Below are 283,001 nucleotides of genomic sequence, written 5' to 3' on the forward strand. Positions count from 1 at the left end.
CTGGGACCAATGCTGTTCAACATATTCATAAATGATCTGGAAATATGGATGAACAGTGAGGTGTCAATGTTTGCACATGATACAAAGTTACTCAAGATAGTTAATTCCAGAGCTGTCTGTGAAGAGTTACAAAGTGATCTCACAAAACTGGGTGACTTGGCAACAAAATAGTGGATGAAATTCAGTGTTGATTAAGTGCAAGTAGTGCACCTTGAAAAACATAATCAAACAACTATACATACAAAATGATGGGGTTTAAATTAGCTGTTACTATTGAAAAAAGAGATCTTGGAGTCGTCGTGGATAGTTCTCTGAAAACATCTGTTCAGTGTGCAGCAGCAGTCAAAAAAGCGAACAGAATGTTAGGGACCATTAGGAAAGGGATAGATAATAAGACAGAAAATATCATAATGCAACTATATAAAATCCATGGTACACCCACGCCTTGAATACTGTTTGCCGTTATGGTTGCTCCATCTCAAAAAAGGATATATTAGAATTTTTTAAAGTACAAGAAGGGCAAGAAATTGATTAGGGGTATGAAACAGCTTCCATATGAGGAGGGATTAAAAATTCTGAGACTGTTCATCTTAGAAAAGAGATGACTAAAGGGGGGATATGATAGATGTCTATCAAATCATGAATAGTGTGGAGGAAGTGTTATTTACCCCTTTACATAACAAATGAACCAGAGATCACCCAGTGAAATAAACAGGCAACAGGTTTAAAACAAACATAAGGAAGTACTTCTTCACACAATGCACAGTCAACCTGTGGAACTCCTTGCCAGAGGATGATGTGAAGGCCAAAAGTATAACTGGGTTTCAAAAAGAATTAGATAAGTTTGTGGAGGATAGGTCCATCAATAGCTATTAGCCAAGATGGCCAATGATGTAACCCCATGCTCTGGATGTCCCTAAATCTCTGACTGCCGAAGCTGGGACTGGATGACAGGGGATGGACAACTTGGTAATTGCTCAGTTCATTCCCTTGGAAGCATCTAGCATCTGCCACTATCAGAAGACAGGATACTGCGCTAAATGGACCATTGGTCTGACCCACTATGGCCATTCTTATATAGGGAGGAGAGGGAGTTCTCTATACAAGGTAAACCCAAGGCGGGGGAACTGAGCCATTTAACTATGACAGAAGAATTCAGCATCATCTCTGGCAAGAGGTCAAACCACCTACCCTTTAATTTTTAATGCAGTTTTGAAGGATTTTTCTCTTCCTCTGTATTTTGATGCTGTTTTCCACCTGGCTTTAAGAACCTCTCAGTGCATTGTCCTTATGTTCTGGCTAGGTTCTTTTTGCTCCTGCCTGCTGCTGCTTGGAGCATGGCTCAGGGAGCTTGTCTTCTTCTGATTTCTTCTCCCTGAACACAAAGAAAAGGCCTCTTGCTGTGATGGAAGGATCCACCAGCCTGAATGAAGCCACGGTAGATAGTATCTTGGTAAGGGGAAGGAGGATGGCCTGGTGGTTCAAGTAGCAGTTTGGTAACAAGAAGGGCTAAGTTCTTATCCTGGCTTGGCCTTAGACCCTTTGTATGACCTTGGGTTAGTCATTTTATTTCTCTGTGCCTCAGTTCCCCATCTGTAAAACAGGAATGTTAATCCTTCCTTTCTAACATTCAAAAATATGTTTCTAGTACTTGGAGATTCCCCAGACAAAAGACAGTACACTATTGTTACTCTTAGTTAAATGGTAGGGAAAGAAATGTTCTTCTCCAGCTTTTAGAAAGGCACCTCAAACTCTCTCTGGCCAATTTCTAAGGCCTCTGTCCCTGTGATTTCTACCTGCCATTGTATATTAGTGCTAAACCATGCAGTCACAGAGTCAAAATAACAGAATTAAACTACACAAAAACAGCTATCTTGAAATGAGCCTTTTAAATTCTGATGAACAGAAGGATGCTCAGCCAATGTGCCACTTTGCTTGTTGCATGTCACACACCCACTGGTCACAGACATTTTTTTTATGAGCTCAACCCTGGAGAAATTCAAGCAGCTTGAGAGCGCTTTGGAGTCCCAGCCTGCAAGCTACACATGAGACAGTGTGAGGAAACAGATGGTGTTCTCCAGGGAGTAACAAATCCCATCTCTGACCTCTGCAATAGAACAGGCTTTACTACACAAAGGGAGAGATAGGCATTGTTCTGTCTAATCCGCCACACAGCAAAGGGAGGCAATATAAGGGCTCCATGTGCTGAAATCTTAATTTGTACCCCGCTGCCCGATAGCTTCTATAGGCCTTGTGACAACCAGGGAATACACAATGTGTAGAACTCCTTCTGGGCCTGCCTGGGGCTCTTGCAGGGGGTGAATATATTGTGTTGGGGTAGGGTTGCAGAGCTTTCTCTGCACATGGCAGGAAGGGCCTCCTACAGGAGGGAGTACTAAGGGAGGGAAGGAGAATGCAGGGCAATCCCTGACACTTTATCCCGGAATTACTGGGAATTTTGCCATGGATTTCAGTGGGAGCAGGAGGAGGCCTATGAAGAGAAGACCAGCAGATTGCACAGAGCTCACTGGATGAACAGAGCCAAAGTGGCAGGTAGAAGGTAATTCTGTTAATGTGGGCCACGCAAAGGCAATCAAAGAAGGCAGTTACGGTTCCCCCTGTGTTTAAAGTGCCTCAGAAGGACTGGTGCAAGGTTCCTGAGCTCTGACACCAGTGGAGCTATCCCCTTTGGGGAGAGAGAGAGAGTCAAATAATTTGAAAATGCTAGAAAACTGTGTGTTCTCCATAGGATTTAAAGCAGGGTTAAGGGTCCGAGCTATGAATGTTCAGGTCTAAGGGAAATATTCCTTCGAGAAATCTCTGTGTTAATCTCACTGAAAAACCTGCACTGAGAAATTAGCTTAATGCTAAACTCAGTGGGGAATTGCTACACAGAAACCAACACCAGAGAAACACTGATAAGTAAGGATACGATTCTGTCACAGATTCTGTGACTTTCTGGGACCTCTGTGACTTCTTCTGGGACAGGGCTGGAGCAGCTGTCAGCCCCGGGCCACCAGAGCAGGGCTGAAGCAGTGGCTGGGGTGGGTCAGCACCGCTGGGGCTGAAGTAGCAGTGGTCAGCCCCTGACGCAGCAGCAGTGGCGGGGCTAGAGCAGCTGCCAGCAGTCCGCTTTGGTGCTGTCAGAGCAGAAGCAGCGGTGCCTGGGCTGCTGGAACAGCGGCCAGCCTTGGGACCGCCGGAACACTTGACTGGCAGTCAGCCCTGGGCCCCCGGAGCAGCTGCTGGGCAGAATCTTAACCTTACTGGTAAGAAATATAAGCTCTTTTGGGCAGGGAGGATCTTTTTGTCTTGTGTTTGTACAGTACCTAACACAGTGGAGCCCTGGTTCATGGCTGGGGCTCCCAGGCAGTACCGTAACACAGATAATAAATATTCCCAGTATTTGAAATCATTGATGCTGGCACCAAGCTGTGAGCAGTTCATAGCCTGGAGAGTGACATTTTAGAGCTAACAGATGCAAGGGACTCTTCTAATGCATTAGTGAGCCAAGTATAGTACAGAGAGTTGCTGTATAAATGTGCATTACACAGTTCTGCCGTTGCACTGCAGTTATCTATTGCTGTTCTAGTCCCCCTCCCCAAGTTTTGTCAATACCACTCAGTCCCAGCCTGCAGCAGCCAGTTATTCCAGCCCTGGCCGTCTCTTGACTAGAATCTATAGGTCGTGCCAGACTCTGTGGTTTTTGCAAAGTGACCTAACCTCCACTCGGGACGTGGACGAGACCAAATCCTTCCATTTGTTCCTCAACTAGATTTGATGCTGTGTCTCTGCAAGTTAAAAGCTGATAGCTAATGCACTGACCCGCTGTGTCATCCCTGTTGGAGCTGTCAGGTTCTAACCCCTAATGACCTCCTTAGCCTTATCACAAACCTATTTCATAAGAGCCTTAGGTTAGATGAGAGCAGATAATGGAGACCACAGTGTATTCCGCCCCTCCCTCCGCTGCGACTCCCATTCCAGGGAGTTCTATTCCCAGAGTCATGGGTGAGACTGTTTTCTCTCTCCTTCCTCCCCGACCCTGGCCCTTGGTTTTTCTAGCTATGGGTGGGAGTGGAGACAGCTGCCAGAAAGAATCAAAGTAGGGACTCTCCAGAAAAGGAAGGAACCTCAATTGAGGGTCAGCAGGGTTCTCTCTGAATATATGTGCCCCCCACTTTGTTATAGAGTTGTCTCTGGTATAACAGCTTCATTTAGAGGCAAGGCTCTCAGGGCTCCATTAAACCCTGTCAAAAGCTTCTCACTACATCTGCTTATAATGCTCCCACCCAGCATGCCGAGCCAGTGAGAATACTGTTCTAAAGAGAGGGAGGCTGCAGGTCTGCTTGCAAAGCGACCCCCACTGGGGCACAGAGTGCAGGAGTTGCCTCCCCTCTGCAGAGCTGGAAGCGTGGAAGGGCCCCAGCCAGAAAGTACAGGGCTGAGGGCCAGATGTCAAAGCAAGGTCCTCCTTGTAGCCCCACCCAAACTGTGATTGCCTAAACGTCTTCCCCTACCCACCGGCCTGCTTCCTTCCCCCGTGGGCTCACTTCCCCATTAGATTTATTCACCTCCTCTCCCAACACACACATTTCGAAGCTTCTATTTCAGCCCCGGCCAGAGATCGGACTCTCTCACCTGTTGTTCAAATTCCCCTTTGCACGTTGCACCCCCTGATGAGCTACCCACTCCCACCCATGCTGAGAGCCAGATGCATGCCTGCATTCATCCAGGTACCACGGCGAACAGTCCGCCAGACATAGTCATTGCCCCCTGATTCTCATTTCCTAATTCCTGTGCTTGGGGGACAGGCGGGCATAGCGAAGGTGGCGTTAATCTATCTCGGAGCTGCTTGTATTCTGGAGAAACAGAGCAGAACTGGAGTGTAGGGGACTCCAGCCACACCCTTGACCTGCCCCTGAGACTAGAGACTGGTAGAAAGACTTTGTCTACGTTAGCATTAGTAGAACCCAGACCTGGGCCCACTGACTGCAGTAGGGGTTTGCTGCTGTAAATCCAGAGGCACGGAGAACAGATTCCAGCCCTTACTCTGGTAAAGTGAGATGCTTTAAAAGTAAAGTTTGCTGTAACCTGCTCTGCACATTCCTTCCCTCCCCTGCCATCTGCAGCTAAGCCATCCTAGGGGCACTTATTGCTCATAGATCGTGAGACACTGGGAACTGTCTTTTCTCAGTTATACCACGCCACCCTCTTTCCAGCAAGGAGCCTGTGAAGCACTCAGCTGCTTCTCTGGATCCTAAGCTGTGACGTGTGGCTCCATCGAGATAGCAGTATCCAGGATACCCAGAACCAGCAGAGCCAGCCAATCACAGCCTCTGAGAAGCCAGTTCCACAGAGGAGCAGACCCTTCATAACTGATTGAGCCATGCCTGTTCGTTTCAAGGAAACCAGTGGCATTGAAGTTAGCCGGGAGTGTTAAGAGGAAGAGACAGAACAGCTGAGCGCCAGTTGCTGGTGATGCCATGTAGCACTGCTTGATTTGCAAGGGCACACAAGGTAAGTAATTCTGTAAACTTTGTTTCAGCAGCTCTTGCTCGGTGAAAAGGAGAAACACCGGCAGGATCCCTCTCTGTACTTTATGGCCCTGGCTGCTGTAGCATCTGAATGCCTCATAGTTAGGACTGCAGGTTTGTCATGGTGCGGAAAAAGTCAGGGATATCATGATTTCTCGGATTGTCCATGACTTCCAGCAGGAAGGCTCTAGGGAGCTTGCTGGCTTGGTGTGGAGAGGAGGACCAGGGGCTGGGGTGCGTGGGAGCCTGCCCCCACAGCTGTGGCTCCTTGGTCCCACTGTCTGGGCCTGGCTCCCTGCCCTGGGTTGCGATCTGGCGCGTGGGGATCATAGCACCACCCACTCAAATTTGGTACTACGGCCCCCCTATCATGACAGAGGGGCCATAGGTCCACACCTGAGCAGTGCTACAACCCTGTGCACCAGGTTGCAACGTACAAAGGGAGGAGCCTTGGCCCAGCTCTGCAGGACACAGGAGCTGCTGCTGCCTGTGTCTGGGGTGAGTGTGGAGCAGACTTGCTCTTCATCCCCCCTATTGTGTCCCTGGAGTCTCCCCTCCTCATCATGCCAGGATAAGGTTGTGCTGCCAGGGTGAATGGTGCTACTGTGGGTGGTTGGTGCCCCCTCATTTGTCAAGACACTTTTTATAAAAAAATCACGGAGCAGCTGCTAAACCCATGACTTTTACTACATTTACCATGACTGCGCCGTGATTTTTGATTAAAAAATGCTGTGACAAATCTGCAGTCCAACTCAGAATCGTTAATGGATTTTATCGTTATCCAGTGAGGAATTATCCCCATTTTACAGACGGGGAACTGAAGCACAGGGTAGATCAAGTGAATTGCCCAAAGTCACACAGCAGGTCAATGGCAGAGCCAGGAACTGAATCCTGGTCTCCTGAGCCTTGTTCACTAGGTCACCCTTCATACCCCAGAGCTCCACTTGGTTAAAGCAAGCTAGCCAATAGGCTTTGCAGCTGTATTAGCAATGTAAGCAGAGTAGCATTTCAAAATACTGATGTCAGAGAGAGAGGGACTGAATGTGCTAAGTGTACTGTGGACTGGCCAGAAAAAGCTGGTGGAATTCTGCAATGTCCTGATCTAATGCTTCTTTACAAGGGACAATTTGATCTGGTGTGAGATGTCAAGAGGTTCTGGGCTTTGTTCAGGAAGGGACACTTTGACCATGACTAGCCTCAAGGGAAAACTTGATCACTACCCAGCTGGACACTGCTTGATATTCTTATAGCTGCAGAGAGACCTTGGAACTAAGGAAAATTACTAGCTGCAGATTTCATTAGAACATGTTCACCCATACCCCGGAGAGCAAACTGTGAAAGATGCATCTGCAACTTGGAGTTCATGAAAGATGGAAGTGCCCAGCACTTTGTCAGTTTTCACCCTGACTGAGAGAAGATGATGAGGGCATCCCAAAGTTCTGTGGCTAAATGTTGAAACTGGCTGTACAATCCCTGAGTGCTGGCTACAATGATACCTTGGTACTTTGAGCTCAGCAGAACAGTATTTGCTTTCAGTTGTACAGACAGCTGCATTGGACATGCATATTGATTTGACATTTATTAAAGCACACTGAGTGTGATCAGTTTTGCAAGGAAACATTATTATCCTTTCCAAAAATTTAAATACCTGATTGGCTTATGGAAATCCAAGAGGACATTGGAATAGGGCGGACAGGCTCTTTTACAAACGGTAATGGTCTGGGTAACAAAGGCAGTCAGGAGTGGATTAAGGTAAGATTCTGGCCTTATGTCAGGAGAGAGATGGACCCACCTGGAAGACAGAGCAGTAGTACAGTGCACAGATGTTTGCTGCAGGCTGGCACCTGTTGGGATGGGGATGGACTGCCTCAGTTGGGAGGAAGATCAAGGATGCTGGATTGGGAGGAAGGTAAGTCTTCCGGGGGGCTGGAAGGAGCAGCCTGTCCCTGTAGGAGGAGGCCAGGAGATGGGACTGGGAGGCAGATATTGTAAGGGGAAACAAAGCCCATTTGACTAAGCTGCAAAATTTGAACCTAGATTTAGCACACTGTAAAGTTTGGAGTGTTTGGATCCCAAAGGAGGGAGTAGGAACAGGCTCAGCCCATTGGAGAGAGAGGGATAACTTGCAAAACTGCTCTGTGCTTCTGGTGCTGGATTTCCAATGCCATCATAGGTCTGGGTTTTTTGCATCTGGAGTTTTGTTGTGAACCTGTCTCTAGCCACCCTAGTGACAGCTGTAGAACTTCTTTCCCGGCATACAAACTGATTTAGCTGGCACTGGAAGGCTAGGGGTTTATGGAAACAAGGCTGTGTTGGCACTGGAGAGTTTAGCATGTAGAATTGCCTAATGTCTTAGACCAGGGGTTCTCAAACTTCATTGCACAGTGACCCCCTTCTCACAACAAAAATTACTACACAACCCCAGGAGTGGGAGGCCAAAGCCTCACTAACCTGGGCCGGGGTGGGAGTGGGGTCAAAGCCCCAAGGTGAGGGGCCTGTAACTTGAGCCCTGCCATCCAAGGCTGAAGCCCTCGGGCTTGGGCTTTGGCTTTGGCGCTGGGTGGTGAGGCTTGGCCCCCAACAAGTCTAACGCCAGCCCTGGCGACCCCATTAAAATGTGGTCATGACCCACTTTGGGATCCTGACCCACAGTTTGAGAACCACTGTCTTAGACGCTATGACATATGATGTCAAAAAGATATGCATCCTCCATGGGACTTGCATATTCTGCTGGAGTTGGTCACACACAATGCTGGGCTGTCTCACTTGGACACCTGTGAAACAAAGGAGCCAGTCCTAGTGGAACTTGCATCTCCATGCTGAAGACTCCTGCCGTGTGACAGCACTGAATCTGAGAGGTGGCATGCAGTCATGTCCCGTGCTATGAGAGGCTCCAGCATGCTGTACTGTGAAGAGTTAAAGAAAGCCACATTCACTGATATTTAAATTTCCCCTGAGCACAGGCAGGCTTCCAGGGCTGAATCCCAAAATCCCCCGTTCAGTTTACACTTGGACAAATCTCCCACAGACGTAGGCATCACTCAGGATCTGTTTCTAGACATGGGAGCGGATGGACTGTTAATAACTGCAGACCAGTTAATTTTACTTCTGTTCCACATGAGAAACCTCAGTTGAGTTATAAAATGGTAGGTTATTTAGAGGATTCATAGATTCCAAGGCCAGAAGGGACTATTTTGATTATCTAGTTTGACCTCTTATATAACAGAGGCCATAGAACTTCCCCAAAATAATTCCTAGAGCAGATCTTTTAGAAGAACATCTAATTGTGTTTTAAAAATGGCCAGAGATGGCAAATGTACCACAACCCTTGGAAAGATGTTCCAATAATAGGCTAAGAAGCAGGGTGCTCTTTGTGAGGGCGTCTCAGCTGTGGAATTCACTCCCTCCCTGATCTGAAATTGTCCTAGGCCTGGTCTACACTACAGAGTTAGGTCGAAGGAAGCTGCCTTAAATTGACCTGTTAATGTATGTGCCTACAATACCGGGTCCTTTACGCCGACCTAAGTTGCCTGTAATGTTGATTTCTGTAATCCACCTCTGCGAGAGGTACAGCGCTGAATTCGATTTTCATGGGTCGACTGTGAGGTAGTGCAGATGCAGCGTTGTGTAATTTGACTTAATTGGCCTCCAGGTGGTGTCCCACAATGCTCATCTGTGACTGCTCTGGATATAGGGTGACCAGATAGCAAGTGTGAAAAATCGGGACAGGGGGTGGGGGGTAATAGGAGTCTATATAAGAAAAAGCCCCAAATATCAGGACTCTCCCTATAAAATCTGGACATCTGGTCACCCTATCTGGAGATCATTCTCAACTCTGCTGCACTGCAGCCAGGTACACAGGAAACAGCCCCTCCCCTGCTAAACCCTGGGAATTTTTGATTTCCCATTTCCTGTTTGATCAGCATTGGGAGCGTACCAGCTTGAGCACAGCTGATCCTGGAGACTACACACCCCAAACGCGCTCCAGCTTGGTCTGCACAGGAAGTGGTGGATCTCATTGGTGTGTGGGGAGAAGAGTCTGTGCAGGCAGAGCTCCGATCCAGCAGAAGAAACGTGATATATGCAAAGATCACTCGTGGAATGGGGGAGAAGGGCTACACGAGGGGCACACTGCAGTGCTGGGTGAAAATAAAAGAACTTCGCCAAGTGTACCAGAAGGCCAGGGAGGTGAACAGTCGTTCTGGTGCTGAACCCCACACATGCCAGTTCTACGATGAGTTGCATGCGATTCTCGGGAGTGACCCTACCAGTGCCCCCACAAGCAACGTAGACACCTCACAGGTGTGTGAGTCTAGGGACAACAGGGAGGACGATATGGTGGATGAGGAGGAGGAGTAGAATAGGAGACAGGTGAGCAGTGGATCCGTTCTCCCCGAGAGCCAGGAAATATTTTTAACTCTGGAGCTCTGGGGGTTTCAGGACATCATGGTGGCCGACCATGATGCCGGGGAAGGCCCTCTGGTAAGTATACAGTTACAATCAAAGTCCAGTTAAACTTTAGCGGGCACACACATTCAGTGGTATTGGATATTTACTGTGAAGGAAAAGCAAGGTGCTGTGGTTCTCTACTTACAAGAGGGCGCTCCAGCTACGCAGAGGGTGGCTCCCGAAAAAGACTGTTTATGTGGACTGGGATAGCCCGGGAATCCTCTATGGATATATTTAGGAAACTTTCATGGAGGTACACTGCAATCTTTTGCAGAAGGTGTCTAGGCAGGGCAGTCTTATTTCATCCACCATGGTAGGACACTTTCCCATGCAACTCCTGAATTAATTCTGCTGGCATCATTGCAGTACACAGCTTGGCAGCATAAGAACCGCGTTCATACCCAGCATCTCCTTCCTTCCCACCGCTGTTACCCTCATGTCAAAGTTCCTTCCCCACTCTGAACTCTAGGGTACAGATGTGGGGACCTGCATGAAAGACCCCCTAAGCTTATTCTTACCAGCTTAGGTTAAACACTGCCACCACCAAAGTGTTATACAAAGAACAGGGGAAGTGCCCACTTGGAAACGTCTCCCCCCAAAATATCCCCCCAAGCCCTACACCCCCTTTCCTGGGGAAGGCTTGATAAAAATCCTCACCAATTTGCAGATGAACATAATCCCAAACCCTTGGATCTTAAGAACAATGAAAAGCAATCAGGTTCTTAAAAGAAGAATTTTAATTAAAGAAAAAGTAAAAGAATCACCTCTGTAAAATCAGGATGGTAAATACCTTACAGGGTAATCAGATTCAAAACATAGAGAATCCCTCTATGCAAAACCTTAAGTTACAAAAAGACACAAAAAACAGGAATATCCATTCCATTCAGCACAGCTTATTTCCTCAGCCATTTAAACAAAACAGAATCTAACGCATATCTAGCTAGATTACTTACTGACTCTTTTCAGGAGTTCTGACCTGCATTCCTGCTCTGGTCCCGGCAAAAGCATCACACAGACAGAGAGAACCCTTTGTTCCCCAACCCCCGCCCCCCCTGCAGCTTTGAAAGTATCTTGTCTCATCATTGGTCATTTTGGTCAGGTGCCAGCGAGGTTATCCTAGCTTCTTATCCCTTTACAGGTGAAAGGGTTTTTCCTCTGGCCAGGAGGGATTTAAAGGTATTTACCCTTCCCTTTATATTTTTGACACCTCAGGAGACTGATATCACATCGGGTCACCTAGGGGAAAAGGGGGAAGTTCTCATTAAAAGTGCTCTTACAAGAAAAAAAAGAGCATGTAGGCCCCCCCACACACACACATTCCAGATTGCCAAACCACGTGGCCACTAATGTGCCTTTACTGTGCTCGGCATGGGTCAGCAAATAGTTTAAGTGGGGACTGGGGCCCCACATATGAGATTCCACAATTTGGGAGTGAAAACGTCCCCCCACACCCCGTTTGTAAACAGCTTCCCATGGTGCTATGGAGAGGGGCGATTGTTTGTCTAGCTACCTCTGCTCCCGACATGAGCCTGCCATAACCTTCATTAAAAGTGTGGTCACCCATGACTCGGTGGGGCCTACTCACCATGGCTGGAACAGCAAAATGGCACAGTGAATGGTTACAGAATCTGATTATGTTGTGGCTTGCACCTAGTGTAATAAGGGTGGGGGTTTTTTTGGTTTTTTTTTAATGAAAACGGCCTTGCTTTGGAAACATTTTATGGATGTACAATGGTCCCTTTCTTTTTTCCCATGACTGACAGTTGGAAATGTGTCCTTTGGCATGTCATCAGCACCTGAAAATAGACTTTCGCTGATTAGGAGGAGAAAGAACATGGGAGGACATGTTCACCAAGATAATGAAGGCCTCTGGGACAGCTGATGCAGAGCTGAGAGCGGGTTTCACTGTCCGATAAGTTAGACATGGACATGGGGAGCAGAAAAGCTTCCCATGAGCATGTGTGTGCAGTGCAGGATGAGAGCTTCAGATTATGAGGGACAAATCAGACATGTTGAGGCATCTGGTTGAACTGCAGGAACAGAAGCAGGAGGGTAGAGTTCCTCTGCAGACCCTAGTGGACAGCCAGCCAGCATCGCCTGGCACAGAATCACCCTCCCCCAAGTGTTCCATGAGGCATGGGAGAAAAGTCCATTATCCCTTCCACTTAACTCAGGGGGAGGGTACAAGGAACAGAAGGCACCCTTTCACAGACCTTTGATGGTCTAGAGTGCAGTGTTATGTTACACAGCTGAAAATGTTTCTCTCGTTCTGACTTTACAACCCCTTTTTCCCAAGGCTAACTTTTTTTTTCTGTTCTCCCTCTTTACTTATGTTTGTTAAATAAAGTAAATGGATTCGAGAAAGAAATGTTCTTTATTGGGTAGAAGCAGTGGGCTTCGGGGGGGCTGGCTTTCCAGGGACAGCGATACAAGGCAGGTGAAGGTTTGGGAAAGCACAGTGCAGACAAGCAGCTCACATTACTGTGGTCATTATTAAGGCTGGGTAGACGGGGTCCCCCAGGATAACTACAGGCATCTCAACATTGTCAATGTTCATTTTGTGGTCTGGAAAGAAAGTCCCAGATTGCAGCTTTTTGAAAAGACCCCAGTTCCTAAAGATGCATATGTCATGAACCTTTCCCGACCATCCTACCTTGATGTCGGTGATCCACCAGCACTTGCAACACCATTGAAAAGTATCCCTTTCAGTTTATGTATTCTTTGGCAAGGAGGTCTGGTGCCAAGATGGGGATTTAAGGCACAAAAACCACTGGGTTGTTTGCCGGTGTTTGAGGGAGGGAGGACAGTGCATCATGGGATGCCGATGCAATGTTCCCATTCTCCCCTGCGACAATGTTTTGGTCCCAGGAGGCATTGCACAAACTTCCCAAAACACACTGCGGCAAGTTGCACTTTGGGATAGCTACCCATAATGCACTGCTTTGTGCATCGATGGAGGTGCTGCTAGTGAGGACACACTCCATCGAGATAATGAGCATGGTGTGGCCACGCACAATTGACTTCATTAATTCAGAGGCTTGAGGTAGAATTAGATAAAGTCAGCTTCATTTTGTAGTGTAGACAAGCCCCTATTTTGACACCATCAGGGCATGCTGCTAGGCTCAAGCTGAGAGAGACTGGGAGAGCTAGCAGGAAGCCATAAAGATCGGATCTATGTTCTTGACTGCTGTCTTATGATTCATGTTAGTTGGTTGGAGGCGGGTACCTAGAGAAGCTTGTGTGTTGAACTGTATTTTTAAAATGTGCCATGGAGCATCTAGAGCAAAGACTGGAATGTGTGTTTATACAATTTAGGAGAATGTTCCCTTTCTTTGCAAGGGTTCTTATCCCATCCTTGCCACAGGCTAGAGAAAGAACAGGAGGACTTGTGGCACCTTAGAGACTAACAAATTTATTAGAGCATAAGCTTTTGTGAGCTACAGCTCACTTCATCGGATGCATAGAATGGAACATATAGTAAGATATATATATATACATACAGATAAGTTGGAAGTTACCCTACAAACTGTGAGAGGCTAATTAGTTAAGATGAGCTATTATCAGCAGTTCCACTGCATGCATCCGATGAAGTGGGCTGTAGCTCACGGAAGCTTATGCTCAAATAAATTGGTTAGTCTCTAAGGTGCCACAAGTCCTCCTTTTCTTTTTGCGAATACAGACTAACACGGCTGCTACTCTGAAACCTGTCAATATGTGTAATGACCCAGCCACTCCCAGTTTCTATTCAAACCCAATTAATGGTATTTAGTTTGCATATTAATTCAAGCTCGGCAGTTTCTCGTTGGAGTCTGTTTTTGAAGCTTTTCTGTTGCAAAATTGCCACCCTTAAATCTTTTACTGAGTGGCCAGAGAGGTCGAAGTGTTCTCCTACCGGTTTTTGAATGTTATGATTCCTGATGTCAGATTTGTGTCCATTTATTCTTTTGCATAGAGACTGTCCGGTTTGGCCAATGTACATGGCAGAGGGGCATTGCTGGCACATGATGGCATATATCACATTGGTAGATGTGCAGGTGAATGAGCCCCTGATGGCGTGGCTTGAGAAGTGAGCCCAGGATTGGGAGTCAGGAACTCACATATTCTAATAACCTATGCCTGTGCAAAGTGGCTGTTAAGTGTCATCAAAGCAGCCTGCCATTCTGTCCTTTCTTTGCACAGGTGTTAATTCGAACATAAAGTGCAAGGCAGTGGAGAACTGGGCCCTGGGAGTGTAGAGACAGTGTGTGTGTATGTAGAGGTTTTGTGAGAAACAAATCAAGGATTGTTATTCAATCACATGTGCATGCTAGAGTATTCCATTACTTACTATGAGTCACATATTTATTTTATTATTTTGGGTTAATTATGTGTATGGAATTACTTAGTACAAAGCCTGGGAAACAAGCAGGGAGAACTGGAGGTCCTGGCAAAGTCAGGGAATTATGATGTGATTGGAATAACAGGGACTTGGTGGGATAACTTGCATGACTGGAGTACTGTCATGGATGGGTATAAACTATTCAGGAAGGACAGGGAGGTCAGAAAAGGTGGGGGAGTTGCACTGTATGTAAGGGAGCAGTATGACTGCTCAGAGCTCAAGTATGAAACTGCAGAAAAACCTGAGAGTCTCTGGATTAAGTTTAGAAGCCTGAGCAACAAGGGTGATGTCGTGGTGGGAGTCTGCTATAGACCACCGGACCAGGGGGATGAGGTGGACGAGGCTTTCTTCCGGCAAGTCGCAGAAGCTACTAGATCGTATGCCCTGGTTCTCATGGGTGACTTCAATCATCCTGATATCTGCTGGGAGAGCAATACAGCAGTGCACAGACAATCCAGGAAGTTTTTGGAAACTGTAGGGGACAATTTCCTGGTGCAAGTGCTGGAGGAACCAACTAGGGGCAGAGCTCTTCTTGACCTGCTGCTCACAAACCGGGAAGAACTAGTAGGGGAAGCAAAAGTGCATGGGAACCTGGGAGGCAGTGACCATGAGATGGTCGAGTTCAGGATCCTGACACAAGGAAGAAAGGAAAGCAGCAGAATACAGAGCCTGGACTTCAGAAAAGCAGACTTTGACTCCCTCAGGGAACTGATGGGCAAGATCCCCTGGGAGAATAACATGAGGGGGAAAGGAGTCCAGGAGAGCTGGCTGTATTTTAAAGAATCCTTATTGAGGTTACAGGGACAAACCATCCCTATGTGTAGAAAGCATAGTAAATACGGCAGGCGACCAGCTTGGCTTAACAGTGAAATCCTTGCTGATCTTAAACAAAAAAAAGAGGCTTACAAGAAGTGGAAGATTGGACAAATGTCCAGGGATGAGTATATAAATATTGCTCAGGCATGTAGGAATGGAATCAGGAAGGCTAGATCACACCTGGAGTTGCAGCTAGCGAGGGATGTTAAAAGTAACAAGAAGGGTTTCTTCAGGTATGTTGGCAATAAGAAGAAAGCCAAGGAAAGTGTGGACCCCTTACTGAATGAGGGAGGCAACCTAGTGACAGAGGATGTGGAAAAAGCTAATGTACTCAATACTTTTTTTACCTCTGTCTTCATGAACAAGGTCAGCTCCCAGACTACTGCACTGGGCAGCACCAAATGGGGAGGAGGTGGCCAGCACTCTGTGAAGGTAGAAGTGGTTCGGGACTATTTAGAAAAACTGGATCTGCACAAGTCCATGGGGCTGGATGCGTTGCATCCGAGAGTGCTAAAGGAATTGGCGGATGTGATTGCAGAGCCATTGGCCATTATCTTTGAAAACTCATGGCGATCGGGGGAAGTCCCGGAAGATTGGAAAAAGGCTAATGTCGTGCCCATCTTTAAAAAAGGGAAGAAGGATGATCCTGGGAACTACAGGCCGGTCAGCCTCACCTCAGTCCCCGGAAAAATCATGGAGCATGTCCTCAAGGAATCAATTCTGAAGCACTTAGACGAGAGGAAAGTGATCAGGAACAGTCAGCATGGATTCACCAAGGGAAAGTCATGCCTGACTAATCTAATTGCCTTCTATGATGAGATAACTGGTTCTGTGGATGAAGGGAAAGCAGTGGACATGTTATTCCTCGACTTTAGCAAAGCTTTTGACACGGTCTCCCACAGTATTCTTGTCAGCGAGTTAAAGAAGTATGGGCTGGATGGATACACTACAAGGTGGGTAGAAAGTTGGCTAGATTGTCGGGATCAACGGGTAGGCTCCATCTCTAGTTGGCAGCTGGTATCTAGCAGAGTGCCCCAAGGGTCGGTCCTGGGGCCGGTTTTGTTCAATATCTTCATTAATGATCTGGAGGATGGTGTGGATTGCACCCTCAGCAAGTTTGCAGATGACACTAAACTGGGAGGAGTGGTAGATATGCTGGAGGGTAGGGATAGGATACAGAGGGACCTAGATAAATTGGAGGATTGGGCCAAAAGAAATCTGATGAGGTTCAACAAAGACAAGTGCAGACTCCCGCACTTAGGACGGAAGAATCCAATGCACCGCTACAGACTAGGGACCGAATGGCTAGGCAACAGTTCTGCAGAAAAGGACCTAGGGGTTACAGTGGACGAGACGCTGGTTATGAGTCAACAGTGTGCCGTTGTTGCCAAGAAGGCCAATGGCATTTTGGGGTGTATAAGTAGGGGCATTGCCAGCAGATCGAGGGACGTGATCGTTCCCTTCTATTTGACATTGGTGAAGCCTCATCTGGAGTACTGTGTCCAGTTTTGGGCCCCACGCTACAAGAAGGATGTGAAGAAATTGGAGAGAGTCCAGCAAAGGGCAACAAAAATGATTAGGGGACTGGAACACATGAGTTATGAGGAGAGGCTGAAGGAACTGGGATTGTTTAGTCTACGGAAGAGAAGAATGAGGGGGGATTTGATAGCTGCTTTCAACTACCTGAAAGGTGGATCCAAAGAGGATGGATCTAGACTATTCTCAGTGATAGCAGATGACAGGACAAGGAGTAATGGTCTCGAGTTGCAGTGTGGGAGGTTTAGGTTGGATATTAGGAAAAACTTTTTCACTAGGAGGGTGGTGAAACACTGGAATGGGTTACCTAGGGAGGTGGTAGAAGCCCCTTCCTTAGAAGTTTTTAAGGTCAGGCTTGACAAAGCCCTGGCTGGGGATGATTTAGTTGGGATTGGTCCTGGTCTGGGCAGGGGGTTGGACTAGATGGCCTCCAGAGGTCCCTTCCAACTCTGTTATTCTATGATTCTATGATTAAGTGAGCCCAGGATTGGGAGTCAGGAACTCACATGTTCTAATAACCTATGCCTGTGCAAAGTGGCTGTTAAGTGTCACCAAAGCAGCCTGCCAATCTGTCCTTTATTTGCACAGGTGTTAATTCGTACATAAAGTGCAAGGCAGTGGAGAACTGGGCCCTGGGAGTGTAGAGATAGTGTGTGTGTATGTAGAGGTTTTGTGAGAAACAAATCAAGGATTGTTATTCAATCACATGTACATGCTAGAGTATTCCACTACTTACTATGAGTCACATATTTATTTTATTATTTTGGGTTAATTATGTGTATGGAATTACTTACTACGGGTAGAAGAATGAAATTAATAAAGTGTACAGGTAAATTGATATAACATGTGGGAACCCTGGGCAACAGGGTCTGATATGCTGTTGCCAACTCCCCTGATTTTTATCACAAGTCTTGTGATATTTCCTGTTTTTTTTAAACCCCAACACCTGGTGCTGAGAATCTCAGCTTTGTTTCAAATTTTTTTTTCTGGACTTCATGTTTGTGGAGGAAAGTCTTGACAGTGTGAATTGAATGTAACCTAGAGGCTGAGAAATCAGAATAAAAAGAAAAAGAACCCAACATCTATTTATTTAAAATCTCATGATGTTTAAGCCAGTGGTTTTGGGGGGTCTGACTCATGTGTTCTGGAGGACTGGGGCTGGCAAAACTGCACTAGCAAAAGAGCAAACTTGTCTGCATCATAAATACTTATTAACCAACGTTGTGAACGCTAATGATTTTACGGTGACTTTCACAATGTTGGGCGGTTGTTGGGTTTTTTTTCTTTAAAGCCTCAGCTCCTGGATTTATGTGATTAAAAATAGGAATTACGTTTCTATCCCTGATGGTTGCAGAGAACATGAAACCTAATGGCTCATAAAACAGAAGGCAAACACCCACCCGATTTTCTTTTTAAACCTCATGATTTGAAGCCAACCTCGTGGACTGGCCTAGGGGAGCTGGCTCATGACTGTGTTGTATGGGCTTGGCAGGGCTGTGGTAGGAAGAGCTACCATGTGGTGAGGGGGGCTAAAGCACTGGAGAGCACTGGCCAGCCTCTTCAATGAGGTTAGGGTGACCCCACCTTCCGATACTGCCATCCTGATAACAGGGACTTTGTCTTATATACGCAACTATACCCCCTCTCCCAGAGGGAAAAAACGAGTCCTGGTTGCTATTCGGCCACCCAATGAGTGACACTGCAACAGGAGCAAAGTAGGACAGAGCAGGGCCAGGGGTGGGAAGGAAGGGGCTGCCCAGTGACCCAGCCCAGAGGGGACGAGCCCAAGTGAGGCAGTGTTAGGAGCCAGGGCAGGCTGGAGCAGGTGAGGGAGGAAGAGGGCCCCGCTTTGTTCCAAAGACTACATCTCCCAGCTGCCCCGGCACGGCCGCCCCTTCTCTCCGGGGAGCGTCCCTTGCACTTGCCTGCAGCCCAGGCGTCTGCAGCCCCGGCTCTGCGCACCGCGGCAGGCTCAGCCCCCGGGATCCCTCTCCGCCCCGGTAAAACTTCTCCGGGGGAGTTCTTCAGAGTTGCTCTGAGCACCAGGGAGAACTTCCCGAAGCGGCTGAGGGTTGCTTGGGGAAACTCCCGTGGCTGGGCTGGCTACTGCCCGGGGAGTGGGGCTGGCGGGGGGCTGGGAATGTGTTCGGTGGGGTGAGACTTTGGGGGCTGCCTGGGGCGGCTGTGATGGGGCTGAGCCAGCCTGGGCTGGAGTTGAGGGTTTTGTCTGCAGTGTGGGTGGGGGTGGAGTGTTCCTGCCTGGCCTGGGGGGGTCTCTGCACTGTGGGGTGGGGAGGGAGGCACTGGGCTGGGAGCTGGGTGTGTCTTCTGTGCTGAAGCTGGGGGAGGGGAATGAAGGGGGTGTCTTTCCTCTGTACCTCTTTTCAGTCCTGCCTTTCTGTGGGGGATAGCAGCTCTCAGAGTAGGGTTCAGTTGCCTCATCCCTCCCTGCTGCCTTGGGCTCTTCCCCCCCCCCTTCCCCCCGGCTGTGTTCTGGGGGCGCCTGTGGTCTTGCAGGTGTGAGTTCCGCTCAAAGGCAGGCACTGAATTCTGGGTTCTGTGAGTGTGTGTGTTTTCCTGGTGAAACACACTCACAGAAACCTGCTGGCTCCTGGTACCAACACTCCTCCATCGCAGGACTTGCTGCTCTTTTACCTTTTCAAAATTTGGACCGGCACTAGGCTCCCAAAGCCCCAGGGTATTTTTGGCTTCTGATTTTGGCTTTTGTGTGTGTGTGTTAGTTTTGGATCAGTCTCTTAAAAGTTAAGAACTGCCACCTCCCTCTTTTCCCTTCCCTTATAACTTTCTCTTGGTCTCCTTTTGCTTTCGCATGATAGTAGACATTTTCCTTTTGGGGATTCTAGCGAAAGGGAAAAACTCTTTCTCTCTCCCAAAATCATCTGGGGGGATGAATGCTATAGGTGACAACTTTCAGAGTAGCAGCTGTGTTAGTATGTATCTGCAAAAAGGAGTACTTGTGGCACCTTAGAGACTAAAACATTTATTTGAGCATAAGCTTTCGTGAGCTACATGCATCCGATGAAGTGAGCTGTAGCTCACGAAAGCTTATGCTCAAATAAATTTGTTAGTCTCTAAGGTGTCACAAGTACTCCTTTTCTTTTTACAGGTGACAACATTACAATAGATATGTGAGATTTTTTTCACCCTTAAGGTTTTTCTTCTAATTTAATCTCCTAGATAAGTAACTAAACCAAGACCCATGCATCCTCCCCTCTTGCCTTCTGGTCCTTGGCTTTGGGTTACATTTAATGGGATGGTTTGGGCCCAGTGATGAAACCTGTAACTAGCCTTGGACAACAATGTTGGTTCACCATTCTGACTAAATGCCAGATCCATGATTATGAAATGTTAGGGGAGATGCTGCTGCTGACTCCATTGTCCAAACCTGTGGTGAATGTTAAGTTATCTATGTATGTGCAGCTACTCAGATTTCGATTTCTTTCAAATGGGAAGCAGAGCTCTTCTCACCATGCAGAAGAAAAGTCATCTCTAGTTTTAAAAGCTTGTATGTTTCAGATCTGAGCTCCAAATTTTGCAAACATCCTGAAATTTGAGGGCATGGCTGCATCTGGGATTTGATTCAGGCTCTCTATCTCCATTTTACATACACACTTAAGTGATCTTATCAGAAAAAGAGAACCAGTTGTGTGAATTGGCAGCCGCCCTCATTCTTCTGTCTCCCAGCAGGCCAGATCTCCCAATGTGAAAGGTGAGCAGTAGTGTGTTTAGGTTTTGATTTCTTGTTTTTCCCTGTTGCAGGCCTGAGGACAATGGAGTCAGTGGAGAAATGGCACAAGGATTTCATAGCCTTCAAGCTTCTGGACAAAAAATGTAACTCAAAGAGGAATGGGGTTACAGGTGAGTGAGAGAAGGGGAAATAGGATGTGGGCCCAGACTCGCCCAACAGGAGTCCCTGGAGGAAAGGGTGTAAGAACTGCAGCAACATCAATCTCAGTTAGTTTCAAATGCTGTAATGTATATTTCAAAGCCTGCAGTATCCCCTTCATGCCAGCACCTCCAAAGAAGGGTTGTGGCCTAATGGTTAGGGTGGGACATGGAAATCAGAACTCCTAGGTTCTAGTCCCAGTTCTGGTAATTACTCAAGTGAATGCCCAAAGTCATACCCTAATGACTCTATGCCTCAACTTCCCCATCTGCAAAATGGCAGATACTGACTACCTCACAAGGGTATTGGGAGGCTAAACCAGCCTTTGGGAGGTGCTCTTGCCATCTACAGTCCTTACAAAAATGATATGATAAAAGCTTTTAAGCCAAAAAATTCAAATTAGGGAGCCTAAAGTGAGGCCCCCCCCTAAAGCCAAGCATATGGCCACTGGCACCAGTTTAACTAAAGGTGTGTTTCAAAACCAACTTAGTTAAACTGCTGCAAACCCCTGTGTGGACACTCTTATTTTAGTTTAAGGTAAACTGAAATAAACTTGTAGTCTCTTAGGAACAAAGTTATGTGGAACTGAAATAAGGCTCCTGTTCTGCAAATTCTTAAGCATGTGCTTAACTTTAAGTCCTTGAAGTCAACAGGGCTTGACTGTAGTGAAGTGTACCACATACATAAGTATTTGCAGAATCCTGGCCCAAGCATGCCCACATATGGGGTTTGCACCAATTAAGCTAAACTAGCATAAGTTTGTGTGTAGACAAGGCCTTGTCTATCCGATTTATAAGAGGTGCTGAGTACTCACTGCTCTCGCTGAAGCCAGCAAGAACTGCAAGTGCTCAGTGCCTATGAAAATTAGGTCATTTTTATGCAGATGCCTCTGTTTGGCTTTAGAGCCCTTGCTTCTGGCTCCCCAATTAGAATGTTTTGGCCTTTGTGTTACAACAGCACTGCTCAGGGAGCTTTGTGAAGTTCAGATGTAGATAGGAATATTGCTTATGTCTACAAAGCCCAGAAGTAAATACACTAAGGGCTCTATCCTGTATTCTTTAAGCAGCTATACAGAGAACTCAGGATCCAGCCTGATGGGGAAAATTCTCCTCTCTGACATGGATGATATTACTTGGTGTCAGTTCCACTCATGTACAGCATGTGATCGCAGTGGGGGGATCTGCCTGTGCAGAGGTAGCAGACTGCCAAGGCTTGATACAGCTGTGTGGGAGTGAGGAGAGAGCTCTTCTCTAAGGCTGCCCATCACTTGCCATACTCGGGTGCAACAGGATAACACTTCATGGCTGATGGATGGTGATTAGCTGCTGTTTTGAGGCACCATAATGCTAGAGACAAGGGGATCTCTCATGGATGGAGTGGAAGCGGAAATGTCACACATGCCAGCCTCAGGAGAGGTGTGAAGATTGTCTGAAAATAGTATTTGTGTTGTCCAGTTCTGAAGTTAGCTGGAAACTGGCGACAGCTTAAATGTGTGCTTTAGGGAGGGACTCTGTAATAGGCATGTTATCCCGGGGAAGTTGGTTTTAGGACATTGTGGAGTGAATTCAGTACAAACTTGATTATTTTAAGATCTCTGGCATGGGAGGTGGGTGGGTTTCAGCTAACTGAAGAATTGGCCCAATGATCTCTGTTGCCTGCACTGCACCTTCTAAGCCCTGATCAGAGTGGAAGCAGGTTGCCAGGCCATTGGTACTTGGACGCATCTGCACTCTGGATTTCTGGTTTGTACAGCACAACGAGGAGTTGCTGGCCAGCAGAACGTTACCCTGTATATGTGGCATAGCCGAGGCTGTACTGTATCTGTTTAGATGGCGCTTAGTCATAGGCCGTGGCAGGATGCTTGTGAGCAGTTGCTGTCTGTCCTGTGGATCTATACTTAGAAATACTCCAAATAAAGTGGGGTTTTGCCCTGATACATCGGGTCACTCACTATGCCCTTGCTAATGTGCATGTCCCTCTCAATTTTCCAGGCTTGATTGTAAAGCACCTTGAGAAAACCTTTAAGATGCCCAGCTCCTTGCAGATCTCCTCCTCGGTGGCTCTCTCCCAGCACTGCACAGGTGGGTGTAGGTTTATGAGCTGTTCCAAGTGGCTGCCTATGTTTAAACCTGGCTTTTACCCAGCCTCTGAGGAAACATGGAGAGCAGCAAAACAAATATTGAGGAGCAACTGGTTAGCAGGGAAGTGACTGGCCTTGGGGTTTTGTGTGGAGTGCAGCTAGGCTCTTGCTCCCTTCTTAAAGATGTATAGAGGGTTTCCAGACAAATAGCCCTGCTGTTATTTCTTAGTGGCTTAATGTCCCCAGAAAGCTTTGTCAGTGGTTCGGGGATAGAAGGCAGGAATGGGCTTTAAAATGTTAATCATTTAAGCCTAGTGGGATCTAAATCTGTGCAGTCTGCATGTTCTGCTCAGATGCTTGCCTCTTTAGATTGTAAGCTCTTTGGGGCAGAGACTGCCTCTGAGACACACACACACACATACACACTTGGTAGTCTCAGTTTGAGCACAGATTGGTGAATTCATGGTCAGTGCTTCTTAAAGTCCATGGTCTTGGATTGTAAAAGCTAATTGTTAACCTGTTGGAGAGAGGTTTTTAGGAGTGCTTTCTGCTGAATGCTATAGTTGAAGAGTATGTGTAATTATATCTTAGCTTCTTAGTATGGCAAGTTCTGAGCACAGGGCTGGGTGCTAGAAACATATGGCTTCTAGTCCTGGCTCTGATTAGAACATCTGGTAGGTGGGAGGCTGACATTCAGAGGGTTCTGTTACTCAAGTTCCACACACCCTACTCCCAAACCAGCTGTGCATGAGCATAATTAGAGAGAGCTACATGCAGTCGGGTGGATTGGGGCTTCTCTCCCTCCTGTAGCCCTATCCTCCCTTCATTTCCTCTGCTCTCTCTGTGCTCTACCTGTGGGGGAGAGTGAAACTGACCTGTCAGCTTCATTTGTTGCTGCTTCCATGTGGAGTGCAGCATTTGGTGGGGAGGGGTAGGAAGTGTGGCACAAAGTTCTGGCTCATTGAGCTTTTCTGTGGCTTGTGAGACAAGTCGTTTCACCTCTTGGCCTCCGTTTCCTCTTCTCCTTTAAAACTTGCCTTACAGGGATGTGAGGATTGATTAGCGGTAGTGCTTTTATATCTATGTGGTACTGCACAGTAAAGCTCCTAAACGCTATCCTCTATGTAAATAAGGGTTGTCAGGAGCCATTGGGTCTGTAATGAAACGCTCCGGAAACAAATGGACTCCTAGCTCAATATTTCATTGTTTCGCCTTCCAAAAAGTGGGAAAACCGCAAGCACACTGACAAATGGGCTGAAAGGTTTCACTGTAGCTTCTGAGTCCCTCTGAATCTGCAGCTAAAATGCTCGTCTCATAATTGGTTCAAGCTCTTCTCTCAATGAATCACAATATTCCTGCCGCAACAGCAGAACATTAAAGGGAGTGTTGAGGAAAGGCTTATTAAGATGCACAGAGCCCTGTCTCTCAACAAGGCAGATCTTTGTAATGAAAGCACTTTCTGTGCATGGGTGGCTTTTTCTGTCCCTTCAGGCTCCTGTCCAAACTTGATGATGAATAGGAACGAAGCGCTCAATCGAAGGCCTGACAACGTGTCCCCTGCACCCCAGCTGCCCACCAGGAAACATCGAACGCTCTGCTTTTCGCTCTCGTCGGATGGGGATGGCCACTCTGATGTCCCGGGCTGGCGGAGGAGTCTGCAGGCTCAGGTGAGGAGTGATTTGGGTGTGGTTGTGGCATGTGCTCTGTCTGATACAAGGGTAACTGGCTAGTTAGATGTCTGGGCATAGACATTTTTGAGGTTTTTAAGGCCTCTAGTGTAATCTGCTCCTGTGGCAGTTTGATATCTTGGCTGCTTGGCTGGGCCTACTGCCACCTCTGGCCCCTCTGCTGCTCCAGCTGCCCATGAAGGTCTGAGAGAACAGGGTGCCAGCAGTCTAACCAGTCTCTTTGTCTTGCAGATGGAGCAGGCTCACAGCGGAGGAACAGCCAGCAGCACAGGGTCTCTGGAGCGGGCGTCCCTTTTCTGTGCCTCTAGATCCAATTCTTCCTCTAGTTCTACCCTATCCAGTCCAGTGGGTCCACTCGCCAAAGCCAAATCCTCCAGCCGGTTCTCCCTGTTCTCTCCACCATTTTGGAACAGCAGTGCCGAGCTGGATTCCAACCCTCAGTCCTACTCCAGCTCCAAGAAGTCCCGCAACTACAGCCAGAGGGGGGGTGCAAAGCCTGAGGAACCCAGCGACCCAAAGCCAGGAGGACCGGAATACTTTAACTTCTCGGAGCCGGTCATCGCCAGGGTGATGGACTGCATCTACCTGGGGAACCTCAATGCGGCCTACTGCGGGAGGGTGCTGTGCAGGAACAACATCGACAGCATCATCGACATGAGCAGCCTGCCCAGCAACTGCAGCCTGAGTGTCATTCCATGCACATGCAGCCGAGGAGGGCTCCGGCACAGCTGGTCCCGCCTCAAGGTGGACATCCAGGGCCCCCTGAATGGGGAATGTCCTGCCCTGAGGGAGCCTTGCTTCTGGGACATCAATGAGTGCATTGAAGCCTCTCTGGAGAAAAGGAAGCGGGTTCTCATCCACTGCCTGGATGGCTATTCCCTGGCCCCTACCTGTGTCATCCAGTACCTGATGGTGAAACACAACATGAGGCTGATGGCAGCTTATGAGTTTGTGAGGGCCAGGTACCCGCTGAACATCCGTGAGTGCCATCGGGATATGCTGGTGGGCCTGGAGAGATCCCTGCAGCCTGGAGATGTGGACATGGAGCGCTTGAAGCATTCCATGTCCCGGAAGGTAGCATGGACTTAAAAGGACAATGCGGCCAGGGACAGAGTGCTGTAACTGCTTGGTACTAGCCTTGAAGTGGAACCCGAGGCAGCCACACACAAAAATAGCCTTCATCTCCCTTAACCTGGTGACTGTAGCTGTTCCATATGGAAAGAGGACAATGCTGGTGCATGCTCTAGAAGCTGTGGCTAGTGCTGCAAGGCAGGTGGCTAACCTGGGCAGTCGCTGCAGTGGCCATAGTGCAGCAGAAATGGAGTGTGGGAAGGTCTCTCAATCAGTGTAACACGTCACAGGTCACTCTGGACAAGGATTACTGGGAGGGAACCTCAAGGCACGCCAAGGTGTGTGTCGGCAAGGTCCTGAGTTGACTCTCTGTAAAGCAGGGATAGGTAAGACATAGGTTTGTTCAGTGATTCTGGACACGCGTTTCTAATGACTACTCTCCCTACTGGGTATCATAGCTAGGTTCTTATGGAATGCACTGGCTAGAGCCAATTCTCTCAACTGTGTTAGGGGTTGGGGGGGAAGGGTTGTGATTTGGGTAAAGAGGACATGTTAACACCTGAAAACAGTTCTGGCACCAGAGCACCCTTTGGAACTGGAGATAAACAGACCTTGGTTCAGTTATGAAGGACATTAAACTAGTGTCTTCTGGTGCCACGCTGGATTTATTATGTGACACACATGGAGAGCCTGTAGTGTGCAAAGTGCTTTCAAGTAGAAGATACAGCCCCTGTGCCCCAAGAGCTTACAGTCTAATAATAGAAAAGATGAGAGGATGTGGGAGGTGAGAATAAAGGTGAGGGAGGGAGGACAAGGGTTACAGCAATGGCAGTGGGTGATTGGTTAATTGTATGCCAGTCGGCCTAGTCTCCCACCATCTCCTAGCAACATCTGCGGGTGGATTCCTGAGAGCCCAGGACAACAGTGCAGTAATCAAATCTCTGGATTATTGGGCAGATCCTCTGTGGTGTGCCCAGGTCTTGTCTAAACTTCAGACAGGAGGAACCCGGGCTGAGCTGTTCCTGGAGCCCCAGCCACATTCTTCATTCTGGGGGTGTTGTACCAGTTCACCAGCTCTATGGAAACTCCATCTCTTCCTGAAGTTTCACATGTCTGCTCCTGGTCAGGATGGCTTTCATGTCCTCTAGCAGCAGGTGGCTTCTCTTCTAACTCGGAGCAAAGCTCCTCTCTGAAGAATCTGATCAGAGTTTCCTTACATTTTTACTAAGTTTCTGCATGGATCTTCTCTTCCTTCAGTCTCTAGCTAAGTATTGCTCTTCTTCAGTCAGAAACTGGTGCCCTTTCTCACACTTGAACATCATCACTCTCTGACTGGCTCTTTGATTTTCCTGGCACTTGTTGGGTTTCCTCCTTGCCTTGGCTTCCAGTTTGAGCCTCTCTGATTATTTGTACCGAACACAAGGAGCTTGCTGGAGTTCCACCTTGCACTTCTGGGCTGCCTGCTCGAAGGGAAACCTCCCAGAGACCTGTGACCTCTGATCTCACCCAAGGTTATGAAGGAGGTAGCCTGGTGGCTTTATCATACTAACCCATTGGCTAATCTAAACCTTTCACTTAATAGGGCTGTTTGATCCCCCTGTGATTCAAAAATACTACACTACTTTATTAAAACAACAAAGTGATGGGACCATCAGGTTCTCAGTTCTCCTTAACCTTTCAGGCCAACATTTGAAGGTGTAAAGCAGTAACAAAACTCTTAAATAAAAGTCAATACCTGTCTTGCCTATGTGGACTCTGATGCTCCTCTTTCAGCTTGGCCAACATACAAGGCACTCTTGAACTCTGGGAACGGTGTGGAGCAAGCTTAGGACTCTTGTGTATTGCAGTGGGTTTAGGAACTGTCTGGGTGCTGTGGAAGTGAGTTGGGTAACTCACCAGTTCTGGGCATCACTCCTAGTGCCAAGCAACAATATGTAGGGCTTGTGGGCAATTTGTTGCTGAACTGTATATTTTGTGTGCTGCAAGAATGTTGTTTCGTTGAAGAGCTTGCAGTAGAGTCCTTGGAGACAATAATAAAGACTTGTTTAACTTTGGGAAATGTGGCTTGCCTTGCTGGTGATAGTAAGATCAGAAGCAATGCTGTTAACCTGTTTTGCTAAAGGGCTGCCTTAGCCCAATGGGGGAAACCACCTATTTAGAAATGCTACTGTTCTCTCTTTGTTTTTCATTCCTAAGGAAGAATCTCTGAAAAACAGCCTCTTGCAGAGGAATTGAAGCAGCAGGAGCTTCAATGTTCCTCCCAGGAAGTTGTGGGTGCATCTACACTACAGAGGCTATCCCATCATTGCTAGGGTCCTACCAAATTCACGGTCCATTTGGGTCAATTTCACGGTCATAGAATTTTAAAAATAGTCAATTTAATGATTTCAGCCATTTAAATCTGAAATTTCACGGTGTTGTAACCGTGGGGGTCCCTACCCAAAAGGGTTTTTTGCGGGGGTTGCGAAGTTATTGTAGGGAAGTGACGGGATTGCCACCTTTACTTCTGCACTGCTGGTGGTGGTGATGCTGCCTTCAGAGCTGGGCAGCCGGAAAGCGGCAGCTGCTGGCCAGCAGTCCAGCTCTGCAGGCAGCGCCGCCGCCAGCTGCAACGCAGAAGTAAGGACGGCCTGGTATGGTACGGTATTGTCACCCTTACTTCTGGGCTGCTGCCTGCAGAGGTGGGCACCTGGCCAGCAACCGCCGCTCTCCAGCCGCCCAGCTCTGAAGGCAGTGCAGAAGTAAGGGTGGCAAAACCACAACCCCCTTACAATACCCGCCCCTCCCCCTTTTGGGTGACTCTTTTGGGTTGGGACCCCCAACTTTTGAGAATCGCTGGTCTCCCTCGTGAAATCTGTACAGTATAGGGTAAAAGTACACAAAAGGCCAGATTCCACAGTCCGTGACACGTTTTACACAGCCATGAATTTGGTAAGGCCTTAATCGTTGCTGGGTTGGCTTGGCTATGCCAGTATAGCCCCCTCGTATAGACGCAGCCCACAGCGTCAGAAGGAGTTTTTCTGTCAAGGTGGGAACACCAACTCCCCAAATGAAGTTAGCTATACTGACAGAAAGGCTTCTGTCAACATAGCTGTGTCTACAGCGGGGGTTCTGTCAGCGTGGCGACGTCGCTCAGAGAGATGTTTTTTCACACCCCTGCCTGATGTCGCTATGCAGATGTAACTTTTCAGTGTCGACCAGAGGTGGGCAAACTATGGCCCTTGGGCCAGCCCCCAGCCCCTCCCCTGCAGCCTCAGCTCGCCGTGCTGCCAGCGCTCTGCGCAGCGAGGCTGCGAGCTCCTGCCAGGCAGCCTGGCTGCAGGGTGTAGTGTATTAAATTGATCCCCGTAGGAATGTGCCACATACGGTGTACTACTTACGGCTGCCAGTCCTGGTGCTCTGAGCGGCATGTTAAGGGGGCAGGGGGCGGGGGGTTGGTTAAGGGGCAGAGGGTCCTGGGGGGGCAGTCAGGGACAGGGAGCGGTTGGATAGGCGTGGGAGTCCCGGGGGGGGCCTGTCTAGGGCGAGGGTGTGGATAGGGGTTGGGGCAGTCAGGGGACAGGGATCAGGGGGGTTGGATAGGGGGTGGGGTCCCAGGGGGGGCAGTTAGGGGCAGGGGGTCTCGGGAGGGGACAGTCAGGGGACAAGGAACAGGGGAAGTTGGAGGGGTCGGGGGTTCTGAGGGGAACAGTCGGGGGCGGGAAGTGGGAGGGGGCGGATGGGGGCAGGGGCCAGGCTGTTTGGGGAGGCATGCCTTCCCTCCGCGGGTGTAGTGTATTTTAATACACTATACCTGGCCCTCTATACAGTTTCGGAACCCCGCTGTGGCCCTCAGGCCAAAAAGTTTGCCCACCCTTGGTGTAGACCAAGTCTCAGTCTCTCTCTCTCTCTCTCTGCTGGCAATATTACACTCCTCGGTAGTAGCCACTTCTGTCATGTAGACCTTATCTACAGTCCAATTTTTTGTCACTTTTCCCAGTCACGTTGCCACCAGTTCATCTCCACGGCTGGTAGCCACTAACGTAGGCAGGATGCTGGTAGCTATAAGCGTCATAAACTCCACCTTCGCTAGGCCCATTCTGAGCATGAAGTAAAATGCTGGTGGTCTGTCTAAACTAGTGCTCCCATTGTCGCTACCATTGCTGGAGCTGTGGCAATGAGGAAACTTGATGGAAAGAAGTCAGTGTAGACCGAACCAAAGGGGAAGACTAGTGTATGGCTCTGATCCCATGAGGAAGGGTGATCTTCGGGGTATAGTACTAGCCTTAGACTTGAAAGACCTGGGTTTGATTCCCCGCCCTGCTTGTCAAGACTTCAGATTACTTAGTTTCACTGTGCCTCAGTTCCTTATCTGTAAGAGGGGGATAATAGTACGTCCTTGCTCACAGGAGTGTTGAAGATAAACATGCTGGTAACAGGGACCAGATAACTACTTCGGGTCCTGCTCCCCTGGAAGATAATGTCAAAACTCCCACAGACATCACTGGAAGTAGGATTGGGCTGGGTGGAATAAGATAAGCCGGAATAAGATAATAGCATCAGCAATAGCTACTGTCATTTCCTGACAAATGGCCTTAGTAACAACATCAGGGCAGAGAAATAAGTCTATAAGGAAACTGGCTTGCAGAGAGGCCACAGTTTCCTAGGACAAGTCCAGCAGCTTCTCCGTTATCAAACCGCATGTAAAAATAAGCATGAAAGTCAATGGGATGTGTGCTCCTAATTTAGGCTGGTGCTTGTCAACATCCCACCTTCAACAACATGTGGACTCTTGCAAGGCTGGCTGTTTCCTAACGCAGGGCCTACCTGAGCAGTGCGAGCTGCAGCAGCTATTTGAGGAGTGCCCCAATTATTGTTAGGCCTCAGAAAGGTGCGTTACCCCCAGTGTCCAATTTGGCTATTAAACCAAACCTTACAATCTTCTCTCTCGGCTCCTGTGCAGGACCAGTCCCAGGGGAAGGAAATGAGGGGGTGGGGGGCGGGGCGGGGCTGGGAGGAGAAAAAGGAAGTGAATCTCTGCTATGCTGCTGTTCTACCAGCAGATGGCAAAAAGGAGGCACCTTCCCAACCACGATACATGCACTGTAAAAGCCAAGTTTGTCTTCACATCTTTTTTCATGTGTTCACTGGAGGGGAGTTCCATTTGCATGAAGTTTTAGTGTGATTGCTTTAAAGAGGGAAACTTGACTTGCAGTACTATTCAGCAATTGAGTTGTGCTTCTGTGTAGCAGAGAAGCTCTGAGAACAGGGGCTATCTTTGTGACTTATCTGCACAGAGTCTAGTTTACATGGGGCCCTTGATCTTCCTAGGTACTACCCTAATAGAAATAATAGCGCAAAGGAAAAGATTCCCCTCTCCCACAAAGAAAGAACTTCCTGGCCAAGGTTATGAAAACAGGGATGTAATTTTACACACGTGCTTGCTCATGGAATGAGAGAGGCAGTACCAATAACACATCATAGTGTACTTGTGGCACCTTAGAGACTAACCAATTTATTTGAGCATAAGCTTTCGTGAGCTACAGCTCACTTCATCGGATGCATACTGTGGAAAGTATAAAAGATCTTTTTATACACACAAAGCATGAAAAAATGGGTGTTTACCACTACAAAAGGTTTTCTCTCCCCCCACCCCACTCTCCTGCTGCTAATAGCTTGGTAATAGTATGCATCAGATGAAGTGAGCTGTAGCTCACGAAAGCTTATGCTCAAATAAATTGGTTAGTCTCTAGGGTGCCACAAGTCCTCCTTTTCTTTTTGCAAATACAGACTAACACGGCTGTTACTCTGAAACCTGACATCATAGTGTGCATCTCCTTCCCCCCCATCAGCAAGAGGCTTCTGATGAGCTAAAAATCTTTCTATGTATTTCCAAGAGCCACAAGGTGGATTACAGCCATGGGGTCAGATCCTCAGGTGATGTAAATTGGCATAGGTCCATTGACCAGCGGCGCTGCACTGGTTTACAACTGCTGATGGTCTAGTCCCTGATGTTACAGGATGGTTCCTTCTCACCTCTATCCCACAAAAGGGTTGCTGGGGGCGGGGGGCGGCGCTGGTTGCCATTGAAAATTTCACTTCTTGCAAGGGGAAAAACTCATTTGCTGCTAAGGTGAGAAATTGGCCCTTCACACTCTGGGCTTTCTGTTTTTCTGCCATTGTGCAGGCAACAGTGTCTGTGGCTGCTGTGATGCTAGAAGGTAGCAGAACAGGAAGTCTGCAACAGCGAGCCTGCCGCTTGCTGCTAAAGACTTTTATTTATTTTAAAGATAATGCCAGAGCTGAATTTGTGTTGGCCTTGAAACACCAGTAGAGTTGGAGTGTGAGGGGGGAGCAGCATCAGGTAGAGCAGGTATGGGAATGGGAATCTAGGACCCTGATTTCTAATTCTTACTTTGTGACCGTGGGCATGTCACTTCACCTCTGTGCGTCTCCGTTTCCTCATCTGTAACATGAAGACTGACACCAGGCTTCCTTTTCAATGTGCCTTGCGATCGATGGGTGAGGAGTGCTAAGGAGCAGAATGAAATCCTGACATTGTAGTTGGGAAGAATATTGCTATTTACTTCACCGGGGCTAGTATTCTAATGCCTCTCCTCCCACCCCTCTGTTTCCCACAGTGCAGTGGAGTTTTAACATGCTCACACCCTCCCTTGGGCTGCTGGAGGAAGAAACTGTATCCGTTTTGCTGCCTACAGCAGACTACCTGAAAAAAAGACAGTAACAGACCTGTCCATGTTGTGTTGCCAAAAGCATGATCGTTTCTTCCGTGGTGGAAATTTGGGCAGTAACCTATCCTGCCACTCTCCGTGTGTGGATAGGTGTGTGGGTGGGTTACTAAAGAGATCTGCAAGAGGTAGCTCTTTGGGGGCCTTTGAACAAACACACACACACACACACCACCCCCATTGTGAACGTGGATGAATTCAGCCAGCCACAAGCATGCTACTGAGATGAGCCCTCAGAACTACTAAACTACCTTTATTTTCTTCGGTACACATTGGGATTATTCATTTTCTAAAACTGTCAAGCATGGGTTTTATTTAACCCCCTCTTTGGTTTGCTTTTTAAAAATGCTTCTCATTGTGTTGAAGCATCATGTGCAGAAGGGACGGAGGGCCTGTCCATTTGAATCATGTGACATTTGAAGTTGAAATGAACTTATGATCACATTGTGTGTTTGGGGACCACTGTTTCACTAGCTACAATTGCAGGGGGCTGGGAAGGGGAGATGATGGTAGGGAGTGAATCTACTCGATAAACTATTGCCAACCCCTCAAGGCCACAACGGCTGCTGATAAAACCCACAGAGGTGCCATTGTCAGTACGGTCACAATGGAAAGTGAACGTTCAGGTTCAGAACTTCCTTCCCTTGCTCCCCTAAAGTTTTAAACAAGACCCGCTTATTACCACTTCTGCTTCAGAGTGCTTGTGCGTGGCGCCACTCACTGGGCCAGCCGTGGTGAGTGTGGCCTGCCGGGGTGAGGGAAATGAGGAAGGAATTACTCTGTTGCATGTAAGTAGATATTGGCGTATAGGGCAGTGGCAATGAATACTAGCACTGGTTTCCACAGGGGGTGGTGATTTTATCTGATATCTCACTCTTATGGGTAATAAAGGCACAGAGAAAACAGTTGCTTTCTGGAGTTCCAAAGTCAGCTGGGTCTGTACACTGCTACCCGTGTACTGCAATGGTGCCTGCCGAAGTTATCACCAACTGGTGTGGGAAAGTGTCCCACCACGGAGGAAGAAATAAGGCAGCCGTCTCTAGAAGCCTTCGGGAGGGGATTGCAGAATACCTGCATGAAAGCTATATTAAGATCTCTCAGGAAGATTCAAGGGACATCCCTATGTATGTAAACAAATTGCTCCGCACGGTCCCCCATGCCTACCTCTACAGGGGAATGTAAAGCAGATAACTACCTCTCTCTGCTGTACCGCTACCTCTTCTAGTCTGAATGAAAAGTAATGTAAAGTCTAAAATCTAAAAGTAAAGTAATGAAAAGCTGATAGCTGTGTCCTGTTAAGTGGGGGGTATCGTCAGTACATCCTTGTAATGGGGAATAAATTTACACACTTATCTGAGGTTCCTACCCCTGCAATGGGCTTATCTGTGCTTGACTGCCTGGACTGCGGTAGAGCCTCAAAACAGGTGCAGGCTCATGGCATAGGTGGAACCCCCCAGTTGCTGGTCCCCCATCCTCCTTTTTCCTCCTGCTCATCCTCACTGTTCATAGCAGGAGCCTGTGACTTGGGCTCCTCAGAGGTCTCCACAGTGGTGTGCGGGGCTGTGGTGGGTCTCCGCCAAGGATGGCGAGCAGCTCTTTGTTAAAGTGTCAGGTCTGCGGCTTGGCGCTGGGTTGATTGTTGGCCTTCCTGACCTTCCTGGTATGCCTGTGCAGTTCTTCCTCTTCCACGGGCCACTGCTGCTGGTTCCGGTCGTACCCCTTCTCCTGCATCCCCCGCGCAATCTGCTCGTAGACGTCAACATGCCTATGGTTGGTTTGGAGCGGTGACTCTACAGTCTCTGCTCCCCACCGCCCAGAAGGTCCAATATCTCCTGTCTACGCCAGGCTGGCATGCGTCTGCAGCCTGTAGCTGTCGTGGTGCACACAACAATGGAGAGTTGCGAAGTGTGCTCAGCAGTCAGGAAAAGGTATTTTAACAATTCACTGAGTTTTAAAGTGGGGCGGAGTGGGCTTCTGGTCTCCGTGACCCCTGGGCAGCGGAGTCACAATGGTGACCAGAGTGGTCCGTGTTAGGAAGACCGTTCTAGTTGACGTAGATAACTCAGTGTCTATGCTCACACTGCATTGACCTCAGGACACCAGCCAGGGCTCAGCACTGCTTGAGGAGGTGGCATTGCTGGATTGCAATAACAGGGCCCTTACATCGGTGGGAGATAAATTTAAGTGTAGACACATGCATAACTAGGTCAATGCAAGGTAGCTTGCGTCGACCTAACTTCGTAATGTAGACCAGGCCTTACATCCCTAATTCACACTTAGGCCTGGTCTACACTTACAAATTAGATCAGCCTGGCTATGCCGCTCGGAGCTTAGAAAAATGTTGTGCCCTGAGTGCTGTGGTTAGGTTGACCTAGCCCCTGGTGTAGACATGAGTAAGTCAATGGAAGAATTCTACTGGATTAACTACGTTGACGGAAACCCCCCTTCTGTTGATATAGGAAGGGTCTACGCTATGGTGCTCTAGCCATTGTAGGGTAGACATGGCCTCTGTTAAGGAACAGCTGGTCCTAGACCTTTGCAGATGCGTGCCCTGCTACAAATAGTCCTGATCTGCCTGCCAGAGCCCTCTCTTGTCTGACTCTGATGTTAGTGGGCCATGACCTTGAACCTTCCGTTAACCACCTTCCCCCACTCCTTGCTTGGAAAGTTTTGTCTGACCTCCACTCCTGGCCACCTGGGACACCTCGATGGGGTATTGAAACTGCTGAACCCCATGCGCAGGAGGGGGGTTCACCCCAACCTGAGTGAGCGTCCAAAGAAGGAATGTTCTTGCCTTTGAGCCATGCAAATGCTGTGCCTTTATCAATGCTGCTAATGACGAGTTCCTTCCTCCATGATCACTGCAATTCACCCCGCCACAAAGTTGTAAACCTCCATCTCCCTCCCCTATAGAAACTTCTTGTGTCACTGCAGCTTCTCTCTCCTCCAAGACGCCTTGAATGCTGGCTGGATCGACTGTTCCAGCCAAGGGAGGTGCTCTGTATTTCTGGACCCTTGCACATCATTGGTCTGAGGAGATCTCCATGCCCTTAAAGAGCAGGTGGCTTTTCTGCTGAGCCATGGGAGAAACCCATTTATACCTCCTCCCTGAGCCAGCTGCCTGTGGCTTGCCAGTTGATCCTGTCCTTCCACCAGTGCTGTCTGTTTTTCTCCTTGGGACTTAGGTGAGCCCTTTGCATGTCTCTTACTGACCCAGCTTGCTGTTACAGGAGTGAGGGGGAATGGAACTTGCTTTTTGAGTTTGAGATAAGTGCTGGTGTGTCTGAACTTTTGCTGGCACAGCTGAGGAGGGAAAGCTTTAAAGCTCCAATTAACCTGACACCCCACCTCCAGTAGTTCAGTCAGCCTTAGCTTTCTCAGGTATGTCTGTTTGTATTTATTGGTCACGTCCGAAATGGTCCCTCCTGTTCACTGCAGGTATGCCCTCAATATTTGATTCTATCGCCCCCCCCCCCGTCAATTGCTTTTGCTCATGTAACTGAGTTAAAGGAAAAGCAAAGACCCACAATGCTTAAAACTGAGCTTGGATCTAGTTCCCAAGGCTATAGGGGCCAAATTATCAGCTGGTATAAATCAGCATAACTCCATCAGCTACCCTGATTTACCCCAGCTGATGATCAGGTGCTAGGGGTTTCTCCCACACTGAATAGATCTGCAGAGTATGGAACCCTCTAGCTAGGTCTCCCAGTAGAGAGTTCTGATTTGCTGTCGATTTTTGCATGCCATGTGTTAAACAGGCAAGTTAAGGCAACAGGGAGCAAATGCTCAGATAATGACAGGTTTCAGAGTAACAGCCGTGTTAGTCTGTATTCGCAAAAAGAAAAGGAGTACTTGTGGCACCTTAGAGACTAACCAATTTATTTGAGCATGAGCTTTAAGCTCATGCTCAAATAAATTGGTTAGTCTCTAAGGTGCCACAAGTACTCCTTTTCTTTTTGCGAATGCTCATATAGTTAGTCAAATAGAAGAGAATGTGAGGCTCTTCTTGTCTGGCTTCCTTTCCACTTGCCATTTAAGAGTCATTAAAAAGAGCAGGGAGAATTTTATTTAAAAATAACCTGCCTGGAGCTCCCACATTCCTCAGATGCCAAGTCTCTTGTCTGTATTGTTGCCTCTCGTGGTTGCCACTGCATTGCCTTGACCTCCCTGACTCATGAGGGCTGGCACAGGGAAAGGCTGCAGCCCAAGGAGACAGCTGGAGCTCCTTGTAAGCTGCCCTGACCATTTTTAGAAGCACTTTCTCCCCAGTTATCTGATGGCCCCTGTGCATTTTCCAGGATAAAGTTTCCTTGGGGAGATCAGCGTGGCTTTCTGCGCCTCCCCCTTGACCTTTCTCTCTTCCTTTGTCCAAATTAACTTCTTACATCCTTCTCCAGCCTTCGCAAATCTCCTAATAGCTGCATTCCGGGATTAGCAGGCACAATCTATGATGGATTATTTATGTTGCTGTATCATCTTGGTACCCCACTGTGCTCAGAGCTGTACACAACCAATGAAAACATTGTGCCTTGACCACCCTATCTATGGCTCTTCTCTGGTCCCCATTAGTGCCGCACATCAGTCATGGATTTATCCCCACAGTGCCCTGGAAAGGTACAGAAGTGCTATTATTCCCATTGTAAATATTGGGGAATTGAGGCCCAGAGGGATTGCGACTTGCCAAGGCCACTCAGGAAGCCTGTGATGAGGAAGGGACTTGGGTTCAATCCCCTGCTCTACAGTGCTTATAAAATAAGTACATGATGAGTCACCAGGTAGCCCAGCGTGTTCCCAGAGCACGCTTGATGCCTGGGTGATCAAAGAAGGTCGAAGCCAGGGAGGGGCGGGGGCTGCAGTGGTCCTATCACACCTTTTGCCATGGCTGTCATGTTCCCTAAGCATTTTCTCCAATCCAAAAGACTCTGGGTGCTGTAGTTTCCCTGGTTTTGGGTGAGAACATGATTGGCACCTCTCCATAACCTGCAGCCTACTTCTCTAGGAAACTGGATTTTGCGGAAGTTGGAAAACAAGCACAAACCATTTCCCCTTTCTGATGAAACTGTCCTTTTCTGATTAATCCAAGAAATTCACTTTGAACACAAATAATTGTTACATTTCTTTTTAATTGCAGGTTCTAAATCCACTAAACAAAGATGTCAGAGTAAGTTTCTGGTTTTGTCTCTAACATGATGGCATTGGTTTGCTTTTTAGTCTTTAAAATAAGTGCAGACTTTTTTTTCTAAATTCCTTCTCTTGTTTTTTGTTCTGATGCTAATCTCCTTTTTTCTCTCCTTTTCTCCCTCCCTTTTTCTGTCTCTTTCTCCCTGAACAGTGAAGAAGTAAGTCTCTCTCTCTCTCTCTCTGGGATTTTTCTTTTAGTAATGATGCATGGGGATAGTATCACATTTGGCTTTGTATTATCTTGTTAAAAAGACCAGCTCCTGGAAGGAAATGTGGATCTTCAAAACTCCCCTAACTAAATATGTGGACTAAAAGGGTTTAAAAGGACAAGTGCCCAGCAGCTGAAAGGCAGGAGATAGTATTTTGTAGGAGGTGTGTTTCTTGGCTGTAGTTTGCAGGCTGGATTTTCCCCCAAGAGCATCCCTGCTTCCCAAGATGGTGCTGTGGAAGATGTCCATGTACCTGCTGCCCCAGCTGAATGGAAGGTGTTCATGGTCCATTAGCCACGTAGCTTCTAACACAACAGAGGCAATTATAGAGACAGGAATGGCCGCGGAGGTGCATCCTCTCTGGCTCAGCTAGCTGTGGCGCACGATGTTGATCCCTTTGCACCCACAAATCCTTGTCTAATCCCTTTTTGAAGGTGATTCTCTGTGACCTGACTCTGGCTGCCTGCTTAGAAACTCCTCTTGACTCCGGTCAGAACAGGATCAGGCCCTTGCAGCACTTTGTGTCATGCTGTGCCCAACTCTCTGGCCAGCATGGGAATGGCTATGAAGGATTTTGAAGAGTCCCCTCAGCAGTGTAAGCCTGGATGGGGAGGGGCACATGTGGAATCCCCTCAGAAGAATTCCTCCCTCCTTGTAGAATCTACCTGTTCCTTCTGCTGTGTCTGGCTTGTCTCTGACTCACTCTGGGTGAAATTCTACCCCTGTTTTTGTAGGCATATGTCATGCATAGGCCTTGAGCTGGAGTGGATTTAGCCCAGAGAGCTGTTACAGACTCAGTATCAGGATGAATTGCCCCATAGTAAAGTAGAGGAGTGGAAGCAATTCACTGCAAGGCTTGATGCTGGTTCTGTGAGTATCGTCCAGAATACCCTTCGCAAGCTGCTCAGTGTGTCGCCTCATGGTGGAACCTCACCCGATCTCCTAAGCGACACAGAATGGGGTCTGTAATTACTTGGATAGGGGAGAACTCCAAGGAAACCCCAAGCACTGCATGTTGGTGCTTTGATTCCCTTTTGCACCAATGCCACAGCACAGGGCTAGGGGGACACTCAGGTGCTGGGGGTGCTGCCGTTCAGATGACAGGTAAAACCTAGGTTCTGCTCACCCATCAGATCAAATCATGAGGTCCTTACCCAGTTTTTAGTCAGTCATTACTTAAGCTAACACCCACTGAAATCTAGTTTGAAGGAAATCCCCTGGCACTTCTTTTCAAAGTAAAAGTTTTAGCACCAACATCCTGGTCAAATTCCAGCTGAAGTCACCATAACTCACCTCTCTAATTCTCCCTCTGCACTTTCAGTTGTGTGTAGGGTGTTCTTCAGATTTTCTAAGCCACTGTGTGCAGCTAATCTGCTGCTGCATTCCACCTCAGAGGTGGCTGCCTTTCTGCCATGATGAAGTGATCTTTATATATTCCATAGCAGGCTCTGCGCTCTTTCGGAATGAAAGGTGCAATTGAAATGTAAATATCTACTGAGCTGCTGTTTTTTATCCCCTTCCTCCCCCCCGCCCTCCATAAAGCACAGAATGCTTCTTCCCCTCCCCCATAAATGCATATCAAACGTGTGTATTTCCCCCACCCCAACCACACTCAGACGCACCCAATCTCCGTGATGAAATGCTCAGGAAACAGCTGCAGTGCAGTGTGGGACAGAGGTTGTGGCTTTTGTAAATAGAATTGTTGCTGCTAGCCCATGTAGCCTGGAAACGAACAAAGTTTGGTGCTTTGTATCCATTTGAAAGACATTTAAATTGCTCAGTGAGGATTTCTTTTTCATATTAATTTTAAAAAAAGCCCAATGCAACCTGCCTCCTGTACTCCTGCAGCCCCACCCCCATGGGCAGCATTACCTGATTGCCCAAGTGCTTAATGAGGGAGGGATTCTCACTTTCCTCTGCAACATCAGGGTATTGGCCAAGGCATGAAACTTGGATCTAGACTCTTGTCCTGTAGAGCAATTCCTTATTGTCACAATCCTCCCCGCCCAAACGATAGTCAGGTAACCGAGGTACTGTCACAAACAAGGGGTCGGGGCGTAGGTTCATGGCCAGCTCAATGCACACAAGGCAATGGAGTGTATTGCTACGGAGTTGTTGATGGCATTATTGCATGCCTGCCTCCTGCCTGGCAGCTCCTATGGCCCCCTTCGGCTTTGCTCTTTCTTCCTCATGGAGCAATGAATCTGGCTTCCCCACTCCCACAGCCCCAGTGCTTCTCTCACTCCCCTGCAGTGACAAAGCTGGCTATGTCCCACTCTTTCTTGATGCAAGGGTGAGGCGGAGTGGGGAGGGAGGTAAGTCTGGCTTTTGTCCTTCCTCCTGCTGCTCTGCTTGTCCCCTTGAAGTGATGAATAAAGGTGCTTCCCTGCATGCACAGCCCCACTGCTGTGCTCATGCTCCTGTGATGAGGAATCCTCTCATCCCCCACAGCCCTGTCTCTCCAGTCAGCCTTAAAGCCATAAATAGAAAGATAATTAACTGCTAGCCAGGGATGAGTTGGAAAGTGGGATTAATTCTAACATGCTACCTCCTCCGTGCTTCTTTCTCCTGCATTCCATTCACTGGCCCTTTAGTACTATTGACTTTTTAACAGAGTCACCATCTCTCATAATTTTGATAGAGTCTCACAATATTTGGTGTTCTTAAAGCCCCAGCTCCTGGAGGCCTGGGATAATAATCTCATCTTTCAGTTTTTAAAGCACACACATTCCCAACTCTCCTGGTTGCGGAGAAAAGCTAGAACTCTCATGATTTCTACGCCAATCAGGATTTGAGGTTTGACTCATGTTTTTTCAATGCTTAGAGTTGGCAACACTGGGGTTAGCAGGGAAGATCTGTGTTGAGCTCTGCTGGCAGATATGGATTGCAGCAAACTGTCAGTGTCTTCTAGTTTGGGGACTAATTGCCAAGGATTTGGCTGGGGGCTTGATGCCAGATCCCTTTGTGCTGTGGATGCAGTTCTTCTCTTGCTTCCCATTCTGGGCAGGCTCTGGGGAGGAATATAGATGCTAAAACTGTCATTAGAGTTATATGGGAAAGGGTGGGGAGGAAGCACGTGGTGACCTGCCTTGTCTGTCTTTCTTCCCACCTGTAGAAAAGGAAGAGGGCAATCACTGCCCGCCGGCAGCATCTGAAGGTACGTGCTAGTCCTGATATTGCATGATGTACGGGATTTGTCCACAACCATCCTACTGTCCATTCTTGAGCCAGCCAGTGCTCCTGCATCAGTCCCCTCATTGCAAAAACCAGGAGCTCCTAAAATTGGCGCTCCCTCCTACCCCATTCCAGACAGTGCCTCCTGTTGGGACTGGAACAGCTGAGAGTTCCCCATCATTGGTGAATCCTCCTCCAGGCCAGCCAACAGCTAGGGTAGCCCGAAGCTTCCCATATCACTGCTCCTACAACATTCCCTACGGCCAGGGTCTCTTGCTGGAAGAAGCTGGTCCTGGGAGTAGCTGTGAGCTCCCCACATCCAGCACTCCTATGCCATCTCCTACACGAAGCAACTCCTGTGGGCAACAAGTTGGACTGGAGTGCCCATGACCCCCCTGTGGTGAGCACTCCTTCAGTGATTCCTGCTGGGGTTGGAGTAGCTGGGAGCTCCCTCCCTCACTGTCACTGCTCACTCAGACAAGTAACTGGATTTATCTTATTTTTTCCCCCTCCAGAGTGTTATGCTCCAGATTGCTGCTACTCTCCTAGAGAAAGAAACAGCAGCTAAAGAGGCAGAAAAGGCCAATTACCTTGCCGAGCACTGTCCTCCTTTGTCACTCCCGCACTCCATGCAGGAGTTGCAGGTAACAGCTTTGTCTCTTCCATCTTCTCCCATGCAAGAGCAGAAAAGTTCGGGTTCTGCCTTACCCCACGTATATAGCTCTTCCAACTCAACCCAACACACTGCCCATTTCCTTATATTGGTGCTTCTCAACCTTTTCAATCCCATGAAACCCTTGCGACTGAGCAGGGACGTGCCTCCTCTTTGGGAATTTAGGAAAGGCAGGTGGTTGTGACCCCTGTCATCTCCTCATACGCCCCCTGGTGGTAATGACTCACAGTTTGAGCACCCATGTTCTACATCCTCTGCTCCACTTCTGGCGTAGTAGCTAGTGCGAGGTGAAGTCCTGGCTCTATAGTGCATTTGAGGTGTTCTCTCCCCCACAAAGTAGAGATGAAAACTTGTGGGTCCAGACATGGATTCTGGCTTTTTAAAAATTTCTGAAGTAGGCTGGTCAACTCTGAATGTACCACTCAAAACGTTGGAGAGGGAAGCTTGCTCAGCTGTTTCCATATGTCCAATAGTTTTGATCATGAACTCAGAGGTGAGGTATCAAGTTGATTTTGTTTGGGACCTTTCAACTCACAGTCATACTAGGTTGCATTTATACAAGAGATCCTCCTGCCCAATGCAATCTTTCTTTAAGGTGGAGGAGAAAGGAGTCCTCCAGGTTCCCCCAAAGACTCCATGTTAGGACAACTCATCGTTCCCACGTGAGGGGCACAGGGGAATTCTCTTGGCTTGCTTGAGCACATTCTATGCTACTCAGTTAAATGCACTACTTTTCCTAGGGGGTGGGCACCAGACATTTCACGCACTACTGTATTTGGATCTTTGACTGGAAATCAATTACAGCTGAGGAAGTTTAAATGCAAAAGTCTCATGCAAAGCCACATGGAGCAATATTTGGACTAGTTTCTGAGCTGTACTAGAGTAGAGCTTAGCCAGCTGAGCTGCGGGAGGCAAAAATGGCTTGAAAGCCTCTTTTCTGTCTCTCCTGCATCTGCCCCCTTGGTGGAAGTGCGGCCCTGAGAAGCAGCCTAGAGCTGCCAAGGGGTCATTCCAGCAGCAGCACTCTGACCACACCTGCTTGCCTCAGTCATGCTCCTCCTGACATGCCTACTGCCCTGGGGCCAGTGGGCAGAGGAGGGGCTGGCTATAGTGGCCATTTGCAACCTGGGAATTCCCTTGTGCCAGGGGAATCCCCAACCGATGGGTAAGCCAACTTGTCAATTGCGTTAAGTTGCGGGAGCCTTAGAAAGCAGGTGGAGCAGAGAGACCAGGAACTGGTTCAGATGCATCCCAGGTGGCCCATCCCAAGTACAGAGATTTGGAGCTGCACCTGAGCTGGGCTCTTCCAGAACTGGAGGAAGTGGTGGAAAGGGTAGGTGGTGTGAGTCACATGCTTTCCAATGGTCCACATCCTTTTCTCTTTCTCTGCAGGAGGTATGCAAAAAGCTTCATGCGAAGATAGAGGTGGTGGATGAGGAAAGATATGACACTGAGGCTAAATTACAGAAAACCACCAAAGAGGTAATCTTCCCTGGCACGCACATCTCTACTGACGTGGAGATCAATGGAGTGTGCCCAGCCCCATGCTTTGTCCCACTCCACAGCATGTATCTGCCTCCTATGCTCCTGCTACACCATCCCTGTACCTGCCCGCTCTCCTGAATGCCCATGTCTTCTGCACTTCCCCTGTCTTCTGTGTTTGCCTGAGCTTTGTCAAACTAATCCTTTGCCTTCATAGATGGCATTTCCTTCCTATCACACTCTGCTATATGCACTTGTGTGTGCGCCAGTCCATTCGTCCTCTGCTGTGGGTCCATCTCACCACATCATTTCCCTCTGTCTCTCCATCTCCTCTTTCTTTTTGTAGCTTGAAGACTTGAGCCAGAAACTGTTTGACCTGAGGGGCAAGTTCAAGAGGCCACCCCTGCGTAGGGTCCGCATGTCTGCTGACGCTATGCTGCGTGCCCTGCTGGGCTCCAAACACAAAGTCTGCATGGACCTTCGAGCTAACCTGAAGCAGGTCAAGAAGGAGGACACTGAGAAGGTACCACACAACTTCCCCTATTGTAATAGGATCCAGGCATTATAGGCTGGAAATTAGACTTCCCTGTGTACAGGTGTGACAGCCACATCTTGACCAATGCACTGCGAACTAAACTGGGGACCCCCAGAGCTAAAAGCATGAGCTATAACAGCTTAAACTAAAGAGCTTGGCTCCTCACCTGCAGCCGTAGTAGACTCTCCTCCTTGTGGGTTGGGCGCACAGGGGACCTGTAACACACACGCAGACCAGTTGGCCCATGTATCTCTGGACCAAAGACCCTGGCTACTCAGAAAAGGCTGCGGTCTCCCAATCATTGGCCTTATGTACTTCTGCTATCCAACCTTTGTATTGTTTGCACTTGGCATTGGGCTGCTCTAGCCTTTTCTAACATCCTGAGAGTGGTCCTGTCTCTGCCACATGGTCATTTCCCTATTTCCTCCTATCTCTAAATCCTCCCAGCTGTCATGAAGATGTACACATGGCCGTGACCCAAAGCCACGCAGTGGGAGATGGTTTGGGATTCTCTCACTGCCATACACTTTTTACTACCAAGTGGTAAAACTCTGTATTTTAGTGGCCTCCCCATCTGTAGACGGATTAAGAGCTTGGTGTCAAACTATTTTACTTTGCCCATTCGTGGTTGGTATGTAGGGGAGGATATTCCACTCCAGTTACAGATTAGGTGACATTAGCAAGAATGTCATAGTGAGCAGACCTGCAAAATTCCAACTTAGATCATCCAGATGCTCTCTCCTGGCCCAGCTGTCTATGATTTTATGATGTATCTCTAGAGTCCTGATCAACTTCCAGTTCGGGGTAATATCTTCCTAACCTAAATTCCTCTTATTAGATAAACTCTTCTTCACTTCCTGTCCCAAACTGTTGTGCCGAGTTGCTCTGCACTCTTAAAGAAGTTGCCTCATTCCACATCAGAGGGGGCTGCATTTCAACAGTGGGTGAAACAATCTCTGTATGGATGGTTTGGAAAGCACTGTGGGATGAAAGGCATTAGGGGTGCATTTCACCCCAAACTAAGGACCAGCACAAGGCCTAGACATCACTTAAATCCCAATCAAGTCCTTCAAAATATGGTTTGTGCGGCATAAGCTTTGAGCCAGTCCTCTGCACAGGGGTGAATCTCACCCCTTAGGGATATTAGGTTTGCTAACTGGAATCCCAGGTGGTATCTGTCCTACACAGGGATGCTATTACCAGCAGGAGAGTGAGTTTTTGTGTGTGTGTTTTTTTGAAAAAAGGGGGGGGGTGAGTAAACCTGGATTTGTGCTGGAAATGGCCCACCTTGATTTTCATACACATTGTGAGGAGAGTGGTCACTTTGGATAAGCTATTACCAGCAGGAGAGTGAGTTTGTGTGTGTGGTTTTGGTGGGGGGTGAGGGGATGAGAAAACCTGAATTTGTGCTGGAAATGGCCCACCTTGATTATCATATACATTTTAAAGAGAGTGATCATTTTGGATGGGCTATTACCAGCAGGAGAGTGAGTTTGTGTGTGGGGGGGCGGAGGGTGAGAGAACCTGGATTTGTGCTGGAAATGGCCCAACTTGATGATCACTTTAGATAAGCTATTACCAGCAGGAGAGTGGGGTGGGAGGAGGTATTGTTTCATGGTCTCTGTGTATATAATGTCTTCTGCAGTTTCCACAGTAGGCATCCGATGAAGTGAGCTGTAGCTCATGAAAGCTCATGCTCAAATAAATTGGTTAGTCTCTAAGGTGCCACAAGTACTCCTTTTCTTTTTGCGAATACAGACTAACACGGCTGTTACTCTGAATCAGGGATGGATGTTCGCTAAAGAATACAAGGATGGGCATGAATACCACCCAGCATTGTCAGTACTTCCATTGTTTTTTTTTTCCCTAATGCCAACAGGAGAAGGATCTGCGTGACGTGGGTGACTGGAGGAAGAACATCGAGGAGAAGTCTGGCATGGAGGGCAGGAAGAAGATGTTTGAGACTAGTGAATCCTAAATCTCATGCAGCTGTTCACTGTAATCCTGGTATTTCCTAGTCAATTTCCAAATGTTTCCTCCTCCATCCCTCCTGCCACCTATTTTTCAAACCAGCTCTCTAGAAGCGTTGTTTAGGGCTAAACTTCCTGAGCCCAGGGTCACATTTCACAAAGCAATCCAAGACACAAGACCTACTTTCAGCCCCACTCCCTACTGTTGCTATGGAAACAACTATTTTAAATCATGCAATGTCTTAACTACATTTTGAAACAATGCTAGTGGCATGAACTGAAATCAAATGCAGTTTAACCCTGTAATTTGGTAGGATCTGGTGTTTCAAAGGCATCTTAACTGTGTAAATAAAGCTTTGAAAGTATGGTTGAAATTTTAGCCTTGGAGACCAAGGCATAAATGTACTTTGTGTCACATGACCACTTATTTCCTGCTGTGGGAGGGGCTATTAAATACCCCTATAGAGATTGCAGATGTTCAAACTGCATGAATTATGGCCTTGCCATTACTGTGACCCTATTCGCTAGTAAGAGTCTTGCTGGAGTGCCAAAACCAGAACTTAGAAGCTCTGATAGGCTAACTAATGAGGCAATGCAGTCTAATGGCTAGCACACTGGACTAGGACTTGAGAGACCTAGGTTCTATTCCCAGCTCTGCTACTGGCCTACTTAGGCAAGTCACTGCATCTCTGTACCTCAGTTTTCCCATTTGTAAAATGGGGCTAAGATTATCTCCTCCTTTGTAAAATGCATTGACATTTACAGATGAAAAGTGCTGAACAAGAGAGAGGTCAAAGTCAATGGAGTTACTCTGGATTTACAGAGGTGTAACTGAGATCAGAGTCTGGCCCACAGGCTGTCATCTGCTTTAAACAGTGGGGGCTATTATCAGAAAATTCACCTGTAAAAATGGCACCTTTTTATCTCTTGGAGCTGCTCCCATGCCTTAGAGTGGAGGTTAGAGAACTCATTCTACTCTCAACTGCTGTTGACAGGTGAAGTGAGAACTGCAGTTTCATTGTTTTATCCGTCCAGGACAAGTGTCTCACTGTGTTCTGATTCCAGACTCTCTCTTGTGACTGAGGGTGTTCAAAGCAGAAAGAACCCCAGGTTGATCTTCACCAGATTAAGTCTTCAGTGGCAGAAGCCTAGGAGCTCTTGTAACCTTAGCAAATAGCTGTGGGAGCCAACGAAAGAATAAATATGAAACATCGGGAGCCCACTTATTTTCTTCTTCCCTATCACTTTTTGGATCATAATTACCTTTTCAGACTAGAGCTGTAATGAGATTATCACTCTGTATCTCACTAGGCTATGCCAAAAGTTGATGGTAACGATGGAGACCCTCTTCCCTCTTAAGCATCTTTCCTTTGATCTGCCATATCTTGATAGCATCCTGATGAATCATTAGTAATTAATAAGTACCGTTCATGTGTCCTCCCCCGTAAGATGCCATGACAGAATGGATAAGGCAAGGGAGGGCACATTCCTTGTATACGTATCTATAGGATAAGATGGATAATAGGTTTCTTGTTGGGCTGGTTCACATCTATCTGCAAGCTCTGCTTATCTAAAACCAGAAATCTCTTCTCAGCAGGCAAGCCCCCATTGAAGTCAGTGGCAAAACTTCCACTCACTTCAATGGGAGGAGAATGGGCCCAGTATGGGTGTTTGGTAGAGCTCAATTAAAACTAAGCTGCCACCCAGAGCAAAGACGGGGAGATAAACACACCAGCAAAACCCCTTCAGCAATGGGAGACGCCTAGAGACTGTGGAGAGGATGGGGGTCCCTTTGCATAGGCACTGTATAACCATAGAGGGAACGCCCTTTGCCTCCCCACCACCTAGCCAGGCCTAGTGGGGAAAGCACCTTGGCGACTGCTGTGCTTTTTGAGCTTCTTTGGGGTTGCAGGAGAAGATGCTTGTTGCATGAGCAGGTTGAGAAAGAGTGCAGGGGATTAATGCAGTGAGAGGGGCCACAGGAAAGAAATGGGCGCTGTGTGCTCTACTGCCAGCCGCTGTTGCCCCTCCAGGTTCTCTTGTTTCCTCTTCTTCCACAAGAAGAGAGCCAAACCCTGCATGTCTCAATCCAGAAATCTGTTCCCCGTTTTTCCCCTCCCGGAGGTTGTACTCAGAGCCCATATGTAGCCGAGCCAGGTGAAATGTCCCACTCCCACTGCTGGAAGCAGCCTGGTTTCTGCTCCGAGAAGATGTTTGGGAAGCAGGGAAATCCAAACACCAGCTGGCTTCTCTCCCTCCTTTCCTGCTCACTTTGAGCCCTGAAACCTCTTTTACTATCACTGCTGTAGAGGGAATGAGGTAAGTTCTAGCCACTTCCCTGTCCCACTCCTTTGTGGGTTCGATGGCTCCCTCTCTGGCTGTGCAAGGAGCACAAGCTAAACCAGTCCCCCATGTTCTGTTAGCTTCAGCTAAGGGCAGTTACCCCTCTCCAAACCTCCAATATCTCCTGGGAGAGGGCAGGGAGTTCTCCCACCACAGAAACTCTGCACTGTGTCTCAGGGCATATGGCACCCCATAAACCCAAGCTCGAGAGCTGGGAAACTTTCAGGGTGCCCTTCGTGGCTGGGGAACAATGCAGGGGGCTCTACTTGCTAGCCCTTCCCCTCAGCTGCTCTCCTGGACAGCAGGTGATCAAATTGTATCTTCCCCCCACCAACAAAAGATATAAGATGAAGGACTGGCCACCCAGGACTCCTGAAGAGGGCCCCCAAGATGGGGAAGAGACAACCAGGCCTTGCTATGGTCAGCAAGATAAGTAGGAGGTGGGTACCAGGCCTGATAGCGGAGAGGCAGGGTGGTTTTTGGCAGGACATATTCTACTGGAGATTTGAATTTGAACTTCTGTGTAATAGGAAGGGGCTGTTGCCACTTCCCCTGTACTCCACCGCATGTTTTTTTTTAAAGCAATTCTGCAATCTGAGCCTTGCTGACTGAGCACAGCACACCCTTGTGCAATTGCATCTCCACATAGCAGCTCTGTTGGTTGTATTTCAATTGGGCACAGAAATCTGATTCAAGTGTTTCTTTTTCTTGGTGGCTCTCCCACACTCAGGACAGAGAAAATATCCAGTTCATGTCTTTTCCTGGCCAACACGTACACAACAGAGGAGCTCCCTTACCCACGCCAGCCTCAGCTCTGTTGGCGAAAAGATTTGTTACCTGTGACTGTCACAGGAACGTCCGAAAGTGAACTTTTGAGCCTAGGTGGACTGGATCGCTCAGCTGCTTCTGAACATTGTCTGGTTTTGCCTTCAAGAATCCCTTGCCCTTGTGCGAGTGCCTGAAAGTATTTATGTGGGCACCAGCATGCACAAGAAAATCCACCAAGCACTACAGCCTGGCTAGATTGGGGAAAGGGGGCTGCGCAGAGTTGCAAAGCCCACCCCCACCCCCGGGGAAAACCCCTAGCAGAACACCCTTGGGCAAAGGGGGCTTCTGGGCTTGGCCAGAAGTGGGCCTGTGTGTGTGTGTTGGAGATGATAGTGGCAGAGGCTGGGACAGTCTTGCACTCTGACAAAGGGATGCTTCAGTGGCTTTGTGGCCAAGGTGTTGTGGCCCGGACAGAACCAATCCTTGGCAGGTGGATGTTATCGAATGTTGCCATTTAAAGATGCAGCCATTTAGTAGTTTAGTACCTACTGCACCATGTGTGGCTATGGTCTGTCTCTCAGACATCTTTCTATTCTAACAGGCCCTCCGAGTGGCTGTTGCCGCATGCTTCCACTGCAGCTCGGGTTAGTACTTCCTGATTTTTAGGCAGTAGATTGAAACAAAACCTTAAATATAACCTGAAAGTAAAAACTCCCAACCCCCCCTCAAAACTCAGAGGCTTCCGTCATTATTTGTGCTGGGTTAGAGGACAGGAAGGGTGGTATGAAAGTGAACACACGCACGCGCGCACACACATACTGTACTCTTACAGAGCTCTTTGCAGAGCCTGTCGATTTGACAAGGTTGTTAGCAAGGAAATAAAATGTCAGACTCTGAGGAGTGCCATGGAGACCCCGAGAGCAAGAATCAGGAGGGGGAAGACCCCCCAACCGACACTGAAAGGTAAGGCCCTTGGGAGTAGCTGAAATTTACCTCATGGTTTGGTTTATAATTCTGACGGGGCTACAGGTTACCCAGAGAACTTGAAGGTAGAAGCAAAACAAGGGGCTGAATGAGCCCACAATGAACTTGAGCTAAGAGTCCTTGCAGTCGGCAGTGCATGCACAAGGAAAGGGAAACGTAAAAAGAGACCAGCCATTGGAAGCTCTAGAAAGTTCTTGACTAGGCTCACTAGCTCGCTCATGGACACAGGGCTGCAAGACAATCAGACTCTTTTCCTTTCCCGCCTCTTTTGGACTTCAGAGTCCCCGCTGGGGACAAACTAGAGATTGCAGCTCAGGCCAAACTTGGCACTGCTAGACTGAAGCTCCTTGGGTGTTTGGATCTGAGGTTTTGACTCATTGTGGAGCCATGAAGATCAGATGCCCCTGTTCTGTAGGATGCGCACATGTCCAGCGTGCGAGGGAATGGAGGAATTCTATTGTCCATTCCTCCATCTCCCTGTAGCAACTGTTTTGGGGCACTGGTGAATGACTCCCATTTAGACTTTGGGTGAGGGGGACTTATATAGTCCACTTCATCTTTCTCCCCAAAGCATTTTGACTCCATGTTCAGGCTGTCCATAAATCTGGTCTGGAGGGCACCTACTGAGCTAGAGCTGTGTGTGAAGGTTATAATGAAGTGTGTCCTTCTTTGTGGGAGAGTTTCATGGAAGAAGACCAGGGCAGAGAAAAAAAGTCCCTTTTGCGACTCTGCACTGTGGAAAAAAGCTCTGCCATTTTTGCCCCAGCTATCACGATATTTGTAGATGGATGAGAAAGTGGATGTTAATACATTGAAAATACAAGTGAGGCACTGGATGGGAGTTGCTGCAGTCTTGATTTCTTTCCCTATATATCATATTTCTCTGGCTGAATTAGACTGGAAACCTCTTAGAGCAGGGGTGTTGTATTTTGTGTGTTTGTACAGCTCCCTGTTCACTTACATCATCCCCGAAATAACAGCAACCAGATAATGACACCTCCCTGGTTGGTTTGTCACCAGGGACTGAAACTTGGACTGTTAGCTCCAAGGCACAGACAATCTACCATTTAGGTTAAAAGAGTAAGTCCATTAGCTGGGAGCAGTAGCAGTTGGCTTTTGTCTGTGAATTGGCTACTAGAGAAGGACAAAGACACGCTTAACCAATGTGCAATCTAGACTTGGGCTCATCTAGATCTGGGTTCAAATTTTGAGCGTCTATAAAGTTTGGGGGTTTGGCTCTGGCCTCTCCAAAAATAAAACGAACAACATTATTCACCAAATCATATCCAACGTGTGTTCAAAATATATAACACTTCCCCACAAAACACAGAATGTCTTATGTAAGTCGATAAAAGAAAATCTCTGTCTGTAGCTCCTCAATACTTTTGGAGTAATGGGGATCAGGAGAAGAAGGATTCATGTTCAATGCATGCTTTGCAGTATTCAGTAACAAAAGGGTTAATTGTCTCACAGGGAATAGACATGGGCACACTAAAGCTCTTGAGGGTTTCAGTCCTGCTATAGGTTTGTGGAGTCTTGGAACAGACAAATAGTGATATATTGTTGCAACAAATATTCTAGTTAGCACCTGTATGTAATTAGTCAGGCATTGGCACAGCCCTGGCATAGTGCAGCTTTTCCACTCATTCCTCTGCCTGCCATGTTTGTGTGTGCAGATATGTCTTTTTTGGTGGGGACAGCTCTGCACAGGCTTCTAATCAGACTGCAGTAATGTTGGGACAGTATTCTATGTGTTGGGGGATTCCCCTCTAGGTTCCTGACCGAGACTTTGAAACAACCAAAGAAAAAGCTGCCTGCAGAGTTGCATGCTGGGGGCCAGGGCATGTTTTTGGCAGCACAGGCATTGCTGGTGGGATGCTCGTGCAGTGCCAATGTGATCAGTGGCTCTCACACAGTCTCTCCACTGAGTCTCAGAATCTGGGGTTAAGGAACGCCTTTATGACTGGGAGTATAGCAGCAAGAATGCTTTTCTGTGGTATGTCAGCCCTTGTGCTCCCAGGCAGGAACAGAGAGGGCAGAGATCACAAATATTAGAAACTAGTGCAGGTTGAAACTTTTCAAATTTTGAAACTTGGACCAAAAAAATAGAGGGAAAATACAGATGAAATTGTTGTGATTCCCTCCATCCCTGGTCAAATTTGAAAATTGTCACAAATTTTTAAATTTAAAAATTTGATAGGGGGAAGAAAAGTGTGTGTGTGTGTAATTTTGTTTTTAAAATTGATAACCACTTTCCCTCCCAAACCTCTGAATAGGTCCAGTTCTAGGTTTATTTCAGTTCTAGTTTAACCTGCAGTTGTTTTACTATCCCCACTCCCCCAGGTGAGCAACCTCTCCTGAAATCTGCCTCCTAAAATGTAGGAAAAAGGGTTTGTTCAACGTTTGGGGTGGGCGGTCTTTACCACCCAGTGGTCAAGGCTGTTAGCTCGCTTATCGGCCTTTCACTCTGTACCCAGTCTGCTTTCAAGCTAAACCTGTTGCCGATCAAGTTACAGCAATGCTCCTGAGACAACTCTGAGGAGGGCTGAGGGCCTGGAGAGAGCCAAACAGGGGCGTGGGGGTTAAGGTTTGTGGAGGGAGAGTGAATGAGGAGCTGACGTGGGTGGAGGCAGGGCAGAATTTGTTCAGAGTAAGATGAAGGCTAGTCAGAAAATTGCCCACAGGTCCCACTACAACAGCACAGGCTCTTTTCACTCCCTCATGTACGCTGCCAAGCTGGATCCTGCACCGGTTCTACACCGTTATTCTGGGACAGCCGGACAACAGGAGTCAGCAGTGTCGCTTGGATCACCTAGCCTGTTTGCTTCCAACAGCGCCGCTGGCTCATACAGGCCCCAAGGCCTTGCGAAAATGGTCCCATAATTCACCTGTGGTAGCAGTTCTGGAAGCTCTCCCATAGAGGGGGCTCAAGGCGGGTTAGACAACATGGTGGTCAGAATTACATAGCCCTGTCTACGCTACAGCTTCCTCGGCGGTTGCTGCTGCTGGAGCTGGACTGGCAGTGAATGACATGGGCCGCTTGTGCCAGTGTAAATGTGGGAGGAAGAGGGGGACTTGGCTAACCCTGCATATCTTCAGGCTGGGCATCAGCCTGCGTATCTAACAATGGCTGCTGTACGTCTGAGACGTGGAGGCCGTTCTTCCACTGTCGCTCTAGCTAGCGAGGTGCAGCTCCACTGGTGCCAGCTCTAGTGTGCAGACCGGACTGCGGGAGTGAAGGCCAGGAGAGACACGCTCGCGCGCTGGGGCCTGTTCCTCTCTGCCTGTGAGGTCTGGATAGAGGGATGGCTGCTGAGGAGAGGAGGGACGGGGAGGGAAATGGCTGCTTCTTGAAGATTGGATGGGAGTAAGTAGGCCAGCCCCTGAAGAGATCATGCACTGTAGTTCAGGGGGAGCTGGCGCGCCTATCCCAAAGAGGACAGCCGGCTGATTTGGGAGATCAGGGAGCTATTGTGCGGCGAGGGCACAGCTTACAAAAGGCGGGATAATCCAGTACACAATGTGAACCTCTGAACCTCCGAGATCCCCCTGTCACTCAATGCAGCATACCCTCCCCATCCTCCTAGTGATCACTTGGGAACCTTCGGCAGTTAATATGACTGGTCTTTCCACACAAGCCACTTATCGCATATATATATATATATATATATATATATATATATATATATATATATATATATATATATGTATATATATGCGAGGCAGGTGCTCCTCTTGTTAGTGGGCTTCAGAGCATAGTCAAGAAAATAACTTCTTATAGACACAATCAGCCATTCTACCTCACCATCCAGTGTCCCCTTCCTTCTCTGGCCTCCTATCCGCCGGGCTGCGGGGAGCCCTGGGCCGACCATGTATGGTCACTGGCTCGAGATGGCTTTGCTGTGCTAGCAGGCCCCATACCTTCCTTTGCCACGTCCCTCCCCAGCTGTCTTGAATTCTCCAGATCCCTTAGAGGAGACTTGGAAGTCCTAAGTAAGATTACCACAGTTGCTAAGTATATCCGAGGCTGGAAGGAGATTGTCTAGGGAAATTGATACCTCAGGAGCTATCTTTGAATTCCTTAACACCAAATTCCTGGGGGAGGGGAAAGAGGCTGTTAAAAATTTAACTCAACTCACTCAAGGGCAAGCTGCTCCATCAAAGAAAGGAGGCGGGGCGGGGAAGGAATAGGTTCTAGTTGAATGAATAACAAAAAGAGCTGGAAAATACCCTGGCTCTGACAAAAGAGTGCCATATATATGGGCAATTTGTGACTGGCCCTTTGAATTTAAGAATCATCTTATTTAAAGGTGATGTGAAAAAAAAAAAGTGGCTTGTGGCCCTTTTTACTTCTTTAAGATGGGGGGAGGAAAAACAGTATGAAAGATTATTAATTATTATTATGTCTAATTTCTTTTTTCTGCTTCATTTTTACCTTGCAAATTCAGGGCCAGCCTAGGTTTGAAGACTCTATGATGGGGTAATCTATTTTTTATCAAGGTCCAAATTTCTTGGTCAAGGTATGGTCAAGGTCCAGACTCCAGGGAAAATAATAATAATGATAATAAATAAAAAAAAAGATTTTGGGGTCTGTTCAAAAGCGCCTGGTGGTCCAGATTGGGCCCGCAGTCTGCCTAATGACTACCCCTGCTCTAGTCAAATGGTAACAGTATAAATATCGAGAACAGCTCTCAAGCCTAGTGGTGAGGCAGGGTTTAGTTCCAGAGGCTTGGGAGTACACAAAGCCAGTTTTGCATCTTTTATCTTCATGAAAAGACAGCCCAATTTGGATTTTCAGTCTCACATAGGGCTGGTTGGGAGAAGCTGAGTGGGGACACAGCAGGGATGCTGGGGGCTCTCTCCCTGTTTGGAAATGAGCTGGAAACAGGTTCCTGACACATACATCATCTTCCCTTTTAGCAGCTGTGGGTCAGAGCACTGCCATTTTTCCAGCGAGCTGTTTAATAAAACGAAGCCTCAAAAGGAGGAGTGGAGGATGAAAGAGAAAATGACAGAGAGGGAGGGAGGAAAGAGGTGGAGGGATACAAAAGATTAGGAGCAGAGACAGGTTCATACCAAACCCCCAGATCCCTGCACCTCAGAATGGAGCAAAAGTTCCAGACTCTGAAACTAAACTTTGCAGCTCAGAGGAGTTTGGTGGGGGCACATGCAAAATGCGGGGAGCTGTGTGGCAGAGCAAAGGGGTAGTGAAAGCAAAAGCAGTGGAATGGCCCAGGTTGGGCTGGCAGTAGCTGGGCCCTGGCAACACACAGGCTGACTTGGAATAACACCGCTGCAGGGATGTGGCGCTGTGTGGGCTGGAGGGCCAGTGGCAGAGCTGGGCATGGGGGGGGGGGGGCAGTGGCTGTGGCATTGTGTGGAACAGGCTGGAAATGACAGCCTGTGGCAGATTTTACAGGTTGCTGCTGGAATGGTCGTGGCACTACCCAGGTGAGGTGGGAGCTGAATGCTGCATACAGTAGGTGATGATGGCACTGGAGAGATGGTGGCAGTGTCCAGGTTAAGATGGTCTCTGAGTTCTTATTAGCAGTGCACAATACAGCGAGGCACTAGAACGGCTGGGGCACTGTGTAAGGGTGACGGTGGGTGAGGGAATATCTTTTATTGCACCAACTTCTGTCGGTGAGAGAGACAAGCTTTTGAGCTTAGGCAGGGCCCTTCTTCAGGTCTGGGAAACGTACTCAGAGTGCCACAATTAAATACAAACTGAACAGATCGTGTAGCATAAGTAGTTAACACATATTTCAAGGGACCCTTCAAGGTGAAGTGGCCTGTTAACACCCCTTCAGGAAAGGAAGGAAGGGGAAGACAGTTGGGGGAGTTGTTAGTGGGTTACAGTTTGTTGTCATAAGCCGTTAATCCAGTGTCTCTGTTCAGCCCATGAACGTGGAATGTGCTGTCTCTTGCATTGCACTGGTTAGGCTGGCACTGATTGCCTGCAGCACCGCAAAGCTGAGACTTGTAAGCACACATGTTACAGCACCAGGGAACCTGCTGTAACACAGAACCACCGAAAAGAAAAGGAGGACTTGTGGCACCTTAGAGACTAACCAATTTATTTGAGCATAAGTTTTCGTGAGCTACAGCTCACTTCATCGCATCCAATGAAGTGAGCTGTAGCTCACGAAAGCTCATGCTCAAATAAATTGCTTAGTCTCTAAGGTGCCACAAGTCCTCCTTTTCTTTTTGTGGATACAGACTAACACGGCTGCTACTATAGTACCACCAAGCGCTGTTTGCTGCCGGTTTGGATGCATGGAAAATGGGAAGACTCTGCCACACGAACACCTGTTCTTATGCCCAGGCAGCGATGTGAAGCATTTGCCTCTGTCAGCCGCAAGGGGGCATGCTCTGCTCATGTTTATTTCATAAGGCAGCAGGAAGGAGAGAGCTAGAATGCGAAAAGTTTCAAGGCAAAGTTCTGGGGGAGTAGAAGCTTTAACCCTTGCCTAACACAGCCAGCCATGCCCTAGTCAAGGGGGCAGCCTTATGGGACGTCTTTGTGACTGCCATTGCATAGCTTGTTCTCGTCACTGAGCCCAAACAGAAGACAAGATTTGCAGCTTCGTTCCCAGCTCTGCTACTTACAGGCTATGTGACCTTGGGTGAGTTATGTAATCTTTGTATCCCTCAGGTTTCTCATGGTTAAGATATCATTAGTAACCCTTAGCTCCTTCACCGGTGTGTTCAGAGCTTAATTCGTTAATGCTCCCAAAGCACTTTGAGAGCCTCAGTGGGAGGGTGTGAGAGAAGAGCAAAATATCGCCTCCTACTGGTTTTATGTGTTTGTTCCCATCAGCCATCAGTCCTCCTGCAGATGTCCTTACCCCCTACACAGCTGCCAGAATGTGCCTGGCCCATAATCCCAACTATACATATGAAATGATGGGGTCTAAATTAGCTGTTACCACTCAAGAAAGATCTTGGAGTCATTGTGGCTAGTTCTCTGAAATCATCCACTCAATGTGCAGCGGCAGTCAAAAAAGCAAACAGAATGTTGGGAATCACTATGAAAGGGACAGATAATAAGACAGAAAGTATCGTATTGCATCTCTATAAATCCATGGTACTCCCGCATCTTGAATACTGTGTGCAGATGTGGTTGCCCCATCTCAAAAAGGATATATTGGAATTGGAAAAGGTTCAGAAAAGGGCGACAAAAATGATTAGGGGTATGGAATGGCTGCCATATGAGGAGAGATTAATAAGACTGGGACTTTTCAGCTTGGAAAAGAGACGACAAAGGGGGGATATGCTAGAAGTCTATAAAATCATGACTGGTGTGGAGAAAGTAATTAAGGAAGTGTTATTTACTCCTTCTCATAACACAAGAACTAGGGATCACCAAATGAAATTAATAGGCAGTAGGTTTGAAACAAACAAAAGGAAGTATTTCTTCACACAACACACAGTCAACCTGTGGAACTCCTTGCCAGAGGATGTTGTGAAGGCCAAGGCTATAACAGGGTTCAAAAAGAACTAGATAAGTTCATGGAGGATAGGTCCATCAATGGCTATTAGCCAGGATGGGCAGGGATGGTGTCCCGATCTAGCCTCTGTCTGCCAGAAGCTGGGAATGGGCGACAGGGGATGGATCACTTGATGATGACCTGTTCTGTTCATTCCCTCTGGGGCACCTGGCGTTGGCTGTCAAGGATACTGGGTTAGATGGATCTTTGGCTGGCCCAGTATGGGCATTCCTAAGTTCCTAACTGTGAATGCAATTTCCCTTCCATTGTCTGGAATCTCGGGATTTATCACAGCTGTCTGCCAGGAACACTGGGCCCACCCTGCTTTTTTTAGCTGGATCTAATATGTCATTTAGCAACTAAGTGGTTAAGAGCAATACACCTCCATCCTGACTTGCTGCATGCCTTGGGATTCCAGTCGTGGAGCCCCCAACAGCTTTGATCCTCAGGTCTGACCTGCAATGACCTCTGCTATTCCAGGCCCTCTCAGGGCCCCACCAATGCTCCTTATTCTTGATCCACAGCATCCCCGGTTGTTATTCCCCCACCCCCGTAGCTCTGCCAATGCACCTAATTATGATTCTGCACAGTTATCGTGCATGGTGCTTTACCACTTCAAAGTGCTGCACAAATGCTGGCTAATGTTCAATGAATTATGGTTAATTATGGTGCTCCACCTTTCCCTGGCAGACAGTTCAGCAAGCAGCTAGGGAGTTAAAACTCATGTCCTTCAATTCTGACCTGCAGCAGCCCTGGTTGTTCCATTCCCAGAGCTGACAGACAAGGCTGTACTTACATCACCACTGTCCATGTTGGGCCCATTCTGTGGGCAAGCAGAGGACTTCTGTGTGTGAGGAGTAGATGCACTTTAAACACCTATGCTTCCCCAGAGCCAGGGTCTCAGCAGCATGAACTTCCCCATAGCCGAGTTTGATCTATGAAGTAACCTGGCCCAGTCGATAGTGTTGGCTTGGGAGCAAGGAGACCTGGGCTCTGTTCCTGTGTGGCCTTAATTGGAAGCACTTTGGGGCAGGGCAGCACCTGGCACAACAGTGCCCACCATCTTGGTTGGTGCCTCTAGCTGCTACCATAATACAAATAATGAACTTTCCCTTCTCAGAGCCAGCCACTGGCCCAAGTCAACTGCTGCAGGATGCCAGTGACTGCCCCTGAAACTAGTGGGAGCTGTTGTTATCCGGTGGCAGGAGGCTAAGGCCCCAGTAATGCATCGTGGTATCCCTGTCTACAGTCGTGTGGGCTGACCATGCTTGGGACTGTAGCTTGCTTGTGGACAGCTCTAACTCAGCAGATGCCTCTCTCTCTCTTTCTTTGTACTTCACAATGGGGGTGGACCATAAATGGCTGCCTTTTCGTCCACACACCTTTCCTCCTGCTTGTGGACGCTTGCCAGATTGGCTGCTGTATCCTCTGTGCACTCCTCCTTCTCCTACTCCTGCCTTCCCCTTGGAGGACACCTTAGAGCAACTGCACGCACCAGACCAACAAGTCCAGGAGGGGAACCTACTGTTGCCAAGAGCTCGAAGCAGTGACCTCCTCACTCAGTGTCACCGAGCAACTTTGTTTCCTCCCATTCCCTCTGGATGGGAGGGCCTGGGGGCTGCACTCTGAAGAGACCCCTTGGGAGTGGGAAGATTTGGTGTGGTATTTTCAAAAGAGTCTCAGGGAGGTAGGTTGGTGCCCAGATCCCATTGAAATTCAGATGTAGTTGGGCACCTAGTCCTGACAATCCCTGTCTTTGGCTATACTGGACCGCATGCTCTGAAGGAACCGCTATGGGTCTGTTCATCCCTGGGCCAGGGATCTGCTCAGTGCAGGGACTGAGTGTGAGGGAAAAGGTAGTGGGGGCAAGCTGGGGCTGGTTTGACCCTTGGCACAGGTTAGAGCAGCCTGAACCCAGCTGCCAACAGCGCTTGTGGCCTGGCCCAGCAGCCAGGAGTAGTTGGGGCATAGGAATGTCCTGGCTACATCTCCCTCCTTGTGGGACTTGCCCTTGCACACCCCGTGCACCAAGAGCTCCTGAGAGGGGTGCCCTAGAGCTGCTGATGCCTTAATCTACTCTTATTTCCTTGTAGTGTCTCTCTTTCCTTAATACCCGTCTATCTAGTGAACAAATTCAATGTGCTCCTGAAGTCACACATTGCAAACACTTATTTTGCTTTGGGTCTCTTTTGCAGTGTGAGCTTCCCCACAGCAGTGTCCTGTAAGCAGGGCGATTGCCTTGGGCCTCATGTTGCTCCGTGCCTAGCTGTGTGTGAGATATTTTTTCTCGGCCAGCCAGGGAGGGCAGCGCCAAAAACATTTTCCGTCCTGGGCAGCAAAAAACAGTGAGACTCCTAGGGCTGGCCCTGCCTGTAGGTATCAGTCCAGACTCCAGCACTGTGAGCTTCCCCACAGCAGCACTCAGTGAGGACTCCTGCGGCACCAGTCACAATTTCAGCAGCATGAGCTTCCTGGCAAGCTTCCTGCTCTGTTAGGGCTAGCCCCCTCTGTCTGGGAGTAATGGAGTCTGCTCTCATGTTGCACAGTGTGTGGGCTTTGCTTTCCCTGGGAATACTTCATTAGCGGACACTTGCTTTGACCTCAACTAGCCTTGGCCTGGCTTTCTGTGCCCTAACCCATCTTGAGTCCATCACTCTTCTAATAGGATTTCACGTCTAGTATGATGGCCACTGGTGTCCCCCTGGATCTGCTGCAGGAGCTAGCCCTCCTGGAAACATTTCCTCGAGTCTTCTCTAAGGAATCGGGATAGCCTAAGGAACATTCTGGGAGGTATTTAGCATGGTACAACTGGAATTCAGAGGCCCCTCTATTTGAGTACTCCATGGTATTCCAGAAGACATGTGCCACTGGGAACACTACCTAGCCAGTCGCTTGCTCCTGGGCAGCTGTACCTGGTCTATGTGCCACAGGCATCTACCCCGGATGCCGCTGTGCATACTTTGAGATACAGGACCCTGTATGGTGTGGCTGTACAAAGCTGGTATTATTCTCACACTTTGTAGGACCGTAGCACCTAGAGGGCCCAGCTGAGATCAGCACCCCATTGTGCTCTGCAATGTATAGATACATACGTAATAAGACACAGTGTCTATCCCAAATAGTATAGTACCGAAATATGCCAGGGAGAGAGGAAGCATGATCCCCTTTTTCCCAGATGGGGAACTGAGACACAGAGACTTTAATCAAGGTCACTTTGGAAGCCTGTAGCATAGCTGAGAATTGAACTTCTATCTCCTGAGTCCTAGCCCAGGACCTTAGCCAAAGCCTATCCTCCCACTGCCTGATGTTCCACTGAAAACTGCTACAGGAATGCATGCCTGTGGTGACCTAGCAATGAATGGGTTAACCATTCTTGCTTGGAATCGCAGTGTATTTTCTTTGCCAGTCTATCCGTCTTAATACACACCAGATGTGCGAGGCAGCCGCCTGAGTGCCTTAATCCTGGGCTTCAGCAGTCTGAGTTGTCTCTCTCACAAGGGGCAGGCCCACTCCAGACTCACTGGGGATTTCATTTAGTGCAAAGTAGGGGCAGGACGGCTGGCAGCCCCCTCCCTCATAGGAAAAGTGGGTGATGACCCTGGGCTGCTAAATATTAAATCAAGGTCTTTTACTTACTGCAATGAGCTAGCCTTCCTCGGCCGAGGAGTTGGGACTGGGGATAGCACCCTCACTGACTCAGCAGTAATGGGACTGTGGGCATACAGCAGAGACATCTCTGATCTAAAGATGGGTACTTGGAACGGATCAGCTCCACAGCTGGTGTAAACGGAAGTAGCTTTATTGACTTCAGTGGCATGGTGCTGGTTTAACCAGCTAAGGATCCAGCCCACTATGTTGGCCGGCCCACAGCCCCCAGCCCTGGGCCACCCGGCATGCTGCCCCCAGCCCCAGGTTGGCCAGCCAACACCAGCCCCAGCCGCAGTGGCTGGAGCAGCCCCAGCTGTGCCGGCCTGCCAACCCCAGCCCCAGCCGCATTAGCTGGCTGGAGCAACCCCAGTCATGACGGCTGACCGGAGCCCCCCCAGCCATGATGGCTGGCCGGCCAGAGCCCCCCCAGCCCCTCTCCCTTTAATCAGTTAACCGATTAAATGATATAATTTTAATTGTTTAAACTGTTAACTTTTTAAACAATATTTACATCCCTACTCTCAATGTTTCCAGACTACCGTACCCCTTTCAGGAGACTGATTTGTCTTGCGTACCCCCAAGTTTCACCTCATTTAAAAACTACTTGTTTACAAAACCAGACATAAAAATACAAAAGTGTCAGAGCACACTGTTAGTGAAAAATTGCTGACTTTCTCATTTTACCATATAATTGTAAAATAAATATTGTACTTACATTTCAGTGTATAGTATATAAAGCAGTATAAACAAGTCATTGTATGAAATTTTAGTTTGTACTGACTTCGCTAGTGCTTTTTATGTAGCCTGTTGTAAAACTAGGCAAATATCTAGATGAGATGATGTACCCCCTGGAAGACCTCTGCATACCTCCAGGGGTACATGTACCCCCGGCTGAGAACGACTGAACTAGATAATCATAATGGTCCCTTAGCCTTCCAGTCTATGATTCACCATCCCAGCCAAAATAACCAGCACTGGAGCTTTGTCCCTGGTTTTCCGACTGACCAACCTAAGCAGGGGGGAAAAAAATGGAGGGGAAGATTTCAGTACCATGGCAGAGTTTAACTCCCCGGGCTGTAATATCAGCCGGAGATTTTGGTTCAAATATGGATGAGCTCACAATTGAGTTGAATGTGTTGGTCCCAGTGGACACTTGCGTATGTTGCACAAATGCCATTCGGCAAAGCAGGGGCATGGCGGATTGCACCCAGTCCTGCCTATGATGGAGAATGGAAAAGGCTGAAGGTTTCTTCTCTCATTGCCTATATACCACTCCCTCCACCACATAATAGCCTCGTTTCTTTGCCAGCTGGAAAAATAATGGACATCAAATACATGTTCATATTTCTGTAATCGGAAAAATAAGGAGTGCATCTCATGTTTAAGGCTGAGGATGGTTTGCAGAACTGCCCAGAGGATTTGGGTGCTCAGTTCCTGTTTATTTGATTGGAAATGGCGTGTCCAATCCCTTAGGGCAGCTTTGAACATGTCAGTCTAAATGAACACTATCTGGGGTGTGGTCTAAGGGCTGCCTTCTTTGTGGTTGACCTAGGCACCACCTCTCTCTCCCTTTTCTCTACTGGTTATCATCCCTCTCATGCTTGTACCACCCATGGCCAGGCCACCTGCAGGTGCTACAGATCCTGAGACTTTTCCAGCTGCCTTGCAGGCCTGAGAGATACCCCCAGAAGCCGTTTCCAAGCCCCAGATCCTGTGATTAAGGGACTCTAGAGAGGAAGATGCTCTTGTAATTGAGGCAGTAGACAGAAGTTCAGACAATCTAGGTTCAGTTCCCAGCTCTGCTATAGGCTTCCTGTGTCACCTTGGGCAACTGCCTCTCTGCCTTATTTCCCTGCTTGTCAAATAATGTGTCGATCTTAATCTTTAAGATCACTGGTACAAGACGTGTCTCTTATTACATGCTTGTACAGCACCTAGCACAAGGGTGCCCTGATCCCAGCTGGGGCTCCTGTTATATGAATAACAGTGGTCTCACCAACTCTCTCCCTTGCCCACTTTTTTTTGTCTTTTCAGTATCTTTCTCTCAATCTCTCTCCCCCCTTGTCCTCTTTCCTTCCCTCTCTGCCCTCGTCTTTGACTCTCCTAAGCAAGGCATCCTCTCCTGGGATGCTGTGAAACACCTGCTGTTCCTAGCAGTCTGTCACTGTGATCCTAAACAAACCGTTTTGCCTCTCAGGCTGCGGAAGGGGAGGTGGGTTTTGCCCAGCGGGAGTGCTCTGCTTCCAGGGGCAATCCTGAGGACAATCACAGATTCTCCTCTCCCTGTAACTCCCTTGCCTCTTGATGAGAACGTTTTGCACGTCTATAGCCCTTGCCATCCGAGGATCTGGCAAGGCTATAGAAACATTTATGAATTAAGCCACCTAACATGCTTATCATGCAGGTAAGTAATTTTGTCTCCATTTTTCACTGGAGGAAACTGAGGTACAGACTTGCCCCAACCAGCAAGTATGTAGTGGAGTCATGAACACAACTCAGATTTCCTGACTCCCAGTTATCTGTTTTATCCAATTGGCCACCGTCTGCTTTAACCAGCAGACCACCCTCATCTCACACACGTTCACACCCACCTGGAGTTATAGAAGCTCTTATTAGAGCCATCAGTCTGCACCTGGGCCTTTTTTCGGGGCCTGGCAGCACTGCTCCTAAACCAGCGAGTAGGGTGTTGCTAATGAGCGACAGAAAACTCAACACCTTGTCAGCCCCTTAAGGGAGAGAAGGGACCATCTGCTGGCTCTTCCTTTCTTTCTTACAGGATTAAACCCTGAAAATCGTAATAGCTTGGTATAATCCCACAAAATGAGCCATCCTGTCCTAGAATCCTGATTGTGTATTCAACGTGTCTATAAGTGGCTGCTCCTACTTGAAAGATATTTGAGACTGTTAAAGCCCCTGTTTCACTGGGATTACCTTTAACATGGCTGACTGCCGATCTTCAAGCTACAGCAAAATGAGATGGGACATATTAATTGGGATCCCACACATCAGTAAGTAACATTTCTTTCTAGAGCACACCCACCATTGGTTACTTACATCTCCATTAGACTGGCATTCCAGTTAACACGTCCCTTCTCATTGAACCAGGGTTTGAAGATGAAGGACAAATGCTGTAAAGATAATCCCAAAAGACCTACTTCTGTCAGACTTTCTGAGAAATGTGGGTCCGGGGGGGGGGGGGGGGGGGAGGAGGGGGAGGGGTAGTGACGGGAAGAGTAGAACATGAAGATGGTGGTGTATGAAGGATTGTACCAGCTAGGAAACAGGGCACCTCCCTGCCATATCATCAACACCAGGGCTCTCAACACCAATTTTGCTGAAGCGTCCAATGTAATGGTTCACTGGCTGGATGGTATGTAAATGACCCTTTTGAGAGGCAGAGTGGCCATGCAGGAATATTACAGAGAGAGTAATGACATGGGGTGTGCACTCACCCCTTCTTACTGCGAGATCTCCTGAGAGTAACCTGTCACGTTGGGGTGCCTTACCTGGTGGTTAGGGCATGTGGAGGTGTGCCAATGGGCATTACCGATGTGTAGGAAATCGGCAAAGGGCACCAAGAGAATCACTGCGACTGGACTATTCGAGCTGGCACCTAACACAAGAACCACCAGGCACAGGTTGAAGTTGACCAAGGGTCTCGCTGAAGATGCAGTTAGGGTGCAATTTCTTTACCCAGAGTTCCTGTGGAAATGGACTCAGTGTAGTCAGTGAAGAGTGGAAACAAGCATGAAGAGCTTCTGAAAAGGAGCCATGGGGAAGAAAAAAAGATGCCCAGGACACGTCTTCCACGGGACTTGAGGGAACACAGCAAATGGGCTAATCTGAAAAAATTAAAGTTCTAGGGCCCGATTCTCCAAAGCGCCCAAGATCCTTCATGCTTCTCTTGTGGTGTAAGGGGGTCTTAAAGGACATGAAATATGGTCTGTGTAAAGGGGAACCTCTGCTGGAGTAGAGCAGCCCTATCCTGGCCCCACTCCCACCCCTCCTGGAGGGACAGAAAAGGGGTGTAGTTGAGTGCATTTGAACAATGGGCATTTTGTGCTCTTGCAAGGGGCTGTGAGAAGTAGAACATATGCTAGAGCAGCCTCCAGGCTGCTCTAAGTGAAACCAGAGCTTGGACAGGGCCAGCTGCCTCAGACTGTGGGGAAACACAAAGGTGGCTTCCTCCCCCTCCATCGAAGTGAAGTGCCTTTCAATTCATCCCCATGTTTTCTAGTCATTCTGAAGCAGCCCATGCTGCTTCATCAATAATTCCACTCATGCTTAAAAATCCAGGTCACTCCCATGCTCCACAGTGCTGGGGCCTGATCCAAGGCCTGTTGAAGTCAGTGGAAAGGCAGGGCAGAGGGGAAATGATCGCAGCAGGTTTGGCATCCCAACACTGTGAACAGGCACATTCCACAAATGCTGGGGCTGATCCTGTCAGGTGCTGAGCACCCTCTGCTCCCATCTCTGGGAGTTGACGGTGCTCAGGATCTTCAAGGACTGGGCCCTGAACTGGCACTAGACATTTTACTGTTCTGGCTGGAGCTGTACTGGGGGAGTGGCTCCTGGCTACGGGTGCAGAGGGAGCACACTTAAAGGGGCAGCCCCCCCTGCCAAAAGCTGTGCTAGGGGGTCAGGCAGCCAGAATCTGCCCAGGGGGGTGTCAGCCCTCTCAGACAGTGGTGTGTGGGGTATACTTAAAGCAACAGATCTCCAGAAACTGTGTTGGTGCACAGCAGGGCAGGGCAGCTGGGCTGGAGGTGCCCCTAAAACATTGGGATCCTAGGTGGCCAGATTACATGCTCATGCCCAGCAAGGTCCTGGACTGGGACCTTTGATTGCAACGGTGCTAGAGCAAATCACTCTGGTTGCATTTCTTTGCTATAGTCTTGTTTTTTGCTAGACATACTTTAGCCTCCAAAATGATTTTGCAACCCGGGCTACATAGCAGAGCGATTGTGTCATTAATGAGAACTGGTGCAGCCCTATCTCTCTGGGACTCCCTCCCTCCATCCCAGGGCAACAGAACTGAGTCATTTCCGTCCCATCCCACTCACCTTTAAAGCCTTCCCTTTTTGTCTGTTGCTGGAAAGTTCTTTATGAGCCTCTGGCTTAGAGGACGCATGCTAGGCACTAGCAAACTGCCCCGTGTTATTGTTCCTGTCTTGTCTTGTGCTAAATGCACCACACCGCTGCAGGGATTTCTTTGATTGATTTTTTGTTAAACTCCAGCAGGAAAACGAATTGTCTTTTTTTTTGGTTGGTGTCTTTTTCTTACCGCAGCATCACTGCTGTTTCTAGAATGGCACCCTGAGGTTTATGTGGGCAGTGCTGTAGGAGCTGGGCAGATGGGACCACGGCTGATGCTAAGCCCTAGCTGCCTTTGAATGGAAGTATAAATCATGTTGAAGCAGCTATGCTCCATCTTGAGCTGTGGTGGTGGTGGTTGGGGAGGAGAGAAACTGCCTATCCTACACAGAGTGGGGCTGAGGGCTTCCCCTGCACAATTGCCTCTGGCTAGCTAACCATGTCGAGCTGTGAGGGGGTAAGATAGGGATCCCCCTTGCTCATAACTTTTGTGATTTTTTTTTTAATTTTTAAAATAAAGTTGCAGCATCCCCAGTTGAATTAAGTCAAGGGGAATGGATCATCCCCAAGTGCAATCACTAGCATTTTCCTTTCGCACCTGGAGAGACGGGTCTGGGAGATGCAGGCTTTTAAACAGAAGCACTCCCCTGGCCCTCGTCGGTGGGGTCCTGTGTGACCCTCCCACATCTGGACACGTGTGTTCCTCCCACCTGATCTCCCTGCATTCTCTGACAGAGATGAAAGGGAAGGGATGTTGATTAATCTTCACTATAGGAGGAGCATCCCAAACCCATCACACCAGCCTGGGGAATTTGCAATCAGGGAGTGATACCTGGGAATTCCCGTACCCTGTGTAATGCAATGGGAAATGTAACCCCCCCACCCCCTTTGCATATCATGGTGTATTCTGCCCCCACCCTCCAGTTACTTTGAGTCACCCTCCTCAGTTCATTCCAAAGATCTTATCTCCCCTCCCACCTTTCACCCCTGCCCCACTTCCCTTAAGATAGCTAATCTGACCGACTTCTCCTTGATCCTAGATGCCCTGCTGGCTCAGGAAATCCATCTGCCATACAGCAAGCAAACACCCACATCCTCCACTGCATTTAGGCTTCTGCACTACCTGAGGACATGAGCCCTTACGGGGAAGGGGGTTGTTTATAGAAGGGCACCCACTTCTAGCTTCTATGCAGAATTGACTATGGTGCAGGATTTTAGCACCACTGGACTCTACCTCCTCCTCTAGGCTAAAAGTTTTGGTTTGAAAACTCTTATATATTTAACAGTGGGCTATTTCTTTGGCTTCTTTTTCACCAGGCACTGGTGTTTATTGAGTGGAGGGATGTGGGCAAGATAATTGTCTCTGGACCCAGTCCTCAGCTGGTGTAAATCAGCATAGCTCCACTGAAGCAAATGTCTCTGTGCCAGTTTACACCAAGTGAGGATCTGGCCTCATATGCCTCCTGGTGAGCCCACGTCCACCTCCCATGGCAAGCATGTGCTCCCAGCCTCCCCATAGTTATCAAACCCAAGTCTTTCACATTCCTCTCTGCCCCTCCTGAGTTTGCTACGGATTGTGTGGCATCTCTGGCTATAATAAGAGCTGTGATTTCATTTAACAGCAGTTGTTCTGGCCATGCCATAGTTGTTAGCTTCATCACCCCTTTGTCTCGGCCCGCATTCACCACCAGTCCCTTATAAAACCCCTAGAATGGTTCCATCTGGATGGTCAGCCCCATACAAAGAGCTGGACCCTGCCTCATTGAAATCAATGAAAGTTTGCTGGATCAGGCCCTCTCATCACCCCTCCATCTTGCAGGAAGCCATTGGGCATTTGGCCAGTGACTTCAAAAGACCATAGGCTCTGAGCCTGCAAATGCTTGGACATGTGCTTAACTTTAAGTCTGTGAGCAGTCCCAATGAAGTCAGTGGGAGTGAGTCTGCTTAAAGCCGAACACACGTATACATGCTTGCAGGGGCAGGGCCTTTATCTTTTTGAATATTAGAGACCTTTGCTGATTGCTCTCCTAGTTCCACCTAGCCTCACAGAATTTAGAAGTGTAAAATAAATATACTCCAGCACATAGTCCATCCGTGACCCTAGTGCAAGAGCAACCACTGTGCTTAGCTGCTTTTATTATTTCTCATCATTTATGGGCTGTTTGGTAAATACATAAAAAATTAACAAAGAAACCCATTTTTAAAGTGGTGGGTTTTTTTAAACATTTAATACCCATCTGTACTTATTTCAGTGCAGTTTCTCTTTACTAATATTTCTTCATTTATTACGTGGGCAGTTATCAGCCATCCACATTTCAAATAACCGAGCTACAGTAAATAGTCCAGCGTTACTCATCCGAAGAAAACATACGCACATTTTAGGAGATGCACTGAGAGTGGCAAGTAAAAAATCTCAAACCATGTTGGTCCTGATAATAAGGACACTTTATAATTCTCACAAGACACCTTTTAGAGAGGTGGGGTTGATATTCCCTTTCCACGGATGGGGAAACTGAGGTAGAGAGGTTACTTGACCTGCCCACTATCGCCCAACAAGTGAATATCAAAGATGGGATTAGATCTCAGTCGTTATTGGTTGCTAAGCCTATGCTCCCACAGACACAGTCCTCTCTTCTTCTTTGTATTATAGTGGCACATCAATGCCTCCGACTAAAGGACTGTACACAAACTTCCTGCCCCACTGAGCTGACAATCTAAACGGACAAGACTGACTCAGGATGGGAGGGGAAACAGAGGCACAGTAACTTGTCCAACATCACTCGGCGGGATGGGGCAGAGCCAGAAGTAGAATGCACGTCAGGTTCCGAGGCATAGTCCAGAGCCCTATCCAAGACCACCCAGTTGACATCATAATAATGACACCTAACTCTGATTCAACACTTTTCAGTAGATTGCAAAGCACTTTATGAAGGAGGCCAGTCTCATCACTCCCATTTTGTGGATGGAGAAACTGAGGCACAGAGAGTGGAAGTGATTGACCCAAGCTCACCCAGCAAGTCAGCAGTAGAGATGGGAACAGAACCTAGTTGTCCTGAATCCCAGGCCAGTGCTCTGTCCACTAGTCCTGCATTGCCTTCTCAGATGCAGTACTCTGAATCAGCCTGATGCAAACAGGATCATATTGCACTTCATTCTTTGATACAGCATTTTTAACCACAAAGCATTGCAACCCCTTTGCAAGTTGCTGAGACTTGCAATTAATTTTTAAGAGTAGATTTAGATTATGGGTCAGATTCTCAGCTGGTGCAAACTGGAGTTGCGCCATTGATTTTAATGGATTGCTGCTGATTTACACGAGCTCAAGATCTGGCTCCAGAGTTGTAAATCTGTCCTCTGCTATCTTTCCCCTAATCAGGTTTTGTGTCCCTGAGTGGCTTTTGTTCCTAATTTATGCAATTAGTTAATGCAGAAAGAAACAGATCGGAAAGGGAAGAAAAAGAGAAGGAAAATGAGGAGTGGGGGAGGGGGAACAGAAGGAGAGAAAAAGATGAGAAACAACGAAGCATAAACCAGAAGGAGTGTAAGAGAGGAGAGATAGAAACAGATAGCCAAAGAGAAGAAGAATAGCCTTTAGAGCAAAGGAGACGTTTAAGCTTTGCATTGAGCTCACTCAGCAGTCAGATGGGAGCAGGGAGGGGACCCTGCTTTGCCTCGGACTACAAAGCTGCTCTCTGAAAGATTTTTCTCTGACATTTCCACTAGGCTGTGGAGGAGGTAGAGGTGGAGGAGACAAGAGGGGGGCTGAACAGGGGGGCTTAGAGAAACAAAAGGAAACCAGCTGCAGAACTTCCTGAAGAGAGAGAGAGGGAGAGGATTATTTTTATTTATTTTTTTTAAAAGGAAAATTAAAAAAAAGTAGGGAAAGGAGGTTTAGCAGCCAGGATCTGTGAGCCTGCCCTGAGATCAGCCTCTTCCACAATGACCAGTGCAATCCTGAGGAGGAATTCCAGCAAACAAGGCTTACAGAACCTCATAAGGTAAGTCTGTACCTGCCTAGCAAAGGCAGAGAGGCAGGATTCTTTGTTCCATGGAGCTCTGCCCATTGATCTTCCACCATGGCAATTTGATTTGGCTAATTCCAAACTCCATGGGCTGTTTCTTCCACAGAGGGAAATGTATCCGCTTCATGACGAGAAGAATATTGTTCCGTTGTGGTATATTTGTGCACACGTATATGTAAATCAGTTGAACCTATTCATTAACAGGGCTCTGAAGCAGACAGAGCATCTTGGAAGCAGGGAAAATAAATAAACCCCAAACAACAATATCAGCAAGGCAGAGCTGAGCTTACTGATGGCTTTTCCAGAAGCACATAGTTAAAATAGCTAAACATGACCGTACTGTGATATTTACCTGAACCTGCTGAGGTTTCCTTTTGGCTTGGAGAGTTTGTATGTGTCTCAGCTGAAGGAGAGGGGCTCGGTCTAGCAAAGTTTTTTGGGGCTATTTTGTGCAATGTATGTGTGTTTTTAGGCAACAATCCTTAAAGGGCCAGATCCTCAGCTGGTGTAAATCTGCATCAGTCCATTGATTTCATTGGAGACAGAGATGCTGATTTACAGCACCTGAGCATCTGGGTGTAGTCGCTAGGGCAGAATGTTGGACAATTAGAAGATCCTTGGTTCCTTTTTTCAATAAATGCTGAGCCCAGATCTCTCTGGGAAGGATGGCTGCACTCTGCTCTGTTCAGTTACTGAGGGTGGGACTCCACTCAGTTGCAACCATGCTGCTTTCTAATGCGGTGTAGAAACACCACTTTTGCTCCTTAGACCTTTGCCTCAGTGTCCCCAACACCCGGATCATTACAGGCATTATGGAAGCTTATTGTGAACCATGCAGGAAGGTGTCGAAAGCTCAGATTCAACAGGGGAAACTCCCTGCTCTGTTCTTTACTTTAATGCTAAGTTTGACTTAGTGGTTTGGGAAATGAGAGCACTGGAGACTAATGCTCTCCTTGGAACCACACTTTGGGCATGTTAGTCTTCCCTGGGGCATACAACTTCCCCAGTGGATGCTGGTCCCAGCCTGCAGTGTGTGTTTTTGGGTAGGGGGGATTCCAGTCTCCAGGCTCAGTTCAATTTGGGGGTTCCCATTGGCACTACTGTAGCCTGAAACCTTACCTCAGAAGGGCGTCTCTCTTCCTGGATGCGAGAGGAATTTGTTCTTCATGTCCATTCAATCCAGGGACTTCCTGTACTACCCTTTTTGGGGGGGCAGTTCAATACCTGCAGGAGACCACAGAAAGACTCCCATTAACTTCACCTGGCATTGAATTGGTCCCTTGGAGAGACAGGGGGATGGTCACCTCCATTATGACCCATTCATGTTCCTCTCAGCCCTGGCTCAGGGGAATCACCCCATTTTATGGAAGCTCATTTTGTAACCATGAAATTTGGGGCTGAGTTGGAAGGTGTAAAGAAGTGCAAGTGGAATAGGACCATCAAATGCATTCAAACACAGGACACGCAGCTCAGAGAATGGACCAGAATTGAGGGCTGCTGGGCAAAACAGTTACACTAAAATAAGACTCCCCTGTTCAGTCTTCAAATCTGAACTCAAATCTGGGCTGAAACTCTTTGGAGGAGAAAAGGGTGATGAGCATGCTGCACATGCTCCAAAGATAGATAAATGGCCCAAACACTCACACATGCCCCAATCTAGACCTCCTCTTAATAGCTGTTCATAATTACTCTTAATATTGATGGGGATTGTAGGTGCCCATTCGGAAGAGTACATGCCCCCTGGTGTTTTATCAGATTAGAGGGAGATTTTATGGAAGATGCGGATTAACACTATGGTTGAGTCGGGTCGTTTGGTAAGTGGATTTTAAATTGGATTCTGGCGTGGGTGTTTGTATACATCGCCCCTGTTCCATGTGGGGAAAAAGAGATGGATTTCACCTTGGGTTACCCAGCTATAACCCCACTGAGGTCAACAGAAGGCAGGAGGGTTGCTCAGATATAGGCAGAGGACGGTCCATGCACTGTGCAGAACTTTTTCTACACAGTGAAACCCTCCTGTAGAGGAGTCATATTTCTGCACAGAACTTCGTTCTAAGTTTTGCTATAAGCAGAATTGCTGATTGCACAACTAAACTATTCAGGACTTTCTGTCTGCCTACTCTGTCACAGGACTGGTGCGGGGCTGAACTCATTCATGTTCCTAACGTGCTTTGGGATTCTTGGACTCAAGATACAACAGCAGTGCAAGGGAGTATTGCTATTATTCTGCTTTGCTACATGAATGGAGTTTCCAGGTTCACTGTAATCCCCGGGTGGTCGCACTGCAAGCCTACATAGTGCATGTGCACATCTTGGTATGTCACATTTATGTGGGTCACACAGGGGCAGACTCTGATCTTAGTCACACTGGTGTACAACTAGACTAAACTCCAGTGACTTCAGATGCTGCTGAATCACTGAGCTTTCTCCCACACTTGCCTGTTGGAGGCAAGAAGTTGCTGATGGCTTTCCCCACTTTTAGTCTTGACACTAGGGCTCTGTAACTGTGTCCAATGAAGGGACTCATTGGCAACTTGTCAGCAGCCCCAAGTTTGCATGTAATTTGCTGGAAATAAAGAGATTGCATCCATGCTTTTCTTTAGTAGGGAGGAGCTGCCCTCGGGGACTACAGATCCCAGCATACAGTGTTGAATACGAATTCAAGCAGCCCAGCTATGCTGCATGATGGGAGCTGGGAACAGTAGCCTAAAGGGGCTTCATTTTCATACTGAAGAGAAGGGCAGCCATGGGCTCCCTCAGACTCTGTGGGCTGCACTTAAGCCCTTCACTGGCCCCATTGCCCCGCATAAGCGATTCACTGCTGTGCTCCTGTGTGGTGATATACTCAGTATGTGGTGTTGTACATGTTGTCCAGTGTAGCCCAGTTGGCTAGTTTGCCATTGTTAATATTCACTGCTATCGTAGCCCAGTGGGCTAGTTTGCCTTTATTATATTTACTTCTTTGCATTGTATTCTGCTTTGAATTATGTCCAGCAGTAATGCAAGAAACCTACAAGCCTATATCCTGAAAGATACTAGCTTCAGCAAGTTAGCATAACGCTTGAGGCCTATGAACTTTGAATAGATAAACTTTGCACAGATAAAAGGCCCAGTGGAAAACCCCAAGTATTTGGGGAGCTGAAAATAAGAGTTTAAGGAGAAGTTCTGACCAGAGGTACATGAGTCAACCACAGAAGTGTCCTGGCAATGAACTGATGCTGTTTCCATAGGCATCATTTACTATCAGTGAAGACCCTAGTGGAAAAATACAGGAATGATGATTTTTCCAATTTGTACAGGCTTTGGATCGAGGCCTTAATGCCCGACGGGTGGCATGAGCGTGAGTGCTCTCTCCCCTGGCAGTTGTTCCCTGGAGGGCCATGAGCAGTATCTTGTTGCATCCTGGAGGTGGATTGTAAAACAAGCCCTTCTTGCTCTTTTTCTGGCCACTGGCAAAGTGGGGATACTGGGGGTTGCTTTGCATGAAGACACTAGACAGGAGCACGTCATTTGCATCTGAAAAGTTGGTGACTGGAAAGTGTCCATCAGGCTAACAGAACCCAGGGATATGCCTGATGATTGCAGAGAATACCCAGCGCAAGTGACTGTAATTAACTAGAAATGACATCCGAAAAGAATAGGCAGTTTACAAGCTTATCTCATTCTTCTTCTCTCCAATGTGTACCTAGGATCTCCCATTGTTGGGCATGGTCTCTATCAGTCAGTGGATTGCAAAAGAGCATCCATCAGACATCAGGCTGCTTTGTCTTGTTTGTAATAAGTTAGCAATGACAATACCTGCGAGACAAGGTGGGTGAGGTAATAACTTTTATTAATATCTTGTAAGAGCTCTGTGCAAGCTCGAGAGTTTGTCTCTCTCACTGATAGAAGTTGCTTCAATAAAAGATATTACCTGGCCCACCTCATCTCTCTAATGTCCTGGGACCAACATGGCTATAACAACACAGCATAAAATAATGATAATACCTAGCTATGGGACTTTGTATTTTCAGATCTATCTATCTATCTAATGAATTCTTATCAATAAGATATGCAGCTATTGCTTGTCCTTTTGATTAATTCAGTTCACCAGGCACCCCTGCTAGAATTTTATCTTCTCTGTATTTATTGAGTCTCAAGTGTTGTACAATAGAATATTACTATTTAATTAACCTACAAATCAACTTCTTCATAAACCTGTTGTACTGTATGTGCCTCTGTTCAATAGTGGTTTAAATAGCATCTTTCACGGATACAGCTTCCACTGTCTTCTGAGTATGAGCAGCAACCTTGAGATGGTTTCATGTAATCAGATTTCCTTAGCCATTTAATTAATTATTACAATTGAAGAAGGGGTGTGTGTGTGGAGGAGGGATAATAGAAAAGCCTCTGGTGTCATAGCACCTGGTTCTAATTTTTCCCTTCTTTGTGTGGAGGGACTCAAAAGATTTAGGCGCGAACTGAGTCATGATCAACTCCCTGGGGCAGGGCTCATCGGCTGGTTCTGTGTTTGTATAGCGCCTAGCACAGTGGAGTCCTGGTCCAGGACCGGCATTCCTCGGTGCTAATGCAATACAAACAAGAGATAATAAGGATAATTTCCAAAACGTCAACATCTGAACTCTGAATATCATCACAAGAAAAGGGGAGTGCCAGGGAATCAAGAAGAGATGTGGAGGCTATCAGTGGAGAGAAGGATCTAAGGCATTTCTTCAGTCATTCAGAATTATTGCTCTTCTGGTATCTTATCAGTCTGGGGAGTCATTTATACTTGCAAGGAAAGCCAAAGTATGGAATTTTAAATTATACTCCCCTTACTTGCAGGCCCAGTGTAGATGGTACCTTAACATGGAGATGCAGCCTGTGGAAACTGCATGTCCATACATGAAATGCTGCATCTTGAGCCAAGCATCCTTGCTCCAGGTACCTACAGGCTCCATGGCTTGTATCTCTTGATTAAAAGTGAGGGATGCTGTGATCTGCATTGTGGAACTCTGTGAACCAGTTCGGCCTATGGGTCCTGTTCTAAATTCTCCTGGGTTTTAGGCATTCTCACAATTCCACTGGCTCCTCGGATTGTGGTGTCATCTCCATTTTTCATAGCTCTTGGGAGGAACATTTTGTTTGATGGAGGATCACCTTGCTCAGTTGTTTTTCCCGTCCCTATTATTCTGCCTACCCTTCCTCACACCCCCCCCCCAACTTTCCCTGAGGTCACAAGTGTTTGTGTGATGGGAAAAATCCTCTGCTCAGTTCCTTGGTGCTGCTTTGTTTGACCCTCCAAGCACTGAGCTTTCCAGACAAGATCTGGGAAGGGAGTGTTCAAAGGGGTGGGAGGTGGGCTGGGTTGGGAGTGAATTTCTGGGCTAAAGAGGGAAGCAGCTTGTGGGAGGGTGCGGGGGGAAATGGTGACTGGAGTGCAGGTCACCTGTGACTGGGATTCTGGAATCAGGATGGGCACCAGCAGTGGGCGGTGGGGGGAAGGGTTGGGGTAGGTTGTCTCTTAATCAATCACCTTTTTTATGTGCCCATCCCGGGTTATCTAGGGGCTAGATACCACAGGGTGGGGGAGAGAACTTGCAATGAAGAAGTGGGGCAGGTGAAAACAATTGTCTGCTGGGGAGTGAGGAGGGAGCAAGTTGCGGGTGGCAGAGCTACTGCAGTGGGTGGAAAGGCAGAGGCAAATGGGAGGGGATCAGGCTACTGGGTCAGGGATCAGCTGTTGCTGGACGGTGCGGTCCTAGGAGCAGCAGGAGGACTTAGAAGCTCCAGCTGAGTATCCCAGCGCAATTTGCTGAGGACAAGTACAGCCCGAGGGGTTAAAAACGCTGCCTTCCACCCCGCCTCCACCTTTCCCCAAGAGCCCGCAGATCCACAATGGCCTCTCCCCTCGTGCAATACCCTTTCAGTCCCTTTGTTATCGTCCCTTCCCCCCGCTCTTTGCACCATTACTCACTCGGTCTGAGCATAGCTGACAGGCACCTTAGCAAGCTCACTGAGGCAGAGGAATGAGTGGGGGGCGGGGGAGAGAAATGTCCATATGCCGTTTGTTGGGCCTTTGCGCACGGGCTCTGCTGGGCTCCCAGGACACGCTACCAGGCTCGGTGTGCCAGACTGATGGATCACACAGCACTGGAGGGGTGTGCCCTGATCCTTAGGATTCCCAGGTGACCCCCCACCCCGCCTCCTCTCCCTATAGCTAGTACTACTCTAGTGCTGTGCTGTTTGCAGTCCATATTGCTCTCCTAATATCTGAGTGTCAACACCAGGCCTCATTGTCTGGGTGGGAATGATGCATGTTATCTGGGAAGCAGCTACCCTCTCCCCACCCGGTATTGAGTGTTTCTCTGGGTGCACATCTCCACACAGGAGAGGGTAAGCCTGCCTGCAAGCCTCCCCAGCACCCGTTGTCTGGGAAGCTGTAAAAGGGCAGAGGGGAAGGTCCTCATTGCAGTCCCACCCTGGTGCTAACACACCCACATGCATGTTGTAGCACTGAGCTCTCTCTTGGCTTTGAGCAACATTGAGCTCGGCCAGAGGAACTGACTGTTATTTCAGGCCATGGACATTTATAGCCCTTCCTTCGCTGTGAATGAAGGAGTTGGGAGCAAGGCAGGGCTTGGACAGCAAATCTGCCATCCTCCTTCTCCCCCCAAAATCTGTCTTCTTTGTTGTGATCCAGCACCCTTCAATTAAAGGATGTCAAAGGAGCACTTTGCAACTTTTAACGGGCTAACCCTGTGAGGTAGGTAAGTGTTGTTAACCCCATTTTACAGATGGAGAATCTGAGACTAAGTGACTTGTCAGTGATCACCCAGTGAGTCAGTGGCCACGCTGGCAACAGAACGCAGGAGGCCTGGCTCCTGTGAAGCTCTCTGCCTCCCCTAAAACAGTTAAATCAACAACCGTTAGCGTCATGCTGGCAAATAGATTTGCAGCACGAAAGCCAGATGCTCACAAGCAAAATCTTTTCATTTGCAGACAGAGCCTCACGCCCACCTCTGGAGCCTGGGCTGGGAGAATGACACCCTGCCCCATTTGAGCTCACTGGATGGCTGTGGAAGGCTCCATTTCCCTTCCCCGGAGCGACTTTGCATTCGTAGGATACCCACATTCCACTGTTCCTGCCCACCTGTCCCCCCAAAGTCTGCTGACTAATCCTGCTCTCGCCAATGGAGGAATGTGAGCGTTCCCTCCTGAATACCATGTGGATTCATTCCCAGAATTTCCTAGCTCTCTGGACTGCTAGAAGCTCTGCAGCTGCCACGCATCTAGCCATTAACTATAACGTTACTGCTCCATATAGTACAGGGGCTGCCTATGGCGTGATCAATTTTATTGCATTCTGTTACCACCATTCCTCTTAGCCTGCTCCAGAGCTTCAATTTCTCCAGACCTATTGGCCATCTAGGGCCCAATTCTGTTCCCGTTGACATCAGCGGGAGTTGGACTGAGCCCTTCAGTGTCATGGAGTGCGGTTTATTCCTGCCAACCCTGAACGGTCTTAGTATAAAGCAAGCAAATCCCTGGGGATGAATGGAGCATCAGCTGATGGTGGTCAGTGATCATGTTGGGGGAAAGGGTTTGGTTTGCAAGTCTAAAAATGGCCAAATCAATCTGAGAGAGCTTTTCAGTAAGAAGAGGCAGTGGACAGGACGTTGGTCTGGATCTCAGGACGCTTGGTTCTGTTCCTGGCTCGGCTGCATGATGACAACAGGAAGATGCTTCACCACTCTGTGCTCCTGTCACCTCCTCCCAGCCTTTGTCTTAACTGTAAGCCCTTTGGGGCAGGGACTGTCTCATTATGTGTATGTGCAGTGCCTGGCACAATGGGGCTCTGAGCTTGGTTGTGACTTCTGGTTGCTACTGTAAGATAAATAACAGTAATAAAGGAAGCACACCTTAAATCCCACTGGGAACTGAAAAGCACACTCCCATTGCATCTCTGCACTCCGCTATTCAGTGCTGTGCATGTGCTGATCTCTGCCCTACGTGTCGAGGACTCTGGGGAGTTCTGTAGAATGAAGTGGAGCAGAATGAGTGAATGAAGAACTATTGTTGAGCGCCTGGATTCTAACCTCTCGACTCATCAGTACTATAAAAAACATCAGGCCTCATTTTGATCTCACTTATGCTAGTTCTAAACTGGCATAACGTTATTAACCTCTGTGTGGCCACTCCTGGTTTATACCAGTGTCAACGAGAGCAGAAGCAGGTCCCCATTGAAATTGGCCGGGAACGGCGAACAGCGGCCGCTAGGAGCTGCCGGGGGCCAAGCCTGCGGATGGTCAATGTCAGCAAAATGTCTTGCGGCCCACAATCAGATTACTCTGATGGGCCGCATGCGGCCCGCTGGCTGCAGATTGCCTACCACTGATTTAGAGTATAGACTCTTGGGGGTAAAGATAATCTCTTACAATGCAGAGCTGAGATGAGCTAAGGTGCATTAAAATGAAAAATCATTAGAAGAAGCAGTGAAGACAATTCTTTGGAAAGCCCAGTTCAGTTTGGTTCATTTTCTGTTCAGGAGATGGGTGAAGCTTTGGGCTGCTGCTTATTTTACCTGTACTGCTTGGCCTGTCCCTGTCTCAAGATTTGCTTTGTTTTGTTTTTCTTTTAAGCAAGCAGTGTTTCTTTTCCCCAGCTCCTTGCACCAAACAGGTCAGCAGGGATGAGATCGGAGATGATTCAAGGGGTGTGTGTGTGTGTGTGCTGGGGGGGGGGTGGGGCTCAGCCCTCTCCTGCTGCCTGGATCCTGTAGGCAAAGCTGTGATTTATACGATGGGTGGGGGGAAATGACTGAGATAGGACAGCTACAGGCATGGCAGAAAAGCTTGGTATGAGAGAAAGGCACTTTGTAACAAAGACTCCATACTGAGCTTTGCAGCCCAGAAATTGAACTAATAATGGCCCAGCACAGTAATGTCTTTTTATGCGTGTCTGACCAATGAGCTAATCTCTCAGCGCCAAAATAAACATTTCTTCCCTCGAGGGATAGGTTGGGAGACTAGCCTCCCTGCCTATATGGATATCTGTCACTGGGTTTCCCCCGTCTTCTTCACACTATCCAACCCACTCCTCCCTACCAAAGTAGGTAATGATTTTACTGAGTCTTTGCTATTAAACAACATTATTCATAGGTCATAGAATCCTATCTCCCAAGAAACATGGCTCCATTTTCTGGTCATCTAAGTTAAAGATACCTCCCGTTGTAGTAATTTTGTCAGCCGGAGGGAAAATTGTGCCTTGTGTTGGGGAGTGAAACCACTTTCTCCTGCATTCCATAGGAAGAAGGATGGTCCAGTGGTTGAGAGCTAGCTGGAGAGCTGGGTTCAGATCCCTGCTCTGCTACAGGTTTCCTGGGTGACCTTGGGTAAGTGAATTGGGACCTGATGTTTTAAAAGGTATTAGATGTCTAAAGAGGTAGCTGGGAACCTAGTGGGACTGTGAAAAGAAGAAGTCCCTAGGCACCTACCACGTTGATTTCCATTGATCATAGGACTGTGTGAGAAATCATGCTGGATGCTAGTTTGACCCAAGGGATGTATGGCTAGCAGTGATGGGAGTAAACTGAGCAGAGGAAAACTTACAGTACATGTCCTCAAACAGTGATGTCTGATAGACACACTGCAACAATCTCCTCAAGGGAAGCAGTGGAAACCTCATTATTTGGGTAGACAAAGACCACAAGAACATGCCATAGACAATGATGAGTCACATTTGGTATTAAGGGGACTTCTATTTATCATTTATAAAGGTTAATACATGATTAATGGATGGTTTAATCAATTGTTATAGGGTCCAACAGGTCTTGCTTATAACCATGATTTATAATCTTCTGCTGATGCCCTTAAAACCATCTATAACAAGACCAATTCATGTCTATAACATGCTTATCACATCTATTAATCCTTTATGAACTAATGCTAAATGCACCCTTAATATTAAGTCAGCAGCAGGAGGAATCAGTTGATTGACGTAGGTCTTTGTCTATCCGGATGTCTTGTGAGTCACATTTGCTGGTGGTCACTAGAAATGAGTTTACTGGCGAAGGGAAGACCCCATGAATAAGTCCGGGGGAGCTTCCTCTCCCTTCCCTCTTGGCTAAAACTAATGGGAGGGGGGCTGGGGAAACATCCAGAGGGCTGCCATTGCCACTTGCTTTCAGCTTCAGACACCCCTCCTTCTCTATGGTAGTATCTTCAGAAGCACTCAGCACTGGCCTAACCTGACTCCCACTGAAGTCAGTGGAAGTTTTACCATTGAGTCCAATGGAAGCAGAGTTCGGTCAACACCCGACTGCTTTTGGAAATACCATCCAGACTGTACGGTGGCGCACGTAATAAATTCCTGCTGTGAGTGTGAGTAGGTGATCCCAAAGCCTGAGGCTGCCTTCACCTAACCTGGTCCTTACGTATGCGGGTGGGGGGAGAAGGGGGATGAGATTGTCTCACATACACAGGCACCAAAGAAAATAATTGTAAAGCACTTGCTGCCACTGCTGGCTCGGGAGACAGGAATGCTGAATTCACTTGCATAGGGGTATTGAATTCTGGCACAGATCCTTGAAGTCAAGCCCCCATTGGAGGCTTTTCATTTTCCTTTCTGGAATTAGCTTCAGTGCTGAGAGCTGGTTCTGGGCCAGCAAAACTTCCTTTTAGCTGTGAACCATGCAAAAGATTCCCAGAGTCTGGGGCACTTCCCTTAAAGACGGCAGAAGTTGTGCCAGAAATTCTCCTGCCTGGCCACTATCATTTCCTCAAGCGTGGGTGAGGAGTATGCCCCAGGGAACGTGACCTTCCTTGAAATCCTTGATTGTGGGGAGTGGGAGTTAACAGCACCTTGCCTCAAAAGAGCAGAGTTAGAGGAACTCCAGATCTGGATCCAGAGGTCCCAGCTGTAGAGAAGAGAAAGAGTTAAAACTGTTATGGACTCATGGCTGGAGAGTCTTATCGCAGCCCACAACTGCCCTTGCTTCACTGGCTCTGTTACATGGTAATATGGCATAGCTGACCCATTATGCACCTCTATACCATGGTGGAAAGGGACATGATTACTCCATGCACAGCACACAGGCTGCAGGACAGCTACGAGATCACTGGAACCCCATGGGCTGGAGATGAGGCTTTCATCAAAGCATTTGGAATGAATGCAATTCCTCCTTCACTCCCTCTCTCTTTCCCTCAGCTCATTAATTCCACACACAGAGATCTATCATGTAAGGGTGCACTGTCAGGTTTCTCCTGCTCTCTGAGCCCATCCCATGGAAAGCCTGTGAGGAGGACAATGGAGATGGAGGAAGGAGCTGGTGAGCGTGGGGTGGTGAAAGCTTTTGCTCCACACTGAAGTCCATGCTGACCCCTTGTCCCTCTTTGAGAAAGCCCTGGGCAGACAGACTAGGGGTGGGGGAGAATCTGGGTCAGACGGGGTAGCAGCTATTATTGTAATGGCTTTTTTGTCCCAATTCCATTTCAGCAGGGAGATTGTATCTGGGGAGAACATGCCCTGCGGGCTTTGGGGAATAATCAGATGATACATGGCTGTTCCCCAGGGTTCACAGTGCAGGGGATGGGAGGCAGGATCATAAAGGTTACAGCAAAAGAGCCGCATGACAAGTGAGCACAGTTTAATCAGTCATAAATAATCCATTCCATGCGTTTAAATATGCCTTTTGGTATTATCATGGCCTGGCCTCAATCACACCCTATGCAACCCCAGGGATGGGGTAGAAAGGAGGTCAAACTCAGACCCACTGTGTGAGACTGTACAAGTTTTCCCTCTTTCTCCACCTCCTTTTCTTTGGTTCTTCTCTGCACATTGACCTCATGTCCTGTGCTCAGGACATATTTGCAGCTGTCTCTGCATCAAGAAGTTAGGACGTCACAAAAGTTAGGACTCCTGGGTGAAAGGATAGGCTAAGGAAGATGCAGGCCTATGGTGGGGGGTGGGGTCAGGGGGAGGCTGTGCTGTGCAGAAGGGTCTTTACATTGTTTGGTAGAAAGGCTGCATTTAAAGCAAGGGAGATTCAGAGGTGATGAATGTCAAATGGTCCCTAACACGTGCAATTTCTGGATCTATTGGTTATTCATTGTGATGTACATTTGCAATTGAAAATAGGCAAACTGGCTATATGTTGGGGGGCAGGGGAGGGAAAGGCTGGATACAGTGAGATAATGGACTGTACTAATCCTTCAGCTGTGATCCTTACCCATAAGGCTAAACCCCACAAGTGTAATGAACATGGGTGTTCTTAGGCTATGTTTACACTACAGACCCTAGATTGGCATAGCTGTGCTGGTCCGGTCCCCTAGTGTAGACTCAGCGTATGCCGACAGAAAGAGTGTTTCTGCCAGTATATGAACACCATCTCCCCAAATGATGTTAGCTTTGCGCTCTTTGGTTGCTCTCTTTAGTTGTCTACAGTGTAGGTTTAGTCAGCACAGCTGTGTCCTTAAAGTGTGTGGTTTTTTTTCCACATCCCTGACTGATGTAGCTACGCTGGTAGAAGTTTTAAGTGTAAACCAGGCCTAAGTCTAGTCCCTAGTGGATAATATCCAGTTTATCTTTAAGCCACTGTGTAATTAGCAGCTCCTACTTAGGACTGGAATGGCAGGGAGTGAGCTTGGGCGCGTGTGTTGCATCCAGGCCAGTTTGGAGTCACGTTGGCAGAGCTGTAGTGAAGAAAGCTTGGCCAGAGCCTGCTTGAGCAATGCCTGGATCTGGCCAGTTCTCCCAGCCCCTACACTTCTTGAGCACTGAAATTCACCAGATCTGCTCAAAAGTTTTGAAGAGGGGACATCTTTAGCAGCGCCACGGACAAACAAGTGACATCAGAGAGAAACCCCAGCGTGAGCTGCAGCTGGGACTGTTTGGTGCGCCCCCTCTTCCTGACAGAAGCCTGGGAGAGGCTTTCAGCATGACGGCACTTCCCTCCAGCTGGAGGCCCCGGGCCTCTGAGCACTGTGCAGCACAATAGAAAGCAGCGACCCACGTGTTTATGGCAAAGAGGCTCTCAGCACTGGGATAACTGCAATTTGGGTCAGTTGGAAGAGAAGCCAATATGCCAGGCTGTCCTTTGGCAGGGTGAATTTGGTGGGTATCTTTCGATTGGGCCGAGCAATGATTTTAATCCCCCCCACCCCCGTTTGTTCTTGTTATTATTGTCCTCCGCTCACATGCCACACAGCCAGTTCAGAAGATGCAGTGACAGAATAGTGAGCCGGTGAGGTCATGGAGAGAGAATTAGTCACATCCAACTGGGAAACAGAGCGGGCTGCAAGCCAAGCTCATTTGATAATGTAAATGACTGTCACACAAATTTCTATTGGAGCCCCCCGGGAGACTCCAGCTCACCCCTGGGGGGTGGGAGGGGGTAGTTATAATTCCTCCCCACTGCAGCCCCCTGGGGAATTCCAGGTGAATTCTAAAAATCCCACTCATTCTGGGGCCCTCACACCTTATGACTGGGGGAGTCCAGGACAGACGGGGTTAAGAGCCTTTCTGAAACAGAGACTTTATCAAGTTCTGTCACATAAGAAAGGAAGGTCGAGGCGGAGCTTAATGAATGACTTCATTTATATATCTTACCTCCTCCCCCCCCCCACTCCCCCCCCACCTTGGCTCCTGGCCAGGACCACAGACAACTGTTTCTATGGGAACTATGGAGAAAACAGTAAATATGAGTGTGGAATGAATAAAGAAGGGGATTTGCTTGGGTCTTCTTTCTGGTGACTTCACGCTCTCTGTGCCTGTGTGGAGTAGGGCGGGGTGGAAGAGGCAGGATGGGAGAAGGGGGGAGCAATTTAATTCAGGTAATGTAATTTTTAGAAAATGCAGTGTCCCTTCTGGCAGTGGTGCTGGGTCGTGACCGGCAGAAGAAGCTCATTCCTGTGGCGGGAGACGAGAAATCCGGGCTGGTCTGTGCACTGTAACTTTGCTACACCCCGCTAGTGTGCTGAAATCACCACTCTCTCTGTGCTCTTTCAGTCCTCCTCGCCAGCTCCTCTGAGGTCTTTGGCGTGTTTGCCATGTGCTGTCATGCCACACTGGGATGGTGAGGAGCTTTAAATGGAGGTGAGCTCAGACACATTGTGGTCTGAGAACACACAAAAAAGGGCTGGAAAACAAGCTAGTCAAAGAAACATCAAATATGTTGGCCAAGGTTCTCAAAATTCACTGATGATTTTGGATGCCTGGCTTGAGACACCTGAGTGATGGCTCTTGACAGCTGCCTGCGGAAAGCACTTTGCAACAATTACTCTGAGGCAGTGTGGTCTAGGAGCTATGGCAGTAGTCTGAGAGTCAGGAGACCTGTATTCTCTTCCCAGCTCTGCCAGTCACCTGTTCTGTATCCTTGGATAAGTTACTGTGCCTCAGTTTCCCATTCCCACACTTTCTCTATCTTGTCTGTTTAGATTGTAAGCTCTTTGGGGCAGGGGCCATCTTTCTCTATGATGCTGTCTACACACCCCTTTGCATCAGGTTCATTAAGATGGTGCAAACCCCTGTGGGAACATAGGTATTCTGGTTTGAGTACTTTATTTAGGTTTTGCTTAAACCTGTCCCTAACTGATTTAAGGTAAAGATTTAAAAATGAGCCTTGTTTAAACTGCAATAAGCATGTCCACACAGCCTTTTGCACCAGTTTAGCTAAATCACTTTCAAATCACACCTTTCGTTAAACTGGTGCAGCTCTACATGTACACCGGCCCTCTGGTATGTATGGCACCTAGCACCATGTGGCCTCGCACCTGGAGCCTCTGGGTGTTACTCTCATTACAAATCATCAACATAACAAAGGACCTTACTCTTTGCTCAAAAACCAATGCTTTCCTCAAAGCTCTCCTTTATGCATGTTTGCAAAAGTATCTCCAGGGGAACATCCAGGGTCAGATAGACTCACCCCTACAATGAAGCAAAAGGTTTGGAGCCCTTGCTATTGCAGCTGGAGCCCGGCTGATAGGGGCCATGAATGACTCAGCCCTCACTCTATTACAGCTATAGTCTGAGACCCTAAGGAAGCAGGAGTCTGGCAGGGATGGGCTGGTGCTGAAGTTAGACTGGTCGGGTCACTGACATAGCTTGTCCTTCTCACACCAAGATCAGCATGGTGCTGAAAGAGGCGAGAAGGGGAGGAGCGGATCCTGCATGAAAATTCATGTTATCACCAGTGTAGGAATGTTGCCGCGGTCTTATCGTTTCCTCTGGGATCTGAGAGGTCACTTTGCTGACAGAGGGTTTATTATCTGGAGGCTGGGACATTCTGGGAGAAGCCAAGCCAGGATTTTCTTCTATGCAAGGGAGGAAGGAAACAGTACAGAGCACAGCTGGAGCCTGGCTGAGCGATAGCACTGGGTACCCTCCTCCAACATTCCCTGCACCATTGTAGCAAGGGAACAGCTTGGCACAGGAATTCTGATTAAAATATAACTACTCAGCTGATTAAGAAAACATGTCAAGGTCTGCTCCACGTAGGGCTCTCTCCCTGGGAGTGTAGGGGCCCACAAACCTGGATTTGGATTTCTCACAGTATTGGGCAACCTTTCAGCTTCAGGGCCTGGGATTTCCGAGAGCTGGATCGTTGTTGTGTATAATATTTGTCATTCTTTTAATGTTACTGCAGAGGGGCAGAACTAATGGAGCTGAGGGCTGAAATCCTTCCTTTGGCCCAGAGTATGGAACAAATCTCTGCTCTGCGCAGCACTTGACCATGTGCTGAAATGCCTTTCAAGTGCACTCGCTTAAGGCCTTTCCTGAATCAGGACCATCATGTACAGAACAGCTAGGCAGCACACTTCCCCCACGCTGCCCTGTCAAGGTGCTTCAACTCTGACCTAGGGGTTAGAAGGTGATTTAGTTTCCCAGGCCATCCAATGCTAGATCTTTTTGTTGAGGCTGCCAGAAGGGCCACCAGTTGCCATGATATCAGTGTGATAGGAACAGCTGCCCCCTGGGCGGAGATCTAGAGCCTCTTTTCACATGCCCTTTTCGGTCACTGCCAGCTGAGGCTGGATGACACACAGGGAAAGTGACCAGACTATCAAACTGAAAAAGCAGGACGTCTATTCCACAGCCGGCGTGGGCAGGCTGTGGGATGATATCTATTGCGTAGGTGGCACCAGGTGCTGTAGGGAGAGTTTCCCTGCAGTCTGGGATTGCTCAGCGGCACCCCCGCTGAGGCAGTGTGAATCGTGCTGTTGAGCATCCAATGGGATACTAGAGCTGGTTGGAAACCAGAATTTCTGTCCCGTGGGAAATTCCAGCATTTTGGGGGTGGGAATGGGAGAATGGGGAGGGAAGGGGGGGAATTCCAGATGGGAAATAAAAGCTGAAATTTTGAAATTTCCCACAGAATGAAAATTCTGACAAATTTAAATTTGGGACCATTCAAATGGTTTGTTTTGATAAAGTCAAAATGTTTCATTTTGACCGTATCATTTGAATTTATTTCATGTTGATTTTCATATTATAGTAAAAGATTACCTATAACCTATTAATGTAATGTAATGGTGAAATCGATATTTATTATAAAGGGCAGCATGAAATGACTTGCAATGAGAGTCAAAAAGAAACGTCTTTACCTTATCGAAACAAAATGAGAAATGATTTGTTCTGACTTTTTTCCCATTGAAAACTTAATTGAAATGGACGCATCCCCACGAAATGTTTAGAGTCTGACAAAACTGCATTTTTGGGGAATGAAAAATAGTTCCATGGAATACATTTTGACCAGCTTTATGGGATAGTTATGTATCCTGTTTTAGTTTTGAATTTCTGGTACAGGCCATTGGAAAACGGGACTGCCTTGGAAAGAATGGGACATATTGTGGCTTCATATGTGAAAGACTCTACCATAGACACAGTTACCCATCCCCTAAGAAGCAATCCAGCCCTCTCATACAAGGCCTGATTCTGCAATCCTATTGTCTCATGTTGTGTAGCACTTACACAAGTGGTTTCCTTAGCTTCCAGGCATGCTGCGAGGGTAAGTAAGTGCTCCTTGGCAGGAGTGAAGCTCACAGAATGGGGCCCACCCGGTGCTGTGTTTTCTCCTGAGATTCCAGGACATTTTCCCTTTATTTGCTTCTCTTGGAACTGGCTGCCTGCTTTAAGAATACATTTCCCTTCTGGTTGACAGGCTGACAGCACAGTGGAGTGTGGAGGATGAGGAAGAGGCAGCAAGAGAGCGACGTAGAAGGGAACGGGAGAAACAGCAGAGGTCCCAGGCAGAAGATGGCTTGAACAACACCGACTCCTTGTCAGAGAGTGGGCTGCCAGTACAGGAAAACCAGTAAGAAGAGCTGGAGCGTAGAACACTCTTCAAACAAGCGCCATCCTAGTGGCAAAAATCCTCACTTTTGGCTCGTGCTTGTGTGGCCCAGATACCACTCACTGTGCTGCTCTGCCCCCGTCTGGTGGTAGCTGGGCCACATATAAAGGTTGATAGGCTTGGTAAAGCCTTGGCTGGCAAGGGAGGGTTTTTTAGATTGATGCTTATGCTTTAAAATTCAGAGGTCACAGATTCTATCCCTACTGCCACCAAGCCTTTTAGGGGGACAGTTTTAAATTTTCCTGTGAGATGAAAATGCAGGGGGCTGGGAGTTTAAATGAGGAGAGTTCAATAAGGGTTAAATTGATGTACAAGACCCCAGTTCAGCAAAGTGTTTAGACACATGGTTAATTTTAAGGATAGGCATAGTTCTGTTGAAGTCTACAGAACTTGTTTAAGCATATTAAGTGTTTTGTAGGATCAGGGCCCAAATTAAACAAGAAGTGGAGCTGATTGAAAAAAATAGTGAGAATATTTCATCTGAATTTTTAAAAAGTGTCAGCCAGCTCTGTAAGGCCCTGATCCTGCCACCACTTATACATGTGCTTAACTTCACCACTGATGGCTGAGCACGTGCATAAGTGATTGTAGTATCAGGGCCAAGGCATAAAAACAGCAAACAAAATTGTGGGGAAAACAAATCAAAATTTGTTTGTGAAAAAAAATTTCAGGAAAAAATCTGAATTTATTCATGAAAAAAAACTCTAATTTTTTCATGAAAAAATGCAGAATTTTTCATGAAAAGAGTTCAATTTTTGTCAGGATTTTAAAACATTTTCTCAAGATTTTTATTTTCAAATTCTTGTGAAAATGTTTCCTTTTTTGTGAGAAGCATTTCATCACTATTTGGAAAATTTAAATATTTCTGCCAGCTCTAAAAAGAAACGTATTTTCATTAAAAATGTAAGATGTACCTTATAATATTAATTGAGAGCATTTCTAGACCACCTTTCATACAAGGATCACAAAGTGCCTTACAAACATTCATTAACAAAGTCTCAAATCAACTTGCTGAGGCAGATATCTCTACTTTACAGATGTCTAGAGGCACAGCAAGATTAAGTGACTTGCCCAAGGCATCAAAGCAGCAGTTACAGTAAAAAAATAGCACCCCCCAATAATGCAAACATTGAGGCCCTGCCCTGAAAAAACGTACACATATGCTTAACTTTATACTGTGAGTGATCCCATTTACAGCAAGGGGGACTATTCACAATGTATAAAAGTTAAGCATGTGCGTAAGCCTTTACAGGAGTGGGCCTTATGCATGTGTTAAGGTTTAGTAGTCCCATTGAAAAGAGTGAAAAAGACACAGTGAAACAGAGAAGGGAAGAATAGACAAAAAAGGTGTGTGTGTGTGGGGAAGCAACTTTTGGGGGGAGTAATTAAAGAAAATGTGTTTGATCCATTTGTCATATATGATACAGTGGGGGGTTGACAGTTTCTGGCAATATACAATAAATAGGAACAAAATTCCCAGCTGTATTAAGGGAGGGCCCGGAGGGGAGACTGGCCCTTCCCAGACCTGACCTTTGGCTCATGGTCATTCTCTTTCTGTTGATAGGCAGGGATTCATTGCTCAGTCCAAGCTCCCATTGATTTTACTGGGAGTTTTAGGTGTGCTAGAAAAAGAGGAATGAATCAGGCTCAAAGCCAAAATTTTGTAACCTGAATGTTTAAATTTAGGCACTTGGAACCATATTTAGGTACCCAAATAAAAGTGGCCTGACCTGCTTGTCAAAGGTGCCGAGCACCAAGAAGTTTTTATTGCCTTCGGTGGGCTTTATGCGTGCTGAGAATTTTCTGAAAAATCAGGACACTTTTACTTAGGCGCCTAAATATGGACTTAGGAGTTTAACTGTAGACAGGCATGTTTGGAGATTTTTGGCCTGAGTGACCAAAGATCCAAGTGTACAGTGGCAGATTAGAAGGTTGTTGATAAACATCAGCCCACAAGGAAGGAGGAGAAAGGCGATAGATCATGCAGAGAGGTCTGAGGCATGGTTTACAATTTAAAATAAACCATGGAGAACTAGCCTCACTCATTGAGGATGGGGAAAAGATCGGAAGCTTGTGGGCATCTTTCCACCGGGGCCAATAGAGACCAATGTAACCCATGCTAGGATAGTGTGACTCTTTGTGCCCCTCTGAGGGGCAGACAACATAGAGAGGTTTAGGAGTTTGTTACTAGAGGTGAGCTAGTCCCTTAGCTCAGGCAGTGAAGTTTGTGCTTTTTTGTCTGTTTGTTTGTTTAAGATCCAGAGGTCCTGGGTTCAATCCCCCATACAAATACACATGCAAATATTTGTAGATGGAGAGCTGAGGGTTAGGGAGAGTGCTGGGAAACCTATAGGTATCGTTTAGGTAGGGATGAGCCTGGACCCAAATCCCACATCCAGATGCCCCAGAATAATAGGGGAAGTTTGATAGTAAAATCCATCCTCTCTCAAAACGTGCCTGCTGGCCATCTTGACTTCTGGCTTTTATGGATGAGCCTTAGCCAGCCTCTTTGCTTTGTTATACGCTCACACCGGTAGCACTGAGCTATTGTGCTGCGGTCCATCTGAAATTGCATTTCCTTCTCTCCAGCCTCTTCTGCAGCTGCTGACGGCCACCTGGGCTGGCTTGCTGAGCTGGGGTCAGCCTGCCATTAATCTTCCAAAAGTCTTTGCTTTCTCTTGTGTAAACACCACGCCCCCGTACAGTGACTCACCCCATTCATGCAACTCATCTTTGTGTAAGCAGGCCCTCGTTGTTTCCTTGGGGTGAGGGGCTTTGCACAGCCCCAAAAGTAAATCTGGGTCACATTTTTTTCCCCCAGACAGCTGTGGTGGCTTCCCTGTAGGCCTGGATGCTGGAGTGGCGCGAAGCCATTTAGAATTGAAGTGCGGGAGCGGTGTTATGCCAGCCCCACTCTCACACCTTTTATTTCTCCTCCCTGGTGATCTTGAGTTCTGAGGGGAGTCAGGGGGAGACCAGGCTGTGAAATCAAAATTGCCCCAAACTCCAGCCCAGTGGCATCCAACCTTTGCAGCCTGAGCGCTGGGGGTGGTATTTCAGAAAGGTAAAGGAGCTGCAGTCAGGACACTGGGGCAGATTCTTGAGCATCACAGAGGGAATGGGGACCACCTGCCAGTCTCCTGCTGTGGATTTGCCACGGAGCATAGCGCTCTCTCTGTCCCTGGCAAAGGAGGGCATTGGGGTCAGGGAATGACTGGAGTGGGCTGTGCTCTGGCTACCCGCAACTGGAGTATGGCCTTTATCTATGCCTTTAAGGGCTGAGCTTCCCACTCAAGGACCGCTCTTCCCCCAGGCACTGACCGGGGATTCGGAAAACCTGGAGTCTTTTCCTGGCTCTGCCACAGCGTTCCCTGTGTGTCCTGGGCAAGTCACTTCCCCTATCTGTGCTTCAGTTAGTCATTGGTAAAACAGGAACCATACTTCCCATCCTGTCTATTCAGATTGTTAGCTTTCTGTGGCAGGGACTCTCTTACTATTTGTGTGAACAGAGTCGAGCATGATGTCTCACTCGGGGCCTCTAGGAACTACAAGAATCGTAAATCCTAATCCACTTTCACCTGTGACATCACAGATTGTCATTGTATCACTTAGTCAATATGGGAAGGTTCAATGTGAAAATGTCATGAAGAACCCTGAAATACGTTCTCGGCTTCTCCACTGGCTGACCACCTGATTTGGGACAGGAGTGAATGCCACCCCAGTTACTGAAGATCCTTGCATTGCCAGGGCCCTTCTGGAGATGTGGGGCATTGTGGGTATTTAAATCTGGGCCTGTCTGTTGTTGTCAGCTGTCACAAGGCTTCTGATAGCTGATTTCCCCCCCCAAAGACTCAGCTGCTGGAGTCACGTGAATAAGAGAATCTCAGCTTTCATTCTTTAAAAAATGTAAGTTTCTAGCCCTCACGGTTACAGAGAAAAGCTGGAAAATGTATGTAACCCAAGTGTTCCCTTAGGCTCTGAACTCAGAAAACAAACAAGACCCCCCACCACACATTTATCTATTTAAAAAATCTCATTGGTTTTAAGCCAATCTCAAGACTTCTTGAGGCCTAACCCGTGATTTTTCTAACATTTGGGGTTGGCCATCATGTGTCTCAGGTATCTCACTTGAAGTCACCACAAGCCTAGATGGTGAAGGAGAAAGGGAAAAGCAATGAGCATAAAATGGGCCAAAGTTGCTCTGCAGCAAGCAGCCATGTATCTGGAGGAGCCAATCCTCCTTCGACCACCTACCGTGCACTGGGCTTCAACTGTGCACTGGGCTTTGTTGTGTCTTTGTGTGAAATCACAGCTGTTGGGTTGCATCAGTGCTTTGGAACATGGGCTGTATATGCCGTGCCAGCAGGGTGATGAAGCTCTGCAGGCTCTTGGCAGTTGGACAGAAGTTCTTCTTCACCTCTTTCCTTTCCTGTTTGGTGAACGAAGAGGGAGTTTTCCCCTCACCAGTGGAAGGATAGGAAATCTTTCCAGAGGTTAAGCTCCTCTTGGTCCCCCTTTCCCCCCCTGCAGGGCTTTTTAAGAAGCAGAGGGACGAGCACTTGGCCGTGCCAAACTACGCCGGCGTGTGGAAGCTCAGCAATTGGCAGTAGGTGGCGTGGCATGGGGGGGAGGGGAACTGCCAACATGTGTGTTTTCAGGAGCACTGTAAAGTGCAGTTATGAATCCAAATGGGAAAGCGACTCTGGGAAAATGACACCTATTCACTGTCCGTACCTGCCGCCTTTGGGGCACATCCAGTTCTCAGTGGAGTCAATGGCAAAACTCCCCTTGGTTTTCTTAGCACCAAGGCTCTACACTCCTGAATCCATATCTGCTTACTTTGCTGGTAAGAGCAAGTTTGTTAAACTGCTACCAGCTGTGAAGAGTCCAGGAAGACACAAAAGAGCAAAGCCTGATTGTGTTCTGCCTCACACATCATCAGTAACAGTTGGTGTCTACAAACTGATCCCAGAACCCTTATTGCTGGCAGTGAGGCATGAAGCAGAAGGCTCGTAGGTAGGTTTGCACTGCCAGATGGGGACCAGTCTATCTAAGCCACTTGTCTGCCCGCCCCCATTACCACAGATCCAGACACCTTATCATCTGTAATGCATTTATCCTCCCAACACCTCTGTGGGGGAGAGCAGTGCTGTTATCCCCATTTTACAGATGGGGAACCAAGGCACAGAGATATTAAGTGTCTTACCCAAGGCCACACAGGGAATTTGTGGCAGAGCAGTGGATTGAACCCAAGTCCCAGGTTAGAGCCCTAACCACTGGACCATCCTTCCTCTCTCACTCATCCATTGCTGTGCCCGTGTGTTGTGATTTACACCACCGCCAAGTGGGTGCAAAGTGCTTTCATTCTCATTTGAGAGTGTTTTGCACTCACTTGGCACTAGTATAAATGGCATACCCAAGCTGCAGGGCAAACATGAATGGGACCTGGGTTCCTAAATGCATTTAAGAAGATTTTACACCAGAGTCACTGGTCTGGCCAAACTGTCCTCAGTGCAGGACCAGAGGAAGATGTGAAGGCACCGGTGGCCTGAAGGAAGCTCTAGCTTATGCTGGGATTTCCTGTGGCCCCATGAGGCTATCTGCGGAGCCAGGAATCACTAGGAGCACAGAGGACAGGTCACTGTCTCTTTTGCCCCAGGAATGGGGGTGACGTGGAATTGCTGTGTTGTTCAGGGATTCCCCTTATACCAGGAGAATTCCTATGTGGCTGCTCTGTGGTGCTTTCTGAAGTGGTTTAGGCTGCTTTGTGACCTCTCCTTTAATGGAGAATGAGGATGGGTGGGATTCCGGAGACCAGGCCCTTATTGGTCCTGCAGCTGTAACTGTATGAGAGGAGCTACTAGAGGATGGTTGTGCTAGCCAGGTTAGTGCAGAGGGAAGGAATCTGACCAGCATGGGTATCATCTGTACCAACTTTGATCCTTTGTAGTTCCACTGTTCTAATCTTTCTCCTGGTGTGTTTCAGGTTTGACTTTAAGCCCTCAGGGACCTCAGAGCTGGAAGAGGATGAGGGGTTCAGCGACTGGTCTCAGAAGCTCGAGCAGCGCAAACAGAGGTGGGCTGCAGAGGGAACACAAGAGGGGGAGCAAACATGCCCCAGGGAATGGACACAGGCCCAGGAAGCAGCGCCTACTTGCATAGGAGAAAGGTACAGCAGTAAGTGAGGGAGGGAAGGAGAGATGCATAGCTCAGTGATTTGAGCATTGGCCTGCTAAACCGAGGGTTGTGAGTTCAATCCTTGAGGGGGCCATTTAGGGATCTGAGGCAAAAATTGGGGATTGGTCCTGCTTTGAGCAGGGGGTTGGACTAGATGACCTCCTGAGGTCCCTTCCAACCTTGATATTCTATGAAGGGGCTCCTCCAAAGGAGGTGGCATCTTGCTGAGGGCAAGCCCAGAGCATTGCTAGTTGGGGGCAGGAGGGTTTGGGCTGAGCTAGGTCTGCAGGAAGAACTAGTCTGACAACTCAGAGGCAAACGTTCAACTCACAATAATTTGTGCTATTGTGGAGAGACAAGCTCAGATCCCAATGCTTTGGTGATGTTTGGAGTCAGAACCAGCTTTCCACAGCACTGGGGCAGATTCTGTGCTGTAACGTACCTCCAGGAGACACAGCACAGAAGGTTAAGTCCAAGGGCAGTGAGGACAAAATTGGCTTTAAGCCACTTCTGCGCCCTCCTGAGTCTGAGCTGCTGCAGGGGCTGAAATGACCTCCAGCATAATTTAGGCAGCCCAGGGAGCTGTTCTAAGTTATGGCAGTTTCCTAGCACTGCCTCTGGCTTGTGGTACCAGCCAGAATGGTGCGTGTTATCGTCCCCCATCCTGCTCAGGGCACCTCCCCCAGCAGTGGAGTTCTCAGGAAAAAGTGGGCAACATAGGGCTATCGTATGCAGCCGAACAGGGTTGAACTTGGGACCTCGGGAGCTAAGTGCATGAGCTGCTACTGCATGAGCTAAAAGCTGTAGGGCCCTTAGCTAAGACTGCAGAGCAGACTCATTCATCTCCCCCTCTCCCTACGTGGTCTCTGTGCCACTAGAGAGGACAGAACACCACACCCAGGAGGTGTGTGGGTTACACCCGTGCCTGGGGAATTCTTCAAAAGGCACTTGCAGACTGCTTATTGTCACTGTACTCTATCAGTGCTGGTTCCTCCCTCCCCCATTAAGAGGGTAGGTCTTTAGCTATGGCTGGGCCTAGGCCCACCCATCCCAGTATCAGCAATAGGTAAACCCCCAAATCCCTCACTTTGCTTCTGGTCCCTATTCCCTTGCTGAGCTGAACCCTGGATCCAAACCCTTCCCTGGGGGATCGCTTATACCTGGATCTGAACATCCTGTCTGAGCCCCATTGTTAGTCTGATGTTACTGGGATTTTTGTCTTAAAATCTCTTAGTCCCTTTTTATCCAGAAGGGTGAGAAGCTGCATAATTAACATTGCATCAAAAGCAGACAGAAATATAGTTTTCTCTGTCTCTCTAGCTGTATTTCTTTTCAAACTTCTTAGCTAAATAAAATCCAAAGCGACATCTCCTCCCTCCTCTTTAAGGCCCTAACCCTACAAACACTCACCCATGCTGAACTTTTTACACAGCACTCATCCCCTTGTCTTCAATCATACTTGCAGGACTAGGGCCTCCATTATGAACAGGCCCATTTCCCCCAAATCCTCCCTCCTCTCATGAAGATTTCTTGCTAGAAGAGGCCCACTCTTCTGTGTGTGTGTGGTTGAGCAGGTATACATGTGCTTTGCCTTTAATGGGGAGGATTTTCTATCCTTGTTGACCAGAAATGTTGCACCTTATTCGCCTGCTCCATCCTGGCAACACTCCCTTAAAAAAAAAAAAAGTGCAACGTTGTTTCTTGCTTGACAAACATAGGCTGTGTGAGGTGAGGCTGCTCTGCAGCTGCTGGAAGAGAGAAAATTGCAAACACCTGTGGCAGGTAAGGCTCAGTGAAGGGAGTTGCCAAGCAGCTGTCAGCTGGAAAGCATTTAAAACCAGGCGCTGGCCCTCATGCAATTTTTTTTTTTTTTTTTTTGAGGGAGGGTGTTGAACTGATGTAGCAAAGGGGTAACCTTGGTTATTGCCAGCTGCTGTCTTTGTTTGACTCAGTGTGGGTGTGATTTATGGGAACCTGAGGAGGTACCTCACAAACCTGTAGGAAATTTCATTTTGCTTCATATGTTGTGCTCCCTAAAAGCATCTGCTTTTCTACTCCTGCTGATATTGTCACAGAGTAGTTGGAAGCCCTGTGGGAGCTCTCAGGTATGTCATGTGCTCTAGTTTCACCCTGTTTTTCAGCGGTTGTGTCCGCCGTTCCCGTTGAAGGAGTGTAACTGTAGTGGAGAGGACTGTTCCATCTCATTCCTGAGCTGTGGCTGGGATCTCTCCCCTTGGGAGGGGGAAAGGTGTTTTTTCATATTATGGACATTTGCCACTGTAATGAGCTGGCAGGTAGGGAGAGTTGTGCCCTGCTGGATGGAACTGTGACTTGTGCCATAGGCCCAGTACTACTATGGGATGTCTACACTGCAGATTTATAGCTCCATGAGCCTGAGTCAGCTGACATGGGCCAGTCCTGGGTGCTCTGCTGACATCTAGAGAGGCTGCTGTGAGAACAACCACAGAGTAGGATGGGGGGGGGGGCGGGGCGCTATTTGCTATTTCAGCTAACCTGTTAGACCTAGCTTTGCCTAGGGGTGTCGGTAGGGGGGACAGGTCTGCTGCTGTAGAATGACACATATCTTTCCCTGTTGCTGAAAGTTGGGTGGGAGATGGTGACTCCACCCCTGTTGTAGGAGGGCAGCAGAGTCCGCAGTTGCTGCTGTTTCAGCACAGGCCACAGTGAAACTAGAGAACCTTTCAGCCCACTTCTTGCAGGGTCCATCGCCGCCATTTCAAGATGCTTTAATAAATATGAAAGGGAGAAAACTGCTTCTCTCCCTGTCTCTCCCCTGCCCCTCCCCCACTCTCCAGAGCACTTAAGCTTAAAATAAAATCCCATTGCAGAACTGCTGGCTTCTGGCAAGTCTGGTTTTCACTAAGTGGCCATTAGCACTCACCCACAGCCTGCTCCGAGTGGGTCTCTGCTATAAGCAGCTCTCCTGCCACTGAGTGTGGTTCTATGAACTACTCTGAGTCTGGTGCCACCCTTCTTGGTCATTGTAGATGTACTGGGAGGATTTACCCTTCAACATTGCTGACTGTGGAACCAGTGATGTAATCCAGCTCCCCAAGAGTCTAGCTTGGGTTTTACCCAATGCTCGGTGTATGCAGGCACAGGACACTGGCGCAGTGCTGCGCACTCCCCAAAAGGTGTGATTGTTGGGGTGCTGTTTTTCTCGCCTTAACATTGAGACTTGGAGTATTAGTTAAAGGCTTCTGCTCACCTGGAGTATAACGGTGACTACAAGACACTTTTCCTTGTGAAAACTGACTTTTCAGAGACACGTATGTTGATACAGTCTCAAGCTTGGGGGTGTGACCTACTTCTATTGGGGTACTGAAAAAACACCACCACCACCCACAACGGAGCATGCTTGTTAAGTGTACTACCAGTGCTATCTGCTAACGTGTACTCCTTTAGCTCGAGGGGGAGAGGTCAGTGCTTTAGAGCCCTGGGTTGAATCATGCCGGTCACCTCTGTGTGGGGTATGGTGGGATTAAAGGGTGCTAATGTACCCACATTATGCTGGCTTTGTGCCCCTGAACAGGATGCTCTTCAAGAGGCACTGACAGATGCTGTAGCTGGGGTGTGATGTGCCCTGACTATTCTGTAGTGCCATAGAATCTAGTGACCTACTGCATCAGGGATGCAAGTTAGGGTACCCCTTGGGGTTGCTCTAATGGGGGATGCAGGAGCAGGGAGGGTTAAGTCAGTACTCCGGATCAAGGGATGCAAACTGTCCCTCCTCTGACTCCGCATGGGGGTGTCTTTGACCTCTGCTGTCAGTGTTCTCAAATAATTTTTGTGAGATGTTTAATATCTTGGTGGTGGTGTAGCTGTGTTAGTCACAGGATATTAGAGACAAGGTAAATGAGGTAATATCTCTTACTGGACCAACTTCTGTTGTAGCTCAAAAGCTTGTACCTTCACAGAGCTTTCCATCAGGTCTGGGGAAGGAAGCAGTGTGTCTGACCTAAGTACAAGTTAGGACAGATTGTTAAGCAGAGGGGATAATACAGGAGAGGCAGTCACTTGAATGGGCAATTGGGGGTTAGATGATTATGCATAAAAGGTTTGAAGTGGGCAATTAAGGATAACAAGCGGGTGTGTTACAAATTGGTGTAATGAGCCAAAAAACAGTGTCTCTGTTAAGTCCAGGGCTTTTGGTATCGAGCAAAGTTATATATTTAAATTCACAGGCTTGCTTTTTGAAGGAGTTGGACAGGTTTCCCTTGAGGACAAGTATTGAAAGATCAAATCTACCCTGCTCCACAGCTGATTTAAATCATGATTTAAGTCACTAGTCAGGAAGACTTGCTTTAAGCATGGATTTCTACATAAAAGTGTGTTCTTATTGGTTATTAAACCTTAATACATATTCTTCACAACTCGGAGATGTAGGTTTCACTTTTAGAAGGTACACATTGCACATTTTTTTAAAATGATTTATTTTGAGAACTTTTCAGATTAGTTTTACAGCTATATCAGGAAATGAATGATTGGTTATTTCATTTACCAAAGGTAATTGAAGCAGATATTTATGAAGTCACTGGGAGGTGAACTATCTCCAATTCCACAGGTTAATCATTAATATTTGAAGGATTTTCTTGCCATGCTGTGCTAGGAGGAGAACATCACCAGACAGACACTTAAATTGTTTTATTTAACTAAAACAACAACGTTATGTATTCTGGATTTTTTTTTCCCCAATAGCAAACATACAATATTTTAGCAAAACAAGTATATGAATTTTTTAATTTAGTTAAACATTCACATTTTTTAAATTCAGGTTTGTTTTTGTTAAAATTGTGTTAACTAAAATAGTTAAATGAAATATTAAAAAAAAAAATTAAATAGACTATGTCAACCAGGTCAACACAAGAAACTTAAAATATTGGCTTCTGCCGCTAACTCAGTTGTCTTCACCTTCATTTTCCTATTTGTTCATAATCTGGAAAAGAAAAAGCTTTCCTGCTTTTTCAGGTCCTAAACGATTCCTTCCTTTGGAATGAATTAGTCCAAAGAAAGAAAATATTCTTTCTGCATTGGCAGAAGAAGCTACTGCTGTTAAAAGTGAGATTATCACTTCCAACAGCCTCTGAATCCAAGTAGGGTGACCAGATGTCCCAATTTTATAGGGACAGTCCTGATCTTTGGGTCTCTTTCTTATATAGGCTCCTATTTTACACACACACACACACACACACACACCCCCATCCTGATTTTTCACACTTGCTGTCTGGTCATTCTAAATCCAAGTGCTTAAGTGACTTCCACCAGTTCACTGGTGTGACTTTCTTTAAAATATCATCAGCAAACATATATTTCTTGAATGGTTCTTATTCCCAAACTGGGTCTCTTTTACGGCCTGCTGCCATTATAGGTTTTCCCTTCTAGTGAGAGAATGGTAGATCTCAAACCAATGAAGGTTACACTCAGAAAGACCTCAAGGCTTCTGGAATATGCCGCTCAAACAGTTTCACTTTTGTTTCTGCTGCCTGTCCCTCCCTTCTCACATTTATCTCCAGACTTCGTCTCCTTGTCCAGATCTATTCCGCCCCCAACAATCATCTATTCATTGAAGTTTTAGAAATTTTGCACTTTTAGAGAGAGGTAAGGGATTGACTCTGTGTACACAAATTTGCAGAAGGACAATAGGGTTGAGGTCTGTTATTTCTCACCTCTATATATTTAAAAACATTTTTGCTCTTAACATGTTATCTCTGGAGACACAAATCCACAGTTTGAGAACTGCAAAACTAAGCATCTCTGATGGTGCTCAGTCTAGAAGATACCAAGTCCCATTGGGTAGATAGATTATTTAGGTTAATCTTTCTATACAGAAGCCCCTGGAACCCCATAAGTTTGGGTCCCTAATCCATGAACTATTGGAACTCATTTACAAAACTTTTCTTAAACATTACATGAATATTTTGTCTCATACTATAAAATTAGAATTTATAATCCCTATTCCATGATGAGATACCTTTGAGCTATAATGTAAAAATAGTTTTAATGAATATACATTGGTTTTTCCCTCAAAAAGCATTTTATCAAAAAAATCCATTTTAAATAAAAAAAAATCCTTTTATTAAAATTTAATTTTTTTTTTTAAATCATTGATTTTTATCCACCCTGCTGTGGAGTGATTGCTTTGGAAAAGTTTGTCTATGGATGATATGGTGTTTTGTCTTTGCTCATCTTTCTGGATGAGCTCACTGGAATGCAGTGATTGTTTGGCTTCACGCACATAGTTGTTGTGGGGCCACTTGATGAGGTACCCCACATGGTGTGATAAACATGTGTAGGATCCATCCATTCTGAAAGGTGTGTGTGGGAGGGGGGTATTGATCATTGCAGCAGTGGAGATATCTGCAGGTTTTACATCTCTTCTGGCACGATCTGGTGCTGCTTTGAGTTGGTGTGTCCTGGTCTGTGAGGAACTTGCTTCTGGTGATGAGGTTGTAGGGTTGTTTCGAAGGCCATAGGGGATTTGGGAAAGAGTTCTTTCAGGGTGTGGTCTCCATCAACTATGTGTTGTAATTGTTTAATGATACCCCCATATGGGTTTTGGTGTGGAGTGGTAAGTGATAACTATGGGTGTGCCGTCAGTGGCTTCTCTTTCCTGTCTTTGAGCAAGTTCTCCTGGGGTATTAGGGTGGCCCTTTCCATGATGCAATCTCTGCCAGAGTGTCCTTGTTTAGTGAATGCAGTGTTTGTTGTATCCATGTTGGTTCCAAGTAGAGTGACCAGATGTCCTGATTTTGTAGGGACAGTCCTCCTAATTGGGGCTTTTTCTTGTATAGGCACCTATTACCCTCCAACCCCACCCCCATTTTTCACACTTTCTATCTGGTCACCCTAGTTCCAAGACATTAGAGAGACAAGCTGGGTGAGTGCCTCACCTGCCTTGTGTATCTTGTTTAGGGAAGTCATATATCAGAGGGGTAGCTGTGTTAGTCTGGCTCTGTAAAAGCTGCGAAGAGTCCTGTGGCACCTTATAGACTAACAGATGTATTGCTTAGGGAAGGTGGTTTTAAGTGTGTTTAAGATGTGTGTCTCAGACTTTCTCTTTTGGAGCAAATTCTGTTGTTTGAGTGTTTGGCTGTAGGTAACTTTTTTGCATGTGTGGTCTGGATTGGCTGCTGGATTTGTGGAAGCAAATGTGGTGACTGGTAGATTTCTTGTATATCGTGTTTAGATTAAGCGGATTGTGGTGTCCAGAAAGTTGATGCTGGTTATGGGAGTCTTCTAGAGAGAGTTGTGGTAGAAATCTGAGTGAGTTTAGATTTTCTGTCTGGAGGATGAAAATATTGATGTATCTCAGATACAATATTGGTGTTGCGGTGCATTTGTCCAGAAATTCTTCCTTGAGGCGGCTCATGAAGAGGTTGGCATATTGGGGAGCCATCCTGGCACCCAGGGCTGTTCCAGTGATTTGGGCAAAGTGTGTGTGTGTGTGTTAAATTGAAGTTGTTGTGGGTGAGGGTGAAATGGGTGAGTTTGAGTGGATTTCTGAGTTTTTTGTGCATTATCTTGTGTGTACTGGAGGCAAGCAGAGGGGATGGCTAGGGTGGGGTCTCAGCTGTTTGCAGCACCCTGTAGCCATCTCCCCTCAATCCTGGTGCGCCGCTTTGGGATGGTATGGGAATGAGACCTGCAAAGAAGGGTCTCCCTTCAACGTGCTAGAGAAGCTCCAAAGTAGACCTGAGTTGTTAATTGACGTTTCTGGCGTGGCTGCCAAACTGAAAAACCAGGGGAAATGTTGTTTGGTTTCAAAAACGTTTTCCAATTTGCTGACAAATTCCAAAGTTCAGGCCAGCAAAGATTGTGTGTGTGTTTGCACTCCACCCCTTTGCCTTCAGCACAGTGATTAGGGCAAACAGGATATACTAGACATAGGGCTGGTCTGCACTGAGAATTCACATCAGCAGTGAAAAACCCACACTCCTGGAGAGACGTAATACACTGAACTAACCCAGGGTGACTGTGCTGGGTCGACGGAAGAATTGTTCTGTTGATCTAGCTACTGCCTCTCTGGGAGGTGGATTAACTACAGCAAGGGGAGAATCCCTGAGGTTGGAATTCCTGCTCTGGAGCAGGGACTTGAGCTCAGACCTTTCTTCCTCTCTTCGTTCCTCTCCTCCCCTCCCCATACCAGTGCGTGTACAAACTGCCAGTCTGTAGGTTGTTATGGGTAGGTTGCTCTCAGTCTCTCCTGTTGAAGCTGTTCCACTTTAGATAAATATCTAAATAGTCATGGTGACAAAGAGTGAGGAGGAGTCTCTAGCCTGGTGATTAAAGCACTGATCTGGGAGGTAGATGTCCTCATTCAGATCTTCTCTGATTCAGAGGAGGGGTTTGAATCCACATCTCCTGCCCTAATTACCAGGTTAGAGAGTGGTACTCATGCTCTCTCCTGGGCACAATGAAGGAAAGATTGAGAGCCTGGGTATGTGCAAACTGTTGAGTTTGCTGTCCTCAAATTACCCTTTTTCCCTGGCAGAAACAAATCGGGTCAAATTCACAAATCGTTTGGGTTGACCAAAACTGTATCTTTCACCAAGTAATTTACTTGCCTGAAAAACATCACCATGTCCTGCTCCTCTGGGCTAGGAGTAAGGTGACAAAGGGTGGTGAGTCTGGGCCAGATTGCTGTTTCTGCTACAGGGACGCCTCTGCTAGTCCTTTCACATGAACAACTGTTGGGAAGAACCCCTTGGGCGAAGCCAGGCTGCTGCAGTGTCAGCAGCCCGTCACTTTATCTTGCAGTTCTGCAGACTTCACCAGAAGAGAAGGTGCAGGGCAAGTCTGGTTGAACCATTGTCCCTTACATTCCTCTCGCTGCTTCTGGAAGAACTGGCACTTCCTAATAGAGCCTAAATCCTTCCTCAACTTCCCCTTTCACTCTCTGCCACCTCTTGCTCAACATGCTGTCCGTTACCTAACCTCCACTCGGCCGCTCCATCTTTAGTTGTGCAGAAATGGCTGGTGATAGCTACTCTGGATTCAGGTGAGGGGACAATGCCTGGGATTAAGAAGGCAACCAGGCTGCGGACTTAATGTATCTGATTGTTGGCTTGGCAGCATCAGCAGCCTACCTGGATACCAGGTGCATGTACTAGTATCTAACTGAGGAGGGAGGCGTACATTTGTTCACTGTCTTGTGTTGTGGTCAGTGCCTAGCTGGCCCATGCCCCCTCACCAGAGATTGTTGTATGTTGGTTCTCTGGAACCCCTGCCAACACAATGTTGCTCTCTGTTCTCCTCTCGTGGTTAGGTCAGGTATACAGGTTTAAACCGTTTAAGTCCTATACTGCTTTCAAGCTAATGATCTCTGCCCTTCCACTCAGGCAATAGAAGCGCTTAGGCTTTTAGAGCCAGAGCTCCCAGGTTCATTGCTTATGGATGACCAGTCCTGAGGCATGGCTACATGAACATAGCTTTGTTCAGTAGCAGTGCAGCGAAGAGCTTAAGTGAGGACCATAACATTCCTGGCTCTCTGATAAGCCAAAATATACTTAATTCCAATGAGCAGTTTAGCTGCCTTGCTGGTGGTGGCTGCCTTGGTGCAAAGGGACACTGCGCTGGTGACAGTGAAAGCACTGAAGACTATAGACTAGCTTAACAGCCGAAGAACTGTAAAATGAATCCATAAATCACTCCATAGACAGTGGCCTGGCTTGAAGTAGTAGGGAGCACCTGCACTGCCTATTGACTTGAATGGTACCTGTGGTCATTATAATGCTCACAGGAGTGTGAGTACCAGCCTCGGGGCAGACTAGTTTTGAAAAAACAAAACAAAAAAATCCCCAGGGCACAAGCCTTAGATTTCACCAGCCAATTCCACCAAGTGCAAACTTCTCTGGCTCATTAGCTGCCTTAAACAGAGTCACAGACAGTCCCCTTGGGTACTCCAGTCTGTCTTGCCAGTCCAATGGTGAGCTGGAGCCAGTTCGCACTGGTTTGCTAGAACCGGTTGTTAAATTTAGAAGCCCTTTTAGAACCGGTTGTTCCGCGAGGGACAACCGGTTCTAAAAGGGCTTCTAAATTTAACCGGCCCAAAGTGGCGCCTTAGGTGCTGACTCCATGGGTGCTCCAGCCCTGAAGCATCCAAGGGGAAAATTTGGTGGGAGCAGAGCATCCACCGGCAGCTCCCTGCCCCACCCTCATCCCAGGTCACACCAAAGACCATGCTTGTAGCCAGCCCTATGGGAAACTATATGAAGATTTATTAAACAGGAAAAGGAAATGAGTTATTTACAAGCAAACAAACTTAGGTAACACAAATGTTAGTTTTCAGAGTAACAGCCGTGTTAGTCTGTATTCGCAAAAAGAAAAGGAGAACTTGTGGCACCTTAGAGACTAACCAATTTATTTGAGCATAAGCTTTCGTGAGCTACAGCTCACTTCATCGGATGCATACTGTGGAAAGTGTAGAAGATCTTATTATATACACACAAAGCATGAAAAAATACCTCCTCCCACCCCACCCTCCTGCTGGTAATAGCTTATCTAAAGTGATCACTCTCCTTACAATGTGTATGATAATCAAGGTGGGCCACTTCCAGCACAAATCCAGGTTTTCTCACCCTCCCACCCCACACACACAAACTCACTCTCCTGCTGGCAATAGCTTATCCAAAGTGACCACTCTCCTTACATTGTGCATGATAATCAAGGTGGGCCATCCCCAGCAGAAATCCAGGGTTTAACAAGAACGTTTTGGGGGGGGGGGGTGTAGGAAAAAAACAAGGGGAAATAGGCTACCTTGCATAATGACTAAGCCACTCCCAGTCTCTATTCAAGCCTAAGTTAATTGTATCCAATTTGCAAATGAATTCCAATTCAGCAGTTTCTCACTGGAGTCTGGATTTGAAGTTTTTTTGTTGTAAAATAGCGACTTTCATGTCTGTAATCATGTGACCAGAGAGATTGACCTGTTCTATGACTGGTTTATGAATGTTATAATTCTTGACATCTGATTTGTGTCCATTTACTCTTTTACGTAGAGACTGTCCAGTTTGACCAATGTACATGGCAGAGGGGCATTGCTGGCACATGATGACATATATCACATTGGTGGATGTGCAGGTGAACGAGCCTCTGATAGTGTGGCTGATGTTGTTAGGCCCTGTGATGGTGTCCCCTGAATAGATAGGTGGGCACAGTTGGCAACGGGCTTTGTTGCAAGGATAGGTTCCTGGGTTAGTGGTTCTGTTGTGTAGTATGTGGTTGCTGGTGAGTATTTGCTTCAGATTGGGGGGCTGTCTGTAGGCAAGGACTGGCCTGTCTCCCAAGATTTGTGAGAGTGTTGGGTCATCCTTCAGATAGGTTGTAGAGCCTTAATAATGCATTGGAGGGGTTTTAGTTGGGGGCTGAAGGTGACGGCTAGTGGCGTTCTGTTATTTTCTTTGTTAGGCCTGTCCTGTAGTAGGTGACTTCTGGGAACTCTTCTGGCTCTATCAATCTGTTTCTTCTCTTCCGCAGGTGGGTATTGTAGTTGTAAGAATGCTTGATAGAGATCTTGTAGGTGTCTGTCTCTGTCTGAGAGGTTGGAGCAAATGCGGTTGTATCACAGAGCTTGGCTGTAGACGATGGATCGTGTGGTGTGGTCAGGGTGAAAGCTGGAGGCATGTAGGTAGGAATAGCGGTCAGTAGGTTTCCAGTATAGGGTGGTGTTTATGTGACCATCGTTTATTAGCACTGTAGTGTCCAGGAAGTGGATCTCTTGTGTGGACTGGACCAGGCTGAGGTTGATGGTGGGATGGAAATTGTTGAAATCATGGTGGAATTCCTCAAGGGCTTCTTTTCCATGGGTCCAGATGATGAAGATGTCATCAATATAGCGCAAGTAGAGTAGGGGCGTTAGGGGACGAGAGCTGAGGAAGCGTTGTTCTAAATCAGCCATAAAAATGTTGGCATACTGTGGGGCCATGCGAGTACCCATAGCAGTGCCACTGATCTGAAGGTATACATTGTCCCCAACTGTAAAATAGTTATGGGAAAGGACAAAGTCACAAAGTTCAGCCACCAGGTTAGCCGTGACATTATCGGGGATAGTGTTCTTGATGGCTTGTAGTCCATCTTTGTGTGGAATGTTGGTGTAGAGGGCTTCTACATCCATAGTGGCCAGGATGGTGTTATCAGGAAGATCACCGATGGATTGTAGTTTCCTCAGGAAGTCAGTGGTGTCTCGAAGGTAACTGGGAGTGCTGGTAGTGTAGGGCCTGAGGAGGGAGTCTACATAGCCAGACAATCCTGCTGTCAGGGTGCCAACTGTGCCCACATATCTATTCAGGGAACACCATCACAGGGCCTAATAACATCAGCCACACTATCAGAGGCTCATTCACCTGCACATCCACCAATGTGATATATGCCATCATGTGCCAGTAATGCCCCTCTGCCATGTACATTGGTCAAACTGAACAGTCTCTACGTAAAAGAGTAAATGGACACAAATCAGATGTCAAGAATTATAACATTCATAAACCAGTCGGAGAACAGGTCAATTTCTCTGGTCACACGATTACAGACATGAAAGTCGCTATTTTACAACAAAAAAACTTCAAATCCAGACTCCAGCGAGAAACTGCTGAATGGGAATTCATTTGCAAATTGGATACAATTAACTTAGGCTTGAATAGAGACTGGGAGTGGCTTAGTCATTATGCAAGTTGCCTATTTCCTCTTGTTTTTTCCTACACCCCCTCCGCCCCTCAAAGTTCTTGTTAAACCCTGGATTTCTGCTGGGGATGGCCCACCTTGATTATCATGCACAATGTAAGGAGAGTGGTCACTTTGGATAAGCTATTGCCAGCAGGAGAGTGAGTTTGTGTGTGTGTGGGGGGGAGAAAACCTGGATTTGTGCTGGAAATAGCCCAACTTGATTATCATACACATTGTAAGGAGAGTGATCACTTTAGATAAGCTATTACCAGCAGGAGAGTGGGGTGGGAGGAGGTATTTTTTCATGCTTTATGTGTATAAAAAGATCTTCTACACTTTCCACAGTATGCATCCGATGAAGTGAGCTGTAGCTCACGAAAGCTTATGCTCAAATAAATTGGTTAGTCTCTAAGGTGCCACAAGTCCTCCTTTTCTTTTTACAAATGTTAGTCTTTGCCTATATTAAGTTTTGAAACCTTCTATAATCAGCTTGGTTCGTTTGTTTGTTCTTTAGGGCTAACCCAGGCTAAGGAGCTGGGGACCTCTTGCTTATGGGGAGGTTAGGTCGGTATAAGAACGTCTCTCAGGGGTGTGGATATTTCCCACACCCCCTGAGCAACTTTGTTATACTGGTACTGTTGTGTAGACCTGGTCCTTGCCTCCCCAGAGCTGCAGCAGCATAGAGATAGCTAGTAGTTCCCTTTGCTTGGGGTTTTTATCCCCTTCTTGCTACATGGTTTGAGCTGCAAACTCTGCTGATAGGAGGAGTCCACTTGCATGACTGATCTTCACTGGGAGGAGAGCGGAACAACAAGTCTTTTGTCCTCTTGTTGACAATTCCTCAGTTGTTGTAAGATCCACCCGCAGCCTCTCTGGTACTGATGGGCAGCCTCTTTCAACAGGGTCATAACAATTTCTGTAGAAGAGCAGCTCTTCACATTAATGTCACTCTCAAGTACTGTACAGCAATTCATACAGTATCAGAGGCTCACAATACAACTGCTCCAATATTACATTACAGTATGGAACACCACTATTCAAAGTAAGATTAACGCATGCAGCAACTCACATGCATCCAGTTGTCTAAACGCTTTATTATAAATCTAATGCCTATTTGATCAGTATTGACCCACAAGTGAGCCAAATGGATTCCAGCTGTGTCCAGTTGAGAGATGGAGACCTTGCTGTGACCTGGCAAATGGCCCGCAGCTTCAGTCGTTTCAGCGCCTCTGGAAAATCAAGCCTTGAGCCTCTTTCTAAATGTGTCAGAGAAATATGTGCAGTGGGTACCCTGGGCTGGAGCTACCTTTTAGAGATGGGCACATGGGATGTGTACCTAGCTTGGGACTAGAGCTGTTTGGAATCTTTGCATTTTGAAAAAAGTTGTGCAATTTTCCTCTTTCTTGCCCTACTTTTGACAATGTAGATTTGAATGTTTGGCTTTGCCATTGCTGGGTTTCCATTCTCCTTTGGCTGAATTCCATTAGGTTTTACGGGTGGGGGGAAAGATCAGATAGAAAAATGGTATATTAAAAGAAAAATGGAGCAGCATGGACAGACATGCAGGCAGGAGAGGGAGTGTGTGTGTGCGTGTAAATGGTTCTTGTACCCTAATGAATAAGGCAGACTGTCCTGTAGTTAGAAATCAAATTCTTCTGGAAGATGGCAGGGGAACAAAAGAACAAGGGGGAGAAATCTCCTTGAACTCAAGCTAGTCTTGCCCAACCTCTGACCACACAAGTTAACCCAAATGGCCTCAGAGTTAGAAGGGATCTCAGTTAGAGCCTAGCTGGGCAGCGGAAGTCCAGCTCTGGAGCTCAGGGAGCAGGGGTGGGGATCTCCTCCTGCTCCATACATCTGGAGCTAGACCTGTGGAGGCATTATTTCTTGTTATCTTTGCAGTTGAGACTGGAGCAGGAATTCTGTAGCACGGAGAAGTGACATTTACTTCTTAGTTCTTCCCAGTCTTCCTCCGCAATTACTGTACTGTACTCCTCTCATGCTGTGCTTTAGCCCCAGGCTCATTTCAGATGGGACTTGGCGTCTGACATGAAGGTTGAGAAATTGGAGGCTTGAGGTTTTGAAAGCGCTCTCCTGTCTGTGTAATGCTGGTATCTAGCACTACAGAAGTTGTTCAGAAGGGAAGTTGCCTCATATAATCAAGTACAGTACATGGAGCCAGACAAATGTGATACACCGCCTCGGGCCTGAGCCAAAGCCCACTGAAATCAATGGAAAGGATCCTATTGACTTAAATAGGCTTTGGGTCCAGCTCCTGCTGCTGGAATGAATGTGGACCAGTGGACAGAACACTGGGCTGGGAATCGGAAGACTTGGCTCCTGTTCCCAGCTCTGCCATTGACCCTGGGCAAGTCTCTCTGCCTCCATTTTTTCCCCCTCCCACCCTCAGTCTGTTTAGTCTGTAAGTCGCTGCCCTGAAGAGCTACCTCATGCTCTGCTTGTACAGCACCTGGTGCAGTGGGGCCTCTGTTTTAAGTTGGGGCTTCCATGTGCCACCACAATACAAACAATGATAAAGGAGTGGACCTGATTTGCCTTCTGTTTTTGAAGGATTTCATCCATGTCTTAGTATAAACTTCCCGAAAGTGTTTGTAATTCTTCTTACTGTTCTACTGACTTGCTCTGCCATGCACTAGCTTCTCATTAAACCAAAACCGACGTGCACTAATGAGTACATCTATATTTGCACAGTATTTTTAGAGCTCCCGTTGGGCTATTACAATTATAGCTGGCGTTGTAAAGGTATGGGACACCAGATTTTCAGTGGGTTTGAAACACTTCTTTCCCTTCTCAAAGGCTTCTTCCCCTCCCCACCTCTAGGTCTCCAAGACACTCCTATGAGGAAGAGGACAGTGGTCTGAGGGAAGCTGAAGTCAAGCTGGAGCAGGTCCAGCTGAATCAGGAGGGCCCGGAGGAGATTCCCGGGGAGAATGAGGAGATGAAGCAGGAGCCGCTGGAGACAGAGGAGCCTCAGCAACTTTTTGAGGCAGAATGCATTCAAGAGCAGCAGGAGGAAGAGGAGGAGGAGAAAGCTGGGCAGGAGGTCAGAGCAGAAATATTGGATCTGTGATCTCTCTTGGTATGGCTGTGACTTCATGGGGGACCATCCGTGTGGGGTAGATGCATCGCAGCAATGTGTAAAACAGGGCTTGTACTTGTGATACTTACCTATCCCAGTAGCTTAAAGGGTCACACTCGTGTGCGCTCTGCCTTACGATGGTGCAGCACGTCTACCCCGGCAGTTTGCATTGGTATAGCTGCAGCTGTGCAAGCACCCCCAGTTACACATAGCTTAAGTGTGCAGACGCCACTTTCATGTTTACTGGCTCCTTTCTTCTCTCCTCCCTTCTTCTTCCCCCCTCCCAAAAATCAGTCACTGCACACAATGGAGAACTTAGTGCTGCTCTGACAAGTAGCACCACAAGGCCTGTAATTCTGTGTTCTAATTCTCTGCTGTGGTATATGTGTTCTGCCTTCTCTCATCATCATTCACTACGGAGAGTGTCACAGGTTCTCCAGTCCTATAAAGCCACAGATATAGGACTCTTAAGGAAATTCTGAACCCGTGTGTTCAGAACCGTGCCCCCCCCCCCTTTTTTTTTTTGTTCCATGCTCTGAGAAGCCTTGGCCTGATCTACTAATCTGAAATTGGGGTCCAGCATTGCTGCCTTCCATCCCCTAGGGGTGTCTATGCTGTATCTAGTTCAAGGCGTGGTGTGGCCCTGGTAAACAAGGGAGACAAAGCTGGAACTCAAGCTGTATGGAAGCCTGTCTGTGTCACTCTGAGTTGTAATAAACATTTAAGATGGACTGTGATTGCATATATCATGACATCCCTCTTATTAGGGGTTGGTATGGCTTCATAGCTCCTCAAAATAAATTTAGTTAGTTTCCCTGTCCCCTGCCTGAGAGTGAGGATATATATTCCTTTCTGATGGGGGCTGGGCAAAATTGGTGGGAAATGTCTTTGTGAAAACTCATGCAGAATGCCTCACCAGTTCATTTTGTGACCTTGCACCTGTACAAATGTTGTATTTTTAAATGACGACTGGGAGAATGAATTTTTTACATGTGAAAGAAAGCTCAGTATCTTTGCCCAAAGTTTAATTTGTGGGGGTGGATCTGACACTTGTTACAGTGGAAGTTTATTAATCGGCTTTGCTCCTGATCTGCTCATTCTTTGCATTTAGGAGAAAAAGAGGAGGAGGAATGAGGAGGAGGAGACACCAGAAAAACGCCAGAAAGCTCCGAGCACCTCCAGCATGGAAGGGGAAGAGGATGAACAATGTGATGGCCAGTCCCCAGCGAGTTCCACAACGGTACATGCTACTAAGAGTGCTCTGAATCGCAAGTGCACTTAGAGCTGGCCTAAACCTTAGTGAGAGGAGACCTGACTGGTGTGGCTATGTAGGGGGGAGGAAAGATGGTCTAATACTGAAGACCTCAGGAGATCTGGATTCACATGCGAGTTCAACAGACTTCCAGTGTGACCTTGGGAAAGTCACTTACTCTCTCTCCCTCATTTGTAAAATGGGCATAATCCTTTCTCCATCTGTTGTCTGGCTTGTCTACTTACACAGTCAGCTCTTTGGAGCAGGGATTGCCTCTCCTTATGGGGATGTACAGCACCTAACACAATGGTGCCCTAGTCTCAACTGGGGCCTCTAAGAACTTTTATAATACAAAGTGGTAGTAACCTTGGCCATCTTCAACATTCATGAATTTAATCAAACGGATAGTCTGTCTTGTTTCCTAGCATGTAATACTGGGTCTGCTTTATACACTTCCCCCTCAATGTCCTGTGGATACGCAGCCCTGTGTATCCAGATATGGTAGGTGTATGGGGAAAATGGCTCTTCTCCTGTCAGAGTTGATTTTGTTGGCCACGGATTAGGATGGAGAGTGAGGAGTCCAGTGCATGCAGATTTCATTCATCTTTGGGGTGATGGCGGAGCGTTCGGGTGGCCTCTTAAGCACCTGTTAGCATTGTGCTCCCTTTGACTCTTAAACCCGATGCTGCCTGCATGTGACTCAAGGTTGCCTGGTGAGGGAGAGTTATATCACTTTCAAAAGGTGTTGACAAGAAACATGTAGCAAGGGGAGTGTTTCGTTTGTAACGGTCGGAGGAGCTGCTCAGACAGGGAGCAGAGCTTTGTTACATTACAGGAAACATTAAGAATAAAAATCAAACTTCTGGGGAGCAATAGAACTACCTGGATTCTGGCCCCAGTCTGTTTGCATTGTGACGAGTGATGGGAATGTGTGTGACTATCAAGCCAGGAAGAAAAATCCCTCACTGCACTGAGCAGAGTGGGTGGCAAAAGAGAAACAATCTAGTTTTGGAGCTTAACCATGGGCTTCAGTGAGAGCAGAGTAGGGCTGGTGCTTCTGAAAAATCCCACCCTACCTTTGATACTAGGGACAGAAGCTCTCTTGCAGAGTAACCCCCAAATACCTATACCTTCCTAGGGAACTGTTGCTATGACCAATCCCATACACAGCAGGGAAGGGGTTAAATATCCAGCAGGGAAGGGCTTAAATACTGCCTCCGAAGGGGCCTTTATGGCGTTGGTGGGGAAGCTTCCCCACCAATCAGGCTGTACACGCGTTCATTCAGGGGAGAGAGGTGCTCACAATCTTTGCAAAGCAGAAAGGACTTACGCACAAGCAGTGGAAGGAATTTTGTTTAAACTATAAAATATATATTTAAAACCCTGGATCATCCATAAGAAACCAAGAATGGAATCGTTCCAGGCTGGGACTGGTTTGGAAAGGCATGAGCCTGTGGGGAGAAACATAGGATTAGGACAGGTTTCAGAGTAGCAGCTGTGTTAGTCTGTATCGGCAAAAAGAAAAGGAGGACTTGTGGCACCTGAGAGACTAACAAATTTATTAGAGCACAAGCTTTAGGACATACTCTTATTTTAACCACAGTAGTGTCTACTGGTGTGAGACGGGGAAGCTTGCTCCTTTAGCTCAGGCAGTTGAAGCTCGTGTCTCTTAGATCCAGAGTTCCTGGGTGGGTGGGTGAGGTCTCAACGTAACAAGTAGCAGTCTGATACTCCAAAGGCCTCTTTAACCAGGAAAGGGGGATTTAAAAAATGAAAGCAATGGAGGAATGAAGGGGTTCTCAAGGCATGAAGTAACCAGCCACAGAAGAAGGGACGTTAGGTACCCGAAGTCTTGCCACAGACTTTCTTCATGGCCTGGAGCCAGGAGGTCAGCTAGATATTTATAATGTTCGCTTCTGTCCTCTAAACAAATCAAGGAGTTCAGAAAGTTCATCAGTGTGAAGGTCTGGGCTGGGGAGCAGGGCTCCAGTAAATGAGCAGTGCAGAAAGGCTGTGAATAGACTTTAGTGTGTCATGCAGAAATGAAGCAACTTCTCCGGTTTGTACTTGTAATAGCTCTCTGGACATGCGAGCAGTGTTAATGCTGGACTCTTGGTGGGGGAATGGAACAACAGAGCAATCCCTTGTTCCTGTATAGTACCTCTCCTCCAAGGATTACAAAAATTACTGTAAATACCCAACAGATGCGGGGTGTGATGTGCTATCGCTACTCTTTGGAAGCCCAGACACAGATGGTGATCTACAGCCTGCCCAAGTTGCCAATTAACTTGCTGCTTGAGCTGGGAATAGAGGGCTGATTCTCTGTTTCTGGATTCACAGTCCTGAGCTCAAACTGCAAACACTCCCCAGCCTCTGAAATGTTGCAGCTCTGACAGGCTGAGCCCTGCTGATGATAGAATAATTTTCCAGAGCAGAAAATGGATGTGATATGAACTGCTCAGCGAGAGGTGCATTTTACAGAGAATACTCCCAAACAAGTATGCTATAAACCAGCAGAACGATCATCCTAATGCATCCCCGTTTAAAGTAATAGAGCTTGAGGGCATCTACAAACAGCCTCTTCTAATGTATCTTGCATATGTCCACACAGCAATTGGACAAGTTTGTCTTGTCAGATGCTTGTGGGATATGTAAGCTCATCTGCTGCACCTTGGTGTGTGAGTGCACAGCTTGTTTTGGGCTAATTTCTTGTACAAGTCCTTCTGCAAGTAAGTTTTTCAATAGGGTTTGATTTGCCAGAAGGCTCTGCTGGTTAAATCACTCCTCTGTCTTGGAGCCTTCTTGCAGTGGAATGGCCAGTGCAAACTATGTTCTGTCACAGATGCCATTTTCTGTCCATCTTCCTCTTTTTCCTGCTTTTTTTTTTTTTTTGCTCTTCTCTTTACCTTTCTATACCTGACCCTTCCATTCTCCTCATCACCAAGAGCCTATGTGAGTCTTACAGTGGAGAGGCCCTGCAGCTTGGCTCCAGGGTCACCCATGTGCTGGAATATGATGGGATGGGAGGAGGGAAGCTTGGTGGTCAGGTTACTGCTTACACTGGCAGCCCACATGCATGTTAGTGGCTCCTGTGGCCAGAGGAATTAGTGACCCTCAGAGAGCAGGATCAGGCTGTGACTTCAGTGGGGATGGACGAGGTACAGGTGTCATGCAGCTTTTCCTCCTGCACTCTGCCCTATATGTGACTCTTCCTTCAAGATGAGGGAATCACTGGGCTGGAGACTTTGTGGGGGAAGCTTTTTAAAATACAGATGTTTGACTCTTCACTGCTGTTCATCCTATGGTGCTCTGGAAGCTTGCTTTCCTGATAGCTCATCCACTTTGAAGCCATCTCCAGAACTTGTTGGTCCAGCACCATCAGATCTCCTGCATCTACCATCATTGCTGTTGCAGAAGAAGATGCCACCTCTTGATTGCAAAGTGGGGAGTTTTAGGGACACCCTGGGGCTGGCTGACTGGTTCAGTCATTCCAGGGTATAGGTAGGGAGGTGGGCGGAAACAAGATAGTTTTGAAACTATCCAAATCTCTCGGGGGTGGAGAGAACTCACTGATTCAAGTTATGACCAATTAAGATGAGGGACTCGGGGCAGCAGGCAAAACTGATTGTCTCTTCTTTCTCATCTCTCCCCATTTAGATCACAGACCGAACTGAATCCCTGAACCGCTCCATAAAGAAAAGGTAATTCTCCTTCCACTGAATGACCTGGTGGTAATTCTCCACTGGGCTTTGACTTGGGTATTACTGTAACGCAGACCCACACCTGAACCAAAGGCACAATTTCAAGTGATTGTGGGTTGAGGGGGAACAGTGTCCTATTGCTTAGTGGGTCACTTGAACATCTTTCAGAACCAGCATTTGTGACTTTCGGGGGGGATGGGAGGAAACTAGTGGATTCTTCCCAAAAGAGGCTTGGGTAGACCTCACTCTCATGAGCTTAAAGCAATAAGACTTAATTCCTCCTTCCTTCTTTCTCTAGCAACAGCGTGAAGAAGACTCAGCCACCACTTCCTGTTTCCAAGATTGATGACAGACTGGAGCAGTACACTCATGCCATTGAGGTGATGCGCTCAATCACATAGGTGGCATGCTCTCGGTCCCCAGCCCCATATAGGCTTTATTCTGTTCTGGATAGTCCTCACCTTCTTTGGTCTTTGTAGACTCCGCCCTAGCAGCTAGCTATAATAATACTGGAAGGGATTGAATCTAATTTTCCTAAATCCCTCCATGCTCTTTAATTCATCAGGATAAGGAATCTTGTGGCTTTTGAGCAGGAGTGCTGGAGATGTGAACAAGCCATTTTCTCCTATCTTACTATACCAGACTAGGACTGTCTCATCCCTGCATTTCTCTGTCCTGAATGGGCACAATGTTCTTCTACTTAGCCTCCATGTTCTTATTTGTTTCTGTCCTTTGACTCTGTAGTTAATGTATCCATCGGAATGATAATTTACAACCTCCTTCCCCAAGAAGCTATTCACAAAAATCTGCAAGTGCTCGGAACACTTTCACTTTGATTTGCTTTGTTTCCAGACATCCGAGAAGGTTCAGAAACTTGTCCGACAATCTTCCCTTGAACTTGCCACCACAAGCATGGTTGTAGCCAGCACAAAAAACCTCTGGGAGACTGGAGAGGTTGCAGCTCAGTCCTCTGTTAAGTCCCCATCCTGTAAGGTAAGACTGAGTTTTATATGCCCAGACAACTCTACTGCAGGAGAAGGGGTATAGCTCTTTGTTTCATGTCAGAGGGCTGCACCTGTGTCTAATAGCATGAACTTCAGAAAGAAAAGTTACCCTGCTACATGGTTGGCTGGGTTTACTCAAATTATTCAGGTGCATATCACTGTGGAGTAGGGACTTGAAAGGACAATGGTATCAGGAGTAGCAATGTCAGGTTAAAACCCCATTCTTCCCCTTTTCTATTGACATCCACGTTAAAACTTTCAGATGTTCTGTCTTTACTTCCTACAATTCACTAAAGCTTTGTCCGTACCTGGATTAGCCCCAGCTACAAGAGTGCACATACCAAGGAAACTGGTTTTGTTTATCCTGGCTTGAAATGGAGTTAAACTGAATGGCTGAAAATGGTTGTTTCCTTGTCTGCACTAAGAGCCACACCAGTTGCTTTGTATCGATGGCTCAGTGGTAAATTTGGGACAGGCAAGTGGTAAATTTGAACAATGGAAAGCAGTTACTCTCCATTTCTAGTGAATTGCATTTTCTGGTTCAAGTGCTGGCACAATGCTGCAACATCTAGGTTGCAAAGGGCTCAAGGCAAAAATGTCTCTTTGAAAACTGCTTCACTTAAAGCTTCCTAGGAAAAAAACTTTCCTATTAATACTTAATATTGTAAACCTTTTCCCTATAAAACCTACATGTTGGGCCTTAGATCCAGTGTCCTGTTAAAATACCAAATGTTGGAGGATGGTTAAGAAAAGGGAGTCTTATGCCCCTGGTATGCAGCCATATTCCTGCCCAGTGTGACTCTACCCAAACACATGGCCACATACCATAGTTATTGGGCAGGTGGATTCAGTAAGTGTGAAAGGAACAAAAACAGCTTTCAGCTGTGTTGGTGGCAGGGTGATGAGATTCATTCTTGTGTCCCCAGGATATTGTAGCTGGAGATATTGTGAATAAGCGAAGCATGTGGGAACAGAAGGGTACCCCCAAAAATGAAGGCAACATCAAGGTAAGTAGCTTCTCCTTAGGTATCTCTGTTATAGCACTTGCTTTATGGTATTGGGGCTGAGTTTGTTCAAGAGAATTCTCCCTTAGGTCACAAGGATGCCTGTATATTGGAGCATGGGTTGAGGTTGCCTACTAACGGAAGCAAACGCCTAGGCCAAAGGAGGTATCCTCCATGGCAGTAACAGGAAGGCATGTTGTCTTCTTTTCTAAATGTATCTGTTGTAAGAAACATCTCCACTAATTTAATGAAGGGCTGGGACGAAAGCCCAAGGTTCTCTTCTTCCCCTCCTGCCCCCCCCAACTCTGATATCATTTGCATTTGGATTGAAACTCTACAGGTTGGGCTAATCGTTAAGTTTTTTAAAATTGTTAAATAATAGCCTAATTTTCTGGAAGTGCAGAGTGGCTTAGATACCTGGGGTTCTGTTTCTTGGCTGCCTTCTAGTTCTGAAAGGTGTAGAGGCCTCTAAGGGTGCATGGGTATAGTGCATTAAAAGGTACTGACCCAAGATTGAGAATTGTCCTGGCTCCATAGAAGTTCAACTCTGATACGGCCTTTCCTTTTGGTATAGGGTTACCGGAGAGGTTTGACTGAGCTGAATCTTACCATTGATGTCATGATGATTTTTAAAATTGTTGTATTATCTGACAGTTCCAATAATTATCCATCTCCATTATTATTTTATTGTACATATTTGTCTAGGCAAAAAGGTGGTAGGAACAGGCAATAGTAAGCTCTCACCCCATGTGGGAACCTGGGCCACATTAAAATATTGAAGTCCAAGAACCTCACCTGCTCCTCAGACTTCAATTTATTTGACTCCTTCTTTAAGTTTCTTAAATATTAAGAATTATTTGTGTTAGCTGAGATGGACACTTGAGGAAGGACCCTAATCCTCACTTCTTTCCTCCATTCAGACCTCCACTTCTGGCAAGAGGTACAAGTTTGTAGCAACTGGACATGGCCAGTACAAGAAGGTGTTGATAGATGATGCAACGGAGCAATAGCGTGTGTGGAGTACCAATGAACCAGGTAGGTGAGACAAAACCTCTGACTGTAGGAGAACCACCTGGTACTTCTCTGGCAGGACAGCTAGGACGATGCAGCACAATAAGTGTAAAAGTTGTTTTTTCAGCCTATACATTCTACGTTGCCAGCCAGACTTGAGTGGGTTGGAAGGTACTGTATGGACAAAAGGTGGGTTCCTACTTCCTGGCAAACAATCCTCTTTGGGGTAGAAGGAGAAGGGCATGCACAAAGAAATTCTTTCTAGCAGCTGTGCAGCGTAGGATGCCCATGTTAGCTGCAGCTAGAAAACTTACCTGGCAGATCAGACTATTTATGGAAGCTACTGACCTCAGCCCCACTCAGAGTAAAAGTGCCTTGGTTGAACTAGACATGGCTTAATAGGATCTCTTGTACTGTAAAGAGTAAGAACTGTAGGTGCGGGGGGGGGGGGTAGTTGAAGTTCATTCCAGATAGTCATGGAAGCGGACCAAGTCCTCTGTGTCCAATGTGTTCATGGGACCTGATCCAGTGACCATTGAGGTCAATGAAAGGATTCCTATTCACTTCAGTGGCATTTGGATCAGGCCTATGCTTGGGGGTGGGGTGGGGAGTGATCTTGTGAAAAGGTGCACTGTTTCTAGATAAAGTGGCACAGAAGGAACGGTCTAGTCACGTTAAGCAGGGAGGGGAAGAGCGTAGATGTTATCTGTGCCCACTTGAAACCCAGAGACTGTTCCTCACCCTCTGAGGACCCTGGTGCTTGTATTAATAGATATCCCTGTGCTATTTTAAGTGGCCAGTAGTAGATGACTTAAGGGCAAAGAAGAGCTCGTTCCAAGTGGTGTGATAATGGCAAAGCACCCTGAGTGACGCTCTGCGCAGGAAAAACCAGAGTTTGACTTCTCATAAAATCTTTATTGATTTTCCAAGCTTTATGTAGTACTCAGTCTTTACAAAAGCACCTCGTCCATCCCTCCCTAATTACCACACGCGTTCCCATCCCATGGGATTGTGTATACAGACGTGGAGGCCTATAGATCACTTTGTGACCATACCCACCTCTCTGCTCCTCATTTCTAAAACCTGCTTCAACTCTCTGCTTTCATCATATATCTTGTCCTCTAAATCTACATAGATTCCCCTTGCTGTACTCTCCTTTCATGTGCCAAGCCTGACCTTGCTGAGCTTGACTCTCCTAGGTGCGGTTAAACCTCATTATCTGAGTTCCTGCTGCTCACTTCCAAAGGGGTTTTCCTCCCCATCCAGGGAAATAAACCACTTCATTAGTTTGAGCCTGTCTAGGAGACTTAGACTCCTGTCTCTGAATCACTCAGTCCCTCCTCAAAAGGCAAACCGGCAATGACTAGACCTCCCCTAGGACAGCCATAGCTAATACTCTAAATGGTGAGGGCTGTGCCACAGTACTGCAGTTCAGAGTCTTTCTCTGGCTCCAAATGTTGGTACTTAAAGACAAAAAGGTTGAAATGGCTTTGGGTGCTGGGTTTCACCTCTGCTTTCGCTTGCTTCTGTGATTGTTTCATGTCTTGAGTGTGTCTTCTCTCCCTACCTATCTTGTTTAGCACTGCTCTCCCCCTTCCTCATCACGCAGTCCCCCTTCACACTCTGCTTTTCTGCTCATGGGGAGCCCCCATGATGCCACTTTTTAAGCCACTGGAAGGCTCACTATGAAGTGTCGCAGGGCAGGGTGTTGCGCATTCTCCCCCGCACCCTCCACTTCCTCTTGGCAGCCTCATGAAACAGGTTGTCTCCAAGTGATGGCTTGTAAAGTTACTGATTGGCTGCCACCACATAATACCTTAGTAACTTCAACCACATATTGAAGGGGTTTAGTTATTGTCGTCCCCTTTCTCTTTCCACAACATGTCATAAGAACATAGGAACATAAGAATGCCCATGCTGGGTCAGACCAAAGGTCCATCTAGCCCAGTATCCTGTCTTCTGACAGTGGCAAATGCCAGGTGCCCCCGAGGGAATGAACAGAACAGGTCATTAAGTGATCCATCCCCTGTTGCCCATTCCCAGCTTCTAGCAAACAGAGGCTAGGGACACCATCCCTGTCCATCCTGGCTAATAGCTGTTGATTGAGCTATTCTTCCTGAAATTATCTAGTTTGTGTTTTTTTTTTTTTTTAACCCTGTTATAGTCTTGGCCTTCACAAAATCCTCTGGCAAGGAGTTCCACAGGTTGACTCTGTGTGGGGAAAAAATACTTCCTTTGGTTTGTTTTAAACGTGCTGACTATTAATTTCATTTGGTGACCCCTAGTTCCTGTGTTATGAGAAGGAGTAAATAACACTTTCTTTCTTTCTTCCTCCACACCAGTCATGATTTTATAAACCTCTATCCTATCCCCCGCTCTCCCCCCTTAGTAGTCTCTTTTCCAAGCTGAAAAGTCCCAGTTTTATTAATGTCTCCTCATATGGTAGTCGTTCCATATCCCTAATAATTTTTGTTGCTCTTTTCTGAACCTTTTCCAATTCCAGTATATCTTGTTTTGAGATGGTACGACCATATCTGCATGCAGTATTCAAGGTGTGGGTGTACCATGGATATATATTGAGGCAATATGATATTTTCTGTCTTATCTATCCCTTTCTTAACAATTCCCAACATTCTGGTCACTTTCTTGACTGCCGCTGCACATTGAGTGGATGTTTTCAGAGAACTATCCACAGTGTCTGCCAACCTTGATCAACAGAGGTCTTAATACATTGAACAACTACCTCTTAGGAGACAGCCTGTAGTAGGAGTGCAGATTGCTAATACAGCCAGTTCCAAAGGTCTCCTGTTCCCTCTGGAAATCCATGATCTCTTCTTTCCAATGTCCATGGTTTCAGAAACAAGCCTTCCTTTACTGAATGTGTCGTAGGGCTAAGCAATGCAGTGTGGCCTGCTTTGGCCTACTCTCCATTCTGGAAACTGAGCTCCCGGCAAGTTGTTTTGCCTATGCAGCAGACTGGGCTTCATTGCAAATGCAGTGAGGTGGCGGGGAGAGGCACAGCAAAAAACAAACAGTTGTACACCTTTTTAAACTGCTAAAACAAACAAGCACCTTCCCTCTCATCTTTCTGAGACCTGCCTTGTTCCCTGGGTCACTGTCACTATAGGACAGAATGTGGGTTGAAATTTCAATAACTACTGAGTGATCTTCTCTTGCCAAATTGGCCTAACCTCCCAGCTATAATAAACGTTAGTTGCTCCACTTGATGCTAATAATGCAGATCCCATTGATGGTAATTGGTGTCCTTTGTGCGTGCCAACTTTGCTGCAGTGGAGTTACTATTACTAGGCAACAAATAGATTTTCTGTGTTTCTAGGTTCTGGTTTTTGGTTTTTTTTTTTTTTTTTTTAAGCAAACTTGTTTTGGCATTAGAAAGAGGCTACTGTATGCTATCAGACAAAAGGGCCACCAATCAAGGACATCTGGCTGAAGAACTGAACTCTTGACCACTATTACAGGAAACTGCAAATAGCTGATGACGTCCCAAAGCAACTATGCAGAAACAAACTAAAACAACAAAACGAAACTGGGGAAGCATTTGGAAACCTTGTCATGCAGAGTTAAAATGAGACTCTCTCAATGTATTTTCCCTCCCTGAAAATTCCAAACCAGTATGTTTTATAAACACTATCTTCAGATTTAAAGATCAGTGACCTGAACCATTTATATTTGAGTTTAATTTGACTTCACCGGAGGCAAGCTTCTTGGCAACAATTTGGCGTTGACTTTGCTAGAAAATTAGGCCGCTTAAGACGCTTATCTTGATACAGCGTTAACTAATGGCACCTTAAAGACAGATTTATTTGGGCATAAGCTTTTGTGGGTAAAAACCCACTTCTTCAGTTGCATCTGTGAAGAAAGTGGGTTAGTCTGTACCCACAAAAACAACAAGGAGTCTGGTGGCACCTTAAAGACTAACATGGCTACCCTCTGAAACTTGACATTAACTAATATGACTTTGCAGTCGGTTTAGACATGGACAACATGAGTTCAGTGTTTGTTCCAACCGCTCATGGCTAAACCTTTCCTGCAACCAGCAGACAAGTTGTTACAGTACCTGTGCACTGTCTATGCTGGTTGTGAAATCATGTTCTAATTCATATGATGCAGGTTGTAGCTTCCTAGGGAAGACCAGCTCCTTGTGCTGTATTTGAAGAGTTTGAAGAAAATAGGTACTGCTTAAAAGGATTGTCTTGAAGTTTTAGTAGAGATTTCTGTTCACTAAAGCCTTATACAACTTTCTAGTTTAGACTGTCTTGACTATACTGGGATAGTCATGGTAAAACCCAATAGTTCTGAGGTAATTACATTGGTCTAAAAGTGTTTTACATCAGTATACCTATTCCTGTAAGGAAAGATGCGTAAACTATACAAGGATAAGCACCTTTATACAGGCGTAACTACATCCACTCTAGAGGTTGTACTGGTGCAACTAGATAGGATTTTTAGCCAATCTCTAAGTTAATTCATTAGTTTTGTGTATATAGATTAGGCCTAAGGAGCAATCAGAGCCATTTCTGAATCCTCACCCTGTAAATATGTAATTAACAACAAAATAGCAATTGGGGAAAGATTTTAAATGATTGAGCCAAAAATAAGGCTGGAATTTTTTCAACAGACCATAAGGGAGATAAATGTCCAAATCTCACTGACATTCAATGGAATCTGGGTGCCTAACTCTCTTGGACTCCTGAGAATACCAGCCTATCTGCACAGATATATTTTAACTAAAGCAAAATACCTCCATTCTCAGCCTAGGTCAGTACAATGTTGTCTTGTAGCAAGCCACCTTTCTGTGTCAGTGGAATTTTAACTCCCTGGCCACCTGTGTAGCGTATTAGAGCTGATCCAAAAATAGGAAGTACGTTTTGCCAAGCAATTCTTATTTTCTCAATTGTTTCATGGAAAAACATTGAAATTTTTTCAGATTCTTCTTTTGGGGATTTCCCTCTTTCTTCCTCTTTTCGTTTTTGCTACTGAAAAATGGCCAGGGGCAAAAACTGGAGTTCTGACTCTTCAACACTGAGAATTTTCAGTTTTCATTTCTTCTCAGAAATAAAACTTCACCCCCCTCCCCAAAAGTGTGGGTTGTGTGGTTGGGTTTTTTTTTAAAGACTGCTGGTTTGGAATCAGAAATTCCATCAAGCTCTCTTGCCTGTGTATAGGCGCAGAAGGTAGAAGCAGGTATCAAATTTCCCATTGGGGTGAAACATACTATCTTATATTAGCTATGCAGAAATATTCCCCCTTATGGTAACCTCACTAGGGAAGTGGAAATAGCTGCATGCTTACCCTGTGTGAGCTTACTCCCTAAGCCTGGTGACTATGGAGATGCAAACAACTGTGAACAAGTAAAAACAAACTGAACAACCCACAAAACAAACCCCCCCCAAAATAGCCAGAAAAACCAGATCTCAGTGTAATGCCGCTTAATATTTACCAACCCCACCCCCCATGTGTTAAACCTGAGCAGCTGTGATCAAAATAAATGCAATAGAATGTCAGAAAGCCATGGGAAGTGCAGAGGAGCCTCCATGTCTCCTACAGTGCTTGAGAACTGATGGGTTAAAAAAAACAAAACCCCAATAGTAAGGCCTTGCCAGGACATGCTTTGGCCATATCTCTGCTAGGACATCCCTAGTGCATTGTATTGGGGCTTGCTTAGGTTTGGGAGAAGACTGAAGGCTCCAGAGAGAGAGAGAGAGAGAGCTCAGAGGATGAGTGCATGCCAGTGCTGCCCATTTTGTAGAGCAGAATGGAGGAGGCAGCTTGTGGAGGTTTTAGCCCAACAAATGTTACTGACGCCTGGGTGGCAGGGGATCAGGTGTGGCTAAAACTAGTTCTTCGTTGCTAACTAGTCTGTCCCGAGTTAGAAGTGAGGACAAGAACAGTTGGTTGCCATTGGCTTCCCTGGGTGACTAATAGGAAGACCAACAATGTTCTGTTCTGTATGAGGTGGTCACTATAATGTACCCTTTCTATCAACTGCCATCTTAGGCCCTTCAGGCAGACTGATAAGGGAACTCTGGAGCTGCCACATTTGAACAGATTAATCTTTCTCCTAACCGTGGCTAAGATCAGATGCTTCAGAGGTTGCTATTCAGTAGATAGGAATCACCACTCGGGGTCAGATCAGGGTCCATTCAGTGCAGTATGTGGTCCCTGACAATGGCCAGCTCTGGCTGAATGAGACGAAGGTGCAAGAAACCCTTCAGTAGACAGCTATAGGATAACCTGCCCCTAGGGATAACTTCCTCCTAACAGTCAATAGCTAGAGGCTGGTTCATTACCTGAAGGTTTATATTGCTTTTGAGATTTTTTTTTCATTTACTGTGACTCTGGATAGTTTTGTAATCCCTATCAATGTCCAGGGTAATCTGTTCTGGTGAAAAATATCTAAGCCACATGAGAACCCCATGAAGGGTGTAATGTGTGATTTCTCATGATGTGCCTGAAAATGGAACTACTGACTCTCTCTTAGCTATAGTTGGGACAGTGGGGGTGGCTGTAGCTTGAAAATTTTTAGATTCAGGCCAGTGCTCCCCACTCAAATCCCTCAATATAGTTCTATATAAATGCTGCTATTTGTAGGAAATGTTTTAGGTCTGTGCAAGAAAAGATGCTTTTGAATCTCTCCGCAAAAAACCCCACGTTATTTTCTAGAAACTCTGTTTTAAGCCTCCTGGTCTCTTATTTTTTTTAAAAAAATTCCTGCTGTATTGGCCTATGTGGAATGGCCCAGAGTCACTAGTGGCTTTGGGTGCCCAATCTGAGACACCTTAAAGGGACCTGATTTTTTCAGAAACTGCTGATTTGCCCGCTCTCTGAAGCTCAGACCCCATTAAGGTATGTCAAGTTGGGTATCCCAAAAGATGAAGCAAACAATCCTAATCATTCTGAAAATCCCTGGCCAATGACTGCACTCAAAAGCAATTAAGAATGGAAAAACTCTGATCACTGCAAAACTAAAGGGTCTCTTCTCTCCCCCCACACTGCCCCTCCCACTCCTGCAACCTCAACTTTACCTTTAGGGAGATCAAATTAATTATAAAACCTAAAACTAATGAGATTCTGTTTTCTTGACTGAGTAAAGTGTGGTTTGAGAGCAGCATGAAATATACCACAACCTGTCACCCGTGTTCTATGTAAAGGGAATTCATCTCTGTCTAGTTCTGAGTGACCAGAAATTGAAGCTACTGCTGTGGGTTCCAACAAAGAACTTGGAGGCTTAGAAACTGAACCCTTCTTTCAGTCTGAAACTGGATCCTACAGCCTAGGAGGCGGACTATTAGTTGGGGCAGTGTGGAGCAACTTGCATTGCCACAACCTGTCCTGTTTCTGGGCTTGCACGGTTTGGGATTCACTTAAAAATAAAGCTAAAATTTCATTGATTTACTGAATGAAAAACAAGGTGCCTTTACAGTGGGGGGTTTCTACGGGTTGCTTCACTGCTTTTTGTGGGTCCCTTGTTTGGTTTTGTAGCCTGATCTCCAATTGGAATATTTTAAATGAAGCTGCATATAGATATAGAGCTGTTCTTAGATCTTCAAGCTACTCTGGAAGTGTGTGCATGCACTACAGATATATATGCTACAGATATGTAGTGTACAGTCATAACCACCTAAAGCCCTCAGCATAAGGTTGCTGGCTGTGAAGGATTTTATTTATATTTTTCTCACATTTGGCCTCCATACTGCAGGAAAATCTAGCTCTAAAAGGCACTTTCCTGCTCAGAACTCAGGCAGCGCCTTGGGGAGGCCCGCGAGAGAGCGGAGGGCTTGTTGCCGAGGTGGAATCCAGCTGGCTTCACTTGAGCTGCCAACCTGATGCAGTCCTGTTAAAATTCTTGGGCTCCTCAGGTGTCTTGTGGTGGAGCAGGCTTGACTCTAACATGGTGGTGATCTTCATCATTGGTTTGGAAGCTAGCTCCTTCAGTTTCCGGGCATCAAAACGTGGTCTGTGGAGAAGGGGCAAGCGGCACCGGAATGAGAATCCCTCCTCTTTCCTTATCCCTTTTTCTTCCTCTTGATGCTTTCTCCTCTTGAGGGTTGTCATCTGATATAAAATGGCATCCCACATTTTGGTGGCCCTTGATTTAATCAGCTTGTTGTCTTGGCTGGCATTACCTTGAGAGCATTCTGCTTTACTTCCTGCTTCCTCCTGTTCAGCCTTGGCTGGCTCAGTTTCTGGGAATTGGGGCCCCTCAGGTTCCACTGTCAAGTGCTTCTTGAGGAGAGACCATCCGCTAAGCTTGTCTGTAAGAGGTCTGGCCTTCTCCACAGATGGTGGTGGAGGCTCAGCTTTGGGGGAAGGACTGGGAATGGTGGCTGTTGGCTGTGGTGGAATGACCAGCTCTTCCTTTGCTTCTGTGGAGAAAGCCCTGGTATTGTCAGCTGGCACTGTGGCTTCTTGCTTCTGAGCTGTATGGGGAGTCACTGGCCTTAGGCTTTCGCTGTGTGGCTCAGGGAGTTCAGGAACCCACTCTGTTCTGGACCTTGCTGTGTCACTTCCTGGGGTTTCTGATCTACTGAATTGGGGGTCTGGCATCAGAGGACTGAGGAAAGCAGTCCCAACAGGCTCTCTGGGAGTTGAAGACTTAAGGGTTTTGTAGAGGGGCTCTGCTGTCATGGTGGGAAGCATGGGGTCCTTTGATTTGGGAGTAGCAGCTCCAGCCTCATCAGCATTGAGAGTGACTGGTGCTGGCCCTGCAGGTGGCTCTGAGTGGCTTTTGCCAGTATGGGCTGCTGAAGGCTGCCTGTCCTCACTGCTGAGGGCTATAGAGGACTGGTCTGGTAAGGGGGTCTTCGCTCTGGGTGCCTGTACACTGTGGACACACGCATGCACTTTAGTGATGTGGGTAACCTCCACCGGGGCTTCTATGACAGGTGAGATGGAAACGGGAGGGTCAGGGAAAACGAATACACAATGTGCCTGTGGAGAGGGCAGCTGGGTGAGCGTGTCTGGTTTTGTCATCCCTTTTGGTTGCCATGGGGACTGCCTATGCACAGGGGATGCTACTGGAGAGACGGAGAGCTTGAGGTGTTCAGAGATTCTCCTCTGCTCAGTTACTTTGAGTGTGAACGGCTTGGCCTTTGGGAAGGGAGATGAGACATGGTGGATGACTGGCTTGATGGAGAACCGGGGAGGGAGGCGGATGGTGATGCGCATTGATGTTTCTGGGGTCTTCAGAGGGGATAAGCGCTCGCTGTGCTCTAGGTCTGGGCTGGCCTCGCTCACTGGGGAGAGGTTGGACCGGAACGATTTCGCTTGCTGTGAGGCTAGTGGTGTATTCTTCTTTGCAACTTTCTTCAAGAGTCTCTGGAGCCTAAGATTGTCCTTACCAGGTTTCGGTCGTATGGCAGGGGGTGGAATCTGTGGATGGAGGGATTCTGGCTCGTAAGGTGGTGTTACCGTGATCAGCATTTTAATCCCCTGAAATGAAACACACAAAGCTTAGAGCTGACATCAGCAACTGATCTGCTTAACCCTGTGCGTGCTGCTGCACTGTTCGCGCATGCCATGGGGCCACAAAGATGGGTCTGCTGGAGGCAGACCCCAAACATCTGTCTGTAGAATTTCTGAGTGCTGTCCCAGAGGTGTCTGGTCTGTTTCAGAAGCAAGGCTTTACCTGGGAGAGGGAGGAACATTGTACTGGAGCTTTTACCCTCGCCCTCTCAATACAACCAGTGTCTAATCGATATTTCTCCACATCACTCGCACACAACAAAAGGGTATGAGTGACCACCAGTTTAGGGCTATGGGTCAGGATTTGAGATGTTAATAGACTGTTAGAAGCAGGGGTGCTGGAACAATTTTTATGGTGGGGCTGCTGAGAGCCATTGAACCAAACTGTAAACCCCGTGTATGATGGAAACCATTTCAAGCTGGGAGTGCAGTACCACTCCTTGTTCCAAGACCTATGGTTAGAAGCTTGCTAAGCATCTATCCTCACGATGCCTGATGCTAGCAAGTCCCTTGCATTTTAGTGTTTGAGGCAGCATTTTCCTTCCTACTCCCACAACCCTAGCAATAAAAATTAGCTCTAATTTGGCCTTTAGGTCAGATGGTATTGCTTGTTCCTTCAGCTCTGCATCAAACAAGACCCCTTGCTCTGAGCTGTCTGAAATCCCAGTCTGAGCTCTGCAGCTGGAACCATGTCTACAAAAATTGTTTTTGAGTTTCCCCCTAGAGTACACTCAGGCACCGCCGGAATCGGGTGACTGGACAGCAAATGTGAAAAATCTGGACTGGGGGGGGGGGCAGTGTAATGGGAGTCTATATAAGAGAGACACCCAAAAATCGGGACTGTCCCTATAAAATCGGGACATCTGGTCACCCTACCCCAGAGGCTGGCAAATCCCTAAGCTGTGTGAGCCTCCACTGTCCCAGCTCTTCCCATTCTCACCCTGGGCTGCAACTTCTGTGACCCTGTCTAGAAACCAAAGAAGTTTTTCATGACCGATTCTATAGCTTCTTTGTGTAGAGATTACCAGTAGAGGTAGCCGCATGATCTGAGCAAAGACTGGGAAGTCTATGCAGGGCAGTAGCGTAGCTAGGTGGGGAGTGGGGCAGCAGCTGCTTTCCCACTGAGCAGAAGTGGTACCTTTTTTAATTTTTACTCACCCCGCAGCACGGGTCAGGCAGCGCTCCAGGGCTTCAGCGGTGGGTCCTTCACTCGCTCCGGTCTTCGGCGGCATTTTGGTGGCGAGGGGGTCCTTCAGTGCTGCCGAAGACCAGAGCGAGAAGGACCCCCTCGCCACCAAAATGCCGCCGAAGACCGGAGCGAGTGAAGGACCCGCCGCCGAAGACCCGGAGCGCTGCCTGACCTGCCGCTGGGTGAGTACAAGCGGGTCACGCCTTGTTTATCTCCACTCCCATTGCTGGGGTAGGGAGTGAGGGTGAGCACCTGGCTTATTCCATCCATCTCTCCCTGACAGACTTCAGCTCCCAAGTGTCACAGATTAAACTTTTTTCCTCCAGTTATTGCCAGCTTCACAGTTGCTGAGCTGGCTTGGCTAAGAAGTGAGGCACAAGTGAATGAATCTGTCAGCTCCCACTGCTGGATGGTGTCAAGTGTCCTGAAAGAAGGAATGAGCAGGAGGAGGCTGGGAGCATTCATAGGGGCTGTCAGGTGCTCTGCGCCTTTTTGGCAACTGCCAAGCTCATTCCAGCTTCTTTCTTGTTTTGTGGTAGGTAAAATTCTAGTTTTGGGCCATAGTTCTAACTCACCTGGTCCTGGCCTTTGAGGAAGGTAATGCAGTATGCTGCATCAGTGTTCTAGAGGTACAAGCCTTAGTTCACTTGTAAACTACTCTGAGCAAACCTTTTGATGGGTAGAACAGATGTTTCCACTTCAATGCACATGAGGCTTAAACAGCCTTTGGCTGCGTTTGCAATCTGTCTTTCAGCACTGGCTAACTACTCCTGCTGGGAGGCTGGCCTTTTGCTTGCTTGCTACAGAAATTCCTGGCAGGCGGAGTGGTGAAGAAAAGGGAGGGCTAAAGCAAACTGTAAAGTTACAGGTTTCAGAGTAACAGCCATGTTAGTCTGTATTCGCAAAAAGAAAAGGAGTACTTGTGGCACCTTAGAGACTAACCAATTTATTTGACCATGAGCTTTCGTGAGCTACAGCTCACTTCATCGGATGCATACTGTGGAAAGCGTAGAAGATCTTTTTACACACACAAAGCATGAAAAAAATACCTCCTCCCCACCCCACTCTCCTGCTGGTAATAGCTTATCTAAAGTGATCACTCTCCTTACAAACTTACAAGGAGAGTGATCACTTTAGATAAGCTATTACCAGTAGGAGGGTGGGGTGGGGGTGAGGTATTTTTTCATGCTTTGTGTGTGTAAAAAGATCTTCTACGCTTTCCACAGTATGCATCCGATGAAGTGAGCTGTAGCTCATGAAAGCTTATCCTCAAATTGGTTAGTCTCTAAGGTGCCACAAGTACTCCTTTTCTTTTTTCTAAAGTTAAAGGCTCTCTACTTCCCCACAGGTTCCAGTTGCCACCTTAATTCCAGCAAAATCTCAGCAGGAAATATTTTCACTGCACAGCTGGAGCTGTTCTCCAGGCTGTAAAGGGTGTGGTGGCTCATCGGCATAGGCAAAAGGCAATTGCTTTGTGTGTGTGCCCACACACAAAAGCCACATAGCATTTTGTGAGGAAGCCTTGAAGGGGACTTGTGTATGTTAGATGGCAACTGCTGGAAATTTGAAGCAGCTGATCACTTTTAAGCAAAGGCTAGAATTAGGCATAGCTCTATTCCAAGAGCAGCTCTTATGTGTGAAACTCATTTGACCAAAGAGGGCTAGAAATCCCTTCCCCATTGTTCTGTTTCACAGCATACACACACAACTTGAATAGAACAGATTCTCCTGCTGGAAGGTTGCACCAGAGCACTACTTTGTTAGAATTCAGAATGCAAAAGAACCCCAAAACCGAGATGGAGCTCCCTAAGGCAAAGAGGCACAACTTACCCCACCTTCCCGTAGACTGACTGGCTGCTGACTCTGCTGGAACACTTGGCTATGGAGCCCTGTAACCTGCAAGCAAGATCAGAGAAGCCTCCTCCCAGCTCCTAAAGTGATAGCTTGCAATTCCAACAGAGTCCTCATTACACCAAACCTACCACCCATCCCCAGGGTTGGGCGTCTGAAAGACCTCAAAACACCTGACTTAGGCTTTGCACGAGTGTCGCTACATTGCTGTTGTTACATGAGCGTAAGCTCCTCCTTGAGCTGTGCTGCACCAGCGTAAAGTGGATTTGCTCTGGTGCAGTTGGCTCTGGTAACTTACTAGCGCAAGGTGCAGTAGCGTACGCCCAACTTCGCGTCAGAGACCTGCGTCTGGCTACAGCTACGCGATGAGCTAGGGATGTGATTTTTCCCTTGTTTGGGTTCGCTTAAATGGCAGCGTAGCAGCAGGAGCACTGGGTAGCAGCACTGGCTGAATAGTGCTGTGTACAAATCTGCCTGAAACTTGTGGGGATGGGCTCAGCACATCTGTGTCCTTGCTGCTGCAACCTATGCCACCATGGCTGAGCATAAATAGCAGCGCAATCTAGCTTGCTTGTAGGTGTATGTGAGCAGGGGAATCCTAAGACTATATAAGAGGTTTGCACCCCTTTTGTATCCACGTTGTTACACCACTGCAAATGGCTTTTATGCAGGCATGGCCTCCTAGGCACCCTTCATTAAACGAGAGAGAGAGAGAGAGAGATCTTCTTATAGGTAGCAGTAGACAGACCTCTCGCTAGCTAAAATCGTGCCTGCTGTGCTAAAAACAGAGGCATTTCTTGCTGTTTAGACTGACTTGGGGCTCTTATGTTTCCTGGTGCCAGTCACTGAATCTGAAGCTATATAGCTTTGTTTGAACACAAGTATCACCACTCTCCAAAAGGGAACCAAAATGCCCCTTTAGCTTTTAATGGCTTGCGATGTGGAGGGGGCTAGGTACCAGCCTTTGCTTTGCGTAGCTGTACAAAACAAACTGATCTAAGCAAAAGGAGGCAGGTGGAAACGCCTCTCCCTCCCAATAGCATGACACCTCATGGTAGAGTTGACGACTTTCCCTATGCCCCAACCCCCGAAAGTGACGTCTAGGCCATAGGAATTGCTACACCGGATGCGAACAGTGCCTCATCTAGTCCTGTATCTGTCTAATGCTTGCAGCTGTTTCAGAGGAAGATGCCAAGTTCCCCGCAGCTGGGAGGTAATCAGTCCAGTGTGAAAATCTTACCCCCAATAGTTAGAAGCTGGCTTATTATATACTGAAGCATCTGGGTTCATCTCTTCCAATCCTCTTCTTTTTTTTAAAAAAAAAAGATCCTTGCTATTATAACTCTAAATATTCTTGTTCATCTATGTGAATGTCCAATTTTTTTTAATCCCACCAAATCCTTGGTCTCAGTGATGCCATGAGGCAATGGATTCCACAGATGGCTTCTGGCAGAGTGGGAGTGATACCTTTCATCGCTTTCAAATTTGCCGCCTTTCAGTTTCATAGTTTGTTTGTTTTTTTTTTTTTTTTTGTCGGGGTGGGGTACAACATGTATTTGTCATGAGATCTACCTTCTGTGTCTCCCCCTCAGAGTTCTGCATGCTTTCTGGAGAGCTCTCTCCTGGAGCAATCTGTCCTCTCAGTAGGAATTCCTCCCCTCACCCCTCCCAGTGTTGTGTATTGGAACAATAGCAGAGCAAAGAAAGATGCATTTCTTTGCTTGGTCTTATTGACTGCAGTGGACATTTAAAAGGGATTCATTATAAAATTGAGGGGGAATGAACTTCTCTAAGAACCCAAATAGCTTGTGAAGCTTCAGGAAAAGCAAGTGAATTGAGAGTAAGAATCCCATGGGATTCTTAGTGTTAAGTATGTTCTTTATGCTGATGCACAACCTGAAACCTGCCTGGTCTTTGGATCCCTCTTATGCTACTCTACTGTGCTTAGAGAGACGCTTTAATCAGACTTAGTCTCTAGTTTGACCTTTAAACAGGGGAAGTGTCCATGTGGAAGAGTTATTAACTTCAAGATGGAGAAGTAATTTGGGATGCTGGAGTGATGGCACAGAATCAGCTGTTCTGTGTGGAAGAATGAGCTAAGGGAACTTGATACCTATGTTGCTGCAGCTGGTCGCCAAGGGAAAGAAAGCTTTGCTTTCGTATTTTTCTTGGGCTCAGAGGGGAAGACTGGGGCAGCATCACCTCTAGCATCTAAACAATGACTCCTAGGGACGAGCTGACTGCATTGAAACGCATCTCTCTCTCTGCCAGGGTATCATGACCTGTTCAGGACCCTTGCTGCTGTGTCCTTTCTCCTGCCTGTTGCCAATCGCCTCGTGTCACAGTAACAGAGCAGCAGAATCCAGAGGCCTTGAGAGTGATTTGATGTCTTCTCAGACATTCTAGGCTCCCATTCTGGGTTGCAAGCAGCTCCTATACACAGGCTGAGCCACGGTATAGAGTCTGTAAACCCAGGAGGAACACTCAAAAAATACGGGTGTGTGGGGGGGAGCATCTTGGGCTGACTATCTGTAGCCCAGATTATCACTCTCACTAAGTTTGTCCTTTGTTCTGTTTTTCTTTTACAGCGGAGCTTGGTCCTGACTAGATGCAACCCTGTACTCAACGCTGATGCTTCCTCTGCTATAAGGGAGATCACTGAAGGATGTCTTTCTCCCAGTCCCTGGCAGGCAACTTCTCTCTGCTCCAGAACAGCCTGGCTGTATCCTCGAGTGGGAGCATCACCCCACGCTGCTTTTGTGTGGATGAAAGGAACATAATCAGCTGGCTATTGTTCCTCCCTTTAACTTTCTAAATGACTCTTTGCTGTTTTGTATTTGGCTCCTCTGGGCCCTTTTGTTTCCATGCTGGAGATGGGAGGCCATTACTTCGGCCCTCTCTAATCTCTTGAACACATGAAAAGAAGAATCTGCCAACTTGCCTAATCAAGCAGGGGGTAGAAGGCATCTCAATAACCATTGAGAAACCTCCAGCTACTAACTCTTTCGGGGTAGGAGGGATAAAGCTGAACAGAAAGATTAATGGGTATGGTGGGAATGCTCAACAGATGAGGTTGGTGGACTGATTCTTAGAACCACCTCTACTCTGGCCTCCATAATCCAGTGGAATCACAACTGTACTGGCAACCTAGACCATGTCATAGGTATCAAAGAACCACCATGTTCTTCTGTGAGTGGGGAAAACTTACCACCTGTTGTTGTTTTTTTTCCATCTCTTCACCTGTGCCTCTTCTGCTGTGAACTTTAATACGAGGTGGGGAAAACCTATGACTGACCCTCTCCAGGCCAGGTTAGTCTATGCCAGCTGAATACAAGATTCTAATCCAGACTTTTCGAATTCTACAGCTGTTTCCATACTGAGGTGGTCCCTTCACCTGTCCATCACAGTGCCAATCTCTTCCAGACCCTACTGTCCCATGTGAACAGTGGCAGCCCAGACTTTGGGTTTGAGCCCATGCAGTAGCTCTTACCTTTTGGTCTCTGCTGATGAGTCTGAGGGTTCCTTTTCTATTTGCTGCATACTCAAACCCACTGAGATAATCTTTTTAACATGAGCCCCAGTGGAGCTGTGTCAAGTATTCCTGTCAAAGTGCATCAGCAAACTTTGTCCTGTGCTCCTGTGTGTGGACTGTGTTGGTGCAGCTCGGAAACCAGCCATTTTCACCACTTTTCGCCCATTGGCGCTGCCTAGGTAGAAGGGTGTTCTGGGGAGGTAGGGGCTGCTTGTAGGGGTGGGGAGAGCCCTTGAAGATTAGTAAACCTCAGACCTCCACGGTAACCCGACAGGATTTGGTTTGCTCCCAGTCCCTGCAGACTAACTCTCCCGGGTCAATCTGTAAACTCCTTCATGTCCTCTAGCCCACAGTCTTTGGCACATCCCTGATCTTCTCTCATTAAAAATGTTTCTGTTCTTCCCCCTGCAACTTGCTTCTGTTATCCTCAGATAGGAATCCCTGTCTTATGGGGCCTCTCTCATCCCTCAATTTGCTTACTGCTTTAATTGATTCTGTCCTGGATTTACTTTTGTGTGTGTGAGCATTTAATAAAATGTCTGAGGAAGATATTGTAACAGTTGTGGCTCTGAGGGTTTCACTAATGGTCAAAATGGTCCGGTTCATACAATAAAGTTGTTTCCAATGTCTCTGCCCGTCCGGCTACAGCAACATGTTGGGGGAAGCAAAATTTCCCAGCTTCTCTGAAATGAAGAGAGCAGGAGCCCAGCAGATACTAGAGGGTTTAGGAAAAGATCCTGCCACTTAAGTTTTCTGTGGTAGGAGAATTTCTGACTTTCACTGGTAGTGGGGAATCGGGTGAGTAAAATGATCAGATCCTACTTAGGGAGTGGATAAAAGATGGTGGCTGTAGCATAGAGAATTGCTTTCTTAAAAACTAGACCTCTAGAAGGAGCAGAAAGCAAAGCCGGTTATCACAGTCCATAGAGATGGTCACGATCAGTTCTTTGGCTGAAATGCAAAAATTTTACACTGAATCTAATTTTGGAAAGTGTTGGGCACGCAGCTCTAAGTTAGTGAACCAGTGGCATCACTTCACAGGAAGCCAAAGCCGAACTGAAGGGACAGAATGAGGCTGATAAAGGTAAATGCCCTGGCTGTGGGTATTTGTCTTCAGATGGTTCTAAAGTTGCCAAACCAACTACAAAGGCCACTATGCCACAACTAATCAGCCTTAGCAGTCGTACTACCCTCTGCATGTACAGGCAGAAGCCATGCAGTGCTATCCTTGCCCATGCTATCCAATAATGGTTGGGGAAAGGCTAGTCTCCTATTCTATGGAGATACTGAAAACAGACAACATAATTGAAGTCTGAAACTAGAAGTCTTTCCAGCATTGTCTTAGCCAAAACTTTTTTTTAATCTGGAGAAGGCCTCTGCCCCAACACACCCTTATCCTTTTAATAAAGCTCAGAATTAAGATGCTGCTTTCATCAGAGCACTGAATTTATCTCTAGGAATCTCAAGCTGGCACCTTGCCCAACATTCAATTCTATTTTGGAGGGGTAGGGAAGAAGGGAGACCTCTCTTTATGTGCCAACACCCTGGCTTTCATAGCAAAACACTGAACAATATCTGTGTGACATGGGCTCTCTTTAGCAAGAGTTACTCTGTCTGGCATATTCACCTTCCCTCCCCCACACTTGGGCCCAGATTCACAAAGGTACTAACTCCCACTGGGATCATTGGAAGTTAGTGCCCAATTACGTCTGTGAATCTGGGCCGTGAAGTCTTGGGTCAAGTCACAACTGGTCTCAGTAGAAACAACGGTCATAGTCCAGGTGCTGACTTCAATGGAGGAATGAACAGATTTCGTAGCTGCTTCTGTAATCCCCACACCTTCTGGGGGTGGTGTTCTGTCCTACTTGTAACGCCAACAGACCGGAGTTGTCAGCAGGCATGATCAAACCAGGGACCTCTGGAGCTTAGTGCATCAGCCTCTACCGCATGAGCTAAAAGCCAAATGGCATTTAGCTCATGCAGTAGAGGCTCATGCACTAAGCTCCAGAGGCCCCAGGTTTGATCTTGCCAGCTGACGCCTGGGGTCTGTCAGCATTACAAGTGGGGCATTCTCTCTCAAGTGGTCTCAGTGCTACTAGATTGGACAGAACACCACACCCAGGAGGTGTGTGGGTTACGGCTTCCTCTAGAGCATTTCTGTCTCTAGTGATTGTGGGGGAGAGAGAAGACCCAGGAGAAATTGGGCCTGAATACTCTCCGGTTGCTTTCAGGAACTACCTGAAACTGGGAATTTTTTCCATACTTCATTTAACTTTCATACTCGCTAGAATTCCTTTCCCTGGGGCTGCAGTATGGACATGTAGCTAGCATTGGTAGTTGTGGAAGCCAGCTGCCAAGATCATTAAGTAGGCAAAGGACTTGAAGGCAGATGGGGCCTTTAATGTTCTATGAGATCCTGATGTGAAACTCAGCGAGGCCCAGGAAGCTGCCTAAGGCTGCCAGACCTGTTCAGTAGCGAGTGAATGGAAGCAGAGTGGGAGATGTGGTACTGTTAGCATCATAGCAAAGAATGCCCCGACACTTTCTGCACTCTCCTCCTCACATCTCATCCCTGCACACAGCACCCGTTCCCACAAAGAAAATCCTGACGAGAAGCAGGCCCATTGGGCACATTCTGTCTGGCTGTAATTTCAAGAGTGCTTGGATAGGGGCCAGAACAGCTCCTCTTCTGAGTTGTTGGCCCATTTTCACTGCTTTAGGTATAGAGTCTGCTACCCTTACTCATGTTGTCTAGTACCATGGGCGGTGACTGGTCCCCACTGATGTCTATTAGAGTAAGGGTGACTGAATGGGCCCTTCTGTCACATTTACCTCTGTTTCAGAAAATGAAACTGCTCCCCATCTATCTAGATGTTAATATAGCATCCGATGAAGTGGGCTGTAGCTCACGAAAGCTTATGCTCAAATAAATTGGTTAGTCGCTAAGGTGCCACAAGTCCTCCTTTTCTTTTTGCGAATATATCCTTTGTCACTGTAGCAGCTGAGACCCTCCCAGACATTAATGAATTTATCCTCTTGACCCCTGTGATATAGCAAAGTAGTATCCCCTTTTCATAAAGGGGGAACTGAGGCACAGATTAACCGATTTGCTTGAAGTCATGCAGGCAATCTGTGCCAGAACTGAGAGCTGAATTGAGATGGCTCGGGCCTTAGTCCAGCGCCTTAACTGCAAGACCGTCCTCCCTTCTCTTGTGTTGCTTTAACAATTCCAAGCAACATTCCCCTAGAATGCTGTCAGGCAAGGCCTGAATCAAACCCTAGGTTCTGAATGCCACACCTTGAATTTGAGCTGTCCAGATCTGAACTCTGGACTGAGCCAGTGGTTGTAATGAAAAGAATAGGGATCACTTCTTTTACTAAAACTAGTCCACTTCAGTGCCACTTTCTCGAAACAAATCGACGCACAACATCTGACACTTTTGGTGAGCAATGCTAAAATAACTAACACTGAAACATGTTTTAGTTTCAGCTTTCACAGCCGTGTATAAAATGACAGACTAAAAAGCTGATGAAAATAATTTGAGAAAATCCTCAAGTATTCACTATTTCCAGGGCTTGCTCTGTTTAAAGGTTGAAGGCTGGATTTGAACTAGCTTCTGTTTCTAGCTATAAAATAATTGTAGGTGCAGATTTGTGATTGCACTTATGCATGCCCTCAATTTACATAGTGAAGAGTCTGATTGAAAGCCCCTTGAAACGAACAGACTCCCACTGTCTTCAATGGGCTTTGGATCAGGCCATTAGTGAACAGCCAGAAACAGGGGAATTAGGTAGATTTCTAAGTTAAATTAATTGTGGTGGTTTTTATTTTCTTTTTAAATTGCACTTGTACCTTGTCCCCTCTGGAAATGGAAGCTGGTGTCTGAAAATTTGGTCTGAATGTCAGGTTTTCCTCCTTGGAAATATTAGTGGAACTCCCACAGATATTGAAATAGTACTGGACAAGTGTTTTGAACGCTCTCAGTGCAAGTATACTGACATATCATCCTCTTTTGTTGGGTCTAAGAATCGAAGTACCACTGGAATAAACTTTTTTCCCCTAGCTGTATAAAGAGTGGGCCTGATGTTGGCCAAAAATATATATAATAAAGAATTCATAGAATTTAAGGCTAGAAGAGACCACTGTCATCTAGTCTGACCACGTGGATTATATAGGGTCTAGAATTTCACCCAGCGAATCTTGCCTTGAGTTCACTAATGGTTGTATGAATAGTTGTGCGGTGTTTGAGCTAGAGCATATCTTTCAGGAAGACATCCAGTCTTTGTTTAAAAACTCCAACTGATGGAAGATTTGCAATGCTAAACAGTTTAAACTTTATTTTCTTTACATAACAGGGTAAAAGACAGAGGGAAAACTTGTCACTCCAATCCAGGTCTCTGGCATGCATGCATGAGTGGTTACAGATTACACAAGAATGAAAACAACTCTTCATCCCACAGTGTAATCAGATGTTTTATGAAGCTTGTAAAAACCTTGGGTAATTCTAGTTGATGTTCATCTTCTTAATGTTGCAGAACTCTGCACTGCCAGGTTTTGTCCAGAAGTAGCAGTAATGAAGTCTGTCTCTGTGTTATTTCTGGTTTTAATAAAACCAGCAACTATTAAGCGTCAAGTCCAAGATTTAAGAGAGTTATGGCATTGACTTCAATGGGAACCGGATTAGGCCCAGTTTGAATAAAGCATCCCTTGCAAGTTTCAAGTCTGATTTCTACACCAAAGAAGTTTGGATAAGCTTCAGACAAGTATGTGACCTTTCCATTCCAAACTGAAACATCAAGATTGCTGGAAGTTTGCCAGTCACTCAGCACTGGCTGGAATGTGAGAATACCCCTGAATGGCTATTCCACTGCTGATCCTTCAACTTTTGATCCTCATCTCTGGTTTACATAGGATGATGTTTTAGAAATTGGATCTAGCATTCTTCCTGTAGGTTGCTTGGAATTCATGCTTAACACTGGGTTGTAGTGATCAATTTGTAGATGCACAGATCCAGATCTTCAGCTGATATAAATCAGCATAGCTTCATTGAAGTAAATAGACCTATGCTGAGGATCTGGCTCATGGATTTTAAGGCTACAAAGATCTTATATGACTACCTGCATAACACAGGCCATAGAGTTTCACCCTGTGATTCCTGCATTGAATCAAATGACTTATGGTTGAACTTAAAGAGTACATCTTTTGGAAAGACATCCAGCTTTGATGTAAAGACGCCAAGTGTTAGAGAATTTACCACATCCAATGGTTAACTACCTTAATTATTAAAAATGTATGTCATCGTATTTCCATTTTGAATTTCAACTTGACTTCAATTTCCAGTTGGTGGATCTTGTAACACCTTTATCTGCTATATTAAAAAGCCCTCTAATATCAGAGATCTTCTCCCAGTGTGGGAACTCAGAGACTGTGATCAAATTTCTTTTTAATAGTGTCTTATATAAGATCGGAGATTCTGGGTCAGACCAGTGGTCCATCTAGCCTAGTGTCCTGTCTTCTGACAGTGTCCAATGCCTGGTTCTTCAGAGGGAATGAACAGAACAAGCAATCATTGAATGATCTTTCCTCTGTCATCCATTCCCAGCTTCTGGTAGTCAGAGCCTAGGGACACCCAGAACGTGGGGTTGCATCCCTGACCATCTTGGCTAATAGCTATTGATGGATGTATCCTCCATGAATTTATCTAATTCTTTTTGGACCCCGTTATAGTTTTGGCCTTCACAACATCCCTTGGCAATGAATTTCACAGGTTGACCATGTGTTGTATGAAGTACTTCCTTTTGTTTGTTTTAAATCTGCTGCCTATTAATTTCACTGGGTGGCCCCTGGTTCTTGTGTTATGTGAAGGAGTAAGTAACACTCACTTTCTTCACACCATTCATGACCTCTATCATATTCTTCCCCCCCTCCGCCCCTTAGTCGTCTCTTTTCCAAACTGAAAAGTCCCAGTCTTTTAAATCTCTCCTCAGAGGGAAGCTGTTCCACACCCTTAACAATTTTTGTTGTTCTTCTCTGTACTTTTTTCCAATTCTAATGTATCTTTTTTGAGATGGGATGACCAGAATTGCACGCAGCATTCAAGGTGTAGGCATACCATGGATTAATATAGAGTTGAATCATGATATTTAGGGTCTTATCTATCCCTTTCCTAATGGTTCCTAACGTTCTGTTCGTGTTTTTGACTGTGGCTGCACATTGAGCAGACGTTTGCAGAGAACTCTCCAGGATGACTCCAAGATCTTTCTTGAGCGGGAACAGCTAATTTAGACCCCATCGTTTTTTATATATAGTTGTGATTATTTTTTCTAATGTACATTACTTTGCATTTATCACCATTTAATTTCATCTGCCATTTTTTTGTCCACTCACTGAGCTTTGTGAGATCCCTTTGTAATTCTTCACAGTCTGCTTCGGCTTTAACTATTTTGAGTAATTTTGTATTTACTTTACTTTACTCTTTACCCCTTTTTCCAGATGATTTATGAATATGTTGAACAACACTGGTCCCAGTACACATCCATAGGGTACACCATTATTTACCTCTCTCCATTCTGAAAACTGACAATTTATTCTTACCCTTTGTTTCCTGTCTTTTAACCAGTTATTGATCCATGAGTGGACTTTCCCTCTTATCTCATGACTGCTTACTTTCAGAAAGCCTTTGAAAAGGTCCTTGAGCAAAGTCCAAATCTACTGGATCACCTTTGTCCACAGGTTTGTTGACCCCATCAGTGAATTCTAATAGATTGGTAAGGCATGATTTCCCTTTACAAAAGCCGTTTTGACTCTTCCTCAACAAATTGTGTTCATCTATGTGTCTGATAAGTCTGTTCTTTACTGCCTACAATGGCATGTAGCCAAACTGCGACAAATAGCAGCAAATATCTTCAATGGCCAGTGATGGGTCGCTAGATGGGAAAGGCTCTGAGTGACTACAGTGAATTCTTTCCCAGGTGTCTGGCTGGTGGGTCTTGCTCACATGTTCAGGGTCTAACTGACTGGCATATTTGGGATCAGGAGGGAATTTTCTCTCAGATCAGATTGGCAGAGATCCTGGGATTTTTTTTTTTTTTTGCTTTCCTCTGCAGCATGGGGCCCACCTGGGTCACTTGCAGCTTTAAACTAGTGTAAATGGTGGATTCTCTGTAACTTGAAGTCTTTAAATCATGATTTGAGGACTTCAGTAGCTCAGCCAGAGGTTAGGGGTCTATTTCAGGAGTGGGTGGGTGAGGTTCTATGGCCTGCAATGTGCAGGAGAACAGACTAGATCAGTGGTTTTCAAACTGCGGGTTGTGACCCAGTACTGGATCGTGGAAAGTAAGGCACTGGGTCGCGGCAGCTCTGGTCAGCACTACTGACCGGGCCATTAAAAGTCCCATTGGCAGTGCTGCCCGACTAAGGCAGGCTAGTTCCTACCTGTTCTGACACTGCGCTGCGCCCCAGAAGCGGCCAGCAGCACGTCCGGCTCCTAGGTGGGGGCGCCATGGGGCTCTGTGCACTGCCCCTGCCCCAAGCACAGGCTCCGCACTCCCCTTGGCTGGTAGCTGGGGGGGGGGATGTGCCTGCGGGCACTGCTTGCGTGCCTCTGCCTAGGAGCTGGACCTGCTGCTGGCCGCTTCTGGGGTGCAGCGTGGTCTGCGGTGCCAGGATAGGCAGGAAGCCTGCCTTAGTATCCCTGCTGCACCGCTGACTGGGAGCTGCCCAAGGTAACCCCATGCCCCAAACCCCTGCCCCAGCCCTGAGCCCCCCCAAACCTCTCATCTCCAGCCCCATCCCAGAGCCTGCAACCCCAGCCCAGAGCCTGCAACCCCCTCCCGCACCCCAACCGCCTGTCCCAGCTCAGAACCCCCTCCCACACCCTGAACCCCTCATTCCTGGCCCCACCCTGCAGCACTCACCCCCGCACTCCAACCCTCTGCCCCAGCCCTGAGCTCCTCCCACACCCTAAACCCCTCATCCGCAGCTCTCTTGGGTCACAGGCATCAAAATTGTCTTCAACTGTGTTGCCAAAAAAAAGTTTAAAAACCACTGGACTAGATGATCATGATGATCCCTTCTGGCCTTAAAATCTGTGAGTCTATACTTTTAACCAATTTGCCCCATCCTGAAGTTAGACCTACTGGCCTGTAATTGCTAAGATCACCTCTCGACCTTTTAAAAAAAAATAAACTAAATAGATTGAGCTTCTTAAATCACTTATTGCAAGGTGCTTTCCAGGCCATGAATCAGTCTTGTAGTTCTTCTCTGAACCCTTACCAGTTTTTCAAGATCCTTTCAACATCCAAACACTCTTGTTTCAAGATTGTAGGCGGCTGAGTGATAATTTTTCTTTGGGCCTTCATAGTTTGAGATGGCAGGTAAGTTACTAAAACATTGTATGGAAAGGGAACCGGTGACGACTTGATATTTATAGTACCAAATGAACCCAGGAGATTAGTGCTTCTAAATAAAACATCCTCTTTGACAGATGGAAAGTTTCATTGGCTAAATGTAGCATGAAGACCTATATCAGGTAACACCATCACATGTCACTAGACTTTTGCTTAGCAAGATTTGGCATCTAAGCTATTGTAGATTTGAAAGGCTGGTAATGGAGACATGGTGCCAGGATTCTGAATATTCTGGGATGGTCATGCTAGATGGGGAAGTCAATGTGGGGCTTTGTAAGTTCACCTTTCAGAGCTGCTACTCTTCTCAGCGATCACGATCACAATCACAGAACGTTTCTTAGCTGCACGCTTGAATCTGTGCGCTGGTTACCCCTGTACCTGGAAAATGTGAGCTTGAATCTTGGCACTAGTGTATTGACATATATATGGAATCTACTGTCCAGAGAGGCTGGAAGCTTGAATCTGACTATACTGGCATGTGGATATTGCATTTCAAACAGAGGGGCATGTGTCCTGGTTCTATGCTATGTTGATTCTCCCACAGAGGCTACAAATCCTGCCCTGTCACTAATATGCTGGCATCTCTCCTGCTTCACTCCTGGCATTTGCTGATGAACATGGCATTCAGTATGTGGAGGAAAAGGCTTGTGGCCATAGCAGAGACATAAGAAGGCAAATAGTGAGACCTAGACACAATCACAGTGGTAAGTGTCAAAACAACTGTTGGTGACTGAAAAAAGTGAAATACCAGGGCAAAGGTCAGTCATTTCAAATAAAATGTGGTTAGAGAACCTCTCTGCTACCTATATCAACTCAACCCTAGGCTCACCAGGAGGGCAGCAACATCATCAACACAAGACACCTTCTCTCCACTCTTGGATAAAAACCTCACGATGCTGCTCACAAATAACCTCCCTGTCTTGTGCTTGCACTAACCATGTGAGTTGTCCAAAGTTTGTTGAGTTAATCTTTGCTGTTCATCTTGTGCTCTGGTGACCAATGGATGGTATTGTCCATTAGTCAGCAGAGAGTTCCTTTCAATCTCCCGTTCTCATGCCATGATCCATCCGCTGTTGCTTTTGGCTTTTCCATAGTCTGCAAGATGCCTTTCGCCTTGGTTTGCTCTCTTACACCTACGCTTCTCCACAGAACCCTTTCTCCATACCCCAAAGTCCAAGTCAGAGCTTCCACACTAGCTTCTTGGAGAACACTGTGCTTTTGTGACAGGCGCCTTGATTGGCAGCACACAAGTATCAAAGCAGACATCAGGTTAAACAGATGAATGAAAAATGATTTTCAATAGTGAATGAAACGTGGCAGAAGTGATTTTTCTAAGGTCCCCAAAGTAGCTTCAGAGTTCATTCAAACTTACTCTCTCCTGTTTGGTTACAGAGCTGGTGGAAGATGCTGGGATGACAGAATTCCTCTGCTTATCCAGCATGACCACCAGCAATCCGAGCTTCCTCATTTGCTCCTTCTAAGCATTAAGGTACCTCAAATTGGACTAACAGGGACCACTTCTAGGAGCAAGGGGATAGTTCATTTTCCATGTTCATTCAATCTGTGGCCTCTCTTCTGAGACTGACAGCCAAGGTAGCAATGGGGACGGTGGTGGCTTTGATGGGTGGACACATGTTCACTAGGTATTGCATTGAGATCATCAACTCATTTCATGAAAGTCACTAAAAAACCTTCAGGTGCTGGCCTCTCCTGTCCTGGTTCTAAAGGTGAAAGGCTCCGTATTCTATTACCAGTCCTGTATCCATCCAGTCCCCTTATTTATTTTGGTGCATGCAAAAGATGCATCTAAAAATGAAATACAACTGAGAATGTTAACAAAGTAACCAGCCACAATGGGCCAGCACTTCAGGTTGTGTATGTCATCATAGCTCCATTGACTTTTACAGAGCGAGACTGATTTTCACCAGTTGAGGATCTAGCCCTTTGTTTTCTCCTGCTTGATTTATAATCAGTGTAGATGATCAGCGTCCTTTGGTTAATGAACTTCTTGCTTTCTGTCTTTGCTGTGACATTTCGATAGCTAAACTTTCCCCGCCGAAGGAGGTGAAGCCCTGAAGCTGTACAAAAATCCCTGCTTCCAGGATTTCACATAACTCCCCTAAATTACTAGGGCAGGTGCTATTACATCTGGCAACCAGGAGCTGTGGGAATGGCAGGGAGCTGGTAGTAGCTCTAGATTCTCACGGTGCATCTACCCAGCGCCATCCGTACTGGGGCAACTCTGTCTTACACCAACTGACCATGTTCCCTGGGGGATGATAGGCCAATTGGGGATTGACAGAGCAGAGCAGAGCACACCCTGGCTATGCTGTAGGCCCCCTATACAGAGGTGGAGGTAAACTCCTATAGGAGTTGGATATGCTAGCTGTTTACTAACTGAGAGCTCCCCCTATGCTGGGGGACTTCTCAGCTGGATGGCCCTGGCTGCTTTCCTGCACCTGTGTGTCATGAAAGCACACAAAGAGGCTGGAGAACAGTAGACAATCTGTCCCTGAATGTTTCTACAGGCCTGATGGGTGATACCTGTGCTCCATGTAATCTGAAGAGCAAGGATTGTGAAATGTAAGGGAAATAGATCTCTCTCTATATCAGTGATGTCCTCTTCCCAGCATTTAGATAAGAATTCAGAAACACTGGACTCTCTCTGTAAGATGAATGATTAACTTCAATAGGTCAGCCAATAGAGGGAACACATGGAAAGGTCTGATTCCAACTCCTACACACAGCAAGCATGTGATGCAGTATATTCCTTATGAATACCCCTGACTAACCACTCTTGGCACAGTTCCCTATTGAAAGGAGATGCAATGGTTGCTTAAGTTTATTCTATGGGTATTTTCTTACAGTCTCTCTCTATATATCCCAGGCACCGGTTCCTAATAAAAGGTGAAAATTGGTATCGGGTATCCTGCTCTGGAAGAAAAGTTTGTGTCATATAAAAATACAGCAAACCCTCTCCGTAAGATTTGAGATAAGCAGCAAAATGTCCTTTATCTAGGTTGTTTGTGACTCAGACATACACACATGAGATATAAGTGAGCTGTAGCTCACGAAAGCTCATGCTCAAATTAAATTGGTTAGTCTCTAAGGTGCCACAAGTACTCCTTTTCTTTTTGCAGATACAGACTAACCCAGCTGCTACTCTGACACCTACATTTGTTTTCCTTAATGTCATCTTATAGACCGATAGAAGCGATGTGGTTTAACAAGCCACGTAGCTTGACACAACCTCACTTAACTAAGTCCCATAGATCTTAGACCCCAATGTAAGACTGGACATGAATGATCCTATTCCAGTGTTTGGGGCATTAATTCATTAGAAACTATGGGCCAGTTTGCTGCCAGTAGCTTATTATTCATGTTGGTGATGGTGTACAGAGGACAAGATGATGTTCTTCACGCAGTTCATGGATGATGCAAAGAATAGAGAGATGGGTGCAATGACCAAAGATGATGCGTGTAAGAAAGAGTGGCTAGAACAAAAAGATCTTATAGAGAGCAGGCAATACAGAAAGCAGAGAGATGGTCAGTGGGGAAAATCTCATAGGTGATGTATGAAACAGATGCATGGAATCGAGAGATGAAACAAGAAATACACGCCTTGTACGTGATAACATATGGAGCAGATGGATGAACCATGAAACAAATAGTCTAGATCAGGGGTGGGCAAACTATGGCCCGCAGGCCACATGCGGCCCGCGAGACCATCCTGCCTGGCCCTTGAGCTCCTGGTTAGGGAGGCTCGCCCCCGGCCCCTCCCGTGCTGTCCCTCCTCCCATGCAGCCTCAGTTTGCTGCGCTGCCAGAGTTCTGGCCCCCTGCTCCTGCCGGGCAGCACAGCAGCATGGCTGGCTCTGCCTGGGTGGTGGGGCTGCGAGCTCCTGCTGCTCTGAGCCTGGGGGAGGGTTGGATAAGGGTCAGGGAGTCCCAGGGGGCAGTCAGGGGACGGGGCGGTTGGATGGGGCGGAGGTTCCAGGGGGGCAGTCAGGGGATGGGGAACAACAGGGGGGGTTGGATGGGCATGGGAGTCCCGGGGGGCTTGTCAGGGGGCAGGGGTGTGGATAGGGGTGGGGGCAGTCAGGGGACAAGGAGCGGGGGGGGGGTTAGATGGGTCGGAGGTTCTGAGGGGGGTGGGAGGGGGAGGGGAGGGAAGGGGGCGGGGGCCAGGCTGTTTGGGGAGGCACAGCCTTCCCTACCTGGCCCTCCATGCAGTTTCGCAACCCGATGTGGCCCTCGGGCCAAAAAGTTTGCCCACCCCGGTCTAGATATATATGGTTATTATTATGAAGGAGGACTGAAGCATGAGCCAGAGATGATATGCAAAGAGAAGACAGAGAATGCATACCAACTACAGATGAGGCATGAGCTAGAGATATGATACAGTCATGGTCCAGATGATCATGGAACAAATTGAGAATGTACAAATCAGCTAACTTCTCTTTCAGAGAGACGATGCATGGTGCCAATTGATTATGTATGAGGAAACGTATATCATGCTAGGAACAGAAAGATAATGCATAGATTAGGATATGTTATGCATAGCACGATATGTATACATGAGCGACTCAGAGACGTGATTCATGAGGTAAGGAGGTAATGCACAGAATGTATAGGCAATATGGGGAGCAGCTAGATGACTCATTGAGCAGATGGGCCATGAATGAGAATTATGGAACATATGAATGATGCAAAAAGCACACTGATATTGTATGGAGGAGCTACACATTGCTTGAGACTTATGGACAGCGCCAAGAACAGCTGTGTGGATAAAGTGATCAGAGGGGTGTTGGGAGAAAGCATATTGATAAGATGTTTCACAGAGCAGATGGACCACATCGGACCTGATCCTCCACCTGTGGAGTCAATGGGAGTTTTACTATTGATTTTCAATGAGACTCGGATCAGAGCCATAGGGAACAGATCCAGTAGACGATGCACGGAGTAGATACTACAGATATTCAAAATGAAGCATGAGCTGAGATTGGATGAATGGAGCATACAGGTGAGTCAAGAAGCAAAGAGATGATGCAAAGAGATGACGGGATCAACAGTCCACCAAAAAAATCTGTGTCTGTCGAGGGGGAAGGGGAAGGCGCAGTAGGAATGCCTGGTTCCTGCCACTAGACCGGAAATGACTTGGCCTCAACCCCTGTCTGGACATTTCCCCTTAAGTGGGACTTGGTAGGGCAATTCAGGCCCTCCCTCTCCACTGGGCCACAGCCCAGGGTCCTGTGGGAAGTAACACCAGCAGGGAGTCCTCCCTGCAGGGAGTCTAAGTCTGCCACCATGGACTACTTCCTATCTATGTGCTCCTTCAGTCTGGGGTGTGGCCCTTTACAGTCCAAACACACAATAGTTTCACAAAAACTGTCCAAAGGTGGCTGGAGAAAGCAATGCCTGGAGAAAACACTGCCTTACACGTTCTGGTAATCCCCTCTCAGGCTCTCTGGTCCCCCCTCTTTGCCTGACTTCCCGGAGAAGTATTTGTCTCTCCTACAGACTGTCCCACCACCCTTTGCCTGGGCTTCTGAGCTCCTTTTAACCCCCTCCTCCAGCCAGAGCACGTGCAGCGGGCCCAGGCCGGAGCTACCTGGGCCTAGTATTGCCTTTTAACTCCTTTGGGCCCGGGGTGGGGTTTGCATACCCCACGACAACCTACATTAAAATGTTTGCCTTTGGCATGGCAGTCAAAACAATCTTGGTTATTCAGGTGACTCTAAGATGAATTGAAAGGCCCTTGCTTCCTTGCAGGTCACGCATGGACAGCCGGACGAAGGCTTCCCATTTTTTCAAGATGCTCAGTTTGTTTCCATGGAAGGACTTCAAACAAATGGGCCAGATCCTCAGCTGATGGAGGCAATGGAGCTGCTCAGATTCATACCAGCCAAGGCAGGGGCCCAATAGATTTCCAGATTATTTCTCTCTTTTCACTTGGTTTTTTTTTTTTTTTTTTTTTCCGTGAATTTTCCTTCTCTGCTTCCAAATAAGGGACTGGGTCAACTGACTGGAGACAGACACCGTGCAAGCAGGCACTGTACAGTTTTGTCCTGTTCACAGTTCTACCAATGCACCTCAGTCCTTGAGCCCTCTACTGCAGAGTAGGACAAAATGCCATGCCAGCACTAAAGGCAGACTATAATAGGCAAGCAGTTAGTCAAGTGCGACTAGCACATATGCTCCCGTCGACATTGCCAAACATGGTACACCGTTCATATAGAAGAAGGGGAGACGAAAATGTGGTATTCCCTTACATTATATCCATGTGCCACTATTCGATCAAAGGCAGTATTTCCTGGAGAAATGCCAGCCATTCGGTTGCCTAGGGGCAATGATCTAGCCAAATGTGGCAAAAATGCTTAATGATGCTGAAAATGCCACAGAACTGTGTGTGTTCATTGCATTAGTGCTTTCAGTGGCACTGAGAGGAAAAAACCCAACATTACATGTCCTAATAACTGTACTCCTTTGCTAGGGATTCCCCCATCTCACCTGTGTGGGGTTTCCAACCCAATCCATACATGAGTCAGACTCCTTCTTCCCCTGTGTGAATTACAGAATAATTATAGCACTGGGGACAGATGTGAGCCCTTTCCACTTTTTAGCAAGAGCTCCCTCCTCTCCAGCAAACCCTCAAGAATCTTGTTTCAATATATTTTGGGGGGAGAAAGAGGGGTGGGGAAAAACCAGCCTACATCTAAAGAATGAAAAGCTCAAAACACAATTTTTGCTTTTGTACGTTACCTGGTGAGTGCTGAGTGATGGTTAGAGGCTGCAGCTTGTTGCTCCCAGCTCCGTGTGCTTAAAAACCCGTCTGAACATCCTTGGTTTGGACTCTTCCCTTCCTACAAATGGCAGGGAGAGGGGGAAGGAATTGATCCATGATGCATGCCAAAAATAAAAACAGCCCCACAGCTCCTGACCTAAACGTTTGCTCTTACCGGCTGACAGCAAAGAGGGCTGCTAAAGCTGTCAGCCCCACTGGAGGGCATGGTCTATATTGCTGGGGTCCCCTGCCAACAGGAGGTGGAGACGGGGGAGGGGGTGTGTGAGTGAGGTGAAGCCTGAAGGCTTAAAGAAATGGAAACTGTCACAAGGGTTGTATTAGGCACTGCAAACCTCTACTGGCAAATTAATGCAACTGCATTGAGTGCATCAACAAACCAAATCCTCCAAAGGGTTCTCTTTCAGTCTGTGTTTGTTCTTGTATCTCCAGTGCCTTTGGGTACCGCCTAATTCCCTCAAACTTTCCCAGATCTGGATGCAGCGATCAACCTGCCACGCTTCAATCTGTATAGGGAGAGGCCCTCATTTTAAAAGCCTTTTCTCATTACAGTGAAAGGCACTTGAAATATATCTCCAGGAGATGGTCAAACACCCGCACTCACTGTGTTTTAAAAAGACCCTACTCCTCTTTGACATGTCCCTAGTGTCAGCTCGAATCTTCTGCTCATTTCTTTCAACCCTCAGTGGTGTGCACACACCCACCCAAAACCCGCTTCTGATCTATTACACACCACTGAGTTCCTGCTGGGGGAAATGGGAGGAGTATCACACCGAAAGAGTGATATGTCTCCACATTTCCTTCCTGAATCCCAATTGTACCATGTAGCTCAAGCCTTTTAAACCTTTAGTGTAGCAAGAGAGAGGGTCTCTGCCAGGCCTAGCGGGTGGTGGATATTGCCAGTGCTGGGGGAGGGCCATGACTGACTGCTTTTAAATACCATGCACCACCTATCTCTGTGTTTCTATGAGAACTGCACTCCAGTGCATGAAGGAGAGCCTGTCGCTTCCTTGCCTTGGATACCCCTTTTTAAATGTTGCTTGCATGGTTGGGTTATAAATATAGAAACATAAGCCTACTGGGTTTTTTCTCCAAGCATGTCCCTCCCATCTTAGCATAATCTATGCAATTCCTCCAGCTGCTCCTATACTTGGTATGACCTTCTTTCCCTTCTCCTCCCCCCACTCCCTTGCTCCTTCCCTGCCTGACATTGCGGGCCTGGTGGCCAATCGGCTTCTCCAGAAGATCAAATGTCGCTATAACATGAGGACTTAATCACCTTGGGAAGTTTGCAGATCCTGCAGCCCGTCCCATTCGGCAGGGAACTCACCACTTCTCTCAGCTTTCCCCTCTCAGGTAAGAAGGAGATTAGGCAGGGGACATGTCTGTGTGAGTAGAGGAGGGACAGCAGACTGGACCCTTGGTCTAAATGGGGAACAGTAGGGGGGCCATGACGCTCGCTCATGAATAAGACTGAGCCTCAGAACCCTGGCATTCAGATGAAGGCACTAAGGAGGGCAGTGGACCTATTCTTTTTCTTATCTACTCAGAGGGGGATTTGTTGACCTTGTTTGAGGCTTGAGAATGTCCATGAAGATCTGGATTGTCTGGTATATAGCAGATATTCCTATGCATCGGGGGGGAAATCTCCACCTAAACTCAAGACCTTGTGGATGAGTACTAAGTGACATGGCATCTCCCATGACTTTGAGGTTGACAGGACTATTGAAGTGATGAAACAAAAAGTACATGTGCCAAAGACACTTTGTAAAGCCTGGGATGAGCTGACTGTTTAAAGCACTGCCAAGAGCTTTGTTTTGAACCCAACCCTGGAAGAAGGCAAAGGGCTGAGGCTGGGGGAGAGGGATATACGCAAAGAAGCGATGTGTATTGGTACATCTCATGGAGATGTCCAAAGGTAGGAAGGGTATCCGTAAAAACATGAAGCAGCTTGCTGCTTGGATAAGCCTAGTATTCAGTCTTAAAGGAGAAAAAGCGTGTGAGAGAAAAACATGAAGGACTCCCTCCTGATCCGTTAAAGAAATGTGTGTCTGTGTTGGGGGAGGTTAAATTAAAGATGTCACTAGGAGATTTTTTTTTGTTACACAAAGATAATGTGAGTTCGAAATGTCACGAAATACAGTAGCTGTCTCTCTGAGACCTGCCATCCAGGGGGGTGTCAAAATCAAAATAGTCCAGAAAAGGGGATTAAGATGGGAGGTGAGCGTGCTACAAAGACATGGTTTCTTACGTGTGCTTTCTGCCCTCCATGCCCACCCATGAGATAATTCTAACATCCCACATGCCTCATCCTGGCCAGGGATCTGTCGGCTAGGTGATCACATACAGCAGCAGTGGTTCAGTAATTGTATAGGGCAGCCGAAGAAACCCAAGAGCCAGCTTGGACACCAAAGAGGGCGTGGGACAATGGCGTAAGTTTCTAGCATCCCAGAAGAGTTGTCAGCTAACACTGGCTAGCAGATGCCATTTTGTGATGGGGGTAAACTGAGATGTATATTGAAATGGTCCGTGATGACATCCCAAAACTGAGGAGCGATGTAAAAAGTCCACATGTGCAGTGTGGCCCAAACCGCTTTTCTCATTGCTCTTCACCAGCTTGCTGGGTGAGTGAGTATTGCAGACTACTCTGCATTCCTTATACCTCCCCAGGGCCATGTGGGTTATTATTACACAGATGGCTCACTGGTGTGTTTTTCTCCTTCTGCAGTCATGCCTTAATTATCTCTGAAAGCTTGGGAGGCAGGGTGTTAGCGAACAGGGTGCCTTCCCTTTGGGTGCTGAGCATCTACATCATGGATCTAGTTGTGATGGCGACCAGTGGCTAAATTGTCAATTTGCTGTGTTGTGTGAATGCAGCTGTATGATGCCCCACTGTCGGTGACAAAGAGGGGTAAACCACACTGGTGCAAGTTACCTTTTACACCACTGCGGTGTGTCCTACTCTAGGGGTTTGCACTGCTGCAGCTTTACTGGCGTAAAACCCCAGGGTAGATAAGCCCTAGTACGGTGAAAGGATTGGTGGTTACAAAGGATTTGCCAGTGTTCCCATCCAGCGGGATGGGATGTGTGCAGGAATGGGAGATGAGGGGAACTTGGGGTTTCATTTCTCTTTTTCAGAGTCTTCTTATTCCTAGCAAACCCTGGCAGTGGAGTGAGATAGCCCAGAGGCACAAATGGATAGGATTAAGATTACTTAGACTGTAAACTCTTTGGGGCAGGGAGTATCATTTTGTTCTGTGTTTTTACAGTGCTTAGCACAATGGGGTCCTGGCCCAGGACAGGGGTTCCTACATTCTACTGCAATACAAGTCATAAATGATTGTGTTAAGATTGAACAGGATGGATCTTTCATGCTGGGTGTTGGTTTCTGGCCCCCAAAATAGAATCACTTTTATCTTCCAAAGCAGTGAATAGTTCAGAGAGGAAGAATTCCACCAAAGGAGGGAGGGAATGAAGGATGTACATAGAAAATGTTATTAGATGTGTCAGATTTACAGGAGCCCCTGCCAGGGAACTATACCCATCTGCTACTTGATAGATTGTACCCAGCCATCTCGCCTGACAGTTATTCCTGCCAGGTCTGGTCTTCTATGCATGTCCATTTTCTTTCTCCTCCTTTCTTTAATAATCTCGCTACTTTACATCCCTTTATGGCAGGCAGTGTCTGGCTAAGGAGCAAGAATGATTGATAGGAGGGTTATTTTCATAGACGGCCTCTGAAGAGCAGGGGAGTGAATTCAATCTGTCAGCTGGCAGATGGGTACATTCTCAGCTGTTAAGATGCTCCCTAGGAGATGGTAGCTGAGTTGTTTAAGACAAGAAGGAACTGATTTGGACCAAAAGGAACATATAGTTCAGAACAAGAGACATAGACAAGTTTGCTAGATAGAATCATGGTCCACCTTGTCCACTTTAATATGTCTAGGAACAGAATATTTACCCTTCACTTTGAGCCCATAATAATTTATGGGGCATCATTCACATAGGGTGTGAAATAAATATACTCATTTGGTGGTTCTGCTTTGTGAATGGTGAATGAAGCATGCATGTTCTTGACTTTAATTTCTGGAGGCCCCAGATATCAAGCCCTGAAGATCTTAAACAAACTTAGAAAGAAAACAATTTAGACCTTAAGCTCTTGAATTAAATGTGGAAAATAAACCTTGGCACTTGGGAAACTGGGTTTTAAAAGGCCGACTGATAATCAAAACAATCTGTTTCTGCATATGTTTAGATTTGTTTCCAAACAGTGGACATCAATAATAACAATAATTAATCGTCGTTATTTATTAACCCATAAACCTGAGTCAAAGTCGGGCCCCATTTTGCTGGATACTGTACAAATATAAAATAAAAGACAGTTTCTGTCTCAGAAACAAACAGTCTAAATTGCTGGTATTTTTGTTTTGTGATCTCTGTGTTCGGAAGTGTTATCCCCACTAGGGGCCTGATCCAAAGCCACTGGAGTCTTTCCATTGATTTCCATGAGCTTTGGATCGGGCCCCAGCTGCACAAGACATTGCTGTTTTGTATTTTGTTTTATTTATTTCATTCCATTTGCGTGTCCGTAAAGTTTCCCTTATTCATCGTTCTACTACATGAAGTAATTACGTGAATAATGCAGTGAAGCCAGTCGTGTAAAGTGATTTTGGCTCCCAATGGAAGTTTTGCCGTTGACTTTAATAGAAACTAGATAGGGCGCTCTATTCATTGAGAGCTATGAAGGGCCCAGTCATGCTGTCGTTTCTGAGGCAAGACCTTGATCCGCCTCACTGCAGGGGTGCGGGTTGCCTGGGCACGATCTCAGGATAAGACATTACATGTCAACTCATTTTGTTGGAATGAGTAAACCTGACAGTGTGTTTGGCAAATGATTGCCACACTCAGTGTCCACCAATGTGCTTCTGTCAGGTAACATTGGTCTCCATCTGGAAACCATGGATCTCCATCCCAGTGAGGCACACTCTAACCCCAACCCCTCCATAAGAACCATCGTTAAAAATAAAGGCAAGAATAACTGGTGAGGGGCACAAGATGGAAAATTCAATTCCAGATTCTGAATATCACAAGACTGTGGAATATTTGGAGCCAGGATTTTTGTGGATTTTTTTTTTTTTGGCCCAATGTAAACCTAAGGGCCATTTGTGAACTTTAGTTCTAGACCTAGGTTTGGATTTTGTAACCCCTTTAGGGTCTGGGGGTTTGGGGATCTGGGGCCTTGTTTTTAATCAATTCTGGTCCATCTCTGCATATTGCTTGCCTTCTTCTTTGTATTACTAATGATTATTTTTGTTATTCATGTATCTATTTACTAATTTTGCCTAGTTCCCAGAAGTCCCATCCAGTGTGGGGCCTCGTGCTAGACTGTACAAACAGATGGAAAGATGTGGTCCCTGCTCAGACAAGTCTAGTCATATTTTATAGCATGCTAATAGGTGCCTTGTAGAATCCCATTGGTTTCCTCAGCACTTAGACTGTCAACAAATATGGAAGAATCTATGGAAAAACCTGATATGTCCAAACCTCAGCAAGATGTCCTTAAAGGAGGACAGCTAAATGGCAACAGGATGAGCTCATTGTGGGAATCATTAAAAGAAAGACTTGCTTTGTGACCCAAAGACTCCGATTGTCTTCAACGGGCTTTGGCTCAGGTCCTTAAAGCAGGACAGTGTGTATTGCACTGCGTATTTTTCCTGGATTTGATCATAAAAATAAGTCAGCCCTTAAACACTCACATTATAAATGTGCATGAAGAACTGTCAAGGCCTCATTCTCCTCCCAAAATACACTACTGCAACTCGGTTGACTCCATTGAAATTGTATCGGTGAGAGTGAGTCTTTTAAAACATCTGTGTTATCTTCAGACTTTAAAAGAGAGAAATCCAGGTTTATACAGCACAGGCAGAGAAAAAGAGGAGAATTGTCCAAAATTTCCACAAACCCGTAGAGGATCATCTAGACTGGAAGGGTCCAATAGTAGGTCTTCTAGGCAGTTCCCCCTGGATCGCAGCAGGATTTGCTCTGTAATGGCTCTGCTGCCCCACTCTATAAAGCATGGTACTTATTCTTTATTTTTTATTTGTATCATGGTATTGCCTGGAGGCCCAAACTGAGAGTGAAACACCCATCTTGCTAGCCACTGTTCAAACACATAGTAAGAGACAGTCCCTGCCCTGAAGAGTTTATAATCTAAATAGATGCGGGAGAGGAGAAAGTAAATATGATTATGCCCATTATACAGATGAACAACGACGTGCAGAGATTAACTGACACAAGAAGACTGTGGCCATGCTGGGACCTGGGACGCCTACCCTAAGCAGAGTTTTGATGTCAAAAAAGGGAGAAGTGCCAGAGAACCTATGAAGTCCCCTAGGAATTGCTACGGATTTTTTGTGGAAGGTGCTTAGATGCTATGGTGATGGGCATCAGTATAAAACCAAAAAAAAAAAAAAATAGATAACAGATCCCAGAGCTCCTGGGTCCCAGTCCAGCCCCTTACCCAAGAGATCAGTCTTCCTTCCTAGTGGGAGATGAGCCTGGATTAGAGTCCTGGTTCCTTGTGCCTTGGGGGAGCTGGAGCCAGACCTGAGGTTATCAGACCCATCTCTAGTACTGATATATACAGGCACAAAATGTACCTGACTGATACAACTTTCAAGGAGTGTTTGGATGAAAGGGAACAAAGGAGTAAATGAACAGGAAGAGCGTTCCATCCTGATCAGAATATATATATACATGTAAGTCCTTTTGGGTGTTTACTCATGCTGTCCAACGTTATTGTTGGGAACTGGACAGGATCCCTTATACGGCAGGGCCAGTGCCTATGGGATTATTATACTCATCTGAAATAGAAACCTTCTGAGCTGCAGTTGTTCCTCTTGGACATAAATCAGTCCGCCTGCTCCTTCAAGACTCCTCTCATATATCGGCTAAGTAATGAAGTCATGAAAGCCAAGTCTTGGGTTTCTGGCGAGAAGGTGTCTTGCTTTCTAATTTAAGACCCATCATGGATTTAGAGGAAGGTTGAGTGAAAGGCCCCTTACCCTCTGGAGCTTCTATTCCCTCGCCCCATTGGCTTGAGGCAGCTATCTCCTTAAAAATAGCCATCTCTTCTTCATCTGCCTCTCTCTCTGCAGAGAGCAGTGTGTGGAATTAATAGTTCTGCAGTGTTCACAGGAAATGCTGGCTAAGTCATTCCCTCTGGTAAATCATAGGACTATAGGGTCAGCTCCTCAGCCAGTGTAAGTTGGCCTAGCTCTACTGCCGTCAATGGAACTACACCAATTTACACCACAGATTTGAGGTCCAGAAAAGATCAGCTGAGCCATCTGATCTGACCCCTGATTTTTTCAGGACTCCCTATGCTATATCTACCCCAGTCTATTGGTTATAGTGCTAGCTTGGGGCTCAGGAGGCCCAGATTCACTGCCCTGCTCTGCCACGGGCTTCGTGGGTGATGTTGTGCAAATCACTTTCTCTCTGTGCCTCTGTTCCAAGTCTGTAAAATAGGGATGATAGCACTGCCCAACCTCACAGGGATGTTGTGCAGTCACATACCTTAAAGAGGGTGAGACACTCAAATACTGCAGTGAGGGAGACCATAAAAGTAACATAGCGAGATCTGTTTCAGTACCTATCATATGAGGTGAATGTCTGCTGCAATAAATACTACAACCAGCCAAATAATATTAATCAAGCAGTCTCCTCTATGAATCAGGCCAGTTTCCGTACCCAAAATGAGTTACTGGATAATTTTTCACACGATTCAACTAGGCTTTCAAACCTGGTGCTACTTATTCAATAATTTATTTGACAGTTTTTTGGCATCAACCATCAAATAGCTCAGAGCCAATATTTTTGTACATTATTCTACCCGCTCCCATGTCTACTTGAATCTGATGGTCCTCTTACTTACTCTAGTATAAAATTCATTGAACTCTTTGGAGTGGCACCAGGGTCAAACAGCTGTCAAAGAAGAATCAGGATTAGAGTTGACCAATGGGGATGGCCCCGTTTCCAAACACCTCTGATGTTTTGAAAGCTTTGAAAAAACACCCAGATCCCAACCTGAACTCTTTGCAGCTCTCTGTGTCCGTGCTAATCATCTTTCCTACAAAGCTAAAGGGCTGTATCTTTTTAGATGACTCGTTTTTCCTTTCCTCTGTCCTTCTCATTTGATCTGACCGCCACTGAGCTCTATAGTTCCAAGAATGGTGGTAGTGGTGGGGATCTGCTGCTCTCTAGGGCATCAGCTGTCTTTCTTTTCAGCTTCAAACATCAGCACAACTGCTTCTGTCTTGGGTTTTTTTTGTTTTTTTTTTAAGGAGACCCTGTTATGAATAACTCACCTCTTGCTTTTCCCCTTCATCTAGAAACCCACTGCCAACATGTCTGACACCGAGGAAGTGTAAGTAGAAATAAATCTGTCTTCATGTTAATCCGTTCAGCTGGGCCATTTCAAGCCAATCTGGGGTTTCCCTGTGAAGATAAAAGATGAGGTCCCACAGCTGCAAGGACCAAGAGCTGCCCATTGAAGTCAATGGACAGAGTCTCACTGACTTCAGTGGGCACTTGATAAGGCACCAAGTGTCCAAATGCAACCTGCTCTTCTTGCACCTGCTCCAAACTCCCCTACCAGGGTATATCTGGAGCGGTAACACAAGTCGATGGAGTTGCTTGGCATATACACTGATGTAGCTTCAGAATGCAGCATCTGATGTATAGGGAGGGGGCACGTCAGGGTAGTAGTGGGTAGAAGTTTCCTATTAAACAGAAGTTAGACCTTGCAATGTGCCCCCAGGTAGGGTTGCATTATGGGGAGGGAGAACATCAGGCCTGGCCAGGGGACTCAAGTTCTGATGACTGAGGACCCTGAATCAGCCTGAAGCACCTTATGCAGCACTCGAGAATGAGCAATAAACATCCTCCTTGCACTGGAGACCCCAGGATTTAGGGAGCCCCTAACACTGCTGATTTGGGAACAGTCTGGCCTGGTCCAATCATTCAGAAACGGGCTTGGCCAATAAACCAATGACAACTTTTACTACCTACCACCCTTTCCTGCAAACACTTACCCACATGAGTAATTGGGATTACTAGTGTGTGTAATTTTACACACACAAGTAAGACTTTGCAAGCCTGACCATAATTGGTATTTTAAAAAATGTAGTAATTTTATTGACCTAAAAACAACTGCCCGGGGGGTGGGAAGGGAAGGGAAATCTATTTGTGTTTTAAATGTAAATGTGGCATCTTACTCAAATATGCAGTTTAAAGCAACACATTCACCTATTGTTAATGTAGAGTGGATGAAATATAAATTCAGTTTGATCAGACTCTCGCTTTCTGTCTCTCTCTTTTCACAGGGATCAGGTAGAGGGTAAGTCTTAAAGCTCCTTGTCTCTAATTCTTTAATCATCAGCCTGATGTGGTTTTAAACAGCCTTTTCTATTTTATTTTTCTGCTGCGTATTATTTTTCTTTTCTTTACTCTGGGTGAAGTCCCCAGCTGGCGTAAATGTGTGTATGTCGCTTCTTTGACTTCAGTAGAGCTATGCTGATACAGCTGGTATCTATCTATCTACAGATTCTGATACCCAGACTTATATTATGGAGCCCTTAACTCCATGAGTGGTCCAGTTGAGTTCAGTGGGACTGCTTGTAGACTAAGGGCTGCTCTGGAAGAATACTTGAATGTGGCTCATAATAAATATAAAATCCTTTATTATCCACCCAGTGGAGAATATATAAGTCAGCCCTTTAATGTGTTTGTTTACAGCAAATGTTTGGTTGGGTGTGGATGGATTTGTTTTATTTTTGTAGAGCTGCTGCCATCTGCTGGTGATTGTTTTTATTTGCAACCTCAGCCCCTGTGCATTTTGATTTTTTTCTTGCTGCTTTATTCTTATATACATTGGGCCTTCTGTGTTTTTTTTAACCTGCTAAAATGCTTGTAAGTCTCCATGCCCAGGATAAAATGTAATAATAATTTTATAATTTAATAATATTTCCCGCCCATCTTCTCTGTCACTTTTTAATTCTCTCTCTTTCAAGGTCACTTGATTCAATATTTATTTTTGTCATTTTTGGAATGATCTCTCAGCAGCCGTCTGTCTTGTGTTCCCCTTCCTGTGTGAGGTCAGAGATTCAAACGCAGGAGCTCCCTCAGAATATGTGCACCTACAGGGTGAAATATCTTGTATGTTTGTTATGACATTTGGCTGTATGTTCATGTTGATGGTGCCACCATCATACATGTTACAGGCTAACATGTCATTGGTTAATGAATCTAACTTTGCTTACTGTAGTGAAATGTTAGATTAAATGTGGTGGCCAGCAGTGTAGGGCCTGTGTTCATCTGTTATGATCCTTTTTCTCTGTGGTTTGAGTGAGGTAACTCATTAGTTCTCACTTTACCAGACATTCCCCATCAAACCGATACAATTTGCCAAAATTTCAATAAGGCCTTGATCCAAAGCTCACTGAAATCAGTGGAAGTCTCCCATTGACTTCAGTGGGTTTTGGATCAGACTGTAGCTGAGCAAAACTGTTCCTAGCATGAAATTTCGTAGCCATTTAATCACATTTTGGAACAGTTCAGCCATCATTTTTCTTTACATTGGCATCAGATGCCTTTTGCTTATAGCTGCAACTCAGGAAAGTGCTCAGCTGAAAATCCAAACTCGACATTTTCACTTTAAGTAGGTGACAGTTTTCAATTTGTCTTTCTTTGGATCTCTGCTATTGAATGTCCTCTTGAGCTGACTGTTGCTGTTAGATCCAATGACAGAATCGTTGCATTCATTGAAATGGTTCTGCATGTTTCACTCATGAAAGGGTATTTAGATGAAGCCACTGATTCTGCAATCCCCTATCTACGGAGTCTTGTATCAGAGTGTGAGAAACCCATCAAAGTTTTGTTCTGATGACATATATGCAACTTGATACCTGCTGGAAAACTTTGGCGGCTGGAGTTCTGTGAAGTCAAACAGAACCAGAATTCCCTGGACCTGGTTCTCATCTTGCTCACAACAATTTTACACCAGGAGACCTCAGTTGACTACTTTGGAGATACTCCTGATTTACACCAGTGTGAGCTGGATTAGAATCAGACCCTTCCTTTCCAACTTGCTCATGCAGTTTTAATTAAGCTCAGCACAATAAGCTCAATGCAATCAGCCTCTCAATAAAGTCAGTGATTATTTTTCTAACTTGACCATGGACTCTTAAATATGATTACACCAAGCCCCTTGGAAATCTTTATGCTCTTTATAAGGACAGGGCTCTTTGTTGTCACTGGCTTCTTATCACCAAGTCAACTTTTGCGATCTATGTGCTGGAATGCTCAGCCTTGTTGTTGATTTTGCTGCTTTTTTTTCTTTTTTAATTTCAATGCAGAGGAATACGAAGAAGAAGGTAACAAAAAACTGGAACGTAATTTCTCTTTCTGTGTCCCTTGACCCCACCTCTTTCCTTGCCTGTCAGGCACCTGTCTCTTTGTTACATGCCGCTAAAGGTGATCTGGAATGCTTGTTCACTAAATCAATCCAAACTGGTTTGGAGCCAAACATGTAGAGATGTGCCAGAGCTATGAAATTTAGAGCCAGGTATGAATTTTCCCATTATAGAATCATAGAACTATAGGACTGGAAGGGACCTTGAGAGATCATCTACTATATCTCCTTGTGTTAAGGCAGGACCAAGTACATTTAGGCTATCTCTGACAGGTTTTTGTCGAACCTGTTCTAAAAAGCCACAACCTCCCTTGGAAGCTTATTCCAGTTCTCAACTATCCTTAAAGTTAGCAAGTTTTTGTAAATATCTAATCTAAATCTCCCTTGCTGCAGATGAAGCCAATTACTTGTTGTTAGGGCTGACAAGCGATCAAAAAAATTAATTGCAATTAATCATGCGATTAAAAAAATTAATCGTAATTAATCGCACTGTTAATAATAGAATGCCATTTATTTAATTTAAATATTTTTGGATGTTCTCTACATTTTCAAATATATTGATTTCAATTACAACACAGAATACAGAGTGTACAGTGCTCCCGTTCTATTTATTTTCGATTACAAATATTTGCACTGTAAAAAAACAAAATAGTATTTTTCAATTCACCTCATACAAGTACTGCACTGCAATCTCTTTATCATGAAAGTTGAACTTACAAATGTAGAATTATATAAAAAAAATTGCATTCAAAAATAAAACAATGTAAAATTTTAGAGACTGCGAGTCCATTCAGTCCTACTTCTTGTTCAGCCAGTCACTCAGACAATCAAATTTGTTTACATTTGCAGGAGATAATGCTGCCCACTTCTTGTTTACAGTGTTACCTGAAAGTGAGAACAGGCATTCTCATGGCACTGTTGTAGCCGGCATCACAAGATATTTACGTGCCAGATGTGCTAAAGAATCATATGTCTTCATGCTTCAATCACCATTCCAGGGAACAAGCATCCATGCTGATGATGGGTTCTGCTTGATAACAATCCAAAGCAAAGCAGAGCAATGCATGTTCATTTTCATTATCTGAGTCAGATGCCACCAGCAGAAGGTTGATTTCCTTTTTTGATGGTTTGGGTTCTGTTGCTCTTTTAAGACTTCTGAGAGCATGCTCCATACCTCGTCCCTCTCAGATTTTTGGAGACACTTTTGATTCTTAAACCTTGGGTCGAGTGCTGTAGCCATCTTTAGAAATCTCACATTGGTACCTGCTTTGCATTTTATGAAATCTGCAGCGAAAGTGTTAATAAAATGAACAACATGTGCTGGGTCATAATCCGAGACTGCTATAACATGAAGTATATGGCAGAATGCGGGTAAACAGAGCCAGAGACATACAATTCTCCCCCAAGGAGTTCAGTCACAAATTTAAATAACACATTTTTTTAATGAGTGTCATCAGCATGGAAGCCAGTCCTCTGGAACGATGGCTGAAGCACAAAGAGGCATATGAATCTTTAGCGAATCTGGCACATAAATAACTTGCAATGCTGGCTATAACAGTGCCATGCAAATGCCTGTTCTTACTTTCAGATGACATTGTAAATAAGAAGCGGGCAGCATTATCTCCTGTAAATGTAAACACACTTGTTCAGCCAATTGCTAAGACAAACAAGAAGTAGAACTGAGTGGACTTGTAGGCTCTGAAGTTTTACATTGTTTTGTTTTGGAGTGCAGTTATGTAACAAAAAAAATCTACATTTGTAAGTTGCACTTTCACGACAAAGAGATTTTACTACAGTACTTGTATGAGGTGAATAGAAAAATACTATTTCTTTTGTTTATCATTTTTACAGTGAAAATATTTGTAATAAAAATAATATACTTTGATGTCAATTGCAACACAGAATACAATATATATGAAAATGTAGAAAAACATCCAAAATATTTAATAAATTTCAATTGGTATTCTATTGTTTAACAGTGCAATTAAAACTGTGATGAATAGCGATTAATTTTTTTAAATCACGATTAATTTTTTTGAGTTAACTGTGATTAATTGACAGCCCTACTTGTCTTACCTTCTGCTAGCCTGGAGAACAATTGATCCTTGTTCTTTTTATAACAGCCTTTAAATGTTTGAAGACTGTTACAAGGTGCCCCCTCAGGCTTCTTTTCTCAAGACTAAACATGTCCAGTTTTTAAAATTTTTCCTCAGAGTTCAGGTTTTCTGAAACTTTTATCACTTCTGTTGCTTTCCTCTGAACTGTCTCTAATTTGTCCACATTTTTCTCAAAGTGGATGGTGCCCAGAACTGGACACCATACTCCAGATGAGGTCTCATGGATGCCAAGTAGAATGGGACAAATACCTCCCTTGTCTTACAGATGACAGTCCTGTTAATGCACCCCAGAATTATATTAGAGTTTTTTTCAACTACATCACATTGACTAATATTCAATTTGTGATCCGCTATAACCCCAGATTCTTTTCCATAGTACTATTGTCTAGCCAATTCCCCATTTTGTAGTTGTGCATTTATTTTTTCTTCCTAAAAGTGTTGTACTTTACACTTGTCTTTACTGAATTTCATTTTGTTGCTTTCAGACCAATTCTCCAATTTGTCACGGTTAATTTGAATTCTAATTCTGTCCTCCAGAGTGCCAGCAACCCCTCCTAGCTTGGAGTCATCTGCAAATTTTATAAGTATACTCTTCACTCAATTATCCCAGTCATTACTGAAAATACTGACTTGTACCAGGCTCAGAACAGACGCAAGCAGACGCTAGTAGATATGTCCTCCCAGTCTGGACAGCAAACCATTGATAACTACACTTTGAGTACAGTCTTTCAACCACTTTTACACTCACTTTATATAATTTCATCTAGATCACATTATGCTGAGACAGAGTCTAGCTGAGCGGTTCAAAGCTGAATCTATATGGGGTCATCCCCTAAGTTCAGGGCTGTTCAAATTTGGGATTTGCATATGGAGCCTCCTCTACTAAAATACCACATATCCTGGGCCAAATACTGCAGTCCTTACTCAGGTAAATTGACATCAACAACATAACAAATATTTTGAAAAAAAAAATCTGAAAAATGTTTTCCTCCTTTACCTATCTGCTGAGATCAACTCACAATATGAGAATCTGTGCTTTCCCCTAAATGAGCTGATCACCTCAACAGTACATAAAGTGATGTAAGGAAAGCAAGTGCTGAAGATTCTTGTGTTCTTTCAGGCCTCAGGTGTGGCTAGCAATATATAAATAAATCACAAAAATTTCAGCTTAATTTGCTCTTTTCATTGAAATTCAAAATTTCAACAGGATATTTCATTGAAATTCAAACATGTTTTTGGTCTAGTGTCAACCTGAGGGACATCAGCAGCTGTTGCTAAGAGGAACACAAAAGCTGAAACTCAGAGCTGGGCAAGAATAAGTATTTTTGGGTCACCTTTAGCAGGCCAATGATTTGACAAGCTACTATAGAAATATAGGAGATTTGAAAAAAGATGGAGTGTGCAAGGCTCTCTTCTCCATGTTTTCCCAGAGCAATTTCTCTGGTAAGATTTTCCCCTATGTCAGGGAGAGGAAGATTACAGAGACATACCCCTATTGCCACTGCCCAGACATTGGCTAGAGCCATTCTGCATATTGCCTGCATGTAGCCAGCCTTCAAGTTAGGCAGCTGTGCTTCAAAACTGGCTTGCTTATTTTCTTCCAAAGAAGTTTGAATGCAAGGAAAGTGCCCCCTAGCCATTCACCCCCACCCAATTAAGTGAAATTTATTTTACACTCTATTTAGATAGATGTTAAAAACCTCCTGGGACAGAACTGAGGGCCAAATTCTGAGAAGTGCAGAAGTCTGTTGGACTTGCAGGTGCTTTTAGGATTTGACCCCAGTTCTTTAGCTTCCTCTGGTAAAGGTAGGCAGAAAACCCCTTTGGGAGATGGAGATATTTGTTCAGCGAGATTATGACACCAACTCTGGCTCAAAGGCTGCCAAGGGTTTTCTGAGGTAAGTCTTGTCCTTCCTTCTGTGCCATAATCACTCTCAGAGGTTTTGTGCACATTAGGCATTTTTTGTCCCAAATTTCCCAAATTGCTACAACCAGTTCATTTCCATCGGGGTAGTGACAGTGGAGGTTGCAAATGTAGACCGGGTGCTAGCATTATAAGGGCTGCATTGTGTAGATTTGCCCACAGCAGGACGAGACATCACGGTGCTAGAAACACCAGCAGCCGCCTGGAGCCCTGCCTGCACTAGCATGCCCAACATTGCTACCTGGATGGAACCTTCTCTCATGCTTGTGGCGTCTGCAGAGCAACGTTCTCCAGATGCAGCTGTAGACCCATAAGACAGTGCAAGGCCTCCTCTGTGACATAGTGGCTATCCTCCATTTCACATGGATGGAGCTGAAACAGTAGCAGTGGTAAGAGATTTTTTTTCACAAACAAGCCTCATGCGGACGCCCTCAAAAACTCAGAGCACCTCAGATGTCTTGCTGCCTCTAATATTCTGCTGCCTGATCTGCCCTGAGAGGCAGTGCCATCCTTGTACTGGAGAAGTAGCCAACAGAAAATCAGAGGCACGAACTGATGTGGGTGAAGGTGCCATTCATACTCCATGTTTATTCACTTCTTGTCAAACATGCAAAGAGAGAGATAAGGACGTTAATAATACAGGCAAGTATGCCCAGTAAAAAAGATTCTTCCTTGTCACCTTTGTACCCTTCTCCTTTCTCACCTAACTTTCTCCTTTTTTGATTTCAGAATTAAATATTAATAGGAAATTGATTTTTCCCCTCTTTAATCTGCATGCTCCTATGCTCTAAGCATGCTTTCTCTAACTCTTTTATGGTTTTCCAATTCATACCTTTGCTTGACCTTTGTTTTGCCCTCTTCCGAGGTAATTTGTTTCCTTTTCATATAACCTCTTTCTCTAACCCCTTTCCACCCCCAAGTCTTAGTTTGCAAGACTTCAAGGGTCTAATGATTTTCCGTTTTATTTTCCCATATGCTATTGCCTTTTTTGGTTTTGTTCTGTTGCCTTTTGTTCTGAAGACATTCAGTAGGACGGTATGTGACATGACTTCTGATTTCTTTCTCTTCAAATTTGGAAGAGGATTTTGTGTGAAGGAATCCTCAGATAGCAGAAGAGAAGGGACAGTAGAGAAAGAAACATTAACACTAAGGCCTGGCCCACACTGGGGGATGGGAGGGGGAAATCGATCTAAGTTACGCAATTTCAGCTACTTGAATAACGTAGCTGAAGTCGACGTACTTAGATCTACTTACCGTGGCGTCTTCACTGCGGTAGGTCGACAGCTGACACTGCCCCGTCAACTCCGCCTACACTTCTCACTTTGATGGAGTACCAGAGTTGACGGGAGAGTGCTCGGCAGTCGATATAACGCATCTTCATTAGACGTGATAGATCGACCCTCACTGGATTGATCGCTCCGGAAGTAAGTGTAGACATGCCCAACATGTCCAAGGCCATGGTCCATAGCCTATTGACATCAATGGAAAGACTCCCATTGATGTTAATGGTAGAGTTGATCGGAAAATGGGGTTTATTTCTGTGAAAAATGATGATGAAAACAACAACAAAAAATCATTTTCATCTAAAGTTTGACATTTTTGGTGAAAAATTAAAATATTTAGTCCAAAACCCAGTTTTTTTCATTGAAAAACTAAAATATTTCAATTTGGAAATACCATTGTGGTGCTCATGGGAGTTGTTGTTTGGGTGCTTCATTCTCCTGTATAGGCTGAGCTCCCTTATTGGACTAAATATCCTATGTTGCATCACAGTCTCCAATTGTGGTGAGGGCAGGCAGTTGTATCATGGGAATCCCTGGCTGTTGTGCATCATGGGAGATGTAGTCCAGCTGGGGAGCCTACACCATAGAGGAGAATGAGGACATAAGGAAAATAAATTACAAATCCCATGAGGCATCCTGCCAAGATATCTAAATCAAAGTATTTTGGGTTTCAGGCATTTGAGTTTTCAATTAAAAATAAAAAATGTTCTGTGGAAAGAAGACACTCTTTACAAAAATTTTCATTTAGTGGAAAAAAAAACAATTTTCTGTCAAAATTTTTTTTTGGGAACATATCAATCAGTTCTAATCTCAGAGGTTTTGGATCAAGTGACATCCTTGCAGATCCAAAAGTCCTATTTGCCTCAGTGGGAGTTTGGATCACACCAGAATCAGGCCTTTTATAATGGAACAAAGAAGTAAAATGAAATGTTAACATCCCATAATTATTAGACCTGCTTGAAATTTTCTGAAATTTTGAAATTTCAAGAATTTGTTGGCAATCTTTTTCCCACTTTTTTTGGTCAAAATTTTGAGGATAAATGTCTTTGAAAATTCAAAATTTAAAAAATATTGATCCAATTTTTAGCCAGTTGAGGAATGTAGAAAAAAAAATCATGAAAAACATTGTACAATCCCGTTTCATTTGGCCAAAATTTCATCAAAAATCCAATTGGGTAAAATTTCAACCAATTCTAATCTAATAATAATATCTATACCAATGTTACTGTTTTTTTCACCCAGCCATGTTTTCACACCCCAGTATCTTTTCAGCTCACCCTCAGCTTGCTCTTTCAGTTCCTATCAATTTTATTAATTCTCTCTCCCATGTCATAGCTTTTAAGTTCCTCTTTTCTTGCACCCACCCCATTAATTTAACAGAGTTCAAGGCTGTCTTAATCAGGTGTTTCTTTTTCTAATTTTCTTTTTGTCATTGCCTCTCATTCCATGATGCTTCGATCTGAAGAAGTTCATGAGGAAGGTATGTGAAACAACTTCTGAATGTATCTCTTTCCCTCAGCAGTGCTAGCATGCACAGGAATTCTTAAGAAGGTGGATGGAGACAAGAAAATGTTCCATTCGTGACAAATTATTACTCACACAGCATCATTTGCATTTAAAATGTTCCATCTGTACATTAATATATAAGCAATGATCACTGCATGTAAAAAGGCACTAAGCTTGGGGGAACATGTAAATGCTTTGAAAACCTCCATTTGTCAAAACGATACAGAGTCCTATCTTCCCTTTTTACCAGTTTTCCACTCGTGTAGCTCCACTGATTTCTCTGGACTTTCTCCTGTTGTACACTGGAGTGAAAAAGGAAGCAGGTTCTGTAGGCATATTGCGCCGTTAGTTATGTGTGTATGTCTCTCCCATTTGACAGCCTAATCCTCTCTTCTTTGGATGCTTAAATCTCCCACTGACTTCAGTGAGAGAATTGGGTGGATGAAAAATGCAGGGTTAGGTCCTTGATATGTGCCACATCGGAGCATCCCGGGATAACGTTTAGCCAAACATGTTTGTAGAATGCATTCTATTGCCTACCTAAGCATTCCTCTGTAAGGTTTTAGTCCAGCTGTGAAGCTTTCTACTAAATGTCAAAATTATGTAACTTTGCAGACTGTAAAGAGAAGGTTTTTTCTTTTTAAACCATAACGTTGCAAGGCTGTTGTAGCATATATAACTAAATGTATGTAGCTATGCTACACAGCAGAATGTAGGTCTTACAAAGTGGATTTAAGTAAACCTTTGCATAACGGTGACACATGGATATTAGCATTGTACATATTTACAAGCTAGGTAGGTGCATGAAGGGAGAGCAAAATGGTGGAACTGAGGTCTGGGACCAAAATATAGTGAGATATTTGTAAACCTACATTCTAGATATGAATAGTAACACAGATTGTATATTCCCATCAGATTTGTAAATTTATGTTCACGGCCATGTTTAAAATAAGTACAAACACCTTAGTAAGCCAAATGGATCAGCACCACTTGGTTTACAATTTTTTTACATATTATGAAGGATTTATATTTCTTACCAGGCACCTGCATGCTCCATTTACCTGGCTTCGTTCCATCACATCCTGTATTTTTCCATTTCTCACCCTTTCTCTTTCTTTTGATGGTGTTAGTTTTCTTTCCCTATAACCAATTCATATTCCCCTCCTTGGCTTGAAAGATTTGAGGTTGTTATAATCATGTGTTGCTTATTCTAATTCTCTTGTTTTCTGTCGCATCAATCTTGTTCCCTGACACTTCCCACCTGATGAAGTTCATGAACCAGGTATGTGACATGACTTCTGAATTCCTCTTTCCATCCTGCATTAGTGTGTGCAAGAATTCAAAGGTGGTAGAAGGGGAAGGGACACAATTCTGTTACGTTATCACTTACAATATGTTGGCTTTCAATCTTTCTTCTGTAACTTTGTCTCTGTAGATTGACTAGTGATGATGATAGTCACTGCATGAAAAATGTTATACATTTTAATATACTGGGCCAGCGCCTCAGCTGGTTAAATCAGGGTAGCTCCATTTGGGGATCCACTTATTTATACCGACTCAGGATATGGGCCCACGTTCCATCTGAGGGCACGATTTGGCCCAATACAGTTGGATATTGTTTTCCTAGCACATTAATTCATACACTTCCCCTGCTGCGCCAAAGCATACTCCAGTTGTGTAAGATGGATACTAAGCTACAAGTCTGTTCTAGCGAATAGCTTTGTAAAGCATAGATTAAACCCTCTATGCTCTGCCCTTTATATAAGTACAAGGTAGAGCCTGTGGATGAGGATCCATTCTTTGGGGTGCTGGAAGAAAGGAATGGCCACAAGCACAGAATAGAAATATGATGTCTCTATTTTGTTCACACTTATAAAACTGCACTGATGTAATAAATATGGTTCTCTGTAAACAAATGGGAGCCAGCAGTACTTAATTCACACAATATTTATGTATTTTGCAAGATTTACACTTTTTTTACCTTTCATCTGCATGCTCCTTCCCCTTTTTCTCCCATCCCCCTCTCTTCCCATTTCACACATGTATGTGCCATTTGTTCTCTCATTAATGTCCTTAGTTTTCTTTCCTTGTAACCTATTCATAGAGTACACACAAGCTTGGCTTGAAAAAATTGAAGGTTATTGCCGTCCTGTGTGTCTTGTTTCTAATTCTGTGTCTTCCTTTGCATCTTTTTCTCCTGACACTTCCTACCTAATGAAGTGCATGAGCCAGGTATGTGATGTGACTTCTGAATTCCTCTGTTTCAGTCTCAAGGGTTAATGTGCACAGGAAATCACAGGTGGTGCAAGGGAACAGGAGATAACAATAGATATTAATGATACTTTTTTCTTTACTTCTCTACTTTTAATTGTTTTTCCATAACCATTTCTCCAGAAAATAACAAATGATGATATCTAATCCTAAATTCTGGGTGTAAGAATAACACATTTGAGGAAAAATATGAACCATTTTAAAATCCACTTAGGACTGCATCTGTGTTGTACACTGGGGCTTTGCTCCGACAGCAGGGATAGAAATCAGATCATCATTCTACAGAAGCACAAACGCAAGCCCCTTCCACTTGAGCTAATGGAGAAAATCCTCTAGCTATTTTTGAACCTCTCTTTTATGAACTAATGGGGGATTGAGTTCATAACATTGGAAAGTTCATAAAACTGAACATCTCAAAATCACCGTATATACAGTGCATAAGTTAATGTGTTAATCATTCAATAATAGTGTACCTAATGAATGGTAACAAATGTATACAGGGTTCCTGAATTTCTTTGTGAGAACTGCATCTCTTCTTTGCCACCAAATCGCGGTGTCTTTTCAAACCTGTACAGCTGCTTGGAGGTTGGCTGAAGGACTGAAATGGCATTTGGTGGAAGAAAAATGATGTTGGCTGCAGAAGGATGGTTCATGTAACCAATCGTTTATAAGACAGATGTTCCTAAAACTAAGCTTCTACTGTATTAAGGGTAGACTTGCCAGAATTCAATTATATCATTAAATGTTGGTAAAGGTCAATTTCACTGTTCACACACAAACCAACAGAAGATATCAATATTTATTTTAAAGCATTTTAAAAGATTTTTATTGATTTAAATGTTCACATTTGTGCAAAATTATGGGTTTTAGGCTTTTTTATTTTTATCTATTTAAATTTTCACAGTTGTAGGAAATTATGTGGGGTTCAATCAATGTGGAGGCCAGACAATAATTATTTAATGATGATAGAAGTTGAGATTCAAAATGTTAAAGCTTTATAACTGTTAAAACATACACAATAAATACCCCTAAATCAAACTCTAATAAGTTCTCAAGCACCATTTTTCTTACTGCTGGCTCTTACCTATCTGTAAATTGTAATTATTGGTAGAAATATTTTTTTCATCAGTTTTGTGTACGTGTGGTGAAATCAACCTTTATTGACATTTACCAATAAAAATCTAATCCTTCCAAGCCCAATGAAGAGTATAGATTCCATCACGCAAAGTGGAGCAGTTCTGATTCCATCCAATAGAGGGCAGTGTTGCAAATAGGCCCTCTCCAGTTCAGTACAGCCTAGTTGAAATATATTTGAGAAAAAAGCCATTTTTGGCCCATTGATTGTATAAAGGGAATCTAATACTGTTGGATCTTTGCATTACAGTTATGCACGATTAGCAATATTGTCTGGAATGCTTGCAAGAGAACCACATTTAAAGGTCAAAATCTTGCTCTCAGATGTACAGGGTCAACCCTTTTGCATACTTGGAAAGTAGAATACTGAAATTCATACTCTAGCTAGGCTGAAATTCACCACGCAGACCCGTGAGCAAGGTTTTCCCCTTATGAAATAACATGTTTATAAATCAAAACTGCAAATGGATGTGAATAGCAACAAGAACACATACAGATGCCCTTCCAAAACTGTATTCAAGGCATAAAGTGGCCTGAGTTGTAGATCCAGGAAAAAATACAGAGAGATTTGTGCTGTTAGTTGATTATTAGTAATGGACCATTATATGTAACCAGGTTTTCAAGCCCTATAATATTATAATGCAAATGAACAAAATCCCGCTCTTGGAAAATGACAGACCCAGTATTTCTTTGAGAACACTTTAAGTCCTATGCTCATGTGTAGCTTTAAAAATAGGAGAAACCTTTATAAATCATGGTGGTCAGTTCCTCTCTATAGGTTTTGCAAGCTTTACATTTCTTACCATGAAGCTGCATGCCTATTTCACCTGACAAAATCCTTTCACAACCCTGTCAATTTATTTGCCTTTTAAATGTTACTATTTTTATTTACCTATGATCTACTTCCTAATCACTCTCCCCTCACCTCCTCTGGCTTGAAAGAGCTTAAGATGCTTCTAATAACATGTTTCTTGTTCTCATTCTCTTGTTCTTGTTGCATCTTGTTCCATGACACTTCTCACCTGATGAAGTTCATGAGCCAGGTATGTGACACAACTTCTGAATTCCTCTTTGTAGTTCCAAAGTGCATGTGTGTATGTGTGCGACCAGGAATCCTGGGTTGGTAGAAGAGAAAGAACATAAGAAACAAATATTAACCACAAATGATCACTTACAGCGGTTTTCTCCTTTAATCTCCATGCTTGCTGCTACTTTAACTTTACAGCATCTTTAATTCCCAGCAGCCTCTCCAGGCACCTTTGTTTCAAGTGTTTCTCACTTTATTGCATCAATATTCTTATTTTCCTTCACTCATTCCTTGATGTCTTTCTCAGGCTCCAAAGTGTTTACATATGTATTCTGTTTTCTCTATTTCTCTGTTTCCCATCACTGCTTGTTCCATGACACTTACAGAAGTTCACGAAGAAGGTATGTGACCCACTTAAAGAATCTCACTCCCTTTCTCTTTGGGCTGGTTTCCACTACAGGGAGATCAATGCTGCTCCAATCGATGCAGCGGGGATCGATTTAGTGGGTCTAGTGAAGACCCGCTAAATCAATGCCAGAGCGCTCTCCAGTCGACCCCCGTACTCCAGCTGTCCGAGAAGAGTAAAGGAAGTCGACTGGAGAGCATCATCCGTAGACCCAGCACATTGAAGACACTGGGGTAAGTCGACTTAAGCTATGTAGATTCCAGCTACTTTATTGGTGGATAGAAAGCTGGCTAGATTGTCGGGCTCAACCGGTCCATGTCTAGTTGGCAGCTGGTATCAAGTGGAGTGCCCCAGGGTCGGTCCTTGGGCCGGTTTTGTTCAATATCTTCATAAATGATCTGGAGGATGGTGTGGATTGCACCCTCAGCAAGTTTGCAGATGACACTAAACTGGGAGGAGTGGTAGATATGCTGGAGGGTAGGGATAGGATACAGAGGGACCTAGACAAATTAGAGGATTGGGCCAAAAGAAATCTGATGAGGTTCAACAAGGACAAGTGCAGAGTCCTGCACTTAGGATGGAAGAATCCAATGCACCGCTACAGACCTAGGGACCGAATGGCTCGGCAGCAGTTCTGCAGAAAAGGACCTAGGGGTTACAGTGGACGAGAAGCTGGATATGAGTCAACAGTGTGCCCTTGTTGCCAAGAAGGCCAATGGCATTTTGGGATGTATAAATAGGGGCAGATTGAGGGACGTGATCATTCCCCTCTATTCGACATTGGTGAGGCCTCATCTGGAGTACTGTGTCCAGTTTTGGGCCCCACACTACAAGAAGGATGTGGAAAAATTGGAAAAGAGTCCAGCAAAGGGCAACAAAAATGATTAGGGGACTGGAACACATGACTTATGAGGAGAGGCTGAGGGAACTGGGGATGTTTAGTCTTCAGAAGAGAAGAATGAGGGGGGATTTGATAGCTGCTTTCAACTACCTGAAAGGGGGTTCCAAAGAGGATGGCTCTAGACTGTTCTCAGTGGTAGCGGATGACAGAACAAGGAGTAATGGTCTCAAGTTACAGTGGGGGAGATTTAGGTTGGATATTAGGAAAAACTTTTTCATGACGAGGGTGGTGAAACACTGGAATGCGTTACCTAGGGAGGTGGTGGAATCTCCTTCCCTAGAAGTTTTTAAGGTCAGGTTTGACAAAGCCCTGGCTGGGATGATTTAGTCGGGGATCGGTCCTGCTTTGAGCAGGGGGTTGGACTAGATGACCTCCTGAGGTCCCTCCCAACCCTGATATTCTATGATTCTATGATTCACATAGCTGGAGTAGCATAACTTAAGTCGATTTACCCTGGTAGTGAAGACAAGCCATTCCATTGCTGGGAAAACAGTATTCAAAAAGGTTAAGGTTGCATAAGATGAGGACCAAGAAAGGGATGTCCGGGGGGGGGGGGGGCGGACGAGGGCGGGAATGACCTCTTTTCTGAAGAGTTTTGGATGAACATTGAGAAAAGGGTTGTGTTTGCCAAGCGTTGTGGTTTCAAGCAATATGAAAAGAGTGTTACAGGTTCTATACTGAAACTTCTGGCCTAAATTTTCAAGTGGGACCTCCAGTTTTGGCTGCTCAAAATGGCCTGATTTTCAGAGAGTGGATGCTCAGCATTTTCTGAAAATCAGTCCCCTTTAAGGTGTCTCATGCTGGGCATCCAAAAATTGCAGCACTGATGATCCATAGACACTTGAAAAGTTAGGCTTTTGAGTTTAGCTAGAGCTACTGAAGGAGCTTTGGGTTATAGGTCAAATTATCGGGCATGTTCTGAGTTCTAGAATGAAAAAATTAGCATGTTGGGCAGTCCCTGCAGTGATGCTGGAAAATGCTTGACAGACCCGTGGCTGCTTTTGTGATCTTTGAGAGAGACAAGAAGATTAACATTTTGCTCTCAGAACTACTTATTTTGCTGCAAAGCTTGTTGACGATCCTTCAGATTATATGGTGGTATTTGCCAAAATTGTAATTCCAAGTACAGGTTGATCCATCTTGTCCATCTGTAATTCTATAGTGTTTCTTGGAGAGCATCTCACACATGGTTGAGGGAGATGGTAGTCACAGAAAGAGAAGAAATAATGGATGAAGATTTAGATGGATGGAAGGGTGTCTAGATGAGTGGATAAGAAAAGTGACTCCACAGAATTCTGCCAAAGTGAAAAACATACTGTGAAGAATAAAGCCACCCAATTTCACAAAATATGTTAGGTTATTTGTTATGGTCCAAATTCATGATTTCAGTACCTAATATACCTAATCTATAATGCTCAGTATGGAACTGCACAGTTTGGGGGTCTGGAAGGTGACATTAAAGAAAATTTCAGTAATTCAACACCCACGTCATTCTGATAGGGTTTTTTTCAGACTGGGGATTAACAGGAGAGAGATGCAGAATTGGTTTGGAAATAGTTTCAACTAACAATAGGAAAACAATCTTCTGTGTAAAAAGCGCATGGCAAAATGCTGTTGTCTGTTGAGTCTGGTGTTCTCCTTTCTTTGTAAATTAGACTAAACAAAGCTCATATTGCATGGTTGAGAGAGATTCTGAGGAGGCAACATCTAGAATTTGGAGTCATGTGCTTTTCTTGTCTTTGTTCAAATCTCCACGTATGGGACTACTAGTTTTCTTCTCATTGAAATAAGACCATCCCACAGCAGGGTAGAACCTTCTGGGTCTTCACTGAATTCCAGTTGCTTGGGAGATGGTTCTCCCTTAAACTCTTTCCTTAACACCTTTTATGATACTTCAAGTTGTTCTCTTCTGTAATTTATAGGAGGTTGGAATTCTGTATGCTAATGAGTATGATCCCATGAAATTTGGTTGGGAGTCTGGCAAGCACAGATGATAGCCAGAATGACTCAGATGATTTTGATTATATCTGTCAGTCATACCCTGATGGATTCCAAGCAACGTAAAATCTAGATTTTTTTAGATTTTCGTTGGAAGGGGAAGAAAAATGCAAAAAAACAAAACAAAACAAGAATAACCCCATTCACTTAATAATTTGCTTAAAATAAAATTGCATATGAGGGTATGTTTGTGGAAAGCAAATTCTGAATTCACAAATGTGAGAGTTAGCACTAGAAACCTGATTCTAAGAAGGAACAGAAATAATATTATATGGCCTATCAAAACTAATCGACACAATATGAATTTCCAGTATCCAGTATTAATACTCTCAGTCTGAAGTATGAATACTTTAAAATAAAAATTCTGGAATTATTTTACAAACAATTTAGAAAATGGAAAGCTCCTTGTAGACAATTTGTAAACACATGTAACCCTTCTGCCAGTCAGAGTTGGCATCAACAAAGATCGGATTCAATATCTAGGGATTCCTTTCCAAGAATACAATGCAAAACAGGCTCAAGCCCCCATCCAGTGACCTGGGACAATTACACACTATCCCCTGGGCACCTCTAAGAGGCAATACTTCCCTTCTCGCAAGCACAGAGTCTGAGTGTAGCAAAACCTTTTAATAAAAGGAGGGGAGTAACTCAGCATTAATTTGGGAAAATACTGCAACTAGGTTCATAAACATAAACCCTGAGCAAAAGACCCACCCCCAAGTAAGTTGGGCAGTGTCCTTTTTTCCTCAGGTTCTTAAGTCCAGCAACCCAAAAGTCCCTTTAATGTGCCCGTCCCTTCTCTGCACCCCACTCACAGTTGCTGTCCTTGGTCAGTGCAGCCCCAGAGTCCAGAGGTTCATTTGCAGAGTTCATCTCCCATCCTGGGTGGAAGGGGTGGTGGTTAAAGAGGCACCTTACACGCTCTGCTGCTTGGGCACACTGCCATGCCAGCCACTTGCCACACTTCTCTGCAGGGCTCTTCTCTGGCCCTCTCCGCCAGCCGCCTTGCTGGCCACGCCTCTCCACCAGCCGCTCGGCTCGTCACTCGCCAAGATGTCTTCAGGGCCCACCACTTAACACAGCTGTCAGTGATTTCAGCTCACAGTGCTCTCAGCTGTTAGTGGCGGCGGGAGGGCAGGGCCTCACTGCTGGTGCACACTGGGCAGTCTCTTGCACCAGAGACACTGTCCCAAATTAGGTCTAATACTTAGACCTAGATATCAGTAATTTCAGCTCTGCAACATGTAACAAGACTCTCAGTTGAGTCTAAATTAGCTCTTTTATTATACGTGGAGAGAGGAGGGGTCAAATGGTGTCTAGGACCCTTAAATACAGTCCACACCACCAGATACAAGTACCTGTACCCGCCCTCTCTCAACTCATTGGGCTTTGGAACCCATGTCCCCTGCCTAGCGAGTGCTGTTCAGTTGAGGGTGAGTCCCTCCACTGGGGTATGCCAGGTACAGTTCTGCTGCCCTTGATTCACACAACCAGGATAATAACGCTTTATTACTCCTGCCCCAATAACAAGGAGACTGGGGATCCAGCACCAGCCACAAGTGATCATTTGGGCAAGCAATGACATCATGCCGAGTACGTAGGCAGGTGCCCATGCAAACGAGATCAACTCCTGAAATCCTTTTCCACAGCTCACCACTAGATGTCAGGGGAGAGCTCATTCAGACTCTGCTTACACACATAATCAGACACAATTTCTCAAATAAATCATATGCTTCTAGTTTTCACCAGGTCTTCCTCCTAAATTCTATACTCCATCTCTTACTTGCCATCCAGAATTATGGGCATATGTTCTCACCTGAACTAAGTCTTCAAGAGATAGACAACAGGACTTGTGCTTTTAAGGCTCTTTTAAAAATCTCACCCTTTAGTGTCTAAATATGGATTTAGGAGCCTACCTTTAGTTTCCTATTTTTGTAAATTTTGGCCAATGCCAATATCTGCACTTACTGGGTAACTGGGAATGTGCACGACAAATTGAACATGCAGGGTGGTGGAATTGATAGTACGCAGTTTGCCACAACTTCATCTGACAGGCAGAGGAGCAGAGAGGAAAAGTCACTTTCCCATTGGCCAAATATTGCTTTTGATTACACCGGAGTAAATCTGGAGTAGCCCTGTTGAGGCATAATCTGGCCCCAGAAGAGTAACCAAGGGGAACAAGTGCCTTCACTAGATGACATTATCCTTTGTTTCATCTTGACTTTATTGCCCTACAATCGAGCTAATTTGACTTCTCCCATCCCAAGCTCCTCCTGTACATCTCTAATGTCCCTTGTGCTTTCTTGCACTTGCTTTTCTTTTGTATGTGTGTGTGTGTTGCCCTTTAAGAAGAGGCCCCTGAAGAAGAAGAGCAAGAGGTTGAGTATGAAGAAGGTAAGTCTGTCTTTCTTTCTTGTCCTTGAATCTGGGAAGTGATGGGCTTTATGGGATGCTACCAAGTCTCAGCATTGCTGCTTCATGGTGCTGTCGTATTGGTCAGCTCTATTCAGTCTGAGTCGATGTCTCCTGTCTTCTGCTATGGTATTCCTGGCTGAATCTGAGTTTGTTGCTTTACTCTGGCTTTAGCATGACTGGAGAGCAAAGCTTCAGCCTTCCTAAGGGCCACATAGAAAGTTCTTCGGGGAGGGGGGAAAGGTTGCACTTGTTAGACAGTTGTAAAATCTGTTAATGGGTTTCTTTTAGGATGAGGCTAGTGGGCCTAGAGGTGTGATACTTCAGATAAATACTGAAAAAGCTGATGTTGACAGCTGTTTGCCCAGCACAACTCCTCACTGGAATTGGTAGATCAAGGGTAGTGAGTTCAATCCTTGAGGGGACCATTTAGGGATCTGGGGCAAAATTTGGGGATTGGTCCTGCTTTGAGCAGGGGGTTGGACTAGATGACCTCCTGAGGTCCCTGATATTCTGTGAATTCTCTGAGATGAATAGGAGGGAATTTTTTTGACAGCTGCATGAGCCTTACTATTCTCCATCAAAGCTTTGGGAGTACACATTTTAGGGGAGATTCGCAGCTGGTGTAAATCAGCAAGGCTTCATTGAAGTCAACGGAGTTGCACTGATTTACACCAGTTGAGGAATTAGTTTTGTTTCTGTATCAGAGCTATATTTTACGGAGCTCCATTCAGTTCTGGTAAAAAAAAAATCAGACGTTCAATATAATTCAAATGAGCAGGTTGATCCTTTAACAATTTGTTATCAGTAGGGCCCTACCACAGCCATGAAAAATGTGTCATGGCCATGATATCTGGTCTCCCGCCGTGAAATCTGGCCTTTTATGTACTCCTATCCTATACTATACAGATTTCACGGAGGAAGACCAGCATTTCTTACATTGGGGATCCTGACACAAAAAAGGGAGTTGCAGGAGAGTCATAAGGTTATTTTAGGGGGGTTTGTTGTTTTCCATCCTTACTTCTAAGCTGTCTTCAGAGCTGGGTGGCCAGAGAGCGGCGGCTGTTGGCCTGGTACCCACCTCTGAAGGCAGCGCCCCGCCAGCAGCAGCGCAGAAGTAAGGGTGGCAACACCATACCAGGCCATCCTTACTTGTATGCTGCTGCTGGCGGTGGTTCTGCCTTCAGAGCTGGGATCCCGGCCAGCAGCCGCCGCTCTCCAGCCGCCCAGCTCTGAAGGCAGCGCCACCAACAGCAGCGCAGAAGTAAGGGTAGCAGTACCGCAACACCCCCTACAATAACCGTGTGACCCCCTCCCCCACACAACTCCTTTTTGGGTCAGGATCTCTACAATTACAATACCGTGAAATTTCAGAGTTAAATAGCTGAAATCATGAGATTTATTATTTTTTAAATCCTATGACCGTGAAATTGACCAAAATGGACCGTGAATTTGGCAGGGGCCTAGTTATCAGCTATAAACTAGTCAGGATAAACAATTGCTAACATACTTTATACCGTAACTGCAGTGATTATTTTAATAATAACAATGACTATATTAATAAACTACTTTAATGTGTGTTACAGACAATAGCTCTCAATGGCCTTGGGACTTGCAGTATAATAATTACAAGTCACTTTGGGTTTCAGTAGCTCTGTTGGGCAAAGGTACTGTGTCCCATGATTCCTCTGGGTAATTTCTTTTCATGCATTTGAGTCATTGGACACCCTCTTCTCTCCTTTCGTTTCTTTCTTCTTTGTTATCCAGCAAGTTCAAGATTCCAGGAGTAGTGGAGAGGGAAAGGGAAAGAGTAAGTGGGGTATTTACAGAAGAACAGCATCAACTGTGGATTGACTAGTATACTTTCTTTCTTTTGCTTTTGTTCTTCAACCTGCAGCTGGAGACGAAGGAGAATACTATGATGGTAGTTTGGTGTTGTTCTGAGACAACAAAAGTATCTTTCTAACCCTACCCTTTTGTTCTCCATCTGCTTCTAATCCTCACTTGATTTAAACTCAGGAACTGGGCCAAAACATCACTGCTGCAAACATTCATTCACTGTGCATATCCAGGCTCTCTCAGGGGACTCTGCTGTGTCTGAGGTGTTTATTAGCGCATTCCATCGCCAGGGAAATTAGCACTGGGAGAACCTTGTACTCTAGAATGTTCAGCTCTAGAACCCTGCCCAGTATTCTAGGTGTGACCTAGAACCTTTAATAATGTGGTATTTTCAGCAAGGCCCCAGTTCAGAAAGGCCTGTAAGCATGTGCTTAAGTTCTATTGATGTGTTTAAAATTAAGCAAATGCTTAAATGCTTTGATGAATAGGGAAGTACTTAGACATATGCTAAAAGCTAGGCACATGCTTAGGTGCTTTACTGAATCACGATATGTCTTTGATCTAAATTGGAACTAACTCAGAATAAAACAAAATAATTCCTATTAACATGGATGGGTAACTGATGGAGGATTTTAAGAGTTATAAGCAAATATTCATGGTATGTAAAACTTGAAATTATGCTTCCCAAATATACAGCACATGTGCCTTAACTTGAAAGCTGATCTGTGCCAGTGGCTTTGTACTCCCACCACAGGGGAAGCCCATTGTATTCAATGGGGCTGTGTATGGGTGCTAAGATCCATCTGCATGGATGCAAAAAAAACAGGCCCTGAGCCTTCAAATATTTAAATCCTAGTCCAGCAAAATCAGTAAATCACTTAAGCACATACTTAACTTCAAATATTGAAGTTGATGGGACTAAGTTAAGCACATGCTTAAGTGCTTTGGTTGATTAGGGCCTTAAGCATATATCTAACTTCACTTCTGTGAGGCATTTAATTGGCTTCAATGAGAGCAATTTACAAGAGGAAAGCTGTGCACATGCTTAAGTGTTTGCAGGATCGGGGCATGAGGGAGTTTTGGCACCGCAAATAAGCAGCTATTTGAAAAGTTTATGGAAGATTAACAACTATGTAACAGAGAAACTGCTTTTATAGAATTGGTAAACTCTAATTATTGCTGATTTAATAACTATTATTGTTCATTTTTATGATTACAATAACGAGGTCTACCGATGAGCAACACTACATAAGAGCGAGGTGATATATTATTACCTTATTACCTCTAATCTCTGTTTGGAAACTCCTCCCTCAATGAAAGATTTTTTTAAAAGATATTTTTTTCAAACAACTTTGCCCCCCCTCCCCCGCCCCATATGAGTTCTTTGTGATCATCAATGAATGCAAAGGACCAATGGGCTTTGCATACGGTCTTAAAGGAAGCCCTCATTTCTTGATGTTGTTTTGTCGCTTTCTGGATCCCAGGAGCTCTAGAGTACTAAGGGACAGCAGGTTCTAAAGTGAGAGTCTGAGGTTCTTCCAACATTAATTGAAGTCAACTCACTTTTTAAAATTTATTTTCTTGCTCACTTTTTTTCAGCCTTTTTCTTATTTTAGGAAAAACACTTTGAGAACTTTTCTCGGCCCTTTACATCAGTTTTCACTTCAGGATGTGAATTCTGTCTCTCTTTTTAAATAATATATTGCTTTGCAAGCTCTTGATGTTGGTTAGAAGTGTTGTTTCTGGCAGATGAGAGGAAGGGAAGCGACAAGAGAAATCTGATGCAGTTGAGGTGTAGTGAAGTTGGATTCTCGGAAAAGGGAGAGCACAGTAAGAATATGTTATAGATGTAACAAAAACAATGGAGGATGCCTTAATGATACATATGGAGTTCCTGTGCTATCCCACTGTGACTACCAGCAACTTCTGGAATATATGTATTATTGCAGCATCAGTGAACCTGGATTTTCAGTGGTTCTTTGCAGAACTGGCTTCTTTTGGCAGGGTGATTGTGGGGGTTTTCTCACAGACCCTCGGTTCATGGGCAGAATGCGCAGAATATGAGAGTCAGAATCCACCATATGCTTCAAAGAATAGGAATTTGCTACGACAATTCCTGAGTGTTAATAAATTTTGGCCCAGTTCCTTGATTGGTAGCCCTGAAAGAGAGAGCATCTTAAAAATAAATCCCAGCCCAATGGCCAGTTTTAGTGCATACAGTACGTTCTGTGCTGGGCCATGCACATTGCAGGATGTTTTTTGGATGAAAGCTGACCTTTTTAGTAGTCTCTCCCTTTTCTAGTTTCCTGGTGGTGCATTTAGATGTCACATCTACAATACTTTATTTTGACAACAGCAAACTAACTTTTTTTTTTTTTGGTAATCATTTGTTCATTGAATTATTCAGAAAGCAACAATTTAGCAGCAACTGATGTGGTTGGATTCACCCAGTCAATGACAGACGGGTCAACCAAGAATAATAAACAAGCACAAAACAATCAGTCTTTCCACAGCTCTTTTTCTCTCTCTTATGTCACAAATGCCACTAACTTACAACTTCCTTGTTAAACTGGAATGGTTTGGTTATTTCCTTAGAATTTCATAGGCGAAAGGAATCCTGCGTGTCTCTGAATAACATCCAGGTCAAACTGGTTGAAGCAATTTCCCCACCGCAAATAAATAACAAAAACAAAAAAATCATACGAAAAGCTCACTGTCTATGGACAAATCGAAACAAAAGAAGATGAACAACAAAAATCCTACCTGGAGAAATAAGCTAATTTTGCTTTTATCGGGGATGATCTCTGACTTATTTTTATTTATATTCTTATGAGAGTACAGTAAAACCATGATCATTTGACACTTGATTATTTTATTATTATTATTTATTTGCACCATTGTAGCATCTAGAGACCCACAACTGCAATCAGGGCCTCATTGTGCTAGGTACACCATGCAAGCAACAGTCCACATACCCTGTAAGCAACAGTCCTTGTCTCAGAGGATTTACAAATCTAAACAGACAAGACAGCCAGCAAGTGAGAGAAAGGAACTATGAACACCTGACACTCTCTCTTCTGTGGCCCTTAGCGTATGTCTGCCCTTGGGGCTAGGGCTGTGATTCTCAGCTCGCCTAGACACACTCATCCTAGCGGTCCTGGGACTAGCGCCCTAGAAATAGTTGCATGGCACAAGCAGAGGTGAGTGGTGGCACGGTCTAGCTGTGCCGAGTACAAATCCGCCGGAACCCCAGCGAGCACGTACTCAGCATGGCTAGCCCCTGCCGCCACTTGCTGCTGTCCAGGCTGCCTCAGCTATATTGCTATTGTGAGCCAGCTAGCTCAGCGAGGGCTAATGCAAGTGTGTGTATGCAAGCTGGAGTCACGTCCCTAGCTCTAAGTGTAGTCACAGCCTTGGTTATGCCTCTCACCTTGAATCCCTTAATCAGCTCCCCCCATTAGCAAAACCCCAAATAGCTGATATTTCCTGCAAGGATTTTTCACCACTGATTTTAGAGGGGATTTTTTTTTGGCCTTATGATCGACAGGACATTGACTTTTATTTTATTTTATTCTCCCTTGTCCCACTCGCCCCCATGCCCCCACACTTGCAAAAACGGGAGGGTGATGGGGCCTATGTTGCCAATTTAGTCGTTTTCCAACACCTCCCCTGTACATTCAACACCCCCTCTAATTTCAGTTCCTGGGGAAAACATGCTGACAGTAACCTGTCACTCAAATCCCCACCAGTATAGAGGATCAATTAACAAGTGGAGCCACACTGAAGGGCTAATTAGAGGGCGAAGAAATCCCACCAGCTAGCAGCAGCTAAATACAGAGGAAGGCAGCCCTGGGAGGATAGGTGGGTGAGTGAGTGAAGGGCCTCATGAAAGGCAGAACTGGCTGCTAGCACTGCTGCCTTTCTCCCCAGAAATAAGAGCTGACTGGGACTTGTAAATATGGCAATAGTATGACTGGCGATGGCCTGCTTGAACACACTGTGGTGGTGAAGTGGCCAGGAGTGAGACTCCCAGAGTACAGGTGCTCCATTTTAAAAAAAAGGTCATCCTTTGAAATGCATCAAAATATAATTATCTGACCTCAAATAATTACAGGGAAAACATATTGTTTCTGGTTAACTGGGTGCTTGGACCAAATTCTGAGAGAAGCTGAGCTCCTCAAATTTGGCTCTGTCCACAATAGGCTGTGAGCTTTTTATTTCTAATCCATCCCACCAAGCAAACAATACAAGAACATTGTATGGCAGAATTCAGATGAATTCCTAAAAGTTCAAACTCAGCATGTGGCTATGAAAGTCAACCTGGGTCTGTAAGAGACAACATTAGGATAGAATGTATGGGCTTAATACTCCTCCACTTATGGGAGAAACTCCATTGAATTTGCTGGCATTACACTGATATAAACCCAGCATTAGAGATAGGAGAATCAGGCTCAAAGTGTATACGAAACAGCACATCACCAAAACAGTAAATGGCTGTTTGGTGCAGTAGAATGTCTCTCATTATGAAAAGCCCAGGATTGACTAACTTGGAGATGGTTTACATTGCATACTGAGGGGGTCTGTCCTCTCCTGGAGACACAAATATCACTCTCATTAACATTCATGGGAATTTTGCTTAGAATATCCACCAATGCCCCCTTATGCAGAATAAGCCCCCTTAGGCAGGATGATCTTTCCAGGGTGGGTTTGAGGGCCACTGCTGTGTATGAAGGAGAGAAAGAGAGAACATGGAGACTTTGGGAAACATAGATGCCATGTGGGGATGTCTGGGAGTGAATGCGACTGGAGGTGATTTATCACAAAGCTGTTCCCCTTCTGGGCCATGTATGCAACATTTTAGTAGATCTGTAGCCAAGTTTAGCTCTCATTTACACCAGTGTAAACCCAAAATATCTCCATTGACTTTAGCGGAGTTGCTGAGAATATCCACCAGTGTAAAAGAGATGAGAAACTGACACTAGGAGGGGGAATATTCTTTTTTTACCTTTCAGCTCTGTCATCCTCCCTATAGCTTTGGTCTCCAGGGGGTAAGAACTAGCACTCATCTCATAAATGAAACCATTAACTTCCAGATGCTACGTTAGGACTTTTAAACAATCTCTTGTTTCCTTTCCTTTTCTGTAGAGTTCTGATTTGAGGTCAAATCAGCCTGCTTTCACTCACACCAAAGGGAACGGTCTCTTTTGGATGTGTATGAGGCATAACCAGTTACTCAGGGGTGTTCCTCCTAAACCTGGATTTCCCTTCAGTTTCCCAGCTTTAACAAACAACAGCTGGTGTTGTTTTTCTCATTCTAACTGTTCTCCCTCTTTTCTCCCCTCTCTTCCTGTTTTCTGTCCGTGTTTCCAAACTCAGAGGAAAAGCCCAGGCCAAAGTAAGTGTGCATTAATGGTTGTTTTTAAAAATACTGGTATAAATGTGATGACCATCCATAGACCTCCTACCAGAGAAATGTCTCCTACTACCTATGCACAGCCCTCTCCTCCCCACCATTCATGCAACATCTAGCATTTCTGGACTCTTCCCTAGACTGCCTCCATCTGTCAGAAGCTACGGTAAGACTGGCTACAGGCCAGGAAATAGAGACCAGTCCCATATCAGCTCATACATCTTTATTACAGCGAGGACTGGCACAGACATCAGGTCTCTCCAACCAAGTGCTCCTACTCCATCCCCTGTAGCACCTTGTGCTGGGTGAAGCTGAGCTCATGTTATCTGCTCATTTCTCCTGGATAGCACACAGATGGGAAGAGAGGGTACCAAGAGGGGAAAGGCAAATGTGCAGTATACTCTGCCCACCTTTCTCTGCCTGCTCTGTGGCTCCGTTTGCAACAATGTGTGCGGGTAAAAGAGAATGTCTGACGGGGACGGCAGTTTGCCACAGGCAATGAATGCTGAGGGGTTCAACATTAAATCCTTTCCATTGTTCTTCAAACCATGAAAGGGGGTATGAGTTGCAGCAGCTGGATGTGGGGAACAGGGCAGCCAATGGCAGCATGTCATGGGAGTTACCCATACTTCCAGTGTTGCTGGCAGGCAACACAGTTGGTTTGTCCTGGGCTCCACAAGGCTTGACCAGGATTCCCCAGGGATCTTCTGGCTCTAGTGGATCAGTGCCCTGATTCTCCACCAAGCCAGCATCCCAGGATGGGTCATGCAGCGTTCTCTTTGTGTTAGCAGCCTCATGGAACTTTACATGTGAGTTGTCCCATTCTGCACCTTTTTGTGCAAAATGGGATGACCCCATAAACATTTGGGATGGGTCAGCTCCCTCTATCTATTGGGTTTTCAATCAAGCCATAGCTTCAGCTGTACCTCCTCATCAACATTTCTCCCTCAGCATGGCTCCATTTGGTGAATGAGTTAATCTCTTGGTTCTTTGAGGTTCAATTCCTTCTATTTTTCATCCCCTACAGACTGACTGCTCCTAAAATACCAGAGGGTGAGAAAGTAGACTTTGATGTAAGTATTCCTGACACATGTCCATCACATATGCACACCCACCTCTTCCTGCATCACTACTAGCCTTTGTGAAAATGTCACTGCCATGTAGCCAAGGGCAAAAGGAGTCTATTTTCAGTGAAAGATTAATCTGGGGTCCATATCTGAAAAACCTGCTTACACATTGCTTTAGTTGTGCAGCTGTATTTATAGCTTAATTTGTCTTGGAAAGAGAAATCTGAAGGGTGGAAATGGAATTAGTAACTGCTTATAAAGCCTTTAGATCTTCTTCCTTGCAGACCTTTATTGTGATCTTTATCTTGGTCAGTTAATTATTCCTCGGTTTCTCAAGGACAATCCAACTGCCCTTTCAATCACTTCCGAGTCCTGTCTTTTTGCTGAGTGTTCCAGGCAGCTCCCCTGACTCAAGAATGATGAAATAAGATTAACTTTGGAGTTTCAGTGGCCAGGAAAGGACTTTCATGGTATCAAGAAACTGCACATAGTGCATGGGAAATGGTTATGTCCTTTACCAGAGGGGTAGCCGTGTTAGCCTGTATCCACAAAAACAACGAGGAGTCTGGTGGCACCTTAAAGACTAACAGATTTATTTGGGCATAAGCTTTTGGGGGGTAAAAAACCACTTCTCCTTTAATAGGCCACACAATAGATTTAAACTAAACAAACAAAAAAACCCAAACCCCATAACAATGCACCAATAAGCAGAAAAGAGATTTAAAGAAGCAAGTCCCTTGGAGGAGGCTTTCCCGGCTGTGCAGGTGCCTGTAATGAATCCACACACATAAAACAAGTTGTATCAAGTCTGTCTCTGAGAAATAGTGCTCAGAATGGCACCACCAAATAACCAAACAAGCATGGACCCAAATATGTTTCTAGTAAGTCAACAGAAAAAGAAAAAGCCCTTGTGATGAGTGGTACATGATTACATCAGGATAAGTTGTATGCTCATTCAGGGTCACTGTAGTGTTCACCTTGTCCACAAGAAAATGAAGCTTCCATTAATTTTGACTGGTGTAGGAATACTCAGGTAAAATGAGGAGTCTGCAGAGAAATGTAAAAAGAAATGTAAAATGTAAGAGTAGGTGAAATAGGATGATACATTGAAGCGAGGAAGTGGGAGCTGGGAAACCAGGACTCTGTCCCTTGTTTTACCACTGGCTATTAATTTGGGCAAGTCACTAAATGTCTCTGGCCCTGATTCAGCACCCAAGTCAATAGAAAGGCTCCCATTGACTTCCAGATGTTGCCCCTTGTGTTTCAATTTCCTTATCTGTAAAATGAGGCTGTTCGTACTTAGCCTCCTTTGTACAGGGGCCTGAGATCCTCAGATGGAAGGAGCTGCACCAGTGTTAGATTGTTATTGTAATAACGCCTTACTGCTCCTTCAGGACATCCAAAAGAAGAGGCAGAACAAAGACCTGATTGAACTGCAAGCCTTGATTGACAATCACTTCGAGGGCAGGAAGAAGGAAGAGGAGGAACTGCTTGCCCTGAAGGAAAGAATTGTAAGTCTCTATGGTGCCATTCCCAGTGATGTCTGCTTCGGGAGGATAGTGTGTGTAATTACCTCAGAGACTCAGAACTGAACTGGAACCTTACAGACCAAATTGCTCTTTCTGTCCAACAAGTGGAGACAGGAGAACAGGGGACGATAGTCCTTTAAGGTGACTGCATCTTGTTCCCAATGTGATCAAGATAATGACGGTGCATTTTTGGCTGGTGTAGAGTGGAATGTGCCCATGTGGAAATCAAGGACACCTTGCAGTGGTAGCCTTAATGAGGCTTGGGTCAGTGCACTAGCCTCTCAGATATGAAGAGCTAAATGCAAACGTGGATTAGGTCCCAAATGAAAATAAGTCTTGGGTCTTCTTGTCCTTCCTCAGGGGTGTGTTTGTTTATACTACAAAACACCATGTACAGTTAAGCACAGCTCAGGACCACAGGCCATTTCTGCTCTGACATATCCAGGAGGAGGTTGCTGCAGGCCAGGTCTGAGGTGAATTGGGTAAAGTGATGAGGTGGACTTAAGACTGGAGTAGCAGGGCTTAGGCAGGTCAGGGACGAGGTAGAATGGCAGAGGTGTGCGGTGGGACTCAGAACTAGAACATCAAGGGGTGTTGCAGGTTAGAACAAAGGTGCATTAACAGAGCTGTATGTGAAGCCCATAACTAGGATAGCATGGGTTGTTAAAGGCTCCAGCGGCGATTTAATGGTGTGGGGGGAAGGGGCAGCTGTCCCGGGGCCCAGGGATTTAAAAGGGCCTGGGGCTCTGGCCGCTGCCACAGTAGCGATGGCTGGGAGCCCTGGGCCCTTTTAAATCGCCAGGCCCTGGGACAGCTGCCCCTTCCCCGCTCCTACCATTGGCAGCCCTGCTGGTAGGATCCCTACTGGCAGGGCCGCCAAAGCAGTGTGTGTGTATGTGTTGGGGCGGGGCACAAGGGGCAGCGCTTTAATATTGGCTGCGTACGAACTGGTACCAGCAGCCACTTCTTACCGGTACGCTGTACTGGCCCATACTGGCCTACTTTCACCCCTGGGTGGATGAGGCATAACCATTTTGAAAACAGGTGTAGAAACCATCTGCTAGCCTTGGGTCCCCTCTGTAGATGGACAGTCTATTCTATTTGCTCAATTCTGACTTGAGGGAAGCCTGTCCCACACTGCACAGAGGTGACCATACTCATTGTAACCCATCCCTGTTCTCAGCCTCCCAGGTGTTTTACAGTCATGGAATTCACCTGGGGCCGTTCAGCTGGCTATGTGCCTCATCCTGCACGTTTTGGTAAAGTAATGGGAACGGTCCACTGCCTAATATGGAAACTAAAATCCTTTATAAAGCTTTGGAGACAAATAAAGCCACATACTGATGACTCTGTGCCTCTTCCTTTGTTTTGGGCAGGAGAAACGCAGAGCCGAAAGGGCAGAACAACAAAGAATCCGGGCTGAGAATGAGAAGGAGCGTCAGGTCAGGCTTGCGGTATGTGCCTCTGCTTTCTGTTTTCCTCTTGGCACATAACAAGAAAGTACCTGGGTTCAGACCTTGTTCGGGAACTGTGAAAGGAAATGGAGAGAAGCTTTAGGTCCTGCCTGCCTCAGGAACACCAGAGAAGATACTGCTAGTCTCCTCATTACAGTGAGGCTCACTGGGCAGAGCCTGGGAAGGAAGCAGCTATAACTTCCCAGACGCATACATTCCTACATCATTCCCTGCAGTGACTCCTGCTGCTAGTGGAATAGGTGTGGGCTCCCCCAGCCAAAGTCCTTTCAGTAACTTGTTTTTCTATGGTGCATTCTGCAGGAGGAGAAGGTAAGAAGAGAGGAAGAAGATGCTAAGAGAAGAGCTGAGGATGACCTGAAGAAAAAGAAGGCTCTGACCTCCATGGGTGCCACATACAGCAGCTATTTGGCAAAGGTAAAGGCATTGATCAATGGATGAAATAGGGAGGCAATAAACACACCTCTCTGAATTTTATCACCACTCGCATACCTCTCTGTCCCCACTGAGTCTCCTAAATTCTCTACCAATCATTTGGAATTCTCTAAGTTTGTTCCAGCAGTTGCTAGGAATCGCTTAGATTTTCATGACAACTCCTATAACTGCTTGGGATTCCCTGAAGTTTCAAGGCCATTGCATAACTTTTAGGAGTGTCTCAGCTTCTATGGAGTAAGTGTTGTTGGGAATGCGCTAATGTCTCCAGAATGACCCCAGTGCATCTGCCCGGAAATGCTCGAGTACGTGTCCATGGTTCCTTAGCCCTTCCACAATATCCCTGTACTTCATCCTGAATTTGTGCAGGGCAGCATCCACTGATATTCTGGGCGTATGTTTCCTACAGGCTGACCAGAAGAGAGGAAAGAAGCAGACTGCTAGGGAAATGAAGAAGAAGATCTTGGCAGAGAGGCGCAAAACACTAAACATTGACCACCTGAATGAAGACAAGCTGAGGTAACATGCCATCTTCATTTGCTGCAGGTAGATTAGATGATTTCTCAGGGAAATCAAGGCTGACAGCTCTGAATGAGGACACAGAGAGATTTCTTCTAGTGGTCTGGGGCCTACCACACTGAAGGAACTTCCTGATAAGGCAACTGTGGAGCCTTTATGAAGCCAATGCTAAATTGTGCCTTTGGCTGTGCTGGGAAAAAGGGGCAACAGATGTCATTGTACATGAGGTGGACATCCAGCCGTGATCATGGCTTAGTCAGACTGCCTTCCTTCTGCTGCTAATCAAGCTACGGTTGCCACTTATCTCCTGGGACCATGACATCCTGTAAACCTACAGACTAGTTCGGCTCAGCTGAGCTCAGGTTCATTTTGGGCACTGTGCTACCGTGATGTTCCACCATGGCACGTTGTCACAACATGAGGCTGCCTCTTCATTCCATGATGTGTGAGTGTATTAGGTGAGGAGAGGGTGGTGCAACATCAACACACGCTGAAGCAACTGCATGACATGAGAGGTAGAGAGGAGCATGTTAGCTTTGATACGTCCCATCCCCCACACAGCTAACCTTGCCTTGTAGACGGTCCTCAAAATCCTAAAAACCAAACAGTCTAAAATCTAAGGGAAATTAGGGACATAGAAAGAGAGTGTGCTGTAGGAGGACCTGTGTGCCCTGGGATATAAAAGGAATGGTAGGGGCCACTTTAGAAATGGCACCCTACAGAAGAGCCAACCCTGGTGCAGATGGGGGCAGAACAATGGTGGATGTCCCGAAACAGAAAGGGTTGTTTGTAATGTGGTTAGTGTCATAATTGTAGGAGTACTGCAATCCAAGGAGGTGGATGGATAAGGATAGGGAAGAAGAGCAGGCCTCTGTCAACATCAGTAATAGTTGAGATGGCTCTGCAATGCAAAAATCTAGATGTGAACTGTCTCAGAGTTTGGGGGGTTCTAGAGATCTAGTGTTCTGGTCCAAGCCAATCTCTAACTAATGTTACACTGGGCCAGTTTTGCTCATCCACCTTAGCCCTGAGACTGGTGAAAGCTACCATGCCAATTGCTCAGCCCAATTGCTCATTCAAACTTTGGAATCCCACTCACCACTTCCCCTCCAGTTCCCCTGGGTTCTTTAGTGAGCGACAAAGAGCCGAGTAAATAAATACATTTGTGAAAGGGTGTTAATGCCTGATAAGAGGAAACAGTGCAAGGCTGAAATGTTAACATGGATAAAGCTGAGGAAAATAAAATCTGACCATAAAAATAGTCAGTGACATGAAGCTGGGGAGGAGTTTTGAAGGGGAAGCTGTATGGGCTGCGTGCACACACACACATGCCACACACACACACACACACACAAATTTGCTACTAGTGTCCTGGGGGCCACAGCAAACATGTGACATTTCAAATGTATGAAATATTTCTCCTGTCTTCCTCCCTCTGCAATGCATAGGGATAAGGCCAAGGAACTGTGGGATTGGTTATACCAGCTGGAAACTGAAAAATATGAATTTGGAGAGAAGATGAAGAGTCAAAAATATGAGGTGGGTTGAGAAGCAAGTTGGTCATGGCACCAGTCACCTCTGGGTCCAATCTGCAGGAAAGCTGTGCAACTCCCATAGGAAATGTGGTGTGGAGATATCATTAAGCTAGTTCCACACACAACTTTTGGAATATTTACCCAGCAGGGTAAATTGCCAGAGCCATGCATGGCATACGGGAATCATATTTCCCATAACTGTATACCTACCACATGCATGGGGCTATTATTAGGAGGCTGCAATTGAGTCTTAAAGTTGGAATTGATTAGACCAGAATCTATGAAAATGAGACACGCCCCACAATGGGAAAAGAAAAACCCCATTGTTTATTAGTTTGGAAGAGAGGTATGAAAAGGGGTTGGTCAGATGCTTTCAGTTGCCTGTCTCCCTCACCAAGTGACTTTCTTAACCACATGTTCATTTTCATACTTAAATTTTGGAATTTTTATTTCCATCATAGAGTTAAAACAAAAAGTGTGGGACGGAAATGACCCCCTGTGGACTGAACTCTTAGGAGGCCCTTGATGAAATCTATGCCTCTGTAGATGTGCATCTTACTGAAGTGCCACATGGTATCAGAGTGCTGACATGTCCCTTTCACGTCTGATCATGGGATATGCCCATACCCAACTGCACTACACTTCAGTGACCAGAATCCTGCTGGGATCGATATTTCTGGCTGCTTTTCTCTGTCTTCACTTCCTTTTTCCAATTTTTTTAAAATACTTGGACTGAGGACAACCCACACCAACATGATTATCTTAATCTCTCTTAGATTATATCACTACGTAGCAGGGTGCAGGCGCTATCCAAGTTGTAAGTACAAAGAGTTCGCCCATGTGACAGCAGCAGCGAAGTCTGCTAAAATGCATGAGCCTCCTGCATGGCGAGATTTTGCGCGCTTGCGCACGCAGGTGGACAGCGCACCAGCACTCAGTTCCATCTGGCAGAGGGATGAGGAGACTGAGTCTTGCGTGTCTCCCTTCACTTCATTTTTCTCTCACCTTCCATTCTTGTAAAGCAGGGTGTAGTCTGAACAGTAGCACAAAATCACAGTGGTGTTTAACAGTTGCTGTTGGATGATTCATGTATGCTCAGATGGAATGAATCTTCTGGACACTGCATGACAGCCCGCTAGTTTAAATGGAATGTAGCAGCACCGCAGATAAAGTGGGAATTGTTATGTTCATGGCACACATACAAAGAAATTAGATAAAAACAGAAAAATACTCTTTCTGGAAGGTTGCAACATAACACTAAATTTCTTAGAATTTAGAATAACACACAAGAACCCCAAAACAGAGAGAGATAAAGCAGGCTGCTCCTTAAACCAGAGAAGCAAAAATTAACCTACCTTACTCTAAGTTGGCTTTGTGCAGAACTGACTGCTGAAAGATCCAGACTGCATGCTTCCCTGTAGAGCCCCAAAGCTTATAGAAAGTACAAAAGGAAAAAGAGACGAGAGCAGAGTGTAATAAAGAAAGAGGGAGGGAGGGGAAAAGGAGACAGAAAGAAAAAAGGTCAGAATGAGTAGGAAGGCAGAGAAGAGTGAGAAAGAAAGGAGAGAGAGATGGGAAGGGAAAGTGTGAGAAGGAAAAAGAGAAGAAGACATAAAATAACAAAGAAAGCAAGGGAGAGAAAAAGGAAGAAAATTGGACACACAAGATGTCAGGGAGGGGGCCGGGTTTTAAGCACTAGCCTCTGTGTGTACATCTTCACTGTGTTTTAAAACCCATGGCAGTGAGTCTCAGAGTCCAGATCTACATACTTAAGCTCATGGGGCTTGAGTTACTGTTCTAAAAGCAGCTGTGTAGACATTTGAGGTCAGGCTGGAGATCAGTGGAGACTGTGGTGGGAACTGGGCTTCAGAGCCCGAGCTCCTGTCTGAGCTGCACTGTCTACACTGCTGTTTCTAGTGCCATAGCATGAGCCCCGTGAGCCCTAGCATGAGCCCCGTGAGCCCTAGCCTGTAGACCTGGCCTCTGAGACCCAGTGCTGAAAGTTTTAAAACGTAGTGTTGCTGTACCCCTATTGCTTACTGGTACTGTGTAAGACACTGAATGCTGTGCCGGCTGTCACTGGTTTAGCAGAAAAGGTGAGTCTCAAGCCCTTGAGTCAGTTTGAAGGGCAAAGCTGACTCTCTGCCAGGTCTGAAAAAAATACCCAATTGCGATAAATGAGTCAAATCCATGGAGCAGATTTTTAAACTACCGTGAGTAAGTACAGAATGCAGCAGATCTTTCCTTTTCGATGTTGTCCTGTTGCCTCTAATGTCTCAGTCTTGGTCTCTTTCTTTTTTTTCTTTTTCTTTTCCTGTTTGCCATGGGAAAACTTGGCCCAGGAAATCCGAGATGGCAGACCATCCTGAAATGTGATCTTTTCCTGTTTCAAGCACTGGGAATGTCAAATGCCATGCGACTCTTGCTGGGTCACCAGTTCTTTGACTGTGAGTTTGCTCAGAACATGGAGTCCAGAGGCAATGGAGAATTCTGAATTACACCAGAGCAGAAGTAGGGGGAGGAGGGGGCTCAGCAGGTGAACATTCACCTCTGCAAACCAGGGTTTGATCCTGATTGGGTTACACAGGAAAAATGAAACGAACAGAAGTTGGTTGTAGACTCATTCTAGTTTTTAGTGGACATATATTCAGAGCACAAAGATCACTGCAAGTACTTGAATAGCAAGACTGCACGTCAGGACTGAGGTGCTAAATCAGGCAAAACAACATAGCAGCCACACATTGGGTCTACACATCTGGTACTTTATGTATTAGCCCTTCACTTTCCTGAGCATCTAGTTCGTATCTAAAATTCCACCATGATTAAGAGAGGATGAGCTCATCTTCATCATGAATTCCCCCCCCCCCCCGCCGCCCCAGGGGCAATGAGACACAAGTATTACCACACCACAAATTGCCAGAGTCTGGAAGATGGCTTGGGAAGGACCTCAAATCCTCCACTCCAGCCCTTCTTTCTATGGTTGCTGTGTTTCCTTTCTAATATTTCCTCTCTGTCCCCTTTGGGAACCCTTCAGTCTATTAGAGAAATGTCTGCAAGGGGTTTTGCAATGTGCATTCTCTACCTCCTGCCCCCAAATCAGCTCCAGAGCTGCTCTACTAATTAGCCTGCAGAAGGTACTAGGAGAGCACTTGCCCCATCAGCCTAATGCCTTGGGGCCTGATCCAAAGCCTACTGAAGACAACAGGAGTATTTCCATGGACCTGTGGAGACTAACTATCAAGATATCAGGAGGTGCCTAAGCCCGGTAATACCCCTCAGTTGGAGTATCCCTCATTCCCAAAGTGCAGCAGTCTCTTTATATGATATTGATGGGTAGAGGCAAGTGCATCCTGCACCCCTCCAATATACTTCCCCTCTCTTGAAAGCCCTGGAGTTATTTGTTGCTGAGCATTCTCACTAGTTTTCCTCCAGCTTTGGAGCTTTTCTGTTTCCAATTTCTCACCTGTCCAGGTCAACCCCACCTTCCACTTCAATGTTGCTAGCTACCTGGTAAATTTACAGCTGGGATGGTGGGACGGTGAGGACAACACACACACAAGGAGATCACACTTCTCAGGGTCTCCTGAGCTTTCAAAATGGCCAATTTATGACTTTCCAGGCCACTTACCTGAAGTTTGGCTATACATGAGTTCACCATAAATGGGTTCCATTGTATATGAATTAATGAATTATTTTAACAAGGGCAACAGCACCGTCCCTTCAGTTGAATCCCTCATCTGTGCCTCCTTGTAAAACATGAAATTAGCTTGTAAATTTACTGCTAGTTAGCAACCTCTCACTCAAGAGAGTTTTCATTTGAAAAGAAAGAGTTTCTCCCATCACAGGCACCTGTCTCCAGAACTCCAGCCAGGTAAACCACTTCCCTCCCCATGGGGAAACCAGGTCAATTGGCAGAGCTCTTTGAAAACCCTAGTCATGTATGTTGTTTGCAGATCACCACCCTCAGGAACCGGATTGATCAGGCCCAGAAGCAGTAAGTACCTATGTCCCAGCCTAAAGTCTGGGATATCTGCTCAGTGTTCCAGCAGACACTTCAGCTTTGATGCTGACATTTTCTTCTCAGAAGGGAATGAGGCGAGAGGTGGAAGGGCAACCTCCAACCCGCCCCCACCCTTAGAAAATGATGGTCAAACTGAAGTGAATCCATAACCTAATGTAAAAGAACCATCATCTCCCACGCACACACCTTCCCACAATCGCTGCAGACACCAGTCACTCAAGCTGTGACTGTTAGTATTGGCTGAAGTGTTTTGAACACAGGAATGGAAATGGCCTTTGCTTATACAGGATGGAGAAGTGATTGCCGAGATTGCAAGGAAAGGTGTGTAATAAAACTGACATCCAGGGTTACCCCGTCACATGGATGTCATGTGATCAGGGGTGTGGGTTCTTTTCATTGGTATATGACCTCCCACTTTCCTTCCCCACCTTACCTCTTTAATTTAATTTCTTTCCTGCTTGTGAGTCCCATGTCTTTGTTGTTGCATGTTTTCATCAGGAGACCTCAATACATCAGAGACAAGGGGCTGGGGGAGGGAGGGGTGTGTAGAGAAGTAAAAGGCAAGGAGGAGGAGTCACGGGAAGAAGGTGAGGGAAGCTCTCCAAAAGCTGAAATCTCCTCTTTGCAGTTTCTCTGTACCATGAAGAGCTCCAGTCATGCAAATGACTCAAAGATATAGGTATCACCAAGGACCAAACAGTCTTTCCCTTGCCCCCCATTCACACTGGAATGTCAAATGAAATTAACATTTTTTTGGGTGCAGTTCTCTGTAGATTCCAAACACAGGGCTTGATGTATTTGCTTCATAGGGAGTATGGGGGTCTCAAAGAACCTTGCAAGATTATACCTTGCAAGATTAGGCTCATCTGCGTGGTTTTCTTCCTCCTATGTCTTCTGATCTCACTACCAAAAAACCAACATGAAATGTTACCATGCTAGGGACCCTCCCAATTATCCAAAGAGGTGATATTTTTCCTGGAAGCATCTCTTTCCAGAGATGGTTCTTCTGGGTGTGATGGCACTTCATTTGGAAAGGTATGATTGTGGATCCCTCCAGGTATTAGGGGGCATTTCTCCATCAGAAACAGAGCATGACATTCTAAAGTAAAAGTCTTTCATCCTGGTGTATTAGCCTTCTATGGTCCCTTTTTGTTTTAAAGGAACAATAACCCCCCAGAAGCATAGCCTAAAGGCAGGCATAACATGAAACATCTTAGACCTTGTGAAACTCGAAGTGACAAGGGCTCTATATTAACTTGGGGAACTGATTGTTAGGCATGCAGCTCCTACAGTGATTTTTGATCCAGTCCAAAAGCCAGCATAATGGAGAATGAGATGAGTTTAAAGAAGACTGAGCTTAATAATATGTCAGACAGGATATTCTCTGAGTAAACAGACAATAACCCCTTGTCTCTCATGTAAAAGGTTAATTTTCGGAATAGACTGTCTTCTATTCTAAAGTGGGTTGAGAGGTAAAGTATTCACTGTATGTGTGTATGAGTCACTATGGAAGACTCCCGTACGTAAGCCTACTACTCCTGAACAAACCCACTGTAAGTTGGGGCCGATATAACCATGCTAAATATGCCCTTCTGTTGTTGCCTTTTTAATCCGTTCCCTGCTGCCTCGAGGAACATGTGTTCCGAATGCAGCTTCCTTGGAAACATCCATTCCAACCAACACAACATTCGCTATCTGCTTCCACTGGCCAGACAGATTGTTTGCTCGGCACCCTTGCTTTGCCGTTTAGCACCAAAAAGATTAAACAGCTTGCAAGTGGTTTGATTCAAGAAGTAGCCTTATTGGTGTATGTTTGGGATGGAAGGGTACGGGTTATGCAGTGCACAAGGAATCAGTGCATTGCACAGGGACCCATTGCTGACACAGTGCAGAGCCTAACCAGACTAACTTTCTCACTTGGAACACACCTGGAAGCAGGCATGCATCTGTTTCACAGCAGGAGGGTAAGTGGATTGCATGTTGAAATGCTATTCTGCATGCAAGAAGATATTACTTGGTAATCATTTCCTCAGGGTGCTTTACAAGCCTTAGCTTGAGGATCATATGGAGACTACATCCATACATCCCCCAGTAAGACTGGGTTACTGGTACCAATGAGGGTCAGAAGAGGACACATGTAATTCTAGGGAACCAGAATCATCTCTTTGCATGTGTTAAAACATTTTATAATTCTTTACATTCCCCAGGCATTGTATGGGGGGGGGGAATTCAGTCCCCTTTACTATGGCAAAGTAATTCTTTTATTCAGCCTTAGTTTTATTTAAATATTTTTCTGATCATTTTGCATGGGAATAATTTCTAAAATTCTACTGTCAGGTGACTTGAGCCTCTGGGCACTGTACTGGCACAGTCCTGTTTGAGGAAGTACTTTCCATTTCCAGAGTTGCACCTGAACCCATAATCCAGATCTGAACTTGGGAAATGTTCAGATCTGGAACTGGATCTGCACTCTGCAGTTTGGGGCCCATGTCCACTAGTTTCAAGAATCCCCTTCTCTCTGGGCATACAATTCAGTAAGCGGCAAAGCCTCTCACCCCTCCATGCTTATACTTTCTGGCCATCCTCTGAAGACCCCAAGTAAAAATCTGCTTCCACCAATATCTCTATCCTCAGAATGTGCTACATCTGCTCTGGAGCAGGTGGCATCCAATTCACCGGCTATCTGATCAGCCTGCTCTGCTGACTTGAGGTTTAGAGCTTCTCAGCAAAGTCGCAGCTGATTGAAAAGTCAAAAGGTCAGAGGACTTTTCTGCAGCAGTCACACTGATGTGTTTTCCTTCTTTCTGTACTACAGCAGCAAGAAAGCAGGAGCCAAGGGCAAAGTTGGAGGGCGTTGGAAGTAAAGAAACAAGAGGTGACTGCAGGCAGGATCATCCCCGGTGGTGTGGCTAAACATTGCTAGCCTCCCCCTAACCCCTTCACAAATCAATTTCACTCCCATGCTTGAGCAAAACTACAACACCAGCCTGGATTGCCTACTCCTTTTTTAAGGACTCCAGCAGTGTCCTGAACCAAAAGGAAGGAGGTTCCCGTGGAACAGAGATGACTCCCTGCTGGCACCTTTCCTGCTTCATGTGCCCTTTGTTTTCCTGATGCCAGCCTTCTGCTCCGTAGATTGCTATGTATGAATCTCTGGATTTTGTAAATAAAGTGTGATCGATACCTTCTTCAATTATATATCTCATGACTGCTGTTTCGGGTTCTTCTATTCAATTCCGATAGATTAAAATTGTATCCAACTTTGTAAAGACTTCAAGAGGATGTTCAAGTGCAATTCATTCAAACATTATATAGAAGCGTCTATTAGGGCAATGAAAACTTAAATTTAAATCTAAAATCTAATATTAAAATATGACAGATCTGGGTGATTCAGCAAAGATGCTCTCTGAGGCCAGGGAACACAAAAACACTCTGGATAAAATGCATTTGGTAAAGTAAGGATTCAAGAAGTCAGAGTTCTCCTGGGTGTTTTATTTGCCCAGTGTTTGGTTCATCATGAGGGGAAGAGGGAAAGCAGAAGTGCTGGCCAACTTTTATCCTTATATATTTCTAACTATCATTAACTTTTCAGAGTTTCTGGTGCCCCAAGTTGGATGAAATTTTAGGTTCCCAAATGGGATCAGAAATGGAAACATTTTTTTCACAAGGAGTTTTCACTAACAAATGAGGAAGGCTGTTGAATTACACCTTTCTAATAAGAAATCATTCTAATATAGTCTCATCTCCTTTTTGCTGCAGTAATAGGCAGAAACTCCATTGACAGTTGAAAGAACACCAAGAATCATCGAAGGATAGATATGGAAAAGCCCTGCTAAGTCATTCAATCCATCTCCAGGGACCAATGCAGGACTGTTCCCTACAGCAATGGTTCTCAGTCAGGGGTACTGGTACCCCCAGGGGTATGCAGAGGTCTTCCAGGGGGTACATCAACTCATCTAGATATTTGCCTAGTTTTACAACAGGCTACATAAAAAGCACTAGCAAAGTCAGTACAAACTAAAATTTCATACTATGACTTGTTTATACTGGTCTTTATACCGAAACAGTGGGTTTTCACCACTTCCATTGGGAAACTAGTTCATAATCAAACCGATCTCACTATGTGGAATTTTCTGCTGGACACTTAGCCTACTGTTTTGCTTTCTTAATTGTCTCCCAATACTTCTCACCATTCTCCTTTGTTCCACACTGTAATTCTTCTAGCCTGGTGTTTGTACCCTTTAATGCTGGTGTACAGTTCTGGCTATCCAGGTTCAAAAACGATGAATTCAAACTGGCACAGGTGCAGAAAAGGGCCACTAGGATGATCAGCGCAATGGAGACCCTATCTTATAAGAGGAGAGTATAAGAAAGAGATGTGTTTAGCCTAGTAAAACAAAGGCTGAGAGGAGTTATGATTGCTCTCTACAAATACATCGGGGGAATAAACAGCAGAAAGGGTGAAGAGCTATTTAAGCTAAAGGACAGGGTTGACAACAACAACAAATGGGTATAAACTGGCAGTGAATAAATTTAGGCTGGAAATTAGAAGATTTCGAGCAGTCAGAGGAATGATGATCTGGAGCAGCCTTGGTGTGTGTAGGGGGGACAGACAACCTAACAAGTGTTAAGATGGTACTTGATACAATTACGATCAGGATTATATGATGAGGTTGCCTGCAATAGCAAAGGGCTGGACTTAATGACCCAAGAGGTCACTTCCAGTCCTATGTTCAAGTATCTGTGGATTTTGACCAGTCCTCTTTTAGTTATTTCTTAGCCAAACTACACATGAAAACTTGGCACAGTCTCTAAATCTTTCTTCACAAGCCAATCTCTTCCATTGTACTATTTTCCCCACGCACAAAGTTGCATGAATTTTTCCAAGGTGAATCGTATTGGGTTATTTTCTGCCCATATTTCTAATCTATCTAGGTCACCTTGTATTATTTCTCTGTCCTCACTGGGGTTTGCAACTTTTCCAAATTTAGTATCACTGTGAATTTCATTAATGTGCTGTTTACTCCCTCTTTGAGTAGGAAGTGATGGATAATTAACTACGGGTATGTCTACACTACAACTGCTATAGCAGCACAGCTATGGCACTGCAGGTGTGCAGCTGCAGTACTGTAGTGTAGATACTTCATATATCAACAGTTTTTTTCCCCACTGATGTTGTGAATCCACCTCTCCAAGAGGCAGTAGCTTCTGTTGACCTAGCAGCATCTACACTGTGCGATAGGTCGACCTAAATATGGCATTCATGGCAACCTGAGCCACATAGCTAGGACCATCTAATTTTTAAATGTAGACTGGGCCTAAGCCTGAACTAAGGAATCCTGATTAGATATATCTTCCATCTACTCTGTACTTAAATCACTGCCCTGTTTAAGGTTTTGATCCAGTTTTTAGTCCACATAATACTGCTCCTATACAAGACAACTGAAATTAATTTTTCAATCTAGATTGAAAAACTGTATCAAACACAATAATATCTGAATATACATCACTGCATTTGCGTCACCCAGTAACCAAACACACACAGAAGGACGCTGGAGGTCTGGAACTCTGCTGCCTGGGAAAACATAGGCAGAGACAGCAGGTTGCAGCTGGTTTACATTTAATAGGACAAGATGTGAGTGATGATTCCCTGTGCAAGAAACAAACAAGTCCATTTTGCCACATTGCCCCAGGCTATGAGGGCTGCATTCCAATGCCTGTAAGGCTGGACCTAAAGCAGGTGTTTTTCTTCAAGCCCCAGCTCCTGGAATCAGGAGAATCTCGACGTCCATTTAAATTAAAAGTAGGCGTCTCAGGCCCTGGCGGTTGCACAGCAAAGCGGCAAGGACCCCCCCCCCCGGCTCAGTGTAGTCCATAGGCTCAGAAACCAGGGAGCCAAGGCGATTTTTAAGGCAACCTCGCGAGGTTTGGGGGTAGGGCTGACGGCTGATGTTTTTTGAAGGCTGGGGGCTGCCACCCAGGAACAGGGGTTGAAAAGCCCTGCTGTGGCTGGGGGCCAGGCACCCCTGTGGGATCCCACCTCGCCTACGTCCCTGGGGCTGGCTTGGGCCACGCGCCCCCTTCCCCAGCCTAGCCCAGCCCGACGGGCGCCCCTGGCGCGGAACGCTCGCGTGCCGCGAGGCCTCCCGAGCTGCAGGGGGCGATAGCGCCGCCTCCGCCTGCAGTGAGCCGGCCGGGGAGACTCTCCTGCGCCGGGCCCCGCTCGCCGCAGCGGCCCGGACGGACACTGGGCGCGGCCGCAGGGGGGAGGGGAACGCTGCGCGCGCGGCGGGGCCATGGCCAGCGGAAAGGTTCTGTGAGTAGCCGGCCCCGCCCCCCTCCGTGGTTCACCCACGCGCGAAGGGTCCCGAGGCTGCCGCGTCAGGGCATCACCCCCCCCCCCCCCGTCCCGCCGCGCGCGCTCGCCGCGAGCCCGGCCCCTGGCGCCTCCTGGCTCCCCTCCCGGCTAGGCCGCGTCGGCGGGGTAGGGAGGCCGCCTCCGCTCTGGGGGTAACCGTGCCGCCCCCGAGCCGCCTCCCCGCCCAGATTTCGCACAGCTCCCCCCCAGGCCGAGCCCCCGCGCCTCCAGGGCAGCTCCGGAGCCCCGCAGGGCGGGCCCTACCCGTGTCTGGCTACCGCCGCGGGAGGGGGTGGGTTTAGTCCAAGCCCTGGACCCCCCCCCCCACTCCCCCAGCAACAGCGGCTCAGTTCCCTCCTCTCAGGGGCACTTCGGTCTTGTTCCCTGGATTTCTCCCTGGAGCTCTCCGTATGTTTGTGTCCTTCCCTCCCCTCGTCCCCCCCCCCCCCTTCTTCCCTCATGCTGGTGCTGCCCCACTAACGCTGCCTCCTTCTCCAATTCCCGCCTGCCGTCTTTTCCTGCCGTCCCTTCCCTTTTGCTGTCTCCTTCCTAAGCGGCCTGCGAGCTTCTGGCTCGCAGGTTTGGTCCCTTCCCCTGTTGCAAGGACCTCTCCCAAACGATGCTGTGTACTGCTTTGGATGGTAGAGAAGAGTTGAATCCTGACACTCGTTTAAAGCCGTGTGTCTGGGCTTGTTTGTTCTTTAGAAATATCATCATATGGTGCTGATTAAGGGTTGCCGCCAAGCGCATGATTTATTCTTTATACATGCTGCTGCCTGTTTGTTTTTTTTAAACTAAAGTGCAAAAACATGTCTGTCTGGCAAAGGAATAAGCCAGTTTAAAATAAAACAGTGCTGTGGCTGAGGTTTATGTTCTTTGCTGTGTGTACAGTATGTGATTTCACTCGGGGAGTAAAACCATTAAAACCAAGATTTTATAATACCACGAGTGTTTTATGAGTAACTTTGATGTTTTCCCCCCTTTAGCTACCCCCTGTACCAGCTGGGAAACCCCCAGCTGCGGATTTTCCGACCTAACTTCTTCATGACGCTGGTGAGGCCTGGTGTGCCACAGCCAGAAGACACTGTACAGTTCCGTGTCTCTATGCAGTAAGTGCAAGCAGAGAAACAGTAGATGAAAGGGTCATCTGCTTCTCAGTTTGAAAGCCTTCAGGGATAGCAATCTAAATAATGAGAAGAACAATATCTCTGGAAATGCAGTTAACTAGGCTTGAGGTCAGATTTTGTTGTTGTTAGTTACAGTAGACTTGGGTTGTAATTAGAATTTGTTAAATCTCCCATGTTGTGAAACTTCATGCCCACTGTTTGAGCAGATAAGTCCATTGCCTGGATGCCATGTGCAGTGAATGTTGCACGCACTGTTGCAAGCATGCTCCTTGAACTAGAAATAATATCTACATTATTGATAACATCTTTCATTGTGAAGCATCCAAAAGCCATTTGCCAACCAAAATGCATACTGTTATTGGAATTGCTTCACCAAATGCAGGCATCTCTGGAGTGAAACATAGCAACACTACATTGCAGTTTCAGACAGCATGTGTAGAATACCATATCTAACTGAAACTCAAGGGGAATTTTAGGTAGGACCTTTAAGCGAACACTCCTGCACCTATTTAAAGGACATAAGATCTTTAGTTATCACAAGTGTTCAGGAGCTGAGTTTTACATCTCACCCAAAATATGCCACGTCCAACAACAGTGTCTCTTTACAACATGCTTGGTAATAGTTCTGTACTGATTTGGAGGCAAGAAGTGACACCTGTTTAGTTATTGACAGTTTTCTCCACCATGTAGGTAATCTCGGAGTTCTCTCCTGCAAAGATTTAACTCACTTTGACCTTGCTTAGCACATGTGATCTGACAGGATCACAGCCTAAGGTGGCATGGCTGCAGATCCTGAAGCTTTTAACATATAGTGGTTGTGTAGTCCTGCATATGAATCCACTTGGCAAGTGATAGTTCTGTCTGCCAAGCCAAGCCAAGGTTTTATACCCTAATTTTTTTATATTTTCAAATTAAGAGTCCAACTTGATGTCTTTCCACAACTACTTCCCCTCACTCTAGAGAAAAACACACACTTCAAAAGATTCACTGTATGCACCACTACTTTTGGACCTCTGTTAGGCTGCTGCAGAACCTGTCTTGGATGACTGTACAGATAAAGAGGATCCTAAAGAATCTGTTCCTTTGATTTCAAGACATAATCCCTTTAATTGACACAAGGTCACAGGATCTTGTTCAGTGGGTTGCTAGCCAGCCAGTAGCTTTTTGGTGCCAATAGCTGTTGACCAGCAAGGAGAACAGAACTGTATTTGTTACATAACCCTGTCTTCACAATACTGATTGTCTGCCCATTGATACTTTGATATACCGAAACACTCTGTAGGAAAGGAATGTTGATTAGTGGTCAGAACAAGAGTTGGGAGTCTGGATGAATGCACTATAAGGTGGGTAGAAAGTTGGCTAGATTGTCGGGCTCAACGGGTAGTGATCAATGGCTCCATGTCTAGTTGGCAGCCGGTGTCAAGTGGAGTGCCCCAGGGGTCGGTCCTGGGGCCGGTTTTGTTCAATATCTTCATAAATGATCTGGAGGATGGTACTAAACTGGGAGGAGTGGTAGATACGCTGGAGGGCAGGGATAGGATACAGAGGGACCTAGACAAATTGGAGAATTGGGCCAAAAGAAATCTGATGAGGTTCAATAAGGATAAGTGCAGGGTCCTGCACTTAGGATGGAAGAACCCAGTGTACAACTACAGACTAGGGACCGAATGGCTAGGCAGCAGTTCTGCGGAAAAGGACCTAGGGGTGACAGTGGATGATAAGCTGGATATGAGTCAGCAGTGTGCCCTTGTTGCCAAGAAGGCCAATGGCATTTTGGGATGTATAAGTAGGGGCATAGTGAGGAGATCGAGGGACGTGATCGTCCCCCTCTATTCGACATTGGTGAGGCCTCATCTGGAGTACTGTGTCCAGTTTTGGGCCCCACAGTACAAGAAGGATGTGGATAAATTGGAAAGAGTCCAGCGAAGGGCAACAAAAATGATTAGGGGTCTGGAACACATGACTTATGAGGAGAGGCTGAGGGAACTGGGATTGTTTAGCCTGCAGAAGAGAAGAATGAGGGGGGATTTGATAGCTGCTTTCAGCTACCTGAGAGGTGGTTCCAGAGAGGATGGTTTTAGACTATTCTCAGTGGTAGAAGAGGACTGGACAAGGAGTAATGGTCTGAAGTTGCAGTGGGGGAGGTTTAGGTTGGATATTAGGAAAAACTTTTTCACTAGGAGGGTGGTGAAACACTGGAATGCGTTGCCTAGGGAGGTGGTGGAATCTCCTTCCTTAGAAGTTTTTAAGGTCAGGCTTGACAAAGCCCTGGCTGGGATGATTTAATTGGGGATTGGTCCTGCTTTTGAGCAGGGGGTTGGACTAGATGACCTCCTGGGGTCCCTTCCAACCCTGATATTCTTTGATTCTATGATTCTATGGTGTTTAGGATTCTAGTCCCACCTTTTCCACTGATTTATTGTGACCCTGGACAAGTCACTAAAGCTCTTTTTGCCTCAGTTTTGACAACTATAATTTGGATTTAATCCTTGCCTTCCATACTGGGGTGTTGTGCGGCTTAACACTTTTAAAACACTTGAAGTTTATTTGAGGAAAGCTGCTATAGAAGAGCACCTGTTAGGTATATAATGATTTTTGACAGTGCGTCCCACTTAAAAATAAACATTTTTGGAGCAACAAGATTTCACTGGAAATCCATACAAATGGACAATAATTGTGACAGGCTTTGAGAGCAATAACTGTAAAATACTGCCTGAGGAATAGAGAAGCTGATTGTTGTATATAGTCGGCTTTGGGCACTGTGTCACAGTTGAGGTAACTTATATCAGGGACAACACTAGGCTCTGAGGCCGTAGCTTCTTAAGCATAAGCTTTCCCTAGCGCCTCTTTCATGTGTTAAGAAGACTCTCCATTTGTCCAAGGGAAGGGGCTTGGGAGAATGCATTGGTTGTAATGAGACCCTTCCTAGAGGCAGGGTGTTGCTCTGATATCCCACAGGGTGCAACCAGAACCACTGTGTCCCCTTCACTCTCCAGCCCAGAGTGCTTCTTACACTGCTTTGCTACTGAAAAGCAGCCTCTCCAAGCTCTGCTCACACAGCCATTAACATGTAAAGGCACGCCCAACAAAGTTACAAGAACGCTCTATTAGCCACTCATGAACTATATAGAGGGTGACACCTGCAAATTCCCCAGCCTTGCACCCCAGAAAGGTGCATCTTGCACTGTCCAGCACACTACTGCACAGAGCAAGCTCATCAATAATTTGTCATTTTATCAAAGAAAATGATTATGCCTGTGCTTTTGTGAACCTGAGTGGAGATTCCCCAACCACTTTCAACGAAAGCACACTGGTTTAGATAAGACAATAAAACAAGTTTATTAATTATAGAAAGATAGATTTTAAGTCATTGTAAGCGGTTACATGGGGTACTGTGTGTCACATTGCTCATCCATTTGTTTTCAGTAACCCTTTTGTTCACCAGTCTGTCTGGACACAGCAAAGTCTACAAGTTTGTAGAGGATCCTACAGAGATTAGAGACTTCTACAAAGATAACAAAAGAGTTGTCCACTGGGGTAGAGAGAGTGAGCCCATCCACCCTCTTTGAATACAACTGGCGTTTGAGTTTTTTACTGTTAAGACTACATTGGATTAGATAGTTATTATTGCTGTGGCCTATGGTTGCTTATAGCACCATTGTGAACTATGTTGTTTGTATATTTGTGGCAGTCAAATTATCTTGGCCGAATGAACTTGTTGATATATTTGCTCTAAAGCATTGATAAGCCTATACATATTTTTTTTCTGTTTTGAATTTAGTTTAAACATTTATGCTTTTCTTCTCTCCTCTCCAAAATATTTCGTCTTTGCACAGGATGACGAGAGTGGATGTTAAGAATTACCTTGAAAAAATATATAACGTGCCAGTGTCTGTTGTGAGGACCAGAATACAGTATGGTGAGTACAGAAGCTAAACTTCTTTTTGGGATGTTTAAAAAGTTTTTGTTTTTAATAAAGCTCCTCTTCAGCCTACAACTGTGTTTTTTAATCCCCAAGTGTTGATTCTCCAGTAAGGTATTTTGAGAGGGTGGTGTGGTGAAATTTCTCTCCCCCCTGCCACCGCATAGATCCCATCACTGTGGTGGAGAGATATCTTCCTCTCCAATGTTGAAGATCGGCTGTGTCTTTATGGTCATCCAGTCCTGGGCTTTGCTAAACTCCTTTATTTGTGAACTTCAGCTGGTCCCAGAGGAGACTGTCCTATTCTAGGGAAAGTAGAATTTGGTCTTCATATTTGTTCAATTCAGGACCTTTTCTTTTGTTCCTGAGCCAGAGGATCCCCTTTCCTTGGGATAAGGTAAAATAAGTATCTCTGTTTGCTCAGTCCTTACCTTCTACTATTATATTTCACATCACATAACCTTCACACAATTTGGCAAGATCAGCAACCTCTGTTTGGTAGGGACCCAAGATTGAAATAGCAGGAGGGATTCTGTTGGCTGTAGGTTCTGTTAGACTTCTGAGGATAGCCCAGGACTGGAATAGCAGGAACTTGCAGGTGAAAAGTGAGATGCGATTACAGCTATATGATGGGGAAAGCTTGCACAGCACCTGCATACAACCTTCATGCGTCTGGTTTGTACTGTTGGATCCTCATTTTGCTGAGCATAAAATCTATCCCCTCTGAAGTTAGACACCTGCCAACCCCAACCTTCATTCTTATATAAAATTAGTTAAAACAAACAAACAAAGTATTAAGAAATAGTTAAGGCCGAAAGTAGTTGAGTTTACCTAACAACCAGACACTATAATTGTCATGGTTGTGTCCTGGTCCCTAGACCCAAAAATCCATAATAGTCTGCTCTGATTAATGCCTGGATCTGACCTGGTGCCAAACAGCCCTTGGATTAGGGTACATAAAGGTGTCATAAAGCCTTTGCATCTGATGCCCCCCTCCCTGGAGCTTTTGTAATCATAGCTGGAATGCATTGGAAGAGTGATGCAGAGTAAGGGGCAGGATTTTTAAATGTCATCAGCTTCATTTTCAAGCAGTAAGTAAGTGAAATGTAACTTGTTCTGACTGACAGGTCAAATTGTGTTGGGTTGCTGGATGTTTTTCTTAGTCTGCATCTCGCATCTAGAGAAGAGGAACTGGTTGGATGTGTGTGTGAAGGCCAGCAGTGGGGAGGACATTTTAAAAAAAAGGGTTTAAAAAAAAAAAAGTTTATATGAGAAACATGAGGAGGAAGAGACAGGAGGGAAGTTAAAAATTCCTAGAGAAAACATGAAGAAATGTTTCTAAAATTCCTGAAAATAGATATGTATTTGTATGTGTAGGGGAGAAAAGTAGAGAGTAAATTAAAGGGAGAGCAAATGTTGTATTTTCAAATTTTTATTTTATAAATAACTTTATACTGACTTTATGCACATTTACTTCCAAACAACTTCTAAAAATATTCATGCCCAATTTGACAACCTCTCCACCCCAACTCCCCATAAATCCTAGCCTGGCTGGTGGAGATGGTGGTTGTGTGTGTATGTTGGGAGGAGGTGCAAGATAGACGAGCAGGCAGTGGGAAAGTGTCATTAGTTGGGGAGCTATAATGAAGCACAGCCACTATATTTTAGAAAATTAAAAATTGCTAAACTTTTTGGATTTTGTAATTTCTTCAAAAGCAGAAACAGTAAATTGCACTTGTGCACTAGCGCTACAGAGTGCCTACTTTAGATGGGGAGCTCCATGGAGCAGGGACACTGATCTTGTAGCCACTTAATAAATGAGTATTTTCTTCCTTGGGAGTACTGGTTCCCCATAGCTGTTGAAAGAGGAAAGATGAGCTAGTGGCTAGGATACTAGCGGAGATCTGGGTTCAATTTCCTGCTCCACCACAGGCTTCCTGTGTGACCTTCAGCAAGTACGCCTCGGTTCCCAGTCTAAAATCGGGATAATAGCACCTACCAAAGGATAAATATGTTTTAATCATTGTGATGTGCCCAGATTCTATGGTAATAGTATAAATATGTAAGATAGAATTCTTCCTCACAAATGAATCAAAACTCAAATCAGGCCTTTCTGTTGGGGGAGCCTGTGACTCTGGGAAAGTAAAAGTGAGTTTCTCTTCACTTGAACAGGTGCAAACAACAAAAGGAACCACAAGAACCAGAAAGTGAAGAAGCCAGATTACAAGGTTGCGTACGTGCAGCTGGTGAGTAAACATGTATGTGTGTTTGAAGTGAGGGTAGGGTCTGCTAATCAGCATAATTAGAAATAATGTTCAGTGAATTGTCCATTGTACTATATATTTATGCAACTTCAGCCTTCCTTGTACTAATGGTGTCATTCCCTGCTACTTCTGCCACCCTTGAGACCTCATGATGAGGTTGTCTGAATGAAAAGAGTTTAGTTCAGAAACACCCAAACAAACCATTAGTTTTTAAATCCCTTTTTGTTTGAGGCCTGAATCTAAGGTCCAGGCCGGTAGCATTGAGTATCACTGTCAGTGAGTTTCATGCTGATCCTGTACTCTGCATGTTGAAAGGTTCACCATTTATGTGGCTGATTGCTGAAATGTCTACTAAGTTAAAGAATAAAGGTGGGGGTATTTTAATAAAACTCTTTGGATGTTGGAATGGTTGGAAGAGTTTAGGGCACTGCCCTTGGAGGGCTTTCAGTCATGTCTAACAAGTATGCTTTGTGGCTAAACTGGGTTATAAAATCTTGGTGTCCCAGTGGAGATGGAGCCCAATATTTTGTATAACTGTGGTAGTTTTTTTGTTTTGTTTTTTTAACAACCCAAGCATATTATAGTTCAAATCCCTTCCTGGAATAACCTCTCTGATCTAAAACTTACACTCACAAAAACTACCTTAAAAGAACATTATTAAAATTGCCAAATCAAGCATTAGAAACTTAGGAAATGCCAGAATTACTATTGCCCATACAACCGTAATCCTACTCCCTTGTGCATCCATCCTGTGCATTGAATGAAGCAAGTGTTTTGTGGGAAAAATAGTATATGATCATGTAATTAAAGACTGGATCGTAATCTATGTGCACAGAAAACTGAATTAAGGTTGCATAGTCAACCATAAATCTGGCATTTCCTAATGTTCTGGTGCTTGACTTTGCAACCTTAAATGTTCTTTTAATGGTTTTTATATGTAATTTATTCATTTTTTAAAAAAAAGACCAAGATAAAAATAAATTCCGCTATGTACAACTGTGTAACAGCCCTCCTGGGGAGTGTATAGAGTTGACCCCCCGCTAGCTTCCATGGAGGCAAAAACTCCAGGTCCTTGTCTCCACTAGGATTTTACAACGTGCAATAGCTATTGATGTAAAAACACACCTATTATTTTCAGTGAAGACATAGTTTGAGATACAGAGGAGATTTACCCTGAGAGAGGGTAGGCAGTGTTACTATATTGTCTATGCTTCTCAGGGCTTCCAGTGTGAGGAAGCGTCTCTAAGCCACAGTCAAGACTTAAAAGGAGCCTTGCGGGTGGAGGGGATTTAGGGGTGCATGGTTTCCTTGCATTTCCTGGCCAGGCTCCACTTTCTGGCCAATGCAGTCCCCTAAGAGAGACTTGGCAGCCACATTCTCTGCTTTTAGGAAGGATCAGCCAGATTGTAAACAGGCATAGATCTTCCGAAGATGTCTACACTGTAATTAGAAACAAAATTCTCCAGTGTTGTGGAATAGATTGCAGACTCAGAGCAGTATTGTGTGTGCTTACCTCAGGCCAAGCATCTGTACCTGGAGCAATCACAGACATCACATCTGTGAGGGGCAAGCGTTTAACAATGCCATACTTTATTATTCCATGATATGAGACAGCTTTGATGATTTATTTGCTCTTTACTGTGCTAGGCGCTGTACAAATGGAGCCCAGATGCATAGTTAGAGCTTCTGGACGCTCCTACGGTAGTACAAGTAAAGTACTAACACGAGGCACTACAAAGTGATGCAGTGAATCTTGAGCCAGGATATCATGTGTGTGTTCTGTTTCCCCTCACCTCTAGGTTTCCAGGCTCTTCCTGCCCTCTCCTATTTCTTTTGTGTGTGCTCTGCCTCCTGGCCCCCAGTACTCTTTACTTTCATGTCTTCCGTATGTATTTCTCCTCTTTGTGTCTTTCTTTTTTCTTTTTTAAATACTAATTCTGGTCTGTCTCTCGCTTTGCTCCCAGTTCTGTGTAAGCGTTGATTTTACAGCAGTGGACTAGAGTTCATGCCCCCACTGTCAATTCTGAAACTTGGTTTGTCTGCATTAGGCCCCATGGAGCCCATGGTTAAAATAGAACTCTACTCCTAGTGTCGAAAAACCTCTGCTAAGCACTTCAAAATCCCTTTTTGATTAGAATCATGCTGCATCTGTAATAACTCCAACTAAGGTCAAACTAGTCAGTGTTTTTTGCTTCCCCATCATTTTTACCAGCTGTGTTTTCTGTAGTCCGGTTTCAAGTTAAAATGGTGTAAGAGTTAAGAAAATTGAAGAGGTCAGGAGTGTTTTGTGTTGGCCTTCTTATCAACCACTAGGTGGAAGCATTACTCTTCCTAGTGTGACTTCCTTCGCAAGCAAGTCTCTGGTTACCTGGATGAAATCAGATTCATTTTAAAGAGACTAGTCATGCTGGTCTACTTCGGAGAACAACAGCTTCCATAGCACCTGCACATACTAATGTACTGAAAGTGTTTTGAAGATGAACGGTACGTTATTAAGAATCATATACAGTATACCTGTTCAGTCTCTTTTAAATTCTATTTCTTGGGGGTTTGGAATGGTTTTCTTTTTCCTCAGGCTCTAACTTGCCAAATAAATTGTCAGTCCAGTTGTTACTATTCTCCCATTAAAAATGACCTTAAATCGTCAAAGCTGTGGTCAAAAATGTCTCGAGTCACTCTAGAGCCTTGTTTCTTCTCTTCTCTTCCCACCTTCCGGGGGGAAGGTTTTATGTTACAGATTCATAGTCCTTAGTATGGAATGCTGCTGCCTTTTAAGCTGTTTTATTTTTCATAAAAGCCAAGTTATTTATCTTTGCAAAGAAGCTGCTGCAAATGTGGTTTAGCTTTTTTCTCTGCTTTAATGAAAAACGAACTGGCAAATGCTAGCTCTGATGAAGGTATGGATGCCATAAAAAGTCAGTCAGAGACTTTATGGCCATGTCAACATTGGGGAAACTTAAAAAAAAATATTCCTACCAGTGTTATCACTAGTTCTGCTAAGCAAGTGGAGCAGAAGTGTAGACAAGGCTCTGAAATCCAGATCTGTTTTTACCTCCATTTTAATTATACCTGCTTAGAGAAAGTCTAATGGAAATGGTAGTAAAAAGAAGAGCAGTCTTGTCTACATTGGGCTAGTACCTGTTCAGCTGTACAAGGGATGGCACCAGTGGGAATTTTTTTGTAAATATTCCTACATATATCTTGGCCTCAGTGCCTTACAAGTATGTGTTTAGCAGTTCACATGTCACTTTAAAAATGCTCCCATCCAAAGATGACAGCAGTTTGTAGGGTTTCTCACTGTATTTGAGGAATATTGGAGAAAGTAAGATTCCCCATATGCTGCTATGTTACAGAAAGGATTTTAAAGTTAAGTCTCCTATTCTGCTTGGCCCTACTCTTTATTTTAATACCAGATATTATTATAAGACACAAGGAGAGTCATTCAAATATATTAGGTTATAAAACTGAGCTGCCTTTGCTGCTGGCCCACGTCCCACACTGTAGGAGTCCAGCATATTTTAGATGATGACATTATAAACATCACTCTATCCTAATTCTGAAGGACAGTAGTAAGCGTCTTAATTATCCAAATAATCAAAAGAGCTTTCAGCTGTTGGCAAACTCAACATTTGTTGCATTATTCCTATAGAACAGTTTCTGTGCTGCCCTTCCATTTCTAAATTTGTGAAATAAATGGAAGGTCAGAGCAAGTATAACTAGCTTGTGCTGGACAAGCCTATTAGCTGGATATTTCCGGCATGAGGCTCAGTGGTGAAAAGGTTAACAATGTTAACACTTAACTTTAAAGGCCTAATTATGATCACTTAGCAGCCCATTAAGCTGAATGGAGGCAATTTGTACCTCTTGGTGTGATATTTCTCTCTGAAGACAACCTTTATTTCCACCCTGAAAATGATCTTCCTAACCAGAAGAGCTAGAAATGTAAACTAAAAATAGACTTAGCACTTATTATAGCATTTTAATCTTCAAAGGTTTTAGCAACATTTCATGAATTAATCCTTACAATAGCCATTATGTAAATGAATTTTATACTAGGGTAAACTGAAACAGAAGGATTAGATTTGGGGAATTAATTTCTTCCTTTTTTTATGTAAACAATGGACCATGCACCTCTCTTGCATATAAATTTATAATTTGTAGAAAACAGTTACATCTGTGAGAAGACCCATATCCTTGCAATACCTAGATTTTTAGCACCGACATGTTTTACTATCCCAACAACAATAAAATATATTTATAAAGCCCCCTTCATTCGGTGATCTCAAAGCACTTTTAGACACAAAATCTCACCGCACCCTTGTGAGCTGGGCATTATCTTCAATATACAAAAGGAGCAGTTTGGAGCCCCGTGTGGTTAAGTGGTTTACAGAAGGTCACACAGCAAACCATTGTGAGTACTAGGAACAGAACGCCAGAAACATGCCTTCCAGTTGCATGTTGTAACAGTCAGTATTCCATCACGTGGGAACTTAGAGGTGAAGTTGTGGCCCTATTGAAGTCAATGGTGATTTTGCTTTTGATGGGTCAGGATTTCCCTTATGAATCTTTTTATCATATGGCTGCCAATTGTTTACTCTATTAGTTTAAAAAATGATCAACTTGTATATTTTATTTACAAACAATACACCTAATGCCTTCGGTATACTGAATTTAAATATGTCTGAATGTACGCTCTGCCCTTTACATAAACTGATGCCTCCTGATAAATTTTAAGTTTTGAAAAAGTCCAGAAATAGGCTTTTGAAAATTAGCTACCGAGCATGCACAATAGCTATTTTTCATGCAGCTTTCATCACTCTAGAGTCTCACAGTATGGTATTACAGCATAGTATTGTTAGGATTTATAAACCTTCACTTCCAGGGTGTAATGTCTTGGCTGTTGGAAATCATGTCTGGCTGCCAGCCAAAATCAGAATTTCTTTACAAAACAAGAGCTGGAAAGAGCCAACTTATCTACCCTGATTTTATTTATTAAAAAGCTCCAGATACAGATAGACTTAATCTGCTCAATATTTTACTTTCACCAGCCTTGAAATGGGAACTCTGAGCACTTTGATAAACGGATGAAAGGTTTGTCTGGTTCCACTGTAGCCTCTGTGCATAACTCTGTATTCTCTTTTTGTAATGCTTAGTGAATCACAATGGATATCACTAACATGCTGCAGGGACTATTTTCCTTCATTCTCCAATAATGGAAGCATATTGGTATTGGAAACATACCAAAATGGCTGTGCTACATCAGGAGATCACTCCTTTCCACATTATTATCAGTAAAACTCGTGCTTAGGTCCTGCCTACATGTTGGCTTGAATTGTTTTCAGATCAATTCTGCTGAAATGGTTTAATCCCCAGTGTGAATGAGGCTTTAGGGCTGACCTGGTCTGTGTCAGGGGATTTCGTTACAACATGTTTGTCCCTTGTTTTTGTTAAAGCATATTAATATTGTGCAGCGTAGATAGGATCTTAGCCACATGCCTGAAGTCTACTAAAGTCTCGGACAGCCATGGGCTGTAAGAGTGCTCACAGCTGGTCCAGTCTGTGTATTTTCTAAGGGAATGGTGTAGCTACTTTCATGGTACTTACAGCAAAGGAGCTTCAATACTCCATGGTTTCAGCACTGTTTAGGAGTACTAATGAGACCCAATTCTATACTATGAAATGGAGCTGTGCTTTAATTGTTGTAGGACAGCTGCGCTGTACCCAATCTCCTGTTTGTTTTTGTAGTGTAGATAGCCTCTTAGGAACCCCAGGAAGTGTATGCTACAGAAACAACCCGGGAATCTCATTGCACTAGTTGAACTTGTGGTAGGTTCAAGCATGGATAAGCTCAACTGGGGCAAATTTGCAACTTCCTTGTCTACGTTTGTGGTTTAGATCAGCTCTCACTTGTAAATTGCCATGCAGTGTATAAGGCTAAATAAAAAAAAATAATACAAGGACAGCTGTGTCAAGTGATATGGTTACTGTTCTCCTCAGACCCAGTTACATCACATTTTCAGTTCTAAAATGAAATGTAGATGGGAACACAACAGTGTTCTGGAAACAGAGTTGAGCCTTGATGCCAGCCTGGTATGAAATGTGATTAAGCTCCCATCTAGAGCTGTGTTGTAACTGGATCTCTGATGTGGTTGTGTTTGTAGTGTAGATGGGCCTTTACCCATCTTTTTACAAATGCACTCGAATTTGCAAAACCAATTTCAGTTTATAGACTGGCAATAAATGCATATAAAAACCCTGAGAAATGTGCATTTATTTGTCAAATAGTTTTAAAACAGCCCCAGTGTTGTTTTTATAACAGCTCTCTCTCTGCCATATTATTGTGTGTGTGTGTTTAATTATGCAGCGTTTCATACTGAAGTGAATGGACAGGGCTTGCATTGTTGATTTAAAGAGGTTGCGATTGGTACAAACAATACTCAGAAACAGAGATAATGTCAATGGGATAGAACGTTATCACAGAATAATGGTTTCCTGCTGTTAGATAAAAGCTAGAGGCCAAGTGATGTTTATTTTCCATCCAAGCGGGAAACATTGATCCTGTGACGGTGATATACTACAACAGCTTGTCTGTTAGGCGGAATGATTGATATAGGTTTAATCACTTTATCTCATGAACGTTGTTGGTATATTACAGTTTTTTTCCACTGTACTGTTGTTTAACATTCTATTCTTTGTTTCAACTGGTGAGAGACCCCTGCCATCCACTATCCTGTACGACCTCCCATTGTGACTATTGCTGAAACTGAACTGTAGCACTTCTTGCCATGATAGCTAGACATATTAAGTATAACATTTATATTATAAATTAACCAGCCATAAACACAGACCATTACCTAAGTGCTAAACAAAATAAATGGTCTTTACATGGTTCACTGAAGTTGGGACTTTGGCAGAACTGCTCCCTGCCAGTAGCCTTGATCTTATCTTAGGAGCTAATACAAACACCTCTTAGTTGATGCACTGTGGTATAATATAAGAGATGGATCTCAGATAGTCATCTCCTGAGCATTCATGCCTTGAAGATAGTTGCCAACACCTGGATTTGCACATAGAAGAGAATAGGAAACCAGTGCAGAGTATGCGCTGTTGGTGTGTGTAGGGCCCTGTCCTGCTTGGGAGATGGGAAGTAGCATTCTTCACCAGCTGAAGCTTCTGGGGAGGTCTTCAGATGTAGCTGTAAGTATGTACATCACAGCTACTTCAGAGAGAGGTTGGAATGTGTATCTTACCATTTGTTCTCTCTCTTTAGGGTCAGGGACAAACCTTTCAGTTCCCAAACTTATTTCCAGAGAAAGAAGAAACCCCAGAACCTGGCTCTGTTGAAGACATCCAGAAGCAATTTATGGAGAACGAGAGACAGAGGCAGACAGCTGACCCCAGGCGAGGAGGAGTCACCGACTGGTTTGGACTTTGATGGAACAAGGCAGCTGCCTTTCTTTATGCCTTTCTGATGGATTTTAATCAGCAGAACCTGCGTCTTTCTCTCCCTATGACATAGGGTTTATTTCGAGCAGCCTATCTGTGCATAACTGTGACAAAACGGCACAAAAGAGAAATAAAAATAAAAAGACAGCATTTCAGATCTTTCTTATAAAGGCTCTGGACCTCATAAATACAGACTCACTGGCAGTTCTCGTTGGCTGGATGAGTGTGTCACCCATCCCCTCCCACTTAGAGCCCTGCAACTTGACCTAAATCAACGGAACCTAACTACAAGGGTCAGGTTTGAGGCAGGTCAGAAAACAACCCAACCCTCTTGGGGTCAGGTCAGGTCGTCTCTGATGACCTTCTCCCGCCTGTGAGGTTGGTGTGGCAGCTGCTTTATGCCCCACTGCTGGTGGCTGTTGCCATCTCACTGCACTCTGTACGTGCTGCAGAGAGAGTGTGCTGATGAGGGGCAGTGCCTCTCTCTCCGCCATAGTGCAGTGGTGGCTGGTGGCTGGCAGGAACGGGGCATGCAGCCACTACTGTGCCAACCCCATGGGCAGGAGGCAGGGGCAGCAGTGATTCAAGTTTGGGGTGAAAGATTCAGGGTTAGGTTGGAAAATGACTAAACCCTCTCAGGCTCGGGTCGGGTGGGCTTGGGTCCAGTTCAGGTATAGGTCGGGCTTAAATTTAAAGGCCTAAGCAGACCTCTACTCCCACTCTCCTTACCCACTGCCTCCTGCAGGTCATTTGAGTACCAGTATCAGAAATGTCACTGTCCAACGTTAATTGTAGTGTGCATTGAATAGATTGCATAAAGAATGAGCTGGGTGGATGTTATACTGATGGGACAATATAACATGGACTGGCTGCTCTAGCTAACCAGTGGATTGGTTACATGGGCTTCAGAGCACCAGTTTCCATCCTTGTCAAGTAGACTAATGCTTTGATCACAGGATACTATGCTGTAGTTACTTCCAGTGACTTTTTCTGCTTGGGGATGTAGCTGTGATCTAATTTCAGTACACCTTAATGTTTAATACATTCTGGTGTTGTGGGGCTTTTAATGTTGGAGAAGGAGGCTACACAAGATGGATACACATCTATATACACATTTATATAGTCCACAAAGGTTTTCAGGAACTAGTGAATATGATTCTCCCTGAATGCTGATACATGACATAAGTAGTTGATTCTTAGGACAAGTGCACACTGGAAACTTCGGCTGGCATAACAATGTCAGATAGGAGGAGGATTTTTTTTATGAGATAGCTATTCTGGCACAAGCCCTAGGGAAGGTGCGGTTACACTGACATAAAATGCTTTTGCCAACATAGTTTATTTTCGCTCACAGATCCGGTGTAAACTATGCTGGCACAAAGCACTTTCTTGCTGCTATAGCTGCATCTATGATAAGAGGGTCTGCCAGCTGTTATACCAGCAAAGTGCTTCTAGTATAGGGCCGCTGTGTTCAGATTCTTCCATTGTCTTGTGTTCCTGCCTTTTCTCTTTGCTGTGGTGAGGACGTATCCTTTCCTTCTCTCCTCTTCGCCAGGTAATGTGCTCTGCTTGTATGTCAAAAGGGAGGCTGCTTTTCAGCAGCTAGAGTAACTGTACTACTGAGGCCTTTGGAAAGGAAGCTGTGCCGCCCTCAGCACTCTCTCGTTTCTCTCGGTTGGCCACTAGACATACAAATCTCCTCCTTTCCATCATGTGAGAGATCAAACTTTCAGCTCAAGTTTCTCCTGCTGTTGAGTTCTGCCACTTGAAGCTCTTGGCTGTGCAATGAATGAACTCCCTCCTTCAACACCCTTCTCCCTCTACCCAGGCACTCTCCTTTGACTGTCTCTGTGCAGACTGGACAGCTAGCAAGATGTTTACAAGGAGACAGCTGTTCACCAGAGAAGCCATCCAAATAAGATTTTATGCACTCCGTCCTGTTCATTAGCTGCCTGTCCCCTGCATGACAGTCTGATTCCTGTGGTTGGTTCCTTACAACACCAGTGAATACCCCACCCCCTCCTTGTACAACATCCAAGAAAGAGATTTAGAGTGCATCATGATCTGCCAACCAATGCTTAAACAGAGAGATGCTCTTGGAGGGGGGAAATGAGAAGGGAGGTGTACTTGTGGCACCTTAGAGACTAACCAATTTATTTATGGGTTAGTCTCTAAGGTGCCACAAGTACTCCTTTTCTTTTTGCAAATACAGACTAACACGGCTGTTACTCTGAGAAGGGAGGTGTTATCATGGAATTGCTAACAGAGCTACTGTAGTAGACGTGGAAAAATACAAGGTCCATCTGAATTAGTTTTTATGGCCAGCATATGTGACAAACCCAGCAGTGCCGAAGATCTCTAGTGACACCTGAAACCTTGTGTAAGTCAGGAGATGGCCTACAATTTTAGAATAGAGTGGCTGAATTTCCAGACCAGTTTGGTTTAAAGGGGCTATGCTCAGACTAGCATAACCCCAGTCTTAGACTGTAAGCACTTGTGTGAGGGACTGTCTTTTATTGTGTGTTTGTACAGCTCCCAGCACAATGTGGACCCGATCCTGTTGGGGGTATCCAGTTGCTACTGCAGCATGAATGCTAAATAATACATGTGGAAGCCAGCTGGTGTACTGAGCTAGGGATCTGCCGATCTGCCTCCTCCTGTACCATGGGTTTGGGAGAGCTGGAGCGGAGCCACCCCCATGCTGCCAGCTGGCTTTGGGGAAGCCGGCTGGTGTTCTTTACTACCTCTTTCCTCGTCACTGGTCAACCAGCATTAACCAAAGAGCCGAGCAGCTCTTCACTGTGAAGAGTATAGTATAGTCATAGGAAGGTATGACTCAGCTTCGGTTAACTGGGGTTGTTCTTTGTCTATAAGAGCTAGACATAATAGCAACAGGTACCTGGCTTAGCCATGATACTCTAACCTTCAGCCTTTCTGCCCTGCCCAATTCCTGGTTCTCCGAGTAGTCAGGGCAGGATAGGCCCGCAATGCAAGTTAGAGTAGCCTGAGGATGGCTTGCCTGAGGATGACTTGCACCAGCAGTAACAGCCCAGGATGACGATAGTATGCTGCAGTCCAGAGCATACCCTATGCTGGGGGATTTGCTGTGGTGGCCCCTTGCCACCCAGGGGTTCCCCTGTGTAAGAAGACTCCCTATCTGGCTGTTTAAGCCAGCTTTTTGCCCCTTTTGCACTGCAGGGCTGGCACAAATGGGAAGGAATAGGGGCCAGGATCTGGTGCTATGAGTCTGTATAAAACTGGCCCTTGCACATTGTAGCAGATACCCAGCAGCTAAACCCCACAAAGGAGAATTTTCCAATCCGAGTGAAGATAAAGTTAATAAAATACTGAGTGAAAATCTCACAGAAATGTTATTTTACAGATTAGAAAATAGATTCAGACCTGCCTGGGGTGCATAGCACGTTGGTGGCAGAACTGGGAATAGAACTGAGAACTATCTGACTCTTGGTCCCATGTTGAGGTCACAAACCATGCTTGCCTCAGTGCACCCCAATGTCCCATAGTATGCCAAATGGTCAGCAATGGTTTCTGGGAGGTCAGATACTGCCCTGTTGCTGGGAGGTCGACAGCTGTCTCTGATAGGCCAGAAGGGCAGCAGCTGTACCTGAGAGGGCCAGTACTGATTGTAGAAGTAAATAATTTCTCCATGGAGTGAACTGATTACTTGATAGAAGAGGTGCCTGAAAAAGGCAACATCATAACATTCTGGTATGACGCACAGAGCCATACTTGGCACAGAGAGCTCTGCAGCTGCTGGCCTCCCTAACACATAGCGGAGATGCAGAATGGTTCCTTTCCCCTCTTGTCATGTACAGACCCCAGAATGGCGTAACATGTTGGAATGCAGAGTGAATGTGCGAGGGATGGGGCATGTCAATTCAATTGAGTGAGGGATTCTGTTTAGTTGCTGAGAGAGATGATCAGCTTCTTGTGAAAATACAAATGCAAACAATAGATCACCTTCCCGTTGCCATTTATTTTACCCTGAATTACAAACCACCACAACCTGTAAAATAACTTCCTTAGTCATACAGCTTTAAAATAGCTTTGTACTATTACTCTCCTGCTTGCTCAAAAGCTTTGTGTGAAAAGCTAATGAGTGGTTGGCCCTTGGGTGAGACAGGATTACACAGTTCTCACTTGAAATGAAAAAGCACAGCCTAGAGTAACCATTTTGGCACGCTTAGAACAGAGAGACAATTGAAATATCCCACACAGTTCAGCCTTTGGTTCACATTCCATTGTCCTGTGCTGCCTTTTTAACTTATCAAGCTATATAGTAAGGGAGATGCATTGAGGGAAAAGGCTGAGCAAAATAATGGTGTAAGAATAAAAGTAAATATTACTTTGCATTGCTGTGGTCTGTCCCATCAAAGCATTTTACAATTAATTAAGCTTTGCAAAACCCCTATGGCACAGGCCAGTATTATCCCTGCTTTACAGCTGAGGAAGCCAAGTCATTGAGGGAATGTCTACGCTGCAGCTGGAAGCATGCCTCTCATACTGGGTAGACACATGTGCTACCTGTGCTCAAGCTAGCGCACTAAAAACACCAGCGTGGATGTTGTGGCACAGGTGGCAGCTTGGGCTAGGACCTGGGCTTGTTCTTGGATGGGTAGCCCGTGTTGCCACCCGGGCCACAATGTCCACACTGCTGTTTTTAGCATGCTAGCTCAAACAGAGCTAGTGCGTTCCTGTCTACTGGGCTGGGAAGCTTGCTCCCAGCTGCAGTGTAGACATACCCAGAGGGGTTTAGTGACTTGCTTATGCAATAGGTGGCATAACTGGGCACAGAACTCAGAGCTTCTGGTTCTCAGTCCCGTGACCATTAGTCTGTGCTCCCAGTGGCAGAAAAGATGTGTGGAACTATCTGTCCCTGAGATCTGGGTAACACCAATATTTTTGAATGAATGAAACTGAGGAAAATGTTTGCTTATATTCATCCAGGATGATTGTTGCGGGAGCTTTGCCATTGTCTGGGAGCCACATGATCTGCAGAGGGTTTTTTCCCCCAGTCGTTTCTGAAGATGTAGCTATTGAGGAGAAAGTTGTTTTACAGACTGGAATTTCTCTATTGCTTTTTCAGCTGGGGCAGAGGAAATAACCTCCAGTGGGTAGTAAGGGCTGGTACAACAGGTCTGCTTTGTAAGTGAAAAAGGGCAGCGTCTATAGACATACCATGGTATTGCTTTAGGGTGTGGGAGCTAAAAAAACTAAGGTCCTGACCATCCTGCCTTCTCCTGAAACAGTTTTCAAAGACTGACCATAAACCATTTAAAAATAGTTGGCTGAAAATGGTTTTGCCCCATCTACATTAGCTGACACTCCCATATTTATAGAGTTTAAGCCCTGAAGGGACTATTATGATTATCTAATCTGCCCTCCAGTGTAATATGCCATAGTTTTCATCTAGTAAGTCCTACATGGAACCCAAAAACTTGTGGTGGAATGTATCTGGATCAAGCAAACTGGATCAAACTTCCCTAAATAGGCAGTGCTTGAGCAACTGGAAATTAAGTAAGTGGAGTAGTACTGTCTTACTCACTTTTGACTTGATCTTAAAGAGGCTTAGGGATAGAAAATTGAGCACTGATATTCATTATCAAAGGTTGGTAAAGAGGAAGGATAATTTTATTAAAAAATTTTCTTTAAATCCAAAGGTTTTAGAGTAAACAGTGAGACACCCTGACTAACTGGGGCATTCCCTGTAGAATGATTTATGTCTATTTAGACAGCATACAGCTCCTTGTGTATATTATAGCTTATCAAAATGAGTGCTGCTACACTGAAGACTGTTATGAACACACCCATCTTCTAGAGTTTACAAGGTATCCTATAATAATTCAATGCATTGCCTGAGAATTCGGTGCACTAGGTCTTAGCCCAAAAGCAATTGTTTTTATTACAAAACACGACTCTGGTTACCAATCACTGCTCCTCCTTTTCTGCCTTTAGCTGTTCTTAAATCCTAAGAGTTCAAAACAATCACAAGTTATTTAGGGCAGCGTTTTCAAAAGCCATTTTTGAGGCACTAAGTCTCACTGAAAGTCAATGAATTACATGAATGATCCAAAGTCTGGAAAACCTGCCTTCTTACAGTGAGAGACTAAGGCCACGTCTACACTATAACATTAAGTTGACCTAACTTTTGTCAGCATACAGCCGCCATAGTAATTTCATCACTTGTGCATGTCTACACTTTGCTTCTCGTATCAGTGGTGCGTGTCCTTACCAGGAGCACTTGCATTGATTGTATTATCAGTGTGGGGCATTGTGGGATGGCTCCTGAAAGCCAGTAACAGTTGACACTGACACTGTGTGGACCAAACTACGTCAATCTTGACTCTATGCAGCTCGCAGAGGTGGAGTTATTAAGTCGGTGTAGTGGGGCAGTTACGTTGGCGGGAGGGAAATTTAAGCGTAGACACGTCCATAGTTAGGTCGATGTCAGCTGCCTTGCGTCAACCTTACTCTGTAGTGTAGACCAGATCAAAAGATGCTCAATCTATTTAATTCATCAAAGAGAAAGTTAAGAGATGTTTTGATCACAGTCTGTATGTACCTATGTGGGGAGAAGGTTTCTGATAGCAGAGGGTTCTTTCATCTAGCAGAGACATAGTAAGAGCCAATGGCTGGAAGTTGAAGCTCGACAAATTCAGACTAGAAGTAACCTGTGTAGAGTAGGCAAGTATTATTCCCACTTTACAGCTAAGGGATTCTGATAAGGAGGGGGACAGATGCATTTCAGACCTGTGATCCTGTGCCTATATGTTAGAGTTGGGATAAATGACCTATTTGGTCATATAGTTGATCTCCACAAGTTGGGAGGGACTGCTTCTGCCTATGCTCAGGCACATGTACACATGGCAAGCCCAGTGAGGGGCGTGTCCCAACAGCTGCGGAAGACTGGTCATCATACCCAGTGACTCTAAACATCCTGTTTATCCCTGCAACAGGGAACAGTTGATTGAAAGATAAATACCAACAAATTCTGCGAGGAACAACATTCCCCCTCACTCCAAATTGGGCAAACAACCCTGAAAACAAGGCAAAATAAACACGTTGATGGAGACATAAGTATTTACACATAGTGTCTGTACTTAGGGAGGGGAGAGCATGTGTATGCATGCACCCATGTGGTGTATGCATGCACCCATGTGGTGGTTGCAGAGGGGGTGATTGCAGTATATTCAGACTGCCAAAAAGCTTTTCATAGAATCATAGAATATCAGGGTTCGAAGGGACCTCAGGAGATCATCTAGTCCAACCCCCCGCTCAAAGCGGGACCAATCCCCAATTTTTGCCCCAGATCTGTAAATAGCCCCCTCAAGGATTGAACTCACAACCCTGGGTTTAGCAGGCCAATGCTCAAACCACTGAGCTATCTCTCCCCCCCCCTTGCAGGGTCACCCTCAGGGCATGGCTCTTTTTTATTGAAAAATAAAACAGCCTGAAAAACCCCCGAATTGGCAGTGAGATCTTTTTTCTTTCCCCTCCGTTTGTTTGTTGTTCATTTGTCGCTACACAGGAGGTCTGTTTACTTTGTTAGAGAGAATGAGGGACTCAGGAGACACTGCTTTGCATGCAAAGCTTTTATGGAAGGGGCTAGGAGAAGAGGAAGTTAGCAACTTTCCAGTTCCTTTGAAACAGAGCTAAAAGATTCTGGGGGCTCTTTCTTTTGCTTGTTTGCTAAATATATATTGAGCCTGAGTCTGGTCTGTTTATGCAGACAGAACTGCCATTGACTTCATGGACTGGCCTGGGCCCACTGTCATTGCTCATGGATGCAATTTTCTATAAAGCTGGTGTGAAAAGCTTAAGAATTGTGTAGACTAGAAGCTGAGTTAAAGAACAGCTGCATCAGATTGCAGTCTTTTCCTGCTTGTGCGATCTTCCTGGTTTGCTTTCAACCCCCCCCCCCCCCCGTGTGCAGGCTAGTAACATCCCCTCCGCCCCCCCCCCCCCCACCCAACACTGGCCCTGAAGCTACAGGTGAATTCATCTTTCCCTTCACTGATCAGCTCTTCACAAAAAGAAGCTAAATTCAGCATGTTCCATTGATTAAATGTTAAACCATCTTGTTGGACCTTCCTTTCGTCTCTTCTTGTGTGAGTGTTGTTGTAGCTGTGTTGGTCCCAGGATATTAGAGAGACAAGATGGATGAGGTAATATATTTTATCAGACCAACAGAAGTCCAATAAAAGATATTAACTCACCCAACTTGTCTTCCTTTCTTCTGGCACCCAAAGAATTAGAATACAAGGACATAAGAATGGCCACACTGGGTCATACCAATCGTCCATCTAGCCCAGTATCCTGTCTTCCAACAGTGGTCAATGACAGATGCTTCAAAGGGAATGAACAGAACAGAGTAATTATCAAGTGATCCGTTCCGTTTCCAGATCCAGCATCTGGCAGTCAGAGGCTTAGGGATACCCAGAGCATGGGATTGCATCTCTGACCATCTTAGCTAATAGCTACTGATAGACCCATCCTTCATGAACTTATCTAGTTCTTTTTTGAACCCAGTTATAGTTTTGGCCTTCACAACATCCCCTGGCAATGAATTTCACACGTTGACTGTGTTGTGTGAAGAAGTACTTCCTTTGCTTGTTTTAAACCTGCAGCCTATTCATTTCGTTGGGTGCCCCCGCGGTTCTTGTGTTATGCTAAGGGGTAAATAACTCTTCCTCCACACGATTCATGATTTGATAGACCTCTATCATATCCCCACTTAGTCGTCTGTTTTCCAAGCGGAACAGTCCCAGTGTTTTTAATCTCTCCTCAAATGGAAGCTGTTCTGTACCCTTAATTGTTTTTGTTACCCTTCTCTGTACCTTTCCCATTTCTAATACAGTTTTTTTGTTTTCGTTTTTTTTGTGTTTTTTTGGAGGTGGGGTGACCAGAACTGAATTCTGAAGGTGGGTTTGGGGAGCAGATAAAATAGGCTAGGGGTAGGGATAATTTTTTTAGGTTAACAAATGGAGGTATCCCAAAAGGTGAACTCTTCAATTTGGCTGGCTTTATTTTGGGTCTAACATGGCTATACACATAATGCCTGTGGCTAACCACAGCAAGCTGGACATCAAAGGATTGGTTAACAAGTAGCCAGACAGTGAAGGAGAATGGGCTACATAGGAACAACTGTGCAATTCAGCTGTAATAGGTCCCCGTTTTATGCTTCAAAGTGATGAACTGACCTGCCAGGTGCAGTTTCTCCATTTTCTGTGATTTTACAGCTTTCTACTAGGGGTGACGGAGAGTGGATGGACAGCCAGATCAGCCACAATCAGTGACCCTCTTTCCCTCCCTCCCCTCGCTCCCATTAGTTAGGTACAGGTACATTCTTTGGTACAGTTATCTTCAGTGGTTTGTGGAAGACAGGAAAGTCTTAGAACTAAGGAGGGAGTTAGCTTCCTTTGCCTCCAGATTCCTTATTTTAACCAAAAGGAGAATAAAACAGAAATATCATAATGCTACAGTATGCGTGTCGGGTGCACCCTCACTTGGGATCCTCAGTGCATCTCAAAAAGAAAATAGCAGAATTAGAGGGCGTGCGGAGACGTGCAATGAGAATGATTATGTACACGAAACATTTCTCATCGGAAGACTGGGATGGTTTGCCTTAGAAAGGCGATGAACAAGAGGAGGTTGTCCTTGTTTCTAATACAAGTACCCAGGGCCATTCAATGCAATTTAAAAAATGGCAAATTCAAAACTGTTAAAAGGAAATTAATACTCTTTCATGCGATGCACAATTAGTCTTTGGAACTCATTGCCACAAGAAAATCTTGAGACTAAGCGCTTAGCATGGGTCAAAAAAGGATGAGACAGTTGTATGGATCACAAGAATAATTAGAGTGATAATGGTAGATATTAAAACAAGAAGAGTTCTGGGAGCAATATAAATCCTCATGCATCAGGTCATGAGCCAATCTCTAGCTATCAGGGTTTAGGAGGGAACTTTCTCTGAGTGCAGGTTATCCCCTCACTGCTGAGTGCAGGGTTTCTTGCACCTTCCTCTGAATCCGCTGGTACTGGCCACTGTTTAATGACAGGATACTGCTTAGATGGACCCCTGGTCTGAGCTAGTAGGCAATTCTGATGTTCCTAGTAGGGTATTAGAAGAGTGATCTTTCTAGTAATAATGACATCATTTCTAATAATTTGTTCCCAAACCCTTCAAGATTGGATACAAGCTTCTACATTCTGCCAGGTTATATGTTGTAAATATCATAACTTACATTGAAAGAAAGGATTCAGGAGAGCTGAATTAAATTTCCAGCTCTGCCACAGACTTCCTGTGTGACCTTGGGCAAGTCACTTAATCTCTTTCTTTGCCTCAGTTCACCATCTGGTACATGGGGATAGCAATCCTTCCTTGCACCTACACTTTGCCCACTTGACCTATTTAAATTGTAAGATTTTGGGGGCATGGACAGCCTTTTGTACAGCACCTAGCCCATTGTGGCCACCATCTAGGTTGGGGTTTTGATATACTATTGTAATACAATAATCATAATAATGGTGCACTGAGGATGAAGTTCTGTGTTCTTGGTCCTTGCTTCACCATTCTTTAAGACCAGTACTATATCCTGAACATCTTATCCATGGCAACATGCAGGTCAGCACTGGACTTCTCCGTAAAATAGCTGATCATTTTTCCTTTGTATTTTCTACTGCTTTTAATAGCAATAAACAACCTCTACATGGAGCATTTCTTGGCAGTTAATGACCAGCCGGGTGAAGGGCCCTTGTCTTGATTTCAGGCCTGTGGTGAAGATAGTGCAATAGGTCCCCAACTCCTCCAGCCGCTCATTAGCTGCCAGGAAATGCCTGAGACAGAGCTCATTAGTACATAAGTAATTCAAGGTTAATCAGCGCTAACTGACTAACTCCAACTGCTTAATGCCATTCTAGTAAGGGGCATATACTCCCACTCGCCTACGGTCATTTGTTTTCTGTTTAGATAGATGCTCTGTTTTTCTTGGCTTGCCAAGGGAAGTTATGAAGCGTTTTGCACTAGACTCGGACTCCAGCAGTTCTGCTATCAAAGAGATGTGATTTCTCTCTGTGCACAGAGTGGTACGCTAGAACACTGGTTAATGTATTTCCCTCACCCATCCAAGCACATATACCAAAGACAGCTCTTCCACGGCTGATGAAAAGCAGCCCAGGTCATCCAAAGGTGGTTTATGGCAACTAAGGCTATGTCTACACTACCGCGATAAGTCGACCTATGCTACCCAACTCCAGCTACGTGAATAACCGTAGGTCGAGTTACATACCGTAGGTCGAGTTACCACGGGGTCTACACTGTGCGGGGTCAATGGGAGAAAATCTCCTGTCGACTTACCTTACTCTTCTCGTCGGGGGTAGAGTACAGGGGTCGATTGGAGAGCGATCTGCAGTCGATTTGATAGGTCTTCATTAGATCTGCTAAATCGACTGCCAGTGGATCGATCTCAGAGCATTGATGCCAGCTGTAGTGTAGACCTGCCCACAATTGAAGCCACATTTGGAATTTTAACAGAACAGTGCCTTTGAATGTTTGCGGCCGCTTCACCCCAAATCACTACTGCAATCAAAAAATCATGAGCCAGGTCCCAGAAATCATGAGCTGGACTTAATGATGAGATTTAATAAATAAATAAATAAATAAAATGTGGGTTCTAATTAGCCTTCTGGTGTTTGAGCTTTTAGGGTTCACATTTTCAAACTTTTCTCTGCAACCAGAAGACCAAGAAACTTACTTTTTAAAAAAAAAAAAAAAAAAAAAGGTAAGCTGAGATACTGATGAACTGAGGCTTTGAGGAAAAACACCAGATATCATCCGATTCTCAATAGGATCATGAGTGTTAGTAGCAGTGGGCCTCCTTTTGATCAGACTGCTCTTAAGAAGAGCTTTTCTGTGGGTCGGTAAAGCTGTCCGAAGTGGTGGCAGCTTGTAAGGATGGGTTATGTTGCTTCTCCTCTCTGGTTAATTCCCCATCTCCTTTCTCTTCTTGAACAATCAACCACCAACAGCAAAATCCTTTGTGGCAGCAGTTTCCTTTCTTTTCTTCCATCTTTCCAGCAGCACAATGGAGAAAGCAGCAGGGTGGAGGTGGGGAGAAGGGAAGGGTTTCCAGTCCTGTTAGTATAGTGGCACCAAAGGGTACTGTCTGGGGAGGCCGAGGCTGTTTGCTCTAAGAGAGCTCGTTTCTCTATTGAAAGTATAGAGCAAGGCTGAGACCAGAGCCTGCTCACCGGCTGCCTCCTCAGGCCTCCTTGTGGTTGAAGAAAATTTGCCCCAAAGAGTTTGAGCAGCAGCCTCAGTGCAGAGCCACGCCCCAAACTCAGGAGCAGCAGCAGAGGCCCAAGCTGGGGAAGCTGAGGCAGAGGGAGTGAGGAGCGGGCCAACCTGAGACTGCCAGAGAGCAGTAGGTAGGCTGATCTGTCAGAGGGGAAAGTGGGGGGGCAGAGCTTGTGGTCCAGGGAGGAGAATGGAGGGAGGAAAGGGGCAGCAGGCAGGGGAGCCTGTGACCTAACAAAGGAATGAAAGAGAGAGAGAGAGAGAGAGAGAGAGTCTGCTAGCTCGCTTGGAGAGGAGCAGTGGGAATACAGCCGAGGAGATAATGGGTAGAAAGGTCACAGAATTTTTTAATGCGGGGGGAGAGAACAGCCCCAAATTCTGTGGATGGCTGAGTGATTTTATCTGGAAGGCCAGACATGATCTTGTGTCTGTGGGCTGTGTGTGTATCTAATCACCAGCCCTCCCATTTATTTTGCACACCACTTGTTAGAGGTCAGGATGTTTGAAGGTAATCTTAACCCCGCTACAATAAAGCAGAGGGGGATCTTCCGAAGGATCTCAGAAGGCAGGCACTGCATTCCCACACATGAGTGCACCCCAAAGCAGCAGCCATACAACACAGGGAAATGGCCTGTTTTACATTTGTATTTCATTCATCTCCCATATGGGATCATTTTCCCTTTTCTTTATTTTTTTTAATAGTGCTTTTCCTAGTCATAATAATCAAGTTGTTTTTTTGTTTTGTTTTGTTTTTTACACAGCTGGCTTTGATTGGTTTCAGTTCTGTAGATGCTACTTGCAACTAAGGCAAGGAGCAAAGGTTCTTTTAGTTTTGTGTGCGAGGCAGACGGGTGGTTTTTTTCAGAGAGGGGGCAGGCAAAGTTGACCTGGCCAGCAAACTCTTCGTTAAAGCCTCAGATCAGCCTTTTGTGTATCTGGGCTTGTTGGTCAAATTGTGGCTCATGGGACAAATACTCGTCCAAGTATCATGCCTGGAAAAAATAATACACCAGTGATTTTGCATGCTCCCCCACTTCCCCTTAGTTTATAGACATTGATTTTCAAAAGATATAAACAAGGGAAACAGTCTGACTACCTGTAGGCACCCTGTGTGCCCAGACTGTGTAAGCAGATGGCAAGAGTGCATCTGTGTTGTGGAACTGCAGAGATAATATGCAAGAGTAGAGGATGAATCAAATCTCCGTTTCTATATTTGTAACACTGGCATTAGTCCTCAAGAAGCAGCAATCCCAGGCAGTCACCTCTCTGCCATCAAACTGCATACTCTACATAATATAGCCACAGGATGATGCATAATTTACCTGTGGAACTCACTGTTACGAGCAACTGTTCAGGCCAAAATGTGCATATGAATAAAAACATCCACAGTTACACTAGCAGGGATTAAAAAAAAAAAAAGTAAGGGAAACTAAGTGCCATGCTTCAGGGCATAAATCAAACATTAACTGCATGGGGATAGGAAGAAAATTCCCAGAAGGCCATGTAATTTTTCACTGTGGGGTTTCTTGTATGTTCCTCTGAAACAGCTGGTTCTAGTCACTGTCCAAACTGGGCTGATCTGCTCTGGCTAGTCTGACGTTCCAAGAATTATCCGGCAGGAAGAGACACAGTTATTGTGCAAGGCTGAAAGAAAGTAAATGTTTACAGGGACAATGCACAGTTCAGCTTGTTACATGTTCCTGTGCAATGAAAGAACAGAAATAAAAGCGTAATTAAAACAGGTCCCAAGTCTCAATGTGTATCTTGGCTTTCTGCTTAGCCTTGTTGGAAGGCTGCCTCTGCCTTTCTCAGACCCCAGGCTGAACAGGGACCACTGGGCCATTAGATCCAAGTCAATCTCTTTCCAATTTTTCAAATCACATTGTCTTTCTGAGAACTGCAAAACGCTTCCAGCAAACAGGTTTATAGCTTGTAATAGATTCAGATGCTTAACGTGGCCTCTGGCCTAGAGGCAAGAGCAGTGAGAATCTCACAGTCTCATCAGGAAAATCTTTATGTCATTTCCTAGCATTTCATTGGTAGGTGAATGATGGTTCGTTTGATTTTAAGGAGGAAAAGTGATTTTTTTAAAGGTGTCTTCCATGAATGGCATTGATTTGTTGTAGCTGCAGTTAGACCCTAGAATGATAGGCACCTTTCAAATAACTGCAGGCTCTGTTGTCATAGCCCTTACTTGGCTGCACAGGGGGTTAAAAACAAGTAAAACTTCCTTGTTCTGCTGCTCAGATTGCAACTCTGGCCATAGTGGGGGAGAGCAGGGGCCCCTAGCCAGTAAGAATAGCTGATGGCAAAGGGGTGGGTGCACAGGAGTGAATTAACATATCCCACCCCATGAGTAAGGGGAAGTAGGGAGAGAATTGTGACTCACAGAGCGGTGTTTGACGCACAGTGCCTCCTGGGGATACTCCTGGGTCTGTGTGGTTTGCTCAGGGCTGTGTTTACAGTTGCAACCTGGCCCTAACAGAGAGAACAAACATGTCACGTCAGGGAGCCTTGCTCTTGGCAAGGATGAGGCATCTTAAGGAATTGCTAGCCCACACAGCAAGCAGTTGTAGCTTGTAATCAGGAGGACCTCAATATGGCATCTAACCTCTGTGATTTCTAACCCACATTCCAGAGGCCTTGGCTCATCACTGACTCACAGAAAATAGCATCAGCAATTGAATCACCAACACCACTTCTCTAGTGGCCTCTCATTCGGGTACAGATGGTGTTTGTTTGTTTTATTATTTATTTTGATTTAAATAATAACTAAAAAAGATGCCTATCCAATAATCTACATGCCCTGACACACCCTTAATAATATAAGAAAATCCCAGGAGCATGAAAGTGATCAGTTCGACAGGAAGAGAGCAAGGCAGCCTTTTACAGCAACTCTTTTCCTCCCTTTCGTCACCATAGGAAGCATTCCCTCAGCCTTCTCCAAAAACCCAATCAACCAGATTTGATCTGTTGCTTAGCTTGTAAGGGCTAACAGGCGCTTGGCACAAAGTTGGTATGGTTTCAGGAGAGCAGGTGATGATTGTTTTTAAAGCATGATAACCCCCACCTCTCGTCTTTTATAGCTGAGTTGTCTGAAGCAGTGAGCGTGTTATGGAGAAGCAGTAGCTTTTCTATAGCTCACATTGAAAATTTCTTCCATATTGAAGTTCCCACTAACCTGGGCTTGGAAAAATTTGGTTTGGTTGGGCATTTCCTAGATTTACACTGAAGACAAGTGACCATGCTTCTGCAAAGTCTGAAGAAAATGTGTCAATGTGTTTTAAGTCACAGGTCATTAAAAATGACTGTGATTTGAAAATTTGACATTTGCTTCATGTTTGTTTTCCTCTAGCTCAAAAACCCAAATGATTATTACCCCTTCAAACTTTTCAAGTAGTTAAATCTCCTTTATTACTTGTGTGCTGGCTGTAGTTGAAGAAAATATGATGTAACTAAGCAAATTATTAACAATTTTTGTTGTGGTCATGTTGGGGTCCAGTCCAGCTTCCACCGAACTACAATAAATAGTAGTTCTGGGCCTGATCCTATTCTCATTGATGTCAGTGGGAAGGCTTTTTCTTTTATTTGCTGATAACTTCAGTGGGAGCTGGGTAGGGCAGTACATGTATGTGTGAGGATATTTCTCTAGCTGGGAGCTGACAGCTCCCATCACTAGAGAGCGATCTCCCTTTTAATCTTTCTCAGGTAGTAGGGAGGGACCCGTGTTTGTGGAGCAACAAGAGCCAGGGTTCTAGTCCCGGGTCAAGTAGGTGTTGTTTTATTATGGAAAAATCATAGCCTTGCTCTAAAGTTGCAACCATGATCCTCATGATTTTGATTGACTTGTAAATTCTTATGCTTTCAAAATTCTTGGAGCTAATTCTCATTGACAATTAGAACATTCCCTGAAAAATGCTGATGCAATGAAGTACGTACTACGAGAGATTAAAAGATTTATTCAGTTGTTCCTTTTTAAAACTTTTGCAAGTGTCTAACATTTTATGTCCCTCTAACTGCCAACAAAATCATATTACACCACACAGTTTGCAACATTAGGCACATTTGGACACTGGCTCACGCAAGAGGGAGTTTTCACTAGCCAGAATTGTAAAAATAGCATAGAAATTGCCATGCTTTGAAAACTAGACCCAGTTCAGTGAAACAGTTGGATGTACTAACAGGTACTTTAGAAGGCCTGGAGCGCAGCTAGGCACAAAACCTTAATCTCTGAGGAGGTGGGAGACCCATGTCCTAGTCATTAGGCCACAGCACCTTTTGTACCTGTTGGTTCAAATTCCTCTATTTAGTTAGGCCATGTATAAAAAGGGGATAATAATGTGTAACCACCGCTGTAAAGTGCTTTGAGGGCAGCGCATGGGAATGCATTATGTAAGTGGCGGTTACTAAGGAACAATGAGGCTCAAAAGTTTGATCATCATGGGTTACAGATTGGCTACAGAGTCAATAGAACTGGACTCTAGTCCTGCATCTGATACTTAATTTGCCATGATACTTTAGCACTTTTTGCCAACATTTGTAGGTTCACAGATTTTTAAGTTTAGAAGGAGCCAGAAGATCATCTTGTCTGATCCCCAGTATAACACAGGGTGTAGAATTTCATCCAGTTACTCCTGTAGTGACCCCAATAATTTACATTAGGAGTGAAGGTATGCTGTGCTGAAGACACTTAAGTTACTAAGCCATATTGTGAATGTGTGTATCTTGTCTGTTGTGCGCTGAATGAGGCTGGGTGCCACTGGAACCGTTATTAGCTTGGTTAGTGCCACAAACTCTTTAAATTTAATATGCTGGTGACCAACATATCCTGTTCCTTTAGAAAAACAAAATAAAACCTATGGGCGAGATTCTCAGCTGTGTAAATTGGTGTCATTCCTTTGTCGTCAATGGAAATTTGTTGATTTACACTAGCTGAGAATCTGGCCCCATTTTTTTTTTAAAAAAGGGAGCAGGGGATGGGAAAGGTTTCAGTAGCAATAGAAAAAAACCCCCACTACATCTTTTTGCAAGAAAGGAGGGATTCTGGTTTCCCATTATTAGAATGCATTACAGTGCCTTCCTCTTGAGAGAAGCCTCCTCAAGATACCTAGATATAGCACATAATTCACCAGCATTAGAACATGAACTCGTATACCACCTACCCATGTCTTCCTGCTCGAGCCTATTCTAGCAACAAAAGAAAAATGCTAAGCCATTGCTATATAACCATTCAGTACTGTGGGGTAATCCAGCCACATTAAATTCAGGCAAACCAATGGTGCAGAAGCAATTGATAGAAAAGGGTGATGTTAGCCTTGTCGCATCCAATCTACACGGGGATACTTTTAAGTCATTGCAGCAATAATTTGGCTGCAGTTTTGGCCGCACCTATAAATTAACTATAAAAATTGGCAGTGCCAGACATTTATTAGCCAATCAGTTTGGCCCCCGTGCAGTACCAGCTCTGGAGTCAACTAACTTTAATTTATTAAAAATTAAAAAAAAAATGGCCAGCATATCAGACCCACTGCATCAATATATGCCTATTGACCTTCCACTGGAAAAAGTATGGAGAACCCTTCAAAATAAATTGAGGCAGGATTCAAGGATCCCAGGGACAGTGGAACAAAATTGAGCATGATACAGAAAAAGCATTAATTGGGATCTCCTCTTTAACTAATTTACCAGGAGATTATTTTTTGCATGACTTGGACCTTTACATTCCAAGTAGGCATTAAATAAACATCTGGGTATTGGAAATCTGGAGGATTCCTTAGCTCTCTGTCATATCTAATGAACCTGTTTAAAAAAAAAAAGTGCACTTTTGATCCTACCAAATTGTTTATATTGGTGTCCACCAACCAAAAGCTTACTTTTAATGATTCATGGGAATATTGGTTCTGATGGGCCTTGTTGGCAGTGAAACATCGAATCGTACAGCACCAGAAATCACCTACATCTCCCAGCATACAGAACTGGATGTGAGTAACATGGGAGCTCTGGGAAGAATACAAGCAAAAGAAGGGAAGAGCTCTTCAATTTTGATGATAGTTGGGGCCAGATCCTCTGCCTGTAGTTAGTGTCAATGGAGCGCTGCTGATTTACACCGGCTGAGGAGCTGGCTTGATGTCTTTATTTTTAGAGTTGGCTGGTTGACCAAACTGTGGAGTGGCAATACATATCGGACGCTTTATCTGTGGATCTGGTGTAACAGTGCTAAAAACAGTTCTAGACTGATGTCATCATTGCATGTGGACAACTTTCTTGTTCTTCATGGTATTTCTTATTTCTGACCTGCTTTGTCTACAATATCATCTTTCTCTTTTTTCCTATGGCTTGTCTGATGTTTCTCTGGCTCTTTTTCTCCACCTGCTCTTACAATGCAAAAGGAATGTACAAATGTCAAACATTTGTAAAGTCTGATGAACTTGGTTGTCTTTTTTCTTACTTCACTGTAAACTCTATAGTGCTCTTTGTTTTCCTTTGTACAATAAAAATATTTAATTGGAAAAGAAATCTTATAAAAAACCTCGTCAGCCTAAAAACATGCATTCCCTTGATTTCTGGTTCTTATAAAGTCGTGTACATGCAGCCAGGGCATAAATGATGATGTATCTCTTTTGAAGAGGCAGATAAGATGGAAAACGGAGGAGTTTAGTTTCCCTCTGATGCACGTACAGAGAGGAGCGCAAGGTTACCAGTGATGTCATTCTTGTGTCTATGACCTACGGTTCCAGCTATTTTCTTTATTTTTAAGTAGACATACCATTTCATAATCTCAATAAAACAAGCTAGGGAGTGTGTTATGGAGTGATTACTTCATCTTTCTGTTGGCTGCAGTTACTGGAGTGTTGGCCATGTGCGTTAGATCACTCCAGTACAACTAGATTCATAACTATTGTATACAAAAACAGGTGTAATGACCCCCTAGACTGTTGGGCTGTAGGGACTGAAACTGGGACCTCCAGACCCAAAAGCATGAGTCTACAAAGCTTGAGCTAAAAGACTAGCTATGTTAACTTGAAGGCAGTATCAGATTTATAAACTTCTTTATATGGTCCAGCTATTGTGGGGGAAAGAGGGGAGCGAGGCAGGGCAAAGAATCACTTGGCCATTGAGTTACATATACCCTTTAGCTAGGGAAGCTTGCCCTAAACATCAGAGGTTCACAGCAGTTTGAATCACCACTTCTAACAATACCTCTAGATGGGTTCCACAAGTGGGTTCTGAACTTCTGACCTCTGAGTCAGAGCACATGGGCTTCTACTGTTGAGGGACAGGGTATATCCTCACAAACCTTGTTATATGGTTCATCTGCAACAGAGGTAGTATGGGTTGAGATGACAAAGACACACTCTGGCCAGTGTGTTGTTGCACAAAAATGAATGCATCTGATGAAGTGAGCTGTTGCTCACGAAAGCTTATGCTCAAATAAATTTGTTAGTCTCTAAGGTGCCACAAGTACTCCTTTTCTTTTTGCAAATACAGACTAACACAGCTGCTACTCTGAAAAGAGTGACCTGTGGTTCCAACATCACATTCCATCTGATCCTATACGTTTTAGCATTTTGCTTGTGCTTCAGAATATACCACCCTTTTTTGAGTTACTTCAGAAAACACAGCACAATTTGCTGGAGATATAGAACATCACCCAACCCTGCTGTTATGGAAATCTAGCTCTTACCTTTTTGGCTTTTGCAAAAGAACACAGCCCAAAGCATCCCCAGTAACTTCCCAAGATGTCTAAGAAAATCAAATGACAGTAGTTTGCTGATGGTGGCTTTCTTTATTCCACTGAGAATATTATCACTGTCCATTTTCAAATGATGATAAAGGCCAGTGTTGTTACATAGTAGGTACCAGGATATCCTATGATGTGCGAAAACATCATGCCTTGTGCATGTCTTTCAAAGGAAGGAATCAATTGGATCTCATTTCAGTTTGTTATGGAAGAGGAACAGAAGTGTTTCTGAAGATTCAGAGATTGAGAAGGGCTGTATATTTGCAGCAGCAGGTACACCAAGTTCATTGAATTTGGAGATATATTGCCAACCAAATTACTTGGTACTGAAGCATGGCTTACTGGTCTGTGATTCTCAGATCACACCTGCCATCTTCTTTAAAAAAAAACAGGTACAATCTCTGCTACCTTCCATCCCTCTTGTAAAGTAGCTGATTTTAGTGAGGTTGTTTATTTTTGTTAGCAGCTCAGCCACTTCATTTTTAAGCTCCTTCAGAGCTCATGGACGTAGACCATTTCGCTCTGGTGTCTTGTTGCTCTTTTTAGTTATCAGTTTGTTTCAGCACCTTTTCTTTGGACAACTTGATCCCTGACAGTACTTCATCCTTATTACGTGAAAACAAAAAGTATGGATCTCCCTAGCATCTGCTGTGGTGGATAATGCAAAGAAATTATTTAGACTCTCAGCATTGTCCTTATCTTGGTAGTCTAGCAGAATTGCCTGGTTCTTTTGCAGGCTTCTATGCTTCTGCTATACTTGCAGAATTTCTCAGTATTTGTTTTTATTGCTGCTTGTTCTTCAAAATCCCCGTTAGCCTTCCTACTTTCCTCCTTTCATATTTCCTGTCATAGTTTATATTCCTTTGTATTGGCTTTGGTAAGGCTGGATTTCCGATCTGAAAGACACCTCTTTATCTCAAAACAGAAAAATCCTCTTCAACCTTTCCATTAGCCATACTGATTTACTTCTTGACTTCCTACCTCTCTTTTTGTTTAGGGTTAAGCATTCTTTTTGTGACCATCTTGGTATGGAGGCTTCCAACACATACCATAAATCTAAGAATTTATTTATTTTTTACTTTAAGCCCTTTATGACTTACTTCCTCAATGTTCTGAAATCCCCCTTTCTTAAACTTTGTGTCACCATGCTATTTTTTGGTCTCTTTCCTTTCTTAAGGATGTTGAACGTAATCATGGTGGCACAGATTGCATTAAGCTTGCATGCTATTTTGCCTTTAAAGAAGGGGTGCAACCTCTTTGTTATGTATGAAAAATAGTTTATCTTCCCCAAATTTACAGCACTTACTCTTTGAGTACAGAATAAATTTTCAGAGGTTTTCTAAATAAATCCGTTAATTTGTTTGAAAATGAAAATTAATTTAAAACTGTAGTTTTTAATAATTAAATTTATTTATAGTTAGACTTGCAGGGAGTAGCCATGATGGGAAAAATATGAAAATAATCTTCAAAAATCACTTTACTTTAATACAGGGCTGCAAATGCTAAAATGTCTTAATCCTACAGTTATTGCACAGCAGCACTGCAAGACAAAGTTAATGTTGTTTGGCCTTAACTGTGCAGTTCCATACCTAACCATTTTTGGATTTTTTTGAAGTTTAACCTTAACTCTGAATTTCCTGGGTATATAATGCTTAGGTTTATGATCATGACAACATCCATGTGATGTTTTTGACTTTTAAATAACTGTTATGTAGCCTCAACCTTAACACGATTTTTTTAAATGATTACAAAATTTCACACGTGAACACTGAACAAAAACCCCAGAGAGAATTCCCCCGTGAGATATTTCGAATGATGTGAAAATATGTGGGATCAACCTAAAATAAAATGAATTGTTTCCGCTTTTAAGGGGCAGATTCACCAAAGCAGCGGAAAGGCTGTCCAGTTAAGCTGGGTTTACGGAGGCTTTGCATCACTAAACTACACAAAACACCCAAACTGCTGGTGAATCTGCCCCTAAATGTGCAATTGACTTATTGGTTTAGAGGGCTGTTAGTGAGACTGGTGCTATGTGATGCTTGAGGAAGAGCCCAGTGCTTGAGTCCCAGTGTCTCTGTGCTTTAAGGGCTTTCCCAATGCCCCTGCCTGAGGTCCCGCAGCAGTATTGCATCAACGCACAGTCGAGCCAAAGTAGCAGTGGAACGGGGAGCCTTTAGAGCACGGATAGGCACACTCGCCTGTAGCAATGGAATCCTTTAAAAACAAGTGCAACAGGGTAGTCGGCTCCTTAAATGGGCCCAATGTGCCTGTTCCAGTCCAGGTGTGCCCTAGTTGGGTGTAATGAGGCGGGTGGGGCCTCCTGAGGGAGTTATAAATGAGGGACAGCCAAAAGGGAGTGCGGAACCCAGAGTACAGAGCTGAGGAGTCTTAAGAAGTAGAGAGTTCAGAGGAAGAGCAGAGCTGGGCTGAGAGCTTCAGGGAGGGGAGCAGTGAGAGTTCTCTGGTTAACCACTGGAGCCAGATCAGCCTTGTGACAGCAGAAGGCAGGTGGGGGATCACCTACAAACTTCCCCAGGCCGGAGAGGGTTGAAGGCTGAAAGCAGCAGAGAGAGATGTTGGCTGGCTCTCTGAGCTCCTTCATAATTAAGGTTGAATTGAGTTTTGAAATGAAAGCATGGATTCAACCTCTGGTAATTATGAAAAATACAATGTATCCTACCCAAAATTACAGCAACCCTGTGAGTATCAAATTATTATTGTTATGTGAGAATTTATGAGTACATTTATGTATTAGTTTTGGAATTAAAATTAATGGGAATGTTAACATTTTTTGCATCCCGTGTTGACTTTTTTTGTTTTTTTGTGTGTGGCCCCTAATGATCTCAGTAACCGAATGATGTAGACGCTTGAAGCTTCCTTTGTAGTTAAAACTCACTGAAATCTTATGCATGAACATAGACTATATTTGAATAATTATTTTTTAGAATTAATGGTATTTTTTCCCATTATTCTTCATAACTAAACTTTCTTCTTCAGCAGAAACCAACTTTGCCCTTTAGTGACACCATGCAAAAAACATAGTTTTCATTATGGCATGTTAGTTGTTGTGGACCCAGATTAGACTGAACTGATTGTTAAAGATATATTAGATTTTTCCCTCCCTCTCCCTGCCCCGCCCCACCCCACCCCACCTCTAGACATCAGTGGTGGGCAGAGTTAAGGTTATTTGAGTGCCTGAACTATGCACTTCCATACCTTAACATTTTTGTATTTCTTTTAAGTTGAATCTTAAACTCTGAATTTCATGAGTTTATAACTCTTGGATTTGGGATAATTACAACAGTGCTATAATGTATTTTACCCAGATTACTGATATGCACTCTTAACCTTAACTCCATTTTAATGTGTTTTTTTTTTTTTGTGGCTATTATATTGTGGTAACTAGTACTTAATGGCTTAACTGTAGTTATTTTGTGAACCAACTTATGTGAGATACTGAGGACAAAGTCGAGAGTAGCCTCCTCTCTTATACTCTACAACTAGCTGTTCCAAGAAGCAATTGTTTAGAGATGCAGTTTCTTGATATCTTGAACCTTGCTCTGTTGTACCATTTGACCACTTTCTTATTCATAGCTCATTGAATTCAGTGATAAGACTCACATTGACTGCAATGGGCTTTGGTTAAGTACCTATATGAAGGTAGCATTTTCATTTTGATTGCAGCTTTGGAAACTCCCTCCGCTGAAAATAATAAAAAAAGGGAAGGGAGAGTCTTTATTTCCTAGGGCAGGCTCAACTGCTAATAACTCTTCATCTGACCCTCGTTCTATGCTGAAGTTTGTGTGTAAAGACGTTGTGACCAGCAGGGGGTGACTTCTGTTGGAACCTGGGAACACAAGTTAGTCTGTTCTATCCTCTACATTTCCCATGCAAAAATCCCCATTGTACACTTGAGTGTTGTACACACTATGGTGTGGTAGACAACATAAACTCCATGAAAACTATTTAGGGCTGTTTAATCAGTGAATATTTGTGGGCTTGATCCTAGAGCTGACCATACTGAAAAGTGAACTGTCAGGCTGGAGGGAGGTTACTAGAGGAGTTGTTCAGAGATCTTATTTAACATTTTTGTTAAATACTGACTTTGGCACAAAGAGTGGGAGTGTGTTAATAATATTTGCGGCTGACACAAAGTTAGGAGGTATTGCCAATACTTAGGAGGACCGGATTATCAAACAAGAAGATCTGGATGACCTTGTAAACTGGAGTAATAGAAATGGGATGAAATTTAATAGTGCAAAGTGCAAGGTCATGCATTTAGGGACTAACAACAAGAATTTTTGCTATAAACTGGGGATGTATTAGTTGGAAGTGACAGAGGAGGAGAAAGACCTCTGTGTATTGGTTGATCACAGGATGACTATGAGCCACCAATGTGAATCGGCTGTGAAAAAGGTTAATGCAGTCCTAGGATGCATCAGGTGAGGTATTTTCAGTGGACAGGAAAGTGTTAGTACCATTATACAAGGCACTGGAGAGACCTCATCTGGAATACTGTGTGCAATTCTTAAACATGGGAGGTGAGAAAGATGAATTCAAACTGGAACAGGTTCAGAGAAAGGCTACTAGGATGATCCAAGGAATGGAAAACCTACCTTATAAGAGGAGACTCAAAGAACTTGACTTGTTTAGCCTAACCAAAAGAAGGCTAAGGGGAGATATGATTGCTCTCTATAAATACCTCAGAGGGAGAAATACCAGGGAGAGAGAGGAGTTATTTAAGTTAAGTGCCAATATAGATACAAGAACAAATGGATATAAACTGGCTTGAAATTAGGCGAAAGTTTCTAACCATCAGAGGAGTAAAGTTCTGTAACAGTCTTCCAAGGGGAGCAGTGGAAGCGAAAAATCTAACTGGCTTCAAGACTGGGCTTGATAAGTTTATGGAGGGGATGGTATGATGGGAGTCGGACTGCCTACAATGGCATGTAGGCGATCTGTGACTGCTAGCAGCAAATATTTCCAATTGCTGGTGATGAGACACTAGATGGGGAGGGCTGTGAGATAATACAGAGAATTCTTCCCCAGGTGTCTGGCTGGTGGGTCTTGCCCACATGCTCAGAGTCTAACTAACTAATTGTCATATTTTTGGTTGGGAAGGAATTCCCCTCCGGGTCAGCTTGGCAGAGACCCTGTTTTTTTCCCCCCTTCCTCTGCCGCATGGGGCATGGGTCATTTGCAGGTTTAAACTAATGCGTATGGCAGATTCTCTGTAACTCAAAGTCTTTATCATGATTTGAGGACTTCAGTAACTCAGCAAGAGGTTATGGGTCTATTACAGGAGTCGGGTTGTGGGGGGTCATGGGGGAGAGGGGGCTGAGGTTCTGTGGCCTGCAATGTGCAGGAGGTCAGACTAGATGATCATGATGGTCCCTTCTGACCTTAAAGTCTATGAATCTATTTGAACTAAGGCCCCTTTACACCATTGTGGCAGTGTAAAGGGGCTTTACGGTGAGTAGCCTTTGCCAGACTTGTGCAAAGGGGTCTTAATGTAAATGAAAATCAGGCTCTTGTCTTTTTTAAAATTCATCGTTTATTGTTATTTGTTGGTATTGTTGCACCTAGGATCCCCGGTCAGGGACCAGGACCCCATTGTGCTAGGTACTGTACAAACAGAACAAAAAGAGAGAGCCTGCCCCAAAGATACGTGTAAATGTAGGGTTCAATTGTAAACCCTAATGAAGAGTGTTTCCATCTGTTATTTCCCTGTCTTACTGCATCTCTTTCTTGCATTTACTCTTTTTAAAAAATTTATAATATTTTTTGTGATCTAGAGGGTTTTTCTTCTTAGAAGACAGCTTCCAGGATATACACTTTCCTAGACAAACAAAACTCTGCTTCAGATTAACACACGCATGAGAGAAAGAAAATTCTACTGAAGGAAAAAGCATACTTGGCTAGGTTCCCCTCCGCATTTTGAGATGTACAGTATTTTGTTGTTCTTAGATGGTCTGTTATTGTCTTCCCCTTTTGCGCAATATTCCAGCAACCACGTGTGTGAGTTGCTTGTGCTGTATATTGAACTATATGCTAGTAGTGTGGCAGCATGATCTAGCGCAGGGGTGGGCAAACTTTTTGGTCTGAGGGTTTTGGAAATTGTATGGAGGGCCGGTTAGGGGAGGCTGTGCCCCCACACCGTATCTGCCCCCTGACGGCCCCCCCCCCGGGACCCCTACTCCATCCAACCCCCCCCCCGTTCCCTGACGGCCCCCCCAGGACCCTTGCCCCATCCATCCCCACCCCTGCTCCCTGTCCCCTGACCGCTCCCGGAACCCTTGCCCCTGACTGCCCCCCACCGCCCCATCCAACCCCCCCCCCCCTTCCTGACTGCCCTTCCGGGACCCCTGCCCCCATTCAACTCCCTCATACTCCGCCCTCTGACCGCCCCGACCCTATCCACACCCCTGCCCCCTGACCACCACCCCGAACTCCCCTGCTCTCTATCCAACCCCCTCTGCGCCCTGCCCCCTTACCGCGCAGCACAGAGCACCAGTAGCTGGCCGTGCTAAAGCAGTGCCACCCAGAGCGTTGCCCAGCAGCCCTGGTGTAGTGTCGTACATTCCTCTCAGTACCTGCTACCAGTAGCACATTCCTATGTGGAGCAGTTTAATACACTACACTGGCAGCATGGTGCGCTGAGGCTGCGGGGGAAGGGGAACAGCGGGGGAGGGGCAGGGGGCGAGCCTCCCGGGCCTGGAGCTCAGGGACCAGGCAGGAGGGTCCAGCGGGCTGGATGTGGCCCGCGGGCCATAGTTTGCCCACCTCTGATCTAGCGGATAGCAGCAGCATGAGCACCAGGAGATCGGAGTTCTGTTCCAGGCTCTACCACTGACCTGCTGTGTGACCTTGAGCAAGTCACTTCATATCTGTTTAGACCAGTGGTCTCCAAAGTGGGGCGCACAAGACCATCCCAGGGGGTGCATGGCTCTGTCTTCGGCAGCGCGCCGGCGGCCGCTCAGCTCTCCCCGCTCTGTCTTCGGCAGCGCGCCGGCGGCCGCTCAGCTCTCCCCGCTCTGTCTTCGGCAGCGCGCCGGCGGCCGCTCAGCTCTCCCCGCTCTGTCTTCGGCAGCGCGCCGGCGGCCGCTCAGCTCTCCCCGCTCTGTCTTCGGCAGCGCGCCGGCGGCCGCTCAGCTCTCCCCGCTCTGTCTTCGGCAGCGCGCCGGCGGCCGCTCAGCTCTCCCCGCTCTGTCTTCGGCGACGCGCCGGCGGCCGCTCAGCTCTCCCCGCTCTGTCTTCGGCGACGTGCCGGCGGCCGCTCAGCTCTCCCCGCTGTGTCTTCGGCGACGTGCCGGCGGCCGCTCAGCTCTCCCCGCTGTGTCTTCGGCGACGTGCCGGCGGCCGCTCAGCTCTCCCCGCTGTGTCTTCGGCGACGTGCCGGCGGCCGCTCAGCTCTCCCCGCTGTGTCTTCGGCGACGTGCCGGCGGCCGCTCAGCTCTCCCCGCTGTGTCTTCGGCGACGTGCCGGCGGCCGCTCAGCTCTCCCCGCTGTGTCTTCGGCGACGTGCCGGCGGCCGCTCAGCTCTCCCCGCTGTGTCTTCGGCGACGTGCCGGCGGCCGCTCAGCTCTCCCCGCTGTGTCTTCGGCGACGTGCCGGCGGCCGCTCAGCTCTCCCCGCTGTGTCTTCGGCGACGTGCCGGCGGCCGCTCAGCTCTCCCCGCTGTGTCTTCGGCGACGTGCCGGCGGCCGCTCAGCTCTCCCCGCTGTGGCTTCGGCGACGGGCCGGCGGCCGCTCAGCTCTCCCCGCTCTGGCTTCGGCGACGGGCCGGCGGCCGCTCAGCTCTCCCCGCTCTGGCTTCGGCGACGGGCCGGCGGCCGCTCAGCTCTCCCCGCTGTGGCTTCGGCGACGGGCCGGCGGCCGCTCAGCTCTCCCCGCTCTGGCTTCGGCGACGGGCCGGCGGCCGCTCAGCTCTCCCCGCTCTGGCTTCGGCGACGGGCCGGCGGCCGCTCAGCTCTCCCCGCTCTGGCTTCGGCGACGGGCCGGCGGCCGCTCAGCTCTCCCCGCTCTGGCTTCGGCGACGGGCCGGCGGCCGCTCAGCTCTCCCCGCTCTGGCTTCGGCGACGGGCCGGCGGCCGCTCAGCTCTCCCCGCTCTGGCTTCGGCGACGGGCCGGCGGCCGCTCAGCTCTCCCCGCTCTGGCTTCGGCGACGGGCCGGCGGCCGCTCAGCTCTCCCCGCTCTGGCTTCGGCGACGGGCCGGCGGCCGCTCAGCTCTCCCCGCTCTGGCTTCGGCGACGGGCCGGCGGCCGCTCAGGTCTCCCCGCTCTGTCTTCGGCGACGTGCCGGCGGCCGCTCAGCTCTCCCCGCTCTGTCTTCGGCGACGTGCCGGCGGCCGCTCAGCTCTCTCCGCTCTGTCTTCGGCACCGCGCCGGCGGCCGCTCAGCTCTCCCCGCTCTGTCTTCGGCGACGCGCCGGCGGCCGCTCAGCTCTCCCCGCTCTGTCTTCGGTGACGCGCCGGCGGCCGCTCAGCTCTCTCCGCTCTGTCTTCGGCACCGCGCCGGCGGCCGCTCAGCTCTCCCCGCTCTGTCTTCGGCGACGCGCCGGCGGCCGCTCAGCTCTCCCCGCTCTGTCTTCGACGACGCGCCGGCGGCCGCTCAGCTCTCCCCGCTCTGTCTTCGGCGACGTGCCGGCGGCCGCTCAGCTCTCCCCGCTGTGTCTTCGGCGACGTGCCGGCGGCCGCTCAGCTCTCCCCGCTCTGTCTTCGGCGACGTGCCGGCGGCCGCTCAGCTCTCCCCGCTCTGTCTTCGGCGACGTGCCGGCGGCCGCTCAGCTCTCCCCGCTCTGTCTTCGGCGACGTGCCGGCGGCCGCTCAGCTCTCCCCGCTCTGGCTTTGGCGACGTGCCGGCGGCCGCTCAGCTCTCCCCGCTCTGTCTTCGGCGACGTGCCGGCGGCCGCTCAGCTCTCCCCGCTGTGTCTTCGGCGACGGGCCGGCGGCCGCTCAGCTCTCCCCGCTCTGGCTTCGGCGACGGGCCGGCGGCCGCTCAGCTCTCCCCGCTGTGTCTTCGGCGACGGGCCGGCGGCCGCTCAGCTCTCCCCGCTCTGGCTTCGGCGACGGGCCGGCGGCCGCTCAGCTCTCCCCGCTCTGGCTTCGGCGACGGGCCGGCGGCCGCTCAGCCCTCCCCGCTCTGGCTTCGGCGACGGGCCGGCGGCCGCTCAGCTCTCCCCGCTGTGTCTTCGGCGACGGGCCGGCGGCCGCTCAGCTCTCCCCGCTCTGGCTTCGGCGACGGGCCGGCGGCCGCTCAGCTCTCCCCGCTGTGTCTTCGGCGACGGGCCGGCGGCCGCTCAGCCCTCCCCGCTCTGGCTTCGGCGACGGGCCGGCGGCCGCTCAGCTCTCCCCGCTCTGGCTTCGGCGACGGGCCGGCGGCCGCTCAGCCCTCCCCGCTCTGGCTTCGGCGACGGGCCGGCGGCCGCTCAGCTCTCCCCGCTCTGGCTTCGGCGACGGGCCGGCGGCCGCTCAGCTCTCCCCGCTCTGGCTTCGGCGACGGGCCGGCGGCCGCTCAGCTCTCCCCGCTCTGGCGTCGGCGACGGGCCGGCGGCCGCTCAGCTCTCCCCGCTCTGGCTTCGGCGACGGGCCGGCGGCCGCTCAGCTCTCCCCGCTCTGGCTTCGGCGACGGGCCGGCGGCCGCTCAGCTCTCCCCGCTCTGGCTTCGGCGACGGGCCGGCGGCCGCTCAGCTCTCCCCGCTCTGGCTTCGGCGACGGGCCAGCGGCCGCTCAGCTCTCCCCGCTCTGGCTTCGGCGACGGGCCGGCGGCCGCTCAGCTCTCCCCGCTCTGGCTTCGGCGACGGGCCGGCGGCCGCTCAGCTCTCCCCGCTCTGGCTTCGGCGACGGGCCGGCGGCCGCTCAGCTCTCCCCGCTCTGGCTTCGGCGACGGGCCGGCGGCCGCTCAGCTCTCCCCGCTCTGGCTTCGGCGACGGGCCGGCGGCCGCTCAGCTCTCCCCGCTCTGGCTTCGGCGACGGGCCGGCGGCCGCTCAGCTCTCCCCGCTCTGGCTTCGGCGACGGGCCGGCGGCCGCTCAGCCCTCCCCGCTGTGGCTTCGGCGACGGGCCGGCGGCCGCTCAGCTCTCCCCGCTCTGGCTTCGGCGACGGGCCGGCGGCCGCTCAGCTCTCCCCGCTCTGGCTTCGGCGACGGGCCGGCGGCCGCTCAGCTCTCCCCGCTCTGGCTTCGGCGACGGGCCGGCGGCCGCTCAGCTCTCCCCGCTCTGGCTTCGGCGACGGGCCGGCGGCCGCTCAGCTCTCCCCGCTGTGTCTTCGGCGACGGGCCGGCGGCCGCTCAGCTCTCCCCGCTCTGGCTTCGGCGACGGGCCGGCGGCCGCTCAGCTCTCCCCCGCTGTGTCTTCGGCGACGGGCCGGCGGCCGCTCAGCTCTCCCCGCTCTGGCTTCGGCGACGGGCCGGCGGCCGCTCAGCTCTCCCCGCTCTGGCTTCGGCGACGGGCCGGCGGCCGCTCAGCCCTCCCCGCTCTGGCTTCGGCGACGGGCCGGCGGCCGCTCAGCTCTCCCCGCTCTGGCTTCGGCGACGGGCCGGCGGCCGCTCAGCTCTCCCCGCTCTGGCTTCGGCGACGGGCCGGCGGCCGCTCAGCTCTCCCCGCTCTGGCTTCGGCGACGGGCCGGCGGCCGCTCAGCCCTCCCCGCTCTGGCTTCGGCGACGGGCCGGCGGCCGCTCAGCTCTCCCCGCTCTGGCTTCGGCGACGGGCCGGCGGCCGCTCAGCCCTCCCCGCTCTGGCTTCGGCGACGGGCCGGCGGCCGCTCAGCTCTCCCCGCTCTGGCTTCGGCGACGGGCCGGCGGCCGCTCAGCTCTCCCCGCTCTGGCTCGGCGACGGGCCGGCGGCCGCTCAGCTCTCCCCGCTCTGGCTTCGGCGACGGGCCGGCGGCCGCTCAGCTCTCCCCGCTCTGTCTTCGGCGACGCGCCGGCGGCCGCTCAGCTCTCCCCGCTCTGGCTTCGGCGACGGGCCGGCGGCCGCTCAGCTCTCCCCGCTCTGGCTTCGGCGACGGGCCGCTGTCCGCTCAGCTCTCCCCGCTCTGGCTTCGGCGACGGGCCGGCGGCCGCTCAGCTCTCCCCGCTCTGGCTTCGGCGACCGGCGCCGGCGGCCGCTCAGCTCTCCCCGCTCTGTCTTCGGCGACGCGCCGGCGGCCGCTCAGCTCTCCCCGCTCTGGCTTCGGCGACGCGCCGGCGGCCGCTCAGCTCTCCCCGCTCTGGCTTCGGCGACGGGCCGGCGGCCGCTCAGCTCTCCCCGCTCTGGCTTCGGCGACGGGCCGGCGGCCGCTCAGCTCTCCCCGCTCTGTCTTCGGCGACGCGCCGGCGGCCGCTCAGCTCTCCCCGCTCTGTCTTCGGCGACGCGCCGGCGGCCGCTCAGCTCTCCCCGCTCTGTCTTCGGCGACGCGCCGGCGGCCGCTCGCTCTCCCCGCTCTGTCTTCGGCGACGCGCCGGCGGCCGCTCACTCTCCCCGCTCTGTCTTCGGCGACGCGCCGGCGGCCGCTCAGCTCTCCCCGCTCTGGCTTCGGCGACGGGCCGGCGGCCGCTCAGCTCTCCCCGCTCTGGCTTCGGCGACGGGCCGGCGGCCGCTCAGCTCTCCCCGCTGTGGCTTCGGCGACGGGCCGGCGGCCGCTCAGCTCTCCCCGCTGTGGCTTCGGCGACGGGCCGGCGGCCGCTCAGCTCTCCCCGCTCTGGCTTCGGCGACGGGCCGGCGGCCGCTCAGCTCTCCCCGCTCTGGCTTCGGCGACGGGCCGGCGGCCGCTCAGCTCTCCCCGCTGTGTCTTCGGCGACGGGCCGGCGGCCGCTCAGCTCTCCCCGCTCTGGCTTCGGCGACGGGCCGGCGGCCGCTCAGCTCTCCCCGCTCTGGCTTCGGCGACGGGCCGGCGGCCGCTCAGCTCTCCCCGCTCTGGCTTCGGCGACGGGCCGGCGGCCGCTCAGCTCTCCCCGCTCTGGCTTCGGCGACGGGCCGGCGGCCGCTCAGCTCTCCCCGCTCTGGCTTCGGCGACGGGCCGGCGGCCGCTCAGCTCTCCCCGCTCTGGCTTCGGCGACGGGCCGGCGGCCGCTCAGCTCTCCCCGCTCTGGCTTCGGCGACGGGCCGGCGGCCGCTCAGCTCTCCCCGCTCTGGCTTCGGCGACGGGCCGGCGGCCGCTCAGCTCTCCCCGCTGTGTCTTCGGCGACGGGCCGGCGGCCGCTCAGCTCTCCCCGCTCTGGCTTCGGCGACGGGCCGGCGGCCGCTCAGCTCTCCCCGCTCTGGCTTCGGCGACGGGCCGGCGGCCGCTCAGCTCTCCCCGCTCTGGCTTCGGCGACGGGCCGGCGGCCGCTCAGCTCTCCCCGCTCTGGCTTCGGCGACGGGCCGGCGGCCGCTCAGCTCTCCCCGCTCTGGCTTCGGCGACGGGCCGGCGGCCGCTCAGCTCTCCCCGCTCTGGCTTCGGCGACGGGCCGGCGGCCGCTCAGCTCTCCCCGCTCTGTCTTCGGCGACGGGCCGGCGGCCGCTCAGCTCTCCCCGCTCTGGCTTCGGCGACGGGCCGGCGGCCGCTCAGCTCTCCCCGCTCTGGCTTCGGCGACGGGCCGGCGGCCGCTCAGCTCTCCCCGCTCTGGCTTCGGCGACGGGCCGGCGGCCGCTCAGCTCTCCCCGCTCTGGCTTCGGCGACGGGCCGGCGGCCGCTCAGCTCTCCCCGCTCTGTCTTCGGCGACGGGCCGGCGGCCGCTCAGCTCTCCCCGCTCTGGCTTCGGCGACGGGCCGGCGGCCGCTCAGCTCTCCCCGCTCTGGCTTCGGCGACGGGCCGGCGGCCGCTCAGCTCTCCCCGCTCTGGCTTCGGCGACGGGCCGGCGGCCGCTCAGCTCTCCCCGCTCTGGCTTCGGCGACGGGCCGGCGGCCGCTCAGCTCTCCCCGCTCTGGCTTCGGCGACGGGCCGGCGGCCGCTCAGCTCTCCCCGCTCTGGCTTCGGCGACGGGCCGGCGGCCGCTCAGCTCTCCCCGCTCTGGCTTCGGCGACGGGCCGGCGGCCGCTCAGCTCTCCCCGCTCTGGCTTCGGCGACGGGCCGGCGGCCGCTCAGCTCTCCCCGCTCTGGCTTCGGCGACGGGCCGGCGGCCGCTCAGCTCTCCCCGCTCTGGCTTCGGCGACGGGCCGGCGGCCGCTCAGCTCTCCCCGCTCTGGCTTCGGCGACGGGCCGGCGGCCGCTCAGCTCTCCCCGCTCTGGCTTCGGCGACGGGCCGGCGGCCGCTCAGCTCTCCCCGCTCTGGCTTCGGCGACGGGCCGGCGGCCGCTCAGCTCTCCCCGCTCTGGCTTCGGCGACGGGCCGGCGGCCGCTCAGCTCTCCCCGCTCTGTCTTCGGCGACCGCGCCGGCGGCCGCTCAGCTCTCCCCGCTCTGTCTTCGGCGACGCGCCGGCGGCCGCTCAGCTCTCCCCGCTCTGTCTTCGGCGACGCGCCGGCGGCCGCTCAGCTCTCCCCGCTCTGTCTTCGGCGACGCGCCGGCGGCCGCTCAGCTCTCCACGCTCTGTCTTCGGCGACGCGCCGGCGGCCGCTCAGCTCTCCCCGCTGTGTCTTCGGCGACGTGCCGGCGGCCGCTCAGCTCTCCCCGCTCTGTCTTCGGCGACGTGCCGGCGGCCGCTCAGCTCTCCCCGCTGTGTCTTCGGCGACGTGCCGGCGGCCGCTCAGCTCTCCCCGCTGTGTCTTCGGCGACGTGCCGGCGGCCGCTCAGCTCTCCCCGCTGTGTCTTCGGCGACGTGCCGGCGGCCGCTCAGCTCTCCCCGCTGTGTCTTCGGCGACGTGCCGGCGGCCGCTCAGCTCTCCCCGCTGTGTCTTCGGCGACGTGCCGGCGGCCGCTCAGCTCTCCCCGCTGTGTCTTCGGCGACGGGCCGGCGGCCGCTCAGCTCTCCCCGCTGTGTCTTCGGCGACGTGCCGGCGGCCGCTCAGCTCTCCCCGCTGTGTCTTCGGCGACGTGCCGGCGGCCGCTCAGCTCTCCCCGCTGTGTCTTCGGCGACGTGCCGGCGGCCGCTCAGCTCTCCCCGCTGTGTCTTCGGCGACGGGCCGGCGGCCGCTCAGCTCTCCCCGCTGTGTCTTCGGCGACGGGCCGGCGGCCGCTCAGCTCTCCCCGCTCTGGCTTCGGCGACGGGCCGGCGGCCGCTCAGCTCTCCCCGCTGTGGCTTCGGCGACGGGCCGGCGGCCGCTCAGCTCTCCCCGCTGTGGCTTCGGCGACGGGCCGGCGGCCGCTCAGCTCTCCCCGCTCTGGCTTCGGCGACGGGCCGGCGGCCGCTCAGCTCTCCCCGCTCTGGCTTCGGCGACGGGCCGGCGGCCGCTCAGCTCTCCCCGCTCTGGCTTCGGCGACGGGCCGGCGGCCGCTCAGCTCTCCCCGCTCTGGCTTCGGCGACGGGCCGGCGGCCGCTCAGCTCTCCCCGCTCTGGCTTCGGCGACGGGCCGGCGGCCGCTCAGCTCTCCCCGCTCTGGCTTCGGCGACGGGCCGGCGGCCGCTCAGCTCTCCCCGCTCTGGCTTCGGCGACGGGCCGGCGGCCGCTCAGCTCTCCCCGCTCTGGCTTCGGCGACGGGCCGGCGGCCGCTCAGCTCTCCCCGCTCTGGCTTCGGCGACGGGCCGGCGGCCGCTCAGCTCTCCCCGCTCTGGCTTCGGCGACGGGCCGGCGGCCGCTCAGCTCTCCCCGCTCTGGCTTCGGCGACGGGCCGGCGGCCGCTCAGCTCTCCCCGCTCTGTCTTCGGCACCGCGCCGGCGGCCGCTCAGCTCTCCCCGCTCTGTCTTCGGCGACGCGCCGGCGGCCGCTCAGCTCTCCCCGCTCTGTCTTCGACGACGCGCCGGCGGCCGCTCAGCTCTCCCCGCTCTGTCTTCGGCGACGTGCCGGCGGCCGCTCAGCTCTCCCCGCTCTGTCTTCGGCAGCGCGCCGGCGGCCGCTCAGCTCTCCCCGCTCTGTCTTCGGCAGCGCGCCGGCGGCCGCTCAGCTCTCCCCGCTCTGTCTTCGGCAGCGCGCCGGCGGCCGCTCAGCTCTCCCCGCTCTGTCTTCGGCAGCGCGCCGGCGGCCGCTCAGCTCTCCCCGCTCTGTCTTCGGCAGCGCGCCGGCGGCCGCTCAGCTCTCCCCGCTCTGTCTTCGGCAGCGCGCCGGCGGCCGCTCAGCTCTCCCCGCTCTGTCTTCGGCAGCGCGCCGGCGGCCGCTCAGCTCTCCCCGCTCTGTCTTCGGCGACGTGCCGGCGGCCGCTCAGCTCTCCCCGCTGTGTCTTCGGCGACGTGCCGGCGGCCGCTCAGCTCTCCCCGCTGTGTCTTCGGCGACGTGCCGGCGGCCGCTCAGCTCTCCCCGCTGTGTCTTCGGCGACGTGCCGGCGGCCGCTCAGCTCTCCCCGCTGTTTCTTCGGCGACGTGCCGGCGGCGGCTCAGCTCTCCCCGCTGTGTCTTCGGCGACGTGCCGGCGGCGGCTCAGCTCTCCCCGCTGTGTCTTCGGCGACGTGCCGGCGGCCGCTCAGCTCTCCCCGCTGTGTCTTCGGCGACGTGCCGGCGGCCGCTCAGCTCTCCCCGCTGTGTCTTCGGCGACGTGCCGGCGGCCGCTCAGCTCTCCCCGCTGTGTCTTCGGCGACGTGCCGGCGGCCGCTCAGCTCTCCCCGCTGTGGCTTCGGCGACGGGCCGGCGGCCGCTCAGCTCTCCCCGCTCTGGCTTCGGCGACGGGCCGGCGGCCGCTCAGCTCTCCCCGCTCTGGCTTCGGCGACGGGCCGGCGGCCGCTCAGCTCTCCCCGCTCTGGCTTCGGCGACGGGCCGGCGGCCGCTCAGCTCTCCCCGCTCTGGCTTCGGCGACGGGCCGGCGGCCGCTCAGCTCTCCCCGCTGTGTCTTCGGCGACGGGCCGGCGGCCGCTCAGCTCTCCCCGCTCTGGCTTCGGCGACGGGCCGGCGGCCGCTCAGCTCTCCCCGCTCTGGCTTCGGCGACGGGCCGGCGGCCGCTCAGCTCTCCCCGCTCTGGCTTCGGCGACGGGCCGGCGGCCGCTCAGCTCTCCCCGCTCTGGCTTCGGCGACGGGCCGGCGGCCGCTCAGCTCTCCCCGCTCTGGCTTCGGCGACGGGCCGGCGGCCGCTCAGCTCTCCCCGCTCTGGCTTCGGCGACGGGCCGGCGGCCGCTCAGCTCTCCCCGCTCTGGCTTCGGCGACGGGCCGGCGGCCGCTGAGCTCTCCCCGCTCTGGCTTCGGCGACGGGCCGGCGGCCGCTCAGCTCTCCCCGCTGTGTCTTCGGCGACGGGCCGGCGGCCGCTCAGCTCTCCCCGCTCTGGCTTCGGCGACGGGCCGGCGGCCGCTCAGCTCTCCCCGCTCTGGCTTCGGCGACGGGCCGGCGGCCGCTCAGCTCTCCCCGCTCTGGCTTCGGCGACGGGCCGGCGGCCGCTCAGCTCTCCCCGCTCTGGCTTCGGCGACGGGCCGGCGGCCGCTCAGCTCTCCCCGCTCTGGCTTCGGCGACGGGCCGGCGGCCGCTCAGCTCTCCCCGCTCTGGCTTCGGCGACGGGCCGGCGGCCGCTCAGCTCTCCCCGCTCTGGCTTCGGCGACGGGCCGGCGGCCGCTCAGCTCTCCCCGCTCTGGCTTCGGCGACGTGCCGGCGGCCGCTCAGCTCTCCCCGCTCTGTCTTCGGCGACGTGCCGGCGGCCGCTCAGCTCTCCCCGCTCTGTCTTCGGCGACGTGCCGGCGGCCGCTCAGCTCTCCCCGCTCTGTCTTCGGCGACGTGCCGGCGGCCGCTCAGCTCTCCCCGCTCTGGCTTTGGCGACGTGCCGGCGGCCGCTCAGCTCTCCCCGCTCTGTCTTCGGCGACGTGCCGGCGGCCGCTCAGCTCTCCCCGCTGTGTCTTCGGCGACGGGCCGGCGGCCGCTCAGCTCTCCCCGCTCTGGCTTCGGCGACGGGCCGGCGGCCGCTCAGCTCTCCCCGCTGTGTCTTCGGCGACGGGCCGGCGGCCGCTCAGCTCTCCCCGCTCTGGCTTCGGCGACGGGCCGGCGGCCGCTCAGCTCTCCCCGCTCTGGCTTCGGCGACGGGCCGGCGGCCGCTCAGCCCTCCCCGCTCTGGCTTCGGCGACGGGCCGGCGGCCGCTCAGCTCTCCCCGCTGTGTCTTCGGCGACGGGCCGGCGGCCGCTCAGCTCTCCCCGCTCTGGCTTCGGCGACGGGCCGGCGGCCGCTCAGCTCTCCCCGCTGTGTCTTCGGCGACGGGCCGGCGGCCGCTCAGCCCTCCCCGCTCTGGCTTCGGCGACGGGCCGGCGGCCGCTCAGCTCTCCCCGCTCTGGCTTCGGCGACGGGCCGGCGGCCGCTCAGCCCTCCCCGCTCTGGCTTCGGCGACGGGCCGGCGGCCGCTCAGCTCTCCCCGCTCTGGCTTCGGCGACGGGCCGGCGGCCGCTCAGCTCTCCCCGCTCTGGCTTCGGCGACGGGCCGGCGGCCGCTCAGCTCTCCCCGCTCTGGCTTCGGCGACGGGCCGGCGGCCGCTCAGCTCTCCCCGCTCTGGCTTCGGCGACGGGCCGGCGGCCGCTCAGCTCTCCCCGCTCTGGCTTCGGCGACGGGCCGGCGGCCGCTCAGCTCTCTCCGCTCTGGCTTCGGCGACGGGCCGGCGGCCGCTCAGCTCTCCCCGCTCTGGCTTCGGCGACGGGCCGGCGGCCGCTCAGCTCTCCCCGCTCTGGCTTCGGCGACGGGCCGGCGGCCGCTCAGCTCTCCCCGCTCTGGCTTCGGCGACGGGCCGGCGGCCGCTCAGCTCTCCCCGCTCTGGCTTCGGCGACGGGCCGGCGGCCGCTCAGCTCTCCCCGCTCTGGCTTCGGCGACGGGCCGGCGGCCGCTCAGCTCTCCCCGCTCTGGCTTCGGCGACGGGCCGGCGGCCGCTCAGCTCTCCCCGCTCTGGCTTCGGCGACGGGCCGGCGGCCGCTCAGCTCTCCCCGCTCTGGCTTCGGCGACGGGCCGGCGGCCGCTCAGCCCTCCCCGCTGTGGCTTCGGCGACGGGCCGGCGGCCGCTCAGCTCTCCCCGCTCTGGCTTCGGCGACGGGCCGGCGGCCGCTCAGCTCTCCCCGCTCTGGCTTCGGCGACGGGCCGGCGGCCGCTCAGCTCTCCCCGCTCTGGCTTCGGCGACGGGCCGGCGGCCGCTCAGCTCTCCCCGCTCTGGCTTCGGCGACGGGCCGGCGGCCGCTCAGCTCTCCCCGCTCTGGCTTCGGCGACGGGCCGGCGGCCGCTCAGCTCTCCCCGCTCTGGCTTCGGCGACGGGCCGGCGGCCGCTCAGCTCTCCCCGCTCTGGCTTCGGCGACGGGCCGGCGGCCGCTCAGCTCTCCCCGCTCTGGCTTCGGCGACGGGCCGGCGGCCGCTCAGCTCTCCCCGCTCTGGCTTCGGCGACGGGCCGGCGGCCGCTCAGCTCTCCCCGCTGTGTCTTCGGCGACGGGCCGGCGGCCGCTCAGCTCTCCCCGCTCTGGCTTCGGCGACGGGCCGGCGGCCGCTCAGCTCTCCCCGCTCTGGCTTCGGCGACGGGCCGGCGGCCGCTCAGCTCTCCCCGCTCTGGCTTCGGCGACGGGCCGGCGGCCGCTCAGCTCTCCCCGCTCTGGCTTCGGCGACGGGCCGGCGGCCGCTCAGCTCTCCCCGCTCTGGCTTCGGCGACGGGCCGGCGGCCGCTCAGCTCTCCCCGCTCTGTCTTCGGCGACGGGCCGGCGGCCGCTCAGCTCTCCCCGCTCTGGCTTCGGCGACGGGCCGGCGGCCGCTCAGCTCTCCACGCTCTGTCTTCGGCGACGCGCCGGCGGCCGCTCCGCTCTCCCCGCTCTGTCTTCGGCGACGCGCCGGCGGCCGCTCAGCTCTCCCCGCTCTGTCTTCGGCGACGCGCCGGCGGCCGCTCAGCTCTCCCCGCTCTGGCTTCGGCGACGGGCCGGCGGCCGCTCAGCTCTCCCCGCTCTGGCTTCGGCGACGGGCCGGCGGCCGCTCAGCTCTCCCCGCTCTGGCTTCGGCGACGGGCCGGCGGCCGCTCAGCTCTCCCCGCTCTGGCTTCGGCACCGCGCCGGCGGCCGCTCAGCTCTCCCCGCTCTGTCTTCGGCGACGGGCCGGCGGCCGCTCAGCTCTCCCCGCTCTGGCTTCGGCGACGCGCCGGCGGCCGCTCAGCTCTCCCCGCTCTGGCTTCGGCGACGGGCCGGCGGCCGCTCAGCTCTCCCCGCTCTGGCTTCGGCGACGGGCCGGCGGCCGCTCAGCTCTCCCCGCTCTGTCTTCGGCACCGCGCCGGCGGCCGCTCAGCTCTCCCCGCTCTGTCTTCGGCGACGCGCCGGCGGCCGCTCAGCTCTCCCCGCTCTGTCTTCGGCGACGCGCCGGCGGCCGCTCAGCTCTCCCCGCTCTGTCTTCGGCGACGCGCCGGCGGCCGCTCCGCTCTCCCCGCTCTGTCTTCGGCGACGCGCCGGCGGCCGCTCAGCTCTCCCCGCTCTGTCTTCGGCGACGCGCCGGCGGCCGCTCAGCTCTCCCCGCTCTGGCTTCGGCGACGGGCCGGCGGCCGCTCAGCTCTCCCCGCTCTGGCTTCGGCGACGGGCCGGCGGCCGCTCAGCTCTCCCCGCTGTGGCTTCGGCGACGGGCCGGCGGCCGCTCAGCTCTCCCCGCTGTGGCTTCGGCGACGGGCCGGCGGCCGCTCAGCTCTCCCCGCTCTGGCTTCGGCGACGGGCCGGCGGCCGCTCAGCTCTCCCCGCTCTGGCTTCGGCGACGGGCCGGCTGCCGCTCAGCTCTCCCCGCTGTGTCTTCGGCGACGGGCCGGCGGCCGCTCAGCTCTCCCCGCTGTGTCTTCGGCGACGGGCCGGCGGCCGCTCAGCTCTCCCCGCTCTGGCTTCGGCGACGGGCCGGCGGCCGCTCAGCTCTCCCCGCTCTGGCTTCGGCGACGGGCCGGCGGCCGCTCAGCTCTCCCCGCTCTGGCTTCGGCGACGGGCCGGCGGCCGCTCAGCTCTCCCCGCTCTGGCTTCGGCGACGGGCCGGCGGCCGCTCAGCTCTCCCCGCTCTGGCTTCGGCGACGGGCCGGCGGCCGCTCAGCTCTCCCCGCTCTGGCTTCGGCGACGGGCCGGCGGCCGCTCAGCTCTCCCCGCTCTGGCTTCGGCGACGGGCCGGCGGCCGCTCAGCTCTCCCCGCTCTGGCTTCGGCGACGGGCCGGCGGCCGCTCAGCTCTCCCCGCTGTGTCTTCGGCGACGGGCCGGCGGCCGCTCAGCTCTCCCCGCTCTGGCTTCGGCGACGGGCCGGCGGCCGCTCAGCTCTCCCCGCTCTGGCTTCGGCGACGGGCCGGCGGCCGCTCAGCTCTCCCCGCTCTGGCTTCGGCGACGGGCCGGCGGCCGCTCAGCTCTCCCCGCTCTGGCTTCGGCGACGGGCCGGCGGCCGCTCAGCTCTCCCCGCTCTGGCTTCGGCGACGGGCCGGCGGCCGCTCAGCTCTCCCCGCTCTGGCTTCGGCGACGGGCCGGCGGCCGCTCAGCTCTCCCCGCTCTGGCTTCGGCGACGGGCCGGCGGCCGCTCAGCTCTCCCCGCTCTGGCTTCGGCGACGGGCCGGCGGCCGCTCAGCTCTCCCCGCTCTGGCTTCGGCGACGGGCCGGCGGCCGCTCAGCTCTCCCCGCTCTGGCTTCGGCGACGGGCCGGCGGCCGCTCAGCTCTCCCCGCTCTGGCTTCGGCGACGGGCCGGCGGCCGCTCAGCTCTCCCCGCTCTGGCTTCGGCGACGGGCCGGCGGCCGCTCAGCTCTCCCCGCTCTGGCTTCGGCGACGGGCCGGCGGCCGCTCAGCTCTCCCCGCTCTGGCTTCGGCGACGGGCCGGCGGCCGCTCAGCTCTCCCCGCTCTGGCTTCGGCGACGGGCCGGCGGCCGCTCAGCTCTCCCCGCTCTGGCTTCGGCGACGGGCCGGCGGCCGCTCAGCTCTCCCCGCTCTGGCTTCGGCGACGGGCCGGCGGCCGCTCAGCTCTCCCCGCTGTGTCTTCGGCGACGGGCCGGCGGCCGCTCAGCTCTCCCCGCTCTGGCTTCGGCGACGGGCCGGCGGCCGCTCAGCTCTCCCCGCTCTGGCTTCGGCGACGGGCCGGCGGCCGCTCAGCTCTCCCCGCTCTGGCTTCGGCGACGGGCCGGCGGCCTCTCAGCTCTCCCCGCTCTGGCTTCGGCGACGGGCCGGCGGCCGCTCAGCTCTCCCCGCTCTGGCTTCGGCGACGGGCCGGCGGCCGCTCAGCTCTCCCCGCTCTGGCTTCGGCGACGGGCCGGCGGCCGCTCAGCTCTCCCCGCTCTGGCTTCGGCGACGGGCCGGCGGCCGCTCAGCTCTCCCCGCTCTGGCTTCGGCGACGGGCCGGCGGCCGCTCAGCTCTCCCCGCTCTGGCTTCGGCGACGGGCCGGCGGCCGCTCAGCTCTCCCCGCTCTGGCTTCGGCGACGGGCCGGCGGCCGCTCAGCTCTCCCCGCTCTGGCTTCGGCGACGGGCCGGCGGCCGCTCAGCTCTCCCCGCTCTGGCTTCGGCGACGGGCCGGCGGCCGCTCAGCTCTCCCCGCTCTGTCTTCGGCACCGCGCCGGCGGCCGCTCAGCTCTCCCCGCTCTGTCTTCGGCGACGCGCCGGCGGCCGCTCAGCTCTCCCCGCTCTGTCTTCGGCGACGCGCCGGCGGCCGCTCAGCTCTCCCCGCTCTGTCTTCGGCGACGCGCCGGCGGCCGCTCAGCTCTCCCCGCTCTGGCTTCGGCGACGGGCCGGCGGCCGCTCAGCTCTCCCCGCTCTGGCTTCGGCGACGGGCCGGCGGCCGCTCAGCTCTCCCCGCTCTGGCTTCGGCGACGGGCCGGCGGCCGCTCAGCTCTCCCCGCTCTGGCTTCGGCGACGGGCCGGCGGCCGCTCAGCTCTCCCCGCTCTGGCTTCGGCGACGGGCCGGCGGCCGCTCAGCTCTCCCCGCTCTGGCTTCGGCGACGGGCCGGCGGCCGCTCAGCTCTCCCCGCTCTGGCTTCGGCGACGGGCCGGCGGCCGCTCAGCTCTCCCCGCTCTGGCTTCGGCGACGGGCCGGCGGCCGCTCAGCTCTCCCCGCTCTGTCTTCGGCGACGCGCCGGCGGCCGCTCAGCTCTCCCCGCTCTGTCTTCGGCGACGCGCCGGCGGCCGCTCAGCTCTCCCCGCTCTGTCTTCGGCGACGCGCCGGCGGCCGCTCAGCTCTCCCCGCTCTGTCTTCGGCGACGTGCCGGCGGCCGCTCAGCTCTCCCCGCTCTGTCTTCGGCGACGTGCCGGCGGCCGCTCAGCTCTCCCCGCTCTGTCTTCGGCGACGTGCCGGCGGCCGCTCAGCTCTCCCCGCTCTGTCTTCGGCGACGTGCCGGCGGCCGCTCAGCTCTCCCCGCTCTGTCTTCGGCGACGTGCCGGCGGCCGCTCAGCTCTCCCCGCTCTGTCTTTGGCGACGTGCCGGCGGCCGCTCAGCTCTCCCCGCTCTGTCTTCGGCGACGTGCCGGCGGCATCTCTTCTTCTTCTTCTTTTTTGCTTCCCTAGAGCTGGCCCTGGGCGTGCACAATCCAAAAAGTTTGGAGACCCCTGGTTTAGATTATAAGCACTTTGGGGCAAGGACTGTACAGTCCTTAACACAATGGGTCCCTGGTCTTGACTGTGGCTTCTAGATGCTACTGTAATAGAAATAATAACATGGGAGAATATAAAGCTCTATAGATCAATTTATTTACATTCATAATAATACTTCTCTTCGTACCTAGTTTTTGGTCTTCAGAATGTCGATCAGACGAGCTACTTCAGTAACGTAGCAGTCCCTATGTTAAAATAACGGGCCATGTCCTCAGCTCGTATAAAATCAGCTAATGCTCTATGGAAGCCAAGGGACGTTCACCGACTTACACTAAGGGCATGGTTACACTTGCAGATGTAGAGCACTGTGAGTTAAACCCGCTTTCGTAGAGCGCATTAGGGAAAGCGCTTCAGTCTGTCCACACTGACAGCTGCAAGCACACTGGCGTGGCCACATTTGAGGCACTTGCAGAGGCATTGGGAGTGGTGCATTGTGGGCAGCTATCCCACAGAGCACCTCTTCCCAATCTGGCACTGTGATTGTGGGAAGGGGGCGGGGGGTGCGGGACATTCTGGATCCCGTCCCAACGCCCTGTGATGCACTGATTCACATCCCAGCATTCCCTTTGCTTACGTCCACATTTGGTTCCATCTTTCAATGATTTTTGTACTGCATGCTCTGTCTTCCCTGTCAGTCTGCGGGAATGGAGCCCGAACTGCTGAGGAATATGCTGACAAGTCTCGCCAGCGCGTCACGTTTGGCAGTCGAATTATTCCTTAAGATCCAAAGTGACAGTGAGGACTCCGACGATGATATCGACTCGAGTAACGCAAACAGCACGAGTTTGCTTGTGGCATTCATGGGCATGCTCGCCACCGTGAAACGCCGCTTTTGGGTTTGGGAAACAAGCACTCAGTGGTGGGATCACAACGTCATGCAAGTCTCGGATGAGAGCAGTGGCTGCTGAACTTTCGGATGAGGAAAGCCACTTTCATGGGACTGTGTGAGGAGCTCGTCCCCACCCTTCGGTGCAAGACACGAGATTGAGAACTGCCCTGACTGTGGAGAAGCAGGTGGCTATTGCAATCTGGAAGCTGGCAACTCCAGACAGCTACCGATCGGTCGCTAACCAGTTTGGAGTGGGGAAGTCGACCATTGGAATCGTGTTGATGCTCAGAAGAACTGTGACTCCGGGTAACATGCATGACATTGTGGCTGGCTTTGCACAAATGGGTTTCCCTAACTGCGGAGGGGCGATAGATGGGATGCATATTCCAATTCTGGCACCATCCCATCTAGCCTCCGAGTACGTTAATCAGAAGGGCTATTTCTCTATGGTTTTCCAGGCGCTTGTGGATCACCGTGGGCATTTCATTGACATTAACGCAGGCTGGCCCGGAAAGGTGCATGATGCACTTTCATAACTCTAGCTTATTCAGGAAGCTGCAAGCTGGGACTGTTTTTCCCAGACCAGAAGATCACCATAGGGGAAGTCAAAATCCCCACTGTGATCCTTGGAGATCCCGCTTACCCTTTGATGCTGTGGCTCATGAAACCCTACACAGGAAGCCTTGACAGCAGCAAGGAGCGGTTCAACAACAGGCTGAGCCAGTGCAGAATGACTGTGGAGTGTGCTTTTGGCTGTTTAAAGGGTCACTGGCATTCTCTGTATGGGAAGCTGGGCCTGGCCAATAACAGCATCCCTGCGGTTATATCCATGTGCTGTACCCTCCATAACATTTGTGAAGGAAAAGGTGAAAGAGTCACCCAGGCATGGAACTTGGAGGTTCAACACTGGAGGCTGAATTTGAACAGCAAGAGAGCAGGGCTATTAGAGGGGCCCAGTGTGGGTGTTGGAGGCAGCAGGTGGCGGTAAGAACCCGGATGTTGGGGAAAGTGGTTTGGAGGTGACATGGTGGCACAAAGATGGAAAGAGTTTTGGGACAAGGGCTGCAGGACGGGACGGGCACGGTAGTGCTCTGCCTGCATGGCTATGAGCGCCTGGATCGAGTCTGCTTGGCGCTCCATGATGCTTATCAGCTGCTCTGTGCTTTGGTGCCGGCGATCCGCATTCTGCTGGCAGACCCTCCTTTCACTCTCCCACCACTCCTGCGCTTTTTTATTTTCATTAGTTGAATGCTACATGACTTCATGTAGCGTGTCCTCTTTGCTTCTACGTGGCCTCTTCCTGATTCTTTGCAGCCTCTCGGCCGTTGATAACACGGAGGGCTGAGATCTCAAGATTGCATCTGTAAAGGCAAAATGCAACACTTAACAGTGGCAGCATTGTTCACACCAGACAGAGCAATGATTCCCCCGTACTCAAGGGCAAGCACAGTCTACCCAATAGCATAATTTGCCTGTCCCAAAGCGAGCGCACATAACCCACGGGAGCCCCAAAATGGTGAGTAAGCACAGGGTCAAGCCTGACTGATTGTTTCACGGCTGTGATGGCCTCTGGGTTTCTGTGCTTTGGGGAGAGCCAACAGCAGCAGGCCACTGTACTGAACACTGTCCCCACATTTTCCACAGGAGTTCGTCCTGGAAGATATCTCGCTGCTGAGGGTGACCAGGGAAACAAGGGAGGGTCTTCTACTGCAATGCGGCTTCCGCCCTGGCCCATATGCAGCTTGCCTGTGTGCAGCAATGGTCTCCCTGCCCCTTATGGCACAGTGGCACAGACACGTTAGCCTTACTGGGACGAGGACCACAGTGGCTCTCCCGAAAAACCTGCGCAAGCGCATTGCCCAAGTTCTGGCTGAGACCTTTGAAGAGATCACTGAGGCCGATTACCGTGATGTGAGAGAGCACATCAATGCCCTGTTCCTCATCCAGGCATGCATGCGGCCCCAACCCTCCTCGCCCCAAGAGCCCGCACCGAATAACTTCCTTCCCAAAATAGAAGCCGCTTACCGGGAACCTCCTCTGGTGTTTGTCCTTCCCCAAGCACTGGTTGCCGCGACTGGCTACCTTCCTCCTGGCTTGAGAACAGCTCCTGGCTGCATGCATCTAGGGATGCCGTGGTGTCTTCCTCCGCCGGAGCACCTTCGCTCCTGCTTTGCTGCTGCTCCTCCTCCGCCTCCTGCCTTGTTGCACTAGCCTCTGAGGTGTCCATGGTGGTACTCGGCATGGAGGTGGGGTCGCCCCCAAGTATCGCGTCCAGCTCTTTGTAGAAATGGCAGGTCGCGGGGGCAGCACCGGAACGGCGGTTTGCCTCGCGGGCTTTGCGGTAGGCATTCTGCAGCTCCTTCACTTTAACCCTGCACTGCAGTGCGTCCCGGTCATGGCCCCTTTCCAGCATGGCCCTTGATATCTTCCTGAAGGTATCGTAATTCCTGCGGCTGGAGCGCAGCTGGGACCGGACAGCTTCCTCTCGCCAAACACTGATGAGGTCCAGCACCTCGCCATTGCTCCATACTGGGCATTGCCTGGCGCGTGGAGGCCTGGAAAGATTCTCTGAGAGCACTCCAAGCTTGGCTGAGCAAACAGGAAGGGGATTTTCAAAATTCCCAGAGAATTTAAAGGGCGGGTCTGACGGTTGGTCACCTGAGGGCGGGCAGTAGAGTTCAAAGTGATGACCAGAGTGGCTAGAACAGGCATTGTGGGACACTTCTGGAGGCTGATCAGAGCGCAATAACAGACCAGGGCGTCCACACTGGTGCCGCAGCGCTCCAGCGGGGGTACATCAAACACTGTTCCACTCACCGAGGTGGAGTACCAGCAGTGCTGTAGCCACGGAGACAGAGTGCTCTACGTGCCTTGCCAGTGTGGACGGGTAGTGAGCTAGGGCGCCCGGGGCTCCTTTAGTGCGTTGTAACTCGCAAGCGTAGCCAAGCCCTAAGTGAGCATGTGATTAAATATTTACACATTCGATAAATCATCAGCAGCAGATTTTTCATAGCGCTGGTTAAAATGTCACCTTTACATCCCTTATCAGATCATCATTGAAGTATAGGGCTGGAAGGGACCTCAGGAGGTCCTTAGTCCAGCATCCTGTGCTGAGGCAGGATCAAGTAAACCTAGACCATCCCTGGCAGGTGTTTGACCAACCTGTTCTTAAAAAGCTCCAAAGATGGGGATTCCACAAACTCCTTTTGCAGCCTGTTTAAGAACTAATAGGTATATAGCTTTCCCTAATATCTAACTTAAATCTACTTTGCTGCAGAGTAAGCTCACTAATTCTTGTTCTACCATCAGTGGACATGGAGAACAATTGGTCATCATCCTCTTTATAACAGCCCTTAACATATTGGAAGAAGACTATTATCATGAGCCCCCTTAGTCTTCTTTTCTCAAGACTACACATGCCCAGGTTCTTTTGTAACTTTTCCCCCTAGGTCCTTTTATCATTTTTGTTGGTCTCCTCTCTTCTCTCTCAAATTTGTCCACATCTTTCTTAAAGTGTAGCACCCAGAATTGAATCCAGTGCTCTAGCATCCTCAGTGCCAAGTAGAATGGGACAGTTACCTCCCGTGTCTTACAGACAACATTCCTGTTAATGCACCCCAGACTGATGTTAGCCTTTTTTGCAGCTGCATCATTGTAATCCTAAGTACTCCTGTAGTCACATCTTACACACTACTGCAATGATATTTATCCAAAATACGCCTTGTAAGAAATAATTTAAAAACAAAAAGCACACTGGTCAATAATATCATTGTAAGATGCATGTGTTAACCTTATACGTGAAGTTATGAATTCCCTCTGTATAATGTTGCTAGAATAGGTTCAAGAAGATAGCCTAGCCTAGTTAGAGGTGAGAAACAGGTCTGTCCTGGACAAAGGAATATGGTTTATGTTAATTTACATATTAGCTGTAAACAAAGCTATCAAGCAACCTAGCAGAGCTTGAGCCTGAATTCAAGAGACAGAGAATTAACATGGCTCCTGTGCCTTGGAGAGACACTGGAGACTGAATCCTCAGGAGGCCTTCCTAACTTTGAGAACAAAGGCCATATCTATCTGCTGCAGCGTGTCTGGTGAAGACGCTCTCTCCTGTTGGCATAACACCCCCCCTCTCCCCCCAGTGCGGCAGAATCTATGCTTCTCCCGCCAACATAGTGTGTACGTCTGTGTAACTTATGTCACTCAGGGGGATGGTTTATTCCCTCTTTTTGTAGAATTCCTTTGGGATGTTCAGGTAGTTAAGGAACTCCTGATGGAGCCATATTGGCCTCTTACTTTTCTTCGTATCTTTCATTTGCATTAGAAAAATTGGCAGATGTGCATTCAGTTTGTCTCCTTGAGACACTGCCAGCTCTCCTGAACTCCTTTATCCTTTAGATTTTCTTCTCATGGGATCTTAGTTCTGAGTTAAACCCTTTTAAAAGTTATTATGCATCTGGCTCAATGATAAATATGCATGGTGATTAACAGACAAATAAGAGACCAGGAGTCAAATTCTTCACTACCTTATGCCTGTGTGGTCACTTACACCAGTGTAAAGTAAGTGCAAAATGTGTGTAACACGCTACAAATCAGAATGTTAGCACTTTGCATTAGTGTAAAATACTACTCAAGGTGCAAGATGACAATGAATTGGACACCTCGGGCCAGATCCTTAATTGGTATAAATCTGAATTCAGTGGAGATACACTGACTTACACCAGCTGAGGATTTGGCTCCTGGCTTCAATTTAAGGGCCTGATTTTCCGCAGAGTTATGTTGATGGGTGTACTGACTCCTGTTTGGAGTCCCATTGGCTACTGGTGAGTCAATGCAAGCATGCTACAATGGTGGTAAAAGTTCTCACTCCGAAGAAGTCTTTCCCCACTGACTGCTGCCCAACTCTATATTTGCAAAGATCTCACTGGCCCTTCCCAGCCTCCTCTTCCTTGTTCAATCAGCCCCAAAAGAACTGGAGCAATTAGCAGATCACATTGACTAGTCAAGAAGGAAAATCTGTTATTTTTAAATCCAGTAAGTGCAAGAAAAAACAGCATGAGGTCTTCAGGTATTAGATCACTTCTATAGACCTACTTAAATGCATGGTGTTCTTCTAGTGAATGAGTGAAGACATCAATGCAATTGCAGTACAAGGTAACCACAGGTCCCTGCTTTCAGGGAATAAATAGTGGGAGGGTGTGTTTGCATATACAAGTTGTACTGATTTAAATCTACTGGATAGTTAAAGTGAAACAACCCCGTAGCGTGGATGCAGTTGTACCAGTATAACTTATTCTTGTCCAAGCATGAGAATAAGCTATTCTGGTATAAGGCATCTTTATACTGGTGTAATTGCATCCACATTGTAGATTATACTGGTGTAACTATATTAGTAAAAAAGAAAAACATTCTCCTAACTAACGTAGTTCTACAGGTACAATTGTCAAGTACAGACCAGGCCTCACTTAGGGTTTGTTGGTACACAAATTTGCACCAAGGTTTTTAAAATTGATTTAGTTAAACCACTGCAAATGACTATGTGGACACTTTAAAATCATTATAAACCTCATTTACATATAATCAATTAGGACTAGATTTAAACTAAACTGAAATCAGAGAGTCTATACATGGTTTTGCACTAGTTTAACTCAATCAGTTTAAAAGCTGATTTAGGTTAAATCAGTCCAACTTCTATGTGTTGACAAGGCCTGAGATCCAGTTGGAAAACAGGGGAGAATTGTTAATGTAAAAAAAATTTTGTTTGGAGGAAATTTCAAAGGTTTCTCATTAGCTGTGGTCTGACTGTTTATCTTTTCAGGAGATGACACTTCTCCTGCTGGGAATTCAAAAGGAGGAGAACTGGATTCTCTTTGGGGTGTGTGTGTGTGTGAGAGAGAGAGAGAGAGAGAGTTAAAAGAACAGCTGCAGTTTATTTGTCAGAGACATGAGGTTTTGCTTTCCTCACAGATGAGGAATACCAGATGGATCTTATAGTGGAGTTCTCCTGTTAAATGAGGACAGAGTAATCTAGTCAGGGGAGGTGACCGGTCTTGGTACGCCTGGAATGCTGGTGGGAAGAGCCCTCTGCATGGAGGCTGCACAACTCCATCTGCTTTTATTTATTTATTCCTTTCATATTCAGTTTTTGTTGTTGTTGTCTTTGTCTGGACGGCCCTCTAGGCGTTTTGAGCATGGGCGGTGCCCCTTCCTCTTCATGCTGAGATGATTCTCTCCCTCCAACTGGGAGTGTAGAATGCTCCTTCTTGCACTTTGCGTATTGCAGCCTGCAGTGTTGAGTAACACCAGGGGTTGGTATGTCACCCATTCCCCAGGACACCAGCCACATTGCCACTGACACCCATTGAGTCTGGGGAGGGAGCCAAGTCCCAGACTCACGTCCTGCTTGGCACTGCAATTTGGTGCTACCACGCCTTCAGTATGGCTCCAGTTTGCTGCTGGATTTGTTTGTTTGCATTTTATCTTTATTTGCCTACCCCAAAGAAGACAAGTCACTTGAGGAAGCTGTTGAGTTTCTCCTGCTCCATTGTCACTGATTTGCTTGGGACTCTTTCCATTAACTTCAGTGGGAGTTGGATCTAGATCTCAGACCATTAAGACCATAGTCAGTACACTCCCAGTAACTATCTGCAGCAATCTACTCAATGTAGTACAGGGACAAGGGGGAAGGATTGTGGTGTGGTAAGTGTGATACAGGCAGGCCAGGTGCCACCTCATGCCAAGGCCCCAAGGTCTCACTGAACGCTGACAAATGCATAGCGGGAAACCCGGGTGGCTCAACCTATGTGTTAGCTTTGTTAAGTTGATAAGAATGTGTTTAGTGTTTAGACTTGATAAAATGTTTGTAGGATGCTGCATGTATTGATCTCACTTATAACATCTGTAGCCCATGGTCTAAAATTATACTGAGCGTTTGCATGGTAAACCTCTGTAATTGTGTAACTCACCAAACAGGAAAGAAGCATTAATTTGTGTAAAATGCTTGTCCTGCACACAAGAAGGCCCACTGAAACCCAATGAGCCATTGTGAAACGTCAAAGGACCAAGACTTTGTAGATTGCCCCCCACCCCCACCCCCAATGAAGAGGTGATGGGCACTGACGCTTTGGGGGAAGGGAATAAAAATGCCTGACCCAAAGGAACTGCTGCTTGGAATTTGGAGAGGCCAATATTTCTAAGCATAAGCAAGGGATCCCCAAGGTGCTTAGTTTGGGTGAGCCCTAAAGGGCGTATAGAGCTTGTATATAGAACAGCTACTATCACGTTTCGGAATCTAAGACTATAACTTATTTGTGTGTGTATGTTTACCTGCTTTAACTTTGTAAATAACTCTCATTTCTTTTTCCTAGTTAATAAACCTTTAGTTAGTGTGTTACAAGAGTGGCTACAAGTGTTGTCTTTGGTGAGAGATCTAAGGTACAATTGACCTGGGGTAAGTAACTGGTCCTTTGAGACTGGGAATAATCGGAATATTGTTGTGATTTTTGCTGTAAGGGACCATCTATCACAAAGTCAGGTTTGCCTGGGTGCAAGATAGACTGGAGTACTGAAGGGGACTGTCTGTGACTCCGTGTTAAGACTGCTGTAGTGCTTGAGGAGTTCACACTTGGTACTTGGTTGATGAAATCTAATAATAGAACACACAACCAGTTTGGGGTTTGTGTCCTGGTTTGTAACAGTTTCCCCTGAGGTTAGCACCCACATTCATGAGCCACTCTAGACAGCTTCACAGTAAGATCACAAACCCAAGAGCCAGAAAACCTGTGTTTGATTCCCAGCTATAACACAGGCTTGTTCTGTGACCTTGCGCTAGTCATGTAATCCCTCAGTGTCTCCCACATTGCCGGACAAAACAGTAACATTGAGGTTTTCTGAAGTGGCTGGTGATTTGTCTGGATGCCTCAATATTTGGGTGCCCGACTTGAGACACCTGAAAGGGGCCAGGTTTCAAGAGAGTGGGTGCCCATCACTTTCTGAAAAACGGGCCCCTTTAAGGTGTCTCAGGTTGGGCACACAAAATCACTAGTCACTTCGAAAAGCTTGGCCTGGGTGTGTGTTCTTATGTGCATACACTGAACAAAACCCCATATTGTGAAGATAGACAGGAAGACAATTCGGGGGGTGGGGTGGGCAGGGGAGGCAATAGACCAGGTCCCAGTATCCACCAAATCCACCCCCATTGCTGAGAGACAGAGAGGAGGACACAATAAAGAGTTTCAAATTGATTTTCACATGTGGCTTACCTTCAGTGGTGTGAGCTCATTAGGTGTCACAGTGGATGTAGGCATGTCACCCAGTAAGCAATTTAGAAACAGACCTTCATTTTTATGGAGTCTGCTGGCTTTTTGACAAGTGTCTGCAATGCTGAGATTGTGGGCTTCTCTGTGAACTGGAATGTTTAGCACAACTGTGGCATGGCCACCTGCCCACAGACCTGTAGTACAGATTTACTAGAGAGCCTAATCCTGCAAATCCTGTCAGGCACAGTGCTTGCATAGTGCTCAGTTAGGCTACTCAGGTAGTGTGACCCTAAGAACCTCTCAGTGTTCACTAGCAGTGGGCCCACTATACAGTGGTTCATATCAGGCCTGACACAGTCACTATCCCCAACACCCTGTTGTCATAACATGTATCAAAAAGGTGTTTGTGTAAGGTGTCAGATGTAAAGTGGTGACAACCTGCTTCTGAAAATTCATTGCCTGATTGTCTGGGTTGTGTATAAAGAATTATGTATTTGTGCTGGAAAAATATGGGCTTTAAATGTGTCTTGGAGGCAGTCCAGAAATCAAACCTGCCCTAGACACAGGAATGTGGATTCCCCTGTCTGACTGGCTTGATTACAGGCAATGACAGTGAAAGTCCATTTACATATACATTAAACAATCAAGCTAATAAGTGGGAGGAGGAAACGGTTTAGTAAGCACACCGGGGGACAGAGTCTGCACTCCCAGGGAGGCTTCCTGGAAGCATAGACAAAGGACTTCGGGTAATATAAGGAGAGCAACAACACATTTTAGTTCTCCTTTACTTCAGAGACAAAAGAAGCCAGAGTTTTTGGAATCTGTGAAAGGTGGATCCTTCAGCCAGGTAGGTTGAAGTCTCTGGAAACTGACTATAGGTAGGGCCCTACCAAAGTTTCGGCCATGGAAAACATGTAATGGATCGTGAAATCTGGTCTTTTGTGTGTTTTTACTCTACACTATACAGATTTTATGGAGGAGGCAAGCATTTCTTAAATTGGGGGTCTTGACCCAAAAGGAATTTGCGGGGGAGGGAGGGGGGTGTCAAAAGGTTAGTTTAGGAGCGTCGTGGTATTGCCATCCTTACTTCTGCGCTGCCTTCAGAGCTGGGTGGTCGGAGAGCAGTGGCTGTTGGCCTGGCGCCCAGCTCTGAAGGCAGCGCCCTGCCAGCAGGAGTGCAGAAGTAAGGGTGGCAATACCAGACCATAGCATGCCACCCTTACTTCTGCGCTGCTGCATTCAGAGCTGCATGGTCAGAGAGTGGTAGCCGGTGACTGAGGGCCCAGTTCTGCAGGCAGCAGCTCAGAAGTAAGGGTGGCAATACCATACCAGGCCATCCTTACTTCTGTGCTGCTGCTGGCGGTGGCTCTGCCTTCAGAGCTGGGCTCCCGGCCTGCAGCTGCCGCTCTCCAGCTGCCCAGCTCTGAAGGCAGCGCCACCATCAGCAGGAGTGCAGAAGTAAGGGTAGAAGTACTGCAATCCCCCCTACAATAACCTTGCGATCTCCCCTCCCCCCCTCTCGCCCTCACACACAACTCCTTTTTGGGTCAGGATCCCTACAATTACAACACTGTGAAATTTCAGATTTAAATAGCTGAAATCATGAAATTTATTATTTTTAAAATCCTATGACCATGAAATTGACCAAAATGGACCATGAATTTGGTAGGGCCCTAACTATAGGTGAGAAATCACCTGAGAGCAAGATTATAATCTGTTAAACTTTAGCCGCTAGAAAGCATGTTTTATTTTGTTTTCTTTGTAACCATATCAGTCTCCTTTTCTCTTGCTTAGTATCACTTAAATCTCTGTTCTTTATTAATAAACTTATTCTTGGTTTAGTACAAAACCATCTCAGTACTGTATATTAATGTGAAGTGTGATTTCAGCTAACCTGACAAGCTAGTGGCTACAGTGTCTCTTTGGAGGCAGTGAATTTGATAATTTCTGAGAGTGTCACAGTGAGATCTTAAAGTGCTACCCTATACACCGTTTCTCTTATCAGTGATGAGGAGTCAGTCTAAGGATGAGGATGCATGCACACACAGCCAGAAGCATAATTGATCCATGTAGCAGACCCTGTGTCTAATCAAGGTCCCACATGCCCACTTGCAAGGTCCCACATGCCCACTCCTGTCACAGTGCACAGATAATGTCTTCCACTGGTATTTTTGCTGATCAACAGATGTCTATGTTGTCAGCAGTTGTTCCATGAAAAGTGGCCATAGTTTGTCACCCTCCCTGTTGCGCGTGTCCTCTTTTGGTGCCACCCAGAGACACCTCTCAGACATGGAGTATATTCTGATGAACACGTGTTTCCATGTTTTGTTTTGGGGTGAAATTCTTCCTTGCACTGGATACTGAAAACTTGGTTGGAATACACATTCTTGGCTTCATAATGGCGACCACCATATTTGCTTTTGTTTGCAGTATTGCAAAGGACTTTCATCACTGTTATCCAAAATTAGCAGTTCACTCAATACAGTGTGTCTATCTTGTCAGGCAGATAATAGACTTGTTCTGGAGACGGAGCAAAAGAGTTGCAGCCTGTTTCATAACCACCAGATCCGATTGTTGAGCTTTAAAGTAATCTGATTAACTCAGTAATTTGAAGTATTTTGGTGCAGTCTTTTTGTTGGTCTTTTCTATTGCTCTTAGGGGTGGAAATCTTGCGCAAACCCATCTCTTGTTTGGCAAACAATTTATGCATAAACTGTCTCCTTCCAGCAGCTCAGTTGTGAGGCATCATCTGAGACCAGCCTTGGTACCATATTGCTGTTGAATCATGGATCTCACGTGGTGGGAAGATAGTAATGCTCACATCACAGCATCTTGGAGAAGAATATTGACAGATGGTCTTTCCTATCACACCTTTATTCTGGCTTCAACACTGTTGTCTTTGTCACGCCAACCTTTGAGTCGACAGATGTATTTGTGGGATGGTTTGGCTGATGGTGTCCGTCTGTATGTTGAGAGCATATGTGTGGTTTTAGCACATTTGTTATTATTCTTTAGTTGTTATTTGTATTACTGTGACACCAAAGAGCCCTGCTCATGGACCAAGATCCCACTGTACGAGGCACTGTACAAATGCAGACTAACGACTAAAAAGGTGGCCCCTGTTGCAAGAAGCTTTCAATTTAAGTCCAAGATGAGAGACAACAGGTGGATACACATAACTGGGGGAGTCCAAGGAAACAATGAGACAATATTGCTCAGCATGATGGGCTGTAATCCCAGATCATGGATAAGGAGGTAGCTTTGTGAATGTTTACAGGGAGCACCTCCCAAGCATGTGGGGCAGCATGGGAGGAAGCACTGAGGTGTTTATATGAAAATGTAAGAAGTGGGCAATGGAGGCTGGCATTGTGGGCCAGTCATGGGGGAGTGTCGACAGCTCAACAGAGAATGAGAGATGAATAGGGATGGTGGGTGGGGAGTAGGCCATGAAGGGCCTTGAAAGTGAAGACAAGCAGCTTACGTGTGATGTGACTGAGAAGGGAGAACCCATGGAGGGATACAAAGCGACAGCTAGTCCATGATGTCCACGTCATCATTTACCCTTTTGCAGATGTCCATGTGAATTCTTTGCTTGATGACGGACCTTACAGCTGGGCTGCACGGTCATTCTTCAGGTGACATAGTGCACATGGATGAAGATGGATATTCCTCAGTGCTGCACGGCACAGATGCTTGCATAGCTCTTTCTTTGGTTCTATGTATTCTGCGCTACCTGGGGCTATTCCTGTTTTCCATGGCTGTGATTTTTCTGAAAGGCCTGGCTGGGGTTCCTGGGCAGATTTTCATGTGAATGAAATACTGGCTTAAAAGTGACAGTATAAGTCCATTTACAAGCAGCAATGCAGTGTATAAAGTGCACCGGGTCAGGAGAAGGGGCCCTATTACAGTGTGGAACACAGTATATAAATGGTACAATGGCAGCCCCTTATTACAGTGTGGAACTGTGGAACTCAATAACTAATAGTGGAGTAAAAAGCCTCTCTGTAGCACAGTGTATATAAACGGTGGAGGAGTGAGTCTCTCTTACAGTCTGGAATGCAGTGCATAAACAGTGGACACACAGATTTAGTGGCGAGCCCCTATGAACTGTTTAGTGGAAAGTGCTTATAAATGGTAGACACTTGGGGTCAGGGTAAGGCCCCTATTCCAATCAGGCATGCAATGTATGCGTGAAGGGAAGGTTCAGCCTGATATTTTAGATTTAGGTGCTGAAGGGAGAGCACCCAGTGTGCTGTATAGAATCGGGGTGCCCTTTGGAGAAAACCCTCTCTGCATTTCTAAAGCTGGGTGCTACACAGATTGGAATCACCCTCCTGGCTTTTGCAAAGCTGGGTGCTTTGCAGCAATCACCTTACTGGAATGTTATAAAGCTGGGTGCTACATCAATTGGAGATTTTGCTGTATTTTGGAGACACCCCCACCCCCACCCCCCATTCGTGAAACATGTTGAGGGTGGGGTTAATGAGGAGTTGTTCTTTTGCATTCTCTTTCTTCAGGTCCTCAAATTTCCCTCCCTCCTCTGTTATCTGGATCAAGATACAAGGAATTGCAGATCTTCTTAAACAGGAGGCATTTCTTAATCAAAACAACAACTACCAACAAACAAAAAGAAAAGGAGTACTTGTGGCACCTTAGAGACTAACAAATTTATTTGAGCTTAAGCTTTTGTGAGCTACAGCTCACTTCATCGGATGCATTCAGTGGAAAATACAGTGGGGAGATTTATATACATAGAGAACATGAAACAATGGGTGTTACCATACACACTGTAACCAGAGTGATCACTTAAGGTGAGCTATTACCAGCAGGAGAGCGGGGGGGGGGGGGGGGGGGGGGGGGGGGGGGGGGAACGAACCTTTTGTAGTGATAATCAAGGTGGGCCATTTCCAGCAGTTGACAAGAACATCTGAGGAACAGTGTGTGTGGGGGAAATAAACATGGGGAAATAGTTTTACTTTGTGTAATGACCCATCCACGCCCAGTCTCAATTCAATTCTATTCAAGCCTAAGTTAATTGTATCCAGTTTGCAAATTAATTCCAATTCAGCAGTCTCTCCTTGGAGTCTGTTTTTGAAGTTTTTTTTTTTGAAGAATTGCCACTTTTAGGTCTGTAGTCGAGTGACCAGAGAGATTGAAGTGTTCTCCAACTGGTTTTTGAATGTTATAATTCTTGACATCTGATTTGTGTCCATTTATTCTTTTACATAGAGACTGTCCAGTTTGACCAATGTACATGGCAGAGGGGCATTGCTGGCACATGATGGCATATATCACATTGGTGGATGTGCAGGTGAACGAGCCTCTGATAGTGTGGCTGATGTGATTAGGCCCTATGTATTTTCCACTGAATGCATCCGATGAAGTGAGCTGTAGCTCACGAAAGCTTATGCTCAAATAAATTTGTTAGTCTCTAAGGTGCCACAAGTCCTCCTTTTCTTCTTGCGAATACAGACTAACGCGGCTGCTACTCTGAAACCTACCAACAAACAGACTTCCACTCAGCTCGCGTTCCAGCTCTAACTGTGTTGTTTACCAGAGACCATACCCTGTCTGGAACTCTATACAGCACACAGACATCTAATAGCTGAATAATGTAAAGCAGGTAGATATATAATTGTAGACTATAAACCAGGGTATTATAAGAACAGGGCCATGTGGGAAACAAACTATCTCTTTAACAGTGCAGGGGCTTCTTCTTCCTTCTCCCCCTCCCCTCCCCGCTTTATTCTCTATCCATCTCCAAGGCCCCAAACTATTTGATGAGGCTTGTCAGTGACCTTTGGCTCTGCTCTCCCACTAGACCACCACTGCCTCTACTGCTACCACCTGCAAAATGGCACCCGCTGGATGGTGCATTGGCCTTTTATGCGGTTGAGATCTTTCAAATGATTCTTGCAAAGTGTTCAGCCATTTTGATACCTATCCCTGCTCCTTTGCTGCCCGTTTGGGATCTTGCCTGGATCCAAAACCAATATGGAGGGGCCATATTCAGCATTCAAAACTCGGCAGTTCTCAGAGCCAGAGTTTTGGATTGGGCCTCTCTCTAAATTTTATATACATAAACAGGAATAACTTCCTTGTAAGGACCCTCTCGAGCAGGTAATATTCCTGGCCATTGAAAGACAGATTTAATCATAATGGAACTCAGAGCCAAATAAAGCCGTAACTATTTATGAAGGGATTAGAAAACAGCTCATTCCCCTGACTCACTTTGCTCTGGGAATCCCCATCATGTCAACTTTTTAATCCTGGCTTTGTTTTCCACTTCTTCCCCACTCTCTTGAAGAGCCCTTTTGTCTCTAATTGCAACTATAAATAAATCACCATCACCAGAAGGAGTATTTTTCCAAGTCTACAACTCTACTGTCCAAGCCCATGAGTTTCCAGGAATTCACTTCATCTATTCAGAAGTGGGGACAAAGAAGTGAAAACTGTATTCAGTCTTTTTCCGTACCAGCTCCTGTCTCTGATCAATAACCTCCCTAATAGTGTTTCAGTCCTAGATCCAGACTACTCTGCTAGCTATAGCAGAGGTGAGCACATTGGCACTACCTTTGTTGGTCTCGATAGGTGGTTTAAAAAACCTTCCTGTATCAAAACCAAGCTTCCTTGTAAGCATTTTCTAAAATCCAGGCATCTTTTTTTGATGCTTATATACTCAGCCAGCAAAAAATTGGGCAAGAGGGAGAGACCTGCAATTTTAAATCCCACAGGCTAAGGCAAACACTTTCCCCAAGACTGCCTGCATGTGAGCGCCCAGCACCCTCCTAACTTTGTAGTCTGTCATTTATGCGGGAAGAATTCAAAGCAAGACTCATAGGCAACACATCCCACTGATATTTTTAGACACATTCCTGTTACAGTGCATGTTGTCTGTCTGTCTGTCTATCTATCAGTGTAGTATTAGAGTGTCTCTCAATCTGTAATGTATTTATCCTCACCACACTCCTGTGAGGTAGGGAAGTGTTATCCCCATTTCACAGATGGGAACTGAGGCACAGCAAGATTGAATGACTTGGCCAAGCCACACAGAAAATCTGTAGCAGAGCCACACAGGGCTTGAACCTATGTCTCCTCATTCCCTGGGAAGTACTCCAACACCTAGACTATCTTTTCTGTCTAGGAAGGTCATGTGACACTGGGTCACTACAGGAGTCAGCTGGCCTTGATTCACGTAATGACATTTTTCTCTGGAGAATTATACCTTCCTTAACAGTTCAAGAAGGCGTGTTTTTTTTTCCCCGTTAATGGCACAAGGCACAGTACTGGAGAAATTAAAGGCCTAGCAGATAGAGCACAAGAGTGGGCTGAGGAGAGCTTGGTTCTATTCTGCTGCATGACCTTCGATAAGTTGCTTCTTTTTGCCTCAAATCCCCCATCTGTCAAATGATGATAATGATACACATGCCTGGTCCACACACAGATTGAAGATTGTGTACCAGGATACCTGTATCAGTCAGGGGTGTGAATTCTTTGCTTCAGTCTTCACGGCTGAGATTCCCAAACCTGAGCCGTCTTTTGTAGGTGACAAATCTGAGGAATTGTCACAGATTGAAGTGTCACTAGAGGAGGTTTTGGAATTAATTGAGAAACTTAACAGTAACAAGTCACCGGGACCAGATGGCATTCACCCAAGAATTCTGAAAGAACTCAAATGTGAAATTGCAGAACTATTAACTATGGTTTGGAACCTGTCCTTTAAATCAGCTACTGTACCCAATGACTGGAAGATAGCTAATGTAACGCAAATATTTAAGAAGGGCTCTAGAGGTGATCCTGGCAATTACAGACTGGTAAGTCTAACGTCAGTGCCGGGCAAATTAGTTGAAACAATAGTAAAGAATAAAATTGTCAGACACATAGAAGAACATAAATTGTTGCGCAGAAGTCAACATGGTTTGTGTAAAGGGAGATCATGTCTTACTAATCTATTAGAGTTCTTTGAGGGGGTCAACAAACATGTGGACAAGGCGGATCCAGTGGACATAGTGTACTTAGATTTCCAGAAAGCCTTTGACAAGGTCTCTCACCAAAGGCTCTTATGTAAATTAAGTTGTCATGGGATAAGAGGGAAGATCCTTTCATATATTGAGAACTGGTTAAAAGACAGGGAACAAAGGGTAGGAATAAATGGTAAATTTTCAGAATGGAGAGTGGTAACTAGTGGTGTTCCCCAAGGGTCAGTCCTAGGACCAATCCTATTCAACTTACTCATAAATGATCTGGAGACAGGGGTAAACAGTGAGGTGGCAAAGTTTGCGTATGATACTAAACTGCTCAAGATAGTTAAGACCAAAGGAGACTGTGACGAACTTGAAAAAGATCTCACAAAACTAAGTGATTGGGCAACAAAATGGCAAATGAAATTTAATGTGGATAAATGTAAAGTAATGCATATTGGAAAAAATAACCCCAACTATATATATTGTGACGGGGCAAGGCCAGATGGCTATAGAAAAGTAGTGGGAGATAGATATATTAACTCCAGGCTAAACAAATCCCTGGTACCAGGATAAGTGAAATGGCAGCTGCTCCAGGTCAATTAAGACACCTGGGGCCAATTAAGAACTTTCCAGAAGGTAGGGAGAATGCTAGGTTGATTGGGACACCTGAAGCCAATCAGGGGCTGGCTGAAACTAGTTAAAAGCCTCCCAGTCAGTCAGGTGGGTGTGCATGTCAGGAGCTGTGGAAGGAAGTTGTGCTGTTGGAGAGGCTGAGTAGAACACACCATATCAGGCACAAGGAAGGAGGCCCTGAGGTAAGGGTGAAGTGGAGCTTGAGGAAGTGAGGGCTGCTGTGGGGGAAGTAGCCCAGGGAATTGTACATGTCATGTTTCTAAAAGGTCAGCTACCATAGCTGATACTATTAGGGTCCCTGGGCTGGTGCCTGGAGTAGAGGGTGGGCCTGGGCTCCCCCCCCCCTTTCCCCCTGATTAATCACTGAGACTGGGAGACAACAGAGACTGTGCAAGGAAGGATAACTTCTCCTCACCTCCCTCGCTGGCTTATGATGAAAATGGCTCAGTAGACTGACCCTTGTCTCTAGAGAGAGAAGGGTTATGGGGAAGGTCACAGTGAGCCTCTGAGGCTAGCAAAATTCTCTAGGAAACGCGGGACCCACAGAGGCAAGGACAGAGCTTTGTCACAATATATAATATGATGGGGGCTAATTTAGCTACAACAAATCAGGAGAAAGATCTTGGAGTCATTGTGGATAGTTCTCTGAAGACGTTCACACAGTGTGCAGCGGCAGTCAAAAAAGCAAATGGGATGTTAGGAATCATTAAAAAAGGGATAGAGAATAAGACAGAGAATATCTTATTGCCCTTATATAAATCCATGGTATTCCCACATCTTGAATACTGCATACAGATATGGTCCCCTCATCTCAAAAAAGATACACTGGTGTTGGAAAAGGTCCAGAAAAGGGCAACTAAAATGATTAGGGGTTTGGAATGGGTCCCATATGAGGAGAGATTAAAGAGGCTAGGACTTTTTAGCTTGGAAAAGAGGAGACTAAGGGGGGATATGATAGAGCTGTATCAAATCATGAGTGGTGTGGAGAAAGTGAATAAGGAAAAGTTATTTACTTGTTCCTATAATATAAGAACTAGGGGCCACCAAATGAAATTAATGAGCAGCAGGTTTAAAACAAATAAAAGGAAGTTCTTCTTCACTCAGCGCACAGTCAACCTGTGGAACTCCTTGCCTGAGGAGGTTGTGAAGGCTAGGATGATAACAGGGTTTAAAAGAGAACTGGATAAATTCATGGAGGTTAAGTCCAATAATGGCTATTAGCCAGGATGGGTAAGGAATGGTGTCCCTAGCCTCTGTTGTCAGAGGGTGGAGATGGATGGCAGGAGAGACATCACTTGATCATTACCTGTTAGGTTCACTCCCTCTGGGGCACCTGGCATTGGCCACTGTCGGTAGACAGGATACTGGGCTGGATGGACCTTTGGTCTGACCCAGTATGGCCGTTCTTATGTTCTGAGAGTGGATGCAGTTATACCACTTATAAAGGTGTTGTACAGGAAAGGGAATAAGCTATATAGCACCTTTATACTGGTGTAACTGCATTTGCACTGTATTGCTTTAACTATGTTGATATAACAAGTCCCTTTTTATATATAGTCAAGGCCTTATTTGCTTTGATAAAGGGCTTTGAGATCTGTGGATGAAAAGTGCCATTTAGGTGTCAAGTATTATTATTTGTTTCCCTCATTGTCAAGGGCCCATGTGTTATAGTGATGAATATCCACAAGAATAACTATCTCGTTCTTCAAAGGTAATTAAAAACAATTAAATGGGATCTTTGATTCTCAATCATAGTGAGAATTTCTGTAAGTGCTCTACATTTTTCCAAAGTGCTCTACGAACAGGAACTAATTTAACCGCTTATTCAACATTAATGTAAGGCCTTTGTCACAGCTTCAATTTTCATTGCTGCCTAGGAGTTTTCCATTAATGGCAATCCCTAAGGTAGCTTTGAATTTGAATCTCAGCCTAAGATTTTATCTGCTTCCTATTTCATCCTCTTCACCTTAAGTCTTGGGGGGTGGGGGAGTCCTAATCCTGTTGAAGTCAATGAGGATTTTGCCACGGATTTTAACTAGGGCAGGATTTCACAGCTGATTCTCTCTTTTGTAACATCGTAATTATTGTCTTTGCAGGCAAGAGCCGGTGCAGGGACATGGCCTGGTTAAAGGTCGGTAGAGGGGAATCAGGAGCACCTGCATTCTAATTCTGACTTGCTGTAGGGCTCAGGCAAGTCATGACATTTCACTAAGTCTTGGTTTCCATGCCTGTAATAAAGGGCTAGCTGTAGTTACAATACTACTCAACCTTAATGCACTTTGAAGATGTAAATTGTTATGGGTAATTAATTCGGGCGCCACAAACACAGGGTTAGGATGTCTAGTTAGGAATAAGAAATGGGGCAGATGAATGCTTATGAAACAAAAATATTATTAACGATATGGCTGATGTTTTTGAACTGTATAGAGTCCTCTGTACACTGTCTCTCAGATCACGCATGCATTCCCCGAACAGCAGGTGGACTGCAAAGACAGTCCAGTTTCTATGTGTTCATATTTCCTTTATATAGTAGAAAGCTTTCCATTACTGACCCACATTCCTCTATCAACCCAAACTCTCGATGTGTATATTGTATTAATCCTATCTTTTTGTAACTAATCTGTGTGATACAGGCAACAGACACAAATAGGGTATAAAACATACTCAGGGAACTGGGACTAAAACCCTTACCCTTCAACCAGAAAAACATATGTAGCTACCACCAGAACTAATGGAGGACTCTCCAATGTTTTCAGTAGCAGGTCTCTCTCTTATTGTGTCTCTGGGCTTACCACAAGAGGGTGACATGGTTCACTCATTGTTATACACATAACTAGCACATGAGATGTGTCCGCTGTCATCTCTCATGTCTCATTTAGTGCCAAATCCTGAGAAACATCGAGCACCTATTTCCAGCTCCCATTGAATTCAGTGGAATATGCCCTTGCTCAGCGCCACCCAGGGTTGGTTCTATATTTTAAATTTAAGTCAGGGGCCTATTATATGTAGTTGTTTGTAAAGTGCCTTGCAGATCTGTGGGTCTTTAGTCTCATCCAACAAAGGATTTTGTCTGGGTCAGTTCTTAGAGTAAATTATATGGGAAGAAGGCTGCTGCAGTGTTTGTTGCAGAAGCAAATATACATGATAAAACAGATTAGTATTGCAATTTAAAAAAAAAGTAAAAAGATTTTGCTAGGAAAAAATAAAGTTGATTGGAAAATGGAAATTATTTCCCATATTTTTTTTTGACCAGCTCTCAGAAAGGTCTTGTGCTTAAGGTGTTGACCTTGGACTAGAGGACTTGGGTTTCATTTCCAGCTCTGCCACAAACTTTTCCTGTGTGACCTTGAGTTAATTTGTTAAGTCTCTCCTTGCCTCTGTTCCCCATCTATAAAGCAAGGACACTTCCTTGTAGGGAAATGCCCCACACTTTGGGAAATGCTATGTTAATGACTGCAAGGTGCTTGGATGCTGTGGTGATGGTCGGGCCATGTAAGTACCGAGGCAGGTAGGAAGCATCCTTGGGAATGAAGAATAAGAAAAAAAAGAAGTGCTAACCATGTGTGACTTGTAAGAAGGAAAGATTTTCCGGAGCTCCTTGTCCCTCCATCCCCAGTGTTCCATGAAGCATCAGTAGCTCGTTGAAAGCAAAAGAACAGTGACCCAATGCAGAGTCAGTTGTTTTCTGAATTAGTCTCCATTTGCAGCAATTATCATCTTTCCTTTCTATCCAAATATTTCCCTCAGCCTGAGGCCCTGGCTAGTTTTAGGCAGCTCTGGCTGCACAGGGCAGAGCTCCTTTCTATATGAGAAATATATAGATGAAGTTCGGGCGCTTCTAATTCAGATTTCACTGTTAACCTCATTAAAACATTCCCTTTATTTATTTTAATTTTAGTTTCCCCTCCCTACCCCCCTTTTTCTAAACAACCACTTGTATTATTCTTTTAATTGCCTTTAGATTTCCCTTGTGTAACTTTTCTGGAGTCCGCATAGCCATCGGCAGAGTACACAGCACTCGGAGACTTCTACATGGTCTGTGGGCTCACTATTGATTCAAGTGCGTGCTGTGAATGACTCAAAGGTCCATGGGTGGGAGAATGAAAGGGGAGGGGGAGAGAGAAAGAGGGAGACAAAAACATGTTGCTGTTATTGTGTGTCAGTGGTGCATCTTCTCTCAATGGCAAAGAAGAAAACAACAGAGAGAATGAGAAGGAAATAAACAAACCAGGGTGTCCCGCCAGGGTTGGGGGGCAGTTGCGTCCTCCTCATGGCTCCGTGAGCATGGGCCATAACACAGCATTGCACAGGCATGACTTCATCTGTTTCCATAAGATTTCTTTCTCCCTCTCCCTTTCTTTGGCCTGTAATTGAGAAACGTATGAGCTCACCTCCTAGGAGCGGGAAATGAGAACCGCAAGAGGAAACGAGCTGGAAAGTATACATCGGATTGGGGAAAAAAAACCATAGATTCGGTGGGGGAGGAGATGTATTGAAAAGAGAAGCGACGCCATGTGCTTTGCTGCATCCCTCACAGCTCCAGGGTCACGGCATCTTCAGGGATAATGCACGTGAATAGGTGACACTGGAATCTTGGCAACTCGGCTCTGAACCCTGCCTAACAGGGGAAACAGTCTTGGTCAGGTGATAGTTGGAGTGCGGTTCTTGAAGAAGTAGTGTGGATGACACATCAGCTCAAAAATCTCAGCAGGTGTCAAGTGGTGCCAGCTGAGGCTCTGGCCTGGATTTTCTTCTCTTCTTTTCCCTGCCACCCTGGTCAAACTATTCTGAAAAAATGTAGGTATCAGCCTCCCTCTTTCTATTTCGTGGTGCCTAGAGGCCAGGGTCCCATTGTGCTAAGCACAGTACAGACATTTAACAAAGGGACAGTCCCTGCCCCATGGAGTTTACAATCTAAATACAAGACTGTAGACAACAGGTGGATACAATAAATGGATGGGGAACTTCAAGGAATCACTGAGGCGATGCTGGGCCATGTGATAGGCAGGGGTCACTGCGTACCAGGTACACAACCTTTGTCAAGGTTTCTGTAGGAGGATGATTGTCTGAGTATCCAGCATCCTCAAACCCCGATCATTGTCCCCCTGGGCATGAGCAGTGTGTGAAATCATCCTCTGCCTCCCATCTGTGTCTCTACCTCTCTCCCTATTCTCTTCCTTTCCTTTCCCTTCTTTTCAGTCCCTTATATCTTTTCCTTTTCCTGGCTGCCTTTTCTCTATCTTTATTTAAATTGAACACTAACTGACGGGGACTAGAAAGAAACTTCCCCTGTGGACAAGTTATTTTATAGTTGGCCACTTGCAGCTTCCTGAGAAGTAGTTGGCATTGGTCGATTTTGGAGACCTGATGATGGACTAGATCTGATCTGGTCTGGTCAAGTATAGAAATTCCTATGCTTCTCTTTTCTACATCTCCTTTCATTCTCTTCCAGTTCTTCACCTCTTTCAACTCTTGTTCCCTTCTCTCTTTCCCTGTCCCAAGCCTTTCTCCAATCTCCCCCTATTGTTTGTACTTATTTGGAGAGAACAGGACAAGTCTAACTTTGGTCTTAGATCAGATTTGGACCAAACGGCCTCTTCCTCAGCTGGTATGAATCAGTGTAGCTCCATTGAAGTCAACAATTTACTCTAGCCGACGATGTGGCCCATAATGTTCCAGTCCAACCCAAATCTGAATTACTCAAACAAAGCACCATAGAAAGAAAGAAAAGAGGAAAGCAAAATGCAAATTAAAACTGGCTTTCAACAAATGTCTCCAGAAGCCCTGGAGATTTCTGGATACAGGTGTACAGTGATGTAGCTCAGAAAGCAGAGAGCGCAGCCAGGGAGTGGGATGAATCTTGTTAGTTGATTGATTTATATTTGCAAAGTGTTTATATAAATTCTAAGAGTTGTTATTGTTACCTGGAGGAGTATGAGGTTTTTCTGAACTTCACAAATTAGTTTCTGGATTTATAAGTTTCACAAAACTGGTTTAAATTAATGAACACCCCCACTCTTCATCATTTAGAACCTGATGTCCTTGTAATTTAAATTAATCTTTCCCTCCCCTCCAGGGTGAGCCAATTTTTTATTTTTAGAAACGATCTTCTAGCTAACGGGAAGCCTGTGCTATGAATTAGGGCTAGAAATGCCACATTGGCACAAGGGGATGCCCCGTATATGTTATACTGTATTTATTTTTCCATTGGATTTTTTTCGCCTCTCCTCTTCTCTGCACCTTTTTTTCTACACTTTTTCCTACATGAAACACTAATCCAGTGACATTCAAACCCACAGTGTTTGAGTGGCCTCTAAATTAGGCAAAACAAGTTTGCCCAACCCTAGTGCAAACTGGGCTCATTTTCTAATTCATACACACTCCATTCATTGGTAGTCTGTTAGTCCTAATACAATATACTTCTGTCCTGGGCCCATCTCCTCATTGCTCTGGTGCCCCCTCTCATCCCCTACCTGAACCTCTTACACTCCTCTGACTCTTTCCCCTCATAACACAAACATGCTCTTGTCTCTTCCAGCTCAGCAACAGAAAACATCCTTGACTCCAGTTGCCTGTCCAGCTACCACCCCCATATCCTTTTCATCTCTAAGCTCAGTGAATGTGCTGCTTACAAATGCTATCTGGTGTTCCTCTCTTCCAAGTCCATGCCAGACCATCTCCAACCTGGCTTCTGCCCCCTGCTCTCCACTGAAACTGCTCTCACCAAAGTCTCTAATGACCTCCTCAAATCTGAGAACCAGGACTACTTCTGCAAGTAATTGTCCCTATGGGTACTCCACTTCAGGTGTGTGCACACCCCTATGCCTCTGACTGGAGATTTTTGGTAGCAGTGTCCACATAGTCCACGTCTTCACGCTGTGTGTCCTCATGCTCTGATCTGAGGGCATGCCGTCCCTCCAGTTCCTTCTCAACCATCTGAGGCCTGAGACGGAGTGCAGCTGTGTGGGCTTATGCTCTCCTCTGGCACTGAAGCACTGCAATACCAACAATACCATCAAGATCAGCTCCCCTCTTCGGACTTGAAGATTTCCATTCAGGGTTCCACCACCTACCCATTCAGACCCCCTCCCCCCCAGC

The 283,001-nt window shown here is 47.2% G+C and overlaps 6 protein-coding genes across 12 annotated transcripts; 5 read left to right on the forward strand and 1 right to left on the reverse strand.

Annotated features, from left to right (window-relative positions):
- Positions 1–18,625: 18,625 nt before the first annotated feature.
- LOC125638758 (uncharacterized) lies at positions 18,626–27,518 on the forward strand. Its single transcript, XM_048854851.2, has 5 exons — positions 18,626–18,713; positions 20,494–20,592; positions 22,612–22,701; positions 24,192–24,367; positions 24,620–27,518. Exons 2-5 carry the CDS (start codon positions 20,505–20,507, stop codon positions 25,475–25,477), a joined length of 1,212 nt encoding a protein of 403 aa, XP_048710808.1. The 5' UTR covers positions 18,626–18,713; positions 20,494–20,504; the 3' UTR covers positions 25,478–27,518.
- A 5,325-nt stretch (positions 27,519–32,843) lies between these two features.
- Positions 32,844–45,816, forward strand: TNNI2 (troponin I2, fast skeletal type; the record flags this gene model as incomplete). Its single annotated transcript, XM_075129322.1, has 7 exons — positions 32,844–32,975; positions 37,319–37,348; positions 40,693–40,734; positions 41,267–41,395; positions 42,817–42,906; positions 43,253–43,429; positions 45,321–45,816. Coding segments are annotated over 7 exons (699 nt in total), but the record flags the coding sequence as incomplete, so codon positions are not given.
- A 3,517-nt stretch (positions 45,817–49,333) lies between these two features.
- LSP1 (lymphocyte specific protein 1) lies at positions 49,334–133,631 on the forward strand. Of its 5 annotated transcripts, none has more exons than XM_048854222.2 (11): positions 49,334–49,485; positions 86,898–87,050; positions 93,076–93,258; positions 108,786–109,008; positions 110,156–110,284; positions 113,954–113,997; positions 114,296–114,377; positions 114,850–114,990; positions 115,928–116,008; positions 116,926–117,040; positions 132,131–133,631. In XM_048854222.2, exons 1-10 carry the CDS (start codon positions 49,406–49,408, stop codon positions 117,013–117,015), a joined length of 1,206 nt encoding a protein of 401 aa, XP_048710179.1. In that variant the 5' UTR covers positions 49,334–49,405; the 3' UTR covers positions 117,016–117,040; positions 132,131–133,631. The 5 variants fall into 5 exon arrangements, with proteins under 5 accessions (XP_048710179.1, XP_048710182.1, XP_074985424.1 ...); XM_048854223.2 differs by lacking the exon at positions 49,334–49,485 and adding an exon at positions 69,255–69,736; XM_048854225.2 differs by lacking the exon at positions 93,076–93,258.
- Positions 124,679–148,552, reverse strand: PRR33 (proline rich 33). The gene is made up of 2 exons (XM_048854221.2): positions 148,245–148,552; positions 124,679–126,469 (listed from the first exon to the last, which is right to left on the reverse strand). Exon 2 carries the CDS (start codon positions 126,458–126,460, stop codon positions 124,844–124,846), a length of 1,617 nt encoding a protein of 538 aa, XP_048710178.2. The 5' UTR covers positions 126,461–126,469; positions 148,245–148,552; the 3' UTR covers positions 124,679–124,843.
- A 765-nt stretch (positions 148,553–149,317) lies between these two features.
- Positions 149,318–197,753, forward strand: TNNT3 (troponin T3, fast skeletal type). Of its 2 annotated transcripts, XM_075129325.1 has the most exons (12): positions 149,318–149,640; positions 156,678–156,712; positions 157,671–157,684; positions 183,952–183,970; positions 185,013–185,058; positions 186,447–186,563; positions 187,958–188,035; positions 188,357–188,470; positions 188,895–189,004; positions 190,453–190,543; positions 194,493–194,533; positions 197,376–197,753. In XM_075129325.1, exons 2-12 carry the CDS (start codon positions 156,693–156,695, stop codon positions 197,422–197,424), a joined length of 699 nt encoding a protein of 232 aa, XP_074985426.1. In that variant the 5' UTR covers positions 149,318–149,640; positions 156,678–156,692; the 3' UTR covers positions 197,425–197,753. The 2 variants fall into 2 exon arrangements, with proteins under 2 accessions (XP_074985426.1, XP_074985425.1); XM_075129324.1 differs by lacking the exon at positions 194,493–194,533 and having other exon boundaries at positions 149,319–149,640.
- Positions 197,754–200,761: 3,008 nt separating this feature from the next.
- On the forward strand, positions 200,762–215,839 carry MRPL23 (mitochondrial ribosomal protein L23). 2 transcript variants are annotated; one of them, XM_048855929.2, is made up of 5 exons: positions 200,762–200,876; positions 201,905–202,027; positions 205,882–205,964; positions 208,140–208,213; positions 215,502–215,839. In XM_048855929.2, the coding sequence occupies exons 1-5, from the start codon at positions 200,857–200,859 to the stop codon at positions 215,664–215,666; spliced, it is 465 nt and encodes a 154-aa protein (XP_048711886.1). In that variant the 5' UTR covers positions 200,762–200,856; the 3' UTR covers positions 215,667–215,839. The 2 variants fall into 2 exon arrangements, with proteins under 2 accessions (XP_048711886.1, XP_074985427.1); XM_075129326.1 differs by lacking the exon at positions 200,762–200,876 and adding an exon at positions 201,242–201,326.
- Positions 215,840–283,001: the final 67,162 nt, after the last annotated feature.

Source organism: Caretta caretta, chromosome 6, assembly GCF_965140235.1.
Source record: "Caretta caretta isolate rCarCar2 chromosome 6, rCarCar1.hap1, whole genome shotgun sequence".
NCBI lineage: Eukaryota > Metazoa > Chordata > Testudines > Cheloniidae > Caretta > Caretta caretta.

What these genes read in the sequence shown, in the direction of transcription:
- LOC125638758 (XM_048854851.2), top strand. Translation starts at nt 20,505, where the DNA reads ATGGAGTCAGTGGAGAAATGGCACAAGGATTTCATAGCCTTCAAGCTT. An exon ending in AAAGAGGAATGGGGTTACAG is followed by an intron (nt 20,593 to 22,611) that starts GTGAGTGAGAGA and finishes TCAATTTTCCAG; the next exon opens with GCTTGATTGTAAAGCACCTT. An exon ending in GGAGGAGTCTGCAGGCTCAG is followed by an intron (nt 24,368 to 24,619) that starts GTGAGGAGTGAT and finishes TTTGTCTTGCAG; the next exon opens with ATGGAGCAGGCTCACAGCGG.
- LSP1 (XM_048854222.2), top strand. Translation starts at nt 49,406, where the DNA reads ATGTCAGACTCTGAGGAGTGCCATGGAGACCCCGAGAGCAAGAATCAG. An exon ending in CCCCAGCGAGTTCCACAACG is followed by an intron (nt 110,285 to 113,953) that starts GTACATGCTACT and finishes CTCCCCATTTAG; the next exon opens with ATCACAGACCGAACTGAATC. An exon ending in AAAATGAAGGCAACATCAAG is followed by an intron (nt 116,009 to 116,925) that starts GTAAGTAGCTTC and finishes TCCTCCATTCAG; the next exon opens with ACCTCCACTTCTGGCAAGAG.
- PRR33 (XM_048854221.2), bottom strand. Translation starts at nt 126,460, where the DNA reads ATGCTGATCACGGTAACACCACCTTACGAGCCAGAATCCCTCCATCCA.
- TNNT3 (XM_075129324.1), top strand. Translation starts at nt 156,693, where the DNA reads ATGTCTGACACCGAGGAAGT. An exon ending in GTGAGAAAGTAGACTTTGAT is followed by an intron (nt 185,059 to 186,446) that starts GTAAGTATTCCT and finishes CTGCTCCTTCAG; the next exon opens with GACATCCAAAAGAAGAGGCA. An exon ending in CTGAATGAAGACAAGCTGAG is followed by an intron (nt 189,005 to 190,452) that starts GTAACATGCCAT and finishes TGCAATGCATAG; the next exon opens with GGATAAGGCCAAGGAACTGT.
- MRPL23 (XM_048855929.2), top strand. Translation starts at nt 200,857, where the DNA reads ATGGCCAGCGGAAAGGTTCT. An exon ending in GAGGACCAGAATACAGTATG is followed by an intron (nt 205,965 to 208,139) that starts GTGAGTACAGAA and finishes TCACTTGAACAG; the next exon opens with GTGCAAACAACAAAAGGAAC. An exon ending in AGGTTGCGTACGTGCAGCTG is followed by an intron (nt 208,214 to 215,501) that starts GTGAGTAAACAT and finishes CTCTCTCTTTAG; the next exon opens with GGTCAGGGACAAACCTTTCA.